The following is a 288,358-nucleotide window of genomic DNA, read 5'->3' on the forward strand; positions in this document are numbered from 1 at the left end:
AGCTGCAAAAAAAATCAGATGTAATCGTTTTCCTGCAGAATACCTGCAAGCATGTTCACATTCTCAATTTTTAGAAAACTGACAGCTATGGAAATATAATTCTGCATTGTTTCCAGAAAACAGCCCTTCCTCCCTAACACAGTCATCTCAAAATTATATTGAGGTAGAGAGGATACAAAATTCATGGACCGGAAATGAGACATGCTTTTTACAAGGCATCTCTGAGAACTCCAGAACATTTCCAAGCATTTTTGCCACTGTCATTTTAGGTTTTCTTCAGAAATTTGTGTTGTTTTTACATTATATCAAAAGCTGGTTTTGTCTCTAATAATGTACATCGCAGTGCCATCTAGCGTGGGAAGAGAAGAATATGCAGAGGAAAATGGATGGTTTGAGCTTCAGTTTGTGCGAAAGCAAAATCGATGCCATACACAGCCTTAACTGAAAAGGATTATGCCAGCCTTTAACAATGGCTCTAATTTCCGTAGCTCTTCAGTAGACTGTATGCAGCACCAAAGACAGAAATATGACCCGTTCTCTATTTTGCCATGTGATTGTGCTAATTGTGGCATTATGAAACAGAATTTTTATTTAGTGTTTAAATATGAAAAACTGCCCACTTTGAACTCTGGCTGCATAAAAAGGGTTAAAAAATGCAAAGTCAAATATGAGAGACATGGTGTTTAAATAACTGATTATTTTACAGTGAAAATTTCTCGTAAAAAATACTGTATGTATTATATTCACATCTAGTTCTTTTGAGGCAGCTAAAATGCTACTGTCTAGATCATAGAATCATAGCATACCAGGTTAGAAGGGACCTCAAGGATCACCTTGTCCAACCTGTCTTGGAAAAAGCAGCCTCTAGACGAGGTGGCCCAGCACCCTGTTCAGCTGAATCTTAAAAGTGTTCCATGTTGTTCCATGTTGAGGGATTCGCCACTTCCCTGGGGAGATTATTCCAGTGGCTGATTGTTCTTTGAAAAGTTTCCCTCTTGTGTCCAATTTGTATCTCCCCAGGATTAACTTGTAACCATCACCCCTCATCTTTTCCATGTGACTCCTTGTAAAAAGGGAGTCTCCATTTTCTTTGGAGCCACCCCTTTAAACGCTGGAACATGGTGATAAGGTCTCCCCTAAGCCTTCTTTTCTCAAGGCTGAACAAGCCCAGTTCTCTCAGCCTTTCCTCATTATGGCAGGTGTCCCAGTCCCTTGATCGTCTTTGTGGTTCTTCTCTGGCCCTCTCCAGCCTGTCCACATCTTTTTAGTACAGCAAAGACATAAACTGCCCACAGTATTCCAGGTGTGGCCTGAGAAGTGCTGAGTAAAGTGGGATAACAACTTCTTTCTCTTGACCTGATGCGTATTATAATATGCTTGAACTCTGTTTTGTGTCTGAGATAAACATCCCTGAAAATTTTTCCTTATGGGTGGGCTTGCATTCTCCCTAATGTTTGGACTGATCTGAGGAGGAAGGAACAGCTGTCCTGGTTTAATAGGCAATGTTGACTCAAAGTGGATGGCCTGTAATCTTCCAAAGATATAGTAGAAGGTCTTGCAAGCTCACCTGCTACTTTCCCAGCTACATGTTTTAGATTTAGCATTCAGCTGTAAAACCCTGTACACATTGCACATTTCTGGGAAACTTCACTTTTCACCATGTCCAGTGCTTAAAGAAGTCCCGTGGGGCTGGCATGCAAGGGGTTCTGCCACTGTCCACTGCAGTGAGGCCTCTCCTGGGCTGGCAACTGGCAAGGTGGGAACTGGAGCCTCTCTACTTGGCATCGCTCTGCTCCACACTCCAGCCAACTAAAACAAAAACAAAACAGGGACTCTCAGAACTGATGTAGCTAAGTGGTTCCTCTGCTCCGAGATGTACACTGATACTCCACCAGGTCTCTCAAGGCAGCTGGGTGATATGGTACAGCTTGACAGGGTTGGGCACATCCCACCAGTCCTCCCCCCAAGCTCCTGGCCGCTGCTGGCACAGTCTGATGGCTGCCTAACACAGAAAGATTTTACCTGGAGGGTGCAGGCCAGGCAGGTTGGGCTCTGGGAAGGTCCTTACCTATCACTGACTCTTGGGAAGTAGGAATTTCAGAGCAGCTTCAGGACTTTATTACATGTTGCCACAAAAATAGTAAGTGCTGAGGAGATTAGAAACTGGACATACCCCTTAAAAAAAAAAAAAATAAAATAAGGAGGACATGAACTCCATGGATTCTTATCCACAGCTGTGGGAATGCTGGTGTTGCCTTCTTTTAAAAGAACTTTTCAAAGAACTGATTACAAGATATAGCACAGTTTGATGTTATTTCTTTCATAGGTCTGGTTAATTACACATTAATGAGGATACTGCATCCCTTAAAAAGAACTTTGGTTATATGTGTAATTCCTATAGATAACTCAGCTTTGTGTAATGACTAGGTTGCAATAGGACGTTTGGTGTTTTCCCCCTGTGTATGGCAAACCAAAGCTCCTTTAGAATAGTCTATGTACTTTTCAGACAACTCATTTCTTAGCTATATGACACACCTGGATCCATGTCAGAAAATAAATTCCTTCTCCTTTATCTTCAGTGGAGATAGTATTGCACTCACACTTCCACGTTTCCAGGAACAATGAATAAATGCAACAACATGGAAGCCTGATAACAATTCTACATATTCTCATCTTGACTGTCTGCAAACTTCCATTCTGTGTTTACTCTCCTCCTCTCTATGGATATTCTCTCTAAATGAGAGGTTGATAGACAACTTATTCAGAATTAGCTTCTGTGCTTAAACAAATATATTACTTTGAATGTTTTGACTGTAAAGATTCTGACAGAGTAAGAACTTTTAAAACTAGGCATAAAAAAGAGATGCTCTGAAGGACAAGGTTTTAGCAAATCCAATGCTAGGCAACCACCTGCAAATTAAAGGAAACAATTTATGTCAGATATATTACTTGTGTAATGGCTCAATGTAAATCCAAACATTCTTATGCTTTCTGCTGTCAGCTTAAGTGCAACATTTGGGGATTTTTCTTTTGGTGCAGACAATGTAAAGAATTTTGGAGAAAGCATATAAAAATAAAAGCAGCACATATTTTTCCCTTTGTTTAAAGAGATAGGTATGTGACTGCTATATCAGACACTGTCAAGAATAAAACATGTTTAGAATTTAAATTACTTCTATATTTAATATTGATAAATCCAATTTACAGCATTTCTGCTCCTTCTTTAACCTAGAGACAGGATTAATATTCATGAGATTACCCTTGGTGATGTGCAAGCAATTCTGTAAGTCAAATTCACTCAACCTGTATTTGCATGGAATATTTACCTTTTCCATAATATCTTTAATTTCAGCAACACTGAAAGTAGATCATGACTTTGTTTTTAAGGTTTGTAAAAAAATCATCAAACTTTTCTGACATCCAGCAGAATGCTATCCTTGCCCTGTCCCCCCAAAGAAAGTAGCAAAAAAACCTTCAACCAAACACAACAATAAATAATATTCTGTCCTGGCAAGAAAATTCTTGGAGTCTAGTGACTTTTGAAACTGTAGCACTACTTGCTTTATTTCTATGGTGATAATGGTAAACAGAGAGGATACCAGCTACATTCCTTTGTGACAGTGCAAGTGCTCCTAGCCAAAATTAAGGGTTTTTATGAGTCAAATTTTTGAGCTCATACTGAGATATTTCAAAAGATAACTTTGTTAAAAAATGTCTAGACAATTTCTGTTGTTCAATTATTAGGTAAATGGTTTGTTATGTTCCATCTCTGCTAGCTGTCACTGGGGGTAGCTTAGCAAATGGTGAGTCAGACTTTGGTCAGAAGCTCATTGTACTGACTCTGCTCCAGACATCATAAATACATCTTGTTGGGATGGTTTATTTCTCTTACTCCCCTGAAGGAAGCCCAGGATGGAATGGATTTATGTATTTTTATTTTGGGTCTGTTTTTGCTGGAAGGCCTACAAAAAAAAAGCAGGCTTTGCATTCTGAGAGAGCTGAAGTTGTACACCATGTACATCTTAATTTAGCTATTGAGTTGATTTATAGCTCAGAAATATCTGAAGTGGTCTCCCTTCAATAACCTTCAGATCCTGAGATCTTTATCTGTCCAGTTCCAAATGACAACAGTTTAGATATCAGCCTTAGATTTTAGTATTAAATTTTTATTATCTTTATGTATGAACAGTTCTACTAAGGCTGCCTGGAGAGTACTCTGAGACCCTTTACAGTAGCTGTACAATATAATTATGTCTAAATGTCAGTGTATCGATGCAAAAAAACTGGTTTATTTACTGCAAGGATTCTTTGAATAGAATGCACTCATTAGAATATTCCTATCACATGTCCTAGGAGGTGTCTATAGCCTGCAGCTGAATAGAGCATACAGCGATCCCTCTGAATGGACTGATGTACAATCAAACAAAACAGCATCAAGTAGAGTCCTCACTGGGCTTCAGAAAGCAATGTAGTTGCATTACTGTAGTGCTGTGTCTACAGTAATTAGTCACAATGTAGAACTGGTTTTACAAACTTTTGCATAGTGTTGTGGGGTGCTGATGCTGTCATACGGGCTGGTGTTAGCTCTGCATCACCACTGTTTTGGCAGCATCCTTGCTGCTCCTCTTCACCTACAAGGGGCCTGCCCTGGCAGTGCAGGTTTACTCTTGGGCACTTGCTGGCTCATGAAACTGGCTGCAAAAGTCAGAGACCAACCCTGCTCTAGGACTTTGCTGCTCATTTTGCCACTTGGACGAGTGGGACAAAGATACCTGCTCTGCCATATAGCAGCTTTGCATTGCTGGTGTATTCAGTAGTATAAATTGAATCCAGTGTAAGCTGCACTTCAAAGTGAGGAAATTCAGGAATGGCTCCATTAATCCAATGTCTTCAGCTGCCCAAATATGATTTAGCCACAAGCTGAGTCAGACCACTTGGTTCGCATTTTCCAGTGAAATTGTTGTCTCTTTTTATATACCCATTAGACCTTATTTTGTCCCTTGCTGCCCACTGGTGGTACTAAAGGAGGGTACTGCCTTAGTACATGACCCTCTTTTCTGCCATGCTTCATAAGAAAGTCAACAGAGAATATCTAAATCATCCTCAAACATTGCGAAAGCAAGTTAAGTAAGGACATATGCATCTCCAAGACACTGCTTCAGATTTTCTTCAGATGAAAGTAATCATCTGTTTCAATTCTCATAAAAAACATTAGAAAGTGAAAGAAAGTATGCTTATGTAAGAGAAGATATTAAAACAAATTCTGATTCTTCAGAATAAGGTGATCATCTCAGAAATACCTGTGTGTGATGTTTTTAGAAGAGTGCAAGAGAGAAATGAGATACTTTTATTTCTTATTTCTAGTCACATGGTGAATATGACGATGACACTTCATATGCAAACGTACTGTCTATTACTTATTTTTTACACTGTGACAGCATGCAGACAGCACAGCCTAGTATGTAGAGAAAAGTCCATTTTCTTAAGAGAAATGTAATAATTTTCCTCTCTCTCACAGGAAAGTCACCTTGAACATCTGCAAATAGTTCTTTGAACCACAACAAGAGAAGGGAAGAGACCATCGCTGAAGAAGTAACGTTTGTTACAAACTTGAGATTTTGAACTCAACTTTGAGTTTTTGAACAAGTCAGATTCATGAGCTGATAACTTATTTTGTGGTGAGAGCTGTCAGGTGTTATAATATCATGCGCTACATCTTTAATAGTCCTGTGCAGCTTTCTGAACAAACACTACCAGCTCAGTTTTTGTTCCATCTGTGTTCAAGTATAATATTGTTAATGTCTTGTATGTGTAAATTAGAAGCCTTTTTTTAAACTATTACAAATTTAAATTAAATGCTAACCTTATGAAGTTGGATGTCTTGCTTTGAAACGATTTCTTTATATGCCCCCTTAACTTATCAAGGCAACTGAGACTGATGCTTGTGATAACTGACGCAAATGTCACTTTTATATGACCTAATTAGACTCTGGTGCTAACTTCTCTTACACTGATAACATTGTGCCAGCTCCTCTAAACAAACCGTTTCATAATAAAATATAAAGATATTACTTACAAATAAATTAAGTGGCTCAGCTCCTGAATGCATCAGAGCAATATCTGTTACCCGATGTGTCATAGTTTACAATGAGTTATATGTCAAAAGAGACAAAAAAGATATAAGGTATTAGGGAACCACTTCAAGGAGAGACAGGACTTCAGCTGGTCTTAAGATTGGACTTGATAAGCTCAGAGGGAGATGCTATGGATGTGGATCTGGTAGTGGATAGCCCAAAAGAACTGAGTTCTGTGTGACCCCAGGACACAACACGTGGACTGGCTGCATTCATCATCCTGTTCATCTACAATCTGCTTCAGCCTCAGTCTTGTTGATAGGAGAGTAAGATCGAGTTTATTAGAGCACAGGTGCTCATCAGAAAGGTATGTTTATATGGAGGTTTCTACTTTATTACGTAATATACATGTACCATGTGTTTGTGGCTAAATGGTCTAAGGGGCTGATGAAGCCTTAAGACTGGAACACTTAGAGTTTATTACCAAAGATATACAATTACAGGTAAGCCTAAAATGAAGAAATCACATTCAGTTAATCCATTTGAGTAGCTGCCAGCATACATGTCTTCTCTGAAATGACTGATTTGTAATTTGTGGTTTTAATCTTCCTTTTTCTAAATATTTAAATTCTAGAAGTGGCATGTGTTTATTACTTTTTTTTTTTTCTGCAGATTCTGTATAATTCTAAAGCATGAAATCATGTGAAAATTATCTGATTTTTTTATTCCAAGGTAACTAGTGTAAAGGAACTTTAAAGTTTTCTTCAAGTAAATTATTCTGGTTTTGTCTTCTGGAAAATAGGTAGAAGCACACTTTTCTAAGCATATATATATATCTTGTTATTGTCAGCATCCAAGAAACCCCACTAAAGTGCTTGAGAAGTTTATCCCTAATCATGTGTTTTTCCTCAAATATTATTTTTTTTACTTCACATTATCAGCTGAATTAAAACAGATTATCTTGGAACTGATGAAATTTTTATCAATTAAATAGATGATGACAGTGTACACTCTAAATTTACAGACAGCATAAAAATGGAAGGAACTATTGGCAACTCAGGAGACAGAATTAATGTTCAGAGTAACCTTGACAAATGTAAAAATGAAAAAAAAGTGCTATGTAATAAACACAAAATGACACATTCAGGCAGCAATAACCATCTGCACCGAGAGACTAAGAAATATCTGGTTAGGGAACAGTTGTGTACAGTGTGTCATAGCGGATCACAAGCTGATAAGGAGATGAATCAGCTGAATGATGGCTTTCTTCTGAAACATGTACAGCATGTAAATAAACATGTAGTCTGTAAAATATTTTTTTCATTCTGCTGAACATGGATAAACATATTTTTTTTATTCTAAGTTTTAATTTCTAGTTTTAATTTACGTCAGTGTACAGGTAGTTTCGGTAACCTATGTACTGTAATCCCTGAATGATTATTGAGCTTCATGCAGCTACTTAACTTTCTTTTACAGCCCTCTTCTTACCCCAAAACATGACAACCTCAAGAGCTTCATATAAGCTTTTATTTTCTTACACTTGGTTTATCAAAAACCTGTTTTGGCTAACTTTGTTAAGAAATAATAAAATGTCAGGGGTTAAACTCATGGCTGTTATCTATTTATGTTACTTGGGCCAGGATTTCACCCAGGGATATAAAGCAACTAATCACATTACACAGCAGCATAAAGCTGTTGTGAAACCCTGACTATCTGATCTGTGATCTGTCCAATTGCATGGCCATGCTCCCACATTTTGACACTCTGTATTGGAAGAGCCTCAAAACTGAAGCAGTAGTGCAGAACAGGAAGATTTTACAACAGCTCTATAAATAGATCTTTAACAAACATACCTGTCTGTCTTAGTAAAGACGGACCTTGAGCTTCTCTTCTCAGTCCATAAGGTAAAGTTTAGAGTACCCTGGATTAGACAACTATGTCCAAGAATGAGAGGGTGAAAGGAAATGGATTGCACATGCCAAAATGGAGTTTGTGGGGAGCACACCGGAACACCAGGATTTCAGAGAGAAATCTGAAAATGATGGGTGGTTCCCAGTGTTCAGCTCTTAGATCATTCCAGGTACAGAGAGGGCATGAAGAAAGCCACAGAATGTGATTAGAAAGAGCAGGAAAGAGAGTCCAGGCAGGATGAGTCAGGAGGGCTTGGGCATGCAGTACTTGGCAAAAACAGGTTCTGAAATGCAGTTAAGAGCACAGCGGCACAACACTTTGAAAGCAAGATTGGACAGTTGAAATGAGAATGGATGCCTGTAGCTGGGACAGGTTGAGGTCTCAGTGCTTTATTCTGTGTTGAAGTCAAGACAAACAAGAACCCTTTCATGGTGTTCAGGACTATGATATACATCCCTACTTTGTTGCTTCATTATGCAGCTGTGTAAAGATAATTGAGAGAACTATGCTAGATTTTTCATCAACAAGCAATAAAATGTGATAAATACGTTGCATGGAATGGCAAATGTTAGAATTAATAAGCTGAAATGTTGACGAATTACTGTTTATATACTTGACATGTAATAATTGCTTCATTTATCATCTGAATCTGGATAACTTAAATAGCAGGCATTTATAATTAATTTTCTCCCCTTGCAAACTGCAATTCACTCTACACTCAAAGGAGTCAGTGTTAATTTCTTTTCTATCAGCCACAGGCCATAAGTTAATGCATTAAAAAAATCAGAACATTTAAAATAACAGTCTAATTAAATTATATCCTCTACTGTTGGAGAAAAACACATGATTCTTCAGGAGATAATCAGTCACCACAGTAAACACCATTTAGTTCTTCTCACAACTCTGCATCTACCCACTGGCAATCTTAGACTGTCAAGATGAAGAATTCACTTTACTGAACAGATGAAGGATATTGACTTCAGCCTCATTAGCAACTTCAAATGAGAATGACAATGGGAGTTCATTAAATAATAATATTTTTCCATATACCGAGTTTCCTTCATCATGTAGAAGAATATGCTTTACGCAGTCTGACAAAGCCCATGTTTCGATTCATGCTTCCCCATTGATCAACGGGATAATGCCCTTTCCTTGGGGTCTTTGCTGTTTGAGCAGCAAAGGCTTGCTACCGCCTCACTGAAACCAGTAAGGCAGATGGTGCCTACCTCAGCTCAGAATGCTGGAAGTGCCTTGCTCCAGGCTGGATCCACCCGAGTCCCTGGGAAGATCTGGGGACTCCAAAGAGGACCACATCAGTTGAAGTGGCTATGCACAAAGCACTCTTCACAAACAGCAGTTGCTGTCCTATGGAGTGGAGTGGTAGAAAGACCTGTGGGCTTTTACTTATATGGTTTTGCTAGTCAAAGAACATCTGAATAGGTATAAGAGATCCACTGACAGTATACAGCTGGGACTAACTGTCAGAGAAAGGCTGCTACTAGACCAGCTACCTTTCCTCAGCATAATGAATTCGGGTCTCGCACAAATAGCTACTCATTTGACTATAGTCGCTTAGGCTGTGTGTGTGGTGCCTGTGAACATCACTCACGTAGCTACACCATAGGCTATTTTATTATACAATTGTTACAGTCTGGCAGGGGATTGATTATTTTATATTAAAAAAATTCACTTCAGTATAATCTATTCACTTTTAATTGTTTTTCCATAAAAGTACTAGCAAGAATCTTGAAATACTAAGGATAAGGATATTTCACAAGATTAAAATAATGAACACTTCCTTGTGTACGGTCACAGCCAATTAGTTCTCAGTTCTGTGTTAAGAATGGCTTTTCAATTATTTTTAATTTCAAGATCTTCAGGGCGAAAGAGCATGTGACTTCTCTTACTGCTCCCTACCCCAATTAGTAACTTAATTCCATGTACAGAGAAATAAGTAGAACTGACAGACTACAGCTTCTCCTGCATTCTTGCAATTCTCTTTTTCACAACATACCATTGAGCTCAGAGGCTTTAGAAAAGGATAGACACCCGTCAATTTCAAGATGAATTCCAGCACCTTTCTCACGGAAATTTAGGAAGGTCATTTGTTTATGCAGGTTATTCTGTAGTCCTCCCTTTGGTAGTTAACCTTTCAAGAGAGTGCTCCAGTAGTTGCTGTCTCCAAGAAAAGGCAGACCACTCTCTAACAAGAGGCACTGTAGGTGTGTGCAGTCCACAAAGTTCTGGTCCCCACTGCCACAATTGTTTAAGCATTTTGCACTAAAAGGTCACGGGAAACAATCTAGAGAAGTCTCTCAGAGGACTTCACCGCTTTCTTTTTCCCATCAGAGTGTCTTTGCCAAACGGACAGTTGGATCAGACTCCTTTGGTGTTCTCTTGCTCTGCCATTGTCAGCAGATACAACTTTGGCCCCTGGGACTGAGCACCTTAAGAGGAAAGTGATGCTCAGCACTGGTACATCCTTATCCCTTTGCTGATCATGTCAGGAATCACCTGAGGCTGTGTTAAGGAGTCAACATAACCTAGACTCACTAAGTCTGAAGACACGTGCAGTTGAAGGGAAAGTCAGCCTAAATACCTTTCTCATAACAAAAACACTGGTTTCATTTAAATAGATGTTCTCATCATGCAGTTGACTGGACATCCTTATTGTATCTGGAATACCATGGATTTTTGTCCAGTGGCTTCAGAGAAATAAAACCAAGTTTTGTGACAGCTGAAGCAATGAACAAGCTATTTCTCTAGCGTTATACAGAAAATTAAACTATCAAGTCAAACTTCTAAATACACTTCATAATTCAGATACATTAGCAATAATTATTTTCAACAAATTGTAACTGCATTATAACTACACTGCAATTATACTAATTGTATTGAAGTTAATGTGCCTGTACTATAATGTGCATTTGTTTTCTTTCCTTAAACTCAAGTAATGAGGTGAACTAATTATAAAGAACAGTTTGAGTTACAAGGTAGCTAGCTACTCTTTGCTGGCACAAGTCTAGCCATATTCATCATCTCAGCTAATTACAACTTGTCCTGTTCACTGCAGAAGAAGGTCTTTGGCCTTCTCCAACAAACAGCATAAAAAATGCTGCAGACAGTAGTTTGGGAAATAGGGTAACATTTTGAAACATTGGAACTCATAATGAAGGAGAAGATGCTATCTCAATGTGTGATACAATCACTTACCTTTGTTACTGAAGATCCAGTTTCAAGTTTTTTTTTTCTCCTCTAGATATAGCTGAATTTATACTTCCTTATTAATTCAAAGTTCGTTTAAATAGATAATGTTATTAATGGGCTCTTTTCAGGTTATTTGAGGTCACTCTGACAAGGTCTTCATTATTGGACCAATAAATAAAATTATTGTGCAAATGGAAACAATTCTTTAAGAAAACCTTTGTTAAATCTAAATGTTTTCATTTAATCAAAATGTAGTTTTTCCAGAATAAAAATACCCATGGGATTCGCAATATCATTGGTAAGGCAGTGTTCCTACACTGAAGATTAACTATGTTCTTCAGTTTCTGAAAGCACTCTGAGATCAAATCTATATAAGAATAGAGTTCTGCTGATCACCAAAATCTAGCTATTTATTTTAGCCCAGTGATCTGGTGGTAGAGAACAGAGTTCAGAACACAGTTATTCAAAGAATAAAAGTAAAAATGTCTTTTTTTTTTTTTTTTTTTTTTTTTTTTATGGGCACATTTTGAATCAGTTGTGTAAGGTAACTAAGCTAAAGCAAGTTGAGACAGGAGTCATTGCATCTTTCTGAGACAATCAATCATGGAACCATGCTGAATATAGCAGTGGGTCACAAAAGGCAGCAAAAAGTATTTTACTGATTGCTGCTTGACTGCTGCCACAGTTGCTCTCTGATTACCTGGGTATGTATAAGACAAGTATCTCCTGAATGTTTTTCCAGAACTTGAAGTTGGAAAGAACCCTCCTTACGGAAAGAGAGAAAATGTAATTTTATTTAAACAAAATAGTCTGTATGCCTCAAGAATGCTTGTTCTCCTAAAGAATATGTTCCTCTAGGTAACCTCATCATGCTGAATCTTCCTTGTTTTACGTATAGGCCTTTGCCAAAAGGAAGAAATCTGAATTAGTTCTTGACCCAGCATGACCATTCTTCGTGTTGTTTGGTATCTGGATCACATTGTTCATGTCCTTAGAGATGTTCTTCTGTGATGGTTGTTCTTCCCCTTCCCTGCCCTTCCCTTTCCTCTATATGGGAACTATTGCACAGTGCAGTCTTCTTTTTTAGAATAAAAGTCTCTTCTCATTATTACTGAGTACTCAGTCAGAGCCAAGTACTAGATCCAGTAAGACCTGCAGAAAATAAAAGCACACAGTTCTTTTTTTCAGTATTTCTCAGGTATGATGATAATACAAATGCTTTTAACCAGAAAAAAAAAAAATAAAAAATCTGGGTTATTGCTGAAGAGATAGACTATAAATTGATGAAAATATCTTTAAAGTAAATATTCACATTTCTCTCAAGATTTCATCTGTCAAAGGGTGTGAGTTTCACAATAGTAATGTTATTCTACACTTTCCTTTTTTTCTTTAGTAATACTATTTTATATTTCACAATTAGAGTTACTAGATAGTTAAAGCTAAAAGTCTCACTGCCCAAAGATTATAAGAATCAAAGTCATTAAAAATACTGAAGAACTAGTTTTCTTCTCTGATCTCAAAGAAGTTAATACCAACAAACTGTTTTGCCATTTTAAAAAATTATGTCCTTTGCTCAGATATAGCTTTTCCCTCATTTTGATATGAATTTTTATTTATTTTGAATCCAATAGTCAAGTGTGTACTAAAAGGAAATTTTTAAAGACATTTGAATATTCCATTATTTATAATGTTTTATAAATAACCACCTATGGTCTTACGTACAATTAAACATCATGAGATTTTGTAATAATTCTTTCTTTCCATTTGTGATGTTCAGCTATCATTTCTCTATGTATAGCTTCATAAGTAGGGAACTCCAAAGTGCAAAGCTGGAAGTATCAGTTCTGGATTAGAAAAGTAGTTAGAGTTTTTTCCATTTAATATTGCACTTTCCATATTTTATTTTTTTTTTTTTAGCAAAAGTATGTTTGTGTCCGTAAACTAAATGTGTGGTCAAAAAAATAAAGATATGGTTTAAATAAGTGCTTTTAAAAATCCAGACCTATTACAAATAAAACCAGAGGAAATTATATCATATTCAGATGCTTAACATAATTTTAGCTGTTAATGACTAGGTTACTTATTTTCGTGGCCTGTGTCAATTAACATGCATGTCTGGTGCAGTAGAGTGCCTCATTTACTTCACACTTGAAGATAATACTTAAAAATATAATAAGAACAAGTTGAAGATGAAATAAATACGAAGTGAGGAAAGTAAGTCAATGCTGTTAAATCAGAGAGCTTTATGTGGCTGTGTCAATTTTATAAATATCCTTTGATAGACTTTGACTCATGAACAATAAACCCACTACAGACTTTAAATTTTTAAGTGTAATGTTTTTTTATTATTAATTTCAATGGTGTTATTGAGACATCTTTGACTTACCAAAACTGATTTTGTCTGAGTGTATCAATTAGTACCTGCATTTTAATACATAATAAGGCCTGTAGTTCATGCAAAAACATTATAGTTTTTCTAAAGGCAGTGCTGTTGAGGAGTTACTGTTGTGCTACAAAGGAGCATAATTCTTAATGTCTTTTAGCAGAAAATCTACTCAACTGTGTAGAGAGTGCCAAAATAAAGATTCTACAACCAAAGATAAATTATGACATTGAAGTATGCCACTGGTTGCTCAGGAACTGTTATAGGACACATGGGAAGGGAAGAGATGAAACAATAGTAAGGTGAACTTGAAGAGACTTTTATCTGTTTTGGAGCATTAAACAGATGTTTGGCCAACAGTAATCTCATGATTTTATATTTACAGCTGAATGAAAAAGACCTCTGATCATTGCTGGAAGATATCTGTAGCAGTTGCAGGATGTATCACAATCATTTACATTAATATGTGAGGCTATAAACTGAAGAATCTGAGGAGAAGATAAGCATGCCATTCAACAGAAGATATTAAGTAGGGTAGTAATCCTCAACACACATATAAAGGAGACACCTGGAATAGTAACAAAATGTAACTAACATTAATGAATCAGATCACAGAACCACAAGAGTTTGAAAGAGACCTCTAGCCCCACCTCTGCTCACGGTAGGGTCAATTAGAGCAGGATGTCCTAATTCCTTAATATAAGAAATCAAGATCTCACCACAGCCTAGCTATCTGGATAGCATTTTGTAACTCACAAACTTAATCTTTGCCAATGAAGGAGTAGCTCTGTTGAGTGTGAGACAAAAATTTGTTTCATCTTTTACGTGAGAGAATTGCAAAGATTAAAGTCTGGGGTTTGGGACTATTTCAGAAACAGCTTCAATCAATATATTATATATGTCACATATCAATATATTATATTGATTGAAGATTTTACTATTTGAAAAGGTTTGCAGATAAATTTTGTTTGCTTCCTATTATTTTAATTTTTTTAATTTGATGGTATAAATGTACACTTGATGTCTAAAAATCTTGAGGGACTTTTCTTCTCATTTAATTACCTGAGGAAGGTAATATGGATTAAGATGATATCTAGGACAGAGGTTAGTTTAATACAAGAATGTCTTGTAGGACAGTCTTGTCCATTTTATGGTGAGGTGAATTAAGGTTCAAATTTGGTTCTCAGATTGGTGAATGGCAACAGATTTGAGAGAAAACCGTTCATGTCTTATTTGCACGATACCTGTTTTTATTTTAAACACAAATCAATCAAAACTTAAAATGATAATTGAAGTCAGCTGCTTCACTTGATCCCTAACAGTTTCAGTATAAAGTGTTGAAGGAGACCAAAAAAGACCTTTTTTTAGGGGTTTGAGTTCCCACTGGTCAGAAAGAGTGAATTTTGTCTAAAAAATATTAAGAAGCAGTGTTTTAGGAAATAGTTTATTACTATTTAATACAACCACTTTCGTCAGTGGTTTTACATCCCTTTATGCACTCATAAGTTTGTCTGCACACGATTTCTGATTTAAATAATTGATTAAGAGTCAGATTCAGATACTGGAAAAAAAAAAAAATCCCAAAAGTATATTCTCAAAGTCCAAACTTGGGGACTTCACAGACAACATGCCTTTCCTTCTTACTGTTAATCTGTGTGTATTTCCACTTATAACCATCAGCTGAATTGAGTAATTCTTCCCTATTTAAAGGGAACTTTATACAAATTTTGCTCATTGTTAACATGGCTAAAACCACTGCTTTCATTTGCTTGCCCAGCATTTTCCTATGTGTCAGATCAAAGGCTGGGAATGGGACAGTGTTCTTCTATATTTCAAACTTCATGTCTCTTAAAGGAAAACTAAAAATTAGAAATAATTTCAATTTAAGGGAAGCACAATATCTATAATTACAGTGGAAGTTTTGCCCAGTGGAGGAACAACAGATTTAAGCACATACTGTAATGGAAGAAAATCCACTGGTAATACTCTAAAACAAATAAACAAGCAGAGTATTGCTTCACATTTGCTGTGAGTGAACTGAAATTCCACTTCATTGAAAAGCTTGGCTATATTTTAAATAGAAACAGAACACGTATTCAGCATTTATCAGTGCAGTGGGTTATTCCTTTCCAGAGGAATGTTCTTTTTTAATTTCTTTGTCACAGGATACTCAGCCATAGTATTAAAATGTGAACAATTTGGGACTTTAGTGACTTCTTTTTTTTTTAACCCTTATGTAATTGTGTCATCCAGATGCACTCTAGTGCTTTATATAGGAGTTAAGACTGTAACAATAATGTTAAATTCATTAACTGAACAAAAATATCTCCAGAAATCAAAGGAAAAGTGGTTTAATATGAACTGATTTCCTTTTCTAAAAACATACAGATGAATCTGCTTGCCTCTTCTCTGTTTTGTACAGCTCTCCTCTGAAATTTCTACCTTCCAGCTGTATCATAAACACTTCTCCAACCATTACCTATTTTAATTCCAATGAAACAATTCTTCACCACTTGTTTGTCTCTTGAACCCTAGGATCAGTAATCTGAATTCCTGCTCTTGTTGACTGCCAGCCACCTCTCTGCCATTTGAGCACAATCCTTCTCTGAAAAACATCAGACTTTCCGGACACGCAGAACTCTTAGTTCCTATACTCCTCCATTTACCTTTCTTAGTTACTCTTTCAGTGCATTTTTTGGAGGATCCCCCAAATCAGGAAGTCATGATCTGGACAATGGGACAGAGTGCACCCTCAGAAGCTTTGAGAACAATGCCAAATTAGAGGTGGTGGTTCATACAGCAGGAGGCAGGACTGCCGTTAGGGGGGACCTTACCAGGCTGGAGGAATGAGTTAAGATGTGCCACATGAAGTTCAGCACAGGAAAAGGCAAGACCTGCCCCGGGATGGCATGGAATCAACTTTTTTCCGAAGAAGACCTGGTACACAAAGCTGTACTTGAGTCAGCCCTATGCCCTTGTAGCAAAGTAGGACATGATGGTGGCCAAATATTGGAATTAATTGCCATAGAAAGATGTAAAATTTCAATTCTTGCAGCTAATCAAAACCCAAATGTACAAGAATTTGAGCAACCTGATGTAAGCTGGCCCTGCTTTGAGAAGAGGGTTGTAGCAGATGATCCTCAGAGGTTCCTGCCAAACTATTTTATTCTGTTATTCTATACCTGTCCTGTTACTGTGGTAAAATTTACATGCACATTCACTTCAGTATTTTACATATTAAAATTTTAACTATATTCTCTACAACATACATCTATTTCAGATTGAAATATTATAGCATCACTAACTGTATAGAGAATAATGTTTCTAACACAAAAATGAAAAGAGGATGTTACTGTATCTTTTTTCTCTTTCCTCTTTATTATTATCCCCTTATATTCTTACCTAGGCTACTGCCCTGCAGCAATGGCCTGCCTGTTTGTTGGAAGTTAAGGAACCCAGAAGATTCTGTATTTGTGCTTGTGTTCTTCTATAATCATAAATAAATGAAATGATGTTTCTATGTATCAATGTAATGAGTCAAATAGAATCTTGAATCTTGTTTGTTGAGTAGAGAGCAAGCCGACAAGAGAAGGAGGGCAGGAACAAAGATGACTGCATTCTGCTTACTTCTTAGTGTCATTGCTTAGATGATGCACCACTCGTACAAGCCATCTGTTCTTTCATTCAGATACTGATCTCTGATGAACATTAGGGCTGCCTGAAGACGAAAATTGTTGCATACATGCCAGAGGGAACACACAGCTATGTCATCTATATATTTTGCCCTACCATATTTATAGCCTTTCAATTGCTTACAAACTTAGTGATAGAAATGGTAAAGAATGGATAAATTAATCTATTATTTGGATACAGAAGTGTTACAGAGAAATGTGGTAAGCAAGAGGTTCATTCACCACAGCGATGGTAAAGCCACAACCAAAAGTCAGAGAGAGAAGTTTGTTGCTATACAAGAGTTTATAGCCATAATATAAGGCTATATATATATAATGATATAAAATTTCAAATTATTTTTAAATCAACAGTACTAAAGAAAAAAAAAAGAGGGTTTTGTGATTAAAATGAATGATGTTAGATTACAAGATTAAGAAACATTGTAAAATTGTATATTTCTTTTACAGTTTTATAACTTGTAAACATATGGATAGAATTTAACAAAGAAACTGTAGTACTAATTTCTTGAATTTGCCAGGATAGATTTACTTTCATGCATCACGACAGTGGTCTCTGCTCTGCGGAGTCAGCACAAAGGAAAGAGTGCCACCTCCTGTCCCCGTCGCCCTGCGCCCCGCACAGCCTCCGCCTGACCGTTCTGCTTCCCTTGCCTCTGACTTGGACCGCTACAGAGATGCTCACAGGTTTAGAATACTCAGGAAATACTGTACATAAAGCAGCCATACTATGGGCTGTAAGAACATGAAGATTTAACATTCTCTTTTAGTTAACAAGATACCCAGTTTTGTACTTACATAGGACTGCTACTTCCAGGTAAGTTGACTGTAGCAACTGTAGCCTTAAACTTGTTTATAAAAAATTCTTCTTTTTTTATTCAAAAGAGAGCCTTATCTGTACATGGCTAACTTATTTCATCAGAAATGCCACTCTGTTAAAAGTTTGAGATAATGCTTAAAAATTTAGTTGGGCTGTGCAGACAGTCCTATGAATTTTAATGTATAGTTAATTTATTAATTTTTTAAAATGGTAAGTAATCTATTGTGGAGAATATACAAAATCAGCTTCACTGAAAAAAAGCATGATTAAATTATTGTATTTTGTAAACAGTCATAGCAAAAATCTATTTATTTTGTCATGTAAACTAAAGTGTTCCTTTATGGCAGTGGTTCCACAAGCAGTGTACTTTAGAGAAGGTAAACAGGAAAGATTAAATCATCTCTTTTTAGTGACTCAGCTTTATTCAGCCTAGCAGTTACAGTCACAGTAGCCTTCAAAGTGTTTTATTGCTCTAAGCATGCATTAAGCCAGATCCTACTTTTCCAGTTAACTACACTGGAACCATTAATGCATATCTAATTTGGACATGAATTATTCAGCTCCCACTACTTTGGGCATTATTAAAAACCTTTAGCAAGTCAGGTAAGTGGATAAGAGAAGATAAATGCATTTGCCACTCTGTAAATGCACCACATTTGCAACAGTATAATTACATTGCTAAGGGAGATGGAGTATCTGCCAATGACTTATATTATAAAAACATTATAAAAGTATGTGAGGACATATCATCACATAGAGTCACATTTAAGGTCAACCATGACAATCACCTGTGCTAGTGACTCTGTCAAAGCTTGACTGTACTATGAAGCTTTTTCCACAGGCAAGCCCTTCAAGAAACCCACTCCTTTCCTTCTTGAAATTCTATGGCTTCAAGCAAAGGTGGCAGAAATTGAATTTTTGAAGGGACAAAAAAGAGCACAACGAGGATTAATGCTAGGAACCCTGTGGGTTAGTGAAGTTTTTGTTTGAAGGACCTGCTGCATATAGAGAAGCCTTGAACCCACCTTAGGAGTGAGTAGGGTTAGGGCCTTGGGCACTGACCTTCTGAAGGATTCTGGCTGTCCTGCAGTGAAGGCAAACTTAGGGGTCAGAAGACGAGACATTAGGGCATCTATGGGATGGAGGTGAGCCCAGCTTTTGATATGGGTTCACAGTCTGCATAAGCAGATCCATAGGGCATGACATTCAGCCACGGTGTGGTGGAAGTGGCATACCATTAAAGAGCCAGAAGATCTTGCTGGCTCACAGGAGACTGCTTCCTGACAGAAACTGTTCACATAATGAGTTCAATTCTTGAGGGAACAGGGAGCTTGTGTTTTTTTGCATCATAGCTGCTGCAGTCCAATAAAGTATTTAGGCACTTAAGTAAGCTGTAACTTAAATGTTTAAGTTAAACACTTTTAGCTGTTTCTGTTGACATGTTCTTAAATGCTTTGCAAAGTTACTGTTCTCTGGAACTCTGCCACCAGCATCGCATGTGATTGCCTTTAGCAAAAATACATTTTAATAGGAAATCCTGAACTGCGCTGGAAACTGGTAAATCCTGTGTGGTATATAGGGGAGCCTATTAACAGCACAGATATGGCTATATGCAAGCTGCAAAAGCATAAAAGCATTATCCCATTTATTTCTCTCTAGTAATAAATAATTGGAAGGAGTCAGCTCAAGAGAACTGAAGTGCTTTACAGTATAATTCAAACAAGTACAGATTATTTTTACAATACTGTTTGGAAAAGTGTACTGTCATTTAACTTCCTTTATTCATATCACATGGCAGGAAATGGTAAAATACATCCAAACACTTCTTTATGCAAGTGTCTTTCTCAGTAGTAAGCACTAACATTTGCTTAGCTGTATGTTGCCTACTACAACAGCATAGCACTCCATCTATAGCATTAACAGGTAGCAGAAATATTACCCTTTATTGTAAATAGAGATATTTATTATCTACTATGTATAAATGAAATTAATTTGTTCATCATAGTTGTAGGAATTATATTTTAATGATGCAGTCTGGTACTGGTCACAGGAGAAAGGCTGGTAGAGAATACTTAGATTCTTGAATACTAAAGTGAGATTCATCTCACCTAATTGCAGCCTTTTTCTTCTGCTTACCTAGGTTTTGTTTACTGACTATAATGGAAGATAAATGCCTCCAGTGGGCAAGTCATTAGAGAGAATCAAGGCAGAAAAATCGATTCAACCCTAAATGTTTGATAACAGAGATGTTTTACCCAACACTTAATTTTTCTATTTTGGACCTGGTTTGCCTTGATGTTCCTGATAATTACTCAGCTTTCCTGTGTATTATACTTCTTTACTTTCCTGTTGATCAAAGCCCATCTACCCCACATTTTTTGCCAAAGCAAAATTAGGAAAGAAAGTTTGATCTTTCTTGTGGATATTGCCAGGCTTTCTATCTTTCATAACTGGCATGAAATATGCCAATCCAGAGCTGGTTCTATTATGACTTACACAAATCATGTCTAATTCATTTAGCCCTTACATTACTCTCTCTTGTAAAAAAAAGAAAAAGAGCGATGTATGTCTTAGTAATTAGTACTTGTCTGGCAGCTTTAAGGTAAGTTAAAATGAAGCTGCCATTTTCATTATGACTTTCTTTTGACAATGTAATAGGAACTAATTATTATGGACTAGATAGGCCAAGATGTATATGAAAAATGTGAAGGGTCATTAATAATTCTTTCCAGGTTCCATTTATTCTAGGAACCTCTGTCAATGGCAGATATCTGCTGTAATGTGCTGGCGCATCTGCTATGTCTACCAATAGCAAGAATGATATCAGGACTTTACTTATTTCCTTGCCTGACCCACACGTTAAGAGCAAACCTCAGCCCACAGGCCTTGCCAACAGTTTTCCAGAGTCACACGTCTTGTGCAGGTTCCCTTGTGAAAATAGGGCTTGAGACCCTCAGTCTTTTGGGAATTTTGGAACTGCTACGTTAGAATTTCTTCATTTTATCCCAGAAAAGAACAGGGATAAAACACAGAAGTTCACACACTGTCTTGAAGACACTGCATAGAAAATTTTGATAATGTGTAGAAGATTTATTATAGGTCTCCCCTGTCACACTCAAGTGGACAATTTCCATCTGCCTACTCCAAGAGTTTCTGAAATGGAAATAGCTGTAGTAAAGAGTCCCAAAAGGTCAGAAAGGTCAGTAAAATTTTATACTCTTTTAAGAGAACTGCAGATCATTTCTCAAGTGGTTGGGATGTGCCACAGAAAAAACACAGCCTCTGTGTGTGTGCAGTTAAACAGCTTCAAACTGTATTTCTTGACATTTAGTTGGCTAATAAGAAGATACACCTAAGAATAAAATGCACATATGGGACATTTATTTGTCATACCATCCCTGACAAGTGAAATTTCCCATTAGACTATAAATACAGAACAGCTGTGAAAACCTAGACAACATATTATAAGCAAGTATAGGCTGAATTAGAAAATGAAAGCAGTTATTTTGGAAATTGAGTCTTAAGTCTCTAAATAACCTCACAGAAAATTTAATGAAGTTCTTTATATTAATCATGTTTTTCTAAAAGAGAAATATGGGGGTTTTTTTGGTGGTGGTACTAGTGTCTTCAAAAGTTCATCTTTTTTAATTTATTCATTAGACAGAAAAGATAATCAGCCATAATATATGTTTTTATCTTACAGTGATGTAAGTTCAAATGTGAGATCAAATAATTCCTAAATATTTAAAGTATGCTTATAAGCAGCATGCAAGTTGTAACATGGTTTTCATGGGTTTTGGGTGCATCAAAAGACAGAGTTTTAAAAAGCATTTGGACAAAATCTGCTGTCTGTAAAACAGTATTAACCAAGATACTTATTTTAAAGATTACTAGATTGTGTGACTGTTTGTCCATGCAAACACATTGAAAGGCATATATCAAACATTTTATAACCAGGTTACAGTGCAGCACACTCAATTAAACAAATTGCTTGAAAGTAGGATTTTAGAAGCTTATTTTCAAAATATAGCTTCCTTATAGAAATGATAGGGAAAATTTATGTAGTCATGTCTACAGAGAGGGATATATTTCAGGCAGTGAAATCAACACAATTCCTCAGGCACATAGTACAGAATAATTTAACACAACTGGTGGCCTGTGCTTAAGAAAAGCCAAACACTGGAGCGGCAGGGATTCTGCAGGTCAGGAAACAGCGTGGGAAAACCTGCTGGTATTATGGATGGTATCCTCATTTCAGTGAACAGCAATTTTGAACAGTCTCTTAAAGCCATCAGTAAATACATAAAACCTTTCAGATGAATTTTCACTTTAGTCAATTAGCAGCAAAGATGAGAGATAAATGGTTTACTTTATGTCTCACCTTAATCCATTTACCAGTGCTAGTGTTCCAGGATATATAACAGCATCTGGATACTTAAGAAACAAAATGTGTGGAAAACTTTTTTATTAATAAGAACCTGTAGTGATAGGTCATATTCTTAGCAATGTTAGAACTAACTTTAAAATATCAACATAACAATTATTAAAAAAATGGACATCAAAGCTATATTATGAGATTCTTTGCAGTCAAAATGCATAAAATGTCAAGTTAACATTATATGTCCTTCAGTGTGAAAATTTATTTTAATTAAATAAATTTTAAATCAGTAATTATGGTAGCTTGGTCTGATTAACATGAGTTAAAGCAAGCCAGAGATTATGTTAATTACATTAAATACCTGAAATATAATTTTTGTTACAAGCAGAAATATTTCAGAAACTGTTAGAAAAGCACTGAATAGTATGCCTTAAGAATTTCTATGGAAATGTGCTATTTTTTTCATATACATTTTCACCTTTCCCTTCAATATCCAGACAGAATAAGCCTTCCTCTTTTCTCTTCTCTACCCCCACTCACTAAAACAGCATGTGATCACAACTGAGGCAAATGCTGATCATCAAATAAAACAGGAGAAATAAAGATGTTATACTCCTATTTCACTACAGGAGCTATCTCTTACCTTGCATCTTTGTTAATTGGAGATCTACAAATTCTCTTCAGATCTGGTGCTTGAACCCAGGAAATTAGAAAGCCTTTATGCTTCTCAGTACATCCAAGCCTGTGTCTAATATGTCAAACTAATATTGAAACATAGCACCATGTTATCTTTACCCAGTAATACGATTAATAAACAAACCCCTTCTTTTTGACTGTACTTTTTTCAATGGCAGGTTTAGTCTGAATCTCTAAAATAACATATATAGTTGACTCAAACTATCCCACAGGGCTGTTGCTATTCTTGCCAGAATTTGACATTTATAAGTTTATGTAAGGTCATCTTTCTCCACAGGTTAGAAATTACAGCAATGTCAATTTTCTTGCTTAACAAAGCCAGTTCCCAAAAGGGCAAGTGACTACAGGATCCAATTGCTGCAAATTGTTTCAAAAAACTTGAGAGAGAGCAAAGAGATGATGATATTTAATAATACCTTGCATTTATCCAGGAGTGTAAAATTCTGAAATTATGTTAACTGTTAAGAATAATGATTCGTATCAGTACTTTTAGTAAGCATAGACTGGTCAAAACACTGAGCTAACACCGAAGTCAATGGAATAAACCCACACATGAGCTAAGGGACCCAGGGTCTCAATCAAGTCGGCTGTAGTGACATCAGTCAAGTGTATGTTGATGGAGGGCAGTGCTGGATGCCTAGAAAAGAAAGGTAGTTTCCCCATTTCTGGGATCTGCAATTCATTACCCACAAGGGACTGTATGAAGTTCTAATGCAACTCCATTCTCATTCTGCTGACAACTGCAGGGACTAATTTTCTATGGCATTTGTTTTTACAGTACAGTCTACCCTGCTCTCTGCTTTGTAGGAGTATCTAAGATTTGAAAGTTTCCACCACAGTTAGTCTGAATCTTTAAGAGTGCAAATGCAATTAATCTTTATGTAAAAAAACCCAAGAGAATATATTTTGTTTCTCTCAGTTGGATTTATGCCTCAGGAACACCATTCTCCTTCCGATTTCAGATTAAATTAAAAAACCCCAGACTCAACCAAAGAACTGTACAACAAACTGTCACTTTCCTCTTTTTAATCGCAAAAGTATGTTGGTTTGTTTTTGGGTTTGTTTTAGTTTTTTTTGGGTTTTTTTTGGTTTTTTTACTTGGCACAACATGGTAACTTTTCAGTTTTAGATTATATAACATAGTGTAGTTCCTTATGTTGTAGGGAATCTTGACTTGTACATGATCTGCATTTCCAACTCCTAATTCTTCCTGATCTATTTCCCTTGAGTACTGGTGTTTCCTAGGGCAGAGCCACATAAAATACTGCTCTGTTCTCTGCCACAATCTTGTTTACAAACTATTTTTCCACTAAAACCAAGAAACCCACCCCACCATCACCAAAAAAACCTACCAGATTTGCATATGGCAAAAGCCCAGATGGGCATGGATGTAGAGGGTTTTCTACCTACATTTTATCTTGTTCTCAGAATACTGACTGCCTGACTTCCACATAGAAGAAAAACGATAATCTTCACTTATTATGAGACAGGAGAAAACTTCTCATGAAACTCTTCTATAAATTGAGTCTACCTGTCAACATGTATGATTACATGAGCAAACAATCCATCAGGACCACCTTACATTACCTTCCCTGTTTTCAGTTATGTCCTTGCTTTACTTTTTTTCCCATTCTGATCAGCTGCCTGTGTTTTCCAGGTGATCTTTCAGCTCTCAGTGTCTTTGAATCCCTAATACTCTAATAGCAGTGATGCTAATCTATACAACACAAGGTGTTTGCCATGGTGTGTGCTATGATCCCTGCCTCAGGTTATCCGGATTAGGGAAATGATCAGAGTACTCCATATCGTGCCATACATACATTTTTTCCTGTGGAAACCAAAAAATGGAAGTTCTCTTAGCTTTACCAGTTAATATATAATCCAACATAACTGCTATAAAGCTGAATTAGACATGACCAGTTTTGCCTTAACTCCTAAAGAAGAATAACTACCAGTACCACACTGAACCTGCAGTCCATCAGTTCTATCATAGCCACAGAGTTCATCATTTAAAACATTTAAAATCTTCTTAAACAGGGGCATTATAGAGAAATGAACCTATACCATTACACAAGGTTTTCACCTGGAAGACCTTAGGAAGTAGGACGGATAAGCCCCCAGGTCTCTACTTCACTCCCTTGAATTAACCTCAGATCAACTCCTTGTAGAACTGGATAATCCTTTCCAGGTTAGGACACTGAAATCACCCTCTTCCCCTGTGGTGAAGTATCTGATAGAAGTTCCCAGCACTGACTTACACCCAAACCAAGCCTTCCCCTTCCACTCAAATCAAGCAGTAACCTGGTTGCTTATTCATCGACACTAACTTCCTTTCTCATGTAAAATACAGTTTCTGCTCTTCTGGAGCACAGTCCTACACCTGGAGAGATGTCTAAGAAGGCACAGGGGAACTCTCTTGAACAGTTAACCTGCTTTCTGATGTTTCTGTGGTGTGCTAGTGAAATTTCTACGACTCATGCACACACTATTGATCTACTGCTCATTTCTAGTCTTTTACTATTTGGGATATGGGACACTTCAAACATTAAATATGTCATATGTTTGAAGTAAACCCAGGAAGGGATAACTTCTACTACATGCTGCACTTTCACATGCCACAACTGAGATACGCAGATATTAACAAGGATATATTTCAGTCATTCCACATATTAGATATGAAATTGACACAATCTATATTAGGAAAAGAATGATCTCAAACTGCTATACTTAACAGCACTGTATTCATTAAAAGTTTTAATGATGAAAAATTTTAAGTAGAATCTAACTGGAATCCAAATAGAATAAAATCTAAAAAACAAAATACCACCACAAAAAAGTGAATCTTCAATGACAACTATAGAGTTACTTAACACTTTCTTTCTTGATATTGTATACCACAAATTCTAATGTAGCACTTAGTCAGAGGCCTGTCAAAAGTCTCTATCAGATCCACATACCCTCACAAAAATAATAAAATCAGCCCATTTGACAAGATGTATTTTTCACAATATTTATAAATGTTGTAACTTATATCTGTTCTTAATCTAATCTACTTAATATAAATATGGAGTTGTGTCATCTGGACCATTGTTATGAAAAAATGCTAAAAACCCACCTCAGCTCAAAGAGTGAACCTCTGAGAGGCCTAGGTAAACAACAGTGTTCACAACTGTAAATTCATTAATGTTAATGGCAGTTGTAGAGATGTAAAGCAGTATTAGTCACCTGTTAATCTGCACGTATTCATATAGATACCAGAGAGTGTGTATGAAGTACGCATTCAGAAAAACAGCAACTCATACCTCAATCTCAGTACAGTTTTGCTATGTAGCTATACTACTATTTTTGTCTACAGCTGCAAGTTGAGTGCTTTCCTTGTGGCATAGTTTTGAGAACTAAAGGGAGGAATGAGGAGAAAACGAGAAAAGTTAGGTGGTCTTTCAGGGTCTGTTCCCTATGTTTTCTGATAATCTTTCACATAAATCATGCACCCATGCTAAAATGGAAAGCTGACATAATGTTGTATCAGACAGTTATGTTTGCACCTCAGGGTTTTAGAAGATGGTTTTGAGAGACATCTAAAATAACCTGTAAGGGAGATTTTCTTCGAATAAGAAAACTCAAGATATTTCACTTGCAGAAATAATGTTCTAACTTCTCTCACAGAATAGTGTCTTCTCTGGACTCCTAACCTTCAAACATATACTGGATCACCATCTCAAAGAAATGTTTTTTCTCTCAGGGTGTTATTTTTAGTCTTTCTCCTTTTGTGCTTTAAATTAGATCTTTTCAGCAGTAACCGTGGTTAATGGGGTTAAATTAATAAAGTGAAAAAGTACAGCTGATCCAAAATGGACACAGTCACTTGCTTACTTGGTAACTTGGATAAACTTATTTAGAGGGGGAAAATTAGGAAAATTAAAAAAAATTTATTAAAACTTTCTGAACCTTCTGAAGACAGTGACTGTTTCTCTGAGTGTGCTTTACTGGGTAGGTAAAACTAGCCAATGTTATTTGTTATAATACACGTGGTTCTGACTCATCCCTGCTGATTCTTATTTACATGCTTATCTGCATATTAAGAGGGCTAACCCAGTATTTTATTTGTCTGTGTGGTATTTGCTTTGTTTTGTTTGGATGTCAATAGACATACAGTGAGATGATAGAGGAAAACTAAGAATGAATGCTTCAACTTATGAAAGACCCTGAACGAGACACTGTGGATATTTGTTTCTGTCTGACAGAAGCAGAACCCTGTAGGGGACTTCTCAAGTATCTTTAACCTCCTTTCATTTTATCAACATTGCTACTATCTGCTTTCAAGTGACATGGTGACTTTTATAGCTTCACCTACAGCTGACTTTTAGCAATTCAAAATAATTGAGCTGAGGATCAACCCTATAAGCCCCCTACCACCTCTGTTTGAAATTTCTTACTTATTAACAATAGGGAAAAAGAAGAGGGTATTCAAGGGGTCAAAATTGAAATAGTTTCTGCTTTCAATACCTACAATAAGAATAATTTTCATAACTGGAAAGCAATGGATTAGAAAAACTGAAATGGAGTGTGGGTTTACTGTCCATGTGGTCGGTATGACACTAAAAGGCTGTGGAGTGGCAAAGGAATTCAGTTACTAACCTGCTTCTGTAAATGGAAGCAAACATGGATTTTTTATGAAGGAAAAGGGAAAAGTTTTATTTTTTATTAAGGTTCTCTGAAGTGTAAATATTTTTTGAACTGTGCAAAGAAATCTGTGGCAATAACAAACCATCTATATTCTTTTAATGCACATCATGAAAAAATATTTGATAAATTATAGAGAGTGTGAAAGTGGTATTTGTGTTGAATTTCTAAACTATTACATTTTAAACACATAAAATACTTTAAAATATAAAGTAAGCAATATGAAGGAATTAACATTGGGTGTACCCATATGATTTTTTTTTTTTCATTATTAAAATAGCTTATGTGATGGTGATCAATACACAAGAGAAGAGTGATTCACTAGGGAAACAACAGTTACAAAATGTGTAAGTCTTTTGGTTTTAGGATAGAAAGAGAAGGAAAGCAGTGAGGTTGAAAATAATCAGTTACAGACACAAAGGAGAAATTTCAACCTAAAAGGAATGTTTCTGGCACAAATCTTTTGAAAATATAGAAAATATTGAACTATACTTGACAACACTTTTCAATTTGCTGCAGAAGCTGACTCTGAGTGTTTCCATAGGACTCCAAAGCTTCTGGTCCTAATAAGAAAGACTGATTTAAAGTTGTTTCCCACAAAAATTCTCTTTATATTCTCCAACACAATCTGTGTAAATCGAGACCTGAGGGGTTTAGAGACAACATGTCTTGGAGTCTAAATGTTCAGTCGGAAAAAACTTCATAAACATAAAATTTCATAACATAAAACTTCATTTCACCTTTGGGATTATGCTTCTATTAAAGTCTATGTTTCCTATTCATTCATTCATTCATTCATTCATTCATTCATTCATTCATTCATCATGTTATATTGAGCTACTTCTGAGGAATAATATGAATGTCTCTTCTCTTAATCTGCCCTGCAACAGAAAAAAACAGAAGGAAAATAACTGTATAATGCAATCCATTTTCAGTATTTTCTTCTGCTACTATACTTCTCCCATTTTATTTGAATTTCATAAGAGAAAAGAAACACAACAGCTGCCTTCCTCTAATCTTGATGTCCTGGCAGTATCAGATTAGTGGTAAACTCTGCAAACTGCTTAGTTTTACATTAGCTCTACAGGACACAATGATTCCGAAGTTCTTTTGTCTTCTTGTAGGCAATACCTATCATAAACAGACAGAATAGACAGTGGTGACTAATTACAGTTTCTTAAAAAAGATTAAGTTGAGAAACTCTGTTGTGACAGTAAAGGGAATACTGAACTAATCATTCCTATTCTGCAGCTTGTCTGGGGTATCACACCCCACAGTTCAGAGCCATAGGACATTAAAGCAAAAAACTAAGAAAACAGAAATAAACCAGCAATGAGTGGGACTAAGGCTATACACCACATAGTTAGTAGATATCAGTCGTTATTATACATTGAGTATTATTGCTCTCCAATCAACCACAGACAAGAACTGCTAAAAAATGCATTAAGGCTTTAAAAGCTTAACATAGCATGGACCTGTTCCCACTTCAATTTAAATTCAAATACGCCCCATTAACTTGAGTGCCTGTCCCACTACAAAATGATTCAGGAAAAGCACTACCCAGTTTCTAATATCTACATCCTGCAGGAATTTTAATAGCTTTGCTTTTTTTTTTTTTTTTTTTTTTTGTTCTTACATTGAAGATCACAAAACCACAAAATATGTGCTTGGATATGTGTAATACTACATATAGAGCAAAACAGCTCAGAAAGCCAAAGACACATCAGAACGTCAGATACAAACTCTTCTGAAAATTAATTAACAAGTGCTTAAATTCTGCAAGCTCTAGGCAGATAACAACGGAATTTTAAAGTTTGAATCACTGATTTGAGTAGCTCGAAGACTGTATGAATCAAGTGCCATTGCTTACAACAGACTGAGGCAGACCTTGCTGCAAGCCAACTCTTCATAGAGAGTGAGACATAATTCCTGGTGCCATGAAGATCTAGAGAATTTTAAATTTTCTTTTCCTTTCCTCTTAGCAATACTAAGACAGGGTTTAACACCTTTGTGCATTATTCATCTGCTATCAAGGATTTTGCTCTGACAGGTTATTTCACCCAGTGCAACCTTTTCTCTTGTAACTGCTGCTTTAATTCCTGTTACCTTTGCAGAAGTATTTATGTGCTCTTAATGCAGATAACTGCTAATATTAGTTCTTCCTCATTTTCACTACAGAATATTAATGCAGTTCAAGGGAAAACTGATTTAATAGCATTAGGCATTTTGGGAATGTAGAAATAATTGAAGAATAAAATAACTTAAAAATGGATTTGGAGTGCATGGGTAATTAATACAAGATTTTTTTTCTCATCTGGGAGAAACACTGGTGCTGAGAATGTCATTGCAGTTTATGTAATAGTAAATTCCATTTTTCCTCTGACTGAGGGGAATCCTTTCTTTTCACAAAAATGATGAACAGTTGAATCAAGTAAGGAGATAATAGATATGAAGATACTTCAACACTCGGTTCATATCTCCCTATTATTCTTGGCAATAACTGCTTCTATAATTAGGGACACTTGTGAGATGTTATATAAAGGAGTATAGGATTATTTTCTTATTTTAGTTTCTATGGCCCTTGGATTCCATTGAAGACTTGTTAATTCCTGGAAGTTTAAGAAAGACTAAAATCCTCTGATACCAACACACGAACCCATTTTTTTTCCACTGTCAGTGAGAGATTTTGTTCAACATCTTGAAATCCCAGAACCCTTGGAAGGTCCATGCTTATCAACAAGCTGACAGCATTCATTATTCTAAATATATCTGTAAATATAAAACCTCTGATAATTGAACTCCTCAGTCTTGAAATCCATGTGGCAGGACCCATTCAATGGATACAACCTATGCTTGAGTTTAAGTTCAGTTAAGAGTAAATGTTTCCACATAGATGGTCATGAAGGAAGGGTGTGGCTTACTTCATTCTGTAATTACTTTGAACATCTATTTTTTCACAGGCATCTAGCTTGGTTATCATTTCCTTCACCTTGTTCATCAATATTCCTCATTTAAGCAGATTCAGTATTTCATAATTTTGTGTTACTGGTTGCATTTCATTCTCAGGTGTTCCTAATCTAGATTTTATAGAAGAAACAACCTTTTCCAAAACTTGTCTGACTTGTGATATGTGATGCCCATATATAAGAAGGGTTGGAATGATGATCTGGGAAATTACAGGCCTGTCAGCTTGACTTCAGTGCCCGGGAAGCTGATGGAGCAGCTCATCCTGAGTACCATCACGCAGCACATGTGGGACAACCAGATGCTCAGTCCCAGTCAGCAGAGGTTTAGGAAAGGCAGGTCCTGCCTGACAAACCTGATCTCCTTCTACAACAGGGTGACCTACTCATTGGATGAGGGAAAGGCTGTGGATGTAATTTACCTTGACTTTAGTAAGGCCTTTGATACCATTTCCCACAGCATTCTACTGGGAAAACTGGCTGCTTGAGGCTTGGATGGGCACACGCTTTGCTGGGTAAAAGAACTGTCTGGATGGCCGGGCCCAAAGAGTTGTGGTGAATGGAGTTAAATCTGGTTGGTGGCCGGTCACGAGTGGTGTCCCCCAGGGCTCGGTTTTGGGGCCACTCCTGTTTAACATCTTTATTGATGATCTAGACGAGGGGATCGAGTGCACCCCCAGTCAGTTTGCAGATGACACCCAGTTGGGTGGGAGTGTTGATCTGCTCGAGGGTAGGGAGGCTCTGCAGAGAGACCTGGACAGGCTGGAGCCATGGGCTGAGGCCAACTGGAGGAGTTTCCATAAGGCCAAATGCCGGGGGCTGCCCTTGGGCCACAACAACCCCCAGCAGCGCTACAGGCTTGGGGAGGAGTGGCTGGAGAGCTGCCAGTCAGAGAGGGACCTGGGGTGCTGATTGACAGCCGGCTGAACAGGAGCCAGCAGTGTGCCCAGGGGGCCAAGAAGGCCAATGGCATCCTGGCTTGTGTCAGCAATAGCGTGGCCAGCAGGGACAGGGAAGGGATCTGACCCCTGTACTCGGCACTGGTGAGGCCGCCCCTCGATTCCTGTGTTCAGTTTTGGGCCCCTCACCACAAAAAGGACATTGAATGACTCGAGCGTGTCCAGAGAAGGGCAATGGAGCTGGTGAAGGGTCTGGAGCACAGGTTGTACGAGGAGTGGCTGAGGGAACTGGGGGTGTTTAGTCTGGAGGAGGCTGAGGGGAGACCTCATCGCCCTCTACAGCTACCTGAAAGGAGGTTGCAGAGAGCTGGGGATGAGTCTCTTTAACCAAGTAACTAATGATAGGACAAGAGGGAATGGCCTCAAGTTGCACCAGAGATGGTTTAGACTGGATATTAGGAAGCATTTCTTTACAGTATGGGTTGTTAGGCATTGGAAAGGGGTGCCGGGGGAGGTGGTGGAGTCCCCATCCCTGGAGGTGTTTAAGAGTTGGGTTGACATAGTGCTGAGGGATATCATGTACTTGGAAACTAATAATGTTGGGTTGATGTTTGGACTACATGATCTTCAAGGTCTTTTCCAACCTAGACAATTCTGTGATTCTGTATCAGTCACAACCTTGAGGTAATACAACAACAACAATAATAACAATAACCGTAATAATTGAGTTTTCCCTCATGTTTAAAATCTTCCAGAGAAAATCATTAAGGGATAATTCCACCTTAAAAGTATAACATGATCTAAATAAAAGTTGCCCCAGCAAGTGAAACTGTGGGCTCAGGCATCACTTGTACAACAAATAGCTGAAGATGGCAAGGGCATCCAAGTTTGAACAGTGCAGATGATTAGGCTGAGGCTCACGATACAGCCTCTGATACAGTCTGTATGATATATTGTACATATGGTATAGCCTATTATAATTATATATATATACTCCTGCAGAAATATATGACTGCACAGTGTCACATCTTGTTATCTTAAAGGTAAAAAGCAGAGAATGTAACAGTTTACACGCATGTGTTTAAAATCCACTCTTGGTTTTAAATGGGAAATGAGGTTAAAAACACCATGTTCTACTGAGGCTTTAGGAATGACAGGCATATATGTATGAATCAGTGATAGAATGGTCATGACCTTTTAGACCAACCAAAGTTGAGGGGGGTAGATGAATTACTGATAGACTGTTAAATGCACCTAGTGCATCTAAACGTTTTGTATATTACCATTAAAATGTGAATTTGTGCTTTTGCTCTTTTTTGACATTTATTTCAAGCATATGTGATTCTAGCTTTCTAAATCATATCAATGGGTTACGTACTTCAGGTCTGGCTACTCTGTACATATGGATTAAATTACATATTGGGACACCAGTCAGATCTTAGCTGTGATGTGATGATCATCAGATGGGTTTTATCCTTCTTGAGCACAAAGACCTGAAGTATACATTAAACCATAAAAATCTTGGTTAGAATAGTGCTAAAGGTCTGATATATTCCCAGCAGTATTAACAAAGATGAAAGCTGAAGCTGTTGATGATCAGAAATTATGGTGAAAATGGAATCCTTACTTTCCAAAAGCCGTATCTTAGAAGAAAATCTGACAAACTGACTGCTAAGAATGGACCTCATAAACTTCATGAACTTCATACATAAGCAGTTCCATGGATACCAGGTACTTAGATGTAATTTGTTTGCCATGTTGTGAAATAATCTTGTGAACATTAATTTTAAATTCTTAATCACAACTATTTATATGCTATTTTATATTTTATTGAAAGAGATTTTTTCCCATCATAATTTTGATGAAGAATAATGTTTTACTTTTTAAAAGGAAATATGTTTTCCCTGAAAAATTATTTGGTTCTGTTTTTTCTCACAGAAAGATATCATTAACCTCACTGGAGTAAAAATTTTTACAGAGGGGAAATAGTTTTTATTCATTAGACCCATGACATAGCTAGGACAAAAAAAAAAAAAACACCACAAAGAAAAGCTCTTACACATGGAAACCTTTATTCAGAATTTTTTATTTTGTTTCATTATTATTTGTCAGTTCAGTCTTTTAAATGAGTCTTGGTTTTTGTTTGCTCTTAGCTAAAATTTATGTTTTATTCCTCAGTGACAAAAGGAAAATCTAAACTTGTAGCTTTTATGTCATCAATCTTGCTTTTTATTGCTGTAAGTTCATTGATATGTATGTTATTTTACTCGGGTCTTTTATCTTTATGTTTTTGTTCCTTCTTTTCTGCTCCATAATATTGCAAAATATCCTCAGTATTCGAACTTTTATAAAGAGTAAGGTTACCCCCATACATTTTTTCAACAAGAAAAATGACTGTTCCCACAGATTTTAAAAAGTTTAATCCAGTGGCAACAAAGAAAAAAAAAAAAGAAAAAAGAATACAGATCAAAAATATGCTTTAGTGATTTAAAAAAAAAAAAAAAGTTTAGGAACTGTTTTATTTCAAACCTTTGAGGGAAACTGTACTGAAGAGAACTGAAATACTTTTATAAAATTATTTTTCTATTAACTTGTTTCATTTTTTCCCGAAAAGCTCCATCCAAAAGGTTTCCAGGTTTTGTGTTTAGTTGAAAAGTTCTGGTCACAATTATCCTGGAACTGTCTTGGGTCTATGGAACTATTCAAATCAGATAAGAAATATTAATTAAGTTGAATTCAGTTTCATTGGAAATAGGCTGATGGTGGTCTTTTATACTAGGGAGAGTGAAAATTTGTCATTTTGTAAAACTTAAAATTTGGAAAAGGAAACAATAGGAAATTCATTTATTTCCCCCAAGGGATATTTCAATACTTTTGGGGCCTCAGTCTGTTCACTGCTAGCTCACTTAACTTTAGTATTGCCAGAAATTTATGACTTCACAAACTTAAAATCTTAAGCTACCCAAATAAGAAATAAGTGTATTAAAAATTAGTTTGGATTTTGGGATTTTTTTGGGTGGTGGTGGTGGTGTTTTTTACTTTTATTTTTGTGTGGTGAAATCAGAGAAGAAAATACTTGGTAAAACACCCAGAAAGCAAAACCACCCATTTCAACACACATCTAGAGAATATGTGACTAAAGATTGTTTACACATTAAATTACTTAGTCATTTCTTCTTACTGCTTATTTTTTACACAATCTGTTCTATTTAAGGCATTAACCAGATAAACATTTACAATATTTAATACAGTTTGTTTTCTCTTGGATTAGTTGTCACCAAACGTAATTTACGTCTTTTCCAAGATATTTATGACGATAAATTTTAGTTTATGCACTACTTTAAACTATTCATGCAAAACTGTCCAACATTTTATATCATCATTACTTATATGTAGACTAATGCACCAGCTGCAGATATGTTGGCTGCAAAGAATATAATTTTGGTGGGCCTTCAATGTTTTACAAATTATAGTTCTATGAAAGAAAATTCATTCTTCACTTGAGATATTTTTGAAGAAACTATTGATCTATTTTGAAACCTATGAGATACTTGTACTTATAGTAAAATGTATTTTATTATTCCTATTCACTTAGGGCTTTGTTGGCCATTGCAATAGTTGTCTCAGAAATGCCTGCATCACTGTTACATAAAGGCAGGACCAAACCCTTATCAGGTATAAGATGTATTTGTGGGCTGAAACTTCCTGAAAAAATTGAGAAAAGGACGACCTCTTTAGCAATGACATCTTCTAAGAGTGTAGTTTGTCTAAGCAGTGGATATCATAGCAGTAGCACATGTCTCTGTTAATCCAGGCCAAATACGATCTGATATGATCTATGTTAATATATAGAAATCATAAACCAACTTCATTCTAAGTGGCCTACAGCTGTATCATGATTTGTAAGCACATACATCTTAAAGTAACTGTATTTGGGTATGTATTTCTGGTTGCTCAGTTTGTCTAACTCATAAAGATCATGACTCAAGATGTTTTGGAAGAATGAATGACATTTGGAGGGAAAAGCAAGTGTTTGTTATGGAAAGCAAAATCAGATAAACAGGAATATAGAAGAAAGCACTAAATGTCAAGCACTTCAACACCATACGACTTTTCACGGGTTTTTATGTTATTTACACACAAATCCATAACATAGTTTGGAGAAGTGGCTCAACAATAGATAAAGAGATGAGGTGCAATCTAAAAATAAACATTGAAGAAGAGTCTACATTTACTTTCATTACATGAGAAGACCTAAACCACAGAATGGGTATTACCAGTGATAGAGGGACAAAAGGAGAGAAAAGAGAGTTTGCCCACTTTTTGGTTTCCCTGCCAGAACATTAGCACTTTGCTAATGCGGCAGGAAGTGAAGCACCAAGGCTTTTTTCTGTTTTCTCAACCCCGTGCATCACAGCCAAGGAACCAGAGATATGAGATGCTGCACAGTCACCAGAAGATGTGTTCTGTGTGTTTGCAGCCCAGTGTTGTAAATTCAACCCTCCCCACTGTGAACTGTTGAGGAGAGAAGGGTTCAAGATCTCCTTTTATATTAGGTCTGAGCCTATGCCGTACATAGCATATGCTTGCATGGGAGAGTGCAAAGTCCTCTGCACAAAAGCCCTGATATAATACATTGGAGATAGATGAGACTTTCAAATCAAAGCACCTAGTATGCTCTAAGTGGCATATTACAGAGCTATTGAACATTTATTATGTAATATTATGTTGGGATTCTAGAGGACTATCTGTGAGAGAATGGACATGTGAGCAATCCTGCATGAGAACAAGACTGATAAGAGCCTCAGCCAAGCAAGAAGGTGATAAGGATGTGACCCTGAATGAGGAGGGAGAAACTTGACGAGACAAACAACCCCTGGAAGGCAGGCACAAGGCAGGAAGCCTGGCCAGGCTGATGTGGCACTTTTTATCCAATCATAAGAAGGTTTAAAGCGCGTGCTGAGTTAACTGTCCAATCTTGAGGACTTGTACTGCATGTTACTCACGTGTGCGGGAGAACATTATAAAAGGGCTTTCTTAGTTGTAATAAATGGGCATTGCTTGATCACATTGGTCGTGTGCGTGCTCAGCTCTGCCGCAGTATTATAAGCTTGACTTCGTATTAGCTGAATCTGAAGTGTAAAATCCTGGTTTCACTGGCAGTCATATGAATTTCATCGCTGACTTTACTGAGGCTAGATTTCAGCTGTTGCACAGTGACTTGTTGAACCTATGACGAATTGTACGGGTTGAGGATTTGGCCCAAATTTGCTGAGCACTGCTAGGCTTTGCACTATTGACATCTGTCCACTGGGGATAAGGTTAACCATCAGCTTAAGTTACAGGCAAAACAATATCTATCAAAAGGTCAGAACTTCCTGTCAGGACCAGCCCTAGGTGGATTTCAGAGACTGCTGTAAAAGTACCTTAATGAAATGCAGAAGACAATAGAGTAACCCATAAGCCCCTTTACAGCAAAGGAAAATATATGGCTTTCATATTGAAGAACATCTGAAGGATTATTCTTTCTTCCATTATTGCTGTGTCTTGTCTTTTTTTTAATAGTTACAAACATAACTTTGAACATTACCTCATTTAGTTTTGAGGCCAGATTTTAATAGTAACCGCATGAGATACAGTGCCAGACCCTTCGTAGAGATGATTTGATACCAAATAAATTCATCATTTCTTTTAATAATTTACTGTGACCTTTGGATAAAACTCTATCAGCACTTAGGAGTACATTATATTTTCATCACTCAGAGCAACTGACTGGAGTAGGATGACAAAACTTTTCCTCGAATACCATGGGTTTATTCCATTTCCTTGTCCATAATATCTCTAATCAACTAAATGTGAGACTTCCAGCTCTTGATGCATCCCTTCTTCCTTCACTTGAATCATAAAGAATTGTGTGCAGCGGTGTAGGAATTACACTTCATTTCTGATAGTCTGCACTGCCTATGGCATTGTAGAATTTGACCCATTTATCCTATGAAGAGCAGGACAACTGTGTTTTACCTAACTTCTTATCTATTACAAAAAACTTTTAAAAAACGTGTCTCCCATTCTTTGTTGTTCATGGTCTTCTGGCTCTGACTGAATTATGAGTTGAAGACCAAATGTCATAGCTGGAAGCATTTAAGTGTGAGGTCATCAAAGAGAAAACAATCTTTTTAGGGGACATTATCTCAGTAATTTCCCATATCTCTTTTCTGATTTACCAGAAAAGGTTGTACTCCACCATAGTAGTCCCAAATACCCAGGAAGATTCACCATATAAGCTGCTTTCCAGGTCTTCCTGCAGGATCCTGGAACATCTAAGGCCCACTGCATCCATGGCTTCAAAGGAGAGACCAAGGGTTGTTACACGTTGCATGTACAAAGTGTCTGAAAACCTGTCTCTGGGCACCTCAGCTCCCATTCTGTCATCTTCCCAAAGCTCACTAAATGTGAGAGATGCAGGATTTGTTGCACAGCATGTGCATTGGAGGTGCTCCTTCTCTGTACACACAAGATGAACCCCATTAAATAACTCAGAGAATCTGAATATGATTTCTTATTAGAACAAAGGACTGAAGGTATCCAACAATGTGAACCATCTCATTTCATGAAACTACTGAGTGCACATCATAGCTTCTAAATATCAAAAGTAATGAAGAAAAAAACATACTGGGTAGTATCAATGCATATTTGCAAGTTAATTTTAGGCTCCGGTGTGCTAATGTAGGAAATGAAGTTGTCTGAACGGAAAAACGAAATGCCAACGATCACCATTCACAAGTCTTGTTTTACTCCAAAGCACTGTGCAAAAACAATATTGCTATTCTGTATTTGCAGTGTTGGGAAGCTTTGCAGAATCTTAAATGCCATTGCAAATGCTGACTTCTAATGGGCATTTCAACAACAGAACAGACAATTATGTATACAGCAGGAAAAACAGAAGGGATACTAATGCTAGAAGGATGTGAAAAATATTATAAATGTATGTAAAAGGAAGATCAGAAAGAGTGCTTGAGTATTTGACCATGATATGCAGCTTCCTTGCACAATGTATCTTTGAGGAAAAATTGACAAAAGGAAAAACATACGTTCAGAATATAGGCAATATGAGTAGGTTTAAAAGATTGTTATGAGTAGATCTATTAACCTGGCTGGAAATGAATATAAAATATGGCATTAAATAGCTAGAAACAGCATGTGGTGGAGTGCTCTGAAAGGAACACGAAGAGATCAATTATCGTTGTACCTGCGACAAAATTTACAGAACAAGAGCATAGCTATATTAGGTTATTCTAACATCATTATTTTAGTTGAAATATATAAAGCTAGAAAGCTAGATGTTAGCTATAATAAAGAATAAAGGACCATGCCACATCAAAAACTTTGATTTTCCATTGGACAGGAAATTTTAGTTGACATGCAGAAAGCACTGATGTATATGAATAATTAGATCAGAAAACCTGGAGTACAAAACTCAAAATTTTAGTTCCAATGCTTTACATTGGTTTTAATCTCATGATGTGTCTATGATAGCCATAACATATAATATTGTTTCCATTAGAAGATACTGAGCAAAATTCATAGGCATTCCTAATTATTGCAGAAGCCCATTTCAAAGTCATGGAGCTGTAATGTAATTGATGGCTGCATTAGCAATGCTATGTTTGACACTGCAGGTAATAAGCAAGGTAAGTAACAAACAGATTAATAGTTTTACACATATTTCCCAGAAGGGCTTTCCAGGGTAAAGAAATATTATTGTCCTTGTGCAAACAGCAATCAGAAGCATGGAGAAAACATCAGATCTGATTATGGTTGCACAGCAAATCTGAAGCATAGTTGGGAACAGAGCATGAGATTACTAACTCCCAGCCTGGGACTCTAACTGCATAAAAACATAACCGTTGGCTGAGATCATATTACTAAGTTACACTGTACTGAGAGCATTTGAATAGTAGCCATCAGACAACCATTATATTTGTGCAACACTTGAATTTATAGGACCTGGTCTAAATCTTTATGGACCTCAGAGTGAAGTTAGTGGTCTCAGAAGAGCCTGTGAAAGTGCTGTTAGATCAGAACATGGCAGAGAACCATGACATGTATGCTTGAGGTAAAACACAGCTTTCTGAAGTAGTATAGGATTAAGGCATAATTTGTTATAGAATGAATTCTCTGAGAGAACATTTTGATTGCTTGGAATTATTACAATAAAGTTTTTTTCTTCTCCAATAAAGCTTTTTTTTTGCCTTTTTTTTTTTTTTTTTCCTGCCATAAAGCTTTCATTAAGAATTTCACTATTATTTGTTATATAATTTAACATTTTGCATATTTTAGTATCATGCTCTTTGATGCTCTTCTGTTGTGATAGTCAGGCAAAAGTTACATAGTATTACAGCAAAACAAAAAAGGCCTTGAAACCAACTCCAAATCTTATATGCACTCATTTCAAGCCTAAACTTCCACTTCGGTATGCAGAACCTCTCAGACTGCACCTGCAGTCAAATGGAGAAAAAAAAAAAAAGAGGATATAGCAGATTCATTTCTGATAGTCTGCACTGCGTATGGTACAGGTGGATGATACCAAGCTGAGTGGGTATAGTTGATATGCATAAGGGAAGGGATGACATCCAGAGGGACCTTGACAGGCTTCAGGAATGGGCCTATGTGAAATTATGAAGTTCAACAAGGCCAAGTGGAAGCACTTACGCCTGGGTCAGGACAATCCCCAGTATCCATACTGGCTGGAGGGTGAAAGGCTTGAGAGCAGCCCTGCAGAGAAGGACTGGGCACACTGCTGGATGAAAAATTAGACATGAACCGGCAATGTGCTCTTGCAGCCCAGAAAGCCAACCGTGTCCTGGGCTGCCTAGATGAAAGCATGACCACAGATTCTCCCTCTCTATTCTACTCTTGTGACTCCACCTGGAGTACTGCATCCAGCTCTGTGGTCCCCAGCACAAGAAAGACATGGACCTGTTAGAGTGAGTCCAGAGGACAGTCACAAAAGTGATTAGTGGGCTGGAACACTACATCTGAAGAAAGGCTGTCAGAGTTGGGGTTGATCAGCCTGGAGAAGAGAAGGCTCCAGGGAGACCTTATTATGGCCTTTCAATATATGAAGGGGGCTTATAAGAAAGTGAAAGACTTTTTACCAGGGCCTGTAGTAACAGGAAAAGGGGCAATGATTTTAAACTGAAAGAGGGTAGGTTTAGATGGGACATAAGGAAAAAATTGTTTATGATGAGGGTGGTGAGACACTGGAACAAGTTCCTCAGAGAAGTTGTGGATGCTCCATCACTGGAAGTGTTCAAAGTCACGTTGGATGGTGCTTTGAGCAACCTGATCTTGTGAAAGATGTCCCCAGGGCAGGGGCGTCAAACTACATAATCTTTAAAGGTCCCTTACAACCCAAAGCATTCTATGGTTCTATGAAGTGGTGACTGTATCACCACCCAGAAAATAACAGACCAGCCTGGACCTTCTTTGAATTTTTGGAACACATTTCAATAGATTGATCCTGAGATTTAGACAGAAATCATGCACAGACCTTGTTCATCATCTGTTTCTCAAGAAAACGTCTTATTCTACTGCCCCCTCTACTATACTTTTTATTTTAATCAGTACCACTTGTAAATTGCAGTTCCTAGCTCTTCATTTTAATCAGCTTGCCATAAATAGCTTACGAGAATGAATCTTTGTTCCAATTTTTTTCACTGTAAATCTGTCACCTTTCTCAACACTGAAGTAAGTAGAGCCAGGAACCCATGAATACATATCTTAATTCATAAAACCAAACCATGCTAATAATGAGTATGAATTACGCAGCAAACAGTGTAGCCCAATTCCCTATTTTTTATATATAATCTCAATATACTAGTAAGATAAAATGCTTAGAATGAACTTCATATTTAAAGCATCATTTTAGACTCTGAAGTCATATTGAAAGATGTGAATGAAGGCTGACTGCTTTTAAAAAAATTATGATACTATTATCATTATAAGCAAATTTCTTTCTGGCTTTAAAATTTTGTAATATCTTGCTAAAATAAGTAAAGCAATAAAGTAAATGTATAAAACTCCTGCTGTTTTGAACATTTTCAGTTTCTTGCTACGATGGAATGACATCTTGGTTAATTGACACTTTTGAATAACATAAGTCATCAGAAATGGAACCATAAGGACCGTGGGCTGGATTTTTAATGTAGATTTCAGTAAGTACTGATTTTTCTCAAATAAAAATAAGTAGCAATTTTGTGTACCTGCTTGCAGGTGAAATCATTGAAGATCTGAAGTTTTTAGAGTTTTAGATGGTTGCTTCACATTTTTGTGCTCTGTATAGGAAAGCCAGAAAGTCTAGTCATTGAATAGTATTTTGTAATTTTTTGAAGTATGGAGTTTGAGACAGAATAGGAAAGGACTTGTAAACTGACTTCCTTATTTTCATTCTTTACATTAAATATGTAAAATGTATTTTAAAAGCAGGAAAAAATGTTTAATATAAACAAATTCCTGTAGTGAGAATTTTCCTGTAGCATTGACCTTGGCTAAATGTAGACACCCACCCAGCTGCTCTCACTCCCATTCCTTAATATGACAGGGGAGTAAATAAGATGAAAAGAGCTTGTGGGTGGAGATAAAGACAAGGAGATCACTTACCAATTAGCATCACAAGCAAAACAGACTTTACTTGCAGAAAATTAATTTAATTTATTGCCAATTACAAGTTGAAGTATAGTGAGAAACAAAGACAAAAACTAAACCACCTTCTTTCCAGCCACCTTTTTTCTCCAGACTCAACTTTGCTCCCTCATTCCCAACCCCTTGACCTCCTTCCTTATCAAGTGGTGCAGGGGGGATGGGGAATGGGGGAGTGTGGTCAGTCCATAATAGTTCCTCTGCTACTCCTTCTTCCTCACACTTTTTTCCTGTTCCATCACAGGTCCTCCCTGTGGGCTCCGCAGTCCTTCAGGATAAACCTGCTCCACCATTAGGTCTTCCCTGGACTGCAGCACAAGTATATGCTCCAGCATGGTCTCTTACACAGGCTACAGGGAAAACTGGTCCTGTGCCTGGAGCACCCATTTCCCCTCCTTCTATGACCTTGCTGTTTGCAGGATTATTTCTCATGCTTTTTTCCCCTCATTCCACTGCTGTGCAGTGTTTTGCTCTTCCTTAAATACGCTTTCCCAGAGGCACCACTAGCTTGGCTAATGGATTCAGCTCTGTCCTCTGCTAAATCCATTGCAGAGCCACCTGGAAACAGCTGCGTCCAGCTGCATCCAGTTGCACAAGGGAAGGTTTAGACTGGATATTAGGAAGTATTTCTTTACAGAACGGATTGTTAGGCGTTCTAATGGGCTGCCCAGGGCAGTGGTGGAGTCCCCATCCCTAGAGGTTTTTAAGAGTCAGTTTGACATAATGCTTAGGGATATGGTGTATTTGAGTACTGTCAATGTTAGATTAAGGGTTGGACTCGATGATCTTCAAGGTCTTTTCCAACCTAGATGATTCTGTGATTCTGCAATATATGCTAACTTTGGAAGTATGCCCTTACATCTCTTATTTAAAACATGTACAAATGCCAGATTTCTGCTGTAATTTAATGTGGCTCTTATATGACAGATTATTGAGGGCAAAGTGCTGCCTCACAAAAATATTTGTTGATTTATTGTGGGAGCAGGTGGAATTTAGGTTCCTGCAGATAAGCAAGTGGGTTTTTTGTTGTTGTTGTTGTTTTTGTTTGTTTGTTTGTTTGTTTTTCATGACCACAGCAGTTACTCAAGCATCAGCTCAACTGAAGTTTGAAACATGGACAGATAAGGAGCATAAACTGGTCTGAAACTGTTGTGGGACAGGGGTTCTCCATACCTCCTGTTGAAATGCAGTTGAAAATTTGCAACTCAGCCTCACAGTCATGCTTGAAGGTAAGAAACCTATTTTAAAACTACTCTTCCGCCATGTTTGAAGCAAAGACTTGAATCCAGGTTATTTAAAACCTGAAAGACCACCCCAGTCACTAATCTACTGCATGTTCTCTTTGTTTTCTCCTGGATCTGTGTTTTTTTGTATAAATGTTGAACTGTTAATTGCATCAGAAAGTTTAATCTGTCTCTCCTAAATCCTAAAGAAATGCCCTCATCACTTAACTGTAGCACTTAAACCTCAATGATTTATTCTTTGGCTGTATGATGATTTAATTCATTTATAGAGAAAATTCGATAGCAGATATTAAGTGATTGTTTTGAATATCCATTTAAGATATAGGTATGCTGTACTAAGCAGCTCTCAGATAAGACAAATTTAAAAATTACTGCTTTAAGAAACTTCCTAGAGTTAAGGCATCCAAACTTTGTAAACATTAGAGGAAAGGAAATTTTATGGAATTCTGCTGTCAAGATAGGCCTGTATAGGATTGGTGATATCTAACAATGATTAATGTGTCTTGAGAAAGCAAAATGTTCTAGTTTCCAAAGCTGGAAGTTAAGTAACTAAGACATTTTGTAACTCTAGTCTTTGTCAAAGCATATGCTAAGTGGTATAAAACTTCCTTAAAAGTGTGTAACATTTATCTACTGCTGCCATAAGAGATTATTAGTCTTTGTACATTTTAGAACTTTTTTATCAGAGTATATCCTTCTAATGCTTCTAAATAAATGGTTATATTACAACTTTTTTGGTACATTCTGCCTAACTACTCTTCCTCTTCAATGCTTACATCATGCAGATTCTAGGATAAAAGAAAGAATTATCAGACTTCTATGCTTCTCATCTAGTCTGCATGCCAGATAATGGACATCACTTGCAATGTCATTACACACTTCTTCCTCTTTAACAGTTGCTCAAAATTTTCACTTTCTTTTGTATGCCCCATATACCATCTTACCAAATTCATCTCCAAGGCTTAAGGAAGTCAGAAAAGAACTATTTTTCCCAGGTAGAATTATCATTTGGTCTAACTGAAAAGACCAATGAAAATAACTGGACTTCCCCCCCAAAAAAAGGAAAGACCTCAGGAATGAGGGACTGAAAAAGAGTACTACTAGGAATGCTTCAGGAAAAACAGAAGAAAGAGGATGGCATTGTTATGATCTGCAAGTACGTAAAATGCTTCTGGAATGAAGAAAGAAATAATTAGTTCTCCATGTCTAGAGAGGATGGAAAAAATAATTAACGGGCTTGAATTACAGCCAGGAAGATTTAAGATAGATATTAAGTAAAATTTTCTAATGACATGGATAATGATACACTAGAATAGATTGCCTGAAGAGCTTTTGGAGTTTCAGTCATTGGAAATCTCTAAGGACAGGCTAGGTAAACATCTATCAGAGTTGTCAGGTACAGTTGATTTTGCCTGCAGGCAAAAGCATAGAGTAGATGACCTCCTGAGATCTCTTTCAGCCTATTTGTTTCTGATTCTGTGATAGGCAATGGTTTAGTCTACAAGTACCCTCATGACTTCAGTAAGGGTATTTATAGAAAGTACTCTTCAAAAAGACATTTGCAGAGATCACAGTATTTTTCTGAAAGTAAGCAGGTATGCATAAAAGGAGCAGAGGTCCTGGCTGAAAATGTCATCCACAACTTTTTTTTGATCAAAAAATTCATGTATTAAGTAGATTTTTTCAAGACTACAGGTAACAGTTGGATTTGAATTTTCAAGAAGGTGTGCATGGAAAGTCACATTGTCTCCCTTAGCATTATATATAAGCAAGCTACTGAAACACATTTAATGTCTGTCTTCTATATGCTCTACAGGATATGATTTTTGTAGAGCTAATTGCTTTAGTATTGGGCACTTAACTGACACTGAGGAGATGGTATATCTTTGCCTCACTAACTGCTCCACACTTCATCTGTATGGTTATTATAATGAACTCAGCATTCTTTGAGTAATCTGACCAAATATCTGCAGCTACAGACATTTGCACATCCTACACCTGAGACTTCCTTTGGAGTCAGTGAAGAGGAACAGGCATTTAGCACATTGTTCAGATGATTTATTTTCAATGTCTCCTTTAGGATGACATGATTTGTGCCCTAGAAGTACTTATTTTTTTCCACTATGAAGTAAACAAGAAATGAGCAGTTGAAAAGTGAACATCTGTATTAAAGAGATAAATAAATGAACATCACTCTTCTTCGGATAGATTTTCACATTGTACATAAACACTTTATAGTCCTTCACATACTTTTCCTCACACAGCTTCTGTGGAATAGACAGAACAGTTGGCTTCTTTCTGAAGATGTGGAAATGAAGCACAGGACAGTTATGAAACTTGCCCAAGGTCACACCAAAAAATTCAACAGAAGAGAGGCCTGAATCTAAATTTGTGAAGTTTCTGACTGTACTGCACTAGACTTTCTTTTTCTTTTTTTTAAAAAAAAACCAAAAATTAATTTTTTAACAAAGCATGTGTTTCTAAGAGTCGACATCACAAGCTTGTCACTCTTACCACTCTCAACTTTACCTTTGCAAACAAACACTAATTTCCATAGCTAGATTACAAAATGAAAAAAAAAAGAAAATTGCTGTGTGTGAGCTGGGTTGAGAAGTCTTTCTAATTCGAATGCTGCAAAGCATTCAAGAATTACATAATAGGAAATAGTCTGGTGGTAAAATGATGGCAAATATGCAAAAATATGAATCTTCAGAATGAATATAATCTTGCAAGCATCCATATGTCAAAACACTGTGAGTTTGGTGGGGGTTTTTTTTGTTTGTTTTTTTTAATTTGGAAATGAATACATTATCTTTCAGGGCTAAAACACATATACACACACTTGAATTCAAGTACTATGTGTGTATTCATACTTATATGATATATATATAAGCATATCTTAGTTTTCATTAGTTTGATTTAAGGATGAATCAAACTGTTTTCTTCAGAATGCCTAGCAAAGGGGAAACAGAAGTATGGAATACTAGAGTTGATAAATGCCTCATGTTTTGAATATTTTTTGATCAAGTATTGCCAAGCAATTTCATATGGGGAAAACCATGGTTTATTTTCAGCTATATGGCAAGTGGTACCATTCCTACCAGAAGAGTTCCCAAAGAAGAATAAGCTCTATGAAAGTATTTCACATTCTAACTTTTCACTGAATTCAATAGGCCTTGATGTCCACGGTTTTGCCATAAATATTTGAGATATAATCCTGGTCATGTTTAAGTTGAATAGTAACAACCCCTTGATGTGAACAAGATAAACATTTCCTTCTTGGTTCATATGGGGATTGGAACTCTAGAATCTAATGACTGGCAATGACAAGAAGTGGCTACAATGCACAGGGTTTTTTTTCTTATTGATATGTGTGAAACAATACATCCATGAGCAGCAATATTTTGTTCAGGTTATAAAATCTTACCCAATAACATTAGTAAGAAAAGCGGCTATATGCAAATACTAATTAATCTTTTCAGCAAAACTAAAGACAAAGGATCAAAGAAAACTGAATTAAGATTCTTCATGTTAGTAGTTCTGGGGAAAATCTGGGCTCTAGGACATGCTGGAACAAACCCTTAGTGAAATGCAGGTGGTGCCTCTATCACATGGTCTTTAAATGTATTACACAATTATTACAGCTCCTAATTTTTCTTCTGATAAAACATATATGAATCTCTTATGTATTCTCAGTGAGCATGCAAAACCATATTGTCCTGCTAAACTTCATGCAGAAGTCCTCCATAGAGGAGGAAACTTGTGTTCTTCTGTACAGAACAACAAATTTACAGCAGAATATTATTCTCCATCAAAGTAATAATTTAAGAATAAATTTATAGAATACTGGTCTTTCTTGAACAGACCTGTTTTCAGTTATCTGGACTAAAATCCAACTAAGTTAATTTGTAAAATTTTTTCTAAATTAAGATAAGATGGAATTCTAAAATATCTATACTTAAAATCCACTTCTTGATAAATACTTTGGTCAGTGTAAAATGGTTAAATCAATATGGGTTCAAAGAAACATATCAATAAATGTAAAGATTGCAGCAAATACAACAGATTAATAATTTTGTTTTATATCTGCAGATTCTTCCTATGATACAGGAATTTCAAACAAATTTGCAGATAATAACTATTTCATTTTTCAATGTAAATTTTCTGCACAGGAATTGTTAGCTCTATTATGTTTTATACATGCCAGATTATGTGTCAGGAGGAGACCCTGCAGCAGGTAACTGCACAGGCCACATGGCACGTCCGCAGGAAGATCGAGACCCAGTGGTTGGTGTTCTGAATCATCAGCTGTACTGAAAATTGAAGCACAACATACATGTTCTTCTGGAGCTACACTAAAAAAATCTTGCATTTCACTACTGCCTCTGCCTTTCTGTTATCAGATTTACTTTGTCTTTTTATAATTCTGGATAAATATACTGCATATTTTATTTAGTTATCTTTTGCAAGGCTTTATCTTTACCTTATTATTCTAACCCTACTCTTTCTATCACCAAATAAAAGAATTCTTTCTTTTTTGTTTTCACCAATTTCTCTTTTTATATCCACTACAATTTTGAAGGTAGTTTTACTCTGAGTCTTGGGTTGGTTTTTACAACCTCTTCTTTGCTTAGCCTGCAAATTCCAGATAGAGTTTGCACTTTTGAATTTATGTACATGTCTCTTCTATATTAAAGTCCTTAAACACTCAATCCAGTCATTTTCTTTAATTGGTTCTCATAATTTCTCAAAGTTTGCCATTTCAAAATCAAAATCCTTACTTACAGACATACTTTTGCTTACACTACTCTTTCATTTAAACTGGATCAGCTAGGGATCATTAGATTCAACGTTTTCTGCAGAAGGCTCTTTTTTAATGTGACTCATGTCGTGTACTTTATATTACATCCACGTCTTATAATTTCTATTAAAAATTAGTTATTGAAGATACAGGACAACTACTGAGCAAAGGAATTTTAGATATTAATACCTTATTTACCATAAAGCCCCACTTAAAAACAATACTATTAAAATCACAAGTTCAAGCATTCCAAAACAGGAATTATAATGCAAAATCTAAATTATCCTGACAATTAATTGTGCCCATTTCACATGTATATCATGTTAAGGTCTTCAATTACGCAATCAAATCTCACATTTTCCACAGGATTTCTCCCTAAAGTGGTGCACAAAAAGCATGAAGATGAAGCTGTCTTCTTCAATTGGAAATACATATACCCCACTTTTGAAAGAGCTAAATCTTTCACCCAAGTCTTTACACAAATGTGTCACAAGAATAGCAGAACTACCATATTTCAAAAGACTGGTTCACTTCTCAGATTCAGTCATAGCAGTGTATATCTTTGTCACATCAGGACTGAATCCTCCTGGGTTCAGCAGGAAATAACATGCAAAGTACAATTAATTAAATATCTCCAGTTTGGTGCAGCAAATCAACATGACAACACCATTCCAATATTTGGCAAAGTAAACGTATAAATGTCTCGTTCAAAACTCTAGCCTCACAGACAGTTTTGAGTTACACTGGTAGATGTTTCTCATGGCAACTAAGGACCATACAGAGCATTACAGCTCATGTTTCTATGTACAGGAGAGTGTCCCCACAGTTTCTTTTATCTTAAAATGAAAGCATATTCCAAATACTCTGAATGTGACTCTTGAAGACTTTCTTCAACAGTGACAAAATGGTACCATTATTTAGCAGTTGCAGAGATTTTTCATCGTTCATTTTTCCAAGAAGTTTTTGGAGACGAGAAGACCTAGGCAGTGTAGAATAAAATGGTATGGCTGCATGAATAATATATGCACTATTCCAATTTGATTACTTTAAAATAAAAATCTTTCCTCAGATGGAAGAAGAGAAGCAACCTTTTTCTTTTATAGACTGATCCTACTACTCACTTTGACTGAGTTTATTTAGTTATGTTATTTGGGGTAATTTTCTCAATTCTAAGAAAAGAATCTTTAACAAAATCAGTGGTTAAAGAATGGTTAAAGTCTTCTAAGCTGTTATGGAACACTTTATCACAGTGTCATTTGTCACTAGGAAATGACCTTGCTTCCTCAAAGTAATGAAATTTTATTTTGGGAGGGTGAACAATCTCACCCTCGTGATGATGAGATGATAAGGAAGGTGGGCAAACTCTGTAATTAAAGAGCTCTCAAAAATTATAATGTTCACGAAGGGGTTTAATGCTGTTAAAACACATAGGCTGAATTCATTGTTATTTTGTCAGGAATGCCCTGGTTTAGGAGGACTGAAGTGAAAAAGATAATTTGACATTAGTTTTGTTTAGACAGAAGACTTTTTTTTTTTATTTGTAAAATTTAAATAGCATTCTTTTTATCCTGCCTTACAGAGTAACAGAGAAACTACAGTATTTTCTCATTATTTCTAATGGCCATGAAATACCATCTTTTAAGAAAACCACAATCTGCTTTTTCTTTTTACTTCACCCCTCCACCCCCCCCTTCCCCCATTCCCCCGTTACCATGACAACCATAGAATTTTGGTAGGGATAAAAGATTTGACAACATTATCTTTCTTCTATCTTTCTTTTAACATTTTCATGGCAATACACATAATCAGACAGGCATTATTAAACAAGGCTGAGTATTACACAAGTGTGAAAGCTACACAAATGACTTGAGAAGGTAAAGAAAAATGGTAATGTCTGTCAAGAACATGATATAAAACAACACAGGAATTCATCATTGCAGTAACAAAAATTAAAACTGTGATTTGTTTTTTTTTGCAGGGTTGCGGGGAAGGATAATTTTCGCTAGGGTGAAAGGATTTGATACAAGTGGGAAAAGGTGTATATCATCAAGATATACATACAGTCTAACCTCCCAAATAAATTAGAGAAGTTTACCAAGTAGTACAAAAAGCAAGCTTTCTCTGAGGTTCCATATCTTGCTCCAATTCACCAACACATCACAGATATGCACCCTTTTTTCTAGATATTAAAGCTATTAAACAGCTTTTGATAAGACTGAGGACAGACCTCATTGTAATTCAAATCAAATATGCAACACTTCAACAAAGGGTTCCTTTCTGATTTGGATCTAAAACTAAACTTTAAAAGTCTCCTGGAAACACAAATGTTAAAAACATACCATTTTGGGGTGATTTATGCTTAGCTAAAACAAAAAAAACCCACTGTAAGAATAAAATTTTTTTGGTAATTTGGTAGATTTGCAAATTTTATACTATGTGATATTTCTATAGTTATTAGTTAGTCCATGGCGTATCATCATCAGCATATTCACCTACAGCAATACTACTGGCATGTGACAGTAAGTAAAATACTAAAACATTTCATTATTCTTAAAATCAATACCAATAACTGATTTTGGCACCTTTGGAACACTGCAGGCTTTTTTTTTCCTGTATCGAAAGCCTTCATTACAAACACAAACAGGAGATACTTTAATGTAAGTATAAAATTATTTCACTTTTTCTATTCAAGGTATTCTTCACCTGAGAGAATTTTAATTAAGATTAAATATTTTAAAAACATTTCCATTCTGTATCAAAAACATGTTTTCAATGACAAACATTTAGATGACAGAATTCTGATCAGTTCAACTGACTGTAGATAACTATTTGGGGCCACTATTTAACTTGTGTATGGAGTGGCATCAACTGTGCACAAAATAAGTACATTGGAATGTTTGCTGTGGGAGAGTCACCACACTGTATCACTATTTTACTACTAAGCTCTGACTACTTCAAACTCTGAACTCAGAGGTTTTGTTAAAAAAATGAGGTTTTTTCTCTTAGCCAAGAGAAAATGGGCAGTTCCTCTAACTACTAGTTCTTACTAGTGAAGGCCTGATGAGTACCCAGTATCATAAATGCATAAATTGATACTGGGCAAGTTGCCAAACTTCCTCTTCTCAGCGACATTTGTAAAGACAAATCAGACAAATCAGCTATGTTGCTTTTAAGATACATAGTTCAACATTATCGTTGGAGTTAATTGGAATGAATTCTGCTTACTAATGTAGCAGATTAATCCACATTTTAACAGACTCATTTCACTTGTTTAGCTAAGCTGTAATGAATTGTTTCTTATTAGAACATCATGGTCTGGATGGCTTGAGAACAAGATGGTAAAAAGCTAGTTGGGTGGGCAGGGTCAGAGAGTGGTGACTAGTGGGCAGCACTCTAAGTGGATGCCTGTTCCAAGTGGATACCACAGGGGTCTGTGCTGAGACGTGTCAGGTTTAACATCTTTATCAGTGATCTGGAGGTAACAATGGAGTGCACTCTTGTCAAGTCCGCAGATGACAAGATACACTGGAGGGCAGGGCTGCCATCCAAAGGGACCCAGACAGGCTGGAGGAAGGAATCAAAGAAACTCATGAAAAACAAGAATTATGTCAGAAAAGGAAGAATTTGGGCATGAATACATGCTAAGGACTGATGGACTGGCACAGTTTACTGAAGTATTTTCTTATAATGACATCATATTTGCAGACACAGGAAGGCAGATATTATTACTGATATCCCCATTTGTGTTGTCTGGTTGGTCATATCCTCCTAAGCTTTGGTACTGCAGAGAGTGATATAACTGTGACCAGCTTCTCTGCTCTTCTGAGTGGCACAAGGAACAGCACCACTCTGAAATTTATTGCCAAGTCAACAGAGGCAAAGAAAGCAACTTACCTGGGGTCATCCACTGCGGAGGACGGAGGAAGCAAGCAGCCGATTCAATGTGAATGATAGAGCAAGCTTCAACTTTATTGAAAGAAATCACACCTTATATAAGCACTCTACAATAACCATGCATACTACTCACAAATCTATTGGATACATCTAAAAGGCTACATTATAATATCCCAGCCCCTTGTGGCATTTCAGGTATGTCACAACATCTTCCTTCTTCTGGCTTGCTTTCTTTCCCAAGGTTGTTTTCCATTATAATCAAGGCCACTCTGTACCTCAGTTTCTCTCTTTGTTAACATAACAGTCCTTTGTTAGCATAACTGTACCCTGGGTTTTTTCCTTTGTTTACCTCAGATGGCTGTAATCAGCTCCTGCACAGACCCATGGCCTTGTTCTGCAAGCCATTCTCCAACAATCCACTACTTTCAAGAGTTTCCACATATGTGTCTGTCTGCACATGCAAAAGCACAGGTACATAGTTAACCATTTTTAGTACAATTAATAAAACACTGGGGATAAAGGCAAATAGATTGCTAAGGATTTTCTTTCTGTTTGTTTCAAAATTAATTAACCTTAAAGAGAGAACTGTGAACAATAGAAGTCTGAATTATTCTGTATTTTAAATCTTAAATTTTGCAACACAGAGCAAGAAAATCCATAAAAACAAATTCGCAGGTTCAGCTTCTTCTTAATTGTTGTCATTTTTCTTTCTATCACTTTCAGTGTTATTTTAGGTTGAAGGACACAGTGCACAAACAACAACCTCTTGAGCATATCAAAAGGTTTCAGCTTAATTCAAGGGAACACAGAATGTTTTTATACACCACATCTTACCTTTAGCTATTTTTTGTACAGAAAATGTTACTGTAGACACTGAATGTAGACAGGAGTATTAAGACTTCATAGTTCTTAGCTAGATATGTTTATAAGAGATCAATTAATGATATAGTTCAGTCATCCTGAACGCTGCTTTCTTAAATATTTTGCAAATAAATCTTAAAGGATATATGATATTATGCAGTGAGTTGTGAGTTGAGAAGAACTAATATGTGCTGTGTACCATACTGGATAGCTCATTAGGATTATGGGAAAATTAAAAGGTTTATTACAGTTGTGTCAGATATTCCTTTTAGACACTGCACACATTGATTGACTCTGTAACAGCCTAGCCCAAGAGAGTCTTCACCTTGATAGGTCTGCCTCTCCTTGGCAAAAGCAACAATGGCAAGTATGGTAGCAAATTAAATTAATAAATGCATGAAAATACTTTTCATACACATATACAAAGCAAATCTGACATTGTCTTTTGAGGCAATTACAAATCTGGTTGGCAAAGACAATTGCAAAAACATGTCACTTGTCATTATTATGTGATTTCTAACTAAATTTTGACATTCAGCAATAATCCATGTAAAACATTTGTGTTATCCAGACTGGGAAAAAAATCTTGATAACTATACCATCTCCAAAATGAATCATAAATGGAAAATCGTAACAGAAATTAATGAGTTCACTGCTGTGTGTTTTTGACTCAGTGTTATTTAGTTTGTGTACTGGTAATCTAGAAACAAATAATAAAATCGCTTATGAAGTTTGCCTATGACATGATGATTGACTTAAGTGATAATATATAGAGAATTCTGAATCACTCAGTAACCTGAATTCATTTTTAAACATCATGCACTTTAATGCTGCCATATACAAGATTGCACATTTAGGAACACAGAATGTAGGTCACACTTACAGGACACAAAAATGTTTCTTGGAAAGCCTGTATCTATGAAAGCCTTTGGGGTGTGGTGAGTAACCAACTGATCATGAGCTCCCAGTGTAATACAGTAACTAAGACTAATGTAGCTCTTAAATATATAAGGTGAAGACAAATAAGACAGACTATAGATATCATCTATATATGGTATATAGAGATGCATAGTATTATTGACAACCATGTCCAATCATAAGGTACACACCTCAAGGTTGGAAAGTTTCGGAAAAAAACCAAGTCGTTTACAAAATCTGCAATACAGCAAAACTTCACACAGAAATCTCAGTCTGGTTAATTATAAGGTAAGTTAATCGTGGTCTGCAAGGGTCTCCCCTTATATTCCAGATTTACCTTCAGATGGATCTTGATCTATCTTCAGGTGGATTTCAACATGAAAGGCAGTCGTCATCTGTCCAAAAGGTGGAAAAATGTTCAATGTCTAAACAATAAAAACTGAAGTCAGGCTAGAAATAAGGTACACATTTTTAAAGACAACCACAAAGGAACTTCCTCAAAGATGTGTGGATTTCTACATTTTTTTCTCTCCTCACATAAAGAGTGGATGCCTGTTTAAAAACGTTCTAGTTCAATCAGAAGAAAAGTATGGGATATACAAAATACAGGAGAAAGAATTACCGTCTGTTTGAAACAAGAAATCAGACCAAATGACTGGAGTGCCAAAAGGCAGCTGGGAACACACCAGTAAGATATATTTTTATTGGAAAACTTATTTTTCAAACTAGTTGAAGACACATATTTGGAGCAAGTGAGACCTTGGCTTTGCCCTATTCTACATGACCCTGAAGAAGATGAGAGTCCCTGGGAGGAAATAAGTGTGTTCATTCAGCTAATAGCATTGTTTGCCTCTGACCTTTCTTTATGGGTGTCTCAACTTCAATATGTTCATAATTTGTCTTGGTTTGTATCCTTTCTTTAGTGTTGTGGATGAAACCTCATTCAGGGGTATTATCATTTGGGCGTCATCTTTGATTCTAAGGCTTTGATCTCCACATCTTGAAAATCAAAGTTTGTTTAAATCTGCATTCTTTGGCACAATGTTTATAATATTCAGATCTTTCTATCAACTGAATCAGCTATACTCTTACAATTTTCCATCCTAAAAACTGTGACTTCTTTTCTCTGCTCTTGATATAATAGCAAATTTTCATTTGTCAACAACAGAGCAAAAGGTGCTTTCCCAGGCTTCTCTTTTAGTCCTCTCTTCTCTCTTTGTATTTCTCAATTTGCTTCTCCTCTGCACTGCATTAAGATACAGAACATTGAGTTCTAGTTCAACTCTGAAAAATCCAATCCTTCTTATGGTCAACCAATGATGTCAGCATTTATTTTTAATTCCTTACATTTTAAAATAAGCACCTGCATGCCTTCTGTTGTTTTTTCTTATATTTGGGAAGAGTGTACAGTGAATCTCTCTAAAGCTATCCCATCATTTTGCTTCAAACATCTCCTCAGACCTCACTGCTCTTGTGTTTGTTACAGATGCAATGAGGCTTACTACAGAGTTCAAAATTACCTAATTGGTTTCCTGCATTTCCCCAGCAATCTTTGGACAGGCATCTGTTGGCTCCTGCTTTACACATAGATGATGAGATTTTTGGTAACGTGAACCATTATTTCATCCTGCCTTTCGCTGTGACTGCTAACAGCACTAATAATATTGCTGCTACCTACTGCTGATATTCCTTGTACAAGAAAAAAGAGTGGCTCAGAAAATTCCTATCTATTTGTTCCTGGGAGAAAGTATTATTATAAGGACTGCAATTTTACACCTATGAATGAAGAATATCAGCTATATTAGACAAAGTGATAGATTTCTGTATTATATACTCATAGGCTTGAGTTAGGACTATGCAAAATCCAATTCCTTAAAAGGAGCTTGACAATGTCATTAACTTCAGGGATCCCATGTGGAAGGAACCTATAGGTCACCTATAAGAGCTCAGGAAAAAAGAAAAGTTACTATGTGAAGTGCTAAGGCTTGGACAACAGGCTCAAGCCAGAGTTGACCTATAGATGAATCCTGTATATTTTATAACTGATAACCATTGTGCTAGTAGGAATTGTATTAAGTTATAACAAATCATCTATGCTGATGTAAAAAGTGCTAAAGTGTTGAAGTATTGAAGCCTGAAGAATAGGCCCCAAGCTGAAGCTGCTAACTCAGTATGTAATAATTAATGAAAAACGTATGCTCACTAGTGAACAATGCAGCTTAGACAGAATATAATCAGTAGTGAGGATGAAATGCTGAGACAATGTATCCAGCTTTCCTTTCTCAGCCTTATTCAAGGCTGAGAACCCAAGTACTTGGCCTTGTTAGAAACTCTCTTGGTTCTCGCCCCCAAGCCCTGGCCAGGCTTTGGGTGGAATCCAACAGGAGAATGAAACCAGAAATTTTCCGCTAAAAAAAATGGTGCCAGTTATTCTGGCTTGCTGATTTTGGGGTATATAAGGCTGGGCCTGCTCAGAGCGACTTTGGATGCCTTGTTCAAGGCTGCGAAAAGAAAGTTGGATACATTCTCTCCTCACTACTGATTATATTTTGTCTAAGCTGTGTCTTTCACTAGCGAGTTTACATATTTTATTAATGACTACATGCTAAGTTAGCAGCTTCAGATCGGGGCCTGTTGTTCAGGCTTCAGTATTTCAATGATTTAGCAATTTTTACATCAGCATAAGTGCGTTGTTATAACTTAGTACAATACCTACTAGCACAATGGTTTTCAGTTACAAAATATACAGGATTCATCTATAGATCAACTCTGGCTTGGGCCAGTTGTCCAAGCCTTAGCACTTCAGCTCCCCAGCATCTGCAGGTCTGGATGATCGTAACATATACAAGTGGTGACGTATCTTTCTTAATCACTATTCTCTCTCATGTAGTAATGATTCGATGCATTACCCTGTATTTTCCTATCTGTCTGTTTTAAGTGCATTATTCTGTAATTTCTTAACTGCATGTTTCTGTACTACTCTGCTACATTATTTAGTTATCCCTAGTACCTACACCTACCCTTTTCACTCTGGTGACCAAGTTTAATTGGTATCCTTAATCAGCAAAACACTACGCGGCTCTTACCACAAGAATGGAGTTGTATTTTTTCCTTGAAGGAACATTCAAAGCCATAAGAAAGTCTATTTCATCCTTGAATTCCTAGGCATGAGAGTTTGTCCACATATACAATAATTTCTGGCACAAATTCATTCTTCTTTCAATGTCAGTTCTGGCTTCCATTATTTTACTTGCAGAAAGGAATTACTTTGTGGAAGTATCTGTCAAAATCACTTCATTTTCCATGGTAAATGCTTTCAGCTTGCCTTGAGCAACAGCAAGCTACAGCAGACACAGGCTGGATTCAAAGCTCAGACAGAAAATTAAAGACCAGTACCTAGCAGAGTTCTAGTTATTGCAGTTTCTTTGGTGAATGGCTGCTAGCAAGAAATCTCAATCAAGAAATCACAGGTAAACCAGGCATCTCCCAGACTTCATAAGTCTTTAAGTACAGTTAAAATAGATTAAAAATATATCTAATATTACAGCTAAATTATTGTATAATTCATATATGTATTACCTTTCTCATGTATGTCTGAATAGTAGTGAAGTAAACATGCAGTGTAGGTGGGACATGTAATAATCTTTTTAATCTCTGGCCATGATTTCACTAACAAAACAAATAGACTACCACTCTTTCAAAAGCCCATATAGTTCAAATATTAGTTTCACTGCTGCATAAAATAACTGCTTCTGAAAAAATACCTGAAGACTTCAGTGAAGACTATGGCAAGCAATTAGTTTTCAAGGTAAACATTTAAGGTAATAATTTTCTATTTGGGAAATGCACTTGAAAATACATTTGACTGTTCAAATTACTGTGTTCCAACGACAGAATGATTCAGGTTGGAAGGTACCTCTGGATGTCATCTGGTCCACACCCCTGCTCAAGCAGGGACACCTACAGCCAGTTTCCCAGGACCAGGTCCAGGCAGCTTTTGAGTATCTCCAAGGTGGAAGACTCTACAACCTTTCTGGGCAACTTGTGCCAGTGTTCAGTCACCCTCAAAGGAAAAAAAGTGTTTCCTGATGTTCAGAAGGAACCTCCTGAGTTTCAGTTGGTGCCCCTTGCCTCTGTCACTAGGCACCACTGAGAAGAGCCTAGCTCCATCTTCTTTGCACCCTCCATTCAGGAATTTATATATGTTAATGAGAACTCCCCCTCAGCTTTCTCTTCTGTAGGTGAAACATTCTCAGCTCTCTCATAATTTCTTCACAGGAGAGATGCTCCAGTCCCTTCAGCATCTTCATGGCTCTTCACTGGACTCTCTTCAGTATATTGTGTCTTTTGTACTGAGGAGCCCCAAAACTGGACACAGTTACTTGAGCTGTGACATCACCAGTGCTGAGGATAGGGAAAGGATGACCTCCTTCGATCTGCTGACAATATTTTGCCCAATGCAGACCAGGACACCATTATCCTTCTTTGTTGCAAGAGCATATTGCTGGCTTCTATTCAACTCCATGTTCATTCACCAGGACCTCCAGGACCCTTTCTGCAAAGCTGCTTCCCAGATGGGTGGCCCCAGTATATATTCATGTATGGGGTTGTTCCTCCCCAGGCGCAGGACTTTGTGCTTCCCCTTGCTGAACTTTGTGAAGTTCCTGTCAGCCCATTTCTTCAGACACTTGAGGTCCCTCTGGATGGTAGCATGACCCTTTGGCATATCAGCCACTCCTCTCATTCTGTGTCATCAGCAAACTTGCTGAGGGCACATTCTGTCCCATCAACCAAGTCATTAATGAAGATGTTAAACAGGACTGGACCCAGTATTTACCTCTGGGGCACACCACTAGTCACTGGCCTCCAACAAGACTTTGCACTGCTGATCATCACTGTGTGGGCCTGGTCATTCAGTTAGTTTTCAGTTCACCTCACTGTCTGCTCATCCAGCCTGTACATCAATAGCTTCTCTATGAAGATCATATGGGAGAAACTGTCAAAGGCCCAACTAAAGTCCAGGCAGACAACATCCACAGCTCTCCCCTTGTCTACCAGTCCAGTCACTTCATCATAGAAGGTTATCAAGTTGGTCAAGCAAGATTTCCCCTTGGTGTAGCCATGCTGACTAACTCCTGATGATTTTCTTGTCCTTAATGTGCCTGGAAATGTATTTCTGGATTTGCTGCTTCATCACCTTCCCAGGGATGGAGGTGAGGCTGACCAGTTTGTAGTCCCTTGGGTCCTCATTTTCCCTCCTGTAGAGGTGACATTTGCATTCCTCCAGTCTTTCAGCACTTCTTCCAATGGCCACAATCAATTAAAGATTAAAGAGTAGCCTTGCAATGACATCTGTTAGCTCCCTCAGCACTCGTGGGGTATCCCATCAGGGCCTGTGGAATTATTCATGTCCAGTTTACTTATGTATTCACTGACCTGATCCTCTTTCAACAAGTTTACATCTTCCTGGTTCACCCCTTCACCCTGGTCTCTTGGACCTGGCATTCCTGAAGGCTGGGTCATGCTAATAAAGTCTGAGAAAAAGGCAGCTGTCAGGACCTCAGCCTTTTTCATGTTCTCTTTAACCAGGTCCCCTGTCTCACTGAGCAAAGGGCCCACATTTTCTCCAGTCATCCTTTTGTCTCCCATATACTTATAGAAGCCCTTCTTGTTGTCCTTGATGTTCCTGGCCAGATTCAATTCCAGTTGGACTTTAGCTTTCCTAGCTTCATCCCTGGATGCTCAGTGTTTCTGTATCCTTCCCAGTTTAGTGGCCCTTGTTTCCACCCTCTGTAGGCTTTAGGCTTTTTTTTTTTTTGTGTATGTGTTTGAGTATTGCTAGGAGCAACGTTTTCATCCACACAGGCCTCCCAGCATTTTTGCCTGACTTCCTATTCATTGGAATGGACTGCTCTGAAGCTTGAAGGAGGTGATCCTTGAATATTAACCAGTTTGCTTGGGCCCCCCTCTCTCCAACGCCTTATCCCATGGGACTCTTCCAAGCAGATCTTTGAAGAGGCCAAAATCTGCTCTACTGAAGTCCACGGTTGAGAGCTTGTTTTTCACCCTCCTCCCTGCCCTCACGATTCTGAACTCCACCACCTCATCACCTCTGCTGCCAAGGCTGCCTTTGACCTTCACATCCCCAACGAGCCCCTCTGTGTTGGCATGAAGTCCAGCAGATCACCTCTCCTTGTTGGCTCCTCTATCACTCAGAGGAGGAAGTTATCAACAACGCACTCCAGGAACCTCCTGAATTGCTTATGCCCTGCTGTGTTGTCATTCCAGCCAATACCAGGGTGGTTGAAGTCCTTCAAGAGGATCAGGGCCTGTGAACACGAGGCTGCTCCCATCTGTCTGTAGAGGGCCTCATCCACCTGGTCAGGTAGCAGACACACACTGTAATGTCAGCTTTACCTGTTCTCTCTTTAATCCTAGCCCTTAAGTGCTCAGTCGGCTCCTCATCCATACACAGGCAGAACTCCAGGCACTTCAGCTGATCTCTGACATAAAGGAAAACTCTCCACATTTTCTCATCCTGTCCTTCCTAAAGGGCCTGTATTCTTCCACTGCAATACTCCAGTCATAGGAGACTGGACATCCCACCATGTCTCCGTGATCGCAACAGGACTGTAGCCCTGCAGCTGCACACAGATCTCTGACTCATCACGTTTATTCCCTGTACTGTCTCCATTAGTATGCAGGCACTTCAGAGAGACATCCCAGCATGCTGAGTTCCTGGAGAGGGTTTGGGGGATTATGTTGTACTCAGACCTATAATAATTTTTGACATAATTAAAGCTGAAGAGAATTGAGTATAGAATAGCACATTAGGATGATTTAATTCAATAAATCAGTGATCTAGAATACAGTCGTTTATATGAAAACAGTATTTTTAACGGTAAAAGTATCTCCTTTATGTGTTTACCTGAAATTCGAACCTAACGTTGGTAATTCCCTTTAGAATAAGAAGTAATTACTTAAGATGCAGTCAGCTTAATTTAAAACCGATTAAAGCCAACTCATTGAACAGAAAGCAATACAACTCCCAGTAGCTCTCACCTCACAAAACCAGCATGTGGCGCTGCCTCCTGTAGAAAAACAGCCCCGAGTTTCGCAAAGCTGGTCTTCAAAAAAGCTCGTTTTCACATTGTCAGACTGCTCTGAATCACAGGCAGCAAAATCACCCCTGTATTTTTAACATAAGACCGATATTCTGCATTTGCAAGAATTTATTGGTACAAATTCAACTACTTCTAAAACTAAAAGATTATGTAATGTCATTTATTGACAAAAAAAAGTCAGTAAGCAAAACGTACAAACATGTCTATATGTCTATTTGTGTAGTTATGGACCATGATTATCTTTAAAAATTGGTTGGACTGTATAGATAATTTATTTCAAAATTTCTGTTTTCTGTAACCAGTTTATTAACCATTTTAAAACAAGTTTATTTACAAACTTGTGCACCTTGTCTTTTGGTCTATTGGATATTTAGCCCATAGTGGGTTTTAATTACCTACTAAATTCTTGAGCTACTGAGCCTGTTTCTTAATCTCCATGTAAGGGAACGGGACCTGTGTGAATACAGTTTTACTGGAACTGAACAGCCAGTCTTTTGTCTGCTAACCAAGTCGGCCCTCACTAAAAAGGAATTCACAGACTACGCTGATGATCTCTGTAACCATGACCTTTCAAACAAAAGCGACTGAGTAAACTGTGTATCGTGAACTTTTTAATTATTAAGGGCTCTATGCCCTTTGCTACCAGACTATCAAACAAAAGCCAGGATTTGTACCCTTTTACTTAAAGCTCATGTTTATAATATACAACATAAATTGCATTAGTACTAACACAAACGGGATATATCTACAGAACCATCTGCACTCTCTGGATCTGCATTTGATTTACAGATAGTTACATATTTTTTCAGACAGTTCTTATTATCTGCTAAAATATGGCCAAAGTTGAAAGCATTTGGTGTACCTGTAAACACTATGAATCAGTGAAGCACTTTCTTCTCCTGACTCAAGGCAAAAAGTTGTGAAATTTTTAGTCAATGCTTGAGAAAACCTATTTGAAAGTTAGACAGCTAGAAAGTGGGAAGTCTGGAACTTAATACTGAGGCCTAAGTGGTCTCACCACTATTTGTCACCATATTGCTAGGACCGTGCATTTATGTCTGTGTTGTTCTATAATGTGGTTGGTTTTTCTTTTTAAATATAGCAATGTTGAATTAGGTGAAGTAACTGGTTCTCTAGCAGTGAGAAACGTCAGAATTGTGAACAGTATTTCTGAGCCTCTTATGACCTCTGCTCACTGTTAAGAGGCAGGTAGTCACTCCAGCTCCTAAAATGAGGACGCCTTCTGGATGTGTAGCTGAGACGGTCTTCCTTGCCTAACCAGGGCACTTCCAAGAACAGCCAGTGGAGTACAGGTCACACAGTGCAAGCAGCAAGGCAACTTCTGTGCCAGGACGTCGCAGGTGACCTGATCCTGTGGCAGCTGGTCTCCCTCAAGCATCTAAGGGTGCAAACTGTCGCCTCAGTTTGTTAGCACTTGCAGGAGTGAATCTAGCCTACTGGCTTCCTGCAAGTGAAGATTTCTGGTCAGCTGACAAGAAACACCTTAAGCTGCAAAGTAATATCTGTATTAAAACTTGTCTTGCTTTGTGTTCTATTCGTACATTACCAATACTTGTGAAAAGATTCTTCTCTTTTTAATCTGTGTGTTTTGCGGTAAAATAGTGAAATTATAGCTAGAATCTAAAGCTAGAATTTCACTACTGATTTGTTAGTTTGGAAGTAGCAAACCTTTTTATACTTTGATTTTCTGATATAGACAGGTGTACGGAAGGTATATGCACATAGTCTGGTAGGAATAATGACATCGGGGAATATGCTTTATTTCACATTTGTATACATCAGAACATCTGTAAAGAGAAGAATTATAGCCATGTAAAATTAGTACCAGCCAGACTGGTCAAAGACCTTGCTGTCTTTCTATGAGATTGTAGGTGACTTTCCTAATGAGCACTTAATTTATGCTAAACCTTGTTCCGATAAAGATGACTCCTGCAGTCTGTTTAAGAGAGGGTTTGATAACCACATTAAACTACTACTTATAGTAGTAACTAATCTCGTATTAACTCCTGAAACAGTCTAAAGACTGCTTATTTCAGCTCAGACCACCTTGGGACTTTCAAGTCGGGGAGGGTCAATCCACAGGCTCTGGTGAGAAGAGATCCACTTGTTCTTTCCAGTAGCACTTACTTGCAACGGGAAGAGCCCATACGCAGGGGAATGTAATGTGGTAACGCAGTGTGTAATGTGCTACACACTGCGGCACACGCTACCCAACAGCCCCAACCGAAGGCGCAGAAAGGCGGTGAGGCCGATGTGTGCTGTGCGGAGGCCATTTTAAAGCTCAAGGCGCCGTTTTAATTTTGCAGCTATTACCCTGAGGTTTGGACTAATGACTTGTAGATTTTAATTTTTAAGTAACTCTTCAGAGAAGCCTTTATGGGTTTCACCTTGGGACAAACGCTCACCGCCACGTTTCTCCGTCAGAATCACCGAGGTTCAAAAAGTAACTTCCGAACGTTCTCGCCTCCCAGTCCACCAGTCCATTTCTTTTTTTTTTTTAACAACAAAAGAAGTAAAAGAGACAAACCCAGACATGGCTTGGAGGACCGGCCCCTCAGCAGGGCTGCCCACAGACAAAGCGCCGGGCGGCGCGGTGCGCCAGGGCAGAGCCGGGCCGCCGCGCGCGGGCACACGGCCGGTTACCAAGGGCCGGGCAGGGCGGGCGCGGGCCGCGCGCTCCCTCGCCCTCGCCCTCGCCCTGGCCCTGGCCCGCCCGCCCGCGTGTGAGGCGACAGCAGGCGGCTCCGCGGGCCGCTGCCCGCCCCGGTGCCCCACAGGTGGCGGCGTGCGGCGAGGGCCCCAGCGGGCAGCGGCGGCCCCGGCGGGCCGACCTGCCCGCGGCCACACGTCCCGCCCGCCCCGCCACTGGCGCTCGGCGCAGCCAATGGCGCGGCCGCTGTCAGCCGCGGCCCGCCCGCTTGCCGGGCGGGGGAGGGCTGTGGGCCGGGGCGGGCGGGAGCGAGGAGAGTTGAATGATTGAACTTTCTTGTGTAGTTTCTGCGGCGCGGAGGTGCCTGCCCCCGGCGCAGCCCGGCACCAGCTCGCCGAGCCAGAGCTCACCCCGGCGCCTGCCGTCCCCCCCTGCAGCGCCCGGCCGCCCCTCTGCCCTCCTCTCCCGCAGAGCGATGGTGCGGAGGGCGCCCGGCGCGTCCCTCGCCCTGCTCCTCTGGGTAACGGCCGCCTGCGGCAGCCCCGCCGGGCCGGGGGCTGGCGCCGCCGCCCGCAGGCAGGATGAGGCTTTCTCCACCGCCAGATGCACCTCCAGGTGCCTGAGCCTTCAGATTACCCGCATCTCCGCCTTCTTCAAGCATTTCCAGGTAGGGGCATGGCGCCGCGCAGGGGCGGCCCGCCGCCGACCCGCTGCCGCCGCCCGGCCCGCCCGGCGGGTGGGAGTCCCTCGGCACCGGCGCGGCGAGCGGGTGGAAGGGACCGCCGGGGCCGCAGAGCGCCTCTTGGCGAACTTGGGGGGCCGCTCCCCCGAGGGACGGCGGCCGCCTTGCGGGTGCCGCCGCCGGCACCGGGAGAGCGGCGGACAGGTGGGCACGGCCCCGCGGCAGCGCCGAGACCCGCCGGTACGTGTGGGCGCCGGCCGGGCTCCCCGCGGCGCTGGCCGCCGGGAGGAGGCAGCGGATCGTGGGGGCTGCCGGCACGCCGCGCTCCGCCACACGCCTGTCAGCCGCTCGGCGGAGCGAGGTGGGGGCACCGCTCTGCCCCGGCTCCTCGCAGGTGCTGGGCGCGCTCGCCGCTGCCTCTGGCCCGGTGGGACGGGCCCCGGCCGCCGCCTCCGGCGATGCCCGAGGCCGCGGGGCGGGCGGGGCGGCCGCAGCACGGTGCTCCCGGGCCGGGGGTGCGGTTGTGCTCCCGAGCGGCGGGCGGTGCTGGAGCCGTCCCGCCGGGCTCCGCCTGCCTGCGGGCAGGGCGAGTCGTTGCGCCGTGCCGCCCGCGGGCGGTTCGCTTCTCCAGCCGGCTGGGAAAGTTTGCGTTTATTTTTGGAGAGCGATGGTCGGGAACGTATAATACTTGCTTCCGACCTCCTGGAAGGTGAGGGTGGGGGCAAGACTTTTTCTGAAACGGAGGGGCAGACCTCTGGCTGACGGGAGTGGGGAAATGGGGGTGAAGTTGGGGGAGACCTGCGGGGCATAAAGCGAAAAGAGAGAGAGTGAACCCCGAAGGCGACTGCTCTGGGAGCGGCGCGGAGGTGGCGTCACAGCAGCGGGTACCTGCCCGTCCCTTCCCGTCTTCCAGTTGCACACGCACCGTTCCCCTCTCCCTTCCCCACCTGTTCAAGTGTATGTTGTGCAAGTGTAAGGCCGAGCCGACTCCGTCCAGATGATGGAAACCCTGCCGAAGGGCCGGCGCCTCTCCCCCCGCAGCGCCCGAGCCCCGTTGGGAAGGGGCCACCGCCGCCTTTCGAGGCGGCACGTCCCCGCAGCGTGGGGGACCGAGCGGGGAGCGCGTCGCGCTTGCCCGGTGCTGTCCTGCCGCTTGGAAACGGGAACCGCTCGGGCAAATCCTTTGGGTAAAGCAGCGCTTGGGGCTGCGGTGTTGGCACCAAAAGCGGGCGCGGGAGAGATTGAAGGATGAACACGATTTAAAAAATAAAAAATGTCAGTGTGAATGGAAGGCTTAATGCGTTCGTTTAACCGCAGCTGGAGGTGTTCGGTGCCTAGAACCGGATTTGGGCTAAAGAGAACGGGGACGCACCCCGGGGCGGGTGCGGAAGGGGCCTGCCCGCGGCCCTGCGAGCTGCCCGCGGGCGGGGCCGCCCGGTGCGAGGCTGCGCCCGCAGCTGGGCCGGGGCCGGGGGCGCGCCCGCTGTCAGCGGGGTCTCCGCTTCACGGGACGGCTTGAAAGGAGGGTACCCATGAAAATAGTTCATTTTCTCGGGAGAGGGATTAGTATTTTTTTATTGCGTTGTCAGGCGGTTGTAACTTAGTTGTTTTACAGTTTCATTGGCTAAAGAGGCAGTTTAGATCAAGCCAATTCCCGGTGAAAGGCTTTTTTTTTGTCTTTTCTTGGCAAGATTTCTTTTCCGACGTAAAACTGCTGATAGAATGCACATTGCCAAACAATAGTGATTACATTTTAATTAGCCAGGGTGAAACAAGCTGCAAATTACTCAGTTAGGACTTGATAACTGGCTGCTTTTTTGTAATCAGTTGAAAATCTCAGTTTTATTTAACCCCAACCTGCTAAAGCACACGGTAATTTATCTAAATTACCAGGGATTAAACTCCTTCTAGACATGAAACGACTGTAATGTTTGGAAGATAAAGTGCTCTCGTTTATAAAAGTTAAGCTTTCCATTTTCTTTTAATGAGGGAAAAGAGGAGAGCTTTAGAGTACGGCAAGCATCCAGTGTTCTCACAGGGTCTGGTAATACACAGTGGACATGTAGGTCTGGGCCATAGTATTCCGTGAGGGCTAAAGGATACCATGTTCCTTTCATCCCACTCTCTTCTCTCTCCAACACCCCCATCCTCTCCTCCCAGTTTTCATCTCAACTGGTAGCAATTTCTGGAGTTCTTTTCATTTCAGAGATGCCCTCTTATCTTGTAATCTGATTCAACCTTTGAAGCAAATTAAACACTAGCTCGTCCCAACTGGAGCAGGGACTCTGGTGTCTCCCAGTTAGGACAAGAATTGAAAGAAGACTGACCCACTCAGTTCGCAGCCCAGCTTTAGATACATCCTTGGTAGTGGGGGTCAGGGAGACAGCAAGACAGCACCTGGATGCTTCATGGGAGGCGGCCTCCCCAGCAATTCAGAGAATTCATTTCACATAGTTTGTGGTATGAACAGAAAATCGGGATTAATTCTATACCTGCTGGCTACCTTGGTTGAATGCCAACTGATATTTTTCAAATTTCCAAAATGCTCATGAGAGGTTTTCATTCATTCCCCCCCCCCCCCCCCCCCCGAGAATTTTACTCATTTTTCTTTACTGTTCCTATTTGTGAAAGGGTCAAGATAGGTGTTCTTTTTTATTAAAAAATACCCCTATTTGTTAATTTACATTTGAGAAGAGAATCTAAGGCTATTTTAAGGGTACATTCTCAGAAGGAAATGATTTTAACCAATGCACTGGTCAAATAATTTACTTTTTTTTTTTTTCCAGTGTAGACTATTGAAGTGGGCTAGAAGAATTAGTCACTTAAATCAGAAAGTCTGTGATCTTCAGAATGCCTGTTGAAGAGGCGCAGATTCCTGCTTTTTACTATAAAATTCCCATGTCCGGGAAAATTTTCCAGTTTTGGAAGTGTTGGGGAATTGTAGGTAGAGGTTACACTAAAGGACATATGAGATCAATATGAGAGTTAGTGCATCACATGGGTCTTACAGCCCAATGAAATATGTATGTTCTATATCTCTCCGTGGCCTCTCTACAGGCTGGGAAGTTTCACACAGAACATGCTGGCAAAAGTCCTTTCATAAAAAAGCAGGCAAACAAAAAATGTAAGCAGAATTGGTCATAGTGGTTTCTTTTATATAACAGCATATTAATTACATACTCATCCACAATAGAAAATTATGTTTAATCTATGAATGAAGGGAGGCCAACATCTCTTCTGTCTTCCTGGAGCATGTGTAGCATTGAGCTTTAACTTGCTTTGCAGTTTTGCAGATGAGAGAAAGCATTTTTATCCCAACTGTGTAACTTGGGCCACTGGACAGCACTGAATGAAGCATTCATTGACTTGTGATCAGAAAGAGTAGGGCAAAGAAAACATTCCTCTAGCCTAATGTTTAGGATACTAATTTTTAGTTATTTTGGGTGTTGAGACTGGGGTTTTACAGTGACCATTGCTTAACATGTGTGAGGGAGTAGTTGGAGCATTCACTGGAACCCGTCCATGCTCCTGGGTGACTGCAGTGATGAGTAGAGTTCCTACTGTGCTTTGTTTCTGGTAAAGTTCTCTGTAAAACACCTGAACAGGGAAGGATGGTGAGAGTGTTCTGCCAGCAACCAAGAGCATGGCAGTCAAATGGCCTGCCTACAGTGCAGATTTGAACCTGATAGTCCTGTATCATAGTTAGTGTTGTGCCCATGGGGCTGTTGTCTCAAAGAGCATGCGTGTGTGTTAGTAAGCTGCCCTTATAAGATGTAAGGGGTGATTCCTCCTCTAGTTTGGAATGAAGGGAAGGGCTAAGGTGCCTGGCTCCACAAAAAACATCAAGACTGTGAATCCTGTGTGGAAGAAAGCATGTTTTAGGGACTGAGGTTGTAAAGAAGAGTGATGACACTGGATACATTCTCTCAACATTTTCTGAAGGCAATTCCCTTCTTGGTGTTTTGGCTGATATACAGGACAAAGCTGGGAATTCTAATTTGATGTATCCAAAGTTTATTTGTGAATCTATTTTTATTGTAGCCTAGTTCAGTAGGTAAAACCCTCATGAAGATGAGGTCACTGTTACTACACCAGTTTTTGTATTCCTCATAAGGGTATGGATATAAATAGGGACCTCATATAGATAGCTGGAAAAGAGGCTTGAATGCTCACATTAGTTTAGCTAGGGCTTTTCTGTATAACCTGCCTGTTTTAGTGGAGTGACACTAAATTCCTTGCATTGCTGTCTATGGGTATAGCCTTTCCCATCTGTGATATTAGTTGTGGATTAACTTCTTCCATTTTGGGGGAGCAGGCACAGCAGTGACCTTTAGCGTTCTGGCTTCAAGTTGAGTGAAAACACAGTTTGGATTTTAACTTCTACTGCCAGTCATCTGAGCCATGTTCAGAAAACAGCGTGATTAAAAGTTTCCTTAGTGAATAAGAGCTTGAACATCACTGTAAGCACATAGGCTAAAGGTACAGCATAAAAATGTTATGGAGAGCAAATTGTTTACTTGGACCAGTGAACTAATGGATCTTTTGTATTAGCTGCCATCTGTAACAGACCTCTCAAGTGTTTTCCTGCTTAATATGTGAAACTTGACGAGTTAGCTAAGGTAGAGGAGCTGTCAATCTTCTTTACTGGCTCAGAAGCTGGGACGGTGGCAGAACATACCACAGGATGGAAGAATGGGGCAGCAAGAATTTGAGGGTAGTTGCCAATCAAACTGACTGGCTGTGTTTGTGGTACAGAGTCACAGGAACGGGGAGAGGCCACAGCCATGTGCTCACAGAGTGACAGAGTAGTTGAGGCTGGACACTACCTCTTGGGAACCTGTCCTAGTGTTCACAGTATATAAAAAAAAATATGTTTCCTTATGTTCAGATGGAATTTCCTGTGTTTCAGTTTTTGCCCACTGCCTCTTGTCCTGTTACTGGACACCACTGAGAAGAGTCTGGCTCCATCATCTTTACTCCCTCCCATCAGGTAATTACAAACGTTGATGAGAACCCCTTGAGCCTTTTCTATTTCAGGCTGAACAGGCCTCTTCTTATGTGAGAGGTGCTACAATTTCTTTGATGGACTTGCTCCACTAAGTCCACATGTCTCCGTGTAATGGGGAGCCCAACACTGGACGTAGCACTCCAGATGTGGAGGAGTGACTTGAACAGAGAGTAAGAGTAGTTACATTTTAAAGATATAATGACTGCTAAATGTTTGTACTTACTAAATTCATTTTCACTATTTACATTTTCTTACCTTAGTTTATAGATAGCCATTTATGATTGTCAGTGCATTAAAACCAAAATGCTAATGCTAAATCAAATCAGATTTTTTTTTCATATTTTTAGGTATCAGTACATCTCACTGTAGTTTTAGTAATTTTTTTGTGAGTAGCCTTCAGTAGTAAATTGATTCTTAGCTGTCCTGGTTCAGCTAGAATAGGGTTAAGTTTCCCCAGCAGGGAGGGGAAGGGATCTCCAGGCCGGTTATTCATCCCGTGCTGAGGTCAGGTCCGGCACAGCAGCACGGGAACTTTTTCCTTTGTGGCTTTGATGGCGGGGAGCATGTGAGCGAGCTGTCTGTAACCATTGCGGTATTTCTCTGTATATCTTTTGTTTACTGTTATTGCTGTTTATTGTTGTTATCATTGCTACTGTTGTTGTTCAGATTGCTTATTACACTGTTGTATTAAATTTCTTCTTATTTTAACCCGGGGTTTGTGCCCTACTTGTGTCCGAGGGTGGGGGAGGGACAACAGCAATGTGGTCTCGGGTCCCAGCAGGGCTTAAAACCATCACATTAGCAAATCCATTTATTTATTCTTAAGAGGAAAGTCCAGGTACATTGGGATGTGTACATGTGTGATCCAGAATTGTGATTGCTGCTGAACAGGTTTATGAGAGATTGTTTAAACTTGTTAAGGTGGGTACTGTTTAAAAGCATACCAGCAACAGTGTGGATGAGCTTGGTCACATAAGGCTGCTGTATTAATTCCTCAGCTAATTTACTGGAATAGTGGATGAGTTACAGTTGAAACTTTTGATACAATCTCTGAAGTGGTAAGAGAATTTCGTGGTATATGAAGGGAAATTACAGAGAGATTTCCCCTCATAAGTATGATTTAGTATAAATCTAACAGTAACATACTAAGAATTAGTACTTGAGAATTAGTACTAAACTAGATCACCTAAGGCTAACTCAGTATTGTTTCTGAAAGGATGGAAAAATACTGCTTTGAGGTAAAAGATCTCTATGTTGCATAATGTTTAATGACTGTAAGAGGGAACAGTAAGGCCTTAGAAGTTTGTTATATTGAATGGCTGATAACTATATGGTGGTTGGAGGTTGTTTTTATTGTTATAGATGGATTGTTGCCTGTCAGGACAACTGAAGTCTTTGTGGAAAAGCAGGCAATTATTTTAAATAATTAATAAAAGGTTCTCAGATTTTCTATCTGCAAGAAAATGGTGTGCAAGTGATTACCTCTAGATACTTGATACCAGATTTTACCTACAAGTCAGGCAGCTAGTTATTTAAATGCCAGCACATCTGCCTTCAAATTGCTTGTAACTCCAAAGTGACTCACCTGCAAAAATCTGCAATTGATTACAGATGGGAAGCTTTAGGCCAGGCTTAAAGTCTAGGGTGCATGTGCCTCTTTACTCTGCTGTAGAGAAGATGGAGATCATGAAGAAACCATTTATTGTAGCTGTCTTGAATAATTCTGAAACTGTAAATTACTTTTCATAAAATCTTTTGAAAAGATACGTAGTACTTCTGTAATGAGATGTAGGGGATATGTAGTGTGTTGTTCCTGGAATGTTTCAGTTCCAGTGGATAGGCTGCCCAGGCACTGAGTTTGCTTAGATCTCTCAGGACATGTTCACCATCTTTTTTACATGTTACTACTTGGGAAATGTGTGCCATCTGTTTGTGTTGCCATTTCAGTTCTCATCTCCTTTCCAGAAATAGTTCTTGTGTTAAATAATTCTGACTTTCATATGTCTCATAAATCACACTGCTGTTATTTTCTTTCCACAGACAAATTTAAACATTTGTCATCACTTTATGATTTTCTCAAATCTCGTTAAAACTCCCAATCATTCTTCTGTCTTTGTTGTATGGCATATTATCTGGATAATTATTTTAGCATTTGGTGTGCTCTTATTGTTGAGATCTGCTGTCGTGAACAAGAGGTGCACAGATCTTCTAACATGATCTTATGTAAAAACTTTGAAGACGAAAACTTTGTTTTGAATAGTGATGGTTGCATCTGGTGAAAACACCTGCATAATTCACCATATTGTGGAACTGAGCCACAGCTGGTCTTTGCAGTTGTATCCTGGTCTGGTATGAACCTGGTCTGATTTCAGTGGCAGTTAAAGTTCAGTTTCTTATAACCGAACTGACGTCTCTTTGGCATCAGTGAAGGCTTGCACAGTTGATATGAGTGCAGGGGTTACAGAGCCTGGTCATTGTTTTCTAGTGGTTTTGATTACTTAGATATGTGACCTTGGTTTTGACCATTGCTTTCCCAAATTAGAATGTTTGGCTGTGCCTCAAGTGTAAGTTTTAAATACAAATCAAACGAACTGTATGAAAACGTAAGCGAATTGTGAGCAATTGTATTGAACAATAAGAGTCGCCAAGATACTCTTGTATTTTACTTGGGGTTGCTTATATATTAGAAAAAGCTCTTTACACTGTCTTGCTCTTGTTCATAAAATTAAAATTGTTGTTAATTTGGTAAATGTGCCTGATGTTAAATGCAATAAAAGCAATAGGAGTGTCACTAATATGTTTTGAGGCAGACGCTTTAGGTATAGAAAATATTGGCAAAACATAATTGCAATGGCACAAGTGTGTGTCGGGGAGGGGGAGAAGTTGCTTTTGAAAAGTATTAGAAAACTTTTGAAAGAAAACCGCTGGGAGTTCTAAAATGTAAATTATTTTCCTGTTCGAACATATATCCACTTACTACAGAGTGAAGGGTTATAGGCTAGGTAGTGTTCATATTAAAGCTATTATTAAAACATTATTCACTGTCTGCATATCGGTTGTCTCTGTGATTTACTAGTGCTCTGAACTGTATTTAAATGTGTTTGGTTTAGTAAATGTCCTGTAAGGAAAAAAAACCCCAATACATTTTTGAGATAGCTTGAAAAACAGACTGATTTCCCAGATGCTGAACATTTGTCGTTTTACAGAGGGCAGACTTTTTAAGACTGAGTGCTGAATTTATGTGTGTCTACAAATGGGGATTATTATCTACAAACTGGTGTACCAGTCTCCATCGGCTCTTCTGTGTGAATTTTTGCTTTCTGTGATTATCTGGATTTGAGTACCTATCCAGCTTCTGTAAACAGAAGAAGAGAGTGCTGTTATTTGGCATACATATTTTTAAAGACCAAAAATATGGTTAATGACCAAGTATCAGGAATATAGTACAGAAGAAAGACACATTCATATTGCTATTAAGCAGTCAGTGCCTAGCAAATGTAAACCTTGCACCAAAAAAGCACTTGTCTAAGAGTTTACACCAAGAATCTTCATTTTTTGACCTTTCCCACAGCTGAGCCTTATAAGGCCGTATATTTCAAAAACGTTTGAAGTCTATGAAAAGCCTTCTGTTGATTTCATCTGGATCAGGTCTGTGTATGAACACTAGGTCCATGCAGCCTTTGTCAACAAAGAAGAAGAGTGCTGTGAACTTGGTATCCCAACTCTTATCCCTTTTTTAGCCTTTTAATGTCCAAGAGATCACAGGACACAAAGATGGAGAATTGAGGCTGTTGAAAGGTAAGTGGACCCTTTAAACTTGAAAGTAGAGTACTGTTCCTTTCATCTCTGATAAAAAAGAATCCCACATGCATTTCCATCCACCAAAAAGAGTATCAGATATTTCCAGATTTGGGAAACAACCCCAGCCCAAATTTTTTATTGGATTCCCATTGACTTCTGTGAACCATATTTTCACTAATGTGTCTCTAGACTGTCAAAAAGGTATGACATCAAAGTTATGTAAAAATATAATACAGGAAAATATATCCATCTTTCACCAGAAAAAAATCCCTGTGGCTTATTATACCTTTATAGACACTGCATGTTTTGCCTTTCCCCGCCCCCCCCCCCCCCCATTGGTCTGTATGTTGCATTATGTTCCTTTAAAACAGAAATGACTTGACTCAAGCTTGCAAAGGGACTGACTCCCCTGGTAAGCAGCTGAGATTCCTGAGGAAGGCATGGCTCCAGAACTTGCAGGAGAAACAAAAGAGAGAGAGAGTCTCAGAGGGGATAAAGCTGGAGATAGGTGACCTCCAGCAGGCATACAATGGTAGGGAGAGAAATTGTCTAGGAGTAGAGGGGACTGTAGACTCTACTGGAAACAGAGAACAGATACAATGGGCGTAGGAAGACTTGTTTGTAAATATTTTTTATTTCTGTTCTTTCTCAGCTGCATGGAATTTTACTTGGTTTAAAAAGGTTAGTTTTTCTTGGTTGTAGTTTAGTAAAAATGTGATCTGAAAATCCTTTTGTCTGCATTGGAAAGTCCAGTTACAGATAAAGCCTTGAAAATTCACCACAAAGTTCTATCTAATTTGTGGTCCTGTCATGTATACCAATGCAGGCAAATAAACATTAAGTTTGTTCTAGGCCAGGGGTGCTCAAGTGTGCAGCCTGTCCACCTAATGCTGCTGACCTGTGGCTGAATTCTTTTCAACTTGTTTTCGTTAATTTCTTTCCTAAAACTAACTTGAGAGTCTGGAGTCAGTTTACGGGCTGTGTGTGTCCTGGTGGTGGCAAATTGCTCCTCATTTCTGTCTTTCCTAAAGACTTTGACCACATTGATGGATTGCGAGAAAAGAGGGGCAAAGGAACAAGCTACTTTGGCTTTCTGAACAATTTCTGCTCTCCAAACATTATGAATTTACTCCCTGGAGAGTTTTCAACCAGAAATATGTTCTGGTGGTGGCAGCCTGCTCTTCTTGAGTCAATACTATGATATACTTACACGTATTCTGAATTAAATAGTAATCCCAGTTTGTCAGGAAAAGCTTTGAATTTTCTTATGTATGTGTTCTATGCATTTTCAGAAGTGCTGGATTTACTGTATTGCACATCTATGCAATAAAGTTTGATTATGTGATGAGAGAAGAGCCGTACATTTGTTTTATTCCTATACAGCAGAGAAAGTGAAATGGCCTCCACAGGCAGTATGTTGGGCATCATATACTACAAGGATGTTGTCTTTCAAGTCAGAAGTTTGACAGACTGCTGCCACTGTAATTTCTCAAGTGGTAACAACTCAGACTGCAGACCTAGCCAAGCTAGTGAAGAATTTGTTTTTGCTGCCTGTGAGGGTTGCAATCCAGCTGCCATGGATCCTATAACAAGATATTATGAGGGAAATAATAAGATTGCTTCAGAACAAATGTCTTCTTTCTGGAGACTCAGAGATTGAGGTTGATGGTGAATATTGCATGACAATGATGTACTCATTTAATCCAGTGCAAACATAGTTCATCTTTCCTTGACATTCTTATAAGAATTTATAAGCATAGTTCTGTTTTTCATGGATTACTCTTTAGTGGACTCATCTTCACTTTACCTTGTATTAAAAATAAGAACATAAGTAATCACAGTTCACATACACGAACATGGTTTCTCATCTCATTATTTAGGCCATAGATCTAGGGCTATACATAATTTGTAGTTAATTGATAATGCTTTTTAAATGTTAATACTTTCTTTGTACTACTGGAACATTGCTGTCAGGCCTCAGGGCATATTTGGACCTAGATGCTATAAATTCATTTCTTAAACTCACTTGCTGGAACACTTTGGGTTTTGTGGGAGTTTAATACATGGATGAACAGATACGTGAGGTGGCAAATAGTTGAACATTGAGGAAGGGGTGATAATAATACTAAGTCCTAATACAGTGATTGTCAGGTTTTTTTTTTTAGAATTTATGTTGCTACATAGAAACTAATTCATCAGGGTGTTGTTTTTTTAGTGGTTTTTGTTTTCTTTTTTTTTTTTTTCCCAATTAGGTGGTGGTTATAGGTCCTTTGAAAACATGAGTTCACATTACTGTGTAACTACAGCTAGAAGATAATGAGTCACATCATTACTTGTCCCCATTTTTCCTTGTCACAAAGAGTGTATAATATGTTGACATTTGATTTGTATTTAGCAATTTTGGGAAGGGAACTGAAACTAGGGAAGCTTGAGGCTTTCTTCTGTTTTGAGATTTCTTTCTATGCAAATATGAACTGAGAGATCATGAATTAGCAAGTGTTGGTCAGTCTGGATCTGCAGTAGGTGGAAGGAACATTTGGGATTAGACAAGCTGACAAAGAGGTAAAAATCATCCAATTAATGAGGTCTGTGCCACTCTTCATATAGTACTTAGTAGAAGCAATGGGACATGTTTGCCAAAATAAATAAGGGAAGAAAATGTAGACTTTTGCAGCTAGCAGCTTACTCTTGGATTTTTTTTCTTTGAATTAAAAAATTGAATAAACAGTGTGAAAGACAGTAGGCCTTTAGTAAATTTCATGCCTTTTCTATCCAATGGATCCTTAGTGACCAAGTGGAGAAGGAATGCATTTGATGCTGCACATGCAGCATATTATCTCATCTTGTAAAAGATTTAATCATAGAACCACATACATATACACTTGAGCACTGGCCATCAGCAAATAGTAATTATTTCAAGCTTCCTTCCAGTGTTCAAAGCCTTCCTTTTCTTAAGTAGAAAAAAAAGAGCAGCAATGGGGACTAACCTTGAAAGTTAAACCTAACCTGAGCTGTTTTCCAAAATGTAGAAAGGAATGAACATTTAAAGTTTCCTAAAGAATATACTGACTGCATTTGTTTGGGGGTAGAAAGCATGGCTCACAGGTAGTTTTAAAGACCAAAAAGTTTTACACATTAATGTAGTGTAGGTCCTGTTGTTTTCTTTAGCTGGAGATCTCTCAGCCTTCTGACTGATACTGGTTCTTCCATTTATATGATTAATAGTTTAATATAGGATTTTTCTGGAGCTTTCATTGCTGGCCTGAGTCTTATATCCCTGCAGCTGATAGCAATGTATCCAGTGGTTTCAGTCGAAATAAGCTTAGGCCAATGCAAATGTACTGGAAATGTCTGTTTAGAATTCATAGATAAAACCAATAAAATTTCCACTATGCTGCTTAAAGACAATTAACTTGAATTTGTTAAATACCATCTTACTGCATCTTGACATTATCCTTTACTATTCAGAGTGGTAGTAAATGATACGATGCAATTAGGACAAAGTAAAAATGAATTGCCAGTTATTTGCCAGATGCAAAGCACCTTGACTTCGAATTAAGATATTTTTTAAAAGAGATTCCCTCAGATAGTAAGGGAAGGTAGAAGCATATTTTGATGTAACTAGAACTCAGTATCACTAAATACAGTACATAAATAGTTTTTTAAAAAATGGGATATTGCCCAGTTACTGATCGGTACTCTATGTATTCAGGTACCTTCAGGGATTCCAAGGCATCCCTGTAAGTTTCATCAACAGGCATAGTTTATCCTCTTAATAATAGGAGCAGATGTCAAATTTTCATGCCCCTAAGATGCCTATTCATACTTAGTAGATCCATCTGGTATAGATCGAGCCTCAGTCAAGTTGTTCTCATCCATGACCTTCCCACTGAGAAAGCAAATCAAGCGGAGCTCCTCAATCCAATGAAAAAGAAACTTGAATATTATCAACATATTTGTAGTACCACAACCCACTTCACTTCACTGTCTTTCTTAATTGCTTTACACAGGTGAGAAGGCTGGTAAAATGGAAGGAAACATTATAATTGGGATAGAATTCCTGGAGCATGCCATGAGTATCTGAGACTTTCCAAAGATGGAAGAACTAAAATATTTGTCAGTTCTGCAAAAAAGGGTGATTTAAGAAAGAGAAACAGAATTTTAATATAAAAAACCCTGCTGATAATAGAAAATGTTGACAACTGGTATTAACCTCAGCTGTCCACATTTTATGAGCTAAAGGATACATATTGTAATGGTTTTCATTTGTGGCTGTTAATTTAGATCAAAAATATGAAAGAAAATGCTAGGCTTCAGAACTGGTGTTATCCTTTGTCCTGGTTCAGCTAGAATAGGGTTAAGTTTCCCCAGCAGAGAGGGGGAAGGGATTTCTAGGTGGGTTATTCATACAATGCTGACATCAGGTCTGGGCGGGAGCACGGGAACTTTTTCCTTTGTGGCTTTGGTGACGGGAAGCACGCGAGCGAGCTGTCTGTAACCATTGCGGTATTCCTATGTATATCTTTTGTCTTGTTTACTGTTATTGCTGTTTATTGTTGTTATCATTGCTACTGTTGTTGTTCAGATTGCTTATTACACTGTTGTATTAAATTTCTTCTTATTTTAACCCAGGGTTTGTGCCCTACTTGTGTACGAGGGTGGGGGAGGGACAACGGCAACGTGGTCTCTGGTCCCGGCAGGGCTTAAACCACCACAGCCTTGCAGGGGAATTCTATGAAAATTCCATATCCAATTGTTGATATTAACTGGAGGCTTTAAAATACTGTGGCTTGGGTAGGGACTTAGTCTGAGCTTTGACATCTCTCATGTTACAAGCCTTTCAATAATTTCAATGCAAATTAATCTGTCTTAATTTTTAATGCTTTCACCTGATGCCAGAAAGGTCTGAAACATGATGGACCTGTCAGGAAATGATTGCTCTGCATAACAGCTATATCTCTGGTAACCACACATGTTAATGACAAATGTTTCAGAACTGCCTTGAAGAGAGATTTATTTTCTTTTTATGGTATGTCTTCATTAGCTAGTTATCAGACTGTATACTAGAAAGCTGGCCCATGAGAAGCTTTTATGTTTGTGGAAAGTTTTATGACAATATGATGAATCAACGTAAATCTTCCACTGAAGATAGTTATTGTAGAAAGATCCAGTTAATATCCCTGTAGCTCTAACTGTATAAGTAGTTTTAGTATGTTATATCTTTCTCAAAGAATATAATTTCATGTTGATTTTCTATCACTGTCATCTGTCCTTTCAGAATCTTAGGTTGGTTTGCAGGGTGGTCTAGAAGACTGGACTGCAGCAGTTGTTCCATGTAATATGTGTTTCTTGGGGCATACAGTTCTTAACAAACTGGAAGAAGCTTCTAAGAAGACTGGAAGAAATGGACCGTATCTATTGCAACCTGCATTAAAAGGGGGGCTCTTCTCTTGGGAATATACTATTGGTGTTGCAGGGCTGAAAGGATCCCAGCTAGGATCATGTTAGCAGGCATGTTAAATTTCAAGTGAAAATCAGGGAAAGACTCACCCACTTGTCTATGTGCTCCTTTACTTGATGCCTGTTTTTCATCCATTGTCAACACAATGTCATTGCAACCCTTTCTGATCTGGGAGCTGTTGCTGTTCCTTAAAATAGGATAGGAATAAAAATGTGGTCTGCAGACACATATGAACAGGGTTTACAGGTCTGGGAGCTGGGGAAAGAGAGCAGCACTGACCTGGTCAGAAGGGTGTCATGACTACTTCTTTGTTATGAGATACAATTGGAAGGTGGACATTCATTACGTGATGTGATATGTGGTACCTGACCAGTATGCAAATGGTGTCCACTAGTCTTTATTATTGGTTTAATGTGACAGTGCTGTGTGTTGGCTTTTTGCAGAAGTAAGAGCTGAGTTGGGAAGGGACAGGCTGAGGGCCAAACCAATAGGAGCAACAGAGAGAAGCGTGTTAACTTGCATGGTGTAATTTGTTGCTGAGTTGTGCTTTAGAGATGAGACAATAAAGTTGTGGGCTAATTAAACTGTACCCATTTCATCTTGTCTGTCTTTCTGTAATGTCTGTAATGAAGGCAGATGTATGGAAAGGCTGTAGCAATTAAAATGTGTCTCGGAAATAAGACTCCTTCCTGAAATGCTGCTTTAACTGTTGTGAAAGCTTTTTTGTGTGGCTGACATCTTTCTTCGAATTAATTCTTTCTGAGTGTACGTTAACAATATTATGTTGGCTTTTGTTCAGATTGAAGATAGGCTGTTCTGTTTATGAGTCATTTTAATTTGGACAGTTCAGTTAATTCCTGAATGACCATAGAACCCTTTTGCAAATGTTTCTATGAAATCCCAGGTCTGGTGAGGGGCACTTCACCCACTGAGCCAGGTCTTCTATGGAAAAAGGAAAAAATCTCCAAACACTGTTTTAAACAAGTTAGAGTTCCAAGGACTGTGTTAATAGATGATCTTCAAGGTCTTTTCCAACCTAGTTGATTCTGTAATTTTGACACATTACTTTTAAGAGCTTTGCTATGCACTTCAAAATTCTTTCTTCTAAAATATTATTATTCTTTTTTTTTTTTTTTTTTTATAAATATGAATGGATCTGTGGAACTACCAGTGTGTAATTATAGTTAAATTTTAGACTGCATATTTCATCTGTAGGATCAGTATTTGTGCTGTTTTTTACTGCTGAGATTATACTTTTCTACTTGCTTTTTACAATATTAAAAGAACTTGGGGTAGTTAAAGTATTTATACTGGCAATGATGTTTATTGAGCTTGTTGCCTTTCACAGATCAAAGGGGAGAAATTTTATAGTAATATATCAAAGCAATTGAAATAAGGTAGGGGATATTTGTCACAAAGATTTTCTGTTGAGAAAAGTACTGTTTGGAATTTATTCATTTATTTGCTCATTTTTCTTTTAAAAGGAAATGAAAATATATGTATCCATCAGCTTATGGAAGATAGGGCTGCAACTGCTGCTTGAAATATTTAGTATCCTGTAAACTAGGAACACATGCTAAAGAGAAAGGAAATACATTCCTGAAATGTCATGTGAATTTCATGCAATTATATTGGAAATAATTAGCATGTTAAGTATGAGAATGTAAGCGTAAAATTTGATGGTGCCTGATGTTGAGTTACAAAAACATGGGTACTGAAGAGCTGTTAAGTTTTTAAGGGCAGGTGTGTATATATACTCTTGACAAAGATACAAGTGTAGTATATAATAATGTCCCTCCCATACATACTGGAACAGAGTAAGAGAAAATACAGTAAAACATCACATGGCCAGTATGTAGTACAATGCATTTAGCAGTTTTGTGATCAGAAATGACTCCATGACAATGCAACGTGCGTGGAATATACCACGTGCATATAGGTTATAGTTAGACTATTTATAATGGACATTTTAGATGACCTGAAAATGTGTGATTGACCCTAAGCATTTTGCAAGTCCAGAGAGGGACACTGCCCTGAGTGGCCCTGTGAAACAGTGTGGCTTCTGAGGAAAATCCAGTCCAGTAGGAAGCACTGAAATATTACTCTTAAATGTTTGTGGGAGATGTTAGAAATGTCTGAGGTGCATCCACACATCAGTGTTTTAACGCTGATCAGGGTTTGCTTTTGGAGTGAGTGTCCTGAGCATCATGGTCATCTTTTTGTTTCACATCATGGACCAGTCTGAGAGTTCATGCAGTGGATTTCTTCTGGATGAACATAACTGAGAGATAATTCAGGGGGACCTAATGTGCTTTAGCAACTAATGGGCACTTGTGTCCATGTGGCCAGACTAGAACTAGTTGAAGGACAAGGTAAAAGGGAAGTTGGCATATGTGTAGTGCAGACATTAAGCCATCAACACCGGTTGTTTTGCTCAACAGATGTGTTCCTGTGGTTCACATGACTTCCTAGTGTGGAGCCACCCTGGGGTGTTTGTAGCTGATTCTGGAATGATCAGCTGGTAGGCAGTGCAGGCGAGCACAGCAAATGCAGCCTGTAGTAAATGAACCACATCACATGCTGTTGGGAACTACCCAACTACCCAATAATCTTGTAATTATACAGGATAGTAATATAGTCTATAATTTTCAGTTAGAATTGAAAAATCAGCATTAAAAGCAGTATGCATGCATTTCTGAAACCTGGAATATTACTGGTTTTTGGTAAATCAGTTGTGTTTTTTCAAGTACACTAAGGTAGGTCATGTATGTATACATTTATGTTGTATTTTGCATAAGTAAACATTACATTTTTAGAATGTATTTTGTTCTTTCCAGTGTTAATTTCCCAGTGGACTACATCTCTGTCGCATCCTTGAGCCAGCATATACTTTTATTGTCTCATTATTTAATTTGTACAGCAAATCTACTGTATGACATTAGCATTTTGGAAGGGTGGTTTTTTTTTAAACAGAGCCTATAAACAAATAGTCAACAACCTATCTTTCGCTTCCCATACTAATGCTATTAGATGAGTTTGTTCACTTCAACTGGATTACTTAATCCCAAGAAATGTGTGCAGGATCTGGCCCAAAGTATATGCCTTAGTGTGAGATTCCATATTTAATTTTAACATTTTCAAGTTAGTGTATTTAATTCCTCCTGTTGCTTAGTGAAGTGAAGGTTATTTCATCTGGATTCTTTTACAGATTGATAGAAACTTCTGCTCAGTAGAATAAGATCTCAGTTGAGATCAGTCTTAGAAGTGGTAAGAGTGAAGTCTGTGAAACCACAAGAAGGCAGTCATAACTCACAAGTGCAGTGGAGACACAAGGATTCCTGTGGCTCACTTGTTTTTGCAGCTTGTGTTCATCTACTATTTTTCCTATGAGTTTGAGATGACACTGATGTAAAAAGAGAAAAGGGGTTTGATACTTGAGATTCAAATTTAATCCAAGCAATACATAGTTTGTATTTTCAAAACTACTGATGTCTTGCTGTTTCATTGGTCATGATATTTGGGTTTTGATGACTGTCTTTCTAGGAACCTAGTAATGATGATAGCCCAGAAACAAATATTGTTGTGTCTCGTGATTTAGGTGATGGTTGCTGATTTTACTTAATTTCTTTTGTAACTACTCTGGTCTTACTTTTTTTTTTTTTTTTTAATGCTTTCATTTCGGTGCATGTAAAGTTGTGATTTCAAATATTTTGGTTTAAACTCTAATGAAAATAGTCTGTAATAGAAACCAAGGTTGAAGATGACTTTGCATGAACTGTTTAACAAATATCAATACAACGTTTAGATCAATACAGTTCTATTTATAACCATTCATCTACAAAAGGTCCCACCATATCATTGTGGTAGGAGTTAGCACGTTATAGGTGGTGGCAGCATTAGTGTAAATCCAAAAGAAGACCTAAGACTTTTTAAAAATTATATGTGATACCATTTTCTAGTGTTAAATCCAGATGTTTAAAATTAGACTGCAGTGTTGATCAAGCAGTTACATATGATAAGTTAATTTTGGTTTATATTTACCAAATGCAGTTATGTCACTAGAATGAATTGTTAGGCTGATCAGTTTTATAACTATTTCTTAGATTCAGTCACCTCTTTAACTTAATTACTTTGGATTAACCAGTAACCAACAATTTTTTTTCTGCAGTTTAAACGTCTGTGGTATAGAAATGGCTTCTGCTAAGGGGGATGTACATTTGATTTTGCTGTGAGGGGTCACAGTGGCTAGTTACAGTAACAGAAGAACTCCTGGTGTATGTTCCAAAATGCATTCTTGCCTTTGGCTTCATTTTCAGAATACTGTTGCTAAGTTGTTTGTGTTTTTTTGTTTTTTTTTTTTTTTTTTTTTGTTTTGTTTTTTTTTTAATAAAAAGAGTTGTATATACTTGTAAGATGACAGGAAATATATGTACATAGTTAAGCTTAATGATGTATTTCTACAGCATTATATGTTTTTATATAACATACTCATCATAAAGTTATCCAAGTGTCTGATGTTAATATATTAAACGATGTGGCTAATACCTGTTAAGTACTATTCTCTTTTTTCTGATGTTAGACTCCTATGCAGTGATTTTTTGTTTGTTTTGGAGGGTTTTATATGTTTTGTTGTTTTTCCTGGTTTGGGTGATCTTCATTTGGTTTTGTTGAAATTTTGCTTTGTGCTTTTTTTAACCAGAACAAAGTCTAACCACTTTTCTCATACCTCGGGAAAAAATGAAGATGTTATTAAAGACACCAAAGCACAGTCTCCTGCTGTCAGGCTCAGCAAGGGCTAGCTGGTTCCAGGGGATGGGGTCACTCTGGGCCCCTGACTCCCCATCTCAGTCTGTGGCCTCAGAGGGTAGCAGCCCCATGGGGCCTGCACAGGGTGTGCAGAGCTGGGTGCTGATAACAGGGTCATCAACAGCCCCAGGCACAGCAAGTGATGAGCCAGGGTCAGGGACTGTTAAGGAGGCTCTCAAATAAACCACCAACCACCAAAAATTAAAAATTTATTATTAACGGATTTAGCTAGCTCTCTGTAAATTAGATGTTCGAATGTCTGTGAGAGGAGAACAGAATAACTTCCTAGGATTTAATGACAACCCGAAACACAGAACAAAGAACTCCATAGGGTTTAATGACAACCCAAAACGCAGAACAAAGCCCCACTCCCTAGGGTTTATCAACAACCCAAAACGCTTTAGCACTCACTTCACAAGTGAGGGCTCTCAACCTCAAGGACCTGCTCAGGGCAGCGTCCGGACCCAAGGTCCCTCGAGAATTTTCCTTGGGCAGTGTCCTGACCCAAGGGGAGAGTCCTTGACCGCAGCTGCTGCTCCAGGGGATGAACTCCCAATGGCTCCCCCAGGGGACTCCATTTACACCCAGGCCAAACCTGACCTGTAGCCAGTAGCGGCTCCCATTGGCCAAAGGCCCCAACTACTGTGCAGCCCTGAGAATAAAGGCAGTCAGGAACTGCTACACTTCAGCAGCCAAGAAGTTCTGTTTCCATTGGGTGGGTGCACCTGCCACAGGGACAGCCAGGGGCAACTGTGGGATGAGTGAGTTCATGGTGTGCTGGGTGAAGAACTGACTGAAGGGCAGAACTCAAAGGGTTATGATGAATGGGGTTACATCTGGCTGGTGTCTGGTCACCAGTGGTGTTCCTCAGGGTTCAATTCTAGGGCCGGTTCTCTTCATCAATGGTCTGGATGCAGAAGTTGAATGCACCATTAATTAGTTGAATGCACCCTTTCAGAGGGTCTAGGTAGATTGGAGCATTGGGCAGTGATTAATGGGATGAAATTTAACAAGCCCAAATGATAGATTCTGCATCTGGGACACAGTAACACCAGGCACAAGTATAAATGGGGAGAGGAGTGGCTGGGGAGCAGCCCTGCAGAAAGAGATCTGGGGATGCTGGTCACCAGCAGGGTCAGTGTGAGCCAGCAGTGAGCCCTGGCAGCCAAGAGGGCAAATGGCATCCTGAGGCGCATCAGACACAGCATAAGCAGCCAGTAGAAAGAGGTGATTGTCCTGCTGCGTTCAGTGTTGGTGCGGCCTCACCTGGAGTCCTGTGTGCAGTTCTGGGCCCCACAATTTAAGAAGGATGTGAAGGTCCTTGCATGTGCCCAGAGGAGAGAAACAAAGCTGGTGAAAGGCTGGAAGGAAAGTCTTATGAGGAACAGCTGAGGACTTTGGGTTTGTCTAGTCTGGAGAAAAAGAGCCTGAGGGGCAACCTCACTGCTCTCTGCAGCTTCCCGAGGAGGGGAAGTGGAGAGGGAGGTGCTGAGCTCTTCTCCCTGGTATCCAGTGATATAGGATGTGGGGGAATGGTTCAAAGCTGCACCGGGGGAGGTTCAGACTGGACATTAGGAAACCTTTTGTTACCAAGAGGGTGGTCAAACACTCAAACAGGCTTCTTAGATGGGTGGTCAATGTCCCAAGCCTGTCAGAGCTTAAGAGGCATTTGGACAATGCCCTTAATAACATGCTGTAACTTTTGGTCAGCCCTGAACTGGACAGGCAGTTGGGCTAGATGATCACTGTAGGTCCCTTCCAACTGAAATATGATTCTATTCTACTCTAGTCTAGTCTAATCTAGTCTATTTGGAGACAGAACCTGAGACAGGGCTGGAGATGAGGCCTCAACTTTGGGTCCCAGGTCCACTTATGAGACAGGGCCAGAGACATGCTACAGTGTACACCCAGGAGATGAGCTGCCTATGACACAGGTGAGACGTCCATCCAGGAGGTAAGGCCAGAGACAGGCACAGCTACATCATAGCTTAAGGAAGGACTGACAGCCCCAGCTGTCCTCAAATGGGACTTCTGGGCCTATGGGCAGGAGGTGAGTGTGGAGACCCCAGATGAAGCTGGTCAGGGATGTCAAGACATATTCATGTCTTCAGGGCCCTGACAACTGCACACACAACATTGAAATATGTGCCAAAGGTGAAAATATCAGCTAATTTCTCTGAAAGAATCAAAACTATAAACTGAGAGTTAAGGAATTTTCAAAAACAGCAGTGAAAAAATTTGAAGATATTGTGATGCTGTGTAAATTATGCCATGGTTCATTTTGAATATTGCATGCTGTTGCTGGCCTTTCATCTCAAAATGGTTTAGTAGAAATAGGAAAAATACAGAGAATAACAAGAAAGACCAAAAAGGTGAAATGAGCCCTTAGTGGCCCATCCAGTTCTTACACTTTTGCTTCAGTAACCGTTTTTTGCCACCCTTGGATACATGATATTGGGCTATATGGAATTTGGTTTAGTTCTCTGACTGCTATAAAATACGTAGGTATGAACTGTTAAGCTGTGTGATAAAAGCTCATCTGCAGACCTACAAAAGAGCCCAGAGAGGCGGTGGCAGGTGGGGGATCCTAAATCACACCCTGCCTGGCTGCTCCCAGGCTCACCGCAGGAGCCATCAGCCCATCAGAGGCCCATCTCTACAAGGCCGGGGGAGCACAGAGGCCTGAATGCAGGTGGGAGCCCGGCTTAAGGACTTGGAGAGAAGGACAGCCTGTCCCGGGAGAGCCTCAGGCCTATATTGCAGCTATGAGACCCATAAAGGTGGTTCAAAGCCAGATCCCCTTTTGGACTGAGGGAAGACACTGCCCGGGGTATGGAACACATTATGGCGTGCAGAGGAAGAGCAATTTGGGATTGCATAGGAATTAGTAGTATGGGAAATAAAGGGATAAGGGTGTAAAAAAGCACTGGATATGTGTGAATAGGTGATATGATTGTCTGGCCATGCCCTGCTCCTGGCCAGCGCAGTCTGTCCTATCTTATTAAATTCCGCTTCTAACTCTTTTCCTGGCTTAAGGGCATCTGTTCTGTGTGTTTGTCCGTGCATGTGTGTGTATGGGGATTTGAGTGCCAGCAACCAGAATCAGACCCTGGGGCAGTGGTCAGTGCATCTGTGGTACCAGCAGCTGGAGTGAATGAGGGTCTGGGTGCCAGCGGCTGGGCTGAGACTGTGGGGCTTGTGTGCTGAGAGCTAGTAGCCAGAGGGACCAGAGTGAGTGAAACCAAGTGCAAGCCCCTGCTGTGGAACTGTGGGTCACAGTGGCCTGTGCCTCTGTGGTGTCAGCAGGTGGACCAAGTGTGAGCGAGTGTGTGAGCAGTAGTGAAGAGCCAGCTGGACAATCCTATGGGTGGGTGAAGTGGCTTGTGAGCCAGGTATGTGTGTTCCTGCAGGGGTGAGAGGACAGCAGGTTGGCTACTGCAGGATCAGGGGTGTCCTGGCCAGTTCTGGGTGTGTTGGTGTATCTCTTAAGGATGAGATCACAGGGATGTTGGCTACTGGAAGTTGGAGTAAACCCCCCAGCCACAGGGGGGGTGGCCACTGGAGTCCCAGTCTGCTCTGTCAGTGTGTGTGAGACAGTCTATACCAGAAGCTGGAGTGGGGCTGTGTTTTTGGGTACTTGTGTCCAGGTGCCAGCAACTGGAAAGACTGGAATCCAGGGGCAGCTACTGGGCAGGCTTGCGTTTTCTGCCATATATGACATTGTTTTATATTAGCTGGAACTTCCTAGTGGTAACTAGCATTGTCACATGGTTTAATATAGCTTCGAGGTGAAGCATGAAAGCATAACTAATCAAGGTCTGATCATTTTCTATTCAGGTGGGATGAAGTATCCCAATCAAATGTTTGTAGTGGGAACTGCTGCTATATGTGCAAACACCATTCCTGTATCTAAGTATCAGGAATGATCCTGCTCAGTAACACTGAAATTATGATTTGTTGATGCTTGTGTCATTCAATTTCATTCTTCATGAGAACCATTATAAGGTAATAGAAATCCCTTAGTAAGGAATTAATTATTTCCTTAAGACATAATTTACAATGAAATAAGAAACTTTATAAAAGGCACAAAATGTACACATTTTAGTTGTTCGTCTGTCCTTCCTGTCTTCCCTGGATGGAAGCCAAAGAACCAGAATATTTTAGGGATTTTGTTGTTTGTATGGTTGGTTTCATCTCATACTGATCCTATTCTATTCATGGCTTCTCCAGTGGATGTCTTCAAACTTGCTGTACATGGGACAAGCATGTAGAATTGAAGATGTTAAAGATGTGTTTGCATAAATTGTTCTTGAAGGAGCAGTCCTGTTTCTCAGAGGTGGACCTCATCATTGGGCTTTATGACCTTGTTCGTTCACTCTCTCTTCTAACTTCATGTATCTCCTATGAACAGGAGCCTGTTGCTAAAAGTAATTTCAAAGTGTGTAAGGGCTTAAATTTACTCTAGCTTGGTCAAAGACTTCTGGGGTCAGTGTTCAAGCTGTTGTATAAAAGGGTATCCTCTTTTCATTTTTCTGCCATATTTTCAAAGAAAAATATTCAATATCAAAAGGATAAAGAACAGAGCCCAGGAGAAGTGGGACTGTGGTTCCCCTGTCCATACATCTACTAGAAGTTCATCTCAAGTAAAAGTCTTTGAGAAATAAATTTTTCTTTGGCATTTCCTATCTGCTGGGTTTGGTATCTCTCCCCACTAAGTGTACAGGCTTTTCTGAAATTCATTCCTAGGCGCATACTTCGGTATTTTGAGAACTGGAAAGCCTTGTTTGAATTTGTTGATTCCAATCTGCACCTTAATTCCACAGTTGGGCCCGGGGACACAGAGCACTGCCATAGATAAGTCCCTATATTAATTTGTGTCTTAGTGAGCATGCAGTCAGGAAATATATGTCAGGCACGGTATAAATTATGGTTTACTATTACATATAATTTCATGCTGTTGAGATTTTTGAAAGGTTAAGGAAAATGTTGGAAACGTGTCTCTAAATTCATCATTACAACAGCTATTGATTTGTCTACTCAAGTGCTCTGTTTCACGTCAGTGAAGGGCTTATTTCTATGCTTTTTTGCCATTTTGAAATAATCAGTGAGGTCATCAGGAGAGGCCACTTCTGAGAGACTGCAGTTTCCCTCAAATGTGAATTTAAGTATGGACAGGGGAGAAAAGACTTCCAAAACTGGTAATAGATATACAGGTACCGTCATAGCAGATTGTCTAGTTCATTTTCCACAGGTGATCTCTGGCATTTCAAAAAAAAGGGTTGTATCTCTTAACATAATTATGGAGAGAGATGCAAATGAAGTAGTTGTTTGGTTTGTTGGTTTTTTTTTTTTTTTTTTTTTCTGTTTTGGCCATTGTTCTAATGAAAGGCCAGTTTTTACTTGCTTGTAAAGTTTGGGTGGGTGGTTTTTTTTTTTTTTTTTTTTCCCCTGGGGCACACTGTAGATAGGTGAAGATTGATTCTTCATTGCCTCTCCACATGCATTATTTTCCTACAAGAGATGCTGCACAATTTTTCTTTTTTCAAGGCATAAGAGGGCACCGAACACAGATGTTTATATCTTACCTGTTTAGGCTCAAGGGTATTTGTGATTTACCAGTGTACTCATATACTTGCTGAAATGAAGCCTAGTAAGACTGATTAGAGATGCTGAGTTAACATTTCATTGAAAATACTTGTGGCTTGTATATTCATGAAAAAAATAAATGATGAATCTTGTAATGCCTGGTTTTCTTTTTAAATTTTTCGTGTTTTTTCCCTCCTGTCTTTGCTTTTGTAAACTCTTGCCTTATACATGTCAAACAGTCCTGCTATTTGAAGGTCTGATTCTGTTTGTCTACAGTTTCCTTTGTCACAGACTGAAAGTGTGTGGGGCTCAGGCGGTGGCCTGAGCTCCAGTTGTCTCCATCTACCATGTGACGTTGGAGACTGTTTTTAGTCTTGTCTGTCTGACATCTTTCATATGACGTGTCAGTGCGGGGAATATAGAATATTTGGAATTTACTCTGCTGAGCACAGTTTCTTCTTCTTTCACCAGGTACACTGGTGGAAGATTTATAGATGGGCAGAAACAGTGGTATTTAACTCTTCCTTAAGGCCATTTCTGCACAGCAGAATTAAGCAACCAGTGAAGACCAAGTCAAAACTCTCATTGCAATAAGTCAGGTCAGGACTGGATTTTAAGAAAAACAAACATGAGGGAACTGAGGATGTAATCTGGGAGCATGTAAAATGATACAGATAACACAAATTTCTGATAGTTTGAAATTACAGTTTCAGTCAGGTATGCTAGATTAAAAGCAGAAAAAAATCACAGCTGAATGTGCAACTTAGATTAATCATTTGCTAAGATGTAGAGTGGAGGAGAGCATTCATTTAGCATACGCATTCCTGCTTCCTCTGATACCCTGTTGTTCAAAGGCAGTGTGTAGAATTTGCTCTTTCACCTTGTATGATGAAAGATCATTCACAGCATGTTAGTTTATATGAAGCTGCTAAACAATACTTTTATGTTTTGCTAAACTTACTTTTTAATTCAAGTGGTAATAACTTTCAGTAGGAAAATGAAAACAGTTGTAGACATTGAAATTATGAAGTAGGGGAGCCACACATCTGGACATTTATGGTGTTAGTGTCTCAAATAACAGATACAATTCAAAGGCAGGAGTGATTTTTCTAGTTCAGTGGAAAGCAGCAGCGTAACTGAAACAAAGTGGCGAGCTGCTACTAATCTGTTATTGCAATCAGCTACCTCTGTCACATTTTATATGAAGAAGAAAGGGGGAATAAATTGAAAGTAGCACATAAAATATTGTTTTAACATTACTGCTGGCTAGATCTGTAAATGGAAATAATAAATCCTCATACAGTATTGAGAGTAATACTGAAGTATTCCCACTAGCATATGTTATTTACAGCTGTTCTAAAATTTTATTTCTTCTATTTATGTCTCTCTTTTTGAAGGGGTTGGACCTGACATGGTGCCCATAGTTTGCTATTCTTATGCTAGCAAATCTCATTTTTAGCTAAATTCTACAGTAATGGCAGATAAAAGTGATATTATAAAATCAAATAATGCTTGCATTGTAATCTGCTGGGAAGATAAGACAAAATAAATTTTCATAAAATATTGAAATCAAATTGTATGAAATAAAATTTTTAAATTGTTCCTAAATAAGCTTACAAGTGAAATGAATAGATGTCTTTACATTTATCATCTCCAGAGCTCCTTAGGTAATACAGGAATAGAAATTTTTTAGCATTACAGCTCATATGAAAAAAACTGGCATATATGAAAGTTTCTGAAGTTCAGATTAAAAGTTGAGGTGAAATCATAAGTATAATTTGCATTAGTTTGGTTCTTAAACTACAAGAGTAAGTAACATCCAAATTCAGTGCTTTAGTTGCAGTTCCTGAACTTCCCAGAGTATCTGATCCAAATCTGTGTTACTGATTTATTATGGAAGAAATATATATGTGTAAGTTTCTAAGTTTATGAACGTGCACTCTCTGTTGCAGAGTTTGTACCCCATTTCTTGTGTTCAGTCCACAGAGTCACTCAGGTCTTCCTGATTATGTTTTGATCTTCCAATATACAGAAAGTGAATCAGTATTTTCTTTCATCTTTTAACCCCACAGACATACACTTCTCTTTCCTGAGGTATGGGGTTTTTTTATCAGGAAATATTGTTTCCAAATTTGGCTCTTCAGAAGCTCCTCTAGTAGAACTGCAGGTTGCTGTTTGTACCTGTGCCAGTTTCATATTTATCTTTCTGTTTTCATCATGTTCTCTTTTCCTATAGTTTACATTATTATTTTGTATGTGGTACTGTATTGGTTGCTCTGCTACAGTCAAGATAAATGAGAGCTATAGTGTTTCCTGATCTGGGAAATGCACTTTTTTAATCAAAAAATGTAAAATAAAACTGGCATGGTTGACTTCTGGTAAACTCATGTCTCATTTAATTAAATTTTCCATTTACTTCTAGGCTGTGTATTATCTTTTGTTGACAATTTATTTTAAGTACTGTGCAATATTGAAATTTGACTAATGGGCTTTCTGTTCATGAATTACCAGTCCATATCAGTTTCTTAAATACAACTCTTACCTTTTGTTTACTTCCTAGCAAGTCTAGATAATGTTTACAAAGATGGACTAAAAAGTGAATTCAGTCAGTTTTCCACCAGCCTTGCCTGATGAAAAGCTTTCCTAACTTCCCTCTTGTCACTTTACATTTGCCTGAGCCTTTTACCAAAAGGGAGTTGGAGTCGGAATTGGTACTAGTGTTGTGACACAACATCATTCTCTAAGCAGAACTGGATGGTGTATTCTGTTTAAACCTGTTAGGATGATCATGTCTATTCTTAAATAAATATTAATATTCATGTACTTTGTCTTTCAGAACAATGGGTCACTTGCTTGGTGCCAGAATCATAAACAGTGTTCAAAGGTATGTCCTTTTTTCCCCTCTCATTTAAGTTACCTAGTTGCTTTCAATTGCTTGTCTGTAGATTAAGTGCTTTTCATCTTAATGTCTGTAGATTAAGTGCTTTTCATTTAATTTTTAGCCTGACACTGAATTCCTTTGAAAATATTATTGATACAAATCCCAGTGGCTCTACTGATGCCCTGTCCTATCCTAGCACTTTAATCCTGAAAGCCTAGAGGGTAGGTGAGCTAATTGTCAAACTGATTGTCCTGTGCAAGAGTCTTTCTATGGTGCCTAGATAGAAACAACAGTGGTTTAGGAGCTTTGGTGGGTCAAAGTGTAATTACACACTCTGGTGCTGACTGTTCATAAATGTCATGGAAGATGCATCCGTTGGAAGTTTACCTGAAAATGTTGAAGGTAGTATTTTTGTCTAATCTTCCTGAAAATGTAGTTCTACAACAATTTAGGCTTTTTAACTTCAATATTTATTCCTTATTCTGTGAAGGTTGTACTGCAAATGGGATTAAATCCAAGTAGCATTGTTCTGTAGTGTTTTAATAATGCAAACTACACATATGCTGGTGCTAACACTTGATTTTTACATGACAATTTCTTCTCTACATTTAAAGAGTGAGATTACTGGTTCACTGATCTAGCTTCCATTGAAATGAATGGGATTGGAAGTGGACGAATTTATTGACTGCTCTATGGCAGGAAAATAAAGTTGATTGCGTTTGTCAGTATTAAAAATGGGGTATAATAATGTTGGTATAAGAAGAGAACAGAACATTTCCATTAGCTGTGCCATGCTGCTAAGGGTTGAACCTTTGCGATGAAATCTCATCATTCTTGAAAAAAAAACAGAGGTGCAGAATGTGTTTCATCATAACTGAATTGCCTTTTAAGGAAAGTGTGGGGGTCTTGTACCACAGTGATCCTGATGTAATTTTCTTTTTTATTCAGTTATGAAGGCTACCATGGTATGTAATCAGAAAGTTTTTCCAGTGGTTTGTCTACCTGACAAAGTAAGAATCATACAAGAAAAATTATCCAGATTTTAAAGTAGAGCAGAGGTTATAGGAACATCTCTCTCATTCCCAAATTCATAGAATCCATATAAGCTGTATATAAGGTGCTGTGAATCGGTTTACCTTAAGTTTCTATTAGTCTCTTGAAATCAGTGTAAGAATGCTACAAATTGTATAATAATGCAAAATGAAAGAAGAGTTGTAAGCTTGAAATTACTTTGCGTATACTTTACAGTCATGTTACCTTATATTTTCATTCTTTTTTAGGAAGCTAATAAATTTTCCTTAAGAAAGCAGATTTGCCATATTTAGAAAAAGAAGTAAATATAAAACTTGTTCAAATTGTTAGCAGAGCTGCACATGAGCAGGATGTTCTTGTTTCAGACAAGCTTTGTTTTTCTGTGTTTTGCAATGCAAAGTCAAACAGCATTATCTAACTGAAACTTTCAAAGCGATGCAGGGGATTGAGTTAAGCTTTTAAAAATGCAAATTCCTGTCACTGCTTCTCAGCACCTCAGTGGAGGTTTATATGACTGTGAATCTGATATCTCAGATGACATTTTTTCTAAAGGATTCTTCCAGTGTTTACCTTTATTTTGTGGTTGTGTTGTTTAGTGACACAGCTTTTTGAGGTGATTTGTGGTAAAATGCAGATGACAGCAAACATCTAGCTACTTTGTTAGTGGGGGACTTTGAAGCACAGGAGCAGCTTTTGCTTGCACAAGTATTTGTATCTGATACACAGTGGAGAAATGCTATTTGGAAGTTGCATCAGTATATCAGACAGTAGCTGATACGGCAATAAAAGATTGATGTAGTAGTTAATTTAGTAACTTTTCTATTAATCTTTCATAGTACACTTTATATGAAGGAAAAGGTACAGTGTAGTCCATCTTCTTACTTGTAACATAAGGAACCCCAATTTTATTTTAGAAGCATTTTTTTTCATTCCAAGGGCAGACAGTAGCCTGCAAAAGTAGATGTTCTGGATGGGAGATGGAGCTATGGAGAAGAAAAATCTTCATAAGGCATCCAGTACAGAGTTTTTTCATATGTTTTCTCGTCATTGCACCTCTGATGTCTGTTTTGGCTTCCTTTTGTCTAGACCTGAACTAGGAAAAAGCTGTTCTAAAATCTCTGTCTGTTATTCTCTGAGAGTAAGATCAGTCTGGCATAAAATTCTGTGGAAATTTTGTAGCCACAATTTTGTTAATAGAATAACTGGCAAAAATATCTTAATACTAGCATACAATGACAATTTTTTTTTTCTTGGAAATCTGTGGTCTTTATATTTAAGAATGCTTCTCTAGTTGAAGATAGCTTTTGATAAGATATTGTTCAAGTTCATTTGGTCAGTGAAATACCTCTAAAATTAATTCCAGCTATTATACCATTGCCCTCTAATAAAAGTGTAGACAACAACTGTTAGTTTGAAGATGAATACCTTTGAGAACTACTAAGTTTTCAAAGAGGTGCAAATCTAATGAACTAAACTGCTTTTAGCTCTCACGGGAACAGTTGTAGATTGCTACCTACATCCCAAACAGCTATTTGTTTTTGTTATTTTAATGGAGCAAATCACAAAAGCATGAGTGTAAGCAGCAAAATATGCACTAATAATTTTATATGTAATTTAATAAGATCTCTCCAGAGGTCTATTTTATAAGATAAAACACAAGAGAGCTCTTGAATACTTGCCTTGTTTTGACATGAGGTGGGTAATTCCAGCATGCTAAAAATACTCTATTATAATTAGGACAACTATAAGATCATTAAATAAATTGTCATTTTTGACTGCAGTAGTAACTCACTGCCCTGATGCACTCCTACTCGTCTGCTTGTACAGACTGAAGGCTTTCTTGGGATCTTGTCAACTGCATGGTTGGCTTCCCCTGCGAATAGGAGTATTGAGGTAAAACCGGCACTGTAGTCAGTGAAGTTTGTGGTGAACTTCTTTGGAAATAGATTTGAAACCAGATTTTTTTTGTCTAACTTTGTCCATAGTTCTGTTGTTTTGTTTGATCTTATGCCCTTCATATTATTTTATAGCTTTGTCTTTCTTTTTTCTACTGTGTTTATTTTTCTCACTGTTAATTTATGGTGGGTATTGGATTTTCTTTTTTAAGTCTCATGGTCTCAGAAGAATAAGAATTTCTATTAGAAGTTGAACGGAACTTTTTTTTTTTTTTTTTTTAAGCCATCAAATTACAGTAGATATCTGGTGTGTTTTAATTTCTTATGGTCCCTAAAAATATATACTTTGACAATGAAGTATAAGGTTTAGGCATTTTTCTAAAAGTTATCAGGAAAAAAACATTTGGTACTATTGGTTAGAATTAATTCTTGGGAATTATTATATATACAAACTAATGTATTTTTATGTGACAACATCTGTATGTTGTTTATATATTGACAGAACTAGTGAATATTAATCTAGCTATTTGATCCTGAAAATGGTTCTTTTAATCTTTTACTCTTTAATATATCAAACATGAAGCTGAGTCTTGAAAATTTTTAGAGTTTTTCTTTGGAAATCGAAGGAATAGAATCACAGAATAATTTAGGTTGGAAAAGACCCTTGATATCACCGAGTCCAGCACTGCCAAGTCCACCACTAAAACATGTTCCTAAGCACCACATCTACAGCTCTTAAATACCTCCAGGGATGGTGACTCAACCACTTCCCTGGGCAGCCAGTTCCAATGCTTGACAACCCTGTCAGTGAAGAAATTTTTCCTAATATCCAATCTAAACCACCCCTGGTGCAACTTGAGGCTATTTCCTCTTGTCCCGTGACTTGTTGCTTGGCGAAAGAGACCAACACCTACCTCGCTACAACCACCTTTCAGATCTCCCCTCAGCATCCTTTTCTCCAGACTGTACAACCCTTGTTCCCTTAACCATTCCTCATAGAACAGACCAGGGTAGAATAGAATATTTCAGCTAGAAGGGACCTACAGTGATCATCTAGCCCAACTGGCTGTCCAGTTCAGGGCTGACCAAAAGTTACAGCATGTTATTAAGGGCATTGTCCAAATGCCTCTTAAGCTCTGACAGGCTTGGGACATTGACCACCCATCTAAGAAGCCTGTTTGAGTGTTTGACCACCCTCTTGGTAACGAAATGTTTCCTAATGTCCAGTCTGAACCTCCCCCAGTGCAGCTTTGAACCATTCCCCCACATCCTATATCACTGGATACCAGGGGGAAGAGCTCAGCACCTCCCTCTCCACTTCCCCTCCTCAGAAAGCTGCAGAGAGCAGTGAGGTTGCCCCTCAGGCTCTTTTTCTCCAGACTAGACAAACCCAAAGTCCTCAGCTGTTCCTCATAAGACTTTCCTTCCAGCCTTTCACCAGCTTTGTTGCCCTCCTCTGGGCACATTCAAGACCTTCACATCCTTCTTAAATTGTGGGGCCCAGAACTGCACGCAGGACTCCAGGTGAGGCCGCACCAACACTGAACGCAGCAGGACAATCATCTCTTTCTACTGGCTGCTTATGCTGTGTCTGATGCGCCTCAGGATGCCATTTGCCCTCTTGGCTGCCAGGGCTCACTGCTGGCTCACACTGACCCTGCTGGTGACCAGCATCCCCAGATCTCTTTCTGCAGGGCTGCTCCCCAGCCGCTTCTCTCCCCATTTGTACTTGTGCCTGGTGTTACTGTGTCCCAGGTGCAGAATCTATCATTTGGGCTTGTTAAATTTCATCCCATTAATCACTGCCCAATGCTCCAATCTACCTAGACCCTCTGCAAGGCCTCTTGTCCCTCCAGAGAGTCAACAGCACCTCCCAGTTTGGTACCATCAGCAAACTTGCTAATGGTGCATTCAACTCCTGCATCCAGATAATTGATAAATATATTGAACAGAGCTGATTCTAGAATTGAACCCTGAGGAACACCACTGGTGACCAGTCACCAGCCCCATGTAACCCCATTCACTACAACCCTTTGAGCCAGTTTTTCACCCAGCACACATTAACCTGCTCATCCCACAATTGGACAACTTCTCCAGAAGGGTGCTGTGAGGGACAGTATCAAAAGCCTTATTAAAAGGCAAAAAAATATATCCAGCGCCTTCCCTTCATCCACCAGGTGGGGACCTTATCATAGAAGGATATCAAATTAAACAGGACTTTCCCTTTGTGAACCCATGTTGACTGTGCCTGATGATTTCATTGTCCTTTAGATGCCTTTCACTAGTCCCCAGTATAATCTTCTCCATAATTGTCCAGGAATTGAGGTTAGACTAACAGGTCTGTAGTTCCCTGGGTCTTCCCTCTTGCCCTTTTTGTAGATTGGAATCAGGCTGTCTAGCTTCCAGTCATCAGGGACCTGACCAGACACTCCAGACCTTTGGTAGATCATTGGGAGAGATTGTCCTGCCATGCCAACTGCTAACTCCTTCAGTGCTCTGGGATGAATCCCATCAGGCCCCATGGACTTGTGAACATTCAGCTGATACAGCTGGTCTCTTGCAATTTCAGTGTCCACAAAGGGAAAGTCCCTGTTCCCGCACTTGTGGTCCTCTGACTCAGGGGACTGGGCAGCCCAAGGTCTATCCGTATTACTGAAGACTGAGGCAAAACCCACATTGAATACCTCCTCTTTTTCTTCATCTCTGTTAGTCAGATAACCATCTTCAACAAATATCAGCCCAATGTTTTCTTTAGACCTCTTCTTGCTCTTAACATACTTAAAAAAGACTTTCCTATTATCTGACGCAACAGAGGTCAGTTTCAACTCTAATCGAGCTTTGGCCTTTCATGTCTTCTCCCTGGCATATACAAAGCACAGCTCTGTAATCTTCCTGCAAAGCCTGACCTCACTTCCAGAGATCATACAATTTCTTTTTCTTCCTGAGCTCCACAAGGAGTGCTCTGTTCAGCCAAGCTGATCTTCTACCCTGCTTGCTTGACTTACGATAAAGTGGAATTGCCTGCTCCTGTGCTTCTAAAAGGTGGCTCTTAAAGACTGACCAGCACTTGTGGACTCCTAAGCCCTCAAAAGCAGATTCCCAGGGTACTCTGCTGAATAGCTCCTCAAATAGCTTAAAGTTTGCTCTCCTGAAGTCCATGGCGGCAACTCTGCTGTCCTTTTGTTCTCATTACACTGAGAACTTTGAACTCAACCATTTCACAACCACTGTGGCCATGACAGTCACCCACCATCACATCCCCCACGAGTCCTTCTCTATTGGCAAACAGCAAGTCTAGGAGGACATCTTTCCTGGGTGGCTCCCTGAGTACTTGTGATAAGAAGTTGTTTCCTACAAACTTCAAGAATTTCCAAGACCTGCTCATCACAGCAGTATGATATTCCCAGTTCATGTCTGTAAAGTTGAAATCTCCCATTAAAGGCTACGGATACAGATATTTCTCCTAATTGCCTATAAAATAACTCATCAGTGCTATCATCATGTCTGGGTGATTGGTAGTAGACATGTGCTACAACATCTGCTTTGTTGTCCATCCCCCTAACTTTCCCCCAGAGGATCTCAGCCACACCATCCCTAACTGTAAGGGCTGTGCAATCACACCTCTCCCTTACGTATAGTACCACACCTCCACCTCGCCTGCCCTCCCTATCCCTGTCGCCCTCTATGCCACCACTTCAGTCATCGGACTCATTCCACCAAATCTCACTAATATCAAATATATCATAGTTTCAGTAACTAACCAAAATTTCCAGTTCATCCTGTTTGTTTCTCATACTGTGTGTGTTGGTGTACAAGCATTACAAATATGCTCTTGAACCCTCCATGTTCCCAGGAACAGTGTAAATGTTTCCACGAGCATTGCCACCCTCATTAGGATTGATACTACATGGTGTAGAAGTAACTTTCTGTCCTAAGGTTCCATTCAGATTTGGTCTAGATAATGAAAGTTAAAATTTAGCATTTCTTTCCTTTTACTTTACCGGTAGATTACTGGCAGCCTGTCAGACTTGCTGGGGAATGGAAAGCTGGGCTCATAAATAACAGTATAAGAAAGTTGAGCTGCAAAGTGGAGAGACTGAGAAAAAGCAAAATGGGCTGGGTTGGGCTGCGCTCAGTATTTCTTGACACACAGTCATCTCTACTACTTTCTGGAGAGAACGTGGATCAAATGCATGTTTGGGGAGAGAACCATACGTGTAGGCAGTCCCTTCTTTTCTTCCACATACCTGACTACATAAAACCCCAGCTCCTGTTGCCAACAGCAGACCCAGCAGAGTAATTAAAAACAGAAGCTCTGCAGAGTGTATTATCTGTTTTGGGGAAGACCTTTTAAAACTGGAATCTGATAGATCCAGTATACTTATGCAAGTTGGACTTAAGTCTTGCATCATGGCAAAGTGTTTGCTTTCCATATTGGAATTAAAGATATTTTCTTGCCTATAGTCTGCAGGCTGTCTTTAAAAACAAAAAAAAATTAATATTTTGACATGGGTTACATGTATAGGTATGCAAATAAAATAAACTTTGGACTTATTCCTCCTTTTCCCCTCTGATTAGTCATATTTTCTATGATATCTCGTACTCTGAGTTATCTAAGTAATCTGTTCCATGATCCTCTTATGTACAGAGGTGAGGCTGACAGGTCAGTAGTTCCCAGGATCCGCCATTCTACCCTTTTAAAAAATGGGTGCAAGATTTCCCCTTTTCCAGTCACCAGGGACTTCACCTGACTGCCATGTCAAGTATCATGGAGAGTGGCTTGGCAACTACATCAGCCATTTCCCTCAGGACTCTGGGATGCGCCTGGTCAGGTCCCTTATGTATGATCACATTCTTCAGGTGGTCACTAACCTGGTCTTCTCTTACCATGGGAGGGATTTTGCTCCCCCAGTCCCTGCCTCACGGTCCATCCACTTGAGAGGTGTGGGAAGAGAGGTTGCCAGTGAAGACTGAGACAAAAAAGTTGTTGAGCACGTCAGCCTTGTCCTTGTCCTTTGTTACCAGTTTGCCAGTTGTGATTGTTGGGGGGGATACACTTTTTTTGACCTTCCTTTTCTGGCTGACATACCTACAGAAGCCCTTACTATTCTTTGTGTCTCTTGCCAAGTTCAGTTCCAGCTGCGCCTTGGCCTTCCTGGCCCCATCCCTACACAAGAAGGCAGTGTCCCTAAATTCTTCCCAGGTTACCTGTCCTTGCACCACTGCCTGTGCATTTTCTTCTTGCCCTTTAGTTTGACCACAGGTCTCCACTCATCTATGCCAAGTCTCTTGCCTTCCTTTCCTGATTTCTTATACCTGGGTATCGATAGCTCTTGTGCTCTATGGAAAGCATCCTTAAAGATCTGCCAGCTCTGTTCTGCTTTCTTGTCCCTGAGGGCGGTTTCCCAGGGGATCCTCTTGACTAATTCCTTGAATAGCTGGAATTTTGCTTTCCTAAAATTCAGGGTCCTGACTTTACTCTTTGCTTGACCCATATCCCTCAGGACTGCGAACACTACCAGTGCAAGCTGCCTCCAATCCTGATATCACGGATAAGCTCATTTGAACTAAAGCATTACAATAACCATTAACTTTGTTGATCGATGTCCCAGTAACAGCTATATTAAAGTACTACTTGATGTGTAAACCACTATCAGAATCTGGCCCAATAAAATAGTCTTCAAGGATAACTCAAGTACTTCAAGGATAACAGTGTTGCACTGGAGGCTTTGTACAGTGCAGTAAACTGTTTTATGTTATGTTTTGAATTTCTCCACTGACTTCACCTTTGCTACTTTCAAATCTTTACATAATTATTATTTAAAGCTTTGCCTCTCCTTAACTTACCCTCTGAAAATCTTTATGTGGTATTTTACTTCTTTCTTTCCACTAGTGTCACTATTCTGTATGCCCATCTACCTGTTTCTTACAAATGTACCAAAGAATCAGTGAATTGTTTAGGTTGGAAGGAACCGCTTGAGATCTTCTAGTGCAACCCCTCTACTCAACAGGGTCAGCTAGAACAGCTTGTCCAGAACCACATCCAATTGGGGTTTGAGTATCTCCACAGATGGAGACCACAACCACTCTGGGCAACCTGCCAGTTTTTGACTCCCCACACAGTAAAAAAGTTTTTGTATTTTTTTAAATTTGCGTCCATTGCCTCTTTCCTCAGTCTGTGGGCATGACTGAGAACAGCCTGGCTCCCTTCATTGCTTCCAGTGAGCTATTTATAAACGTGTAAGATCCCCCTGAACCTTCTTCCCTCCAGGCTGAACATTCCCAGCTCTCTGAGCTTCTCTGTGTATAGCAGCTGCTCCAGTCCGTTATGGTATTCGTGGAGTCATGTTTTCTTATTTTCTACTTATGCTTTCCTAGCCCAAAATGACTCCTGCCTGCTGTCATTCACAAAGCTCCCATCCTATCCTTAAAATCCCACTGCCTTCTGTCATCTTATTAACAGGGAGTCTTGCTAAAGTGTATGTAAGTGCATAGCATTTGCTCTTCCTGCTCCATTTTGCCCATTTGCTTTTACAGTATGAGCTTCATAATACCGAGGCTGCTCTTCTCAAGTACTTGGAAGTGCTGAGCACATAACAGGTGCTTCTCTATAAAAACAACAGTACGAGTCAAATGCTAGTGAGAGTAACGTGAAATGACAAAGTGCCCTACATTGATGCTGGTTTAGTGAAAAATGTATTTTAACCCTAAGGGGGGGCAAAATGACTAGGAAAGGCATTTCAAGGGAGTTTGTGAAGTAGAGATAATTTTTTTTACAGCTCCTTACACAAGTTTTTCTTTTTGTAAGCAACTGAAAGTCAAAAGACCAGCAGGCATAATTTAGAGCTGCATGTGCAGTGGCATTTACAAGGATTGGAGATAAATGGGGATCATCATAATGCGCTGTGAATTGCAATACAACTTTCATGTTCCCAGCAGCCAAGGAAGTGGTCCCTGATTGATTGATTCTGCAGAAAGGCTGAAAGGCTGTTTTTTGAGTTTTCAGAACAGAGAGAAAAATGTGAAAATAAAGATAAATAAGTTTACAAATGCTGCAGCCAAATAAACAGACTGTTTCGAAAAGACAACTCTAATTTCTTTTCAGAATAATACTCCTGAATTCAGTCTGTGAGCAATTGTTTCAGGCTTCCAGCTGAGCTCTTTCCAAAGATAATGCAGGTGGAAAGATGAGTTAATGGTTTAAACAATTAGAGATTTGATGCACTCTTCCATCTGTCAAAGCCCACTGAAATGAAAGCTCACAGTTTTAATTTGTGCCTCCAGCATCTAACTCAGTCTGAAATGGTGTCAGCGATTTGCCCTGCCCACAGTACTGTCATTCTTATGGTAAGCATTCTGTGCACACATGCTGGGAGACTTTTATCAAACATATTAGTGTGCATTTGAGAGATCATTAGCCTGAAGTAGCTGGAACATTCCAGGTTTCTTAGCCTGGAAACTCACATCTCTGCTGGAAAGTGTGTTGAGCCACTGTTATTTACACAAGAAAACTACAGCAGGATAGGGATAGCTTTGTAAAAATTTAAGAGGAATAGTGGTTCTTGGTATTGTCAATCTGTGGTGATTTAAGTACCACCCATGAGAGGGTGAGTTAATGGCTGTTTTGATTTTTGGCTAAAAAGAAAGAATGAATAAAAATTTCTTTTTTTTCATCTGCTAGACAGTGTTTTTCTTTCATCTAGTAAAAGATAAGGTAAAACCATTCAATAGAATCAGAGTTCATAAGAATTGGCCAGATTATTGGTGTGCTAAATAGGTAAAATAATCCTGAGCATATAAGAAATAAGAAGGCAGATGTAATACTTACTGCTTGCATTCTTATGGATGATTTGATTTTTTTGTTATATTCATCTATAAAAAGGTAGAGAGGGCTGAGACAACCATAGTGGTTAGGTGATTAAAGCTGAACTAGCTAAGGAATAAGTTGACTGAAGTTTCTGGATATTTGTGTTTGGGGAAATAGAAGAAAGAGCTTTATGATTCAGTATTTATGTTTATACAAAAGCATTTGTATAAGTGTGCTGTGATGACAGGATTTTCTTTGTTCTGTAACGGCCTTGAGAACAGACAAATAGAGTTAAAATCCAAACTGTTTATAATACTTTGTAATCTTCTGATGTATTGCTCTATATTTGTAAATATCAAGTTTTGTTTTTGGGTATCAAAAAACCATTTGTGTTAGAACACAGGATACTGAAATAAGTAGAAATGAAGAAAGTTCATATTCTTCACAGTTGCCATGTTGGATCATGTTGATCATCCTTCCAGTCTAATACTGTGTTACCAGCTAGATTCTCTATAGGTAAATAAAATGTTTTTGTCTTGAAAAACAGACCTCCGGGCTTGGTGAAAGGTGTTTTGCTTGGCCTTCACTCTGAATGGTCCTGCTGATAACCTTCTGTCTCTAGGATGAATGGTTAGAATCAAGTTATTTTCATTTTCTTTTGGTAAGATTATCACCACTGCTGGAGACCTTATGATGTGTGGGGAGGAAAGGATCATATTGGTTTTCTGTCCTGTACCCCAAGTTTTCCCGGATGAAGAATTCTGCTGAGATTCTTATTGATCTTCATTGTGGGTTTATAGAAGTAGTTGGCTCTTGCAGAGCTTGCTTTTGTGGCCAGTTGTATCTGGTTCACGTGTTAACAGTGGTAAGCAAGTGTGATCACTGTGCTGTTTGAAATTTGAACTACTAACTACTGAGCAAACTGAGCCAATGCTGAGCATAACCAGCCAAAGATTAAGTAGCCCTCTTTCATGGAGAAAGGATAGAAAATTGTCATTAATGACTGAATTGTGCCAACACTGTCTTTGAGGATGATAGCACAGCAGTCTCAACTCCAGTCTCAAAAAATGCAAATACTAACTTTAGACCTTAAGTCTGCATACTCTACACTATATACACTACAGCTAAAGGGAGAAATGTGTGGATGGGCGCACACTGCCTCCCCCCCCCCCCCCCCCCCCCCCCGACATATTTATTAAAGCTGGAATGATGAAGCTCTAAATGCTTCTTTAACTTAGCTTTACCAGCTTCAGTGAACACTGTTCAGAATCCAGGGATATTCAGACTGCAGAACCTTTTATTTAGAGGTATTTGAGCACAAAAATAATCTATTCCTAGAAACTTTTGAAATAGCGACGGAGCTATGCAGCCTAATCAGCTGTAAATTTTTGTCATCTAGAAATCAGTTGATTAAGCAGAAGGCAGATCACTAACAGAATAACACTGGTCAGACAGTAAAGACAGTACTACTGAGACTAAGGAAAATTAGCAGTATATTTGCTTGAAAACAAGCAACACATCCTAAATCTTGAGCTTTCCCAGGTCTCTCACCACTTAGTTTGCTCAAATCTTGTACATATTTTTCTCTCATCTTTCAATAACCTTGCAGTCTATATGCAGAAGGAAATATGTAACATGGAAGTGTATTTGAGGTTTGATTTCCCAAATACAATCTTAGTTCCCTAAGCTCAGCTGCATGAATTACCATTTGGAAATTTTAATAGCTTGCATAAGTCAGAGAATCTGTACAAAATTCATAACTTTGCAGTGGAGATCAGAATCTTAATTTTATCTTATTAAATTACATTTCATTAGCCTAATTAGTTCTTAGTGCAAAACAGGCTGTAATGGTCTGTTTAAATGTGTGGTCCTTTCTTCCTCTTGTGGGAGACAACTGTAGAATTCTCTAGTTAAGTGACAAAGACAAAATGTACTTTCATTGACCTTTAATGTAGTAATAAAACATATTCAAGCCACTGTAAAAGGACAAAGCTTGAAAACCATGCATGTCTGTAACTTAACCTTCTCTTTAAAAGGAGTTTTACTCGACTAGACCCAAAACCCACTGAAGTGAGGAGTACTGTCTTTAAACAAGCTTTGTATCCATCCATAAGGCAGGATTGTGCTTTTTCAAGTGACCTACCTTGGAGTTGCTCCATTACCATAATATTGAAGGAGATACAAAAATATGCTTAGATGAGGATACTGTGCTGAGAGGAAGACACCTGTATTTGAGGTACATAGACAAGGATGTAAGTGCCCTTTTCTTCACACACTCATTGAGCTGTAAGGAAAGCATTGAGCTGGAAATGGGAGCTATGACTTTTCCACTTTTGAGTGCCTACAAAGAACTGGGAAGCTATCCAAGCACAGAAGCGTTTTGTCTTAAAACAGAAATTGCAGGTTTTATTTCGCGATATTAAGTGTGATATTTACTCTGACATTAAAGAGTTAATTGCTTTTAGCACTGTCTGTATATTAGACCAACTCTTTATGCACAAAAGACAAAAATGTTTCTGAGTGTGCAGTTTTAAAGAGCTTGTTTTGTGCCATGGATTTTAAGCAGATCTCCAGTGAGTTTCCTTAGAAGGTTCTGCTTAAAGTCAGTTCAGGGCATAGTCTCAGGTTAACAGGACAAAAAGGTAATTGGTTTTGACAGTTCTTCCATAATAATCGCATCTACTATACAGATTACAAACATGCATTCTGATTGTAGTAGAATCAAATGTTTTTAGATATTTAAATGACCTGAAGAATTTAAACATGCAGAGGCAGCGTAGAACTATACAGTTACAAATCCCCAGAACTGAGACAGTGAGAGGAAAATAGGCCTCTTTTCCATTAACTTTCTGAAGTCACTTATGTATCTGCAATTGAGTCTAAAGGTTAATTCCTGCAGTCTAATTTAAAATTGGTTTGCATCCTCATTTTATACAAGTCAACAGTTATTTGGTGTGTAATGTGAAGGGGAAATCCATAGTCATAATTCTTGAATGTTGACATACGTATTTAATGTGTATGGGAAACATGAAGAGGTATTTTTGGGTTCATGTTCAACCTAAGGAGTTCCTTATACAGGACTACTAGCAGAATTCACTACAATGAAATGAAAGAAAACAAAAGATAAATATTCAGCATTGTACTATTTTGATGCTGGTGCATGTATACATAAAAGGAATTTCCTTTTTCGGGAAGGTGTTTTCAGCTTATGCATTTAGGAATGAAAGGATTGCCAGAATTCGTTCTGGAAATAGATCTTTGGAGTGTGAACCAGGAGACTGTGTTATGAATGAGGATCTTTGTCCCAGAATATCTAATGTTATGCTTGCTTTAAGATGCAAGATGTGGATTCCAATAAATGTAAGAGTTAGCAACTTCTGGCTTTGGATAAAGAAGACATGTGCCTATGTTTTTTTTTTTTCCCACAGAGGTGATTTTGTTGTATTCAAAATACATTAAATCTAAATATCGATGATAAATCAGGTCATGAGCAGGAAAAGAAATTCAGTTATGGCACTTGAGATTTGAACTGTATTCTCTGAAAACAGTAGGAATTTTCCAGTTAGGATTGCAGAATCAATTTTTAAAGAAGTTTCATATTAGCAATGAAATATCTCAATTATATGGTTTATGTAAAATGTTTAGATATATTGTTACTAACTGAATTTTGAACTCCTTCAGGAGGGAAGTAGACTTATTTTTGTTTTACATAAACATGAACAGCCTGTTAGTCCTAGTAAACAACAGAAATATTGGTTAAACAGTAGTTGCCAGTATCATTGTTTTCAATTTATCATAGAATCATAGAATGGTTTGGGTTGGAAGGGATCTTCAAGATCATCTAGTTCCAACCCCCCTGCCATGGGCAGGGACACCTTCCACCAGACCAGGTTGCTCAAAGCTCCGTCCAACCTGGCCTTGAACACTGCCAGGGAGGGGGCAGCCTCTGGGCAACCTGTTCCAGTGTCTCACCACCCTCACAGTAAAGAGTTTCTTCCTTATATCTAAACTAAATCTACCCTCTTTCAGTTTAAAACCAATAACTGTCATCCTACCACTACATTCTCTGAGGAGTCTCTCCCCATCTTTCCTTTAGATACTGGAAGACTGCTATAAGTTCTCCCTGAAGCCTTCTTTGCTTTGGGCTGAACAACCCCAACTCTCTCAGGTGTGCTCATAAGGGAAGTGCTCCAGCCCCCTGATCATTCTCGTGGCCCTCCTCTGGACCTGCTGGAGCAGGTCCATGTCCTTCTTATGTTGGGGGCCTCAGAACTTAATGCAGTAACTCCAGGTGGGGTATCACAGAGCGGAGTGGAGAATCACCTCCCTTGACCTGCTGGCCACACTTCTCTTGATGCGGCTGGGCTGTAGATGATTCTGGGCTGTGAGTGCACATTGCTGCCTTATAGTCAGTTTTCCATTCTCAAATACCCCCAGTACTCCCTGTCCTTCTTCACAGGGCCTCTCTCAATTCATTTTTTGCCTAGCCTGTATTTGTGCTTGGGATTGCCTTGACCCATATGCAGGACTTGGCCTTGTTGAACTTCATGAGGTTTACATGGTCCCACTTCCCAAGCCTGTCCAGGTCCCTCCAGATGGCATTTCTTCCCTTCAGTGTGTTGACTGCACCACACAGCTTGGTGCCATCAGCAAACTTGCTGAAGGTGCACTCAGTCCCACTGTCCATGTCACCAGCAAAGACATTAAAGAGCACTGATCCCAGTACTGACCCCTGAGGAACACCACTCGTCACTGCTCTCCACTTGGACATTGAGCCTTGATGGCATCTCTTTGAGTGTGACCATCCAGCCAATTCCTTGTCCACCGAGTGGTCCATCCATCAAATTAATGTCTCTCCAATTTAGAGACAAGGATGTTGTGCAGGACAGTGTCAAATGCTTTGCACAAGTCCAGGTAGGTGACATCAGTTGCTCTTCCCTTATCCACCAGTGCTGTAACCCCATTGTAGAAGGCCACCAAATTGGTGAGGTGAGATTTTGCCACTGGCTGTCACCAATCACCTCCTTAATTTCCATGTGCCCTAGCATAGTTTCCAGGATGACCCACTCCATGATCTTGCTGGGCACAGAGCTGAGACTGACTGACCTGTAGTTCTCTGGGTCTTCTTTCTTTCCCTTTTTGAAAGGAGGGGTTATGTTTCCCCTTTTCCAGTCAGCGGGATCTTGACCAGACTGCCACAACTTCTTAAATATGATGGATAGTGTTTTAGCCACTTCATCTGCCAGTTCCCTCAGGACCCATGGATGCATCTCATCAGATTCCATGGACTTGTGCACCTTCAGCTTCCTTAGATGGTCTTGAACCCGATTTTCTCCTACAGTGGGCAGTTCTTCATTCTCCCAGTCCCTGCCTTTGCCTTCTGTGTCTTAGACAGTGTGGCTGGAGCCCTAGCTTGTGAAGACTGGTGAAGGCAAAAAGGTCATTGAGTACCTCAGCCTTCTTCATATCCCAGGTAACCAGGTCTCCTGTTTCCTTCTGGAGAGGGCTCGCATTTTCTTTAGTCTTCCCTTTATCACTGATGTATCTGTAGAAGCTTTTCTTGTTGCCCTTGTTGTCTCTGGCCAGATTTAATTCTGTCAAGGCTTTGGGTTTCCTATCCTGACCCCTGGCTGTTCAGACAGTTTCTCTGTATTCTTCCCAGGCTGTCTGTCCTTGCTTCCACCCCTTTTAGGTTTCCTTTTTGTGTTTGAGTTTGTCCAGGAGCTCCTTGTTCATCCACGCAGGCCTCCTGGTGTTTCTGCCTGACTTCCTCCTTCTCGGGATGCATCGTTTCTGAGCTTGGAGGAGGTGATCGTTGAATATTAACCAGCTTTCTTGGGCCCCTCTTCCCTTGAGGCTTTATCCCATGGTATTCTGACAAGCAGAGATCCCTGAAGAGCCCAAAGTCTACTCTCCTGAAGTCTAGGGTCATGAGCTTGCTGTGCACCCTCCTCATTGCCCCAAGGATCTTGAACTCCACTGTTTCATGGTTCCTGCAGCCAAGGCTTCCCATGAGCTTCACACTCCCTACTAGCACCCCCTTGTTAGTGAGAACAAGGTCCAGTACAGCATCTCTCCTCATTGGCTCCTGTTACTTGGAAGTAACCTGGAAGTATATTCCAGGAACCTTCTGGATTGCTTATGTGCTGCAGTGTTGTCCCTCCAAGAGATATCAGGGTGGTTGAAGTCACTCATGTGGACCAGGACTTGTCAACTTGAATCAGTCTGTAGTATCGCATGGACTCTGATGTGTTGCTCTTCCTAATGTCTGGAATTCTTTCAGTTTGGCCTGAGAATACAATACAGAGTCCTGAACGCATCCACAGCCTGTTCCATGCAGCTGTCATTAGGAGGAAAACTAACCATGTTTTCTTCTGGGTGGCAGGAGTGCTGGACCGTATTGTTGAGTGATATCTGAAGGTATCAGTATTCGCTCACTGTATATATAGCAGATATATAGCTCCTAAAGGTCTGTGAGCAAGGGAGGGAATTGGAGTTTTTTGTGTGAGATTTTTGGAAGGAGTTGTAGCTTAAAGAAGCACTGAGATAATGAGAGCTGACAAGTAACTATTTAAATCAATGAAAACATTACCCAAACTGTCACTTGGAAGATCATTGGCTCAACAAATATTTCTTAAAGAACTGCTGGTGTCTCACAGAAAAGCTCTTACAACTTTCTACTGGAGTTCTGTTCTGTCCATGTATTATTTAGGATTCTATTTTCCTACCATTATTTATCGGGACAGGTATATGCATGATAGAAGTATTGTGTTTCTTTAGAATTCAGCTGTTTCTGCTGCACAATTTCCTCATCCAAAGTCTTTCACTTTACATCATTGTACACCACTGCAATAAGTGTGACCTGCTTGTTTTGGTGGGGTCATGATACAGAAAATAATCACCTTTTAATCCATTATTTTCTTCAAAAGATGAATTAAATATTTTGGTTTCATAACTGAATATTTTAAAATTGATCTATAGTTACATAATATATTTGAATAACAAATTAGTGTTTTAAAAAAAGTAAAGATTCGTTGGTAGTTTTCTTGCCTTGTTTTTTCCTTTTAATTTCTACCCCTACCATTAAATAAACTGAAACCAAGAGAACTAAAATAATGTAGCTTTATTGTGTGGAAATATATTTTTTGTTAAAGGATAGTAGCAGTGCATTAAATCACAATATGTACTTCATTCAAAGTAATATCTGGCTGTAGGGAAAATCATCTGATTTTCATGTTTCCTAGGTTTAATCAGGGTTTGAAAGTATTGTTGAAAGAAGAATTCAATTCCTAAAATGGCAAGCAAGTAGGTCATCATCATCTTCAGGGAAAGGCTTATTTGTCCTCATTATTCCTCATTATTCCCTGGTCCAACATTATGCAAATTCATTTTATAATACACTTGAAAGTAGTTATTGTAAGGAAGTGGGTGTATCTATATGCGATTCTTTAAAGATGTCCTTTTAATGTTTTTTTTCCAGACAACATCACCAGCATAATAGATTTGCAAACACTATTCCTATACGTGAATGTTTTTAATCACTAATATGGAAGATTGAATTAACTAGGGATTCAGCCCTTCCCCCCTTTTACTGCTTCAGTGGCAAAAAGATTGTCAGATGTAATACTGATTCAAAAGTGTTTGTGAAGTGTATGATGCTCTTAATGGCTATTTGAACTTCTACTTTTGCCAGATCATATCACAATGTTACAGACACTGGTGGTATTCTGTACAATAAATAGGAAGAGGACAACATGGTGGTGAAAGAGCAACGAACAAGCAACGTAGTAGTATAGGCAGATCACATGCCCACATCTTTGCTGAAAAAAGATGGGGATCATTTCTGCCCTGCCAGCAGGGTCCTTCCAGTGGAGGCTTGTTGCACCTCTTCCATCTGCATACAAAATCTTCCCCTTGTTAGAAAATAAGCTGTGGCTTTACTTCTGTAACTTACCTTTTATTGAAAAAATGAAGTTATTCACCACGGATTAAAAAAAAAAAAAAAAGAAGAGCTATTGTAATAATTTAAAGAGCTTTTGCCCCCTTGAGTTGTCACAATTTCCTGGGTATATCAGTACAATTCAAACAGATGCATGTGTGGCAAATGTGTTCTGTGTTTGCAGAGAAACTCAACTGATCTGTTAGTTCAGAGTGACATTTTAAGTGCATTACAGTCTGTTTTTTGCCTTTTTTCTGGGGAAAGACTGAAATACCTCAATACAGTTTTACTTTTTATTGTAGTTATATCAAATAGTGAATTTAGAGAAGAGCTCTTGAGTATGTTTTATAGTGCTGTCATGGAAAGCTAGTGCTTCCTTTCTTTATTACCAACATTTGTTGGGTGATGACAGGTTATCAAACAGTACAGAGCTGTTTAACACCTTGGAAGAAGACAATAAAGAAACTTGTGACACTTGCTTAACAAGGAGCGCAGTGTGTTTTGGGAAATCTGTCAGTGAGAAGACAGGCCTGTAAAGATGTCAGGCCTATTTTGACCTTTCCTCCCCTTGTTTGTATTCTACTGTTTCAGCTTTGCAAATGACTTCACATTTGGTTCTTGATTTGAAAGTAGACAACATATAACCTGGGGAGGATATGAATAGGTTTCAGAAATGTTTTATCGTGCAATGGAAAAAACCTGATTTTGTAACATTTGCAATTGCACTTAAAAAAATTATTACGTTTTCTGTTCATGGCTCCAGAATATTATTAAAGGAAGTAAAAATATTTTCTTATTTAAATAAACTATATATGTAATTTTTGGGGGTGGTCTGTCAAAGTAGTAAATACTGCATCAGATCCAAGTACTGCTAGTGTATGGGACTGTGTGCCTACAGGAATCTGAGCTCCTCTGTAATGGTGTATGACATTCACTTTGCATGCTCTGTGCTATATTTTATCCAGCATTTGGATAGTATGATACTCTGACCTTGTCTGATTGGTGATCTCATTTACTGTGAATGTTTCAAGAACAGTAAACAAAGTCTGAAAGAATTGTCAAGCTGCCAAGTTGTATTGTTCTGTATCTTTTCAAGACAATGCCACAGAAACGTATCTGTCTTGACACCTTTGTCTCTTATGTTAAGAAAGTCTTAACTAATTTCTATTTAGTTCTGTGGTCTATCGTCTAAAAATGCCACATTGTATAAAAAGAACAGGTGGAAAGGCTTTTAAGAAGATGCCTCAGGGAGATGAAATAAGTTAGGAAAAAAAATAACAGCAGCTAAATGGTCTAAGGGTTTCCAAGGTTGACAAGAATGCATCATAAGAAAAGTGCATGAAACATATAAATAACATTTCTTTATTACAATTTATAAATAACTATGATTTAGGCTAGTGTGTAAATACTTTGTACAAATACAGTGAGATAATGCTTTTTTTGCATGAATCCCATAGCCAATTATAAATGTCAGTGATTTCAGGAATTTTGAAGCAGTTTAGTTTTATTGTGTTTTCCTTTCACCTTTCTCTCTTACTCCCTCAAGAAACCTATAAAAGAGAAATGTTCCACACTGTTCAAAACATATGGGGGTTTTACATTTAACTCCTTTAGGGTCTCTGGAAAATCTGAACCTAAATCTGTATGTATTTTACTTGCAGTTGAATATTGAGCTTGTTTTATTTGGATTATTTGAATTTTATGTGTGAAAGATAAACACTGTGATATAGAACCACATCTTGATAATGTAGTTGCACTTTAATTGCTTAAACTACTTCTGCTTTTAATGGAAAGTTGCTACCAACAGTACACATCTTTAGTACGTATTTATAAACAATGAGAACTTCAGAAGTGACGGAAGCATATAACAAAGTGGCAGTCTGAATAGAAAGTGTGGTTATAGCATACTTTTGCTGGGATTTGGGTGTAAGGTCTCTAATTTATTTATAACAAAGTTAATCATCTTCTAGTTGAGTAGTTAAATACTGAGGACATCTCTTTTTTGAGTCATCCTATGCTTCAGCCAATTGACAGACGATAAGCTTCTGTACCCATCCCTCCCAGCACTTTCAAAGCGCAGTGGAGCTTATTATAAATGAATGAGTCATACACAGGGTGGAACAAATGCACCATTGGTAGCCTACAGAGATAATAACACCGACCTCCGGTCATTTTACAAGAGAACTCTCTCGTGTAGGTCGACTTCCCACTGCTTTAAACCCAACTTAAATAGACTATTCACGGGGAACTGGATTGACAGATTAGAGATTTATATGCACAAATATAGGCATTAGCAGCATGGTCTCTGCACTTCAGGACACGAGAGATAGTTTAAATATCTGACCACTAAAAGCAGACTGACATTTTTTGGTAAAGAAGTGGGTTCGTAAACTTCCTTCGGACTTACTGAAATATGTAGGGAAGTCATAAAAGTCCAACCTTGCAATCTGCGTTTATGCAGGACTTCTAATAATATGAAATTGTTCAGAAAGACAAGATTTTAGGTTCTAAGTCAGCATATGTTTAAAAATATTTTTTTCTTTCTCCCTTTTAATATATGTGTACACACAAAATGAATAAGAAACAATAATTTAGTAAAAGTACAAAGTTTAACATTTGTCAAATGGTATTTGTTTTAGGAGAATCTTGAGATACTAAATCTAAGCTTCAGCATATGAAAGTTATGATGTGCACTAGTTCAAAGTTTTATACCCCAAAGTATGATCTAAGTGTGTCAAATATCTTCCTCTTCCAACTATAAATATTAACACTCATGTAATGCAGTTTATCAGTAGTGTGATACACAGCAAATGTGTAGTAGGAAGAAATTTAATTTGTGCCCTTCTGCAGCAAGATATGTGTTCTTCTGCCTGATTTTAACAAAAGGTTATATTGAAAGGAATGATTTCAAAGCAGATGACAAATTACCAAAAAGACATTTTTATTGAATAACAGCATTCTCCCACAGAGGAAAGAAAAACAAAGAAAGAGATGGGGTGCATTGGGGGACACACAGACCTCTCCCCCCAACATTTCCTAACATTAATTTAATCAAAAAAACCACTTGAAGAGACAACCTTCTAATGTTTTCTTCTTTGCTGTTATTTTCTTTTTTTTTTTTTTTTTAAAGGATGAGAATCTTAAGAGGGTCTTCCCTTTTCCTGGGCCTTTTAATACAGAACACTATGACATGCAGTCGGATCTCTCAAAAAAGCTTGTTTTTTAACATCATTATTCCAGTTATATTCTACCTGCAAAATATATGGCAAGTGCATCAGTGATACCTGATTTATAGGGAGAAATATCAAAAATGTGTTGGAAATTTGTATGAAAGAAAATTGTAAAACTATGAATGGGAGTTTCAATCTAAATGTATATATGCCAACATGACCCCCTTAGTTAGCCTTTATGTGGGATATAAGAATTTTTTACTAGATCTTATAATGTAAGCTACTGTGATAGATTTTCAAGATGTTAATTATCTGAATCTAATTTGATCCCATAGTTTCTGACTTTTAGTGAAAATACTGAAACTATTTGTTGTTTTTTACCTGTTTCTATGCTCTGAACCTGTGCATTTAACCCCTGAGAAAATAATTTTTGTTGATTGGCAATACAGTATGTATCTATATGAAAATAAATAGTTTTTATTTTCACTGAAGTAGATGAATTGATATTGGCAATGAAATTTAATTATCTGGCTGAGGAGGCTTTTTTTAAGACCTGAATCCAGAGATTTTTACTTTGTTACATCTCCCACAGGACAGCAATTTCCTGGGGCTTTCCTTACTTTGTACCCAGACAAAATTTCAGTGAAAGTTGACACTGCAGTGGTACAAAGTGTTCTTCCAGCAGTAACTCCCTTCAAGATGAAGATTTTGCAACTGGGCTCCAAACTTGCAGTGATTTTTCTATTTGGAAATTGCAGGAGACAGCTATGAAAACACACACATATTCATTCTTTGTGACTGGCTAATGAGGGAGGTTTTTAACTAAACCACCTTGGGTAGGGAAGTGTCAGTTTTTATCCAGAATTCATATTTCAAGTCTAGTTGTCTTTTCCCGTATCTGGGCTTTTAAAAAATAACCAAGTAGAAACTGATGCCTGGGAGAGATAGAACATTTTTACTTGTTATTTCTGCTGCATTATCTCTGTAGACCAGCATCTACCTATGCAGAAATGCACAATTCTCAAATATGCTCATTTCTCTTGCTTTTTAAATTCCACTTGCTTAAAGTCTGTTTTTAAAGTGCTAAGTGCTTGGAGAGCTTTTTGATTCTTCAAATTTGTGGATTAGGCTTAACCTTTGTCGTGACTTTTTCTAGCATTTAGAAGGATGTGCCGAAAAGGCAGAAAAGAAGCACACGTTTGGCATCTTCTGCTTCCAGCTGTCCTACATGTCACCTCACCTCATCTTTCAGCTTCCATCCCGAAACATCATTCCCCTGGGAAAATTCATCTGCCTTCCCTTGGGTCCAGTAGTTCAGTCAGATAAGTAGAGTCATCCTTCCCTTCATAAGGGAAAAATTTGCGAAGAGTTTTGTTTGAAAACTGTGTTGGAGTTAAGTGTAGATTTAAAATTCGATATCTATATCTGTTCATGGTTTTGCTGCTTCAGAAAATGTTACTTTTACATTAGCAGGGAACATAGGCTATGCCACACTGAGAAAATTGTGGCTTGAGACAGATGCTGAAATACATTTGAGACTGCTGCCTCTCTTTGAGCTAGTGGAATTGGTGAAAATGAGCTGTTTGTCTTGGTGAATACTTTAGTTTCTGTGAGCTTTTTGTCTCTTTGTTTCTTTAACATTACATAGTATTTTAAAACTCTTTTCTGCTTGAAATCCAGTTGGAGAGAGTCATCCTGATTTTCATTTTTGGTTTACAGTATATATTTTTATAAAGTATGGCCAATCAAGCTTATGTTTAAAATGGCCATGTTTGCTTTTGAACATAACCAGACTTCCAAAATAATGGCAACCATCAGAATACTTAGAAAGACAATTTCTTTTGGGTATTTAAAAAGAGATGGTGCAGTGAGAGGTTCCAGTGAAAAACTAGAAATGTGTTAAAGGAGATTTGTGATCACCCATCATAAATTTCTTCATTCAGGCCCTAATTTAGACACACTTGTACATGCTTTCTGTTTTATGTTTTTCAGGTAGAATACAGTCCCCAAGGAAGTGTAATTTTCTTTGAAAGTGTCAGTGTGTTAAGGAACAGCACTGAAGTTCATTAAACCTGGAGTACTGTCATCGCAGATAGTGTATAATTCTGAAACTAAACAGTGGCGCTCTACTTATGACAGTTCATACAGCTTCAGGATTTGCTTTTCCTTGTTGGTGCAGAAATCTTTACAGATTATTACAGCCTGAGCTCCTAAAACCTATAGAGTGCTATTTACAAGAATGCCTAGATAAAATTTCTACGTGCATCTACTGTAAACTGTGTCTTGCTGAAGGATTATGTCTGTCAAAAATACTAGGATGATACTAAACTTCATTCACTATTTATAAAATAGATTACATTTCTGTTAGTGACTCATATGTTAGGCTGAAATAGCAAGAAAAAATTACTAAACCCCTAATATTTCTTCAGTTATCTTTTTGTCTAGTAGTTAGTTCGTGTCCTAAAGTGCATCCTCAGGTAGTGCCTGTGACCAAGCATAACCACACTGAAGCATACCCAGTTTGTGCACTTGGCCAGCCCTTAAAATGCAGCAGTTGTGTAGCTTGTTATGACAGTATCATTTAATTTATCTCTAGCATTGTTTCTATTAGAAAGTTATGGTGAAATAGATATCTTGTGATGGCTGAGCATACTGGTAATTGCAGTTACCTTTATTCTTTATGTGGTGGTGCAGTCATTTGTTTTATCATTTTTATTTGTGTGGGAAAGCCACATGTATTTGTCAAGCCACAAAATTATTTCTTACAGACCTTTTGTGCATATAGTTATATAGGATCCTAGTGTAACCAGAGCATGAGCCTGCTGCTATAGTATAAAAGCATATATAATAATGTCATTCTTTTCTCTCTCTATAGATATTGAGCAACCTGCTTTAGTAGACTCTACTTTGAGCAGAGGGGGTTGGACTAGATGATCTCCAGAGGTCACTTCCAACTTCAACCATTCTGTGATATAGATACAGGTATCATCATGAATTAATATACCAAGAAAAAATTGGACCCTCTGATTTTAACACATGCTTCTTTGTACAATGTGTTTCTTAACAGCCAAGCCAGGTGTTTTAAGATGCAAAATTGAAAAGGGGAGATACGAAACATGAAACACAAAAGGAAGAGTTGGCAGATACTGCCTTCATTATCCAACATAAAATTGTCTGTTTCCTTTGAAATGCAGATTTTGTTTAAAAGAGGAAAAAAAAAAAAGCAGCATTTAATTTATATTCAGGTCGATGTGAATTTTTTTAAAGGAATAGATAAAATGCCTTGGAGGAGGGGTATGTGCTAATTTAAGGCTTTCATAGGCTGTCTCTTGAGCTGCAAGATAGTATCACTGCTTAATTTTTAGCAGTCTTCATCACTGAGGAGTATTGCAGATAGGAGTGATGGTTATTCAGTCACTTTATAATTGCAGCTGACTTTATTCACAAGGGGGACACTGCTTGTACTTCTTGTGTAATTTGCAATTAGAAGAGGAATACCGAAAAAAAATACGTTATTCTAAATTGAGTTGTGATATGACCATATTGCCATTAAATAGACTTATGCCACTGTTTAATTTGTGACACTAGCTAACTGGCTAAATATTTTCATTGGTTTTTTGATTTATATTCACTCTTGTGGTTGGTGAGAGTGGGAAATCAGGCTGCTGTAAGTCGGTGGATGAGAATTAAATCAACCCCTACTTCTCTTCTCTTTTGGAGCTTGTAATTTGCCTTCAACCTCTCTGCTCTTACAATTCCTCAAGTTCAGTTGTGTGGGCTTTCTCACTGTGAGCATTCATTTAATGATCATTCAGAGTTCAGGTTAGTGCAGTGCTAGCTAGGTAAATTCTCTGGCTAGCACAATACATATATTTCCTTCAAGCTGGGCTGCAGATTCTGCTTTGTGTTCTATGCTTTTTTTTATTCTTACAGTACCACTGAAGAGGTTACTGTCCTATCTGTTTATCACTTCTTCCCTCTCCGCAGTATCCCTGTGATTACTGCTTCTCCACTCTGATAGTCCAGTGAGCACATCCTAACCTGCTTCTATCAAAACAAGTTAAGCTGAATGAATTTACAGGTTTTGCTAACCACCTTCATTTTGACTGGAAAAAGTCACAGGACCCACCTGTCTGAGGAAATCTCAGGATGCAGTATTCTCTGCTATGAAGGAAGCACAAAGCAGACAAAGGTGGGCTATGGGGATCGTCACAGGAAAATCTGAACACAGTACTTAAGGCTTGGGGATATATATGCTGTCATCCAGGGATAGAAAGTGATTTCAAATAGTAAATTACTTATAGATGACTGTAACTCAGGTAGAAGCAAGATTCTTTTGAATTAGCTGGAGTTGAGAGACATATGTTCTTGTCACTGATATGCTTTAAGCAGTTTTGGCAAATTCTGTGCCCTCTCTCTTCTCTAACTTCCTCATCTGTAAAGTGGAAGGGTATTTGCCTCCCACTGACTTTGTTGGAAATGTTTTTTCAGGGTTAATAAAGTACATAGACACCATTAGGTCTGCTGTTGTACTGAAAAATAATTCCGTTCCATAAGTTTGGCATTACATACATGGCTTTATCTAAGAATTGAAATTTTTCTTGAGAAAAAAGCTGTAATAGTGTTTGAGATTAAAATATTACTTGTCTCCTACAGCTGTATTTTTATAATGAAGTATTTCAGTGAATATCAGAAATGTTTGCTGTCCCATGTTTTTGTTATGTGGCTGCACCAACTCAAATATAAGTGTTATGATTTTCTGTAAATCAACGATGAAAGATGGGGAAGGAAGAATTAGGAGTACATGACACATTAACAGAATAGCAACCAAGGGCAACTGTGGTGGAGGGGGTACTTGCTTTCTTGTGAAATTTTAGTTCTAGTTTTATATTGGTTGGTTTTTTTTTTTCAACTAAGAGCAAGATAGAGAAGTTATTTTTAGGATACACATGCAGGCATGTAGAGTGACTGGTCACTAGTGCCTGCTTGGATAATATCACTGAATTCTATAATAATTTTTCATGACATCTGATCTCAATACAACAAAGAAAGAGTAAATAACACAATGATGAAAAAGACTCATTATCTTCTCTATCAAGGAAATCATGAACCCTTTTCACAGGTTCTTCTAGTTATAACTATGTGTTGATTACATTTCTTTGTGCTAAGTAGAAGAAGGATTATACTGTATTAGTATAAATGACTTTGCCAAAGTGGAAGCTTTACTGGGATATTTATGTAATAATCTATATGTCATAACATAATATATGTTCCCTTTGGCTAGACTTACATTTTGGATTAATTATGATCTTTTCATTTCTTTTGGATCATAACTGACACCTTGAGAAACTGACAGGTGTGAAATAATTCTGCCATACTTTGGCTCCCTATTTCCAGCACCACAGATAAATAGATAAAAAGCTTGATTCTTCTTACATATCAGAAACTACTTGAATAGGTTGTTTTCAGTTAGTGTCTTCTAAAGATAATGATGGTTGATGAAATATTTTAACTTTATTAATAAATATTGGTCTGTTGTGAACCTTTACTGTACTGATTATAGTAAACTACATGGCTAGCAATAGAGACTAAAGTCTTAGCAGTGTTCTGCTGTAATGTCTTGTGATAAGAGTTGGCATAATGGAGTAAGAAAATGATGTGTAAATAGGTGGCCTATGTAGTATTTTCCCTAATTCCTGCACCTCCATTTAACTCCTTGCTAGCCTACTGGGCTCAGTTTGGTCTTTCCAGAAATGTTCAGAAGTTATTACACAGAACTAAGTACAAGATCTATTATATATATGTATTAACTTTTGAAGTCAGACTAGCTTAGAGTTTCTTGTTAAAGCAAGTATTCTATGCAGAGCTAACATAAAATGTAATAAAATGTATCTGCAATGCTATGGGGGGAGTTCAGAGCTGAAATTAAATATGTCGTCAATCCATAATCAGAAATCCCTGTTTTGTTGTATACCTTTCTTTTTATATACATTTGCAAATTTAAATTTGCATGTAACCGCTACACTTTGGTACTTTAATATAATCAGGTTCACGCTAGTGTTAACATAGCCCAGGTGGGTTAGAGTGGAGCATCTCAACGTTTATCCCAAAGACAGGAAGATAAAAGAAAGAAGGGGAGAGGTGAATTCTAGTTTCCTCTTCTATAACAACAGAATTCATAAACTAATACTGGTAAATACTAAGATGGGGGTTTCTCAAGGATGGTGAGCACTGAACACGTCCTTTTCTAGAGTTTCTTCTGAAGAATGGGTAGCCAATATGAGGGAGGTAGAGCAACCAAAACGCTCACTAGCTCTCAGTTTGCTGCTGCAAAACCAACACCATTTGTGATATGACCATCAAAGCAGCACAGCCACAAAAAACCCCACTCAAAAAGCTTCAGAAACACCAAGCTAATGCATTTTTCCATCAAACCAGTATTTCTCCATGTTTATATGCAGAATCAAACCTAAAAAGTCATGTTTCATTGCCTCCTCTACCCACTTATCTTCTCCCTTTCTTCGGCTAAAGCTGTCACATGCTGCTGTGTAAATCATTTGAGTCTTTTTAGTGATGGTGGTTGAGGTTTGATGACAGAGATGTGAAATGTTATGAAAGTGTAATGTTTATTTCCTATATTGTGACCCAGAATGTAAAAGATAATAATATGATTCATAGGAAATCAAACACTTTACCTTCTCATATTCTGTGCAACTAAAGCTTTTATACTGTTTTATGTTACTCAAGTTTTTTTTTCCGAGCTTCAGTAAAAAACTGGCTTTCATTTTCTTATTTAAATCATATGTAAGGGACAAAAGAGTGACAGGGTGAGTCTGAGACAGATTTAATTTTGTGTTCTGATTGAATAATTTCATACCAAAGCATCTAGTATGTCAGCTGAGTGTGGGAAACAATCACAGCAAACTTTTTTGTATGTGTGGGGTGTGAGGATGTAGAAAGCATTTGGATAAACCCATAATGATCATACTTCTAATTTTATTCAAAAGAAATAGTCCAGGTCTGGGTGGACATTCTTTAAGCTGTCAATCATTCTAATGTGTCTTAGAACTGCAGCACAGGAAAAATTACCATCAGAAGCTGTCTGTAGCACTCTTTTGCTTTTGGGGTTAGCATAGAAGGATGATTACATAATGAAACAATCTACAAAGTTGTCTGACAAGTCTTTGATCTGTGGATCTTGCTTTTTCCTAGATGGCATGTCTCCTAAAATCATGACAATATGCAAAATGTATTGTATGGGTCAGAAAATGATGTGAAATTGGTATCAATATTGTTTCGTTCTCAGAGAAATTTTACTAAAATTGACTTCAAAATTCTTTAATCAGCAAGCTGAATTATCACAACACCAGTGGCCTACGTAACAAAAATATGCAAGATGACAAACAAACATGAAATAAAAATACAAATGAAACCTGTGTGCCCCCTGATGCAGAAAAAAAGGCTATAACTGTGGTGAAGTATAGTTACAGCTTTAAGGTTTCAGGGAGAAGTTCTTGCTGTGTCCTAAATCCCCAGTGGACTAAGATGTTACATTAATTTGTTCTTATGGCTGAGATAATACTTGAATCTGTTTCAGTGTGATCAGGAGCTTACTTGGAACACTTCTACTCTTCAGGGCAAATAATTTATCTGGGAACCATACAGGAGGCAATCTTCCTGCAGTCTTCTGGAATCTTGTTCCCCATATGGAATCAGTGCTCTTTTCTAAGAATTCAGAATCTCTTTGTAGACAGACACAAGCACATCTGTGTCTAGACATACATTTTCCTTGTTGCAGCATGGTTCTGTTGCCTTAAACTGCTCAATACCCTGCAACACGTAAGTCTTGTTAGCAAGCCTTCCAACTGGCCAGATACAGTTGCAGAAGTTTTAAGTAGCAGCACTGCACTGCAGATGTGTCAGATCAAGCTAGAGGGGTAGACTTGAGGGGAAAAAGGGGAGACAGAGAGGATTTGAGGTGAGGGCCAAAATGGTGAGCGCCTCTTTTGTCACAGGAGGCTTGATGTGTCTATTATTCTGTTATTCTTGGTTCCTCTTCTCCCGTGCAAATAATGTAAGGCATATATTGCCCAAATCATGAACAGACCTCAGAGGGGAAATCACATTTTAAATTCTGTTGAGAACCATTTCAGAAATTCTTAAGCACTCATAAAAGTGTGGTACAGTGTAGAAATACTAATACCATGTATTACTTCCATCATATCATGTCTATATATTTCAGACTTCCAAAGACAACCAAATATGGGAAAAAATAAACGGTTGTTTATGTGCTTTTCTTTTTTCTAATAGGAAAGTACTGTTTGGGTTTTTTAAAATCTCATGACTTCTTATGTACCATAAGTTCTCTTAAAAATGTAACTGCACATTCAGTACTAGATCTTGTACACAACTATATAATTAATCAATGAATCATCCTGATTTTTATCTGCATCTGTTATTAGAGTAAACATATTGCAGCAGCTATACTTACAATCTGTACATATGTACAGACAAACATTTTGAAGAGGAGGCTGGTGTGTTTCAAATTTACATAAGAGGTTATTTTTCTCAATATCTTTTCTTGTTTATTAAACCATAAGGACATTACATCATCTGGAGTGAAAGTAAAGAACTGTTGCAAATATAGATTAAGATTTCATCATATATTAACAATAAACCTAGTCTAAATTGAATGTCTGGGAATAATTCCAATTTTTATCAAATGATACACCCATTTTATAATGTTTCACTGAAAAATAACAGGAAACAAGAAAATGTAAACTCATAAGTTAAGTTTTCAACAGGTCTTGGAATTTTTAAGCGCCAAACATGTTTTGCATGCTTAGAATCTATTGACCAAAATCCTTTTTGAATTACAAATTATTTTCAGCTTGAAAGCCTGTTGTTAGGGAAATGCAGGCTGTGAATGCTAATTTGGATCTGCTTTAGCAATTAAGAACTGTAGTTTGAGCTGGACACATTTTCTTTGAGCAGTTCTTTATTTTAAATGTGTGAATGCAACACCTATGAGCTCTGCTAATGAAGTTACTATCAAGTTTAACAGACAAGGTTAGTAATTGCACACAATGTGTTTGTAGAAAAACTTCAGGAGGCAAGTTTTGCTGTAAAATCCTATGCAATAGTTTGGCTACTTCTTCAAAGTGATAGACAAGAACCGTTTGAGCAGATTAATAAAGTCACCACTTTCTAGACATTAAATGTAAACATTTGCATACATTGTTTATTGCTATAAAATTTCTGAAGTTCAGTAAACAAAATTTTAAATGTTTCATGTTTAGACATTGCACTGAAAATGTGCTCAGCTGTGGAAACAACAATTTCCTAATTTTTCACCAATAATATAAAAATGAATTACACTGGAAGGAAATGGTAGGACAGAATTGCAACTTTTCTTCAAAAGGCAAGATGCTTCACACCTTGAGTAAACAGAAATGCATAAAGATGTTTGAACAGTGTAAAACTTAGTTTTGAAGTTAATGATGAAAAAACCCCCAAACTTGGATAAATATTTACAAAAAATGTATTTGTTCAAACTACAGTGATGGTAAACAAGTGGGGAAAAAAAGGCCTTTTGTAAGTTTCTCAGTTTTCATCTATCTATTATTATAATGTACATGATATGATCATGGGTTATCTTTCAAGGCTCAATTAAAGCAATTACAGTCCTATTGAAAGCCTGCTGAAATAAATGCACAGGTATCTTTGATTTCAGTTGACTTTGATTTGAAGCTTTATTGACTAGTTGTGATTAAAGTCTTCAGTTTTAAAAATCTTATTTCTTACGATAGAATTTTCAGAATGCAATATCTTGCCCTTCCTCTGATTATTTTTCATTATTATTAATTTAGTCAGTATTATATCTTAATTTCTTCCATTTTAAGTTTTTTAGTGTTTGATAAAGATCTGTCCATTTACATTTTTTCTATCTACCACAATATCGGTTTCAGGAAAAGTAAGGAATATTTATCTCTCTCCTCCAGCCTGGATTCTTCATGTTGCTGAGAAGCACTTGAGAAGCCCCTGAGTTTTTTTAAAGACAATATCTCCAGAATAGGCACTGCAAAAAGTTGCACACATCCAAGATTCTTGTGAAGATCCAGAGCAAAGAATGTGTAGTTGGGATAGAAGATGAGACATTCTAGAGTGAAAAAAGGCAAGGGCAGTTCACAGCTCTGCTGAGATCTGGAAATGCTTGCTGCAGGCAGCTGGGAGCCCAAAATTGAAACCTGATAAACTGCTTATCACCCATAACCTGTTGCTTTAAGAGGGGGCCTGTGAGATTGGAAAAAAAAATTGTACTCCTTGACACCTGTGGCAGTTTGACAATTGAAGTTAGAAGGTCAGAATATATGATTGCAAATAGAGTCATCCAGCCTAGAAGTGTATAAGATTTCTGCCTGAATTAGTAGCATTTTATCTCTATCAAAGGTGATTTAATGACCAAATTTTAGTTTCCGTGTGAGAATTTGGTCACTGGACCAGTCATAGAGCAGCATGGCGATGTAACTGTCTTTTTTATGAGTATGTTTTCTAATGCTCAGGCTGCTCAGATTTATGTCTCTGTATTATGAGACTATGAGCAGAAACAGGGTGAATAAGGCTTTATTATTTTAGAATGCAATACTCTGTTCTTTGAACATCATGGGAACAGTTCACATCTTCTAAATGCAGAAGTAGAAGAAAAAACATTAACACTTCATCTTTTTTTTTTTTTTTTTTATTTGGTGGTCACTTTACAGTTCTAAAGTTTTTCAGTTTACTACAGATAAGGATAAAGGTAATTTTCCAAACAGAACACATTTTGGGGTGGAGTGGCCATAAGGCTGTTATATATATCAGTTGACGTGGCAAGGGGCAGTGTTCCCTTCCCCCAGCTACTTGTTCCATCCCATTACCTTATGTTGACTTTGCAGTGGGCAAGGACATCTGGCCAAAAACTTCTTGGAGTGGAGGAGATGAGCAAAGGAAGAGTGTTCAGCATTGCTAGCCTAAAACTGTGTTCACTTTTTCAGTTGAAGTGCAAAAGAGTGAACACAGTGGGCGGCCCAGACAGAGAGGGAGGGCAGAACCAGGCATCTGCCCATAGTTGATTTGGCTTATGCTGTTCTTGGAGCTTCACCTGCTCATCTCTGCAAAGTGCTCGCTCACTCTTCTTATAAAGGGCAATGGGACTTGAGTCTCCTCTCACTTGTGCTACTTTAATAGCTGTGGGGGAGGATGCCATTTCTTGGCTACATCTTGACTAATACTTTTGCATGCCTCTCACTTAACCTTCACTGATTGCTTTGTAAAGGCACGATCTCTAATTTCCAAACTGGATCCAATGTGTTGGAAAATACTATTGTTCTGTTTTTGTATCACTTGATTTGTGCTTAGTTTGAATGGCTCTACAAGAAGCAATGCACTGGAAGGTAAAGCTCACTACAGGTCTTGTATTGTGTGTAATCTGCATAAAGTTGAATAAAACTTTTGTAAGGCACTAGCATAAGTCACAGTGGGGGTGGTGGAACAAAACAAAAACCACTGAAAAACTCTAGGATATACAGACCTCAAGCATATTTATGTGTAGGGAGAGATGGTGAGTATTTTGGACTGATGAAGTGTGCCTTATGTAAACTTAGGAAGTAAATGCCACTGTTTAGTCTGCTTCTGCTTTCTTATGTTTTGAAGTCCCTGTTTCAAACATCAGATGTCCCTATCTTCTATACTGTATATTATGTTATAGTAGTCAAAGCGATCCTTTTAAAGCTACATTTCTAGTTATTTTTTAAAAGCAAATCTGACTGTAAAATGGTGTGTCATATAGAAAAATCAGTAAAATGCTTTGATGGAGGGAGTAGCTTCTGGAGACTCATATAGCAAATGTTGTGATTGATTGTCCTTCTTGGGGGTAATAAGAGCAGTTTGGATTATTAATGTGGTAAATAACAAACGAGAGTATTCTCTCCTTCTTCCGAGATATTACATGGAGATTTGAAGGGTACATGAAATTTAGTCCTACTTTTGCAGTGGGAAATGGCAAAATGTGCCAAAATGATCCATGAAGCAAATAAAATCAAGCTCTTAAATGAATACTTTAGCTTATACTATTTGCAGGGCAAGTCAGTTACTTGAGAACAGTTAGTGGCAATAAATTAGTTTAAAATGCATTACAGATGGGACCGGCATGTTTTTACTCTTTAACTTCTTGGACTGGATTTGTGCCTGAAGAGATATGGTGACATTTTTCAAGAACTGAGTTATAATGATTTTTGGCTAGAAGTATTCTTCTATTTTAAAAAATACTTTAACTGCCTTAATACCATACCTTTGTTATGCTGTTGTCAGATCCAGGAGAGGAGAAAAATATAAAACTGTATCAGCAGCTGGTTTGGCGATATAGATTGGAGTAGTAGAGCTTTTAGATATTTCTTTATCAAAATACTTAAAAGGATGCAATTGTAATGGCATAAAAGGGCTTTCACAGGCACAGAATACTTTGACTTAACTGTGATAGGTTGTGTCTTTAAGAGCACATTTTATGATACTGTAAATATCACCTAAATTAGAATTATTTTTTATGTATTATGGGTCTTACTAACCAAAGTAATGCCTGAGATACACTCAAGAAGTGTAGATTTTCTAAGATGTATGAAGTCCATCTTTGCCTACAGGGATGCCCCTTTTCTGGAAAGACTCTTATGTCTAAGGTATCTTTGTTGGTCATTTTCAGGCCTGGAAAGTATTTCAGTAGTTACACTGAGCAAGTGCAACTGTTTGAAAGGACTGAGGAAGAAGTAAGTAAATCAACTGTAATGGCCACAATATAGAAGAATGTAATTTACAAGCTACTTTTTAATATCTTAAGAAAAATTGTATTCTTAGAAGAAAAGACTGAAAAAGGCATAGTTTGAAATTAGTTTCTTAAAAATGCAGGTACAGATTAGTCTAAGAGGTTAAAATTAAAAAGGGAGAGATGTATTTGGATAACGAGCTGTTGATGCTGTTTCCTTTTTTAAGAATATGAATGGAAAGATTGTTTATGTAAGTGGCTTGGCCTAAACGTTGTTCCAGAATTTGTGCCAAATACATAAATTATTCTTAAGATACTCTGGGCCAAATTTAGTTTCCTTGATTGCCTGGGTGGCTCCTATTGATTTTAATGAACATTGCATATGTTAATTCAAGCACAAAATTGGCCCTACGATACTGAATCACTGAGGTTAAACCATAAAAAAGGTTGTTTCTGTATGAATGTGTAAACAAATCTTGAATATATTTGTCAGATACATGCAAACTTTAATGGCCATTCCATTAGGTAATTGTAAAATGCAGGAGAGAAGTATATTTCTTTACAGTCAGACATTATTAAGATGTTTTTAATAGTTATATCCTGAAATATTCTTCATTCTGTCGTGTATGATAAACGCTATTAAAACATTTTTGCACTGTTCCCAAAAAAGGGTAATTTGTGTGATTTTATTTGTAACAATTGGCATTTGCAATAAAGAATATATGTCTATTTTATGTTACAAGTATTCTGTAAACAGTTTCTGTATACTAACAATTTTGCTTCTGGGAAGTGGCAATTTTACATGGTGGTAGAAACATTTTATCTAACTGTCTTGTGGAGATTAGGGAAAAGAGAGAATTGTTTTTTTTATTGTATGACATCAATTGATGCATTTGTTCAGACAAATATAGGATGGTTACCCTAAGGTAATATTAATAATAAATATATAATAATATTATTAATAATAACATATTAATCTCTAGTCACTTGCCCCAAGAATTACTGTGGAAAATATAAAATGGCTAAGACTATTTGAATAAGCAAAAACTAGTGCCATGATGGTTTCATACATAGACCTAAACATATTTGAAATTTTACAGCAATTGAAATTTATATAAATTGAAATTGGGTTGAGGGAGTAAAAATGAATAAAATCATGTAACAAATGTGACTGGCAGTGAAACAAACCAGATTATATTTTATGTCTCGTTCTGAAGTCTTTTCATGAATATTTTTCTATCTACTTTTATGACTGAGTGTTTTTACATTTAAGAAATATAATACAGCCACAAGATTATAAATGTCTGTCTGAAATACTTGTTACAGAAGTATTCTGTTTCCAGGAATATTCTGAAATATTACAGTTGTTGTATAAGAATTGCTTACCCAATCCAATAATCCCACCATGCTAAACAAATTAACAATACTTTGACCAGTGATGAGACTTGAGATTCAGACATCTGAATTTTGGATTCTATACAATTTATACATGATAGATGTACCCAGGCTCCCTCTGTTGTCAGTAGGGATCAAATTAGTACAGTTAGTAACCTCCCGAGAGCTACTTATCTCACCCTGTAAAGGACACCTGTGTTTGGTCCACTGAGTGTCTCTCCACATGCCATTGACTGTATGGAGATCTCCATCAGCTAATGGGAAGTTGAGTCCCTGTCTCACATGTAGACACGCAGTTTAGATGTCCGAGGCTGAATCCCACAGAAGGGCTGTATAGTTCATTTATACCTGTGCACCTAGTTTCATTTGAGTTTCTGTAGAGTCCTGGAGGCATCCATGTGGGGCTGGCAGGTGTGACAGAAGAAAAAGGTGTTTGCCTTTCAGGAGTGGCAACTGAAGCCTAGTTGCCACTCAGTTTAGTGCATTAGAACGGGCAACTGCCATATTTACTTTCTTTCCTGATTTTTGGTTTCAAAAGGAGAGTTTAACTCTTAAAAGAAAATACCTAAAATGTTTAATCGAAAGAAGTAGCTATATAGAAAACAAGCAATAGCTTAACTGAATTAAAAGCTGCAATATTTGATTACACATTAATTTACCCTCAAGGATGTACTGCGGTCCTTAGAGATGACTTCACACGGAAAGCTCTGCAGGACTATTTTATCCTCATACCCCCCTTTTCTATTTCCCTCATCCAGTGCCATTGTTTTCCTTCTTCCTTTTGCAGAAAGTTCTCCAACCTGCCACCTTACTACTACTGCCCAACCTAACTCCATTTGTATTGAGATAAGTGGTAACAAATGACATCCAGTTAGAGCTGCTGCAGCTCCAGAGCCATCAGTGAAGATTTTTCAGGATTGTCAAATTTTGCAGTTTACAATGACAGTAACTACAGAGCAGCTCACAGGTACATGCTCTCTATACAAAATTGAGCGCTCTGGTACCTAGGCATGCATTACCATGAGATTTAGGATGCCTCTGAGCAATCACAGGGAATCAGTTCCTGAGACTGGTGGACACCTGCAATCTGTGCTGATTTAATCTAGAATTATGACTTCTGGTTGTGACCCTTTGGCTATACTTCATTAACTAGTGTGCATTTCCTTGCATATATTTGCATAAAAAGGCAAGCTATCCATTTCATCTGTCAGCATACAGAGTGCTATGCAAAGAGCTGCTTTTCAGACAGTTGTTCTTTGGGGACTTAATACCAACATGCCTCCTTAATCTTACTCTCTGATTCCTCTGAGAGCTTGCTCAAGAGTCCCATTAAGATGAATGGCAGAAAACTAGATGAAGCATTGCATATCCCAGATTTCCACTTTATATTTTTTTCTGCAGTACATCACCTTTATCACAATTATATTCCATTTCATAGAATCATGGAATCATTTATATTGGAAAGGACCCTTAAGATCATTGGGTCCAACTGTTAAAAGATCATTTCATCATCTTAGCATCTGCACATTATGATAGGTCACTTTAAGATGACTAGAAGTATATGACTATCAGTCTTTATGTATTGTAGTCCATGACTGGAAGAATCAGTATGTTGTAATAATCTGCAGTATGTTGTAAGAAATCAGCAGATAATTAACCAAAATGCTCAGCTTCCAAGCTAAAGTTTAAAAAAAACAAACAAACAAAAACCAAACTACATATTCATCTACAATCCTAGAAATCTGTTAGGAATAATATCTGCTAGCTAAATATAATATCTAAGAAGAGTTTTGCTTGCCCAGTTAACAGTGTAAGTTTATACATTGAAGTAATGCATTGATGCCTGTTTGTGCTGCAGAGGTGAACTACCACATGAATGGATTCTGAAAACACAATGTGTGCCCGGGGTGCAGTCTGTGACAGTCTGAACTTGCTTTTCTTTTTAAGTAGAAATGGCCAGTGGTCTGGCCCAGACTATTGCCAGGGAAAATGTATCCAGCTCCATTCTTCCAGCACAAGGCTGAGGTTTGGTTTAACAGTTTATTATGTTCTGTGATAGTTTAATCATAACTATTTATTTATTAACTGAGCTGCCAGTTTGTCCTACTTACCTCTCAACACCATAATGTTAACCTTTATTACTCAGCCTTGGAGGGAAAATAAGATATTAGTTGTTTTTTAGACTGGTTTTATGACTGGCTTAAGCTGCTGTAAGTGCAGGCTGTCAATTAAAGAGGTGTTTACAGACTCCTTTCTCCTTCCTTTTTGCTCACGTCCCTGACCCAGACAGCTAGTTTTTATGAGGCTACTAAGCGAGCTGAATGGGGAAGTTAATTTGCCTAAAAACTGGTCAATTTTTCATCTAGGGTGCCTGTTTCAGCACATTTAACATGCAAACGGGTGCTAGTCCCTTCAGGACTTCCCCTCTTTTGCCCATCACATAATGATAATCTAAAAGAATTAACACTTAGGGATACTTATGCAGAAATTTATCATGTAAGTGTAGTCCTTCTTGCTCATGTGCAGCATGCATTGGAAAATAATAGGAGGGAAGGCTTTTATTTAAGAACCTTCGAAAGAATTTTTGAAACAAGATAGCTATTTTAGGTTATCTTGTTTGAATTTTCTAAGGTATTTAGACACTTTATTATTTAAATAACAATATTTTCTTTTAAATAATGTGTAAAACTATCTAACTTTTAAAGTATTACCTAGCAGTGTTCATTCTGTGCATTGTCACCTAAACTGATAGAATTTTACTCATTTTGGGGTTTCAGTAGACTATGTTAATTATACATTGTTATTGTGAAACTGATCATTTTATCTGTTTTTACAAAAGATTCAATGGATACAATAAAATTTCTAAACATAGGACAGGAAAACATTCTTTGTGTAGTGGGAATATGTTTGGAAAAAGGTAAGATAAGTGTAGAACACAGAGTTTCCTATTACATTTTGCCTTTTTGTTCCTGTTTTACTTGGGGTTAATGGAATTTTAACTTCTGTTTTTATAGAATGAAGTGATATTTCTATTACATATGATCCTGGTACTTTTTAGAAACACCATATTTCTTGATTGTTATTGCTGATCATCTTCACTTTTTTTTTTTTTTTGTGAATTTGAATCACTGTTTTTACTCTGAAATTAATAAAACTGCAAATTTATTTGCTCTTACCTACACAAATTTGTATCATCAGTCTACTTTAGTCAATAGATTTTCCATTAAAACAACAAGTGTAACTGTGAATACAGTGAAAAATTTTGAGACGTACTATTATTAGTTTGATTGATCTATCAGTGAGGTGGACAACATATATATTTAAAAATATTTAGGCCAAGCAATAGAATGTGAATTGCTGCCTTAGAGTAGGGAATGAATATTTTTTCAAGAAAACCTCCTTTTTATTTTTGTGTTCTTTTGCCTCCCCCTTTGCCATAACTGCTTGAAGAGGCATGCACAGATGCCTGCTGCCAGAGTGTGATGCTTAACCTGACCGTCAAACAAGCCTCACAAAGGAAGGCTTTTCAGGTCCCCCAGTGAAACAACCACTGCATTTTATTATGGCGTGAAATTAGAAGTGAAAAGCCCTATGGCTCTTGCTGTTTAGTAATGCGGAATATGTCCTTTCTGACGGTGATGGTAGTGCTGGGAGGGAAATAGAAGCCAGGGAAGAGAAACAAAGTAACGATTTAGACAAAGAGGGCCTCCCTTTTTTTCATCATCTCTGATTGTTAGGTGGTCTATAAAACCATAGTACTGTGGTGGATACAAGCAAAAAGAACATTTAGTTGCGGCATTTTCATTCAGAAATGTATGTGTGAATTTGCAGGGTGATGTATAAGGAGAGTCATCTGTTATCAGGAGAGTTCACTAGTTTAACTCATTTATAAAACAGCAACAAAAAACTTGACTTTGCTTGGAGAGAGCAGCACTGCTCTGACAGACACTTTAAGTTGCATAGCAAGATGGTGTTTATAACAAGACTGTGTGTGGTTATCTGAAGCTGCCTTGTAACAGATTGGAAGGGGAAGGTGCCAGCTTGAAGAGGCTTTCCCTTGTCTGTTTGAGATTAAAAGAATCATGTTTTCTCAATGAAAATTCTGTGCATATATAAAATGTCAAAATATTTATGCTTACTTTTACTTTAAAAGTATTATGTAATCACTAAAGCAAAGAGTTAACTATTAAGAAATTAAAAGTTTATGAGAGAGACATTGTAGAATTTAAGATGGGCTTCATTTCATAGAATCATAGAATCATTCAGGTTGGAAAAGACCTTTAAGATCGAGTCCAACTATACAGTTATCTGTCAGCTGATCACTATCACTGCTGCTGGAAAGAAATTGTGAAACCTCATCCACAGTTCTATACCTGGAAGGGAAAGGCTGTTATGTTTTGTGGACCTATATTGTTAGCTGTAAATATATTGCTGTTATTTTTACTGGATTACCTTCTTTGGATCCTATCTGCATGAAAAGGGTGGCAGGAAACAGTGATCTAGAAACAGTAAGGATGTAGAAGTGGGAAGTTTCTGCCGTGTTGCTTACTCTCTGTGTTATAGATGCAATCTTGGAGAAGCTTTAAAAGCAGAAAGGAAGAGTTGGCATGACTGATCCTTGATAGACTGGTGGAACAGATGCAAACGTGACAAATCAGTTAATTGGTAAACTGCACTGTGGGACTGCAGCCTGAAGGAAGGAATGAAGTTCAGACAGAGAAACAAAACTGCTACTGTTTTGTAATTCAGGTGGTTCATTTCATTATTCATTAATATGGTAGCTACTGTACCAAAGAATTCCATACATAAGCAATGGCACAGAAAGAAGCAGGAAGGCACTAAGCAATTAAAGCTATAAACACAGAATCACAGAATCATCTAGGTTGAAAAAGACCTTGAAGATCATCCAGTCCAACCATTGACCTAACACTGACAGTTCCCAACTACACCATATCCCTCAGTGCTATGTCAACTCTACTCTTAAACACCTCCAGGGATGGGGACTCCACCACCTCCCTGGGCAGCCCATTCCAACACCTAACAACCCGTTCTGGAAAGAAATGCTTCCTAATATCCAGTCTAAACCTTCCCTGGTGCAACTTGAGGCCATTACCTCTTGTCCTGTCGCTTATTACTTGGTTACAGAGACTCATCCCCAGCTCTCTGCAACCTCCTCTCAGGTAGCTGTAGAGGGCGATGAGGTCTCCCCTCAGCCTCCTCTTCTCCAGACTAAACACCCCCAGTTCCCTCAGCCGCTCCTTGTACGACCTGTGCTCCAGACCCTGCACCAGCTTCGTTGCCCTTCTCTGGACACGCTCAAGTCATTCAATGTCCTTTTTGTAGTGAGGGGCAATCACTATCAGCAAAGAGCTTCTTCACCTTTTCAGACTGTATCACTCTACATTTGATTTAAAATAATTTATGCACATGCCACAGTATATCTTGTGTGCACACTAGTGCTCCAGGCTTGACTTGCTGTTTCTTAGCATGTTGCCAATGCTACACCTTATATCTTGACAGGTGAAACCTCAGAAAGTGGAGATTTAAAATAAGTGCTAGGAAGAGTTTTGAAAAAAGGGAACTAATTTGCACTTGATGCAGCACATAAAAGCAAGCCAATAGAAGAACAGGAAAATTATCTTAGAGGCAACAGTTTGAATAGGGATAATTGGAATGACAGTTTTAAGACCAGAGTAGGTTGGTAGAGCAAACAAAGGTGTGAAAAAAGGAGAGCATGAAAAATAATATTATTTCTGTAACAAAGAAGAGGTGGTGGAATAGGTACTGCACTGAGATATAGCCCAAATATTTGTACTTCTTGTAAGCATTTCAGAAGAACTTCAGGAGGATCAGAAAGTGCTGCTAGGATATGCCCCTTCAAGGTGAGAGGTTCACATTTAAGGCACTCCTCTAGAGAACTCCTCACTGCTTATACAGGAGAGAGAAAGCTCCATCAAATACTTTAGGGCATTCATTTGAATGTAGGAGGTTTAAGTTCAATTCTGTGTTTCAGATTAAGCAAAATAAGAACTCAAAGGTTTTTTTTGGTGGCTGTGTTAATCTCTAGGCTATGAGGCAGGGAAAGGGAAGAAACTACATTTCTGTTTCATCTGGTACAAAGCCTTGTAAACAAACTTTGAAAAGAACTGGTCAGAAACGAACTAATGTTTGGGAGCCAATTTTCTGTTGACATGGATGGCCATGATTTTGATTTGGTAACAAAGAATAGAAACATGAAAAGCGTCTTAGGATTGTTCTTCTGTCCTTTCAGACAAGCACTTCTGCTGACAAAGTTTGACATGCCAGACAACTAAGCCATACAGATAGATATCCAGCTGTCAGTGTTGAAAGTTATTTTCACTCTAAAAAGATTAGAGTTGAAACTGCTGTATTTCTGCAACAGTGTGATGATGATATGACTACTTTTTTTTTTTTTTTAGTAGTAATCTAAATTTAAATTTACAATTATTTTATGTTAAAACAGTTCATTTTTAACACCTTCAGTGATTCTCACTTTCAATACATGTACAGCTTTTCCGGTAGCTTTCACTTTCTGTTTAATACTGGGAATTTACAGCAAGTGCTACCTAGACTTCCAGAAAATTTTACCTGAAGTCCTTGACAGGGGTCTTGGTCTTTCTGGAGCTCTAATGCAGATGTTGGAGCATGTGGAGATTTCAGATGGTGGATTTTCAGAGATCAATGCAGTCAGAACAGCTTTTTTATCAAAATGTTTGAAACCGAGCCTCCTACAGCCTTTAGGAACAAAGCCTGTAATGCTATTCTGTATGTGCAGAGGTCTGGACAGACTTAACTGATACACTGTTACTAGCCCTTTGCCTGTCTCTATTCAGGTGATGTGGATACTGACTCTTAAGTCATAATGCTTTCTTTATTTGCTTAGGATATTGAAGGCATCCAGTTGCTAACACTTAATACTGTGGTATTGGCATCCCTGTTGTTGTCTGCTGAGATGAACTGGACAGTTAAGAAAGAGAAATTATTTTTGTAAGCTCATGTTTTTGTTAAGATATCCAACCATTGCACTTCTGGAAAATTTTCTTTACTGTAAGTCCTGATTTGATAGTAGCAAGTTTGCATAACTGTGGAGAGCAGTAATACGTGCTCATGTGTGTGCTTTTAGTCCCTCCACACCCAAGTAAAATAAATACACATCCAAAGCAGCTATTTGCTATAGCAGTTTAAACTATGCTACCAGTAAAGTTTCCCAGAAATGTTCCATTCTGCTCTGAAATAACCATTTCAATGGCCAGACCACTCTCCAAAGTGCTGGTAACAGAAAGAATACAGTTACACCTGAAACTGCAGTAGTTTGCTTCAATAACTCTATGTCTAAGCCTTGTAAGAGATTGAGTAAACAGAGCTGAAATTGAGGGTTTGTCCACCTCTCTGCTTAAGTAGCAAAACAGAGCTTCAAAGAAACATGTCAGTATGCTATCCTTCTCTTACTTATTTGGATATTATTTTGAATAACCTTTATCTATGTCCTTCAAATTTGTAATTGGAAGATACTGTAGCTATGTTCTGCATGATTTGGTGAAGATTTTAGAGGTCTGCTCTGCGACACTGACAGTCCCATCTGCAGAAACAATTTACATTTATTGAGAATACACTGCTTGGATGCAAAACCAAAAGTAAAATTGTTTAGTGCTGGTTTTGAAATGTAATTTTAGAAAGTATTTCAGTATTAACACCATTTTTAGGTGAATAAGGGTTGTTCCTATCTTTCAAGACTTCAGTTCAATGTGCCAGATAGGGAAGGTCTCACTTTGTAGGTTTATATTTAGCATATACTTGGAAGACATGATCTACCATCTTTTTCCTAAAATATAAAAACAGTGAGAAAAATAGAAATAATCCAATTCCTGGAAAATTATCTAAAGCAAGTGATGTGTTGTAAGTTCCATATTGCAGGTTGTATACATCATCCTACTTAGATAAGAATTATCAAAAATAAATCTTAATTGCTTATGTGGTGCTATGTTTTGGATCTCCATTATACAGCTTTTGCTAGTCTTTTTTATAAAGGATATACCAAATTCCACCAGGAAATACAGCTCTCATTCCTGTTGACTAAGACCATCACTGGATTGTTTATATTCTCTCTTACTTTCTGATGTTAGAACTCAACACAAAATGCTATATTCTCATAATTTAACCCTTAGTACTTTAATGCTAAATTGCTCTGCATGAGGTCACATGTGAATTAATCAGAAAAGTCTTTTAGGGTGTTAGCCTCAGATTAATCCCGACCACTGCAGGTACACCCTTGCGTGATGTGATATACTGTGATGGTGGCCATGTGGTTGCTGTTCCCTATCCCTGTCTGTCCCTGCTTGCTCTTGTCAGACCCTGGAAGTTTGTGCTGCACTGTTTTACATTACAGTTGAAGAGGATTCAGAACAGTTAAGGTAGCGTGCTGGTTTTGGCTGGGGGGGAGTTAATTTTCTTGATAGTAGCTAGTATGGGGTTATTTTTCATATTTGTCCTGAAAACAGTGCGGATAACACAGGTTTGTTTTAGTTACCGCCGAGCAGTGCTTAAAGAGTGTCAGGGCCTTTTCTGCTTCTCACCCCACCCCACCAGCGAGGAGGCTGGGCGTGCACAAGGATATGGGAAGGGACTCAGGTGGGACAGCTGACCCCCACTGACCAAAGGGATACCCCATACCATATGGCATCATGCTCACCATATAAAGCTGGGGGAAGAAGAAGGTATGGGTGGACATTTGGAGTGATGGTATTTGTCTTCCCAAGTCACTGTTACATTTCATGGAGCCCGGCTTTCCTGTAGATGGCTGAACACCTGCCTGCCAAATGGAAGAGGTGAATGAATTCCCTGTTTTGCTTTGCTTGTGTGTGTGACTTTTGCTTTGCCTATGAAACTGTCTTTATCTCAAGCCATGAGTTTTCTCACTTTTGTGATTCTCTCCTCCATCCTACTGAGGGGGAAGTGAGTGAACGGCTGGGTGGGGCTTAGATGCTGGCTGGGTTTAAACCATGACAGGTAGCTGTAACTACATCTCTAATAGAGGCACCATTCCCTTAGTTTCAGTGCCAGCCCCAGGTATTTTGCTGTTAGATTTTCTGAGTTACTTTTTCTTGGCTTCTGAAAAATATGAAGCAGTTATCTGTCCTAAAACATAAGGATGCACTGTCTGAATGTTGATTACAAATGAAAGATTTTCTTTGTGCGTGTATCTATATATACACATGCACATACTTTTATTATTTAGAATAAATTAGTATTTGCAGATGATAACAAATTCCACATTAGTAACTTGTTCCTTGTCATCTACCCTATCACAGTACATGCCAGGATGTCATCAGTATAGAACAAGAAAAAATACATTTCAAGAAGGACTAAGAAGTGTTCCTTAAAGGGATTCTAAAGACCCAGGTCACTCTAACCAAGAAGCACATTCTTTAGTGACCATTTAAAATCTAAGACCTGGCTTTCATTCAAAACCAGCTCTACAATTAGCAATACTTTCAGACAGTATCAGCTGGGTTCCCAGTGTACATGATAATGTCACAGAATAACCCCAACTGTAACTAATTTAATTAAGACTTGATCCTCGAATACAAAATCACTCCTTTTCACCAAATCTTGATGCTCACTGACCTACAGGAGAAAAAACAGGCAATACAGACAGGGAACCTTTCTCTGTCATTTAACCCATTTGTTTATTTAGTTACAAGGGAACTTTATTTCTAGTGTAATTCTCATGAGAATCTCTTTAACATGAACAAAGGAATAATTCCAGGTAGCCACATGAAACTCCTACTTTACATAAAAGAATATGTTTCACAGTTGTTCCTCTTAGACTTTCAAAGTTTTCAAGATACTTAAACCTCTCCCAGTCCACATTAAATGTAACTGAATTGTAGGAACTAAACTGTTACACTATGTTTCTAGAAAGTTTATGACTAGTTCTCTGATAGTTCAGTCCACTAATGGAGGAAGAGAGGCAGAAGAGGCAGAGAAACAGAGACTGACACGGCTTAAAATGGATGTTGCAAAATGCTCGGAGTCTCATTGGGTGGTACATATCAACCTACAAGCTAGTAAGACAGTTACTGATTCTGCAGTTGAACATTCCTCTGGGCTCGTGGATTTTTTTGGCCTGAGGAACTTACTGGTTCATTAGTGTATCTCTACCTCTAATGGTTTGTTTTAAACAGTAGATGTGTACAGGGGGTGCCTGACCTAATAGGGTGTATGAGCGCCTGAAATTTTGATCGTACCTGATGTGCTGCAGTGCCTTATCTTAGGCACTTGATCACCGGGAAGGGTGCTCACAAACTTGAGTGCGATACCCTGATACCATGAACCACTCACATGGAGAATTACTCACGTGAAGCCTCCCAATCAATCAAACTATCAAGCATAGGTTTTGGAGAGCATCAGGAATGATCTAGCACGGAAATGAGAAAAGCATTTTTTTACATCATGATTCTGGATTCACTTTCCTGCCTCTGTAGGATTTGTCACTCAAAGTGCCTGAAATTTTCCTTGCATATAGTTCTGTTTACCTTAGCTTTTAATTTTGTAACATACATTATGAAAGTCACACCTGTGTGTTCTGGGTGGGTAGACAGCACATACCTTCGTGCTGGTCAAAGATTTAAACTGGAGATTTAAAAACAAATAGACCAGGGACCTTTAAAAGAGCATGCCTTCAATTTCATAACCAAACACTTCTTTCATTTTAACATGCAGAATTCAGGTAGGCTGCCTTGAACCTATAAAAGGAAAATACTCAAAGTTTATGAGGATGTTCATTACCATAGGTATTTGAGACACAAATGTATAATTACACTTTTATAAAATTATTTGACAAAAATTATGTACATTCTTGAAGTGGTCAGCCAAAGTCCTTCAGATGGATTAATTGGTCTCATCCCAGGATGCTTTTCTTATGTTTCATTGCAAATTATTAAAAGAGGTTTGATTCTTACCTACTTTTATGCACAATTAATATTCTATTCTCCTAAATTATTTTTTATAGGTATAGCTTTTAGAACTACATCATGTCCTCCTAAGTGCGGAAGTATGAATCAGACCCATGTGACAAGTTGGGAGAATCTAATTTGGTCTTTGGTTCAAACAGTAATGTAAATATTGATACTTCTTTTTGACATTAGTAAATGAGATGTACCTTCTAGGAAGAGAATGTTTAAGGATTGTTTTTTGTGTGTATGGATCTTTTGGGAAAATATAATCCAGAACTAATGGGAGATTTTTTTTTTTTATTGATATACCGAATTTTTTAAAATTATAAATCTTCCTGATGGATCTCTTCAGTTTTATCATGAGAAGTAGTTTCAGTAAACACATCCTGCATCTAATGACTCGTATAGTAAAGAAGAAAAGTCGTTGTTCAAACTATTCAAAATTTAGTATGTTCTATGGTGTGATATTGCTAACACCTAATACTGTTCTACCAAACTAGCATGCTATTAATTAATTTGGACTGGGTAAATATTCAACTGTACATTTACTGTTCTAAAACAAAAAAAATTGTGTTCTTCATACAGCTCACAGTTCAGTTTTTGAGACAGAGAAAGTAACAATTTCTATTCCTGTTGATAAACATCAGTTGTAGTTAAAGAAAAATCTCAAAATCACTTATTTTTCTCTTGCTTCCTGTTTATGTTTTGCACTATGTTTACTGCCACTGTGCTAAAATTTACAGATTGAAAATAATTTTTTTTCATGGTTCCTTTGGGCACAGTTGCATATTTAACTGTACCTATCACAAAACTGTTCTCTGTAAGAGTGATGAACAGTCTGTTCTCCTTTGACTTTGGTTAAATTCCTGACCCCAAGAATGTTCTCTGCTCAGTGCCTGACAGTGAGTACCTGCATTTTTCAGGTACTTGTCTTCATGACATGGCAGGTTCTTAGGAGACTGTACACTGTAAAGTGGTTTTTCCTTTATTTTTTTAACCAATTTCCTTTTAATTAAATACCTTAGGACAGGAAAACACTTAAATATATATTCTAAGCATAAATAATTAATTTCTGACCTTGCTTTTGTGAGCAAATTGAATGGTCAATGATAATGAAAAGAATAATTACATTCCATCTGTAATGTTTTGATTCCGTTCTTTTTTGCAACAGTTTGCATATGGCTTGGTTCCACTTCAGTGAGGGAAGAAGCCTTATTAAACAGAAATACTATGGGTAGACTCTTCTACTCCAAAATAAATGTTTGATATGTTAAATTCAGCTATTTAACTTAAATATAATATTTGAGTAAATATACTGTATTTGAATAAATATTTAATACTTAAATGATGTTTTGAAATTCATTACACTTTAAAAATTGCTGTGTTGGTGTAACTCTGTCCCATTCAGTTCAAAGGCAACATTTCCTAAGCAAAAGTGTTGATGGACTGTTTTGTAAATCCCTTTACTAACCAAAGTAAATGGCATGCATCTTGTGCTAATCTCATAGTTACTTTATTTACAGTTTAAAAATTAGAACAAAAAAACCTTAACTGCGTATTTTAAAAAAATGAAATTAAAGATATAACCACCAAATATTTTAAAGCAATAGTAATCCTTCTTTCTCGAATGAAACAGTACTTTGCCCTTGTCCCTTATTTTACACAGTCTGAAAATTAACAGATCTATAGTGGCATCTGCTACATGCTTATGTACCTGTGTGTGTATGTACACACACACACACACACAGAGTCTTTAAAGGATGACAAATGCTGGGGTACTTTTTATTAGCACTCCTTTTGGCTTTTGATGCAATTGTTTAGTACTTAGTAACAACTCTGCAGCAGTCTGGATGAAGAAGGCAGGTCTACAATTTGCAGACTTAAGGAGAGGAGATGACAAAACAGGTGCTTTAGGAGGATTCAATTTAGCAAGGGCAGTGTGATTTACACTCATCATTTTAGGATTGCCACCAGTCCATAATGACTGGTTCAATGCTGTGTTTCATATCTGTTCCCGCCCCAGCAGTGGAGCAGCCTTTACGGTGGTGCAGGAGCAGCAGTCAGCGGTAGCTCCAGGGGACCGGTGACATCTGGTGAACGGACTGCCGGCACGCTTCCCATGCCGCTGCTCGCCTGCCTGCTGGTGGTCTGCCATCTACATACCTAAGCTTAGCTTCTGAGGGTGGGTGGTAATGTCTGCAAGATATTTTTTATTCCATAAAGTAGAGACAAAACCGGCTGTCAGCTACTGCTTGTTCTAGATTCCTTCTTATCCTGGATAGAGGTTTTCAGCATCCTTTTAACAGGCACACACATTTACACTAATCCAGAAAACCTGGACATGTTTACCTGTTGCGTGGGAATTGTTTTCTCAGGGGTGTTTTAGGTATTTCCTTGAAACTCTTCTTATTGATGAGAAATGCAGTATGCATTCCTCTCAGACATCAAAGCTAAACACACCACCAGTGAAATAGCTCCTGTTGGTCTGGGGAGCTTTGGGTCAGGCATTGACTGTGTTCCATTAAAATTATTAGAAATGTTATTACCCAAATTTTAAGATGTATGCACTTTTTTTGTATTCTCTGAAGCCGTGTATTTAAGAAAACATGTTATTGCCACTAGTGTTGACTGACTTTTTCTTGATTTTAATTGTTATTATGCATGGAATGATACCTGTCAGAAAACCTTCAGCTGCTGTTGATGTAAGGCCTGATTCTGCTTTTTCTTGAGAGAATTTTCAACTTGATGCTTGTCTTGGCTAGGTGGTCTAAAAATGGAGGTGATCCATAGTGGAGGGAGAAATGTTTTACTGCAGTACTGTGCAGAGCACTGCAAAATGTATGCTTGTTTGTTGGTAGACTCATCTTGATGCACATTCATAGCAAAGCATGCCAAAGATGAGAAAAACCCCACAGCCTGTTGCAGATAAAAGATACAGCTCAGAGTGACCCATGTAAATGGGGTGAGAAAGTTCTAACAGAACCAGGCAGGCTCAAGTTTATGAGGACAGAGAGTTTACTGGAAAGCTGAGATGTCTGGAAAAAGACAAATTTATGTACGCAATAGCCCTTTTTCAGAGCTAACATATATGTAACACATTGGATCTGGAACACATTTCCCTCTCCACATAAAAAACATCAGGAGAGACTTCATAGGGAAAAATAAGTATCTCTCTAACAGATTATTGCCATTCAGAGGATAAAGCTCACCACACAGGGGGATCTCAAGATCACAGCTGATTACAGTTAAGTCAACAACTCAGAGGTGAGAGCTGGATCCAAGCTTCCAGCTTTTCCAGCTTCCCACTTTAAGGGAACTTCATAACAGAGTAGCTAGGAGGATAAATGCACAAACCTCTGTTCGTGAGTTGCTCTCATCTTTGTTATTTCAAACTTAACTGCTTTTTAAGGACAGTCCCAAACTCTTCTAGTGCAAATTTATTAGCAACACTTCGGTCTGTTAGCAGATTTTCTCCAGTTTAGGGAGTCGTACAGCTCCACTAAAGCTAGGCAGTCGGCTCCTGCAGTAGCCCATGGTGCTAGGCTCAGCCCAATGCTCTGAGGACTCCTCATACAGCAGGAGCAGGAAGATTTTTTTATTTATGTGTAGGTAACAGCGAATACTCTAGTTAGAGCCTATAAGGCTTATGATGGAGGCCTTATGGCTTGCTACATCATCTGTTTTCCTTGGAGTATTCTGAGAGCAGATTGTAGGATACTGATCAGTCCTGGTTTAGTTTTGTCCATCTTTCCTTTGAAATGTTTGAGTTGAGATGTCCATCGTCTCTGCTTGTGCTGATGGTGGGAAATGCTGGGGCTCAACTGAAGGAAGCTTGTGCTGTCCTGAGTGATTACTGCAACAGAGTGGCAGCCAGACAAGGCATCAAGTTCTGGAGCCTGTTTATGCCTTGGACAAACCCTCTGCAGCATATAGCATCTTGGTATTTTCTTCCAGGAGTACCAACTGTTTTGCTCTAGAGCCTGCAAGGAAGGTGGTCCAAGTCAGCATGAACTTGGTCCTAGTTGTTATCTCAAGACTGTAGATGTGCTGGTTTAGATATTGTCTGTGTGGCTGTGCAGCAGTGTAATAAGAATTCAGAGAAGGCAAGAATATAAAAATCCTGACAGCCTTGGGAATCATTGTCAGAGTCACAGATCAAACTGTTGCCCATTTTGTCTTTACATCATTTATACTGCTGTAATTTGGGGCTAAACCCATCAGACAGTTAGGAGAGTTGTAAAATTGGTGTGACAGTGGAATTGAGCTCAAAGGTGCAGTAACTATACCACAGGAGGAACAACACTCTGGAATTAATTAAAATTACTGACTTCAGTGACATTTTATAATGTCTCCTTCTAATTACTCTGTATACAACACATTGTGAATTTTGAAGAGCTAGAAATTGAGTCTAAAATACTAAAATATATATAGAGAAAAAGTTTGAGTGGTATTTTTCATTCCTGAAATATGTAACCTTTGTGACTAATGGTTTTATTATAGTTTTCAGGTTTTGTTGGTAAGTGCTTAACTTTTAAAACACTATTTTGTTTAGTACATTAATGATACAGGTAGACAGCTGAGATACAGCCTATATGTATTCATGCTTGGTTTTGAATAGCATAAATGTATATGGATCCAATCTAATGCTATGTATAAGATAAACAAGTTATATAAATACTAAATTGCATGTCAAAAGCCTTTCTTTTTGGTGCAATAAGTATCTTTCCACTATTACCAGAAGGAGTAGGTGTTATTAACTCCCAACAATGCCAGTATTTTCCAAGATCATATTTTTAACAAAGGAAGGGAAGAGGTTTCTGGATGTGAGTCTAAATTTATGTTTCAGCTGCAATAAATGCTCTTAATAGTGTGATTTTTCTTTATGCTATGTTGTGAAGCTTGACTCTGGTTTGCAGAGTCTGAATCTCAACTCTCTGTATAGCCATTGCAGTAGAGGTTGAAGGTGAAGAAATGATAATATGGTACATGAAATAAAGTGGGTTTGCTTACAGACCAGTGAATATTGTCTATTTATGCAGGAATAGTGGTTAAACCTCTTCTAGAGTTTACTCCGTAGCTTGCTGAAATAGTTTCTCGCTTGGGAAGGCAATATAGCTGTCTAATCTTAAGGCTGGTCAGAGAGGAGAAGATTTAACTTTCTGTATTTTAGAACAGTGCTTTTGACATTGTCTCTGTGATCCAGTGACACTGTGTTAAGTGGTATTAGGACCTAGATTCAATCAGGCAGAAAATAGGTTGGCATATAAACAAGTGAGGCAATTGCCTTGTACAGTAAGAAATACTGAAAATATTTCTTGTAATCTAACCATGGTTTGTCATGACCCTGCTCTGACACCATGACTCAATGGCAGTCTTATCCTCAGGAGAAGTGGATTTTTAAAGCCTATTATTAACTTCCTATGGGCCAAACAAACAACTGGAGAAGAAATGGGGTCATTTGTGGTTGCTTATTTATTTCTCCTCCTGACACTTATATGCCTCCTGATTCTTCCTAGTGCCTGGAGCCCTGCAAAGAGTCCTGGGACTTGAGGAAAAACCATTGCCAAAGCTTCTGTGAGGTACGTCAGCCCAAGGGCACTCTTTATCAATTTGTTCTAGCTGTCTCTTTCATTTAAATTATTAGCTTCAATGAGACAGCTCACAAACATAGGATTTTTACAGCATTTGCCTTCATTTGAATGGATACATATATAACAATTTAGCCATATTAAGTATGAATTTTTTTTTTTTTTCTAAATGATTTATCTCAACTTGAAGTTTTAAGACTTAATCCAGTCACACTTACATAGCTTCTCTCAGAAGGTGCTGTTAAATCCCTCCTGTAAGATGCTATTTCTACCACATGTCCTTCTGTCTTTTCTAGTTATATGTAAGAAAGAATATCTTTGTTTAAAAGATAAAATGTTAGTGTTTGAAAATCCTTGTGCTGGGTAGCTAGAAAAGATGGTTTTCCTGTATATGAAAGTCAATCTGATTTCTAAAAGAATATCTCTCCTAGACTAACTAGACTGTGGACTTCTAGTTCAGAAGACTACTATCAAAATATGTAATTATTCAGGAACAAGTCTTTGCAAAACTGTTTCAGAATGACCTTGTGAATAAGCAAACCTAGATCAGTTAAACTAGTACAAAACTCGAGATAGTTTTATTAGATTTAAAACAAGAGTGCTGAGTTGATGCAAGTCAGCTGTTACAGTTTTTGTGTTTTTTAGTACAGATGGGAATAACATCTCAGTAAAAAGTTGCTTTATTATAATGAAATCAATATAAAGATACAACTTTATTCAAGTCTATGAAAGTGTATGATTCTGATGATGTTCAGCTTTTCCTATAAAAAATAGAAGTGACCTCAATTGATATATTGATCTCACTGATACACTGATTTAACTCCCTCATCACTATGGGCATGCTTTTTCTGGTACAAGACCATGTTTTATGTTTAAATGATTTTAAGCATCATGAAGATGATAATAAAGCTGCGATTTCAACAAAAAAAAAAAAATTAGATCTGACTATGTGTACATAGGGATTACTGGATTACTGATCTATGCAGTCACATTAGAAGACAAAGTAAATTTTTCTCATGAAGACCAATCCTTGTAAGAGTTCTTTAACGCAGATTAATTGTTGCTTCCTCATATACAAAACTTTTGGGTAGTGGAATAAAGCAGTTTTACTTGATCTAATTTATGCCATTCTCATATATCGATTCTCACAAAGGCAGTATGTTTCCAGATATGGGTGAAAATATGTATAAAATTGGTTTAAAAGGAAAACATTTGTAGAACACTGTTCTATTGTAGTTAAAAGCAGTGAGCATCCCTCTTTGATTAGTGTTTTGTGGTTGAAGCTAAATTTAGAACTTCAAAGGCCCGTAATGAAGAGCAGCACATTTAGCAGCTAACTGAAAAATGAGCTGTGAAATAGGGTGAGGAGGAGAAGCCTTGAGGACATATTATGCCTGAGGGAGCTATAAAGTTTTTAATTAAGTAGCTGCAAATTTGTGATGTTTTAGGATTTGAAATTAGCTTCACACACAGACAAAAGACCACTTTCCTTTCTCTCAGACTCATGTATGCTTCATAGACATTGATTGAATTAAAGGAGGCTGTTTTCCTTTGAGGATGTTTTCAATCTTTTTGTATTTTGTAAAAAATTTGGAAGCAACAATTTAGCTTTGTGTTTCTCAAGGTCCCTCCTTGGTATATTACGTCTTATTTACTGAATGAGTATAGTAATGTTAAAGGAACCCTGTGTGTGAAGAAGAAAAGGAGACCATTTACCTGACTCCTTTCTTTTTATAAATTCAGTTTCCTGCTGGTTTGACTTCTTACTGGGCTAACCATGGGATGAGGTGTATTCCAATGAGGGGAACAGTAGGAGTGCATGTCCAAGGATCACGGGGGTCAGTGGGAGAGATAGGGACAGCTCATTTTGGCAGCTTTCATGATACTTAAGCCTTAACACCGAAATTCTTCCTTAAAACCCTGATTCAAAAATTCTGGACTGTTCTGTAGGACAAGATGGAAGAGGTAGTGTAGTGGCACATTCTTGGACCACAGTGATTTTGGAGAATAAACTGACACATAGTCTGTGAAACACCTGGACCTCCATAATAGTGAAGTCTTTCTCATTTTGCCAGAAATAAGAGAACAGTAAAAATAAGAAAGTAAAACATTTGAATATGAAAGGAAGTTGCAGAAGTTTCATGAACAGTTTCATGGAGAGTGAGTTATAATTCCTGTGTGGGTTTAGGAATCTGTAAATCAGATCTGTCAGAATGGAAGCTTTTTGGTTGCTTTGAGATAGAAAGGCAGGCTATAGATAACCTCAGTTACATGGGTTGCCCCTCTACAGTTACACCAATCGCTTTGAGGGAATCGCTTTAGCTGTTTTTGCACCAAACTAAATAAAGCATCAGTTAAAAGAGGAGATGAAATCCTTATGTCACACACAATATTTTCCCCGGGGTGCTAGATGCTATTTTTAATACAGTTTTAAGTGAACCTTGCAAACCTCTGACTACTACACATTCTATAAAATGTCTATGTGTTGAAGCAATGTCTTGTATATCTAGGACTTGATTTCTCAAAGAAATAGCATTTAATTTGATCTTTAATCATTATATTTAAGGCTTATTTTAATCTGTATTTTCTGCTGATCACTTTATCAGAAATTTAGTTCCGTTCCCGTGAAGAGCTATACAGTTACTAATATGCTGGAAGGAACATAAAGATACTACAAAATCTTCTCTTAGCCAACTCATTTCAAACAGTATAATGAAAAAGATTTTGCTTCTTTATTTAGAGTGGCATTACATCAGATACTGTGGGTAAAATGTTAGGAAGTACAAAGGGAGGAATGTGGAGTAGTCAAAAAAAAAAAAAGACTGTCTGACCATTGCTTCCCCTTTGTTTTGGGAATGTTTTTAATCTGTCATTGAGCAACTCTGTAGCCAGCCAATGTGAGGAAAACAAGGGATAGCTGGCAAATATAATCAACTTTATTCCATTAAAGATGGTGGTCTTACTTGAGGGAATTCATCATTCTGTACTTGGAATGCTTTTTTAGAAGTGGCTTGAATATACAAATCTTCAGGGATAGTCTTGCAAGAGCTGAAAATCCAAATTTTCCTTTAGAAGGTCTTGGAAAACATACATCTTTTCATTTTGGTTGTTTTTTTGGTTTGTTTTTTTTTTTTTTTTTTCTTTTCTGTGTTCCTGTTAAAAACTTTATACAATTCTTTTGTTTTCCCTTTAGCCTCTTTTCCCCAAGAAGAATTATGAATGCCTAACTAGCTGTGAATTCCTTAAGTACATCCTGTCTGTGAAGCAAGGGGACTGCCCAGCACCTGAGAGGGCCAGTGGTTTTGCAGCTGCCTGTGTTGAAAGCTGTGAAGCTGATAGTGAATGTTCTGGAGTGAAGAAGTGTTGCTCCAATGGATGCGGTCATACGTGCCAAGTTCCAAAAAATCTGTACAAAGGTAGAGATTATTAATATGTACTCATACTGGGCTAATAACTTCAGGCCATAATAAAGTCTTGTAAAAAACCCAGGACTTTCATTTCACAGGAGTTTGTATGGATGGAAAGAAAAAGGAAAGGTGCCTGTAGAGATGTGGGTGGACACTGAAAGATTGGAAAGCCAGAGAAGAATGTTTCTCAAATTCTGATTTTTTTTACCCCTTGTGAAGCCCATGCCTGGAAATCTGTGGAATGTAAACAGGTGGCTATAATGAATCATCTTAAGCAGAACAAATTTGCCAGTTTAGGTGAATCTCCCTTAATTTGAGGCAGAAGAGAGAGAATGGAGCAGGACAATATTTAACGATAAATAGTTCATGTCCTATTAATCACAAATAACATTTATGTTTATAAGTCAAGCAGGTGGGACTACCAAATAAGAAGTGTAAAATAATCTGGTAAAAGAACAAATCAATGCAGTATATTTGGTATTGTTGTTCTTAATGACTTAAGAACAAAATAGTGAAAGATTACAATATCCACACGTATGTATATTAATTCATTATTTAAATCTAAGGCAATCTTATTCAAAAATCTTTAATTGATTGGAGTCCTGAGGTTCTGTGAAAAAAAGATTTTCCTTGACATCCATTGACAAGAACATACAGACTAAGAAATTATTTGCTTAGACAAATTCCAGATTTTAATTTATTGGAATTTAAAAAAGCTTTATACATGGAAGTATTGTGAAAATGTGCTCCTAACTTAGAACAATGAGAATTTATGAAAGTCATGTTCTTCTTCCACAGAGTTGGAATGTTTTGTTAGAAATCCATTCTCCTTGCTTCAGTGATAAAAAATAAATACCAAACAGTTATCCTTCTGATAGCATGGGTTCTCTGTGGAGAGCCTCATCAGCAAACTCTGAACTAAACTTCAGGTTTAGGTCTGAATCCAGACTTATTTCCATCTGTGGATGAAAAATGGTAAAATATGTGAAGGAGATGGTGATTTTAAGTTCATTGCTTTGACTGAAATGTTGATGCTTCATTTTGAATTGGGACTAAATGATCTTCAAGGTCTTTTCCAACCTAGATGATTCTGTGATTCTGTGAATGTCCCTAGTGATGAGAATGTATGTCAGAAATAATGTGCTTTGACTTTGAATCCTGTCTTTGAGTGTACAGGATGGGTCATCTGGAAGTCTTATTTACTTAATTAAGTCTTATTTACTTCCATAAATGGAGAAAATTTGATCTAAAAGTTGTAGAAGTTGAGCAAGCACAAAACTGATGGAGCTAGTACTCAAAGTATTTTGAACAATGGAGCAATACTGTGATCCAGATTTCCAGTGCAGAAGGGAAATTCTTGTTTCCAAGATACTTCAGAGCAGCCTCTTTAAAGCTGTGAGGAATTAATACACTCTTATACACGGCACATTTCAAAATGAAAATTAAAACGGATCACTTAGTTATTTCTTCCACCTTCTTTAGACAAATGACAAGGGTGATAAACTTGCATTTGTATTGTGTATGTAATGATTTACATGATCAGGCTCCTTACCACAACTACAAAGCATTCCAGTAAATTTAACAGCTGGAAAAGGCAAAAACAGAACAAGCAAACAAACAAACAAATGAAACAAGATGACATGCTTTTGGAGAGGACACAGGATATGATATATTGTATAACTGCACACTGTAAAGTCTGCTACTGTTCAGCCTAATTATATAGGAGCAGAACTAACCTTCTCTAACATCTTATCACCGATCTGCAGGAGGTGCTTGCTTGTAAAAGCATATATGGCATATATGTCTTGCAGAATAAGGGCAAGCCCAATACCATATTGCCTTCTCAGCAGATAAATTCAGCTAATTAGCTTCTTCAAGCTGTCTTTCTGCAACAAAGGAGGACAAATACAAGTGGGGTAGGCTTACTATTCATTTCCTCCAGTGGTAAATGATCTTCCTGTCAGTAAGGAAGAGCAAACTCTGCAAGCATGAGTAAGATCTAGTGAATATGTTTAGCTCTTATTCGTATCATTTTGACAGCACTCACAGCTAGAAAATGAACTCTGAATCTAAGAGTCTACAGAAGTTCCTATAGTTTCACTGTTGATCAAGCTCCAGAGATTAGTTACAACAGCAGATATAAAAGACCCATCTGATTTGCTAGACTTATGAACTGTGTTTGCCCTCTGGTACTGAGTGCTAAAGCCCAGTCCTAAAAGAATATTAATGTAAGTACACCGCCACCAAAGTCATATATTGTAAATGTTGGATTAATATAACAAGTCCAGTTACTTGTTATCCTAATTGTCTGTTAGCTTGCATTCACTATAATCTTCAAACTGGCCATTATAATTGTATTCTTTAATCTCTGTTAGGAGTATTACTAATCAGTTACACAGTCTTAACATTTTTATTTCTCTTTACTGGACATATCAAATGTTCTCTCCTACTCTTCTGTCATCTGCCTCATCCACCTCCTTTATGTTGTCTCAACTAGTGAAGGACTTCAGAAAGTGTCCCTTCTCCATGGCCTACCTGTTTTTTTTTCTATATGGACATAACAGTGTTATGAATAACAGTGCCTAAAGTAGATTTGGTACTTTAGAGTTATAAATGGGGGCAATATCTCTGCTTAGAAATAAAACAGTTTAAAAATGCAGAAGGAAAAGGAAAGAAGACGAGTATGGAAAATGCATTATGAGGTTCACTTTGTGTAATGTGCACATATGCATTTGCAAGTAAGGACAAGGACATGTATCTTTTCCCATGTTCTGCTGGTGACAGCTGAAAAAATTACCCATCACCTTTTACCTGTTCAGAAGTTAGTGGTCTCTCAGATGTGATGATACACCTACTTGTGTGAACTTTCCACAACCTCTTTTTGACAGAGATTTAGGGTTCATGCTGTCTAAACCAGCTTAACTAGTTTTGTCTGAAATGTGTAAGGGAGAAATCCATACAGCAGACCAAACTACAGATCTGGCAAGGTAAATTGTGAAGAGATTGTGACATTTAAAGTGTATGATGATATGACAGTATCATAACAGGATAGCTGGAGCCAGCTGGTCACCCAAAGTTTAAAGGCTCTTTTCATGGATACTTTTGAATTAAAAAAATACTGTACAATTTTAACAGTGCACATCTCTGAGGCTTTGAACAACTGTGTTTATAACTGTAATGATGCCATGAATAAACCATTTACTGTCCAAAACCCTTCCATGGAAACTTTTTGAATTCCGGGGGAACCGACATTTAAGATACAGATTCTTATGATGGACCAGTAGCATTTCTTTTTAATGGCACAGAGATGCATGTGCTGTTTGAAAGACACCTTTAGAAACATTTTTCGTGGGCCCTGGTGTTGCACACAGACAGCAATCAGTGATTTTAATTCTTCAGTGAAGCACTGCAGACTTCAGAGGCCTAATTTGTTCCAGCGCAATGAAAGGGCTGACCATTTACATAATAAAAAGCACATTGAAGAGTAATTGGATCTACACATCTGGATATTAAATTGATGGTGCTGGTTCTACAAAAGTATTTTTAAATGCACTTGTGCTGGGCTCTCGTTTGTGCTGCTGTGCTCCATCTGCACGCAATTACATAACACCAGAGAGGCTGAGATACTTGCAATCAAGTGAATCCAACTGCCCCTAATGCAAAGCATATGGAAGTTTTCTTAACACGCAAATTGTAGGATTATTGTACATCATAATTAAAGAAGGGTTTTCAAATGTGGAAATCCAAACTGACATGTTCTGTGATGTTCGTTATATTAGACTAAGGCTGCAGGCTGTTGAAGGATATCCAGGGTTTAAACTGCTGTCATAACCAGATTTAAATACTGTATTTTCCTCGGGTTGATTTTACATTTCTTCAGGGGCTACAAGATCAACTTTCATTTACTTGTAGCTAATTGTATAATCAGATTTAGGGGAAGATCTCTTAAAATATAAAAGTGGTTTGCTCACCTAAGGAAATTCTGGTACTTGGTCATCTGTGGCAGACTAGGAAAGTCCTACCAGAGTAGGAAACAATTTATCGAGCCAACACATACAGCTGGACTTACATGGATGCCCACTGAAATGATAAAATAGCTAAAGTGCATATGATAACTTGCTAAGAAGGTTTATATATCAGCATAGAAAATCTTGTGACATATCCTGAAGTGACAAAATGCTGTGCACTCAAATATATCAGTTCCTAAAGTCTGTCTAGAGAAATGTATCTAACACTTGATTTATTGATTTAATCAAAAGATGCCAAATTTAAAGAGTTGTTTCTTCCTTCAAGCTACTGCAGATGTTTTTAAAAAGGTGATGTTACCAGCAGTGGAAACAATAGAAATAACTGTCCTTCAGCATCACTGTATAATGAGAAATTGCTGTAAAATTTTAGAAAGACATCTTTGTCTCTGAAATGTAACAATTTCCTATACATCTCTATTCCAAGATGCCTTGGATTTACCTTTCCTAGACCTTCAGGGAAGAATGGAGAGTGACACATCATACCATACAGCTGCATGCTGCCATGGAGAAAGCAGATGACTTTCTCAAGTATATCATACTAGTGTAAGATGTGTGAAATAATCCTGCTTCTCTAGTCTACATTGGTAAGGGCTTAGACACAGTCTGTCCAGTTTTAGGCTTGACTCTGGAGAAGGGCGTTGTGGACCAATGGGAAAGTTTCCAGAGACAACTGCAAGAATGATCAGAGTTCTAGAAACACTGGTTTAAAAGGAAAATGGAGTGCACTGTGGTTATTAGACTGAAGGAGAAAACATTCAGAGGCATGATAACAGTCTTGTAGTGCATAAAAGGCTCCTTCATAGATGAAAGAAAGAATATGTTTGCCACGATCCATTAATATCATCGACAAGTACCAAGTTTAAGATGCAGTGGAGGAGACTCAACAAGGTAGTGAGGAAGCTTTCTAATGGTAAGGGTAGAGAAGTAGTGGAATGAATTATTATGTGATGCTGTGGAAATTCTGTCATTAGATGTGTTTAAGGACAAATAAGGTGAAAAAACAAACAACAGGTATAGCCGATTCTTCTTGGGATCAAAGGGGTCTTTCTCCAGGTTATCAAAGCATATTTGGGGAGTTTTTTATGGTGAGATCAGTTTTAGCTTACAAATTTCAGGTCCTTTAGTTTTTAAATGAAATAAAGAAATAATTTTAAAGATTTTTTAAAAACAAGTTGTATTGTTAGCAGAGATAGGTCAGCTATGAGCAGTTCTGAAACTCCCATGCTCATCACCCTATCCATTCCCCCTTTTTACCTTCTGTCTGACCAACAGTCTCCTTTTTTTTAAAATTATTTTTTTATACAGTTTCATCTACATATGGTTTAATCACATCTTGTAAATTACTCATATACTTTTGTCTGCATGTTCCTATTACAGGTGTTCCACTGAAACCCCGGAAAGAATTAAAATTCACAGAACTTCAGTCTGGAGACCTGGAGGTGAAGTGGTCTTCAAAATTTAATATTTCCATTGAGCCTGTGATCTATGTTGTTCAGAGGAGGTGGAATCAAGGAATCCATCCAAGTGAGGATGATGCTACTGACTGGCAAACTGTGGCACAGGTCAGTTTTTTGTAAAGTGATATAGATCCCTAGTTTCCAGACAATGATCTAAAGGTCCTCTTCAGATGGGAGAAGAGTTGGATCACTTACAGGTGGGGAGGCTTATGCAGAGGGATCCCTTTATAGTGCCTCTCTCCAGGTCATGGCAGAACTGCAAACAGAATCCAGATCTCCAAGGCCTTCCTTCACTGCTCAATGAACTGGTTTCTAGATTTACTCAGGCGAAATGAACTTAAGTATTTTTTCTCTTCAAGTTTTGCAGTTATAGAAACATCAAATGCTTTTGGTATGTATTGAAAATACACACTCAATAAAAAATGTGGGAATATATATCAGTAAGGAAGTAAATAATGGTTTCCTTGCCCCCCAAACAAAAAAATACTCAGGAGTTTGTGTTTTCAAAATGAGTTTATTTTGTGGATTTGCTACCTATAGACAAAAATACATAGAACCAGCTGAAGGCTTGATTTTTATAAGGCCAGTGAGTGGTGCTTTCTTGTAAGCACATACTTATGATATATTCAAATGGGAATTCCAAAGTCCCTGAAAGTCACAAATATCTTGAGAAATGTAGAATTAGATACCAAAATCCATTGAAGGAAGTACATAAGATACATAGTCCTTTTGAGGTCAGTGGGACTCTGTGCACAGTCTCCAAGGCATGGCTTGGGTCTTATCAAAAAGGTAAGAAATACAATTGTGAAAAGGCTATTTAATTTTTAAAATGAAGAGTGGAAAAATACACTAAACCCTTTTTTTCTTTGTGAAGTTGGGGTTTTTTGTATCTTACCCTCACAATTCGAAAAGCCTGTGATGTCATGCTCTTATCACTCAGTGCAATCCGTACCGAAAATGTAAGATTCATGAGCAAATGTTTCTTAATGAGAAGCAGCCAACAGAGCATAAATTTTCACTTAGTTCCTTCCCAGTTTCAATCTGTTTTTTAACATGCTGACAGTCCACCTGGATGGCAGAGTTCCAATCATTTATCTTAACTGCTTCAACCTCATCCCTGCTGACAAGAAAAGTAAAACGCTGATTTTGAAAAGATCTGCAAAATGTCATTATAGCTAGTGAAAAAAGGGAAGAGAGAATAAATAGAACCATCCACAAAATAAAGTAAGGAGTTTAAATTCTGTGGCAATCTGTCTTCATTCTCAATTCAGATTGTTTAGGAAAAAGCTATCTTAAATTAAAGTCAAGCTTGTGAAACTGAACACTCAGAAGTGAAGTTCTTAGCTTCAGTGTGGTGCTGCAGGGGGCTGTCACTATGTTAAGTCTTGCTCTGAAAAAGTCACCTGCAGCAGAGCTTGGCACAAACTGCTTGTGCAAGTCCAAGGGTACATGCACACCTCCAAACCTGATAAAGTTGCAGTGACTTATTTATTATCTCTCAGCTGAGGGGCAGGTCTTCAATCTGCATTCTCCATATTCAGCAAACAGCCTTTGCCACCAGGAAAACACTGTGTAGCAAAACTGAGCCAGATCTGAATTACTCCTCACTGTTACCAATCCATGTCTAACTGCTAGACTGCAGAAGCCCACCTTTTCTGGCTGGTGGATCCAGTCTGCAAAGGTAGCACTCTGCTATGCTTTTTCTCATCCCAGAAACAGACCTCATGCACGTTTCTGGAAGCATGCACTATATATGCTCCACAGTAGGTGGAATGTATATGAACCTTTGCTTTCTTACAGTGGATGTGCAAGAGGGAGTGTTTCAGAAATGTGTTCCTGTGCAAGAGTGATAAGAACCCTGACAGCTGCCTTTCCTGGGGCTCTGTTGTGGGCAGGCAGAAGGGGCTGAGTTAATCATTGTGGCAGGAGAAGCCTCCTCCAACTGACATCTTTCTCAGTATTTCGCTGTCCCTTCTGCATCACGATTCGTGTGTTTGATTGTGTGGGGGACCCCACTGGGGATGTCAGTTCAGAACAAGCTTCAGGATGCCTAACTGACTTTCTGAACTGGGTATAGCTTATGGGATATACAGGATGGGCATCCTTGAGGGGTGCCGGTAATCAGAATTTCTGTTTCTATAAAGTAATATAGCTCCATGGTGTTCGTAGTTTTAGACATCCCACCAGGTTGTCAAATTTTTTAAGTGTGTCTGCATGCAAGAGAATCTATTTTGCAGTATCAGCCACAAGGATGGATATCCAGTTTGATTAAAGTGATTGTGTGCACAGCCTCCAGGCTTTTCTTCTCCACATAAGAGTTTTGTTCTTGTATGATTTTTGTATGATGGGGTATGAGACCTTCAGCAAAGGCTGTGAAGAGCTCAGCCATTCAGCTTGAGAATTCCTGGAACATCTCAGTCTAGGGGAGATGGTGCTGGCTCTTTCATTACTCTGCAACTTAAGCTAGAGAGCATGTAAAAAGCAGTCGAAGATCAAAAAGGCAGCGGGTTAAGATCTGAATTTCTCTGTGCCTATGCCCATATGTAGTGTAATAATGCAAAGTTATTGTTTTCATCTTCTTATAAGAAATTTCATAATATTTTATCATATTTCCTCATCCAATATTCTATTTTTAATATCTGTCTAAGAAGAAATGGGGTTATAATTTTCAATAACTTTATTCTAAGGTGCTTACTTTTCAAAAAAATGTGCTGTTTTCTATTGCCTTTACATGAGTTAATTGCAAGCAATTTCTTGTGTCTCACATAAATTTTTACTTGGTATTGAAAAAATAACTTTGAAAACGTTTGTTTCCTTTCTATCGTATTGTGTCATGAGATCTTTTTTGATGTTTTCTTTTTAAGGAGGAAGGCTCAATCTCTTAGTATGTTATTTATTTAACTCTCCAAGTATATATAAAGAAAGCAAACACTTTTTTAGTTATTTTTCATTTCAGGAAGAAGGGATTTTGTTATCTTTAGCTTTTTACTGCATGTATTTGGGAAAACTGGACATAACCAACTATTTGACTAATTTTCATTGGTTAATATAAAAGCTATGGGAACTAAGGTACTAATTGGCCCAGTTATCTATGATGTAATGTCCTAAGTGGTTATGCCAAGTTTCTTACACTACTGTTTTTTAAGGTTTAACCAGATGAGCAGGACCTGCTGCACTATCCCATGAGAATACCATACATCTTGTGAACAAACTTATCATTCTGTTTGGTGCTGATGCTTTCTAAAAATAATAGTATTACTGTATACATTGGAAACTTAGATATATAAATGTATTAAGCTAATTAATGAAGTTAATTCAAATATGCCAGATCAATTATTTTCAGACAGAACATGCCTGTGTTGTGTGAATGGATGTCAAGTATGTGTGTGTGTGTGTGCATACATATACACACATATATTTATATATATATTATTATATATATTAGCAGACAAAAATGAAGTTTATTTATTAATTTATCCCTTTTTAAAAACAAATAAGGGGCAATACTTACTGCTAGCTTGATTGTGACAGACCTTAGTGCTTCACCTTGGAATTGTCTAAACTCTGTGGACAACTATTTTTAAAACTTACAAGTTTCTGAGATACCTGAAGTTCTGGTTTTGAGGTTCGATCACAAGAAGTTTCTCAGCCCTTGACAGTGAGAAATCCTTGCTGGAGCTAACCACCAGTGCTGTACACTAAAGGTTTCATTCTCCATCTCCCAGGAGTGGCTTGCTTTGATAAGCATTCTTGGAGACTGCCCACCATGTGTGAGGGATTGCATTCACATGAAATAGGGGAGGTCTGCTGTCCTTTGATGGAGTGGTGGATGCAGTAGTGTCAGGTTTCTTCTGTATCAGAGGAAAGAAATGTAAACTCAGCTCTTCTGATAACCTGGTAGTATCCCTTCACTCTCTGAACTGCAAATTCTTTTATCACTGTGCATTGTTTCAAAAGAAGGTGTAGAGCTATGAACTCAGCAGGGTAAGGCTGTCCTCTCCTGTTTCCATTAAACATTTGCAGTGCAGAAAGGAATCCAGGATTGATAGGGTGAAGGAAAGAGAATGAACACAGTGAAACAGTCCATTGATTACTGTAATCCTTGGACAGGGGAGAGTCCCCTGTACCAGTCTTTGCTACAAAGACCTTCTTCCACCAATTTTTAGATACATATATAAGACAAAAGTCCCTTTGGAGTGGTAATACAAGAATCCCATTTGAATGGCCTAATTTCTGTTCTGATGGGCCATATATTCTTCTTTCTTCTCCCCTCCCATCCTAACTAATCTCACCTTTATCTTACAAGAAATCGTAACTTTCAGCCTTCCTTTCTCTGAGGAAAGTTCTGCATGTTAATGTAGAACATGTTCTAATTTAAAATAGCATGCAACATCCAAGATGCTAGGAAATATTTTCTCCCAACCTCTCAGACAAAGGATGGGACTGAATGTTCATCCATGTTCATCATGTTCATCATGTTCATGAACATGTCCATGTTCATCATGTTCATCCATGCTCTGAGTAAGTACTTCAATCATTCGTCAGTTGTATGAGCACCAAAGGGAGTTTTCTGTAGGCATTTTGAAGAGAATAGCAGATAATCCCCTTTTGACAGACAGGATGAGGGGACTACTTTCAGGAGAGGGTTTAGGGCTTTAACAGTTAAGGACTGCTGGGAGTACAACTGTCGGTGCTTCCTAAATGGGGGAGCTCTGGCCAAATCTCAGCCAAATTCTAACCTGAAAGCCCAGCCACTTTCTTCTTTCTGGCCATTGGAGGTGGCCTGTCGTCCCTTGGACCCGAAATGCACTCTTGAGAAGGAGTGTCAAGCTGTCTTCTGTACTCTCCAGGTTTTGTCATTGCGCTTATGTGCTACTCTTCATATAAAGTTGTATCCTAATATAATTAATGGGGACTTCCCCTTGTCTTCATTGAACTTTGAATGGTGATGAAGGTGGACATGTTGGCCAATGATTTTGTCTGAGAGCTCATTTGTTATTTTATTCCAAATGAAACACCTATTAGGATTGGAGGTTAGCTTCAAAACATTCCTCTTTTAAGTAAATGGGTAATGCATAGCCAAAATAAATAGTCACTATGGTCCCTTAATGATTTGAGGGGTGATCTTTTTGTTTTGTCTTTTATTTATGATTCTTAAAAAAAAATTAATAGCATTCTAAGAAATCAATAAAATTGTTGTTTGATTTCTCTCATATTTAGGCAGAATTTTAGGTATGTGATGAAATTCAACCATTAGTTATTTAATACCACTCAGCATACCATTTAGTGGTCTTACATTAATATAAGATAGATATTGAAAGGACTCTGAATATTATGATCTCAGCTCCAAACATACTTAAGTAGTGAGAACTAACTAAACCGAAGCAACTAAACAAACAATTCAATTTACCATTAAGGTAGTGTAAGATATCTCAGTAGTACTTAGCTCTTTCTTGAAATGTGTTAAATGTATGTAAATGTTGCTCAGAGGTGCCAAAGTAGTTTATAGTCTATAATCCAGGTGTTAGAGAATACACCTCATGCATGCCATTGAGTTACCAGGAGCTTTGCCAGCAAAATGAATGATGAAACTAATAGTCCTAAGGCAGGTTCATAAATTAATTTTGGTGATATGGATTGACAGATTATTTGATTTTACAGTAGTTCACGGTTGCCATGGAAGGCTAACACAACTGAAATCCTTTCTTTTAATCAGTCCTAGCACAACAGATGTGCTGATACATATGATAAACAAGATTCCTTAGCTGAAGAATCTGAGGTCAAGTCTATTCAGATTATGCTTGCCTTGTAAATAAATTCAGAAAATCAAAAACCCACAGTGTTATTATTAGTTAATTACAATTAGATATTAGTCCTGACCCTGATTTCAGTTGCAGCAGTAGCCTGAATATATCCTTGGGGTTTTTTTCTGTTATTATAGTGATAGTTTCTATTGCTCTAGTTCACTGTTGTGTCTTATCTGTTAGTTCTTGAGTATGTGGGCCTGCATGCTGGAAAAAAATAGCAAATTTGAGTGCTCCATAAAATGAAAAAAATAGTAAAAGTTGGTTGAGAAAGGCTTTTTCTTCTGTAGGGGACCCCTTAATTGCATGAAATAATTCACTCTACAGGTAACATAAAAGCTAAAAAAGAGAAAGAAGATGACGCAGACAATGAAAGCATTGGGACTATTACCTCTGCTTAAGCTAGAAAGACAAATACAGTGGTCTGAATGGAGAAGGACTCTGAGTAGCAGCAATATGCGAGGGGCTCAAAGTCTCTAACACTTTGTCAGTCTGAGAGCAATTAATAGTGTAGTTTAGAAAGTATCTCTTTCCTTTACCTTTACATGCACACACAAATGCGATGTCTGTTTCCCTAAATTTTGCTTGTCACTGAATGAAGAGATTAAGGATTACACATACAAATTTTACTTGCCAGGGCTCTAAAAATACCATTACTGGAGAGCTGAAGCAACTTCCTCAAGTTCTGGCTATCTGAGTTAGCTTGGCAGCTGCTACTTTCTTACACAGATTGGAAAGGAAGCAAAAAGCAGAAATTATCATAGAATACCTGGTTGGAAGGGATGTCAAGGATCATCTGGTCCAACCTTTCTTGGCAAAACCACAGTCTAGACAAGGTGGCCCAGCACCCTGTCCAGCTGAATCTTAAAATTGCCCAATGTTGGGGAATCCATCACTTTCCTGGGGAAATTTTTCCATTGGCTGACTGTGAAGAGCTTTCCTCTTGTGCCCAATTGGAATCTCCCCAGGAGTAACTTGTACGTATTACCCTTCATCTTTTCCATGTGACTCCTTATAAAAAAGGAGTCTCCATCTTCTTTGTAGCCACCTTTTAAATATTGGAACATGGTGATAAGGTCTCCCCTAAGCCTTCTTTTCTCAAGGCTGAACAAGCCCAGTTCTCTCAGCCTCTCCTCACATGGCAGGTGTCCCAGTCCCTTGATCATCTTTGTGGTTCTTCTCTGGACCATCTCCAGCCTGTACATCTTTTTTGCATAGCAGGGACCAAAACTGCACACAGTATTTTAGGTGTGGCCTAATGGGTGCTGAGTAGAGTAGGATAACAACTTTTTTTCTCTGCTGGTGATGCCCTTGTTGATGCAACCCATCATCCTGTTGGCTTTCTTTGCCGCAGCAGCTCACTGTTCACTCACACTGATATTGTTGTCCACCAGGATCCCCAGGTCCCTTTCCACAGAGCCTCTCCCCAGCCAGGCAGATCCCAGCCTGTGCTGCACTCTGTATTGTGTTTTGGCTCTCCCTTCCCAAGTATCCACTTCCTCACTCAGTTTGGTGTCATCATCAAACTTCATCAGGGTACACTTGACCCCATCATCCAGATCACTTATGAAGATATTAAACAAGTGTTTGGCCCAGTGGAGGACCCCACTTGTGACAGTTTGCCAGTTTGAAAAGGAGCTCTTTACCACCACCCTTTGGGTGTGGCCTGTCAGCCAGTTCCCCACCCACCTCATGGACCACTTGTCTAGACTGTAATGCATCAGTTTCTCTAGGAGGAGGCTGTGGGGAACTATATCAAAGTACTTGAAGAAATCCAAGGAGGCAATGTCCACTGCTTGCCCCAAACCAACCAAGGAGGTTACTTTGTTATAGAAGGTGATCAGGTTTGTCAAGCATGATTTGCCCTTGGTGAATACATGCTGGCTTTTCGCGTTGATACGCTTCATTTGGCTTTTCCCATTGATGTGCTCCATTTGGCTTGTAATAGCCCCCAGGAGGATTTGTTCCATAACTTTCCAAGGGATTGAAGTAAGACTGATGGGCCTATAATTTTCTGGATCCTCCTTTAAGCCCTTTGTGTAAAAGGTATGACATTAGCTTTCTTTCAGTCTTCTGGGACATCCCTTGATCTCCACGACTTCTCAAAGATTATGGGGACTGGCCTCACAACATCAGCCAGCTCTCTTAACACCCTCAGGTGGATAACATTATGCTGTACCTTTTTTGGGAACTACTTGCGTTCATGTCAGGGAATGTTGAATTCTGTACAGGGAAGGTGGGCTTTTGAAGTTATAGAAAACAAAGATTGAAAAAATAAATTGAAGTCACTACATTTCTAATGAGCTTGCATGTTTGGTCACTAATGATAAACAGTAATGATTGTATAGTATATTTTGGAATACGCAGGTTCATGTGTTATGATTAAAGAATTAAATTTAAATGGAATAAAGATGACATCCTAAAATAAATTGAAAGCTGGATAATTAAGAGGTAATTGCAAAAGTAAAATCCTCAATGAGTGAATGAGTTTCTGATGAGTTCTACAAAAATACTATGTCTTCTCTACTTGGAAGTGACTCAGCAGTTACCAGGAGTCTGTGTTCAGTTCTGGTGTTTGTACCTCAGAAAAAATAAGAAACAGTGCAGAAGATAGCTCATTAAAAGTTTAAAGGGGGAAAAAAGGATAGAGGAAAGCAGGGCTCAGAATAAGAGCAGATAAAACACCTCCTACTGAAAGGGTTCAGAGTGCATCGATGCTTATGCCATATTTCAGTGGTTAAGGCACTCCACACATAAGTTGGAAACTGAACTCATGACACTAGCAGTCTCAGTGGGTGTTGTTGGAGAAAAGGTCATCTCCTATGACCTGAGAAAAGTCTGCAGGGAAGAGTTAAGGCTGTGAGTGTCTTTTTGACATAAGTGCCAAAGATCTGAAGAAGGCTTACATTCATAACCTGAGGGTTTCGTGTTTCCTATGAACCAGAAAGACAGCTTTTCACTGCACTGGATTTCATGAAGCCATTTTGGACCACTAGTTCTCTGACAAATGAGAACTGGAGAAATTAGTCCTGTGACCAGGGGCAATGAGTTCCCTGAAATGTCAACACCTGAACAGTTAGGGACTATACGCTTGTGAGGGTTGTCATAACTGGAAAACTAATTTAATGAATTTTACACTTCGCCAGCTTTCTTAAGGTTACTTTTTCCAGAAGAGACCTGTGATGCACTGTAAAATTGTGTGGCTATATGATTTTGTTGACAGCTATAAATGCTTTGCAGTGCAGAATGATGCTTGGGATCAGGTGAGGTGGTTGCATACAGCCTGCTGACACCGGTGTGTATTCAGTCTGACTAACTGGTGCTGCATGGGAGATGATAGCACAGCTAGCCATGTCAGAACAATGAGTGTTAAGTGTGACATTTTTCCCACCAGACTACGGATGAGCGGGTTCGGCTGCCAGACATCCGAGCAAGCAGGTGGTACCAGTTCCGTGTGGCAGCTGTGAACGTGCATGGGACGAGAGGCTTCACGGCACCCAGCAAGCACTTCCGATCCTCGAAAGGTTAGTTTGCATTTGCTATCTCTGGTGCTCACCTTCCACTCATTCACATGTGGAGCACAACCTGATCTGCCTACTTTTGTGGCAGAAGGTTTTTAACAGATGGGTTTTTGGGTAGTTTTGCTACCAGATTTAGAAATGGTGTGAGATTTTTTTGAAGTTGACAAAGGAATTAAAGGTTAAAGATGTCATTATTCTTTTATCAGTAAGGGGTCTCAATGAATAAACCTCCCTTTAAACATTTTCCACATGGTTAGTATCAAACAACATGACCCTGACCATGAAACATGAACGAACTGGGGTTTCAGTGTGTTATTCTGAGAGGTTTCTCTCATTTTTCTTTTTAGTTATAAGAAATATTTTGCAGACATATGTTTAGTAGAGTATTGAAATATTTTGTTGACTGTAAATAATTGTAGCAGCATTGTTTTGATGAAACCGTGGACTCTTTTAATATAACTTTTACCATTGCCAGCACTAATTGTAAGGGCTTAAGAAAAAAAGGGTATAAATTCTAAGTAGCATGTTTCTGTTCATTAGAAAGGCATGATGGATAATCCACAAGCATTGTAGGAATTTTTGTTGCCTTTCTGGTTTTGCAAGGGTTTGGGTAATAAAAAAAATTTGAAAATTATTTCTGTACCAGTGAATGATACTTGGGGGATGGGGCAGATAGAAATGTATCTCCCACCCTGTGAAGTTGCTGGCATTTTCCCTGCCATGCCTTTGACCTATGCGAAGCAAAATTTTCCCAGATGACACTCAGGCGTAGTATAGGAGTTAGCACAGGCCAGAAACTATTCCCAACAAACAGATGGTCTGCGTGTAGTCACTCTCTTAAACACAGTTGATAATGTGGGCATAGCCAGACCATGCTACTTGACTAGTGCCAAAGAATGAGATATAGCATTCTTCACTCTACTAATAGAAGTAGTTTCTAATAGAAAGATTTATCTCTGTTTTAGTAGTGACAGAATAGCGCATTTCCTCCACTTTCTGCAGACAGAATTATCTGTCTGTATACAGGCAGCTGCCATCTGGGTGTTCCTGTACTACCTTTTAGCTTGCTGTTTGGCTAGTCAGTCCTAGGAAAAATCTTATTGTAGATGCAGTTATAGAGGCATGCAAGCGCTTTTGCTGGTATGGATGGTTTAATTGCTTACTGAATAAGTATACATTAACGTAATCATTTTTTTGTGCTATAACCACATTCGTGGTAGGAAGGTTGACTGGCATAGCAACGCCATTACTGCTGTGACCACAAACCTTTTCAAGTATAAAATAAGTATTATTTTAAGAATTTATTATACTTAAGTAGCATACCATTTCAGTCACATCAAAACTACAGTTCCTTCAATCTGTATTGAGCTTACTGCAAGGACTCAGCAGCAGCAGTGGCTTTCTTTTTACTTTTCTTCATGAGCAGCACTTCAGCAGATACAGCACTTTGTTGCTGAATCTGGCACTAACTTTCTTTTAAACTGAGATCATTGTCAGTTGTTTTACTGAGTTTGTAAAGATTTTCCAACTGTTCTATAATTGCAATTAGATAATAATATGTCATGATAACACTGAGGTTTTGCTTTGAGCGTGACATTTTCACGCAGGATTGTATTACTTTCAAAAAAATTAGTTCCCTACTGAGTGTGCTCGCCACAGGAGTATATTGTTCAAAATACCTACATTGGTAACAAATATAAGAATATCCATGGTAAGTCATACTAAAGGTCTCTATAGCCTAGTATCTGACCCTAGCCAAAAGTGGGTTTATGGAGAACAGTGTAAGAGCAGGATAAGCACATAGGGATATTTCTTCAGAATAGTCTCCCAGCTGGCAGTGATTTGTGTTTCAGGAGCTTGTGGTTTTGAAATGATTACATGTTAGATACCAGAATCCTCTTTTTCTGTGGTCTCTGCAGCTACCCCTGAAGCACTTGCTCTCCTTGAGTACTGCTCACAGCTATCTGGTGGAAGTGGAGAACACTTTTAGGACTTTGTGACAAGGACAGTGGGAACCAGTAGTACCTCTGCATACTCTTACCTAATAAACCAAAATAACAGGATCTTGATAATAACAGAAAGTATGTAGCCAGTGTTGTTCAAAAGGCTTCTATAACTCTCAAAATAACAATTTTCAAATCTAAAATCCAGCCCTTGGCAGAGAATTGTGAATTGCCAGACAAATAGCAAGGAGTTCAGTTAGCTATCAGCTTCTTAGCCAAAATCATCCTACTTTGGCAGCTCATTTGCCTACTTTAGAGGCTTGGTATTGTCAGTGGTTGTAAAGATACTGTGTTCGCCAGATGAAGCGTGTGGATGAACTAGGTGACTCACATGAAGACACTGCTAGGTGTCTTTGGGAATGATACTGGGGTGCTTCAATCAGTATCTCTTAGCCTCCATGTCCCCAAGTAGGCGCTTATAGCGGTAACGGTTATAGTGTCATATAGACACTTAATTACTACTTTGAATCTCAGTGGGAAGTGGCATCCCCTGCCTGGGCAAGAAACTGCTGCTCAAACATGCCTAGCTTTTTGAGTGCCAGCAACTACTGGTCCCTGCTGAGCTCTTGCAGGCACATTTAACCTCCAGTTTGGAAAAGGAAAGTGGACTTTGGCATATTACCTTTGGAAGGTTGCTGACTGTCTGTGCCACATTTGTGTGAAGTGTGGACAGAAATTAATATCAGTTCTTGTATTGTTTCACTTCACCCTGTTGTGCCAAGACCAAGAGAAGATTACTATCTTTGTCAGATTTAACAGAAGTTTTCTTCAAAAAGAAACTCTTTGATCAGGAAACATGACAGCACTTCCTAAGAGTTTCTCATGAAAGATGCTGAACTTTTACCAATTGCTCATAAGTTATAGTGAATAGCAAATTATTTGGGTTTGGTTTTTCTTTAAAGGAGGAAAAACATGATACATAATCTGAATCTAAGGAGGAGTATGGCACCACAAAGTCTCTGTCATGAAATATTTTAAGCTGTTAAAAAGAACATTCAAAAACATTAGTGCTGTAATTACTGAGAGACTTTTTGTCTGGCTACTACAAGTACAGTTTTATGCTATTTTGTGGTTTTTGCAAAGGCAAAAAAATCTGATCTCTAAGTAGACACAGTAAAGTAAGGTTTTGTTTTATTCAAAATAATGTTAAGTCTTCTGAGGTATGTAATTTCCATTAATTTTTCTATCACTAAATAAAGCTCCTTATTATCCAAATTAATTTAAATTCCCAACCATGAAAAAGACAACCAGGAAAACAAGAATATTTCATCAATCATTTCAGCTTACCATTCTTCATCTAGTTGTGTTTTGAGGTTTTATCTATTGCATCTTTTGATGCTCTTATACTATAAACATTTGAGGTGAAGGTTTATTAGCTGTTTCACACTGCTTTGTGTTAATTTATGGCATTAATCTGTAAATAATAATCAAAGTGACACATCTGAGATAATTTATGAAATATTCAGAGCTTAAACAGATTTTTTTTTTTTCTATTTCTTTTTTATAAAGGAAATGAAGGATTTTCATGTGCTTGTCTGCCATGACCTTTCATAGGGAATGAAGTGATTCTTCATTTTGCCAAAATGTGATTCCAAAATTACAAGAAACACGGTTAGACTATGCCTATCTGTTTGGAGCAGAGTGGCTATAAAATGAAGTGAATACTGCACCTAGGAGAGTGGGTTCTTTCATAGAAGTAGACCTCTGCACATACGTTTTCAGATTGATATGGTCAGCTAAAATTGATCAAAACTTTCTTCTATTTTGACAGTGGTTTCCACTTCACTTTGCAGGGCTTTTAAATTGTGTATGCTTTTTATCTTCAACTGAGTGCAGCAATTTGCAATAACACCAATAAATACAACTAACAGAATGCCTGGCAGAACATTTTTGATCCCTAAAGGTACAAATATATTTCTCTTCATATTTTCACTGGCTGTCTCCAAGATGCTTAATTTTCTCTGGAAGAGGAGAGAACTGTTTCTACGATCCATAAATGAGTCTTCTTGATGAAAAGCTACCTGCACTTTTCTCCCAGTAAGTGGGCACTGGATAGCCTAACCAACTGGTCAGAAGCTGCTCAGCACTAGTAATACAATTTTTAAGTTGTTGCATTTGGGTAAGAGTTTTTAGGCTTTTTTTTCTAGCTTTTTATGACATATGATGAGAATGAACTCTTAGTAACAGAGACCGCAGTTAACTAGAGGGATAAGTGTTAAGCATTTCCATATAATGTATTATCTTGCTGGTCTGTAGTTAGGTACTGTGCCATTTTCTGAGACAAAAAGAGTCTACAAGACCAATGCAATGAGCCCAAACCATCCGATCCTTCTACCTCTGCTAAAGGTTTTTATCTTCAACATGAAGGCAGTTGCTTGCATACACAGGGTAAATTGTCAAGCAAAAGGAAGCAGACAACATTGTTTTCACAGCACATAAGTACCATGCTGGATGTGATTTCATGCATACATTACTGAGTGTTAGTAAAACCAGAACAGACACCCACTCCTGGCAATAAAATTCTTTCTGTTGCTCCTTTGGGACCAATGATTTTTTTATACTGTTGCACAGCTGGTTTATGTGTGCCATTTCCATTGGGCAAAGCCATTCCTCCTGCTTATGCCTTGGAACTGTTTAATGGTTGGAAACTTGTCTGTAGAGCAGCTTCAGCAGATTTTTAGAGTTGGAAGGTCCAACGTTTAAAAGATATCCATGGGAGATCCATTTTAAGTCAGAAAAGAAAGCTCTATAAAAAAGGGTTTAAATTAGAGTCGAATTTGCTGTCGCTTTTACAGCTTAGAATGAGAATTCTGATTTCAGTGTCATTATTTTGCTCTCTGACTTATATTCCAAATAATTTACTGTGTTCACTACAGTTGCCTCTTCTAAAGCCAAAGTGGATGCGTTACAGCAGTGTATGATGTGATTCTTGAGTATACTGTTTTGTTAAAGGTTGTGAAAATGCTTCCAGATCCTATTGATTTGAAGAATTTTGTAAAATATAAGTTGTTATTCACTGTGTTTACAAATATGAGTGTGGGAAGATGTGAATTTTGAAATTGAGATAATGCGAGGGCTTTCTTTTTTTATTTTATTTGTAACAAGGAATCCTCCCTTTTGGGAACTGGAGACAGAGTTTTGCTTGTGATGGCTGAGTAGCCAGCAAGACAGGAATTTAAGTCCTTTGGGTATACTCAAACCAGATACAATCTAGACAAATGCAGTACTTACTCCATGTGCTGGAACAGCAGCTTCAGCCTTGACCTAATGAAGCTATCATTTTTAGCGGCGAGAAGTGATTTACTTGTCAGGCTGCTGAGACCAGAATTTTTTCAGATTTGAGGACAGCTGTCTGTGCCAAATTCTAGTATATATATATATATAATGACTTTTATTTTATTTGAGTTGTAGTATAAACTGCAAAGGAAAAGCTGCAACTAGCATCACTATTTCTGCAAACCAAAGAATTTGATTTAACACTCAGATAAATTCATGTATATAAAATTTCAGAACTTTACGTTTGAAAAACTGGCAGTAGTTTCCATTCCAGTAATTTAATGTTCATGTATCTGAATTATACATGTGGGCAGTCAGTCAAAGGGATCACAGATCTATGAAGACTAACAGTAGAATGGCTGTTACTTTTATAGTCAGCAGAATGCCAGTTTAGCTTCATAGTCAGGTTAACAAACACCTTATGGATATAAGCTTTATAATCCAGTACAAGTTATTAGACTTTGAAGTATTTCATCACGAGTTGTATACTGCTTTTAATGTCTGCATAGACATAAGCTTAGCAGTGCACCTTGTAGAAGCATGACTTCTCCATTCAGTAACGCAGAAGATGACAGCCCATCTGTTATCTGGTGACTGGCAGACATGCGTTATGGAGGAAAATACTCTGATACTTAACATTTTTTTCGGTTTTGAGCTTTTTGGTGGTTTGAATTTTGTTGGGGGGAGGGGGCTTTGGAGAGGTCTGTGTTGGAGGATGTTGGGGGTTTTTTGATTGTTTTTTGAGGGTGGGGTTTAAATCCTTTAGGTTTTTTTCCTGTTAATAACAGAGATCACAATGCCTTGTTGCTATTATTTCTCACCTGTTTGTTTTGCTGGTGAAACTCAATTCTTTCAAATGAAAGAAAAGTTTAATATTCTTGGGGTTCTGCTTAAAAAATGATAGTTCTGTCAGTTGTAATAGTGATGAGTGTCACAAAATTATATAGTAATAGATAAATAAATTATATAGTGTTATTGAAATGCTAAATATGGAATGGATCCTCAGTTGATATAAAATGCTCAATAAGTGGCCTCATATTTCAGGTAATACACCCCAAATCAAATAAATATTTTACCATTGTGTCTCTACAATCAGACAAGTTTTCTTCGGAAGATTCAATACAAAGTTGTAGTAAATTAAGTCTTCTTCATCTTTGATGTCTTACTTTTTTTTAGTTTATTATTTTATCCTGTTTAGTCAACTAGTTTTAAAAAAGCTCTTCTAGAAAATGTAGCACTTTCAAATGTCTCGCCTTTACATGTCTGTCAACTGCAGATCTCCTTCCTTCCTGTCTTCTACTACTACCACCATCACTCTTCTTCCTGTTCAAAGACATTTTTGTGGATGACATTTTCAAGGCTTGCTAAAGAGAGACTTTGAAGAAAGGGGGCACTCAAGAAAATGTTTCTGCTGTTGCTGTATTGTTTCATATATATTTTCCTTTTAAGAGGACATTCTTTCCTTAACTTCCATTACCCAATGATTTTTAGTACAGTGTTTACATTCTCCCATAGCAAAGGACAAACAGTACTAGGTTTTCTTTTAAGTATGGATCAGCATTTTGTCTGCTGACTGCGCTGCTTCTAGTGAACACAGAAGAAATGCTACTGTTTAATGTTTTCAATAAATTGTGCAATTATAGAAAGTATAGGGTGAAATGCTGGTTCTATAGAAGTCAATAGAAATAATCTGTTGGTTTCAGTATGCACATAGATCTTCCTTACTGTTTTCTTTTTCTGCTTATGTCACTGGGAAAAACAGGGATGTTTGAAGTTACCCTAAAAAAACCCCACAAATTCCTGTGATTCTGAGACATATAAAAGCTCTGTTTTGGTCAGTCACTAACTTTACACAAGGAAAATTGCACGCTATATTGCATTCTTATGGGGACAGAAACATTTGAAAAAGAAGAATGTAAATTTGGTTTTAGAACTATGAAAAATTGTTGAATAGAACTTCAAAACATTTTAAATCATGTAATACACTTTATCCAGAAGAACTATTTCATTTAACTTTTAGATTTTTTTAATTACTCTCGGATTCTTTTATAGTTGCAGAATGAAGTCAAACATGTTTTATGGTTACAATTGTTTTTGCTTGTATCTGACCATTTGTGAAGACATATTCTCTGAAACACTTAAATTCTATCCCATATGTTATGTATACATAATACATGATGCATAGTACTTCTGGGAGATAACCTGAATAATTCACCTACAGTAATATGATCATGTTGCACTACAGGTTATAAATGTTTTATTGCCATAATACATTGTCATCTAGCATAAAAATCCTCTTAACATTTTAAATCAGTGAAGATGAATACTTAATAAAGATTTTGGATTTTGGAATCGTGATTCTGTTTATATTTATTGCACCTAAATGTAATTTTATATTTACTTATTTTATTAAACGATAGAAGTAAATGAATAAAAAGTTGTGTTAGAGAACAGTACAGACCATTTAACTAAATTAATCTCTTAAATTTATCCCTTCCAATATAAATAGCTTTGTATACTTTAAGATGGAGTTGTTGGCTTCTTCACAGATAAGGAAATAAGTGTAAGAACAGTGCTTCTTCAAAGCCAGAAAAAAATATAGGGAATTGGCTTGCAAGCTGATTAAAAAAACAAAACAAAACGAGTGAGAAGAAATAAGGAATTCTCATTATTTTGAAAATGAAGTTAAACTTCTAGAATTCTTAAACTCAAGTATGCTTTGTAACTTTATGGCCAAAAGTTAGACTGAGTTATATGTGTGAGGAAACAGGGGCTTCCATTACTATTTAACTAAAATGGCATGTGTGAGCAAACAGGAGCATCCATTGTTATTTAACCAAGAGTCCTGTTGAATAACAGAAATAAGCCATTATTTCACATCTGCTGATCTTTAAAAGGGAAATGCTGTCTTTATTAATTCTGAATGTGTCTGTTTGCATGAACTAAATGATGGAATTTTTCAGTGAGGCCGTTTGTCATAGGGATTATCTGATGAATTTAGTATGCCTGGAAAGTTTGTTTAACAGCTCATTTACCATTATGAAAAGATGCAGGTGAACCATGCAGTAAATTAATGCCTGGCATCCCCTCTGCACACCTTCAGTTTTGTTTCTGGCAAATAAGTGGTAGCTCATTTGGCTAAAAAGTGATATGAAAATATTTTTTTCAATCAGATTTTTTTTTTCTTGTCTACAGGCTTAAAACGTACCCTAATTACTATGAATTTCCTTTATTCTGCCTGATATACTTCTTTTTTTTTTGTCACACTGTTTGCTTTTACTTAAATTCTGTTTTTGCAGTTTTCTTATATTTTGTCACCAATGTTTGGCTACCACAGGCATTAAAAAAAAAAAAAAAAAAGTAGGACTTACAAAGTAGTATTAAAAAGTAGGAGTTAGTAAATAGCAAATTGGACTTTCAGAAGCTCAGTTGCAAAATTTCCATTGATTCACATTACTTGGGGCCAAGATATTATATAGCAGGTCCACAAGGAGGACCTAACATTCAGTATTGGAAAAGGTTCAGTATCGGAACCTCTGACTGTCAGATGTCCTTCCGGACCCTAGGATCAGCACAAATACAACTGAAGGAACAATATCTCAGTTGATATTGACCAGAAATTAAACCAAAGTAACAAAATAAATCACAGGGGTAGCTAATTGTTCTTTGTTGTTCTAAAAAAGCCCTACAGACTTCTGTGACAGTGTAATATATCATTACGTCTTAATGATATTTATTCTAAGGAAGTGTTTATGTTCCATGGTGATAGATATCAGTACTAGAATTTTGAAGAAAGATTCAACATGTAGAAACATAATTTTGTCATCTGAGAATTGTCTGGCAACAATGAAAAAATATTCAGTGTTTCCACCATACAATTCTCTGATGACTACACAAAGCCATTTGTAGCACGTGATAAAGCTTCATGATGTTTGTGAACTACTGACAACACAGAATAATGACAAAAGTAGATGTTAATTCCTAATTTTTATTTCAGTAGAATTTGAATGTCTAGAATGTACAAGAAGCCCTATCACCTGTGGGAAATTTTTGCCTGAATTTTCCTCGGTATATTGAGAGTGTTTAATCCAGCTTGTGTATACCTGGTAAATACATAAGATGAAGATGGTCTTTACCTTACTGGAGATGGTCTTTACTTTAGAATCTTTTTGTTTATTTTAAATTTTAGATCCATCCGCTCCACCAGCTCCATCTAATATCCGAATTGCCAATATCAGTGCAAACAATGATGGGAGTGTGAATGTAATGATTATTTGGGATCTTCCAGAAGAGCCTGATATCCCAGTGCACCACTACAAAGTCTTTTGGAGCTGGACGTATAGCAAATATGTAATTCCAGCTAAAAAAAGGAGAAGGAAGATTACCGATGGGGTAAGAGAGAAAATAGTAAATGAGGCAAAAATTTGGCTTTTTTTCTGGCACAAAATAGAGTGTAAGTATAAAATACGTGATAAATTGCAATGATTTCAGAAGCTGGTAAAGTAGTGGTCTTAATTTTTAATATCACCAACCCCATAGGCAATTTTGATCTCTCAATCCCTATGTTTCAGAGAACTCAGAAGTAGACTTCTGCCTTAAAATTCAGGTAAAATCTATAATATTTTGCAGGAGAGATGAATAGAAAGCTAAATGCTGTTTGTCCTCTAAATTTAGGACTATTTTATTAATGCTTCTTAAAGATATAGTGCTTGTTCTATTTAAGAAGCCTATCATCATCTGTCATGTTGTTCTTTCGCTATGCAAATAAAAGTTGTGACACTGTCATAGAGAGCAACCATTAAATAGTCAGTATAGGTCCAAGGAAAAAACAATCCGAAAACTCTTTAAATAAGCTGCTGTAAGAAAGATCTGGCATATTTTCATAGCAGCAAGTTCCTATAAGTTTCTTGAATCATATATCAAATACCACTTTGAAACACTATCTGTTGTGATATACTTAAGCAATATTGCGTATTATTTTAAAGTAGTTAATAGAAATAGAAATCAGTTACAGATTTACAGATAACAGGCTGAACTTAATTCTCAGTGCTTTTAATAAATGCATTGTGAAAATTTGGTCCCATGTCGATGTTAACACTGTGTTTTGGCTCTGGATGCCTACTTGCACTGTGATGAATGACAGCCGGAGGGATTATAGTTTCCTCTCTCCGTCACCAAACTGAGAGAAATAAATGCAGTGAAGGCTGTGTGCTGAATTCATGCAAGTAAATATGCACAGAAAAGAAAGTTAGTTCTTTGTTGTACTTTTAAAAAATCACTTTGGCAACATGGGAATAGGGTTGGACTGTGCTATGTAGAAAAATTTGTGTTTCTCAGGAAAGCTGCCTTTGGCTAGAGACCTTCATGACAGGCTACAGCCTAAAGATACAGTGGAGCTTTCTCTCCACAAGCTGGTCCTTAAACCACAAAACCCAGAAAAATTTAAATTCAGCTGGGTCCTTAATGTTGTGTTGGCACTTTGCGTAGGGTGCATCCTACATATAAATATGTTAAAGCAGATCCAATATATAGCATTACAGTAATTTTGACAAAGTTCTGACCTTGAATATAAGGAAATCCAGAAGAGCCAAGGCAGGCTTTTAGAATATCTTTCATATTACTCCTGGCTCAGTGTACTTCTGTGGCATATCATGAAACTGTGTAGCAATGCCAGTGACACTCAGACTTCCCTACAGGACACTCTGGATGCTATTGCTAATCAGTGGTCATTTGAATATTATAGCAACAATTCAGTCTAAAAATGGAAAATAAAGGAAAGTTTTAAAAAAGTAAGAAAGGCAGAAAAATCTTTTGTTGAAGATTTTTTTTGCCAAGTTTTTACTTTTAGATGTAGTCTAGTCCAAATAACTTTATGATTTCCATATGAAATAATTCCACATAGACACTGAAATAATTTGGCTATAGTATTAACACTGTTAATTGAGAATGTTACAAATCAATGTTACAAATATCTCAGCACAAACCAATTAAAGGTAATTAATAATAAATGCCTTTGACAATTCCTGAAGTGTTAAATATGGCAGTACGTGGTTATCTTTTTCACTCTGGATTGACTGTCAAACTTCAGAGGCTTAAAGAATTCTATTGAAAACATGGAGTAATGTCTTGTCTCTGAGATATGGCCTGGAAGAAAATTTTCATAAATACATTTTTAAAATTTCAGAAATGTAAGACTACTGAGAAGCCTTGACTTTTCTTTGCAATATTTGCCTTAATTTATAGGTTACTGACCAGAGAATGGTAATCCTACTGTTATTTCCCCATTTAAGACACTTCCAAAAACCTCTATTTTTTCTTTTCTGTTTTCACTTCTATAGAGGAAAAATGTTCTTACCAATGAGGGGGTATTTTTGGTTGTGGGTTGGTGGTTTTTTTTTTCTTTTTTTTTTTTCAGCAGTTGAAACAAATAGAAAATATTGACAAATGAATGTTGGATTTTAGCCGTCTTCAGACTGGCTGTCTCTAGAAAAAGTTTTAAATTGCTTTGCTAACATGGGAATCAGGGAGAAAAAAGTTTAAAATTCTTTGGCTAAAAAATTTTGGCATAAGAAAAAAACCTTGTTATATAGGAAAAGACCCTTTAGTTTTGGCCTAAACAATATGTGTCTGTATTTGCCAGGGAATTGCCAAAATTACATAGACATCAGGAGAGTTAGTATTTTAAAAATGACACAGAAAAATAGAGTTCAATAAAATACATTTTTTAAAGAAAGGAAATTTTGCTTTATTGAAAAGTATACGAGTTTTCTGTTTGAATTTCAAAAAAGTAGTGTACCTAAGATAACAGGCCTACTTTTAATAAGGACCTGTGTTTCAGTAATACTATAACTGCTGTGTATATTTATTCTGTTATAGGCCCAAAATCATGTGGTCCTGGAGGGACTCCAACCCAACAGCAACTACAATGTAGAACTGCAAGCAGTAACACGTTGGGGTCAGATACGCCTAAAAAGTGCTAAGGTTTCTCTCCATTTTAGCACGACTCAGGACACCAGGAATAATAGTGAGTAACTGTATTCAAAGACTACGCTGAATGCTTTATCTCTCCTTTATCTGCAATATGAATGTTTTATATAATTATTTCTCAAATTTAAAAAAATAGCGTAGTGATCCTGTCTTGGTCAACTTGAGTAACCTCTTAATGTTAAAATTCTTATCTAAAAATTTGTGACAGTTTTTGCCTAATTCTTTGTCTTAGATCCTAACCACCTAAAATGAACAACTGCAATGAAAGTGGAAGCATTTGCATGACTGTAGTGTTAATATTTTTTAAATGCAATACAGGTATAAATACTGACTATATTTGTCAGTGGCTGGAATAAAACCATTTCTGTGTCTTTGTCTTAACTGGACAGTTTTAGCTTGCAATGTTTTTCAAAATCCTGACTGTTTTGAGCAGGCCACTAATTCATATTTTTGGACCACACAAATATTTATCTACTACGAATGGATATAAAACATCCACTCTTCTATTAGAGAATCTAAGATGTTCCATGCCTGGCAAGCAATGCATTCTCAAAATATTGCACACGTAGGACCCACATTCAAATTAAAATCTTGAGATTTATAGATGTCAGCTAATGTCTCATTAAGGTCTTTACAACCTCACATGCTAATTAATATAATTGAAACGCATATCTGAATCTGAGAGTAAACCATGATTCTTAAGCCTTAGTTAAATGCTATTTGTACAATTACAATACTGTTACTGCCTCAACTGCTGATGTGTCTGATTAACTAATACAGCAAAATTCTGATAATAAGATGTTAAAGAATATAATTTTAAATATCCTGCCCTGACTCCATTTCAGTTTTCATTCATTTACATTCTTTTTTTAAAATGCACTCAAAGTTTAAATTTTACTTGTTGCCATTTGCATAACATAACTAATTACTTTCATCCTAATCCAGCTATTTTTGCTGGAACCTTCTGCAAACATATTCAGTTTGGATGTACATAAATATTTTAAAGTAGTTGTTAGTTATGATGGACCTTCAGATCTACATTTGCTTCCCATATTAATATACCAAGAAGAAAAAATAGACCTAAATATGGTTTTTCCCATATTAAGTTCATTTTTTCTACTTTTTTGGGCAATCTTAAGAGACAGCTGAAGGACAAGTCTGTTGCCCATTGTGTTTTCCAGAATCTGATGCAGATCACATCTGATTTATTACTTACAAATTGTCTACCAAATGGAGTTCATTTAACCTGTACCTCATGCTTGAGTTTCGTGGTTTCATCGTTATCTGTCCACTCCAGTGGCACCTCTTTGCTATCATCACCACAGCTAGATTTAAATTCCTTCTGCGATTTTGCTTGGATAATCTGCCCTCTCCTTGATTGCTTTACATCAGAAAACAGTCCATCAGTAGTTTCTGTGAAAGTCTGCTATCTACTAATGTCTAATTAGTATAGACTTTCTAATGCCTTGTGCTTTATTTCACTTCACTGTGGTGACCTTTTTACACTAAAAGGTTTGTTAATTGTATCGCTTTTTAAACCAGAGTAATACTGTACCAAGAGCAATATTTTTATTTTCTCATATACTTCAAATATTTAAATGTTATGTTCAGATGAAGAGGATCCATTTAGTTAATGAGAATTATTTTCTTTTTAACTGCAAATCAGTGCCTGTGAGAATGAAAACACATATTTGTTTTACAGTAGAGTACTTCAATAATAAGTTTGCAGACAAATTTGAGCATCCTTTCTGTTAAAAACATGAAGTCAAGGATTCAAGATTCTTTGAGCCTAAAGCACTGATATCACACATTTTAGTGGACAGAGCACTGATGAGAAATGTATTAAGACCTTCTTGGACATTTTTTAAAAATGGCTAAATTAGAGCTTACATAGAACAGCAAATAAAAACTACTCCTGGAGGAGATGCAAATTCATATTTTGAATCTCACTGTAGTTAGTTAGGTACAGAGCCCGTCCTGCTTGAGGTACTTTTGAGAATACTCAGAAGCAGATGGAGAAATACAAAAAAGAAAAAAAATATTGTCTGAAATGTTATCTAGGACATGACATTTATGCCCCCACTTTATTTGGGGACTTCCATGGCCTTTGGGAAGTAGTTGCAGATGCAACATGCCAATTTTGCTGAAGTCTCACTGTCAGTTGCTCTGCTCTCTGTGGACTTAAGCTCTGGCTTTTTAGGTGTCTGTTCCTATTGTCAGAATAGAGAGTAGTTCGTAACCCACTGAAGTAATTTAGTCCTACAGACCTCTGTGAGCTTTGACCCTGGCCCTCTGGCGTTATATTTCTCTCCACTCAGAAATACATTGCCTCACTGTATTTGTGTGCTTCACTTCTGGGAGATGCAGCAAGAGACTCTCTCTTGATCTTTATATAGAAATATTCTAAATTGGTGTCCTGGTTTTTCTGGAAGTGGAGCACACGGAGAACAGCAAAGCGGAGATTTAGGAAAATTGCAATACTTTGAGGTATACCTAACAGATTTAAGTCAGTACTCTCTATCACTTTCCGATTTCCTTTTAGGTAGTATAAACATTATGGTTACCCTGAGAAAGAATTTGCTTAAGTTTTGTAGTTTTACTTTAATTTAAAACAAGCAAAGAAAATGTAAATTTGTATTGGATTAAGCAAAGGATTGATGAAGTAAAATTTGGCCAAAATGCAAGGGAGTTTCAGCTGAAGCTACATATAGGGCAGCACAATGTTCAAGTTTACATATTACTCATGGTAATTATTGAAACCTGAGACTTCCCCTCTTTCTCTCAAGTATGTCGTTAATAATTTGCCACTTGCTAATTATTAGAATCTTTACTTTTCATTTAGGTATGTTATTGAATTAAATACACCTTTTTTTGTTAATCTGTTGCAAATACTGTCCCCTTTATCACAACTGATATATTTGCAAGTGTGCAATGAAAATGCAGTTTGAATCAGCACTGCTGCCTTTTCAGCTGAAAATATCTATAAATACTTCCAACCCTGCTAAATAGTGATGAACTGTTGCAAAACGACATGCTTGATGAAGGACCTCCATTTACCGTTGCTTGTTGGAAGCTGGACACATAACATGAAGGGAGTTTCTCAAAGTTAACTCTGCTCTTACAGTGTTTTTCTAAGCATTCACTGTTCACTGTTGGAAACAGGAAAGTGGGCAAGAAATATCTCTAATCTGACCATAGTGTTCTTATATAACGTACCAAAGGACCATATTTCCTTTGATGTAATAACCATGTGTGGCACTCTGTGGGTTACACTCGGTGCCATCCTTGGGCTTTGTATATATTCAACCAGTGCACAAATACAAAGACCATGAATGATTATACAGAACTACTGCTAGATACTATGCCTGTTAATGTGTTAACATTTCTTGTTCTTGGGGATATAAATACACTCCCTTTCCTTATCACTCTTTTGAAACTTTACAGAGCATTTTCGTGTTAAAATGTATTTATCTTTTTTTCTCTCTGTCCAAAATATTTTTTTGACTGAATTTAAAACAAATTATATGCTTTTCAACCTTTATGGACAGTTTGTTCTTTATATTAATTTTATTTAGCTAAGACACTAGACTAAGATAATTTGGATTAAAGTTAGTATTATTTTCTGAATTTCAGCACCGTTAACATAGTCATTATACGGCACTTATGGTACTTAAACAAATAATTCCTGATTGTTCTGTGTATTGCAGAGGAACAGACATCTTCTGCTGGGAAACTCCAGAAAGGACTGGTAGATCCTTACCCAACATTTCAACGAAGAAAACCCACTCGTTTTCTTAAAATTGGAACTCCTTTTTATCAGGACAATCAACTTCACGTCAAAGTCTACTGGAAGAAGACAGGTTTGTCAAACTTTTATTTTACCCTTTTTTTAAGGAGGAACTCATCAACTGCCTTGAGTTGTAGAACATTGATACAATATAATGAACCTTGTGCAATCATTCAAAATTAAATCCTACATTCATCCTTTCTTCCCTTCACCTTCATGTTAGAGTGAAACATTGCCTCTCCTCTTTGTGTTATGGATGTGTAAATGTCTGGCAGAGGGAAAAGACATGAATCAACTATTCAAAAATTTGACAGTCATGTTGGGACACAGAATCTTCCCAGAGCTGAGGTAATTTTTAGTTTGGCGGAAATTGCTTCTGAAAAGTTTTAAATAGGGAAGCAGAATTTGGCCTTCAAATAAGCCAACAGAGCTTGTGTGGCCATGAATGTTGCCTCCCTGCAGTGTGGTCAGAGGGTCTCAAACACAGACAGTTCTCAGGCAGATTTTCTGCTGATGCCACTTCAGTATCACTTGGACTTTGTCAGTTGAGAAATGAGTCAGGGAATGAATGTGTATGGAAATCATGCAGTGGTGTCACAAAAACTAAACTGTAGTTTAAAGCACAAAATTTAGAGTTATACTGGCTCATGTTAAGGCCATGATAGACTTTATATCAAACTTTATTGGTCACCTTGAATTAGAACAGAATGGGTAGTTGGCCACAACCACTGAAAAAATCTTTAGGTGCGTTTTCTGCTAGGCTGCATTCTGCCTGTTTTTCAGAAAAATCTAACAACAGTGTTATGTTTAAGTCTTCTAGTCTAAAGGAAAATGACATGAATTTTAAGTGTCTAATCAGATACACTAATCAAAAAAAGGGATTTTCCTTTTTTGCCCTCTAGGAGCATATACATTTTTCCAGCTTAGCCATAACAGGTTCATTCGCTGGTATTTGAAAATTTGCTAACACTGTTAGTGTTTTAACTTGGAGCAATCTACATGTGTTGCAGAAGCACATACATAAAATCTATTCAATTTTTATGTTTGAAATAAAGGTTTACAAAAGAGATAATCACCTTTTCTTCTGTATTTTTTCCAAGAATTTTGGAAATATTTTGAGTTCTTTTGGGTTTAGGTGTATGTGGCACCACCCTTAGTGAGGAAGGGCTTTATTCAGTTATGCTATGTAACGTAGGAATATGTCACACTGGATGGTGTGGATTGTGAGAGTTATCTTTTGCTTCTTAAAAAGTGTCTCCTTGTTTGAATGGTTACCTTTCTAGCCCTGCTATATCAAATACTTTCAAATCAAATGCTTATTCCTCCATAAAATGCTCAAGCTTTGGCTCAGCCTGACTAAACGCTCATTTTAAACGTTTATCTTTATATTGACTATGCTAGTTTTCTTTTTTCTATGTTTCCTCATCATACTTTATTTTTGTCTAACTTCATGGAAAGCTGGAATAATTTAAAGTTTAAATAAAAGTTGAGGCATTTTTAATTGGAAGTACTAAGTTTACCTAACAATATGCTTTTGGTTATCCAAAGTGAGATTTTTGTATTCTGAGCTTGGGACTGATCATCTTAAGCTTTAGCCTTCTGGAAGTGAGATGTCAACTCATTGTCCAAGCTCCTTTTATAGTCAAAAAAGAAAGGCAGGTGACTTCTGAAGTAATTCATCCCACATAGCAGCAGAATGATTCTCTGGAGATACCTCTTCGTTACTGAGTATAGAAGGGAGCATAGACAACTTGTGTAGAAGACTAAGAGATGCCTAACATCACTCTGTGAGCTGAGGTTCAATTCTGAGCAGTTTAAACTAAAAAAATTGGAGGACAAGATTCAAAGATGAGGAGACTATGATGTCTCCCACAGGTATAAGGCCAGGTTGTGCAACTCAGTCTACAGGCAAGATTCAACCCAGTTGAAAATTGACCCAGCTGCAGCCCTTTTCCCGCCAGCCTGTTTCCAGAAGAAAGATTATATATCCTGTGACCAAAATGCCAGTGCCCCTAGTGAAATTCACCTTAGAAGTAGTTTTCCAAATTCACTGTTATAATTAATGGAGGAAAAATCATGATCAGTACAGCAATATTCATCTTGTTCCAAAGTAGATATCTTCAACTAGGTGTCCACTATTTATAATGGTAACTTGGATATTGAGCTTATAAGTAGTTGTTACACTGTAGTTACTTAAATGTTGACTTCTAAATCTGGAGCTGAATCCCACGTTGTGTTACATAACTGGAAGTAGTATTTATAGAAAAAGTTATAAATTCCTATAAAAAGAAATAAGATAGCATTCTCATAGCAGCTGAGGAAAGAGGTAATTAAGATTAAAAGAAGTCAGGGAATACTTTATAGCTTGGAAATAACAGTGTTTGGAAGTGGTGTAATCCCCACAATTGGAGATCTTCAAAGACAGACATGGCACAGATCAGTTAGAAATTACATGGATTTACATACTGTCACCTTGTGCCAGGGATGGACCAGTTGAGTTCCTGAGTTGCTGACTGTACAGCTGACTCATCTTGTATGAACCTGTGTACATCCAGTTATAGAAGGGGGACACCAGAGGTCCATTTTGGTCACATGCTGGGAGCAAGCTCTGTCACATACACTAGGGTGTTTAGGTAAATGCCCTGCCAATGCAGTGGAAGTTGCCTTCATTTTTCTCACATAATGAACAGTGATAGCAAAGGTGTGTGAAGAGGGGAAGAATATGGCAGTTTGTCACACTTGCTTTTTTCTTTTCTTTCTTAAAAAGAAAATGTCTGTGTTCTGAGTGACAGCATATGCAGTAACTTAGCAGGAGCTATTGCCTCATGTGGAACTGAAATATAGCCAGTTACTTGCTCCTGAGAGGCTAGCAGCTTCTATAAGCTCTTACAGGAGTTCGGAGGTTTTGTAGTACATGGATGAGGTACTGACTGTAAATTTACTAGTGACAATTTACTGCAGAGCAAGTCTTTTTCACCATGCAAGGAACACAGCAGGAGAAGCATATTGGCTGTGTCTTGTCTTTATGAAAGACAGCAGTTACTGGAGCCAGCTGCACTGGGAACGGTATCCACACATCTTTCTCCTTTATGGACTGCACTGTCTCCAGTCGTGTTTAGGGAATTGTGGGAGGTTTAAGAGTGCAGCAACTATAATAGGAAATACTGAGGGAGAATTTACCTCAGCATACTCTATGGCCTAACATCTAGGCTATTTTCATTCAAATCCTCCTGACAGGGAATTGACCTCTTTTTCTCCTATGTAGTGGGTGAAAACATGAGTCCCTGTTGATTGCTGTAATGTTCTCATTATTTTGTAGTTTGCTCTTAAAACCAGCTCTTTTTGGTACAGGAACACAGCCATTCTATGGTCCTAAATTAGGATGGTGACACTTGGAAAAAAAAAAAAAATTAAGAAAATATCGTGAAGCCATGTGAAATAAGTATATTGATAATGGTAAGAGTTCCCATGACATGAAAAGTAATACAAGAAATAAAAATCTCAAGCTTGAATATGTTGGACATCTGTAAATTAAGCAAAATTTCAATTGGTTGTAGCAATCTTTGCTTTGTCTGGTTTAATTCTGAAGTTTTTCTGTACTTTCTGTGATGGACTTCATGGTCCTAAAAGAGATGGTTGTAGTGGTGATGAAATAAATATGTTATTTAGATTTTGGATTTTTTAAGATTAAGATATTTAAACCAGTACAATATGTTGATATAGAGTGTCTTTTAGCTGTAATGAAAATTTTAACAACTACTAAAAGGCAGTCTTTCACTTTGTAAGAATGTTACTCATTTGTTATAGCAATAGCTGCTCAGACATTTTTATTTTATTCCTGAATTCAGTGGCCCTACCATTCTACTTAGACCTGAGATTATTTATTTTTTAATTCTGTGCAACACCCAAGATGGCTCTGTAGTTTTGTACTGCCTCCCATTGCTGTATCACAGCACACCACAGATTACAGAAACCAACAGGAGGAAAGACTTGTGTGGATTTCTTGCAGTCTCAGACCACTTAAGAAACACAAATGTGTTACTAAGGTTGTTTTAGTTTATTACTTTACTTTCATTGGTCCCTTTGTTAGCTGAGAAATTGTTTTCTTTTGAATTTGAACCATTTTACTCTCTCTAAAAAGGACAAAATCTAATAGAATCATAGAATAATTTAAATGAGTTGGAAGGGACCTCTGGAAGTCATCTGGTCCAACCATCTGCTCAAAGCAGAACTCTGAAGTTAAATCAAGTTGTTCGGTCCTATCTGTAAGGTCCTATAACAGATGTTGTTATTGTTTTCGGAATGACAGGGAATTTGTCCTTTATGAATATCAGGCTGCAGAGGCCACCTAGCAGTTTATTGCAATGTAGCTTAGGATTTCCAGAATGTATGGTGATGTATCTTGACATTCAAAGATAGTTCTTCCACTACTATGAAGATATATTCCTCAGTGTCATGCACAGATGTGCCTCTAGGAAGCCAGCGAAAGACCACAGTAATGACATCAGGGCTGAAGCTCTATGTCATTCATCCCTCTGGATAGAATTCATCAGACCTCTATCCTGTGCAGCAACTGCAGTAGAGGGGATGTTGCGACCTATTTCTGAACTGGCTTTATTATACAGTAAGGAAGTGATTGCTTATCAATACTCAGAAAATGAACACAGTACTTGAGTTAAAGTCTGAGTGAGTGGATGGAAGATCCTATTTTCATATAAATGCATCACAATGTGCCACAGTTTGGTAGCAGGGAAGACTTATTTAGGCCTGTTCTTCAAATGTCATTTAAGTCCCATTAGCTTCAGTAAGCACGAGGCATGAATGGAATGTAGGATCTGGACTTTACATTAAAATAAATCTCTTTCTGAAATAATCTTTCAGTTTGAATGATTCAGTATGATGGCAATAATAACTTCAGGATGTATGCTAGCAATAATAAATCCACACTTCAAGCCGTACAAGGTGCTTAGCAAATGCACATAATTTTGCTAGACAGAGTCATCACAGAAGCATATTGTAATTATATGAATACAATAGCTTCTTTCTGAAAGAAGAAAATGTCTTTCACTTGCTGCCTCTGACTTAGGCCTGGGATTAGAGAAACACAGTACATTCCTTAAACAGCATGAATCCCACTTTTGTAAATGAAAAGAAGAATTTAAGCTTCTGGCCAGATATTTTGGCCATCTTAACTGTGTGAAATTAGAAATGATGTGCTATTTATGTCAAATAGTGGAATCAGCTTGAATCACTTTTAACTCCTTGGTGCTGAAGTCACAGAGTACCTTCCATTACTAAGAATGGATCCTACTTAAAAGGATCAGCTACTTAGAATAATTAAGATCCTCAGTATCTTGTGCAGTAATCAAAGTGTGAAAATAAAAAGATCCTTATATTTCCTCTGTTCTTCAGTGGTTTGGCAACTAGAGAGCTGAGGTTTTGGACTTCAGCTGAAAAGCCTACAAGTTGCTGCAAATTTGTGTATCTTCAGGGCTTGAAAATAAGATATTTCCTATAGACAGAAGGAAATAAAAGACTATTTTTTTTTTGAGCTCACTGCATCAGTTGTCATAATTTGCTGCAATAATTGTAATACATGAAAATATTAGAATGCAATTTAGTGTGATGATTCCTTTCCAAAGCAGCATGTCACAATAATATTTTCTAACCCATTACTCTGCCTTCACTACTGTTTTCTTAGTGTCTGTTATTTGCATATAATGTAACTGTCCTTGCTCAGGTAAAGCTTTAGTTACCTTCACTTTTCTTTGAATGAAGTCTGGGAACATTTACATCCCCTGTTTAAATTAAACATTTAAAGTACTTCTAGATATTTATATCTGTCCCTTGGTTTTGCTTAAAAAGACAAATATTTAGAATGCATTGACTTGTCTTCAGGCTTCTTTCTTTGTGTTTCTGGTAATGCTAGAGCAGAAAAAAAAAAAAAAAAACCAACAAAAAAACCCAACCCTTAAGACAGGGGGAGGCAAAGAATCCTCCATTGTCTGATAAACTGACCAAACAAGAATAATGAATTAGATTACAGGGAAGAATAAAATGCAAGGCAAGGCAAAGCAAACAGAAAGCTGCCACAAATGCTTTTAAAACCAGATCTTAGGAAAACAAAATTAACTTTCACTTAGTTCAGGGAGATAAATGAAGTCACTCTATGTGCTGACTCTTTGTTTGCAATAAGGTATTTCATATGGCAGGTTTTGTAATAATTGAAAGCTTTCCCCGTGTTATCCTATGGTCCTTTCTCACGGAACTAGTGCCATTGAAGCTAATGAAACCCTTCAATGCCAGTTGGAGTTTCTAGTTGTTATTGTAAAGAATTCAGCAGTAGTTGCTTAACACTAAGGAATTATTTAGTTTGGTACTAACTATTGCACTAGGAAGATCAGTATTTGAGCAGCTGACCATTTTCTGCTTACAGATATTTAAGTAGTAAAATATTTTTACTTGAAGGTATCACTGTAGTCCAGGTGGTTCTTTCAAAAATAAGATCTCACTGTTAATTATAGTGAAGTACACACAAATATATTTCCCTCATATTTCTGTGCAAATACAGAGACATTGGCTCTGCAGAGGCTGATTGTGTGGGTACACATAATGTGCATTTGTACTTAGGGATTTAATTAGTAAAGCTTGCCCCAAGCGCTTCAACTTGATCAATTCTTTAGAAATTCACCAGTAGACATTGCATAATTTTGCTTTTCCACATGTGCTACAGCTGACTCAGATGCCTGTATCCTATGGGCTTTCGCAGCATCCTGCCTGGGGATGTAGGTAATACTGTCAGCTTTAGCTGTTATGGGAAATTATTTCAGAGGTAAAAGAATATCCTGTCAGAAGTGTCCTTTGCATGATCCCTAATCTTCCCTTTCTCTTATATCCTTTTAGGAATAAAATTTTTGTTAATCCCTGCTTTTAAAAAGTGCTGGGTTTAAAATCTCTTTGCCTTTTTGCTGCCTGGAGAGACTGAAAAGGGGAGCATCTAACCATCTCCAGTTGTACTTTATAAACTGACAACAGGACTTGGACTGTTTGGTTTATGTCCAAATGTGACGTGGTCACAATACTTAAAATGTTACTGGTGGGAGTCATGAAAAGCATCAACAAATTTGATAGATAGCATGCAACTTATCAAATAGTATGCAATTGATTAGTGGGACAAATAATAAAGTTTTAAAATCACACTTACAACAGGGGCAACCTCAGTGGCATCTCCCTTGCAAATGGGACAGTACTGGGGAGCCTTTTCAAATGCACAGTTTACTACATTTCTCCATGTTTCCACAGGAAGAACAGAAAGCCATTACTGAACCCTTTACTCGCTTCCAAACCTCTGTACCTTTCAGGGTAGGCGTTTAAAGCTCTTGGTATGAAAGACTTTGGGGCAGGTCTGTCCAATGATTAGACCCAGGAATGTAGTTGGAATTGATTCAAAGTCTGCCAAGAAATCAAGTATCAGAAGCCAAATCAGAACTACCTGCTGTGGTCCCAGAGCTCAGACAGCACAGAAGACTGATTTTGCCTAGCATGTACCCACTGATGTCTGCTGAAGGCAGACTGTGGCTGTACTGGACTGGTTTGGTTCAGAACATTCATCAAACTAGTTCTAACACTTTGTATGCTTGATCCACTTATTGTTTCATTTCAAAATTAGCATAGTGTGTGCTGTTCACAAGCCCTCAGTATGACCTGAATCATACTCCAGAACTTGTGAAAGTCTATTTAATTTGACTTAATTTATGTATTTAAAATAAATTTTCTTTTTATTCTTAAACTTAATAACTGAATACAAATTTACACTTGATTTCTTTTGAACTTAAGTTAACGGATCACACAGAAGTGTAATTGCAAATTACCTGGTCCATGAGTGCAGTCCAAAGATAGACCATTATTATGTGGGATGAGTACCTGCACTCAAACTACAGATACACGTTCAATATTGCATTGTGAAATCATTTATCAAGACTTAACTCACTTCAAGGTATTGAAAAAATTAACTGGCCAACTAATAAACTCTTACTTCATATGTAATTCTTTTGGAAAAAATATGTTTTCAAAACCATCATCTTTACATTCCTTCAGTAATATCTGTCTACCCAGTACACAGCTTTCTACATTTCTTATTACTTCTTGAGTATTACCACAACCTATAAAGTTAATTATTTTAACAACAAATGCAAAACTTAATATATATATATAGTGTCACTAAGATTGTCAATGGCAATGTCTGTGGTTAGGCAGTCTGAATAACTAAGGGATAGAATGGCAGGCTTTTTACCATTCAGTTCTTCCGCTCCTTTCCGCAAGCTGTATAACTAGGTCACGTTCAGTCAAACCATTGTTCTATATGCTTGCACTATCATACCTGGAACAATCCTACCATTCCTACTGTGAGTAAAAAGATACTGAGGTACTGCAGTTTAGCAAGATACCTTTCATCATCTATGGGGTAATAACTGCTCATGAGTGCTCTCTTAGCCTGCCTAAGTTCTGAAGTAAACTATTCAGCTTGTGATTCAAATAAGGTTAAGCTATCAGCAGCAAGGCATCATGCTCATGATGAAGGTGTTTTAAACTAAAAAGCATCCTCTTATGAATTGAGTCAATTTTCCTCCACGTACCTCTTTTTAAGCTGTATTGTTTAATTGGCCCAGTTTATAAGGTGGTCATAAAACCAGTTGTATAAACACTACAGACAGGGAAGGAAACTTGACTATTTGAATGAGTAGCTACAGTTGAAAGGAAAGACACCAAAAAGAGGTATCCGACACTGAAATTATAGTTAAATTTAAAGATGTCACATATATGCAGCTGATGACTAATGAGTTCTTAAACACCAGTTGTTTTTATTCCTGTGATCATAAACGGAATATAAAAAGATTTGTAGCAGTCTAGACCAAAGGTCCATCTCAACAAGTATTCTATTCTTGTCAGTGGCCAATAACAAATCCAAAGGAACATAAAAAGAGGGCAAGCATGTAATGATACTTATGCAGATTATTGTCCCAGCTTCAGACAGCTTCTAGTTCATGGGATTTCCTGAGCCCAATGTGATTTCATTGTATTTATTCACTTTTGATGCATTTCTCTTCTATGACCCCCCCATCGGGGTCACCTAAATTTTGGGCATTGAAACATCCTTGTTTATGAAGTTCCAGAGTTTTAAGTGCTTGTTCTAAGAAGAACCACATTTTTTAATTTGTTTTGAAGCTACTTCTTCTAGCTTTATTTGAATATTAATGGAATCTATAATAATTACTATATTACTAATGGGGACACAGTAAAGGTCTGTTCACTCTGTCTGTACACACCTGACTTTAAAGATATTTAACCAGTTTTTGGTCTGTTCTTTTTCTCAGACTCAGAAGTCTTAAACTGCAGATTTAGAAACTGCATATTAATGCCATTAACTTTATGAATAACAGTTCTGCAAAGCCACATCCTGATATGACATGCCATGATGCATACCACGAAAGTCCAGTTTTGGAACTTGATGGATCATCGTACATTTGTGCAAACCCACCGGTACAGCTTTTGCCTAGGGTATGAGAGAGAAGAGAGTAGCAGGTGCATCTTTGCATCTCCTCCAATTGTGGAGTTAGTTAGGGGTAAACTGTGTCTGCAATTGGGAAGGACTCCCGGATTACCTACCCTCAATATAGTCTCCCCACCTAAATGTCCAGATTTGTCGAAGTTACACAGAAGACTAAAGTTAATGGCAGAGTAGCTAGTGACATTTTCAATAGACATATAACCGTCGTGGGCCTTGGGGTTTGTTTGTTTGGGTTTTGTTCTTTTTCATTACATTCAGTTTTTAGATGCTTAGATACCTTTGAAAATCTGGCTGTGAGGAAGTAATGTAGGAACCTTCTGTTCAGGCTACAAGCAACTATTGTGAGACTTGGAGTTTACAAGAGGCAAATTTCCTTTTAACAGAAAACCAGAATGAGATACTGTTGAACTCAGTTTGTATAGGATGTTGTGTGTGGGAAAAGAAGTGAGGGTAGAGGTAATCCATTTTAGAGATAATCCCAAATTTAAATACCTAAAATATAAATATCTTTAAAACTTGAGTCTTCCGACATCTAGATATAGACACAAATACTGTGGCTCAGGCCTGTCTTTAAATTACACGCTGATTGTTAATATCATTTTTGGAAAGACTTATTGTTGTATTATACAGAGAATGTGCTATACGGAAAGAAAGTTTGTTTTAAATGGCATAATGTGAGAAACAAAATCTTTGTGATTTAAACAATACTGCTTATAATCCATCTAAGAGCAGGAAACAGTATAGTTTGCCTAGTTAGGAAATGTTTATTAAATGAAGATTAAATGTCAACTAAGACTTTTGGTGTTTATTTTAATCATACTACTTGAATAGGTGATTATTAAAAAGTTCTTTTTCTCAGAGGTGTCATGAATACCATGAATTTCAAAACTAAATATTTGACACTTTGGATTTTTTTTTCTTTTTTTGTACCACTGGGTGAATCAATGCACAGGCAGTGAAAGAGCCAGAGCTGTTTTCATTAAATTTTTTTAAGATAACTTACCAGAAATCCTGAGACAGAACACATTGACGATATAGTTTTTACAGAGAAAACAGACAACTGCAGAGAGGTTCTCAATGCATTAGTGCATCAGTGCAGTATTTTATTGTTTTTACAACTCATCTTGCATTTGCTAAACTACCACGAGTAAAATAACACTTGTTATTCTGTCATTGTTTCTTGTCCTATCATTAGCTTCAGATTTCAAACCTTGTCAAGAAACGCCATGATTCAGAGTGGCATAGAATGGCTTGTGAATGAGTATGTGAAGAAATAAATAAGTTTTATGATCAAGAACTGACCAAAATCATGTTTTGCTTCCCTGTAGTACACTGAAGTATTCGTTCCCAAGCTGTTCTTTGGTCTGCTTTATTACAGTGCGATAAATACCATGTGGATCACTTTGTACTAAGCATGTCTTCAAAACTAAAGCAACTAGTAGTAAATAGCACTGCTTCATTTATTCACTTGGATTTTGCCCATTTTTAAGCCTTCCCTGCATATTTTTCAGGACCTCTTCAGCAACTGAGTTTTAGTACAAAAAGTGTTTATGGAAACTTGCATATTGTAGAACACTGTGTTGACATGGAGAAGAATGGTGGCCTGATAAAGAGATGAAATGAACACAAGCTTGAGAGAACAGAAGAACACTTCATTATATTCTGTCATCTCAACTATTTGCATAATAGTTCTTGGTGTAGAATAGAGGCAGGGTATGCTGCAGAGCAAACACTGCTGCTCATCCTTCTGCCAGAATGGCGAGTTGGAGGAAGTGCTGTGTTGTATTAGATCCACAGTTGCAATGGTGTATTAGGGGTTGCATACTGGGAGAAGCTAGGGCAGGAACGTTTCTTCAGGAAGCCTTTGACTTGTACACATATTTGGGCACTTCAGAGATGATAAAATGTTTTTCATAAAAGGCATCATAAATTTCACCATTCACCATTTTTGCTGTTATATTCACTGTTGCACAGTTTCTTCATTCAATACAATGTGATAAATAATTTTTGTCCTGGATGGTGTGTTGTTTGACACAGGATTTATACAGAGCTCCCCAAAGTTATACTATAATTTTGCCATGGAAACAATTAATCAAGCCTGTTGATACTGAGGACATGCATTTCATGTGCTCTGAGCAGATTCTGCTCTGTGCAGTGATATTAAATATGATATCTTTACCCCTGGCTATAGCATATTTTTAGAGCGGCAGTGCTGCAAGACACGTGATCCAGAAAGGAAAAGACTTAATTTTGCTATATTTCCTTCTTCCTATTAGTCTGAGACAATCAAAGACATGTTCAAGACTATCTTTTAACTATAGTTTGTATGGTCATTAGTGTCTTGAGCTTGGTGGGTACTAAACTTTCTGGCTTGATCCATTAGCTACTCTTAACTATTGAAGTCAACACGACTGTTCACATGCTTAAGTGCTTTATTGAATCAGGGCCAGAGTGCTCAGAAGCTTGTAAGATCAACCCCACAGTATGAGAAGAAAAACAAAAAGCATGTGGCCAGTCACAAATAATCATTGCAGTTTGCTGTATGAAATATCAGATTTAACAATATATCATAAATCCACAGGTTTAGCTACACGCAGAACAAATTCTTTCAGTAATTTTCCTACTGAATTGGTTTCATAGAAATTTCAGTCTCTTTCTGGCATTCTATTTGAAGAAAGGTTAGGTTTGAATGAAGACAGCAAGTTTACATATGGCTAATTATCTTCCAAACTTTGATAACCGCTCCTTTTGACATACAGTTAGCTTATTAATTACATGTGCATATTTTGGAGGGAGTCAGTTTGCTGAGGTAACTTGACAGAAAATACAAAACACCATTTCCTTTTTTACTGACATATGCTTGTTATTTATATTAAATTAATACTTCTGTGCTGCCAGGTTAAGGTTTTCATATAAGCATGTCTTCTGATTTTATAATTTTTACTTTTTTACCATATTTTGTTCTAATGGGAAAATCTAACAGACACTGCTTGTTAATTAGTTCAAGTCCTTTCACAATACAGAAATCAGCTTGATGTTAATGTTTTTATTGATGCCAAACATTTTTATTGTAATTAAAACTTAATTTGAGCTGCTGTTGTTGAACATGTCTGCTCTGAAATCTTGTTTTCCAGCAAATCCCATTTGATTTTTCTTTCTAATAAGTTTTTGTAATTTGGTTGTGTGTATAATAGTGCTGTCACAGCTGGCATTAATCAGCATTTTTATAACAAATTGTAGAGACCCATCATCCAACAACCACGCATCAAACAGAATAATACACAACTCTAGCGCTGAAATAGTTTTACAACAGAGACTGTTATCATTATCACCACTTGACAGGGGTGGAAGAGAGGTAAGGAGCCATGAAGTGGTTTGCCTAAAGACCTCTAGCAAACAAGCAGCAGAACTAGCCCCAGTTCCCAAAACAGTCTCCTGCAATTTTCTTGCTATGGATCACAGAAGTACAAATAAATACATACCTCTTCTGGAGTGACAGTAGGTTGTTGTCATATTGGTGGCATTGGGTTGTGTGAACAAACTTCACTGCTGTTCTTGGCCATGCTATGCCAGCTACAAAGAACACTTCAGTTCTGCATGACTGTCAAGTTGGCACCCTTCTGCAACAATAAATGTACTACAGAGCAGAAAAGAGTATTCTAGGCAAAGAAAGGAGCTGTCTGCAGTGACATGGTAGAAAAAAAGAAACCACATTAGATGAAATCATTCACGTTGCTGGCAGTAATGGAAATGTATAGCAGAACAGAAATGTGGAAAATGTTGTCAAAGATGAGGAAAAGAGATCACTTTTTTGTTTAGTTTATTTTCAGTAAACTGTAGAACCATTTAAATCAGAAATTCCAGCTAGGAGAAGTTGCAGAATTACATGGCGTTGTGTTGGGTGATTTTTCTGAATGAGTCTCAGAGCTTCAAATTCTGTGGGGAGATTATGAGATTTAGAATGTAGGTCTAGGGTATTCTATTAACCATTGTGCAGCCATGGCTTAGGATATGTTGCAGTACTCCAAGCAAAAAACTTTCCAATCTAGGATGCTTAAATTGTGGATGTGAACCAGAACTTTTCAGAGGGGCAAATAGATATATTTGGCATTAATAGGATTTTGGACTGCTTTTGCAGCTTGAGGCTACAGAATAAATGTTCATTTTCCTCCCAGAATAACCTGAATTGTATCTATCTATGAAGAACATCTTCCTAAACACAATCAAGAGATAGCTTTGTGGAGATACTCATGTGAAATTAAGGGCAGTTTTGGGTGAAACATAAGAGGGAGGAAATCAAAGCAACTATGACACATGCTTTAAAACATCCCCTGATCAATACATTTCTAGTTAGATACAAGATTTCTGTCCAACAAAGTTAGCTGCATACCCCTGTTCAGCAATAAAGCCTATGTGGAATTTTAAGAACACGCTCATGTGGTTTGGGTATGGGAATGTTTTCTTAAGTCCAGGAACTAATTTTATATTTAAGAAAATTTACTTTAAAAATCATAGCAAAACAAAATTAACATTAGCTATTAGTTTAATTGAAAAAATCAGTTATGTGCAACTGTCTGAAAGATCTAAAAATCTTCAGCTTGGGCAGCTGGAGTTCATTTCCATAGTGAGTGACTTTAAGAAATTTTTGAAGTCATTTTCCTGGTTTGCTTTTTTTATTTTTTAATTTAAAGAAACATGAAAATAAAAGTAATTGTTTGAATAAGCTGTCTGCTGTAACAATCCTTTAAGGAGTTCTTATTTAAGTGATTTCTGTTGACTAATTTCACAAGCTTAGTGCTGCTCAAGTGAGTGCTAGCACTTACTATGTCCTTCAACTTCAGTGTTTCTTTGCAAATATTTTGAGTTCTGGGAAATATGAATGCTTGCTGTTTGTGCAAGCATCAGTCTTTTTAGTGCCAAGTGGTATACTTTAAAACTGTGAGAACAATGAAATTATAAAGCTTTATAAAGGCTCCTAAGTGAAAGTAGAGAATTAAGAAAACTCCAAACTATTAACCAGGAGATTGCTTATATACAAAAAAGGCTTCATACTGTGACATCTGAAATATCAGGGAACCAGACTGAAGGAGTGTGGCAGTTTATTTTCAGGGTTATGTACCTATTCTAGAAGGGATAGCAGAACTTTCTAATAAAACTGGCCCAAATCAGTCCCATTAGATACTGGATATTCTGTAATACTGACTACTCAAATGAATTTTCAGAAAAATATGTGCCTGTGGGTTACAATGTATTAACCTTACCTGAGCTTAATTCAGAAACAGTTTTGGTGGTAGTAGCTGACATTCAGCTAGACTGCAGCTTGGACAGCTTGTCTAGTATCTACCACTGAGTTTGTAATGGACAGCTGAAAACAACAATCTAAATAAAATTATAGTAGCGATCTTGCTAGGAGAGTATACGTTGCTGAAAGAAAGGCTGGGAGAAGGTTTTCTTTTGCATGTGCTGTAAACACAAAATCAGATGTATAATGTTGCATAAAAGCGAAACTCTAGAGCCATGATCTTTATTAGCAAGTTTATTAGACAAATGCATATTTTCATCATTTTTTTTTTAAGTCTCATGTGGCTTTTTAGACCATTACATACATCTTGTCTCCTTTTGTTTTAAAAATATTTAATATAAATTCTAAATAGATCTTGTTATTTAATACGAATACTTTGTTCATGCACATCCGCTTTGAGTTTTTTATGCTTCTAACTTTATTTAATCACAAAATTTCCCACCTTTCCCTGTTTTTAAAAAAGTTTCTGTCTCAAGTAGGAGGTACTTCCCTATTATATCTCAGTTTTGCACCCAAAATTATTCAGGCTTTGGACCCTGACAGGATAGACTTTTTTAAAAGGAGAAAATTGTTTTGATTGTTGTCAATTGTTTCTACATTCTTATTTTTAACAAAAAGCAATTAACATGCTTATGTTTAAATCTTTTAGATAGTGCCAATCACAAAGGTGGAGATGAGAACTGAAGAAGTTTTAGTCTTGAAAATAAAAGTGCAGGGAATTCAAAAAGGCCTGTTCTAATAAAAAGTTTGGGATAAACGTAGCTGGTGCCGTCATGGTGCATTCCGGTTTATAGCAGTTGATGTACTTGTATATATATATGCAAAAACCTTTTTGAAATAACTTTTAATTACATACTTATTGAAAAGAAATAAAATGTTGTCTTTTTGAGTATACATTGTTATCAGCATACTAGATCTGAGCACTATCAAGTATGATCCCTTTGTTACTTTTGTTTAAATAATAAAAAAAAAAGAAATTATGTTTATTAAAAACCTTCATTCTACATTTACAATCCAAGTTGATAGGAAGTGAAATAACAAATTTTTCAACTTCTTTCTGAATTTCTAGCTCCAATAGAGAAGTTATCAGAAACCACAGCTGTTTACGAATGGGTTACTGAGGGTTTGCTAATGCAGGAAAGGAGAGGTAGGACAGAAGAAAAGAACTGCCTGAGAGTAGAAGCTCACCTAAGAAATGGAGGTCGAGCTGCAATAAGATCCAAACCGAATTTTGCTGTGTCAGGAGCTGGAAATACCAAATATCTTGGGTTACAACCTGTTAAATTACATTTCTGAACAGAGGCTTAGTAAACTTCTACACTGATATATCCAGATGTTGAGCTGTTGTAAGCTCTTGATGCATGAGATCCATGTTTCCCCAGCTGCCCATGTAGTGATATTCAGTGACCTACCTGAGGTGTGTATCTTATCCAGTTCTTGATGGCTGGATAATAGCAAGGTTTAATTGGCTTGGAGAATATCTACCAAAGAGAGAGTGATCTATTTATGGACTGCAAATGAAAGTTCCTGTTAGTGAAAATAGCCATTTTGTAGCTTCACAAAGAGCTGTCCACCTTACATGCAGATAGTTTAAAATAATGTGCTTATCTGCTAATATAAAATCAATAACAGATTCACTGTGGTTATTTGGCACAGAGTGTACATCATTGATATAGCATCATTAATACAGCAACACAAAGTTTTCAGGTCCCAAGAACCTAGGTGTTTTGTTTGTTTGTCCCAGGAGAGGGGTGCAAGCAGGTGACAGGCAATAATCGAGTGAACTGGAAGAGGTAAAACCAGATGAAACCTGCTTAAAAATGCACTGTGAGTTTGTGTCTTCATCCAAAAGGCATATCAAGTAAGAAAGTCCAGCAACTAAGAGGAAGGTGAAAACACATCCATTTCTTTATTTATTTTTAAATGAGAGGGATCAATCACAAGGCAGGAAGTTATTTTTTTATAGATTTATTTTTGAAAAAAATATTGGGTTTCCAAAGAAATCACACAAATAATTAGCATACATGTTGTTATTAAAATAGCTGCTGCAAAAATCTATTTCAAGGAGATTATAATCAGTCTTTTTCCCAGAATACCATTTGAGCTAGTTTCATACACTACTTATTTTCTCTTTAGTTTACAATCCTTCTCTTCTGTGTCCAAATTGCTCATAGCAGTGAATGCCAGATCAGCCCTTAAGGCATCAAAGATATTTTTTTTCCTTCCTGAAATGCATAATCAGGCACTTGGCATTAGTGACTATGACATACCAAGCTGAGTAATAATAACAGACATAATTTTGTATCTCCTGCATAAAGATAGAGGAGAACTAAATCCAGAAAAAAAGTGGCAGGATGTATTTGCACTACCTGATGAGTTTTTCTTCTTTTATCTAATTTTTTATTGACCTGTGTTTTGCTTCCTTATGCAATCAGTGTTAGACAAGCTGTAAGAGCTAGAAATTTGTTGAAAGTTTATATTATTGATACTCTAGAAATTTTTATCATTTATTTAAATGGGAGCAAACTCAAGCCTTTGGTATTACTCCTAAGAGTCAGGAGTGGAATTTTATTTGGACAGATACTGTGAACATGTCTTAGGATATATTCTGAAAGGAGAAAGCTCAAGGATTTACAGACATTTTCATATATCTTCAAGCACAGATTTCTCAAGCAGTTCCAGGCAGCAGTATTGCAATGCTCTGACAATATAAACTGTCACAGGCAGTTGACACAAAGTCATTCCCATCATTTGCAGGATGTTAAGAAGTAGCAGAATTGAGATTTTTTTTTTTAATGCTCAATTTAAATGCTTGAGTTTTTTAAAAATGTAAGCAGTATATGCTTACATATCTGAAAATGCCAATAAACTATTTTTAAATTCATCTCCATCAGCTGATATAAGTGTATAATATTTTCTCCATTCTCTTAAAGGATGCTTAGGAACAAGTGAGGAACTACCAGCTCTACAGTAATTAAAACTCCTTCTATTTTTATCCAGAGAAGCCAGAAAAGTTGCAATGGTCAAAGCATAATTATAATATATGTCTTTTCCTCTCTTTTTATATCATTTAGATGTCAGCATGAATCAATTCCAAGTCCACTGGTTACTGGAGTCCTGTGCACACAATGACACCAAAGGACTTGGGAAAGTAACTGAGCTGACTTACGTAAGTCTCCATTCAGCCTTCTGCTTGACACTGAATGGCTTCTAAGCAGCCAGAGGAAGGATGGTTCTGTACATAGCACAGTATGCTTTATACCATGTTTCATAGATGAGTAAGAATGTTTCTTTTTTTGTCCCTCTTCTGCAAAAGATAAAAATTATGCATCTGGACTGTTTGGGGTTTAGGGGTTTTTTTTATCTTTTAAATTCACACTAGGCTAAAATCTTATTTTTTTGGTCAGTGTTATTCAGAAAACAAGAGCAGGCAAACAAACTTTGTACTAAGTACTTACATATTTCTACAGCATTAGAACATGGAGCTTTACCTATAATTAGTACTGTAGGACTAGCACAGTGCAAATACTGAACAGTAATAATAGTAATTAATAAACTAGGTTTTCTTTTAGACATGCAGGTGGGTTTCACAGTCTTGAGGACAATAACAGAATAAGAAAAAAGGACTGTAGGTGAAAAATATTAGACATTAAATCTGGAAGCCAGACAGATATCAGATAAGAAAAAAAGCTCTATGTAAGTACATGTCAGCCCAAATATATATTGCAGTGGCAGTTCTTTGTACTCAATTTGTTGGCAATCTGGTGTCATCCATCTCTGTAACACATTATTTGAACAACACAGTAATGTAATTGGTGCATCTCAATTGATTTAGTGGGTTATGGAGAATGGAAGAAATCACAATTCACCTTTCCTTCTTACCCTGACCTATACTACCGGATCAATTCAGTGGAGTTAATGGCATGTAAAAGTAGAGTAAATCAAAAGACATCATTTCTCATACAGGAGTCTGCTGCTTGTAAAATTTACTGCTTCATGGGGTCAGCAAAGCAAACATGAGAGGTGGATTTAAAAAAATTATTGTGACATAATGTTATGATCGGTCCCAATATTTCAAGTTATGCACATTGAAGATAGGAGAAAGTTACCAATGGAGGTGAGGAAAAACATCTGCCCAAATGCATTGTGGGATTAGTTCACTTATTTCCTCTCAATCACCTTGTAGTAATTGATCCAGTCTACTTTGGGAAACTGTTTCTTTTGAGGAAGAAACTGAATTACAAGCAAACAGAAAAAAGGTTTGGTACTGGATATGATAGATCAAGGTGAATAAAGACCTTATGTTTCCAGTATTGAGCATTTAGGCCTTGTCACAATAAATAAAAATAGTCCTGTCACAATTTTAAGGAGGTATCAATCCTGTTAGAGCACTCTCTCAGCAAGTGGAAGATGGGAAGTCAAGTCCATTCTTAGCCCAATGTCGATGTCCCAGTAAAAATGACCTTCCAAGTGATGGTTAGACTAATCCAATTTGGGATTAGAAAAAAGAGGGAGTTATGCAGAAAAATACTGGAAATTAGTGGTTCTGAAGGGAAGTAAAGATCTAAAAGGCAGTGGAAGACTTTTGACCTCAGCCAGTAAGGTGTTATTGGTCATCTTCCCAGAAAAAAAAACCAAGCATTTTTTCTCATATATGATTTGTGCTAAAGCTTTCAGACTATGATTTTCAAAAGTACTTTAGAGAAAAGTAAGAATTTAGCAGGATACAAACTCTGTGTAAAGTTGTCTTCTCCAGTCGTCTTTAAACAGAGACTTGTGATTTGTAGTTCAGCTGTGGAACTTTCTTCCTGATAAGAAGGTAGAAGTAGTTAATGTAGTAAAGCAGAAAAAAATGGGTCTATAATGCCATGCTAGATTTGAATGTGCTTTTAAAAAGTTAAATGTAGATGAAACCTGTCATTTACAGCAGCCTAACTCAGCTTTCTTACATTTATTTAATTCAATTAGCATTTACATCCTCACATTGCTACCCCCACTGCTGTCATGTCAGAGAGACTTCTAAATGTTAGAAGCCAGTTGCTTTGATGCAGCGTGGTGAAGGAACTGTGCAGAACTGAGACATATCCAAATACTCTGCTGATATATTTTACTACTGAAAATAATAATAACATAGGAAATGATTGCTTTGTTGGCCATGTTGGCACGTGTTAAGCATATCAGGAAAATATTCAAGAAAATTTTCATCTTCTGCCAACCTTATTTTTCAATTATTTTTTTTTTCTAGAGGTCGATTTGCAGCATGTGATCTTTTTGTTTTTCTTGTTGTAGGAAAACTACATGATTCTAAAGGACCTGTCATTTTCATGCAAATATAAAGTAACTGTTTTGCCTGCAAAATCTAAAGGTCGTTTTAAGGCTGAGAGTATTTTCTTTGTTACCCCACCTTGCTCTGCATTTAAAGAAAAAAGCCACAAGCACATTAACTGTCCTGCTGAAGGAGGTAAGGCATGATCTGGAGCACTAGCCAAATAGTTTCAAATGCATATATAATTACCAAGAAAAAGTCTTAAAAGCAATTCTAAAATGGTAAATGAAAGATTCAGAACAAATAAAAATATGACTAATGCTTATGTGAAAAATCAAATTAAATACAGAGCAGTATAGATTTTCGCTAGTATATTACTGTTTTATCAATTAAGTGATAATTTTAGTGGACTGTTTATAAACATATGACATTTTTTATTATACATTTTTATTTTTGTAAGGAGGAACAGTTTCCCAATTATATTTATTATAGTGATGGATGATAACTAAACATAATTATGTTGGCATGACCCATCTTTTGAATGTTTTGATACTGATGCAAGCTGCTTTTTCAGTTTGCTTTTGTTTAGGTTAATTCCACTCTCAAATAACAAATAAAGTCACTCATACCTTTTACAGCATTGCCACAATGATAAGTATAGCTAGAGGGTTATGGCAATCACGGAATTATTGAGTTATTGGTTGGAAAGGACCTCTGGGGTTACCTATTCTTGAAGCAGGACTGTTGCCAGCACTAGGTCAGGTCAGCCATGGCTGTGCACAGCCAAGTCTGGAAACCTTTCTCTTCAGTTAGAGGGTGGCCCTCTCACTTTCAGTTTCTGCTGACCCCAAGGGTGCTCCCATGCTCTGTGGGTTACATCAGAGTCCTGCTGGCCACCATTGCCGTTTTCTCACTGTTGCTCCTGATGGTTTCCATCATTACAGCCTTCCTGGGCAACTGCAACTCAGGGATGTTTCCCCTAATCAGAGTGCTCCTGTTAACTTATACTACAGTTTTAGAGCACAAATTTTACTTTTTGCCTGCATCATGGAGTTCTGTGCTATCCTGTGGGTTTTCCTGTGGTCCCAAAACTGAAAATTGGAGTTCAGGTATTCTAAAGTAGAGAGGAGCAGGAGGATGGCTGCCTGTGAATGAGGCACTTTACATGCCATAGGCTTTTCTTTCTGTCACCTGCAGCTGACAGCAGTTGATCTGAAGTTTGAATTTTACCCAAAATGCCAATGGAATATATCAAAGAGACACTTTGGGTAACAGTGAAAATGAAATGCCAGAAAGTCTGGATCCTGAGTAACACCAGAAAGAAAGCTCTGTCTGACCTTGATTTGTGGATATAGATTAACATTATTGAACATTATCTCTCAATGTTCAGCTTATCTTTTTACTTTCCAAATTTATAGTGCCAGTTCTACCCAAAGTGTTGGCCAAACCCGAGAATCTATCTGCGTCTTTCATTGTTCAGGAAGGTAACATCACTGGTCATTTTTCCTGGAAGATATCTAAGGCAGACCTTCACCAGCCCATGACAGGGTTTCAAGTCACTTGGGCAGAAGTAACCACAGAAAGCCGGCAGAACAGCTTACCCAACAGCATCATTTCACAGTCACAGATACTGCCGGCGGTAAGTTCTTTGTTACTTTTCTTTGCTAGCGGCTTCATAAGTGTGTGTGTACATGGCCTATTTTTAATGTTTAATGGTGACGCAGCTGTCACATATAGTGTTCTCTGGCTCTGCAGGCAAGTTGGAGCAGGAAGTGCTTAATTTTTCCTCCTTGCTGGAGATACAAAGCACAGCTACTCTTCTTGATGACACATCAAGCATTTTAATGTGCACAACTGTCAAATTAGCAACCATTGTCTGAGAACTGCCTGAAGGGAGGCAAAGATCATCTGTGTGGCAATAGATAGTTTTTATTTTCTTTTGATGATCAGGCTGTTCAACTTGGCGGTTACTATAGTATTACTAATTATTTGGTGTCCAATTTGATGGATTTAAGAGTTTTTTCTCCTCCTTTGAGTCACTCATTGCTCTAAGAAAAATAAAAATCACTTCCCCCTCTGCCAATATACACCATTGTCCAATGGACAAATAATTTAAATGAGAAATAGATTTCACTGTTTATTGAAAGTGTAAGAGTTAACAATTTGAATTCTTCCTCCTATTTCCTTTAAGATGGCCTTTACTATTTCAGTTCCTCCTTTGGCAGAGTCAGGTGAAGAGCATTTCTTTCAGACTCTGCTGCCAGATCCACCAGAGTCAACAAAAGGGCTTAAGGAGCTGGCTTTGATCCAAAATCTGCTAACAACTTTGGGAGTCCTTCCATTTACTTCAGAGAAGTGGATCAGGTGATTGTGTCTAGAGCAGAATTGGCTGAAAATCTTTCCACGACATTTATTTCGTCAAAGAATGTGTAAAATGGTTTTGCTGGCCACATCTTACATTCAATGTGATTTCCACAAATCCAAGACAAGGTTCTCACTATTCTGTCTTAATTCCTAGCAAACTGCCCTAGGGCTAGGGCACACATGTTTCAAAGCCTGTTGTCCTGGGGGAGAGCAACAAAGCTGATGATGGATGCTCTAAAAGTATGGGCCAAGCTACCACGCAGTGTGCTTAGCTGTTACACCTTAGTACAGACTTGGTATGATCCACACAAATTCACTAGAAGCTCTAACTACAGTCCAGAGCAGAAGCACGGGGCAGATACAGCCTTGGTCTTTTCAGCAAGGATTACCTTCAAGTGGTTACTCGGTCACAAACCTTTGGCTGTAAACAGCCACCTTAGCACAATAATAAGCAAAGTTACAGATCATGAGATGTTGATTTTCACTTTGGTTTTCATCTTTTTTTTTAGGAGCAGGAACATGTTTTATTCCTAGTTTCTATTGCTTTGTTTAAGCTTTTGGTCCAGTTAGGTCTGAAATATATATATAAAGTTTTATATATATAATGCACTCCTTTGCATTGTGTTATGCTGTAACTTTTTATCTTTATTTTTATCTGGTTTCATTACTGTAGAGCCTGAAGATCTAAATTAATTTTCTTAGTTTATTTATTTAATAATCAATTTATTCCTTTTATTTAATTAGCTATCACTCTATGTATCTGTCTATTTATGGCAACTGGTTAACTTTCAGAAAACTCTGGTTTGAGTTGAAACAGTATCTCCTGCCTCTCAGAAACCACCAGAATGTAAGGTATTTTACAGTGAGGATCATTCACTCTTTCTTGTTGGTAGCCTCTGACTGATAAAAATTTAATATTTACACAACCAAAGCTAAAACACACAGGTCCCAGCCGCTGGAGGAGCACCTGAATGAGCAGAGTGAGTGCATTGAGTGCAATGTATGCACTTCTCTCTTTCTCCTACCCATTCAGTATTTCATATGAGGTGGAACAGCTTCAGCAAGGTCTGTTAAGAGCAGCCCCATCTCAGAATATGTGCCAATTTGGCAGTAAAACTACATTTCCCTCCACTTTTTCTCTCCTTTCCCCTTTACTGCTTGCTTTAGTAGTAACAGAAATTTACCAGTTATTCCCACAGCTCACTTAGGTCCCCCAGAAGAACTTGCCCTTCAAATTCCTGGCCTGCCCATCCTGGCTAGTTGCAGGAGCCCACTGCACCATCTGGCATCACTGCCACACTGTCCCCTTCCTGAGACTGGGCCTTTTCAGCTTGGAATAAGGTGAATCAGGACCTTTGATTCCTTAATACCCTTTAGTCTTTAGCCAGATGTATTCCCATTTGGGAGCATTTATAAACTGACTCTGAAATTATTTTGCACAGGTGTAAGTGACCATGAAAGGTACGGAGCAGTGAAAAGTGAGTCCATCATGCCAGAAATGGGATTAAGAACAGAGGGCAAATTCTTATGGTGTAACTGGGACAAATCTGCTGAAATCAGTGTAGCCACACTTATTTTCACTAGCTGCAGCAGGGGCCCCAGGTTTGCCATTAATTAATTTACCAATTAGTAGAATTCACAGGCACATCCAAAATAAAAACAAGTTTATATAATGGACATGTTTGTTAAAAAGAATGATTAGGAAGTTCCTTTTTTTTTTTTTTTTTTTTTTTTTTTTGTGAAGGGCACATCATCCATTTTCCAGAACATTAAGGGACAGCTTGGACATCTTACACATGAAACCATAACATTATGGTAAAAAGTCTGCTCAAAGGGAATGGCAAGCAAAATATTCAAAACCAACCCTCTCAACAAAATGATGCATACATTAAAACCTTTTAACAGAATTCTAAGAAAATAATTTGTAGGTGCTGAGAGTGACATAACCTGTTTAAACCACTGATTTGGGTGAATAGAGTTTTATTTTTAGATGCTCTGAGAATTAATGCTAATTATTTATTTTTAGGATCATTATGTACTTACTGTGCCCAACCTGAGGCCGTCAATGCTGTACCGCTTAGAAGTACAAGTGCTGACAACTGGTGGGGAAGGTCCAGCTACGATAAAGTCATTCCGAACACCTGAAATTCCTCCATTTTCACCCCACAGTAAGTACTACACCATTTTGACATGAGATTACGTGTTACAAAACTTCAGTCCTCCACATGTAAGCAGTTTGCTGGAGCCTTACAGTCTTTATTGATTCCAGTAGCATTCCATAAGCTTAAGATGTGTGAAAATATTGGGTTTCTCCCCCCATAACTGTCCACCAGCAATGATGGAAGAAAATTCAGTCTTTCTCTTGCTCAGTTTCTGCAATCTGACATTTACCATTCATTCCCCTACAGCTCTTTGGCTTATGCCTGTAGCACTTAGGATTCTAAGTTGGTCTGTCCTGCAAGTACTCGCTAGGCCTGGGATTCCTTAGCTTTCAAGTTTAGATTCTTCTGGGTGCATTCAGTCCAGCATGGCTAGAGCCTGATCATATTTCTAAATATGCAAACCTCTTAAAGGCTATTTCCAGCATTTCGTACGTTTCTGAAAACTACAGCTCAGTGTTGTGAAGCCCAGTAAAAAATGTAATGAATTAGTCCAGGATTCATCTACTTGAATCTTTTTGTCCTTTCGAAGTCCCACTAAGGTTGTCTGGACTGAATATGCACAAATTTGTCAGCACAGGTAGGTCATTTATAAGCTGAAGGATGGCAAGCTGAAGGCCTCACAAAGATTTTTAGTATAGATAAGTGTTGGTATTGCATATTCAGGGATTGATATGTGCATATTTTCCTATTCTTTTATTTAGGATCTCATCTGAAGCAACATCATCCACACCACTACAAGCCACCCCCAGAGAAATATTAAACTGTTTCAGATGATTATACAAATAACTGCGAGAAAAACTGAGCTCCCAAATGAGGCCTAGGAAAAGGCACATCTGTAGGAACAGTGACCCCAGTTTTCCAGTGGAAGTTACTGTTCTGTATGATCTGTATCTACTTCTCTGTAGTTTAGGCATGAAGGATTGTATCTGTACCAAGATCAGGATGAAATATGCAGCAAATATAATTTCAGTACCACCACTATTCACCAAATTGAAGATCACGTCCAACTCAACACCTGTTAGAAAATCTGGTGTGTTCATTATAATGTTTTTGTATTTCTATGTTTAAAGTAGATTGAAATGGTGCAGTGTATACAGCTTTTTCTCTTAGTGACTTCAATGTTAATATTTGCAAGGTTGTCCTGTGATGTATACATATTTTTGAACACTGGAGGCCATGTTCTCATCAGCATGTTTAAGTGATCTATTTTACTTAAAGCTCTGCCTGTCACCAGTTTAAGCCCTAATGTATTTTGCCATTAAAGAATATCTCCATATGTCTGAAATAAGGACATAAGTAAAATAAATACCAGTAGCAGAAACCCTAAAATAGTATTTAATAATTGCAGTATCACCACGGAGGAAAATGATGATACATTTGTATCACCCATATGTTCTGGAGTGGCGTGTAGATCTTCTCTTAATGTAGTTAATAGCTAGAAAATATCCAGGGTAGATGTACCATTGTAAAAAAACAAATGACAATTAATAGAATTGTTGAAAATTAATAGAAATTAATGCAATTAAATGATAGGTCCTGGAAGAATGACTTTTAAAACCCCACACAATTTTTTGGCATATAATATTTCAAGGTATAATAATATCTTGGAAAGAAACAGCAATTTTCTAGTTAAAAGTATAAATAGTTAACATTAACATTTTAGAAACAGAAATTCTGAGGCACATTTATTATTCAAGTAGCCATAGGACTACTTTTTGGCTTTGGATTTTGATGCGCATATTTCTTTTCCCCATGGATCTTTTGAACATAAGGGTGGATGCATTGGCTCTATTCTTCTGTTTCGCTTACGGAAAGAATGATGTGACAAGATTCTGGCATCTGGAAAACATTGGCTTATAGTTTATTTGAATGCATTTTTCAAATTTATACAGAAGGGTGCCCTTTTTAACCATAAGGGAATTCATATTGCCTTATTGTGCAATATAAACTGTCTAGAGTAATTTGCCACATAGAGAGACATACCTCAATAGTAAACAGAAACTTTTTGGATTTATTGTGGAGAGGGTGGAAGGTATCTGCCAATAAATGTCCATGCAAATGCTCATAATCATCTTCTAACATTCAAGATGTTCAAAGTGCTCCTTAATTCTTTGGCATCATTTCCATTACTCCCTGAAACATCACATGAGGCTAACGTACCTCAAACACTCAGGAGTCAAACTTGACAAGGTGGTCAATTTTTCTACCAGCAGATGCTACAGACTCACCTGTATTTCATATTTGCCTGACATATTCAGTGAGAGAAGCTCAGACATTAGTGGTAAATATATACTCCTTCTCCTGATGACAAATTGTTTTGTGGAAAAGCAAATATGAAGAAAAGAAATAGATACCAGAAACTGAGGATCGGAGTTATGTTTATTGTAGAAGAACATTCATAAAAAATTCAAATACATTTTGTCTATACTGAAGTTCACAGCTTTTTGTTTCATGTGGCTTGATACCACAGGGGGTGAAAGAAACTCTACTTTGCTTGTTGTCTTTTTTGATATGCACTCAGTGACCAAGAACTTTTCCAGACATTTTCTATTGCTGTAATACATGGCTTGGGCCTTTAACAGTGACTTTCAAAATATTAAAGGCTATGGTGCTTTTAATTCCTTCCTCTATCATTCTGTCATCTCTCCTTTTCCAAGATAGATTAGCAAATAAACAGATGAACTCTTCTTCATAAAATCTGTACTATAAAGGTTTATTTTCAGTTTTGGCAGAAGGCCAGAGTCTCAGAGATTTTTGTCAGGATGGAAATGTTTTGTGGGTACAAGTTAGCAAAGAAAACACAATTTGAATCAAACTGGTGGTGCAGCACTGCTCTGACATTGAGATTGCACAGGGCGTAGGTAAGGCTAGAAGTGATCTCCGTGGTGTTTGCTGGGAGCCGGAGTCAGTGGGATCAGGGAAAGTAAATACCTCAAGCTTCTCTGACAAATTCTGTCCAAACCTTTCAATCGCAGTCTATTCTAGTTATGCTGAGGCAAAGCTGTAGTGACTTGATTAAAGTTAATGAAATTATGTTTCGTTCATAGTGACATGGTAAAACATAGAACACGTGTGTCAATCTTTATTACAATGATGCCAAATATGGCTTGGAGATAAACTGGAAGTTTGCAGCCCTGAGTGATCATACCCTTAGTCTTCATTGCTGAGGGGAAGCCTCATTTTTCTGAAAGGAATCAAAATGGTTACTGTTTGCTGTTGCCACTCTCTTTGAAGCATTCAACTTTTAAAAGTAAGAGTGTACTTCTAAAAAACATGGAAGGCTTTTCCCTTTTGAAGTAGATTCTGGAAATCAAAAAAAAACCCCAAAGTTTATAAAGTAGAATTGTATTGAACAAAGGCATTATATAGAGTCCACTAAGATGCAAATTATTTTTTTCCTTCTACAAATCATCTTATCAACTAACCTTTCAAGTCACCCTCCAAATCAAAAATGAAAAAAAGAAAGACAAGAGAGCTCATGCATGGATGTTAAATTCCCAGCTATGAGTAATTTCCCAATTATTCTTTGAATTTAGCAGTACAGATTTGAAGTTGTTAGTGCCTAATTCTTAAAGCCTTGTTTGCGGAATTTTACAGGGTATTGTCCTAATTTACTAGCCTATTTCACATTAAACATTTAATTCAGCAATAGAGTTGATTCACTAGTTAAAGTTTTATTTTCTCTCATGTTGTTGCGCAATACAGGGTTAATATAGATATTGGGATGTTTTTAGATACGCTGCACCTTTAATGTATTATTTGCTATGTACGATTCTGATGAATTTGTCAGTTGACTTCAGGATGCATTTTATCTTAAAGGAGAATTATAAGATTATGCCATTTTTACTAACCGCTTTGTGAAGTGGATTTTTTTTTTTCTTCATTGTGATTTTTGTTTAAGAAGAGAATGGTTTGTTCTTGTTATATCTTTTTTGACCATTTTTGAGTTGTTTATAGAGCAGGAGAAATTCAAATAAGACAGAGCTTGTCCTGTATTATCTATGTGTATGATCTTGAATATTCATTAAGAATATAGCAGATAGACAATAAGACAGACGTCTGACTTCTGAAATGGTGAACTCCCTCAACTTGGTGGCTTCAGAAAAAGCTGAGGACATGATGTGGCAATGCTAAGATTGACAATTAATGTTTGGCATGGTCACACACAAAGTCAAAGAAATACTCATTGCTAATGTGAATGAGAATTTTACCATTGGTATTGGCAGAACTGTATAGAAACCTTAATACTGAGTCAAATTATTCCACAATACTTTAATCTCCATGCTCCAAACTAGAGTCAGGGAGAGTTGCAGATAAGCAGGCCCTGATTCAGGAAGGTATGCAGAAGAGGAAAATTCTATATGCACGAAAGAAGTCAGTAGGATGGAAGTAAACCTGTGCAGTTAAAAGTTACCTTAGTGATGCCTCAAATAAAGCATGGATGTCAAAATTTGCTTGAATACTGCCTTAAATCAGGGCATTATAGAACAAAGTGTGGAACCCAGACAGTTCTAAATTCTGTGTACAACACCATACAAATTTTTATTTTTGTTTTGTGTATATGTAAATGTAGTTGTGATATTGACTTATTTATTAATTCATTTTCTTATACTATGTGCCAAGTATATTCCTACCCTTTTGATCAGTACCTGTGAACATCAATTACTAAGAATAATGTTATGCAAACTTGTGCATTGTAACCAGGAATATGATGCTAATAAGCTGTTGCATGTAGTTTTAAAGAATTAAGAAAACCCTTTATTTAAAAAATGTAAATTAATACCTGCAGATGTTAATGATTATATATGGTTTTGCATGCCAAAACTCATTGTTCAGTTGTGGGCATGAAATGTAACGACTGTATTACCTCTACTGAATATATTAGTAAGGTACAATTTACAAAATAATTAACAGAGCTCTATATGTAAAATTTTTCCTTTTTACTTAATTATATTGTAGTAGAGGTAACAGAAATGCTTCTCTGTTACCCAAATTGGCTGTAGAAATTATGTTCCTATAACACTCATTTAAAGTCAGTATTTATTTATGTATGTAATACAAAAAGATTGGTCTTATGTGTTTGTCCCGTTACTTAGAGAAAAAAAATACACTTCTTGTAAAAACAATTTGTAAAAAAATGTAAATGTAAATAGAGTCTGATTTCTTTTACTCACTATTTTCATGTTTAGAATTTGTACATACTGTTTAGGTAATAAACTATCCTACATCAAAATCTTGCTACATCATCTCCTCCATACAGAATTGATAGTTTTGTTTTAAGTTGAAGACAGTCATCTAAGAAAAATCAGTGTCACACCAAGTACCTTTGCTACATCTAAATTTCATTGTAAAAAAGTCATACCATTTTATCCTCTGTTTACTACAGCATTTTGTTTTCTTTAGAAAGTGATCAAAATAATCTGAAAATAAATTTAGATATAATTTGATTTTTTTACATTGAAAAGCATTCCTTGAAGTAAAAAATCAGACTCAAGAACTTCCCATACCTTTCTCTGTTTCAGTGGGATACTTGACAGTGAAGATTTGTTCACCCTTTGTTATGCTGACTTAAAATAATTAAAATGTTACTGGATCTATGTCAGTGGCCTGATCTTACAAGTCAAGATTTTCATAATTGATATGATGGTGAAATCTATGTGTACACCAAATTTTGAGTATTTTCTATTTTAAAGTGCAGTATCCCGTGGTTTAAATTCTATATTTTTAATAAGTATAAATATCTGTCTTAGTACAAACATTTAACTGTTTCAGATTGTCATAGATGTGCTATCATTCTCACATGCAATATCTTTAGTTTGGGGATGCTCCTTTGACTTACCTAATAAACATTTAGATTTTGTTAACTTGAACATAAACTCCAAAATTTCCTGTTTTTGCTTTCTCATTAGAATAACTGCTTAAAATTTTGGGTTTGGTTTTCCTTTTACATAAATGGATAATATTTAGAAAACCCCATATAGCTAAATTTCTCTGCAGGTTGGACTATTTCAACTATATTTGTTACTATGATTCAGTAAACTCAGACAAGAATAATACATCGCCATGGATAGGTAAGTTGTTATAATAAGTAGTTGAGTTGTTCATACACTGTCATTCAAAATAGTAATTCATTTTTTCTTTCCATAACTTTTAATAAATATTTTATTCAACATTGAATTAAAAGACACAGTGACTGGATGATCTGAATCATATGAAATAAAGCAAATTTGCTATCTATTGAACAGTATTGATCATTTTCATTTGGGTTTTGTGTCTTGTACTTCTGTACAACTTGGCTTTTGCGCATCTAAAACCAGAATGCACTCAAAAAGTTTCCGTTTCGTTAAAAAACTAATACAATGAAAGCTTTTTACAGTACAACCTCTCCCCCGTACTTCTGTTTTCTTGTTACAGGTGTTGTATTGTCATCACCTGGATATATGCCACTTTCCTTGAGGAAGGCCTTGGGCCATAACACTGGCTGCTGGCCCATCAGTAGCAATGGGCACTTGTAAGGGTAAAGAAATCACTGGGGAGAACATTGAGAACATAAGCTTTGAAATAGAGCCAATGTGCAAAACTCTTGCAGATTTGAAGGGAATGTGGTTCAACAGAAGTGAATTGCTGCATCCCCTTTGGATTGTGCTTAATAGCCTTCCTGCTTCTACTCAAGGTGCTGGCAGGAACATAGATTAATACTTAATACATGCATTGCTGTAAGCATTTACTGAGAGTGCCATGTGGCACAGAAACTAGAGAATTTATGAATGCTTTTGGTACCCCGTTCCTCACCTGTGATAGTGATTTATTTACGTGACTTAATATAATAATAAGCTACATCCAGGGGCTGTGTTTCTTCTCAACAGAAGATCAACTTTGAAAAGAGTGGGTCATTTTTCAGGAGAGTTAGGCAAATACGCTATGCACAAATATACCTTTATATTTGTGAGCAAATCTAGAGCTTGCGTGTCTTTTCACAAGCTGTCCAATAATATATATGTTCAATAGGTTCAAAACTGTCAGTGTTTAAAAGTAACTGGATTTGTTGATTAGTACTTATTCGCCAACATATTTTTCATATTTTTATAATATTTAGAAAATATTGCCTGATTTAAATGGTTCAGACTGCACAGTTATTAGTAGATGCAGAGTGATAGGCTGTAACTTCCACGCTGTCATTTCTGTGTAAGTGAAAGGTAGAGGAGGCAGACTGGGGACAGAAGAGCATAGGTGGCACAAAAAGCAGCTAATCATCTGATGTATTTGTTTCTTTGCAGACATCCAATTTCCAGTATTACTAATTATCTGCAAACATTCAAAATGTCTTTTAAATTTATTTTTCGAGATGTGCTGCAATACTTGCTTGAAATGTAAATATTTCAGACTTTCAGTGAACGTACCTACAAGCCAAAATCAATTAGATTGTAGCTCATAAAACAGGAATATACAAGAAAAAATAAGCTGGTGAATGCTAATGGTTGTCTTAGAGCACTTCGGGACAACTGTTCTTTTTGCTTGGTGTTTATTGAATCACACTGAATACAAAGAAGATCCATATGCATTTTTCTTGTTTTGAGTGATATAACTCTTATCACAAGGGATCCCATTTAATTGGCTAAAGGTGCTTTTTGAATGGCTGCATTACCAGAGGTACACAGTAGCTTAACACTGTAATGAAGCACTGGAGAATGAATCCTGCATTTTTTCGTTTACCTGAGATTTTATTGATTTGTCTAATCTTTTTGCCTGAACTTTTTTTTTTTTTATAATGTATCACTGTTCATTGCTTTTGTTGTATGCTAGGTGTGAGAACTTTTCTCATTTATTTATCTTATTCATACATTACACACTCATAGCATGTTTCCCTTCACTGCTCATTAGTAGAAAGATCTAGGTATATGATAACTTTCCAAAAAAACCCCAAACCAAACCAACCCATTAAGGTAGTATATACATTAATGTATTTAGAGCTGATTTCAATGAAGGTCTCCTTGTCAACAAAATAATATTAGTTTTTAGATATAAAGTATATCTCCAGCTATATAATTTAAATTATTCTGTACATAATATAGTTTTGGAGAATAGGAAACCTTACTAACAGCCATCCTAGCCACAGGAAATTGTAGCAAGCACACAGAAGCATATTAAACAGGTAGATATTGCTCATATTTGCAGCTTGATAAATGCTGTTAAGACAATAAATTATGTTCAGGTTTACTAAATACATCACTTTGAGCAGAAGTGATCCCAATTCATCTGCAAAAAATACCAGAAGCCTGGAGAGAGATATAGCAGGAACAATATAAACTTCTGTGCCTGAATAATATCAAAAAGCATAAAGCTGACACAGCTTAAATTATCTTTATATGAGTTTTTCCCAACCACTAATAGAGAATACTCAAAGCTTTAATAAAATCCTAAGATGATCCCACATTTATTTTGTAGATGATTTTGTAACTTTTGTAAGCAACTTCATAAAACATGTGGAACCAATAACAATAAATTAATCCTTTTATTTCATTAAATTTAATTTAAAAATTAATATTTACCTAACATCATTGTCAGAATCACTCATCAGAAAACTTGCAGAGAACAGTATAATTCAGTTGAGTGAACAGTTCAGTTTGGGATTTTGTCCCTGAAATTCAACCTCTGACTAAGAAAAATCTTCCTACTTTTAAAAATTATATATACAGTTATTGGGAAACTATGAATCAAATAATGTCAGTTTTTGCAGTAGCTTGTCAGACTTTGTCTAATAAACTTGTTCTCATATCTCAGCTAACCTCAAAATCTCTAGAATAGTTTATTGAATGCCATCATTCATAGATGATAGGTTGCTCAGGGCCTTGGCCTTTTATGTTTTGGAGATAATCAAGGAAGGGGATTCCATATCCTCTCCTACTAATTACTTGTGAAACAGCAGTAAGGCAAATAGTGACATCTTAACTTTCAAGGAAATTGCATGGGAAAAACCACAAGACAAACAATTTCAACTGCATGATGGGCCTGTCAAATTACAAAGAAATTGAAAAATTTTCTTCTGAAGCACAAGTTTATAGGTTCTTTTATTCTCAGTAGGTTTGTGATGAAACCTTTCTTGCACGGGCCCTGGGAATTCAAAGCTAGCAGAAAATGAAACCTTCAGCTTCTCAATATATTTTTATTTTGTCAGACATTAGCTACCACACAAGCCCTGAGAAATGGGAAGCTGATTAGCCATATTTCTAGACAATTCTTCCTGGTTGCTTAGCTTGCAAAACTGAATGAATTAGGGCTCAGGTGGTAGTTTATCATATTATCATATTACCATACTAACATTCAACAAACCATTAAGTTGACAATGGCAATGGCCCATTTGTGTTGCCTCTTTTGTATGCCATAGTGTTGGTTTAAGGAGCTACAGCTACCAAAATTAGTCCTCCTTGGTCAGGTAACACACTAAGCAGGGTATGAGCTTCTGAGGAGGCCACCAAAGGCTCAGGAGAGCCGAGATGAGCTGAGCATGTCAGGTTTCTGTGGCAGTGGCAGAGTGTGCCTGGTACCCAGCTGGGTCTGCTGGTGCTGCAAATGTCAAAACCCCTATGCTTGGGGGTGGCAGAAGGAGAGGAGGCAGCTGCCTGGGAATGAAAAGAAAGGAGTGCCTTCAGTGAAAATGCTGTGGAAAGGCCTCTTGTCTAACTGCAAAACGGGTGAGCAAGGGAGAAAGATTCAGCACAGAGGTGCCCACTAATCTGAGCTTGGAGAGGAGTGTAAGTGATTGCATGAGCATGGCCTTGACAAAAGAAGGAGCAAACGGGGCATAGAGACCTGTGCCAGCCAAGGGGAGACGCCCCTGCAGTTGAAGCAGAATGGTCCTGAGCTCCTGTATCCATAGCAAAGGGGGAGAGGAGCACCTCACACCTTTAGTACGCTGCCTTTCTGAGGGGACTAGGTGAGGGTGGGGAGGATGAACAAGATTTGAAGAAGACCGGCACAAAGACTGTCGTTCCGGAATCCACACAGACCTACTTCCACTGAACTTCCATTTGCAGGAGACTCATAGAAATACCTTGACTTGCTGTTAGCACAGACATCTGTAGATGCAGAGCTGAAACTCTCTCTGGGACCTCTGTGCAAAGTATCACCATAGCTGGGGTACTAGCTGGGACTGACACTGCCTGCTGCTCTGACAGGGTTTTGTACCTACTGCTGGCACTGTGAAGGGAGCTCAGCTCTTCCAAGATGGACAGTATTTGATCAAAACATTGAGATGTGGGATTTGGACCTGTGTGGGAGCACACCTCTGGGCTCTGCTAGCCTTCACTGTTTCGCCACTGTGGTGAACACATGTATTGCTGCTTTCCCTTCTCTTCCTTTTTTCCCTTGGCATGCCATGTGCTCAGGGAAATTCACACTGTCCTGTCCTAAGTAAGTCTTCCCCCACATGCGATCATCACATCCATGTGTCTATCCCATTTCAGATGGTCACCCAGTATCACCTAGTGTCGGAGGGATAGTTCTGTGAGTTTCATCACTGTCAAACACTGTTGCTAAAAGGAGAGGAACTGTATTGAATCATAAGAAAAGCTGAATATATTAAGGCCCCACAAGCTAGAAAGGATAAACTCTGGCACTGTATGCAAACAGGCTGCAGCTCTTGAGTTGGGTCGAAGTAGGGAGCCTCCAAGGAGGAAATCACAAGCAGGGTTCTCCTTGTGCTTTTTCAGCAGTGACTGCAAATGAGTGAGCTCCATGACAGCACCTACAGTAATGAGATCCTGAGCTGACTAAAGCAGGAGCTGCACTGGGTGTCAGTCAAAAGAAAAGAAAAGAACATTCCTCCTAAAGGCAGGTTTTGAGCTCACCAGGAGGCTCGTCACACATCAACATTGAAATCCAGATCCTCACGTGCTCAGTTCTTCTGGCAAGGCATTAGGCCTCAAGCAAAAGTTTCTCTGTTTCTCTCTTTCTGTAGAAGTCCTGCTATATAGACAGAATAGTGAGAGTCAAACATTAAAAATAAGAGGCAATTACCGCACAAGAGAAGACAGGTGATGAAGAGACCTAGAGACCTTACGCTAATTCCTCAACTGTCCTAACTATGGGGAAACTGTGAGGCAGACAAAGCATTTCTGTATAATCATCAGTTTCCAGTTTTGCCTATTGAACCACTTAGCTTTGGATGAAAGACAGGGGTACTGCTCTGTTTTTTAGCAACTTATAGTGAGACTTTAGCAACAGTTACTGTGAAACGTTCTGAAGCTTAGACTTCTGAAATCAGTGTTTCCTTTATATTTGAAAAACAAGTCCAAATGCATGTACAGTTGAAAGAAAGCCATTTCCAGGCATTGTGAAGCATATGTTACAATCATCTTGAATGTAGAAATATTGAAATACTTTCAGATCAAGTAAATGTTTCTCTCCCCCCTTAGCTAGTTCACGATGACTCAGAGACAAGAAAAAGGGTCACCCTTTAAATGAACCCACAGCTACAGATAAGAAATTAAAACTTACGGAATTTCTTACGGGCTTGTGAATGAGACACTGAAGATCAGCCAGTGTTGCCCACCAGAGATTTAGTGCCAGAAATAAAAGGAGGCCAGATGTGAATACTAGTATCCCTGCACATCTCTTTGCTGTGCATCTTGCCTGCTCAGCAGCTCCAGGTATAATAGTCTGCCAGCAAATTCAATAGATGTACCACCACCATGGAGCCAGCAAGCTGTAAAGAACAAGAAAGCCTCTTCTGGTCTCTGGAAGGCTGCTATCATTATCCTAGCAAACTTTCCCATTGTAGGAGAATACTTAGCTTTCTCTTAAATAAACAGATCCATAGATCAGAAAAAGATAATTTAATAAGCCACTGTGGGAAGAAAACAGCCAAAAAAAAAGAGAGAACTTAGAGGGCATCAAGAAAGATTTTATAGAGGTCAAGACTGAAAAAAAGATGAATAAATACGATTCAAAAATTCCATATTTTTGTCTTAAATATCACCTAGACATTCTTAGAAATGGTAGAAAAATATAAAAAAAATAAGTGACTAAATAAGTCAAAAGCTGTTGGAGATAACATTTCTGCAAATTCTATAGCACCAATCTGTGAAATATATTTCTAATGATTCTAATGGAAATCAAGAAAAGCCTGTGTAATGTTAATAAACCTTTATTTGCAGCATTTCAGTGACGCTGGACATCTTGAAATACTGAATTTAGTTATTAACGTCATATTACTCAACACATGTTAATGTTAAAATATGTATGGCTTAGCTAAGCAATGACTAGGACACAAGGACACAACCCACTGTCAGTTTACTAATGACTGCTACTTTGTCTTTTGCCTTGTTCTTTAGTCTTCCTGCCATATGAGCAGTAAGAATGGCAAAAATGCATAAGCAAAAGGCGTGAAATAACGTCTGCTGTTTCAGTAAATTCTACACCGATTTTAGGCCATTATTGCCAAATTTAGGCCAAGCTTCTTCCAATTGCTTTTAATCTTCTCAATGACTGTAATTTAGTTAGGCGTTTTAGTGTTTGGAAGCCCCCTAATGCTGAGTCTGTCGAATGCACACGCCTTCCCTGTGTCACTAAGGTAGACTTTGCACTAAAAAAGGCAACTTATGTCCCCAGGGCTATTGACCTCTACCCACAACTGCTCCATCTGGTCAGGGATCATCTCCTGTAAAGTCTCTTTCCCTCTGCCCTTAAATTCATTTTAAATTTAATAGTACTACTGCCAGATTTGAGATTAACAAACCAAACGTGCTCATCATTGTTGACTTTGAAAGCAGATATTTGAAGCACTTATCCTTGATTAAGTGATTTCTCTAATTCTTTCTTTTTGACAGATAATCCTTCTGACTTTTCCTTTACACATCCTGGATATAATTCTGTTGTCTGAGCCTCTCTCCTCTCTGCTGTGTACTGCCCTGTCCCTAAGAGCCATGATTCTGCCATGGGAAATCCACTCTTCTAAAAATGTATTTTTATAGGTTTCCTTGTTTCTCTAGGGATGTTGCCTTTGCCTGCTCTTGACCACTGTCCCCCTACATTTTCATTGCATATCTTCAAATTTTGCAAGTTGGGCAGTGATTCTTCTCCATCACTCACATAAGAGGAAATTCAATTAATAGCTGCAAGATACTTTTTAAAATTCCAGTTACTAAGCTCCCTGTTATGTGTTCCTCAGTCTCAAAATTGCACTTCTTGTTTATATGTCAACTTTACAAAGTTTTTATCTTCTCCCAATCACTGATTATTCTGTGGCAAAAGACTTGCCTGTTTGGTCATAATATACATTTCAGGTTGCTTTTGTTTTTTAAATAACACCACCATTACTTTTTGTAAATATGATCTAGCAATATTATCACAGTCCTTCCTGTATTCATTATGAGATGCTTTGTGCTTCACAGATTCGTGTTGTTTCCTTTCTCCAATATTTAGTGTCTTGTCCTTTCCTCCCAGGTGATTCAGTAAGTGTGCTATGAGACATATTTTAAAAAGCTAGATTGCAGTTGATTGTCTTTCTTATTTAGTGTTCTTCAAAATGAGTCTATTTCTCCCATAAAGGATCTAAAAATGACCAAAAAAATTGTTTATAATGTGAGTAATTCTTTTTCCCATAATGGGTCATTATTTGCACTATAGAATGTTTATACTTTTGGCTTTGATTCAGAGATTTTTCCTAAAAATTTTTAACACCATCTGCTTTCTTGTTATAAATTTAAAAGAAGGGAAGGATGCATCCTAGCAGCAGCTAATCATTATGTCACAAAAAGATTGATTTGACATTATATTAGGTGTTCCTTAAAATGTTTCAGAGGTATGACTGTCTATGGCACTGCAATCTGTGTGTATAGATTCATTCCCCTATAAACCTGCACTGTTTACAAAAGTATATTTCAGAAAGTATTTCAAGAATGCAGTCAGAGGTTTAGTTAGGATGCAATCTTATTACTAAAGACATTTATCTTCTCTTCAATTACTTACCCCTAAGGATGGATGAGTTTGTATTCTTTTTTTCTACTGTACTTTTAATTGTGGTTGGCAAAATAATCCCTGGAATTACCAAACTCATATATGTTTGAAAAATCATAGGCTTCTCTAAAGAGAAAAAATATGTGGGTTTGTTTTGGTTTATTTCATTTTAATTTGCATTTTGGTTTCTTGCCAGTCAGGACTTATGTTTTTGAGCTTTTCTCTGTAAATAGAGAAGTTATAATTTTACAAGACTGACAGTAACAGTGGGGGAAGAGAAGAATGTGAAATTCTCATGAAGTTAAGAAATTAAAGGATTATGTTTCATGAAAAACACCAAGTAACACCACTCTTGTGACAAGATTATAAGATTTGTCAATGACAGTGATGTTGAGAATGACAGTGTGATCCATCTGTTGACAAGATTTGACATTCTGGGAGGCATGCTGCCTTTGAGGAACCCAAATCCTTGGTGTTACTGAAATGTTGCTAAGGCTCCTCCAACCCTCTGAACACTATCCCATGCTTATGTTCCATGTGGGTGTTAATAACACTACTGGGAATGAGTTTACACATATTAAAAGCTACTGTAAGGCTCTGGGAATGGGGAGGTGAAGGGGTCAGAAGCTCAGGTGGCTTTTTTGTCAATTCTGCTGATCAAAGGTCAAGGCTTAGGGACAGATGTGACATGGAGATAAATATGTGAGTGAGCAGATGGTGCTGCCAGCAGAACGTCAGCTGCCTTGACCATGGAATAATATTCCATATACCCTATGCTATAAAAAAGAACCTCTTTCACACCAGTCTACTGATTTATTGAGACAGGTTCACAAACCCCACCAAATAAGTATGAACTATTTTGCCCTTAAAAAGAGTCTAAAGATTGTCAAGAAAAGAAGTCTTTACCATAAGGTTAGAATAGAGACAAAAAGGAGAATGGTGGGTTGGTCCACCAAATTTATTAGATAGTGTAGGGATTAAGTAGGAAGAACTGGAGGCTTTATTCCATGGCCAACATTTTGCTGTAAATGACATTTGGCTGATTAAAAAATTTGTCGAATGACTCATGTGTGTCATGGCATTAATATTGAAGGGTATATGTTGCTCAGAAAAGGCAGGCAGGAGACTAATGAGGAAGGCAAAAAAATATTCTTAAATGTGAAAGGTGCTGCTCTGGGATCCAGATTACAGAGAAACATACATTTCTTGTAGGTATTCAGACCCCTCTTTATGCTGTTTGGTATTAAAGAAGAGAGAGGACAGACAGTAACATGGTCATGGTCCTGGAGATGAAAATCAGAATAATCCAAGCATAGGACTTGGTAGTAATATTGTAATTACTTGGAAGTCACTGGTCACTACTCAAGCATAATCTATGGAAAGAGTACAGAAAGACATGGAGGTAGGAATTCACCTGACTAAGGGTAGACTGCTATAGATAGGTCACCTGTATCTGTGCTGGCTGCTCTCTAGTCAATAGAGGCACTTAAAAAGTGCTGAGATCTGAGTAACTGTGCATTAAAAATGCCTTCTTTTTTTTTTATTTTTTTTATTTTTTTTTTTTACACTGTCAAAAATAACTGAATAGAAACCTAAGATACAGATGTCTATGCAGTAGATACTTAAAGTAGGATGATATGAATCCTACCCAGGCAGCCCAACAAGTTTTTGGAACATGGTGGTATTACCACTTAATAGACTCAAGAGGCAAAATCCTGCAGAGAAGGATGTTATAAAGAAGGTGGAGTCTGTTAAAGAAACAATACCAAGCTGTGTTTGCAATTGAACTAAATTGCAAGGTATTACATCATATACCAGAAAACATACTGCCCGTGGGCAGGTCAGTAAAGATGGTTGTGGGAACAAAAACAAATAAGCAAAAGTACAGAAGAAGATCATCTAGCAAAGGATGGAAAAAAATAACAACGCCCAACCTGTGAAAACATTGAAGATAATATAGACAACAACATAATGGCCAACATGAATTTATAAATACTAAACTGTAACAGTAGCATAATTTCTTCATATAACATAGCCACAAGCCTTCAATATAGGATATCTTGATTTTAGCAGAGATTTTGTCTTTGTCTTCTACTCTTAAGATCAAATTTGAAAAATGTTATTCAGATGAAAGTATCATAGTATACACAAACTTTTTTTAAAAAAAATGTTTAAGGATTAATCACTAATGGTACATGTAAATGTTGAAGAATGTATCTACTAATATAATACAGGGACTCTTGCTCTGGACAGGATTATGTACTGTTTTCATCAGCATTTTGGAGGATGAAATGGGAAGTTCTTATTAAATTTGCAGACTTGATAAAGGAAGCACATCTTAAAGAAAGATTGGAATTTAATCTCAAATTAATGGTATGGTCTATTTTAAATTGCTAGATTTAATAGGGATAAGCAGCAAGTACCTTGCTAGAGTTAGAATTAAACTGCTGGACATACAGGTTGGGGAACAATTAGCTAAGTAGTCATCTAATAGACAAGAATCCATGGGTTGAAGAAAAATTGTCCATAAGCCAACAATATTGTGTTGTTGAGAAAATAAGGAAAACTATACTGAATTATTTGGACAGGAATATGACATTCAACATTAAAATAATTTTACCTTCTATTTGCCACTACTATGGCTTCTGTGGTAGTATTACTCTAAGAATTAACCACACTTTAAGAAAGACTGTGGAAAAATTACAGAGCAAAGATAATGATCAGAATTCAGAAAACATGGTCTATGATAAAAGAAAAAGGTCTTCTGGAGTATGGTCATTTAGAAAAAGCAAAGAAGTGTTCTTTACTTCCAACTAGGTAGAAACGTGCTGAAGTGAGAAACAGGATGATGAACATCTAATGGACTCAAATTTAAGTATTTGGAAAATATTTTGTATTAGTGATGACAATAAAGTACTAGAGAACCCTGCCTGATTAGGTTTTATATGGTTTCCACGGCTTAAGAGCCATTGAAATAAACTTCTGCCCTAAGCACAATTGCCAACTTTGAATATGTGAGGACCAGACTTCTACTTCATTCATAAAGGAGAAAGCCTTGTTTTCATGAGATTTAGATATCTGGGGAGGTGCAGCACAAGGAGAGTGGGCAGTGAGAAAATCTCCAGCAACTGCCACCAGGTACTCTGGGCTCAAGTGTGCATATTGCTGCTGCTTATACTGGTAGAAGAATTACATTCTGGAGAAAGCTTTCTTTCCTCCCAGCTAGTTGCTGAAGTGGTGATGGGGGAATTCATGTCAAGGAACAGGGATGTGGACAGTCTCCCATCTTGCATATAATGCCCTCAAATGCCATCATGCACAAAACTTTAAAAAATAAAGCGTTCCTAGATTTTTTAGAGGTTTATTAGATTTTTAGAGGTTTTTACTTCTCTGTGATAGCCTTTGAAAGTTGTAAAGTTACTTTGTTTAATTTCTTGTTAATTGTTTCAAGTTCATGGAGAGTTGTGATCATGGGTATCTTGTATATGAAAAAATCTGTGTGTTAAGGACTGTTATGATTGCTTCGAGCACAGGTGTAGTGAAGTCAGGGTGAAGGGTCTTTGCATTAGAATCAGAGGGAAGGCCAACAGGGCAGATGTCGTAGTAGGAGTCTACTATAGGCCACCCAACCGGGACAGAGAGATGGACGAGATATTTTATAGGCATTTAGGTGAAATCTCATGATCGCTTGCCCTTGTTCTTGTGGGTGACTTTAACTTCCCAGACATCCGCTGGAAATACAACACGGCAGAATGAGACCAGTCGCAGAGATTCCTAGAATGTGAGGGAGACAACTTCCTGATGCAACTGGCGAGTAAACCGACCAGAGAAGGTGCCCTGCTGGATCTCCTCTTTGTAAACAGAGACGGGCTCGTGGGCGACGTGGAGGTTGGAGGTCGACTAGGGCACAGAGATCATGAAATTATAGCAGAGTTCTCTATTCTTAGAAAGGTCAGGAGAGAGCTAAGCAGGACTGACATCCTGGACTTCAGAAGGGCTGACTTTGTCCTGTTTAGGCACCTGTTTGAAAGGATCCCTTGGGAGACTGTCCTGAAGGGTATAGGGGCCCAGGAAGGCTGGGCACTCTTTAAGAAGGAAGTGTTAATGTCTCAGGAGCAGGTGGTCCCCAGGTGCTCTATGAGAAGTCGACGCCAGAGAAGACCACCCTGGCTGAACAGGGAGCTTTGGCTGCAACTCAGGGAGAAAAGGAGAGTTTAGAGCCTTTGGAAGAAGGGGCTAGCCACTCACAGTGATTACAGAGAGGCTGTGAGGCTATGCAGAGTGGAAATCAGAAGGGCTAAAGCCCAACTGGAAAGTAATTTGGCCTCTGCAATAAAGGATAACAAGAAAAGTTTCTATGTCAGTAGCAAAAGAAAGTCTGGGGAGAGTCTCCATCCCCTGCTAGATGGTAGGAGGAAATTTGGTAACAAGTGATTGAGGAGAAGGCTGAGGTGCTTAATGCCTTCTTTGACTCAGTCTTTAATAGCAAGGTTAGTTGTATTGATGAAATCCAGCCTCCACAGCCAGAATACAGAGACTGGGAGAATGACCCCCCCCAGCAATCCAGGAGACAGTCAGTGACCTGCTGCATCACACAGACACACACAAGTCTATGGGACCAGACGGGATACACCCGAGAGCGCTGAAGAAGCTGGCTGGGGTGCTCGCCAAGCTGCTTTGCATCATTTACCAGCAGTCCTGGCTGACTGGGGAGGTCCCAACTGATTGGAAGTTGGCCAAAGTGATGCCCATCTATAAGAAGGGTCGGAAGGATGATCAGGGAAATTACAGGCCTGTTAGCTTGACTTCGGTGCCCAGAAGGCTGATGGAGCAGCTCATCCTAAATACCATCATGCAACACGTGAGGGACAACCAGATGCTCGGGCCCAGTCAGCATGGGTTTATGAAAGGCAGGTCCTGCCTGACAAACCTGATCTCCTTCTATGACAGGGCAACCTGCTTATTGGATGAGGGAAAGGCTGTGAATGGTGTTTACCTTGACTTCAGTAAGGCCTTTGACACCATTTCCCATGAATTCTACTGGGAAAACTGGCTGCTCAAGCCTTGGATGGGCACACGCTTTGCTGGGTAAAAGAACTGTCTGGATGGCCGGGCCCAAAGAGTTGTGGTGAATGGAGTTAAATCTGGTTGGTGGCCTGTCACGAGTGGTGTCCCCCAGGGCTCGGTGTTGGGGCCACTCCTGTTTAACATCTTTATTGATGATCTAGACGAGGGGATCGAGGGCACCCTCAGTCAGTTTGCAGATGACACCCAGTTGGGTGGGAGTGTTGATGTGCTCGAGGGTAGGGAGGCTCTGCAGAGAGACCTGGACAGGCTGGAGCCATGGGCTGAGGCCAACTGGAGGAGTTTCAGTAAGGCCAAATGCCGGGGGCTGCCCTTGGGCCACAACAACCCCCAGCAGCGCTACAGGCTTGGGGAGGAGTGGCTGGAGAGCTGCCAGTCAGAGAGGGACCTGGGGGGGGTGATTGACAGCCTGATGAACAGGAGCCAGCAGTGTGCCCAGGAGGCCAAGAAGGCCAATGGCATCCTGGCTTGTGTCAGCAATAGCGTGGCCAGCAGGGACAGGGAAGGGATCTGACCCCTGTACTCGGCACTGGTGAGGCCGCACCTCGATTCCTGTGTTCAGTTTTGGGCCCCTCACTACAAAACGGACATTGAATGACTCGAGCGTGTCCAGAGAAGGGCAACGAAGCTGGTGAAGGCTCTGGAGCACAGGTCGTAGGAGGAGCGGCTGAGGGAACTGGGGGAGTTTAGTCTGGAGAAGAGGAGGCTGAGGGGAGACCTTATCACCCCCTACAACTACCTGAAAGGAGGCTGCAGAGAGCTGGGGATGAGCCTCTTTAGCCTAGTTGAAAGCAACAGGACAAGAGGGAATGACCTCAAGTTGAGCCAGGGAAAGTTCAGACTAGATATTAGGAAGCATTTCTAGGAAGTTACAGAACGGGTTGTTAGGTGTTGGAATGGGCTGCCGAGGGAGGTGGTGGAGTTCCCATCTCTGGAGGTGTTCAAGAGTAGGGTCGATTTGGAACTTAAGGATATGCTGTAGGTGGGAACTGTGCTAGGAGAACGGTTGGACTAGATGATCTCCAGGGTCCTTTCAAACCTAGATGATTCTGTGATTCTGAATTTGCCCTACTAATACTTCATAAAATGCTTTAAAACATTAAACATCTTTAAAACATTAAATGAAAGAGGAAAATTTACATAAGAAGAACACAATTATCACAAGTTTAAACACAAGGAAATTCAAATTTTGCATCTTTCAATGGTGCTATAGCCTACAAAATGATGGATTTTTTTCTAATATAGAAGTAATTCTTTCTCAGTAGAAGTTTTTAAGACATTCCATGGCATGTACAGTTATAGAATTATTAGCTGATGCAATATTTCATGAGACTAAATCAATTTCTAGGAAAAAATATTCCTGTAGAGTTACCTTTGATTTTAACTTAATAGGCCGACATGCAGTGCATGTTGTAACACAGGACGAGGATAGGAAGATCATAGATGAAGAGTGTGAGTGGTATCTCAGCAAGTGTGAATAGCCATACTGGCAGTTTATGTCAGCTTCATTACTAAGGGTAATAGATGTCCATAAATCACTGGAGGATGAATACTGAAATTAGACAAGGCTTGGTTTGGACAAAAATGCTTTAGGGACATTAGCAGCTGCTGCTCCAGGGCAGTGAAGCACCATTTCTCAGTTTGGCAGTAGTCAAGCAAATCATTGTGTCTACTTCACTTGGAACAGAAAGTGAACATGGCTTAACATCCTGCCTGAAGAACTGTCCCAGTTCTTCTCATTAATGCTTATATACCTTTTCCGCAATGTTTCAATGAATCCTTCAAGAAACTGAGAAGGTATTCTTATTGGCTCCCAGATGACCTGATAGGGAAATGGCAAGCTGGAAAGTACAGTTTGTCAAAGTTTGAGCAATAACAATCATTTAAATAATGGAAAACAGTGATAACTTTGTATTGAATTTAACATGGGCAGAACTGGACCATAATGTAAGAAAATTTCTGAAAATTGCCATTTTTAGGATGAATACCATATGCTTTGGAACTGGCACTGGAAAAAAATATAAATCAAATATATTTTTAACACAGAGCAAGATAACTTCAGAACTGGCTGTTCTTTAAGGAATTAAATCAATTAGTCTCTTCAATTTTCCAACACGATTTATTACTTTTTACTGGGATAATAATTAAAACAAAGAAGCTGTTACTGATTAAAGTGAAAACTACTGACTTCCAACATGAATTGCTTGTATTTTTGTTCTACATAGAACTGGAACTCCCAGCTCTGGATACACTATTACACTTTTCTGGAAAATATGTGAAGCAGTATACAATTCAAACAATACTTTATTGCTAATACAGGAGTGCTTCTAAATGCTTTTATAGAGAGTCTTTTTTCTAAAAGAGGGTTGCTGTTAAAATTGAAAAGGATTAATAGCATTGCATTGATTGTAAGAGCAGTTCCTTTGACTTCAGTGAATATAGAGTACTTATGTAAAAAGTGTTCATAGTATGAAATGGAGATCTCAGGAAGAATCTATCATAAATATGGTAGCTGTTTTAAATTGAGTTTTGTCTGCATTATTAATGCATTGGTGTTATACAAGTGCTGTAGTACAAGATTAAAGGCTTGTCTGGCATTTCTCATAAGTTCCAAAGATCATTTTTACATAAGCAAACCTAATGTCTATGAATTTTTATGTCTATGAATAAACCTATTAATTAATAAATCCTATTAAAAAAATTACTAATAAAATTAGTATAGATTAATGTTCACTGTACCAAAGACTCAAAATAATATAACAGTGACAGATATCTTTATCATTATAAGAATCTTGTTGAGACGATATTCATTAGTTGTCACCTGAAAGTGAAGAAAAAGAAATACATTTTTCTTATATTTCAGCTATGTAGGATTTCTTGTTCCAATATATATATATATATATAAAGAAACCAATAACATAGATCAGTTCACTACTATTTCAATCACATTATCAATTACATGTCATTTATGTCTAAACTGATGAATTTTTTTGACTGCTCCTTATGTCTGGACTTTAGAGATATTTTGTTCTTTCTCCTTCCTCTACGGCCTTGGATTACAGCCTGGGCCTGCAGAGCAGAGGGGAACTGCAGAGAGCTATGAAGATGTTCCCAGTCTCACCTCTGGAGGGCAGAACCATGAAAACACTACAGGATGTCTCCTTCCTACAGCCTCAGCACAAGTGATGAGTTTTCTAGTCATGCACAACCTACTGGTACACTAATATATTAAGACAATAAATAGTGCTTTTCTATATAATTTCCAATTTTAGAATGCAAGAAATATAAGTACTTATTTCTGTAGGAAATATTTTATTCAAATAAAAACATGGATTGTAAACATGGTATGTTCCCTGTTAATTTAACAGAATTAGACATCTTACTGAAGCAGAGTTCTCCACTAGTTCAAGAGTAATTCTGGGAATGTTTTCACTTCATGAGATAAAAATTGCAGCATTAAATACATGCAGCTGGTGCAATTATGTAATATGATTTACTTGGACTTGTGGCCAAAATTGTCAGTAAACTTTTGTGTAATTAGAAAATGGTTCAATGACAGTTCTGTTCTGCTGCCCTTAGTCAACTCTGAGTTATACCATCCACTTCCAGGAATGTCACCAAAGCTGATCATAGTATATTCTCACTGTTTTGAAACACACTTATGACTGAAAGATGAAAGGTACCAGGTGTCTTTTAAAATCTGTTTGTCACCTCAGGATGTAAAACTGCCATTGCAGAAGGTCATACATTAACATTTGCTTTAGATAAAAAAATGTCTTGAAGTTGCTAATAAAATAAGTAAAGCTTTGAGAAAAAAAAAAAAAAAAGACTGCTTTAATTTTGATCTTTCAGTAGACAAATACTGTAGAGGAAGAATAAATATTGGCTAAATAGACAAAAACTACATAGAAAGTAAAAGATTCAGAAAGGTATATATACACTCTGTGTATGTCTGCAATTATTCATCACCTAGAAATATTGTCACTTGAGTAAAGGTCAGTATTGACTAGAAGTTTCTGATATTACTAAATAAACGCTTCATCAGTTTTGTGCAATTTATTTCTGTCAGCTCTGCCTATGACATTTGTCTTAATGCTGTTTAGTGTGCATGGAGAAAAGAATGACCAAGTGGCTGTGCACTGCATCGTCTTTTAGGATATACCCACGGAAGTGGATGAAGTCAAAGGAACTTGACTCCTGACATAGTCCACTACAGGCTTATGGCAGGGGTCCAAATAGAAATGCTGCTAGATACCTGTCCTGACAGCAGGGAAGGCTAATATGTTTCTCAGGGCTAGAAGACAGAATAATCTGGGCTGAAATTGAAGCCCCACAATTTGCTGTATAAGCTTTGGTAAATCACTGAATTTTGCTGTTTCCTGATTTTTGTCCTAGTAAAATATAGACAACAGCAATTTCTTGGTGATCTACTTTGGTAATAAATTTTTCTGGCTAGAGATTTATTTTTACCTAACGTGCTATAATGCATGGATAAATATATCCTCAGCTTCTTGCTGTTTCTTTGGTACAAAGTAAGTAAAGACAAGGAATTTCAACTCTGTCCTCTAGAATTTCTGACTTCATTGGATATTTAAAAAAAAATCCCCAAATTTAATTATTTTAATAAGGTAATTAAAGCCTGCTGTTGGGATAAACTATGTATACTGCAAGATAAATTATTCCCTTCTGGTCTTCCCTTCTCTCTTGTTTGCTGAGTCCCCTTCCAACTTCCCTTGGCCAATACTACTATTATGGATACAGTACGGTTGGTGTCCTCCCACAAATGCTACTATCCAGTTGCATACCTTCAGAAGGAAAAAGAAGAAGTAGATGTACTGACAAAATTTTAAGTGTATGAAATAAATGCACAATTCCTGAGCTGCTTTCTCTGAACAAGCAACAGCTAGGAAATCAATACAGAGAGAACATGGCGTCATTGAGGATATTGGATTGACTAGCTTTCCAGTTAGCATAACTGTGTTTGAAACAAGAAAAAATGTTGGCAACACTGTTTATTCAGAACTTTAATAGACATGTGGCTAGTCTGCAAAACTTTGATCTGAGTCCTGATGTAACTTTCACATGTCACAGATACTTGCAAGCCTGTTAGTTCTACTGTTCCATGTGCAAGTCCAACATCTGGGATGCTGATGGTTTTAGTTATCTCCTCACATTTACTACAGCATCTCAGAATCTGTGTAGACTAAGTCCTTCTTTTAATAATGCTCGATATTCACTTTCACCTACCGTAATGTTAGTAAGATAGAATTGTATTTTATACCAGAGGTTTGCACAAACCTGGTTGTTTCTGTATAACCAAAGAGGAATGCAAGTATATCTGGGCTAAGCATCTAAAACTATAGCTAGACTGACTGCTAAAGGTAGAAAAGAGCATATCCTTCCTGCCAAGACCTGATGAGAAAAGAGTTTGCACTCTTGTTAGAAATAAAAAAAAGCAAGAGAAATATTGAGCTACTTAAAGGGGACAATGTCTTTCATGACAGTTATCCCTCGAGGTCAAGAGCAAATTAACAAGTTTCGCTTTCATTCCACAAGGCAGAAGCACTGAAGTTGAAATACTTAATGTTGAACTTGCAATCTGAGAAAATACATTGCAGTTTCCTTTTGGTCAGTAGCATCAAAGATTCAATCAATAAATTCACCCTGTAGCAACGTCCCCATACTGAGAAATTGTCTTGAGGGAAATAATATTACTTCAGTCCTATATGATTCAAAGCTCCTTGAGTCAGAGTTCTTTGAAGATAAAAGGCTTACATTTTCAGGTACTATAAATCAACATAGCTGTTTTGACTTTAAGGTGCTACCAATTAAAGTGTATTTTTGCGAGACTCTGTTATCTTCTTGCTCAATAGTGGCTTTAATAATGGTTTATTTAGTCTCCACTGGTTTGTGCTACCCGGTCACACCATAAACAGCAAGGCAGTTCTTTTCCTACCAGCTGTTACTTTCCTTGGTGAAGGTCTTCAGCCACAAATTAATTTTATTGTGAGGTTTTCATATAGGAACTGATTCTCACAAGTCTTTGCTATGATTGCACTGCTATGCTGCAGTTGTATAATTTCAGTCTTAGCAGGGCTGTTTTGCAGTTGGCTCTGGCTTGCTGAACTACATTGCCTTAATTGGTAAGCATTCTTAGTTTTTCTTTTTCCATGTTGAAAGAACTGGCACACCACCACATTCCTCACAACCCAAACTTTTCCACAGCAGGCAGCTTCTCTGAATATATTTTAAAATTTTTTTCTAAGACTGAAATCAACATAACAAGAAGGAATGTGTAGGAGGTTAATAAAGGTTCATTAAAAAAGAACCTTTGACTACCTCATGCTCTTCTTTCATTTCAGTTCTCAGTGTCCCAGGGTAGATCAGTTTCATTAGAGCATACAGTCAATTTAGTAGGTCAAAGAAAAAAAAAAAAAAGAGTGAAGGTTGCTGACAGATGGTTAGAACAAAAATAATAATTCTGAATTTTCCCATTTTTCTTCATAATCAATGTACACATGGTGCAAAAGAATTAACTTCTTGTGTATATTTTTGCAGAAGTCTGAATTACTTTCACATTAAAGATTCTTGGCATAAACTGACTATTCACTGGGTAGGACCCAAGTAGGTAACACCTGAATTTTCATTTAAAAAAAATGAAAATTAAAGTTCTCAGGAAAGGTCAAATTAAGGAAAAACTCACAATATTGGACTTGAAGATGTATGTTCAGTTACAATATACTTATTAAAAAAGTGTGATCATATAGAGTTCAGATTTCTCATATAAAAGTTGCGCACATGTAGCATTATAGGATGTCAATAATAACAGAAAATACTCTCATCACTGAAGACTTCACATATTCTAAGATATCTAATAGTTCTAATATGTGGTATTGAAGATAGCACATATTCTAAGACATCTAATATTCTAATAAATATACCAAATACACAGTAGAAATAATTTCCATTCATAAAATTATTATAAACAACATCCTTATTTGCCAAGATATTATAGAAGTCTCTTTTCAAAGAGAATTAATGAATCTCTAGCTTGAGTTTTACTAATGTAAATTCAAAGGCATTTGGATGAAATCAGTGTCTAAGCAGTGCTATTTTGGAGTTCTATGTACATAATCATGACTAAAATCTGCTGTGATGATAATGCTTTATTTGGCTTGTAGTTTTGTTGGCTTCATTTATTTAATTGATTTGAGGGGTATGCAAATACTAATAGCATTCCATGTAGTCTTAGTATTTATCCCAAAGCTGCCACAGATTAATTTCTAACTCAGATACTGCAGCTGATAACATGAAAGCCTAATTCAAAGCAAAGTAAGGAACTGTCAAAACCTTTTATAACTGTTGTTCCTAAAATATATTTCTCTGTGTCAGTTAATAAATACATATGCAAAAGTTGTTTAGCATCAACAGCCTACTTGATTCTACATTTCTGCACAAGACTAATTTGCATTTACCAGCCTGCAAAATGGAGACTGAGAGGCAGTAATCACTTCAGGTAATTTTTCCTTTTTCTTTGATAGTAAATTAGTTTATGAAGAAACCAACAAAATGAGCTCTCCATCTGCAACCCATGTGAACATAGACAGGTTTTTAAGTGAGATGTAAATGTGCAGCAAGCAGATGGCAACAGCAAACACATGGCAACAGTTGGAAAAAGGGACTGAAAAAAGGCAATAAATAGAGAGCTGGCACTGTTAACAGTGCAAACAGTTTGAAGGGGATGGTGATGGGCTATGTTCAAGGCACAAGACAGGGTAATGCTGAGCAAAGAAAACTAAAAGAAAAGAAGTATTAACTTCCAATGTTTAGGAACTAACTAGAGGAAGCAACTCTGAAATAATTTGAAAGTTCAAGGTAACATGGTGGAGGGACATGCATTTTAGATAATCTGAAAAGACGGGAGATGGTTATGATGTATATGCTTTATCTATGTATGCAATTTTAAAATAAATGTCAAGGTTAGTTGAGAGACAAATTAAGCAACTTTATTGCCCTGGCCTTGAGGTAGATGATCTAATTGCATGAGGAGAAGAGTCAGTATTGTCATTATACAGCAAAACAGCAAAGATGTTTCCAAAGAATAGATTATTTGTTCTTTTATCTTCAAAGAAATTGAAACCTTGCTTGTTCAAAACAGCAGTAATGTGAAAGGAAAAGACTGCTTTTCACTTAATGCCAAATATTCAAAAAGATATGCAAAAAAAAAAGAAAAATCCAACAAAAAGCTCTGACTGCTGTCGGTCTCACATTGCTGGGAAAGCAGTATTCTGATGCTATCATGAAATGAGAAGAGCAGGTGTGTAACTACAATCACATCTTATTTGTAACAAACAAAGAGTGGTGAAAGATGGGAGCAGAACACACCAAAAGCAGGGCTGAGGAGGTTGGGGGACTCAAACAGCAGTGGGTAAATAGGGTATTGAGAAGGGAGGACACAAAAAGAAACACAAACCATAAAGGCAGATAATTTAATCCCTACTATATCAGACTCTGCTTTTCAAATCCTTGATTACTAAACCAACCAAGCAACAAGCATGCCTTCTAGAAAAATAATCAAATTACTCCATTAGTATGCATACATACATGGGTGAAACAAATACACACCTTCAACAGTCATAATCCCTCTGTTGCTACTGCTGCCTTTAGGCAGAACCTCCCCAAAAGTTTTTTCCATCCAGATACCTACTAAAAAAGCAGATGCCAGGATCTTAGTGGCGTTCCAACACTGGTTTCACTGGAATGCGGAGAAAATGGTGAGCTGTTCCTACAGAGAATTTCACTTCTTAGCACAACCATATAGGGCATAGCACTGGCTTTTCTGGGCATGTGAGGGAGAATTCAGACCCTTTGCAATCCTGCGAAATCAAAGATCTTCTAGAGGACAGTTAGACCTCCCAAGAATTTCCAGAAAAATTATTATTAACTCAAAACCCTAACTTCTTTCATTTCTTAAATACATCCCTTACTTCCCCAGCATGAGTTTACATTACCCTGCTGTGTTGCTGCTTCTTTCTTGCTGTAACCTTCCACAGTTGACAATGATACTGAGAACTTGGTCTTATGTGCTTAAAAACTCTGGCCCAAGCTTTTACTCATCACAGAAGAAAAAGCTTTCCCTTTTTTGCCCCAAGCACAGGCAGAGCTTTAATCCTTTGAGTGTTCTTTACTTGTACATATGAAATAGAGCAATCTTTAGTAAGGGCAAACAGGGCCTTGGAATTTGAGAAACTCCAGTGATAATTTAATGCTTACGGAAAGAGCAAGGAATTTGGCTCCCCTCTGATCTTTCCATTCAAGTCGAAGGGAAAGTATCTATCTGAGTGTCTATGCTTTGTAGGGATATAATTAATTAAGACAGTTAAATTGACTGATTTGTTGCACACACACATATATACAGCCCCCAATTTTTGTGAAAACACAGCAAGCAAAACTTCTGTAACCACAGATGACTCCAGATACCTCAGACTTCACTTGCAAATTGTAGCATTAGTATTAGTATTAATTACCACATTAGTATTCCAAGCACTTCAAGGTGACTGTATATTGATCCCATTCCAGCTAGAGGGGCTGCTACCCCCATGGGTATTGCACATCAACTCTTTTGACATGTTGGATAAGGAGCTTCCCTATCTCTGCTAAGGCTTTTGAAGAGTTTCTTCTGAAAAGCTGGTTTCATGCTGCATGAGTCTCCATAGCTGAAACCAAAACCATCTAGGATTCCAAACACAAAGGTCTTTTTGCTCAAAATGGCCTTGGTGAGTGTTCCCTTTTTTCTTACCTTCTCGGTCTTTAACTGTCACCTACTTACCAGAACCACAGTTTGGTATGGTTTGGATGTTTTCTAGCTGTGACTGGGAATGGTGTATAAGAAGCATATTAAATTAAGGCTGTTTAAATGCATGATTTTCCTTTCCTTCTGAAGGAATGAAGATTATCTTCATCCTGAAGGTTCTGCTAGAAGTTTATATATAGTTAATTTTTCCTCGCTCCTTTGTCTTACTTCTTTACTTCCTTTATATTTGTCACTGCCACTTCCACAGGTAACAAACTCCATCAACAAAAATGCCCTTCTTTCTGTTGTTCCTTCTTACACATAGCTGAGGAGTCAACAGACACTGGCAGTCTGCTACTGTTAATGGGGTAACATGGGTCACTGCAGGTATGTCATGGCCAGCAGGTCGGGGGAGGTGATTCTCCCCCTCTGCTCTCATGAGACCCCACCTGGAGTACTGTGTTCAGTGGGGACCCCAACATAAGAAAAACATGGACCTGCTCAAGTAGGTCCAGGGGAGGGCCATGAAGGTGATCAGGGGGCTGGAGCACATCCCTTATGAGCACACCGGAGAGAGTTGGGGTTGTTCAGCCCAGAGAAGAGAAGGCTCCAGAGAGACCTGATAGCGGCCTTCCAGTACTTAAAGGGGGCTTAGAGGAGAGATGGGGAGGGACTCTTTGTCAGGGAGTGTAGAGATAGGATGAGGAGTAATGGTTTTAAACTGAACAAAGGTAGATTTAGACTAGATATAAGGAAGAAATTCTTTACTGTGAGGGTGGTGAGGCACTGGAACATATTGCCCAGAGAGGTTGTGGCTGCCCCCTCCCTGGCAGTGTTCAAGACCAGGTTGGACGGGGCTTTGAGCAACCTGGCCTAGTGGAAGGTGTCCCTGCCCATGGCAGGGGGGGTGCAACTAGATGTTCTTTAAGGTCCCTTCCAACCCAAGCTATTCTATGATTCTAAGATCTCACAACAATTTGGAAAATTAATACTGTTAGCATCGCTCAGCATATAAGTAAACTATCTGCTACTGGTGAAGGCATGGCTCTTCTAAAGTAAAAGAGAAATACAAAGTATTTTTTCATAGAAAACTAGGGACCACAAAATTCTTCAATGTCTGTAAAATAATCCTGTGGGTGATTTAAAGAATTCTTATTTCTGCTGAAGTGATTCTGTTATCTATAGTATAAAGTAAGCCGAAAGCAATACATTCTTTGCAATTAATGAAAACATGAACAGAACAAGCCTAGAGATATATACATTTGCCCCTGGCTTTGAATGTAAAACTTTGCATCTGCTAAACTCACCTCCACAATCTTTAATGGCAAAAAAATTAGGGCTTTGATGTAAATGCTTTGAACTACTCCTATCTAAAGTAAGCTTCCAGGCACATGAGACTACCTCCCCTTAAAGCTTTCTAAGCATGCATACTGAATGATTTTGGTGGACTAAAGACTGACTGAATTTGCTTAAAAATACATGTCACAATATAAATGCTGTGTTCCTCACAACTGATAAGAAACTTGCCTTCAGTACGAAAATTAACTGTAGAAGTGAGAAACAGCCTCTTCTAGTTAAAATTGTATTGTTAAGTGTATATTCTGTGGAAGCTAAGCAAAAGGTAAGTGCTAAATGCTAAAGGTGTTCTCGTTGATGAGGTCAAACTAATGAGGCTGGAAGTCAGTCTTGCTATTACAAAAATGGTATTCAGAGGGTTGCAAAAATTGACACAGATGTTTGAAGAACTGCAGATACTGGTTTTGAGCTCACAAAGCAGTATTTTAACAGTAAAAAATCATTCTAGAATGACAAACATAGTATGTAGTGTAGTAGCATTTCAGTATGTTCCTATAACATAATTAGTTAAGCATGTCTAAATGTTATTGCTATACTTTATAACCTCTTTTACAGAATACTATCAAAGGATAAGCAGTGACATTCATTCCATAACGGATTAATATATAAATCAGATAACGAAACATTTATGAAAATTGCTGCTAGTAGTTCAGAAGAAATATATAACATAACTATTTCTTGGTGTTAACAATATGATGGTACTTCAGAAATATTATGCTTGTGATCTGGATAATTTCCAGAGCACTTTAATACAGTTTCTGTTATAATTCCTTTGTCTGCAGAACCCAGGAGAAGGACAAAAGGAAAACAAAACAAGAAAGTACTAATCAATCATTGTTCTCCCCTGAATCCTTGAAGCAGCCTCTAAACTGTATCAGGCTGATGTGTGGAATCCAGGGATTTTATGTACAAGGGAAGACTTTTGGAGAGATTTGGGAGCAAGGCGCATTTTCTTCCTGAATATTTCCCAGGTTATTCGTAAAGAGTTCTCTGCACTGGGAGGACTGGCTAACACTTGGATTTTGTATACTCAGCTGAGAGGCTAATGAAGTTTTCTAGTTCCACTTCACAAACTGTTAAAATAGGGCTATATAGGGGATAGGATTTAATGATCTGAATGGCACTGAAGGAGCTTAAGAGTTCTAATAAAATATTGGTATTTCTGCACTAGCTAATATATTCAGAAAAAGAGAAGTGATAAGATAAATTATTTGATTCTACAGATAAAGTTTTACCTTTATTCTCCTAGTTTTTTGGCTTAAATATCTAAGGAAAATATATTACGTTTCTGACTGAGAACAATGAAAATTTTATCACACTAAGTGGATGGTCAAATACGAAGAGCATGAAGACTCAGCTAATAGATGAGGGGTTTAGTAGAAGATTTTTTATGGAGATTTGAGTTCATACTTGCAGTGAAAGTTAAACCTTTCTGGTGTTCATGAAGTACTTCTTGCACTACAGGGACCACAATGTCAAATATGGTTCCATCAGACATAAAATATGAAAGAGCTTTGCAAAGGCCACCGAGGGTCTTTTACCTCCAGGGTCACTTAATCTAGAAACAAATAAACAAGGATATTGCTGATGTTTCAGTGTTCTTTTGAGGCGTGTGTCTATTGTGTTTTATAGTAGGAAACAGAAGTATCTAACTTAAGAGTAATAAAATAATGCAATGAGAACGTGCACCAAAACAGAAAAAAATCAATTAATAATGATAAACCCAGAAAAGCTACGCATATCTTATTATGAGGTCTATGTGATACACTCAGCATCAGAGTTTGTGTGATATGAGTACAACTTTAAAATTTTTCCTGTAAATTCCTACTTCTATGTATTTCTATCAAAAGAAAGGCATTGGTAGTGAAGACATCCACGAGAACTTCACTGCAAGTCATGACCTCTGGATTCAAACAGCAGCATACTAATATATCAGCATTAATCAGCACAGAACAATTGCTGCACACTGTACTTTGTAATTACTAAACCTGCATCCCTTGACTGTTGGTGTTTCAGTAAAAAAGTTAAACAGCTTTAAATGTACACACCTGGAGGGTGGGTGTTGAGGTTTTTTGCCAGAGGTTTTTTGGCCTAGCACAGAAGAATCAAGTTAACTTTAAAATAAACCGCTTGGATTAGTTTAATTTCTGAAATGTCTACCTTTCTCCCCTTTTTTCCTACATATTTATTTATTAATGTAAGGACTGAACATATAGGGTATTGGAATACTTTGGAAGAAATAAATTGATCACATTGTAGAACAATTCATTAACATTAGCCAAATCATATTACAGTTTTTGGAAAGGCAACCAAGATTAAGGAGATTACTGAGTGATTTAATTAATATTAACTCAAGATACAATGAACAGCTTGGTCTAGAGAAGAGCTGAATACTTTTCCAAAGTTGGCTCCTTCCAGTTCTTACAGTGCTACAGTATACAATATCTTCTACCTTGCTTTACAAATGAAAGACATTTTTTCAATTTTGTTGGCCTGGAAAAGCTGCAGAGGTGGGAGTATTATTCTTTCTTCACCTCTTTCCCTCAGTTAAATAACTGTTTAGCTCACAAGTGCCATTTGGGAGTAATTAGCATTTACTTTTCATCCAGAAGTGCTAAATTGACATAAAATCTCAGAAACATCTAAGACTTTGTCTGTTTCACACTAAAATATGTGATGGATTTTTATTACACATTTGTAAAACAGTAAACTTTATTAGTGCCATGCACATCATTTGCTACAGATGAGAAATCTTTAACTACTAACTATATTACTCTTCACAGACCCTGGTAGCTCTGATGCTATCAGTACTATAATGAAACCAGAAAATATGGGGTTTCTGACATCTTTGAAATTTACAAGTGCAGCTGAAGCTCATGTTGGTACTACTCTTAGAACTAAACATTGCTGAGACTATGTCCGTTATATCTGTTGTAATTAAATTGGTAGCTGGAAGACTTACTACCCTTATAATTCACGGAGCCAGGGCTCAGTGAATCAATGGGGTTGGAATGGAGATATTCCTGTTAACACAGCCCATATCCTATCACTTCTGTGTTCCATAAAATTCTAGCTCTGAGACTGTAAAGGCAACATATTTACATACAAAAATTAACATTGAGATGAATAATATACTGTGTTATTGCAAAAAAGAAATTTTTTGAGGACCAGCACAAGTGAAGCAGTACAGTGCTGTTTCTCTGGCTTTGAAAAAGGGACAAAAATAACTGTAATTGAATGTTGATAAAGTCAGTGTTTGTGTAAAGAACTGAACAGGGAGAAACATTTTGTTGTGACGCTCTCCTAGGAGGAAAAGAAAAAGGAAAAGCTTTGGAACAGAAATTGCTGTATCTTCCCCAAATAATTCTGATGTTTCAAAGTACATGGAAGTGTGATTCTGTCTCAGTTAAAATGTAAGTACACACACTATGTGCAAAGAGAAATATGAATCTTCTTAATGATAATCAATTGTGTGCTTTCAGCCTTTCATTCTGTCATCAAGTTTGTGCTTTCTGTCACTAATGCCAAGACCTGAAACAAGAAGCTGGGACATCGAATGAAAGAAGATATTGTTTTCTAAAGATCTACAACATACAATGACATATGTACTATTTTCATTGTAAATGAGACACAAAAAATACAGGCAGACTGCTCATACACTTTAGAGATACCTCTTGTTGCAATTTGTGTGTAACTCGTGAAGATTTAAAGAGAGAAATGATCTTTTATTATTTTCTCAAGCTGATAGGAAGAATAACAATTTTTTTCATAGTGCAAAGTTAAAAAAAAAAAAAAGACTATCTATAAACATCTTTTACAATGATAAATCTCAGAATTCATAATGCCACCATCTATGTTTAGAACATTTATTTTCTCCCTACTCCCAACAGAACTATGACTAACAAATACCACAAGGTTAAAAAATTACTCCCATTCATGGGGAAAAATGCATGGAGCAAATGGTACCTTTTAAAGATGTAGTTAACCAAGGTCAGAAGGTCAAAAGAGGTCAATAATCCTGCTGCATTAGTCTTTGCAATAAAACATTGGCAAGGACTGTTATAAGCCACTTTGTCTCTCTCCCTGTGTTTTGGAAAGGAGATTAATTTTTGCTTCAGTGTAACTAGTAAAGTGTAGCCCAAACTGAAGATCCCACAGGGAACTCAATGTGTGCCTCTTTCTCTCTTTATTAAATCCCCTGCCTAAAATGAGTAAGGATTGTTCAGAGAACCTCCATGCTTTGCATGGAAATAAATATGGTAAAGCAGACATCCAGCCTGTAAAAAGTAAAATTTTATTGTTCAAATATCTCCTTGCAATGGTGGAGACCCAGCTGCAAGACTGCTCTATGAGACAGTCCTTTGTGTTGCTCCTCCTCTTACTGACAATTGTATTGTGGTTTTGATAAACTTTTTCATCCTAGATACATAGAAATTCAAAGCTTTTAAACCAAGATTTTAGTTTAGATTAACTGGCATTTTCACATGCAGAAATGTTGGGAAAAGTGCCCTGTTTAGATAAAATATATTCCCTAAATTTCCATTGAGAGTGGCTTGCTGAGGTACAGGAGAAAGAAAAAAAAAACCACCTCAGAATGGGGTGGATATGGAGGTGTTTAGTGAGGCGTCTTCATGGTTCTGCTTTAGTTTTGTTTGTGCATTAGATGTTTGCATATAGATGAGAAACTGAATGACAGTAAAGCCAAGCACAAGTTTTTTGTTGTGCTCTGAAAAAGTGAGTCTTTCAATCTAATTCAGTGTATTATAAAAATCTAAAACCTAAAGCCTAAAGCCTGATCTAATTGAAGTATAGTGCCTCCCTCTTATGAACATCGCTATACTCTTTCTTGCGGACACAGCTGTGTCATGGATGTAACATCAGTCACTTTACTAAACTGATGAAGAACTGGATTTTGTTTTTGAAAGAAGCAGTAGCTTATCTTGTGAGCCCTGTCTGTGACCAGTGCCTTATGCTACTCAGAGGGACAGAACTGCTCCAAAGCTTTACAAGCATTGGACTTCAGATTTCTTCCAGGTACCTACACACAACCACTATTCTCCTCTTGCACAAGAGGCACCAGCTATTCACCTGCTCTGAACTTTTTCTTCTCACTTTTCATTTTTCATGATTTAGGCTGTAAGTCACTCACTGTTATTGAAGCACACAACCATCATTAGAGTACTTCTGCTTGTAACCAGAGCTCTTCTTCATGTATCTTCCCCTGTGAAAGAAGGAAGCATATTTCTGAGTAGTGTCTCACACCACAGCTGGTCTTGCTTCCAGCAGAGCGCTCCTGGACCAGGAACCCACTCACTGGGAAAGATGATCTCCAGATTTCCTTGACCTTGAGCAGAGGCAGGGACAGCTGCAGAGATGGGAGACTACTGTTCAAGGGTCATAATGTCTTGACACAGGGAGAAAGCCAGCATACAAAGGTGATCTGATTGTAGCAGTCTGTGCATCTAAACATAGAGACTGACGAATTTTGTAGCAGTGATTATATAGCTTCGAGATTTCATAACTTACTACTGAAGTCAGCATAACACAAATATCCTTGTGGCCTAAACTGTAGCTGCTAATGGAGGTGCAATTTTCTGATCAAGCAAGGTCGAACTTAAAAGTCGTGCCCTGAACACTTGGTAGCTGCTTTTTCCAGCTACAATGAGCCTTAAGTCCAAAAGCGCTGTACAGTATTAAGAGCCAATTTAACAGTGTAAGGCCATTTGTTAGACTAAGGGGAACATGATAATCAAGAAGAGGCAAATCTTTCAAAATATTACCACTTTTCCAGTTCTCATGTCTCTTGTTTTTTTTCTCCTTTTTACATAGGAAGAATAAGAAATTTTCTTAATCAGTGGGTATGAGTAGCAAAAGGAGTAAAACAAATCTGACCACCAATTCAGTGAAAAACCCTTTGTGATCTGCTTGCTCAGAAATATTTATAAATGTTAGAATTATGAACATACATATACTCTCTTAAGTAAAATTGAGATGCTGATGAATGTTGGAAAGGTAAGCAGAATAACCATAAAAAACTAGTTATGGTGCCAGATTGAATAAATTTATCATTCATAAATCAATAATACACATTTCTTTAAAGTTTATTGTCAATTATTTTAAATACTACCCATAACCCATAATTTTCTCATCATTTAGCATTCTTGTCATTCACTGACTTCACTATTTCTTGAATAAGAGCCTATAGCTACTCCTTTAATGAAATGGTAGCATGCTTACCCCTCATTCTGAAGCCTTGAAGGGAGGATTGTCTGACTAATGAAAGTATTTTGGCCATCATGTTAATTTATTGCTTAGAAACAGAAATTTATGTAGTTAGAAGTATTTTTAAGTACCAGTATTTGCCATCTTACAGGTAATAGACTATAGTAGTACACTGTAAGTTTCATTCATAACTACTTCAGATGTCTAAATGCTAATAGAGACAGAATTAATCCACCCTGGCACATGTAAACCAGTAATTACTTAATGCCATTCACATGGTGTGGGGTTAATTGAAAGAGGTTTTGACCTTCATGACCTCTCAGTTTTGCCTCATCAGCTTGACCCAGGTCAAAGATTCTCTCTGATAACTTTTGCTTATCAATAAAACTTCACTGTATCTAGAAACAGCACGTGTATGCATACATATTATAAGGGTGTGTATGTATATGCACAATAATAAATAAATAATAGGAATAATAAATATTTGTGCCATTGATTTTTATTTTTTATTTTTCTTTTCAATTAAAATAGGAATTATGTAAATTGTGAAGTGAAGATGGTATTACTTTTCAGTATGTAGCTTAAACTTGATGCCAAAGCAGATTTTCCAGGTGATATTAAAACAAATTTATTGCTGTTTATGTTGTTTATGTTATCACAAATTATTGTGAGAGAAGAATTTGGCTGACACAAAGTTTTCAAATGGTAATATATTAAAACAGGTCCTTTTTAATGTAAAGATACAATTAGTCAAACATTCTTAGTGACTGATACACCTAACTCTGTTAGGTGAGCGTAAAACCTGAGATATTGGTTGAATTTTATGCTGTGCTATAACTGGACAGAAAATTGTATTCCATTACATCTCCCAAATTTATTAAACTATATTTAAGTTCAAAAGTTGAGTACCTGAAAATTAGGAAATATCAGAGTTTAAGTTAACTTCTGGAGTTACAACAAGAAGGCAGTTTTTAGTCCTGAACCTCAAGCTTGTGTCTTTAATTCTTTCTTGATCACAGAAGAGATCACTGCCTCTGCCTCTCCCTTCCTAAGCCCAAAGCCACAGTATGTACAAATGCATTCAAAGGCCTGAAGGGTGGGTGTAAAGATGACAGAGCCAGGCTCATTTCAGTGGTGCCCAGCAATAGGACCAGAGGTGATTGACACAAACACAGGATGCTCTGTGGAAACACTTTTTTACTGTCAGGGTGACCAAGCACTGGCAGAGGTTGCCCAGAGAGGTGATGGAGTTCTCCTCCCTGGAGATACTTAAAAGATGTCTGGATGTGATCCTGAGCAGCAGATTGGTGGCCTTGCTTGGGCAGGAGCTTGGACCAGATGATCTCCAGAGGTCACTTCCAAACTCATGAACCACATGATAGTGATGATGATGCAGGAAGCAGGGAGAATAAGTGCCATGATTGTCTCTTGGAAGTGTGGTTGTAAGCCACCTGGGAGGCTGACATGGGGTCCTGGTCCCTGGGCAGGATGGGGGGACACCCATCAAGCTGGTGGTGCCCTCCAGTCCCACAAGCAGCCGGTGGGTTGACTCGAACTGATCAGTCACTCCCCGGCCTTGTGGGGCTGTTTGTCCCATCACAGATAGTGAGTCCTCCATTAGCTTACCTACATCTAATTCTGTATTAATCACATTTCAAAGATGCAACTCTCAATATGAAATGTATAGTGCTTCCAAGAAGAACCATAATGCAAGCAGAGTTAATAATGCATTTTCAGTGAATATTTGTTAGTAGGTTACTCTGCCTTCAGAGAAAAGGAGCAGATCCAGCAAAGTGACCTGGCAGAGACCCTGTGCATACTTAACCCACAGTTCTTTATGCATCACATGCACTGTAATCTTGTTTTCTTTGACATTTCTCAGATGCACTAATCCTTTCATCCTGTGAGATCAAATCTGAACTCTCATTGATTTTATGCTAAGGCAACCCATGGGCCCCTAGACAATAATTTCTGTACCCTGCCCATAGGATGTCAGTTGTGTTTTCTGTCTATTGTAAAAGTACATTTTACTGGTTAGTTCACCTACTAAATCTGACTCAGACAAACCGATTTACATCTGTTCCAACCTATTGGCCTGTGTGTAGTTATTCTGAATGTACATTAAACTAAATCACGTAGCTAAAGGGACATACTTTCTCCCATCAAAGTGTTAAAGGGAAGACTGTGCTGCCAATCTTGTCACTGGAGGATATATCCCCATAAATACTTTGTGAACTAGACAAGAGAACAAGAGACCATTGTTGGAAATGTTAGTGTGTTGTGGCTGTCCATCACCCGTGAAGGCAAAGTATCTTCCGGTTCCAACAAGGGCTGAGATTCTTCATAGGCTGAATGAATTAAGGAGCAAAAGACACTTTGTAGTCCACAGGAGCATATAAACTGTTGGCAAGGTATTAACAAAATCTTTCTAATGAGACATAACTGATATAGACTTCAGTATTCTTTTTTTCTTTGTATACAACAATGTTCCCCAGTTGATTCTGGTAACTGGGATGGAAAAGCTTGAGAAGAAGGTAGAATTTCTGGCTAGTTTTCTAAAATTATTATTAGGGAGTTTTAGAGAAGCAAGTTCCTACAGATTCTGTTAAGTGAATTCTGTGAGTGATCCTAGGAAAGTAGATTGTGCTTCTGAGACATTCTGAGTTTAATTTCTAACAGATATTATTGGGCTGTGTGAATTTTATTTTATAACAACTGCATATTACATTGAATTTGTAGAAATGAGATATTTTGTTACTGATGTTGGTATGTCTAGCTGCTCTGAAAATTTGTTACAGAAAACTATTCATTTGTCTTCTGTTTGTCTTTTCTTCTGCAGCTTTCACTTCTTAGTTCACCACAGCCCTCTCTTTTTCTCATTCACATGCTTTATCTCCATGGTTTTTTTGAACTATGATGTATTAGATATAAAAATGATCTGAAACTGTCAGCAGCTGAAATAAAATATCTTATGAATATCAGAATATGATGCCTGTTGGTGTAGATCTATACTCCCCACTTAGTCAATGAGATACATGTGTCTCTGGTGTTTGGGTACTTTCTGAACATGTAGTAACTATTATTCCTGGCACGTGTGTGACTGATTGTTTCCAGAATGAACAAAACATAAGGCAGCATCATTATGCCTGGTAGATGCAGGCCACACTCTCAACAGTGGTCTTGTTTTTATAAATTAGTTAAATGGTTTCCAGAGAATGATGTGCTGAACTGTTTGAGACACATTTCTTTTAAGCAAATGATGAAAGGATTTCCAAGTAGTTCCAAATGGTCCATATTTGCGTGGTTTAACAGTCAGGCACACTAGTCACCTGGAAAGTATCTATAAAAGATTGAGGTTGTGACAGAGTCGTTTACTTTTATTTAATCTTTACTTTGATTCTAAGCACTACTTTTATACTTAATAGGAAATTACCATATCAATGAGAAGTTAATATAAAATAATGAATAGAAAAATTTTGTTTATGGCTTAAATCTATATGGAGCCTTTCTTTACTATATTTTCCTTTTAAAAAACTGCATCACCTAATGATCACAGGTAAAATTGTTGACTCATAGCACAGAATACAGGATTTCTTGGTGAAATGGTAAATCTCAGAATTAACTTAATCCTAGTGAAAGATAAAGTTCTCTAAGGAATGTTAATGTTTTAGTGTAATTAAGAGCTGATGGCATAAAGCAGCTAACAGAAGACGTCTGATTACTCAAAATTACTTTCCACCAGCTTATAAGAGGAATAAGAACAAAGTGATTTAGAAATATTACAAGATTATCAGGGTTCCCAAGATTGCCTAGGGCAACATATCAAATAGAGAAATAACATAGCCCCTGTTTTCACCTTTCATTTCGTATCCTGAAAATAATTTATTTCTAAGATACCTTCAGAATATGTTTGTTGTCCCAAAGGAAACTACATTTCATTGCATTGTAATATCTGATCAGATGACACTGAGATCTATCATTATTTCTGATTATTATAATGGTCCCTATTGGAATCTGAAGAATAAACTGAAGAGAGATCTCTTTGAGCAGCATGACTTACTTTGTGTTTGAGCAGTACAGTTTTTAGAAAAGCCATAAACAATACAATTATCAATGGTTTAAATTTCTCTTTAAATGGACCTGAAAGAAAAAAACATATTTCTGTCCTGTTGGACTACCCTATCTTCTTTGCATCCTAACCCCTTGTAGTAGCATAGCTGTTAACAATATCTAAGTAGAAGTAAGTATTTTCAAACTAAAGTATTGCTAAAGATACTTTCCAAAGCGTTCTGTCCTGCATAAAAAGAAAAAGAAAAAAAGCTATTACAAATATTTTGAATGGCTCTCAGACTTTGCAAACTTTCATTTGTGGATTCTGCAACAAGACAACCACCTTGTCTTAAATTGAGTTTACAAGCTTCTCTGCTGGTGAGGTTCATCTGACAATATTATGTTAGCTGAAGCTTTGGAGACTTTTTTATCCAGTACAGTGTGTTTGGATCTGCTTAAATCCTGCATAAGTCTGTGAAACTGAAGATGTGCTAGTTTTGGCTGGGATAGAGTTAATTTTCTTCATAGCAGCTAGTATGGGGCTAAGTTTTAGATCTGTGATGGAAATTACATTTATAACACAGGGATCTTTTAGCTATTGCTGAGCAGTGCTTACACAGAGTCAAGGCCTTTTCTGCTCCTCAGCCCACCAGCAAGAATGCTGGGGGTGCACAAAGATATGGGAATGGACACAGCTGGGACAGCTGACCCCCACTGACCAAAGGGATACCCCATACCATATGGCATCATGCTCAGCGCATAAAGCTGGGAGAAAAAGAAGGAAGGGGGGGTGGGGGGAGGGGATGGGCATTCGGATTGATGGCGTTTGTCTTCCCAAGTCACTGTTACATGTGATGGAGCCCGGCTTTCCTGGAGATGACTGAACACCTTCCTGCCAGTGGGAAGTAGTGAATGAATTCCTTGTTTTACTCTGCTTGCGTATGTGGCTTTTTCTTTACCTATTAAATTGTCTATCTCAATGCCAAAGTTTTCTCACTTTTACTCGTCTGATTTCCTCCCCCATCCCACTGCAGCATAAGTGAGTAAGTGGCTGGGTGGTGTTTAGTTGCTGGCTAGGGTTGAACCAGTATTTCATATTATCCTTAAGGCAGGGATTCCCTAGTATTCCCTAGATCTGCAGTGAATATACAGCAATATATCTCTCTCCTCTGAATTAGTGCATCCCATCTAAATTCAGAAATTCCTTTATGAAGCTTAATTCAATTTCGAGATCTATTTTTTTTTTCAGTACATATTTGTGCTTAGCTGCATAAAATGTTAACAGAAAAACCAGAAAACAGAAGTAAAAAGTTGCTGATTCTGAGTGTGATTCACTTACATTGACATCACAAACTTCTTCACAAATATTAATGGTTATTGCTCTGATAAACCCATACCTGGTAACTCAGACCTTGTGCTTTGAGATGCTTACAGATTGTTAAATATTTTACATATATATATATATATATATATATATATATATGCCCTAACAAGTGATAAAATTAAAAATTCCATTTTTGATGGAGAGGAGAAAGTCAACAGTTCATTCAAACTCCAAAGAGAAAACAGAATATCAGAGAATCAGGAAATGGATTGAGACACTTCTCCAGGAATCAACACACTTTTTTGAAACTTCCTTTCAAGAGAAAATTACCAAATTTCTCAGAACTATATTTTCAACCCATTTTGGGTTTGTTTTGTTCTATTTCTTTTGCAAAGGAAAAGATTCAGTTGTTTCCCAAGATCATATATGAACTAGCTGTTATTCAAAGTCATACTTTCAGGTAAAAGCTCAGCATAAAGCACATCTAGCAATTTGCATTACCAGAGGTATATTCCTTTTGTTGCCCTTGCCACCAACATGGACTTTCACTATAAATCTGCCTCATAATGTAAAGCTTTTTTTTCCAAACTACTAATCTAATATTTCATTAAAATCCCCCTTTAAAAATACAAGACTGAAATAATAATGATCAGCAATGCCAAAGGCTGACTTAATATATAAACAGTGCCAGCAGCTTTCAAACCAACTCAATGTGCTAAGTACTTCATACACTTTTCACAATATAGTCTTTCATTTCTGAACTTTTTTACAGTAAAATCCTATCATTTTGGTTTGCAATGACTATTTCTTCTTTATGTGGTGTAATTTTTAAAGAACTGAAGAACTTGTGAGCTGGGAAAGATAAAATTGTTGAAATTAAGCCTATGAAAGGGTTTTGTGTTATCATGTGAGTAATTGTTAATAAAAAATAGTCTTTTCCATCAATAAATGTCTGTTTTAACATGTAGATTTTTTAAAGGAGAAAAAAGTAATTGAAACATTTGTTCAATTTTTAAATACAAGTATTGTTTTAAAATGAAGTCAGAAGGAAGCATCATTTCAGTTGTCATGCTGGAAAGGTTACTTTGCTGATGACTGAGGATCAAGTAGCTGATACAAAACTTGCATGTACTGCCAGAACCAAGTTGGGCATCCAACATAGTTATTCCACCTTGTTTTATGCTCAAGGAGACAATTAGCATCCCGACTGCTTAGAGAGGAAGAAGAGATTTATTACCTCATCATGTCAATGTTTACTCATAAAGTTCTTTTGTCTCTGGTCATATGTTCGAGTTCTAGAAGCTAGCCTACTTTTGCCCAACTTTTAAAATTATTACATTAAATCCCCTTTAAGAACTTTTTCTGGGTCCAATCTTGGGATTGTCTAGTCCAGTTTCCCTTCTCAAGCAGGCTCAACTACAGCAGGTAGTTTAGGGTGGTATCCAGTCAGGTTTTGAATATCTCCAAGGATGGAGACTCCACAAACTCCCCGGGCAAACTGTTCCTGTGCTGAGTCACCCTCACAATAAGAAAGCATTTCCTGATGTTCAGACAGTTTCATTTGTGCCCTTATCCTGCCAGTGGACACTACTAAATAGGGTCTGGCTCACTCTATTTTCCCTGTCATATACTTACACTCGTGGATAAGATTCCCCCTGAACCTTCTCTTCTCCAGGCTGCACAGTCCCAGCTCTCTCAGCCTCTCCTTGAGCTGAAGATGGTCCAGTTTCTTAATCACCTTAGTGGTCCTTTGCTGCACTTGTTCCACTACATCCATGTCTCTTTTGTACTGGGGAACCCAGAACTGGCCCCAGCACTCCAGGTATGTCTCACCAGCGCTGAGAAAAGAGGAAGGATCACTTTCCTGGACCTGCTGGCAATGCTTTGTCTAACGCAGCCTAGGCTGCTATTGGCCTTCATTGCTACAAGAACACATTACAGGCTCAGGTTCAACATGGTGTCCACCTGGACCCAGAGGTCCTTCTCTGTCAAACTGCCTTCCAGAGAGTTAGCCCTCAGACTGTACAGGTACGGGGCTTATTCCTCCTCAAGTGGAGGACTTTGTTTTTCCCTTTGCTGAACTTTGTGCATTCTTCTCTGTCCATTTCTCCAGACTTTTGTGGTTCCCCTGAATGGTGGCACAGCCATCTAATGTATGAAGCACTCCCGATTTTTTATCATCTGCAAATCTGCACTCTGTCCTGTCATCAAGGTCATTAATGAAGATGTTGACAAGTATAGGAGCCGGTAGTGATCCCTGAGGTTTTTTCAGTTCTAGACAATGGATGATTCTTCCTTTAAAAAGAAAAAAAAATCTTTTTTTTTTTTTTTTTTCTGATCCAACATGGATATGGAAAAAGTCAGTTGTACACTTTTGAGGTACTTAGTTTTTATTTATGTAATTTGTAGTGAATACACTTCCTGCAGACCATCTTAATTCTTTACTCTTGTACATGCCCATGAGACTAGAGATTCATTTGAGAGAGACAGTCTTTCTGTTATTTTTCTTAGGGATTTTCATCAGATAAAATTTACACTGCACCCAAATCAGAGGTGGGAAAGAGAGGCATTAGCAGAGAACTGTCCTGGAATCTAAATAGCTGGGAACCTGTAAATCTGTCCTTTCTCAGCTGTTTCTGTCCATATATGCTCACAATTTTTCCATCAGAGTAAACGAGTTTCCTAATAAGGTTAGAATCATTCTCACAACAGAATAATAGGAAGAAAATTTAGGGACATTTCAAAGAAACAATGACTGTTTGGTACATTAAAAACTGAGCTGGAAAGCAACTTTCACAGAAAATTATATAGCTAAAGAAAATTTTCTTTAATGGATTTTCCTCCTTCCATGACATTAAAGAGTTGCTCAATACTCAAACTTACTTAATTTTCAGATTATATTGAGTGGAGTATCTTGAGCACCTGCAGGCAGTTCTTAGACCTAGTGATCTTTTGTCATACTGTGAGAGTGCAACATGTTATCTTGAGTCTCCTACCTGTGCTATCCCGTTCCTGTGCCTTAGATTACTTAGAATGAGATTTAGGAGCTAAACAGAGAAGGAATTTCAGTATATTCAGCAGATCTCCTTGTCTGGAAAAGTCAGGATACCAGCATTACAGATGTTACTATAGAAGACAACTGGGTAAATCTCAGTTTTTAAGAGATTTAGAAAAATAATTTATCTGAGGAAATAAGGCTGGGAACTCAAGTTATTCTCTGCAACACTACAATTCATAGTTTGTGAATACATCTGGAAACCCAACTTCCACTCAGGCTAACAAAGGGCAAGCTCTCCTCTTTTAAAATCCTAGGGACCTTTGAAGTTTATCAGTCTTATTACAGTGAAAGGGATGGACTATGTTGTGCACTTTTTGCCATAGAAAGAAGGAAAGAAAAAGTTGTGGCCAGATAGGAAAGATAAGCTTAGCAATGATCAGATAAGTGGAAAGAGCTAATGACTCAATTAGGATGCTCTTGATAACTAAGATTTATATTTGGCAAAGGCTCAGCAGAAAATTGTTTTACAAGTTTTGCAGTGGAAAAAGCGTTATACTGTGTTTATAGCAAGGGCATGTTGGACCTTATCTTGGGTATTCTTTTTTGCTTACCAGTATTGTTCCTTGATTTCAGTGTGATTTCAGGTCCTTAGTAAGTGAGAACTATTAACTTCAGTAGGAGATGTCTTGCTCAGAATACAGCATGATTACCATAATAACTAAGCTTACTTAATATACTATTAAAAACCACTCATATCTGACTAGATTGCCACAAAGTATGGCCAGGTGGTGTAGAAGAAGTGAGAAGAAGTGAGAAGAAGTGTCATTTACTTCAGCATACTCACACATATAGACCCCAGTAGGTAGGGAGAAGTGATTCACAAGGATGTCAAAAGAGCTTTGTTTGCTCCCCCAGCAGAACATTTTCCTAAGCAGACTATGCTTCTGAAACAACCAAAATGGGTGGAATTACATACTGTTTTCCTTTCAGGAACCACTCCCCTCCCCAACCAACCAACACTCCTCCCCGCCCTAAAAATCCTAAGGGTGGAAATACCATATTATTCACAGTGGAGTTCCAAGCAAGCTTGAGAGACAAGACAGATCTGTGGGACCGTAGATTCTATGGGGATTTGTACATGACATCATTACAGTGGCCTGGATTGTGGAAAAGCTAAGAAAAAAATGGTTTTATTCAGGGACCTCAAATCACTGTATAGGCAGATATAAATATTACTGTCACAAATGGAGAAATAAGAAAAGAGAGGCTTTCTTTCCAAGATTTTTTCCATCCACTGGGTATTCCAAATGGGTGCAAGTCCATAAGTAAAAGGGAGGCTAAGATCACTAAGTACATAAAGCATTACCATGCAACATGCAAGTAGGCTGGTGTTTTTAACAGGCTACATCAAACTGAAGTATGAGGCTTGATCATACTAAGTCTGTAAAAGGTCAACATTTTACTATTATAAATCATACTATCCTGAGCACTTTTAGACTTGACCTCCTTAAGAATCTTTGCAGAGCTATTGTAATCACAGGGCTGTGAGCAGGCCAGTTCATTAAATTGCCGACTCTGCTGTTTGCAGATGTTTGAGGCAGGTGTTCTGTACAGACCGGGGAGTTTGCTTTCTTCTGTTGCATGTTTCACTGGAGGTCAGAGGTTACACCTCAATGGCAAGGTCTCAACTGCATGGCAAGTCTCAGAGGTCTTTGTTAGGGGAGAAAAAGAATTCAGTCTCCTTAAAATTTATGTACTGCAAAAGATAACTGCACCTGCAGACTGCTGCTCTTATTGAAAACACATGGTGGCTGTTGGAAAAAATATAAAATGCTACTCTGTAGTTCCTGTTGAGAATATGCAGGCACTCTAAATGATCAGCATTAGACCAGAGATACCCAAATGATTCATGATCCAATAGTAGACAGTTCTGGTACAAAGTATATGTTTTTGTCATACACTTAGGGATTCGTGCAAATCCACCTGTATTTTAAAAACTGACTTTGGGCAGTGTTGTATTGCCATTGAAAAGTTGCCCTGCATAATATAATGTATGCTAGCAGGCATTCCCAATGACCCAGCTAGTTCATAATTGGAAAAGGTTAGTCCAGTTTTTCCTGGCCACCTGTATGTTGGCTTTGTAAGTTCCCAAATGGAAAGAGCAAAGATAGATTCTTCTAGATGCAGGGAATAGTATAAAATGGACCACCCTTACCAGAAAAACTTCTGTCTCAAAAAGACCACTGTAGGTTTACAGAATTAAAATCTGCTTTGTTTTTGCTAGAAATAACCTCCAGCAAACACCAAGGTTTTGTCAGTTCATGTTATGTTAGGTATAAATGATGCAGTTATGGAAGGGGATGGAACTATCTGTGTTTCTTAACTTCTACTGACATATATGACCATGGTACTGCTGAAACAGATTTCAGCAATGACTGTTGGGGCTGTAACATTAATGATTGCTGAAAGTTCATAGAAAATGAAGACAAATGATAGAACAGCATCACTTCCTGGAATCTCTAAGGCTAAGGTTTTCATTACCACTTCTTCATCAGCAGGAGCTGTTATAGATTAATTTCTCAATATTACCATGTAGGAAACGCAAACATTCAGTCCTGTGTTCATATGATGTTCAGAGTGTTCTTCATGAAAATTCTGTGTGAAATAATGATGTGGATTATCATGCAACAAGAAGTTTATTATGTCACCATATTACATATGACCTATACACTATACAAAGTTGTGTAACCTATGTTCAGTAAAAAGGTAAATAATAGGTACGGGGGAATCTAAATATATTTTTAAATTCTGAAAAATCTGCATCACAAATATCTATATGTAGTTCCCTAGCATCCATGTTTTTCATGGCTTAAGAGAGCAGAAATATGATATAGGACATCTAATTTCATCATCTGAAATATCTCTAAACATGAGAATTTTCCTGTTGATTTCAGAGGTGCAGCATTTTAATCTATTTTCTGTTTTCCTTTCTTTTTCTCCTGAATAATGAACCTACATAGTCACATTCAGGAATCCATTTTATGTACTAGTGATGAGAGACCTCTTTTCAACTGGAGATGAATAGGGTCAGTGTCGCAGGCTGGAAAATTTTTCAAGAACAACAACAAAGAGTATATATAATTTGAATGGTGTTTTTCAGAACACTTAATATTCGCTTCAGCTGCATTCTGCTCACACAAGTTATGACTTACTGCCAACCTCTAAGCCCTGATGGGGAAACAACACCAAATAGTGTTTCATCCAGTTTTTGATAAAACATTTATACACATATCATACAGTGTTATCAAGACTTCTATAGTCATATTGAGGCAACAAAGATCCCTACACTACTCTACATTATCTACAGTGTCTCTGACAGAGGATAATATCATGGACAAATATTGTCTCTAATTAAAGTATGAGGGAGATGTAGTGCAGAACTGGATTCAAAACTGACAGTCAGCATGCTGAGTGAGGGGCCACCTAAACTAAGCCGACAGCAAACCTTAATAATAGGGGGTGTTTCTTAACCCTAGTTCTTTCCGTAACTTCTGCTTTGAATTTATAGCCATGAGCCTCCTCCAGACTGAGATGGCTTTTAAAAACTAACCAATATTGGAGGTTTTGCAAATTGCAGTTTTTAAAACTTTCTGACAAGACTAGAGAAGAGGAGTTTTGGTGTTTTTACTGCATCTATATTTGTAACGCTCATTTACAACTGGGGAAACCCTATTCTATTACCTTTTCTGCCTGAAAAGATTCATACCCATATTTCTCACCATCATTCTCATTTGTGTTAGGCTTTAAAACAAGATGCTTTATAGATCTGAGTAATTTCAAAGACCATGAACGATATCGGTTTTGGCCACTCTTCTACTTTCCTTCTGGTGAATGTCTCTCTCCACGCTGTTAACAGTGGTGAATGTACCAAGTTCCAGTTTTGACAAAGCAGCATCCTCTGTTGAAATTCTATTTTATCAAAGCAATTACAGCCACCTGTTTTCCCAAATCCTCAGTTACATATAAGCCTGATATGGAATCTGAGCAGAGTGGAAAATCACTTTTTTATGTTTATAATCTGAAAACAGTCAGAATGGATAAACAGGACAGGACAGAGAAAAAACTGAGTGTTCTGCCACTAAGATAAGACAGCTAATGCACACTCAGAGCACATTAACATAGCTTGCATTAAAAACTAGGGTATTAACTCATCCTCTTAAAAGGTAAAGCAGTAAAATTGTGTTCACAATTTCAAAATTAGACATGTGCGACACATTTGCCAGCATCAATTATTTGGTTAGCTTTCTAGGATCTGCTTATTACTGTTATTATGAGGCTTATGCTCATTTTATGTTTTACTGTGGATCATATGCAGTCTGTCCTAGGGAACATCTTTTCATGTTGCCCATCTTGTGTGTTTTGCTCAGATTGCTCAGTCATTTGAGTTTCATTTTAAGACACACATATAGAAACCCTAGTATAAATCTGTCACCACTTGCAGTATGAATCTGAATGTTTTAAAGTTGTTTTTTTCTACATCTCAGCTGTTTTAATTTGAATTGCGCTACACAGCATTTCAAGCGTCAAGAAAGTTTCTGTTTTCCCGATTTCCTAATGTATAGAAGTATCATTCAGGGGTTTTAGTATATTACATTTATACCATGCTGTTTCTTCCTATTTTAAAAGAAAATGCAGTTGTATAATGCAACAATAAAAAATATTCCCAATGTTATTGTATTGTTTTAATCACACCTTCTGCAGGTGGCTTTGAGTAATCTGCACTTCTAAACTGGATAAGAGATTTCCCTATGGATAAGATTTGGTGTTGAAGCAGGGATTTTTTCCTGCTAAATAAATGGAAAGGATTTTTTTTTTTTTTTTAAAGCTGAAAAAGAAATGTTCTAAGAGTAGAAAAGTTCAAACAATAATCTCTTTTAGATAAAACAGTGTAGGTGACTTTGATCACATAGTTTGGTGAATCAGGTCCTTGACTGTTCTGAAAATGACAGTGTGATTGGTACTTTTCAGTTTTCTTTCTCGGGGCACAACTGATTGTTTATAAGTTGTTTGAGATCAATGAAAAAGAAAGAGTGTTCTTCCACAATATTACAGATAACAGCAAGGTGTATAAAGAGTGTCCTATCCCTGCAGATTAATTCTGACATGTGCAGAGCCCTGTTTGCATGAACTTCTCTTTCTAAGATATTATGGAAGGTGCCCATGCCAGTCAGTCATCAACCTCCCTGTAATTCTGGCAATACTCTTGAATAATTAGTTCCTTTTTTAACTTATCTGGATATGTGAGCAGCCTCAGGCCTGCAGGATGAATCTGTGTTATGCCCATACAGTTCTCCCTCACCCTGTGTCTCATTTGTTCATCATACTTGTCATCAGTTCTTTATGCAAAAAAGACCTTGGATGTATGTTTGCTGTTTTCACTTCTTTCCCTGACATCATGAAGTAATGGCATCTCTGAGCAAAGGTAACAAAAAGTAATACCTGTCAGGTGCTGCTGAAAATCTAGCCACATTTAAGATTTTCTGATCTATGCCACAGCATGTAACAAGCTACAGACACCTTCCCAGACATTGCGTTTGAAGAGACAGATTGCTCATTCTGGCACAGTCTACTGAAAGTTAGCAGGAACCTAGATATGCTAAACTGTGAGCATCACACTCCACTAACAGAAAGAGAGGTGTATCTGGCCAGTGAATGGAGCTACCCATGATGGAATAGAGTCAGGAGGGAAGGGACCCTCACCAGGCATTTCCCTCAGTTTTAAAACTGCATATAAAATTCCCACACTCTCTTCTCTCTATTATATCTCCTGTAGCACAGTCCACAGGAAAGGCTTATGTCTCAGGTGTCTGGTCATCTAGATTTCCACTAATTTCTTTGCTACATTGGAAGTTAAGGTCAGGAAAAACATGGATGCACACAGGAAGCGTCCATATGTACACATTTCCACACTGAGAAAAAATTTTATCTGGCAGAACATGGCATGTGCTCCTAACTTCTGTGTGCAGTTCTTTCGACCTGCAGCTCTACGTCTCTCTGCAGTCTTTATTGGTGTCCATGTCCTGACTAGCCTAGAAGGTCAGTGTCACAGCCAGCTACTTATGCCAAAGCAGCCACAGAGCAGTGTCATTTCTGTCTCCCTCTGCTGGACAATACAGTTCCCATGCATGTGTCATTCATTATAATTCACCAGATTCAGGATTTCAGCAACACAACATGTTTTACCAACAGTAGGAGAGAAGGAGGTAGTCTCTCTTGAGTCTGGGCTGTGGAACACAAAAGATCGATCGGCTGTCTCCCGTCTCTGGAAGTTCTCCAGGTAAGCAGGTCCAAGACTACCACTAGAACTAATGCTATGATCTAGATGTAATTTCTAATAACTGTCACAGTTTGGACTTCTTTATCCCAGGAAATACTCATATGCTGTGGTAGGCTCTGTTCTTTCCAGATCCAAAATATCACAAGTCTGGTTCACTGAGGTGGCTAACTGCACATGCAAAGCTAATCAAAGCCATGCTCATATATATTGATTCTCACAAAGCTGTACAATGTAACCTGCAACAAAATGGCAATCTCCATCCTGCTATCATAGACAACAGATTTCCAGCCTGCATGAAGTTGTTTATACATTCGTGCAGAATTCACACTCAGCCAAAAGATTGAATAGATTAGATGGAAACATATTCCCATATAGCTAGCCTGAAAATATACTCTTCAGGCTGAAAAGGGTGGGAAGAATCATGAGAAGGTCCCAGATGGGAAGTGGTTCATAGTTACAGTGTAATAGCAGTATGTATTTGCTTTCTGGATGGCCTTAAGGAAAGACTGGAGATACTTTTGCATGACGATAGGTCGGAACTGATAGCGGCTGTCACAGTTTGTAGATGCTGGGAGTAAAGATGTGCTTCAGAAAAAAAACCTTTGAAGATACCTTAGAAAAAAGATGCCACAGAGATGTGAGGGGCTCAGGGATCAGCTATGTGGCACAACATGGTAATTAAGTGCTGTTTCCATATCTGAGATCAGATATTTCCATATCTGCTCACTTTCACAAGCAGAAGGTGATGACTGGGCTACCAGAGCAAATCACCTGATTCTTTAAGGCAAAAAACCAAAGAAAATATGAAGCCTCAGGCCCACTATTTTTTTCACATTTTATATCTATTGTTCTTATAGTAACAGGAGCAGGAGCAGCACAAAAGTGTTTTCCCAGCACAGTAAAAAATTGTTCAAAACCAGTTTGGGCCCCAAAAGATTAATATCTTTTTGCCACCACCTTTGTACTACCATGTACATACTGAAGGAATGTCTGTCTAGAAGTCACATATTAAAAATGTTTGCAGGAAACAGGGTCTAGTGTCATCCTGCAAAAGAAACATCACAACAGCTCATCCAGAGAGCATTTGTCCAGGAAATGACACTGCGGTGACTGTTTCTTGCTTGCTTTTTACCTCTAGGGTAAAAAAAAACCCCACAAAGTAAAACAGGACAGCTGTTCACAGCTATCTCATGTCTGATCTATGTCCTCTCCCAAAACGGCCTTTCCACTTTCCTGGGGCAAATGATATTCCATCACAAGTATGCGTGCAGATTAGGTATTCTGAGGGACATTTCTGGACTTCCTCCAGTTTCTCTAACTGGAGATATGCCATTGAATTACTCAATAAATGTGCTGCCTGATCGATTAATCATATCTCTGGCTTTAGCGGCTCATTTTGCATCTCCTTGACTGTGTACTAACTCTTACTCTTCTCTCCTTGGCTTGGTCCCTGCCAGATTTTGAATATTCATCAGTTATTATATAGTTTGTCTGACCATTACTTCTAGCCTAGCTTCCAGGCAACAAATTATTCTCTAATTCACTTGGAGCATGATCTATTTTCCATTTAAATCAATGGTAGCTTAGGGAGACTATTGATGAGAACAATATCCTGAAGACAAAACTTTTTTTTTTTTTCCAAACACCTCTTAAAATTCTTTTCAAATTGGACAGATTTCAGCACCAACTGAGCAAGTCATCTGGACCAAAGTAAATGAACACAAACACCATCAGGTGACTTCTGCTTAAACCTCTAAGTTGTTGGGTTTCTGCAGCTGAAGGACAGAATTCAGGTTTAATGCATTAGAAACTGTTAGTTTAGTTTGCACAGTAGTCCAGTGATCTATGATGAAGTGCTTGATCTGAATACAGTTCATAACAGTCTGGGTTTGATTTACTGGAATAAGGGTCTATAAAGGTAGTAAGGATGGACACTGGCATTTTAAGAAACTTTGAGCGACAGGTAGTTGCTTGTTGCAAAAATGCAGTCCTTGACTTAAGACCTGCATTTGAAAGATAACTAAAAAGATAATTAAGGCTTATCCACATCACGTATCACAATATGACAAATATTATGGTAATTTGCCAGGATAGCCTTCTAATATAACTAATTGCCTTCCTATTTAACTCTACATGGCATTATAACACAACGCAGCTTCTACTGACATTAATTTTATTCCAAAACACAACAAGATTTCCAACACACCCAACCTCCCAGCAGAAGCCATTAGGGAAAGTAACCTATGATTAATTTCAATAATATGTCAGTCTGTGATAAAAGAAAGTGAGCCCCCAAACCCCAAAAGCTTGTATGTTATATGAATGAGCATGTGTGTGAAACCTGCTGAGACACATGATTTAAAAGAATTGACACATGGGTGTGCCAGCCAACTAGGAATTGCAGTGTAGGAGGTCTTTCTCAGACGTTTCAGCAAATGTTATTGTAACACTGCTGTGCTGCCTTGGGGGCTTGGAAAAAGCTTAACATATCTTTGCAGAGTGAAAACAATGATAAGATGAATGAGGTAAACCACAATCTTAAGAAGGAAATCTTTCTCATGTTTGTTTCATAACTCAAAAAGGGTGTGATGGGGTCTTTCTACAGCAAGCTTTGGATTAGAGGTCAAATGTGCAAAATGTTAACAAAAGAGAAAAAGACCTTCTAGAAATGGGGTAAAGAAGTTTTGCTTGCATGCTTAGGGCCACAGAAAAACCCAGTCTGTATGAGCTGCTTATAGCCATTTTGGTATTTCTGTTCACAAGTAAAATACATAACTTCAGTAACTCCAAAATATGAAACTGATAACTCTGAAAAGCCATACATGAGGCAAATGCATTAATGCTTAGATGCATTTCTACATTTATATGATGTGTCTGCTTTGCTAAAGTGATCTCAGGAAATCATAACCTGTTTTCCCACATAAAGTAAAACATTTTGCTCTGCTCTGTTCTCATTCTGCCCTCACCTCCTGTTAATTCTTGTTTGGTGATGGCCTGACCACTTGATCAGCAAGGCAAAAGACAAGTAGAGGGAGATGGGTAGGGCAGCTTTGATCTCCTGCCCTCCTCCCTGCAACAGGAATCATGATTATATGTAAAGGGAATTGAGAAACTTCTTCAGCTCACTTTCATTAAAGTTGTTGTGTGCCATAAAAATACTTCTTAGAAAATCATAAGTAAAAAGAACAATTTGCAAACCTGAAAATGTTCCAGTAATCTGAACTCTGGATGTCTGGATGTGACATATTTTCTTACATGTAGAAGCTGCATGTCACTGGCTTCATGTCGTGTGCATATACGTTGTCTGTCTGCTACAGCGTATTACAGAAGGACTGAAACTAGCCACAGCTACAGCCTCACTTCCTGCTATCACCAGAATCTTTCTTTGTCATCTTAATTGCTTTGAAAAACCAATGATACTGGATTTGGCTAAACAGAGACATTCCCGAACAAACTTCAGTGTTCTTTCTATAAGATGACATTTGTCTTGCAGAGCTGAAATAGAGTCATTGTTCTGTCTTGATTGGGAGAAGAAACCCTCAACTGCGGAACATTTTGAACTTGCTTATCTCTTACCTTTGCTGCTGTGGTAGAGTACCAAGACTAGTAATAATTGTGGTTTGATCTTGACTGAATACCAGATGTTTCAATATCTGTTACTCTGAGGTACTGTATGTATGATTACTTTTTGTGTGCTGAATTTAAGCAGCTTGATTCATCAGTATCTCTTTAAATTTCTTGAGAACTTTTGTTTTCTTTGGAAAGTTTGGCTTTCTCACTATATCTGGTTTTAAACTTTTCTGATGATCTTCCTTCCAGAAGGAACTGTAGTTTCTATCTGATCATCTGAACTGAAGCAAATTGCCATGCCTTTGCAGTTTGAGACGGTAGGGTAGATAAGCCTTGGTTACGTCTTTTTGACTTAGTGCCTTGGCAAATAAAACATTTCTGTTAAGATTACTGTCCGTAACATTGCATAGCATATTCTAGGATCCTTAGCAGCCTCCCAGCTTGTACCTAATGTCAGATATTTTCAGAAACTGAAATCAGTGCTGCTGCTTGTCCATTCAGTTAGTCAAGAAAAACACACACCCAGTAAGTAATGTGACTGATGCTTTGTATTTTATGTCCTGACATATAAACTTTCGTTTGGATACTTTATAAAGAATTTCTGAAGTATGGATACACAGCACTATTTTTACTAGGTTACTGACATGTGAAATCCATAGCAATGAGAATATTTAGCCTTTGATTCCTTTAGCTGCAATTTTTGGTAACACTTGACTACCAAGCCCATTACCATTAGCTGCATTATATAATGGTATCTTTGACAACTGTTGATAGACATATTTAAAGTCAATATTATATCTATTATGACTGGTATATTTCTGACAATGTACAAATTATCTTATACAAGTCAATAACTTGTTTTGGGATTATTTTCCATCTCATTGTTTAGCCATGTTTTAAGTGCTTCAAATCACTACAAGTATATGAACACTTATTCTGTTCTTCAGTTTCCCATTATCCCTTTGATAGGACAAAACTGGGAATATATAATGCAATACACACAACATTCAACAAACTGAAACACCTTGTGCCATGATCTGATTTAGGCCCTTGGGAGACAGTCAAGAAAAGGAGAGGAAGAATAAAAACAACTTCTGAACTTGATGGTTCTATAAAACTTCTGATTTTAGGTTTTGGTTATGTAACCCCCTATAATGGAGAAAGGACTACTTTAAACCTAAACCGGTCCTTTTTGAAGTCTTTTTTTTTTTTTCTGCAAGGTTTCAAGAGCTCTATCAAACCAGAGGCAGAAGAATCATAGCCTATTTTAGCTGTAGAAAGACAGAGAGGCTTAGAAATCCATGTATAGAGTTAAAAAGATTTCACAACCTTTGCAACAGAAGAGAGATCACGAAGCGAAAAAGTAGGGGAAGGAGAGATATGTGATCTGTAGCAAGACACCTCGCAAAGGGAGCTTAATTTTCTGAGCTATTTCCCAACCATGGAAACTGAAGTTCTATATTGCTAAATAAAAGTCCAGGGATTGATCTTTTGCTGAAAGGCTGAGTGTTGCCAGCTGGCTGTGGTCCACAGTATTTAGGGCTAACCACCTCTGTAAGAAATTTGTGTTGGAGAGAACAAGCTTGAGTATTCCAAAAAAAGAGCCAGGAAGTGCTGTTAACAATTAGGCAGTGAGGGTGCTATGGTCCAGTGCTGACCTCAGTCTCTGGCCCTTTTTTAATACAGTACAGAGGTACCCAGAGAGATCTTTAGACTGGCCTTATCCAGTGTGAGCCATCTGACTCTCCAGATGACAGAGAGACATTTTAAGCAAAGATCAGTATTGGCAGTATATAACTAGCTCTAGTTTAAGAGTCTGTGTCCCAGCTACATTAATCAGCATAAAAATGAAATCTGTGTACTTTTGGTTTTAACCTAATCTCAGATATGTTTCTTATGCCCTTCCTGATTACAGTGTTCTGTTTTTCTGAGTTATTGTTTTCACTGTTATACATAATGTTGAAGGCCTTGATCTGACTCCATTCTTAGGTGTATCTTTGATTTTCAATTCTTCTGCTGAATATAATGAAAATATTAAGAAATATTAAGAACTTTGCTGGATTGGTGCCAAGATTAACGTTGTTAGATAGACTAGGCATGTTCATAGTCTTTCTTTGTAATGTTGAAAATGGACTAGATTAAGAGAAATACAGAATGACAGGTATCCAGAAATCAGCCCTGGATAAGTAGACTACAGACATTACACAGTGTACTGCAGCAGGAAGGATAAGTTGAAGGTTGTCAGTTTGTCTAATACTGAACAAAAACAAAAGACTGTTCCTAAATGCTTGAAATAATAGGACAATCATGGATCTCAAATCCAGTTTAATCCTCTTTGGCAGCATGGTACTTTTCTAAAGCCATATATTAAAAGGGTGGGGACAAAAATGATCAGGTTTAATGCAGAATTTGGACCTCTGCATGAAATCTGTGTTTCATACATAATTTAGCAGATGCATTTTTCTTATACATATTCTTATATATAAGAAAATACACGTTCATTTAGAGACTTTTCTTTGGTGATTCAGTCATTTTCCTGTCTTCTGCAATTCAGCTCACTTTCATTAAAGTCATTGTGTGCTTATATAGCACCTTCTTTTACCACCATTTTCCTCGTGACAAAATCTTTCCAGTGTTTCTCCTGAAGGGCTGTGTTTTATAGTACTAGCTATGTCAAGATGATTGTAGGGATATATTGCAAAGCTAGAACTTTCAAAAGGAAGATTTTATTTCCCAGTCTTGGAAATAATACATTTGGTAAATTTTTGTTAAGGGTCACAATTTTTATTATTAATTCCTGGTGACTTGTGATCAGTCAGGAATGGGACTACATTGCATTAGGTTCTAGAATGCCTTCCCTAACCTTATTGCAGTCTAAATAATCAAGAAAAGAAAGGTCAAAAGAACAGAAGCAAAACACACTGAAGCATTAGTATTGTGGCAGACAGCACCAAGCTGGGGGTATAATTTCAGAAAGGGAAATGATAGAAAGTGATTAGCTAAGTGCTTAAATAAAGTAAAAGGAGAAAAAGGGTATGCAAATTAATGAAGAAAGTGGTAGAGGAAAGAAACAGGTCAGAAAGAGACTTCTGGAGTGAAGCCAAGTGAAAGGTTCTCTGAGAAGATTGGTCAGGGGAAACTGGACTGAAGTGCCTCAGCACAAAGCAGCGTACTCCCTACCAGACCCACAGTCTTTAAGTCTCTGTTTTAGCTAATCACATACTCCTTCTCCTAGCTCAAATTGGGAAAGAAATACTTCTTTAACTATTCAGCTTTTGAATCTACTATGTCTGAAATCTTATTTTCAAATATCTTTATATAAGAAGGGAAATCTTTGAGGTTAATACGCCATAATATTAATTAACTTTTTTTTGTTTAGCCATCAACAGTGGCAGTATTGAAAAACACAATACTTGCCACCAGTATGTGGACTTGGTTCATTTGCAGAGTTTCATATTAAGGACTTCATAAACTCATTGTCACGGTCCCTGTTGTAGTTTATTTTGCCAGTGATCCATGTGAGTGAGGTCTCTGTTAAGCATTAAGTGATATGATCATTAATAATTTTTGTACACTTTGTAAATGATCCATGGGTAAGGACAATTTATCATGTAATAGCAATTTTGATTTCCAGTAGGAAATACTTCTTAGGTGAGTTAGTTACTTTTGAAAATGTATCATATTTACTGAGGAATTTCAGAACTTTAGAAAACTCTACTCAGTAAAATGTGGACTGCAACATAACAATCAAATTTAAGTCACAATTTTAAAAGACAAAAAGTGTGTATATCAAATTTCACTCATGACCCGGATTTTGTCTGTGCAGGCCTGTTTTCTAGTAATAGAGATGTGAATTGGTCATTACGGAGGGCTGTTCAGATCCTCTTCAGCTGCATTCAGAAGTGTTGCTTACTGAATTTAATAACTTTGGTATTTTTTCTTATGTCTCTCCTCACACTTTTGCCAGATGTAATTCATGTATTGATTAGATGTGTCTCTGAAGTGACTGCACAAAGTTTTTTTGTTTACCCTATGGAACATGATGCTCATGTCACCTTTCTATAATGGTCTGTAATGGACATCTATAATGTCGTCTTTCCAGAATGGGTTCAAATTATGTGAGTTACTCTCAGAAAACAAATGGAAAATTCATCCATCTGATCCATGATGCCAAGTTAAAAAATAATAGCTTTTGTTGGATGAAATTATCCTTACCTGTGTGCACAGCCTAGTGTGGATTTTGAATCGGAACACAAATCACAAAATCACAGAATAATTTATGTTGGAAGAGACCTCTGGATGTCATTTAATCCTTTTCCCCTCTCAAAGCAGATCAGTTCTTTCAGGGCTGTGTCAAATCTTGAAGACCTCCAAGGAGGTAGACACCACAGCCTCTATGAGTAACCTATGCCAATGTTTGATCATCGTCATGGTAAAAAGTTTTCCTCTTGCAAAGTCTGTTCCTATCTTGCACGTTAAATATGTTGGGGACTGTTCTCTAGTGCTGAGGACAGCTGATGTGGAACAGAAGACATTCGTAATGTTAAACAATCCTGTCCTGCAAAAAAGGGGGGCTGCATCCAAACTTTGTTGTGAATGGCTCCTATCCCATGTCATCTCTTGTCTAGTCCTAGGAGTGGTTTGGAAACAAAATGTTACGGCCAAAAATGTACAAAGGACATACCAGGGATTCTGCTTGTTTAACAGTACAGATCAAGTTTCAGTGCTTGGAAGTAGCACTGCTTAACTTAAGTAGCTGTTCCCTAGATCCATTTAATTTAATAATGTAAACATGACCTATAATTCTATAAGGAATATGAGACTGTAGTGTGTAACCGATATGGAGTGTCCCATCTACTAATAAGTGTATTTGTTTCCTTCTACAAAAGCACAGATCTGGCTATTGGCACTCCTCAGAATGAGAGGACAGTCTTCCAGTGGTATAGTCAACAGATATGGCCACACATCGTATCTGAGAGTATGTGAAACATGGCGAGAACAAAGGAACACCATGTTGCTGCTTTGTCCTTATCTTCATTTGCAACATCACATCATTAGTACCATTCAGTAGAACATAGTGAAGTTTCTCTAGCTTGGAGACTGGGTCTTCACAGGGCAAACTCAAGATCTGTAAAATCATGCATTTCCAGCATAGAATCATAGAATAGTTTGGGACACTTTCCACCAGACCAGGCTGCTCAAACCCCCTTCCAACCTGGCCTGGAACACTGTCAGGGAGGGGGCAGCCACAACCTCTCTGGGCAACCTGTGCCAGTGTCTCACCACCCTCACAGTAAAGAGTTTCTTCCTTGTATCTAATCTAAATCTACCATCTTTCAGTTTAAAAACATCACCTCTTGTCCTATCACCACACTCCCTGATAAAGAGTCCTTCCCCATCTCTCCTGCAGGCCCCCTTTAAGTGCTGGAAGGCTGCTATAAGGTCTCTCTGGAGCCTTCTCTTCTCTGGGCTGAACAACCCCAACTCTCTCAGCCTGTCCTCACAGGGAAGGTGGTTCAGCCCCCTTATCATCTTCATGCCCTCCTCTGGACCCTCTCAGACAGACCCATATCCTTGTTATGTTGGGGGCCCCAGAGATGGACACAGCAGAGTAGAGGGGGAGAATCACCTCCCTCGTCCTGCTGGTCACACTTCTCTTGATGCAGCCCAGGGTACGGTTGGCTTTCCGGGTGTGCATCTCTGCTCTCTTTCAGTCTCCCTCTTCTCAGATGTTGCTGACTTGCTCTGTATTTTGATCAGGTTTTCTCAGGTTTCAGAGACAGTTGCTGCAGTTGGTCTGTGTTTTTAGTTTTTGCACTGCTTTACAAGTATCCTCGGTCAGTATACTGTTACATATAGATGTATAATGTTTACAAAGCTATCCCAATACAATGCTCTCTTCAGAAGCAGATGCGTGCACCAGATAAGGGTCTGGGTAGAAATTTTATAGACTGCCTGTTAGCACTTATCAAAATGTTATCTGTAAATATAGCTCTTTGAGTATTGCCAAACACTAGTAGCTGAGAGTTGACCAATCAACCAGATATGAATTTTTCTTTTTCAGAAATCAGCCAAATTGATACTACATATTTTTGCTCAGTGGAAATACACTGAATTTTCCTGAAGCCTGATTTTAAATTGAGAGGTGTCATCATGACAAATGAATGATTAGGATATATACTGCAATTTTCATTTTTTAGGGGACTAGTCAGTTGTTCAGATCTCAGCTAAATGAATAGGTGGCTAAAAGTCATTACAATCTGTAGCTTTTCAATGACTGTTACTGAAATGAACTGATGGAAATGATCTGTTTCCTAGTAAGTTTATGGTAATGAGACCAATACCAACTAGTGCTTTCATTAGCAGTTTTATGGAAGACAGATTTGAAGTGGAACTCCTATCTCAGAATCGAACTCATCTCACTTCCATCTACCCAAAAGACAGATTTTTAGGTTTCCTCTTTCAGTAATTTGCCCTTCATGCCCCATTAGTAGGTGATTCCAATGATCTACAGTAAACACTTATATGAGCAGTCTAAAATAGGTTATACTGCACAATTACGTCTTAAATAGTTTAAGTTAGTCAGAAGAAATTCCGTGCTCAGTTCCTGTAGGTAAGTCACCCAAACCAGATTTTATGGAGGAAAAAAAACCCTAAAAATTTTTCCTGGCTTTCCAGCATGTTAAGCCAGTTTCTACAGTGCAAATCAATAAAATTGCCTTAATAGAACTCTGAAATTAATCAGGGCTTGATTTTCATCATGGGAAAACTAGAATTAATTTAACCGTAGCTTGTCGTTCTCTATAATGATTTTTTTTTTTTTTTCAAGTGAAAATACACACACAAGACCTCTGAGTTGTAGACTCAAATCTACAAGTCAGAGCTCAGCATATAGATGAATGATTGTCATGAACAGTTTATTATTTATGTTTTAATACCAGCAAATGTCTTTTGGTGATGTACCTCATGTTACTTTCTATTTGATGAAATGTAACATCAGTCTAGAACTCTTTTGAGCATAAGTGCTCCAAATTACTCTGCTGTTGCACACAATCAAAATGGATACTATTCAAGATTTTTTTCACATATTTTTATTTAGGTCAAGTTCATGCAGAGTTTGTAACATGATGAATTTGGAAAAGCACCCAAACTCCCAAACTATTCAGAAACTCTATGTTTAAACTATCCCTAGTTATTACTGGAAACTTTTTTTTTTCTTTTCCAGCAGAGCATACCTTCTGAAAATAATATTATTATTAATATGTGTCTTGAGTTCACGTGGCATTTTCAGCTTTTTAAATTTCTCAAAAGTTTAGTATGTGTCTCTTCCATTTTCATAACAAATTTGTATCTGTTATAATGATTCAGAAAGCTTTATACAATATAAATATTACAGCAGGGTTAATATGTTAATATTTTACTTTCTAGAAAGTATAACATAGCTAAACTTGAAGCTATTAATGTAATGAAGAAACTACCAGCTAGGTTCTGTGGTCTATCCTATGTAAGAGTCATAGTCAATTATTATGTTACCTCTTCATAGTTTAAAATCTGTATACTTGTGGATTATTGCAAAGAATACTGCTCAAGGGCTGTTTATTTTAGCTTTTCCATGGAATTACATTCAGTTCCAAGTTCCAGTTTTGTCCATAGCATATATATATGTTTTGGATCTAGAATTGATCCAGAGCATATATTAAAGGAACATCTATAAAAGCAGGAACTTATATAAAAGGAAGATTTAAATAGCTTGAACTCATCTCATTTTTTCTGTTACCACCCTATTTCATGAAGTTAAGTCCACGTACATGTGTATGTGTATGTCCTTCTCTCTGTGTGACTTCATTACCTATAGCACTGCTTTAATTTCTGATTACATTGTTCCATGTGTTATCTATGCATCTCACCAAGCGAAACTCTATGCTGTTTGATCATCCAGCAAACTTTCTTCAGATATATCTGTTGCAGAGACTCTATGTTGCCTTTCTGACTTATCATCAGCCCCTCAAATGCTCTCAAGTCTGAGGGCTGTACATTCAGAATGTGTGTAAAGTCTTGAAACTTAATGGCCATTTTGTTAAAATGGGATTTCTTTCTTCCAGCATGATGGAATGTGTTTTAATCTTGTAACTAATGCATTAATAATAACAAGTGCTGCAATTTGTTCAGTAAGTATGCTTAAAATGTTAGTTTCTCTTCTGGAGTACTCTGTCTCTTTTGAAGTGTGGCAAATATGATTTAGTGTGCCAATCGGTAATAATTTTAACCCATAATGAACTTTGTATCTGTCTATGCTGTCTGTACATAATATATAGGTAGATAAAACAGTATCTAGATATATAAATATAACTCCCAGTATCCACTCTCTGCAGTGTTCGGTAAGCTTTTGGATTTTAACATACAGAAGACATATGACAAAAACCAAGCAGTTCTTCATCCATGCTCTTTTCCTTAACATTCTTTGTACTCCAGGTGTGCCTATTTGACCAGTAGGTTTTATTTAATTTTCTCAAAAGCACGTTTGATCCTCAGCTGTTGATCCTCAGCTGTATATATGTATATACATATATATATGTATATATGTATGTATATCTAGCTATCTCCAAATATATATATACACATACACACACATATGCACACATACACTGATGAATGGAATATATATACACCGTCATGCGTGAGGGATATAGACCCTAGATAAAAGAAAGGTGGTTTATTAATTTTTTTCATGTAAAATACCACCTGACTCTAAAGGATAATGCACAAGTTGTTCTAGCTAGTGTCAGCTAATTACTAGTTCGACAAATAAAGTTCCTTAGTATGTGTGATTTCAAAAGTTCAGTAATCTCTATCTTACTCTCTTCACTGAAACCAAATTTTTTTTGTAAATATATGTCAGAAAGAAGAGATATTCTATACTTTTAAGATTTACTATGTATAGCAAAGTTATCATTATGGATACAATGCTGTGTAATTCCTTGTATAGGTGGGTGATAAGGAGTCATCCACAGTGCAGAGATACTGCAGGTAAAACTGAACTGGAATAGATGTGCTGCAAAAATATGTAAAGGAGTTGTTACAGTTTTTTAGGCATTGTATTTTGAGTTTACTATGGTTAAAAGATTACTTTGAACACCGGACTTCTCTGTCCAACCTGCTTGTTTTGTTATTGTGTGAAGACCACTAATTTGATATTTAAAGTTATTTTCGAAGTGCTGAGCTGTTGGAAACTTTGGAAATTTTGGGAAACGCTTAACATTTTGGCACAGACTCAGATCATTAATAGGAGGATTAAAGTGAGAGTTAGGTGGTAAACTTTTACTAGGAGTATTATCATTCCTAGCGTATAGCCTGAAATTCCATGATCAGCTGCTGCCTAACCTTGTTTTTTCAGGTGTGCATGCTTCACCTAAAAAAATTGCGAGGTATTCAGTCATGTCTCACAGCACCCAACAAAGGGTATCTGAACCCATGTGAGCATGTTGTAAACAATAAGGCATGCTCACGCTTTCACATGTGTTCGTCTCTCTTGCCAAATGAAAATTTAATTTTTTCCATCAGAATGGAACACTTTAACTTGAATAGTTTGGTGAGCCCATCTATTTCAGACACCTTCAGACCGGCTTGCTTAGTCACTAGTGATTTCCCAAGCTGCTAGCTAGTCAGACGTCTGTACCTCTTTCTTATATGTACATTGTATATGCACTTGAGATAAAAGTAAATTCACAATGGGTGTGTATATAATCATACTTCCCATATTTATTTGTATTTATATTATACGTATTTCTGAATTTTGCGAAAAAGGACTAACTGAAGGACATTGATCAGGACTGTGCATTGCAGCTAGAGGTATGTCACTGTGTCACGGAACAGCTTTAAAGAGAAGAGTAAAAACTAAAGGCATCCTGGTTTCTGTCGACATGTTCTCTTAAGTATTCTAGCTGTTCTGTGCTCAGCACTTACTGTGGATCCTCTTTCTCTCTCTCTCTCTGCATGCACTTAAGAAAAGCTTTTGTTACCCAAGTTAGACCTTCAGTTTTCATTTTTGCGTGTCTTCTCATACCTATCTTGAATCAGCAAAACTAATTTCATTTTATCAGGTTACTTTTGATTTATACTGTAATAAAGCGAAGAAGACTGTAGCTTCTTAAATCTATTCTTTTTCCTGAGACCGAGACTGAGACTTTAACTGAGAGATGAGGAAAACAAACGCCTCAGTTATTACATGATGTATTGACTAGACTCCAGTTAGCCCATTATCAGCCATATTAACTTCTATCTCATATTGATTTGACTAATCTGGAACATACATTTGTATATATTATAATGAAAAAGTAGGCAAATAGCTATTTTCCTCTAGGATGTAAATTCTGTAAAGTGGGTGGAATATGGTTATAAATATTAACCTAGGCTTTGCGCTAGAACTTTGTGGATGGCTTCAAGGAAGAGATAGGTCTGACTTGGCAAAAGAAGAAAGTAAGTGCAGAACTGAAGCCAGAAAAGACAGAAGATACGAAGTTGAAGATGTTTTTCTGCTGCTTGATCGTATATACTGATGTGCTGGGGGAAAAAAAAAAGGACACCTATTTACTCTTTACTTTTCTATGTGTAACTTGTTTAGATCCGTTACTGCTCTACAAAGATGTCATGGGTAATAGCTGTGCCTACTGTTGTTTTACAAGAAGTTCAGTTTTGGACAGTCAGGTCAGTTTCTCCTAGAGCTACAATAGTCCTTGTTCTGAGTCCTCTCAAAACCTTTGGAGTACATGTACAACCAAGGTTAGAATATATGTCTATGTTTCACGAAAGTGATGAATGATTAATTGGGAATAATTTTCAGTATTAATTAGAGATAAATATGGTTCATATATGTGTCTATTTAACATAATACATGGTTAGGTTGCAGTCCTGATAGAAAGGAAATAAATACCCCATAAGCACACTGTGGATTTTGAGTGAATGATTTTTTGAATGTTTATAATTTTTTTAATATCATGTGGTAATTCATTTAATAAACTTTAAGACAAAGTCTAAAATAGTGCATCATATGAAGACTCTCATTATCTTTGAATATACTTATATCTGGATTTAAGGGAACTACATTTGTAATCTTGCAGGATGGGCATCATCACATGGGAAGCCACTGAAACACCAAGCTGCAGGTATGATTATATATCCTAATTCTCTCTCCCTTGGTCTATTGGAAATTCATATTAGCATAATTTTATTTACCATTTTGGCTGCTTTCATTACAGTTCTGTCACATACTCTTTCATTATGTTCGGCTTAATGTATGCGTAATGGTAAACTTGCTCTTTTACTTTTTTTTGTGATTATTCTGTCAAGAAAACATTATCAGTTCTGCAATTTGCATTTTTTTATTCCAAGAGAAATCCTTAAACAGTTATTTTTTCTGAAGTTTATAATTTAATGGGAATTTGTAACAAATGCTACCTGAGGTTTTTTAAACACATGATTTTCAATTTATGGATGCATTACTTAGTATATTATGTCCATGAGTATACAAAGCAACATTTAAAAACAGTTTGTCAGGTAAAAACTCAAATCTTTCCTGGTGTACTGACTGCAACACACCCCAAAACAACCCTCCTCTACTTTTCTGCAAAATCAAATAAAAGCAACAACAAAGACATTGAGAGTTAATCACTTATATTAAAGACGTTTACTAAAAAACTTTAAAATTCATGAAGTATGGTAAATTTCTTTGCATATTAATTCGTCAGGGCACCTCAAGGCTGGTGGTGGCTCCACAGGGTGGGTCCGGGCAGGGCCTGGCACCAGGGCCCGTCCCAGCCGCGGGCCGGCGCAGGGCCGCGGGGGCCCCGGGGCAGCCCCAGCCCCGGCATCGGGCCCGTCCCTGGGGCCGGGGCCGGGCGGCGGCCGGGCTGGGCCGTGGGGCCGCGGGTGGGCCCGGCTCGGCGGGGGCCATGGCCGGGCAGGGCAGGGCTGTGGGGAGCTGGAGACCGGCCCTGCTGCGGCGGCGCTGGGGCAGGCGCTGACGGCCCGGGGGGCTCACGGGGGTCCGGGGCCTGCGCACCCTGGGGGGACCCCGGGGCGCTGGGCAATGGTGGTGGGGGCTGGTGGTGCCCTTGGGGCCCAGGCCAAAAGCGTGGCTTGATATGTTATGAAATAATAGTATATTCATGTCATTTTTCAACAATTTAAAAATCATATCATCTGTTTAATTATTTATATCACTACAGCCACCTCTAATTTTGCTTCTGTCATATTAGTTTAGATAAGGTTGGAGTAATACGCTATTTTTAGAAAAGATTGGAATATTCCACATTATTTTACCGTCTCACCCCTTTTTAGCTGAAGCTTGCCTTCCCTTTCTCCTAAATGAATGAAGCAAATATGGACATGCTTTGTATCTGTGACTGTGAATGTATATAAAGTTATACTGGGTGTAAGTGGTGTAAAATGACAATCTGATTTTGAAACAGAATCATAGTTGAAGTGCTGTTCAGTCAGCTTTATTTGCAGCTTTGACAACAAAAATATACAGGGAAGTCTAGACACTGTCTTTGTTCTTTTAGGTTTTCCTTACCCCATAACAGAAAAACTTCCATTTTTGTTATTGCATGAAAACATACAGAGTTGGCATGTTCATCAAAGCTGTTAACCAAGAATTGCCTTTGACAGATTATATTAAGGAAAGATTTGACATGAGAACAAAATCTTGAACTGAGAGAACAGTTATAAATTAAATGAGCTGTAGACTCCTGGTCTGAGAGGGAATGTGAGGCCACTCAGAGTCTGAGAGCCATGGAGAGCTCTGTGTAAATGTTTTGCAGGACCTCAGAAAACAGATGTCTCCACATTCCTGTGAGGAGGAGCGATCACTCTGCTCAAATGCTGCAACAGAATGGTAGGTGGAATAAATGGATCTTGTTGTAAAATTGTAAAAAGTATGGCATTTAATGGCAAGGCTACAGAAGGTGTGCTAACTGCAAGGTTTAAGACAAAAGGACATTTTTTTTTCCCTCTTAATTTTGCCTTTCCATGTATAACGCTAAGAATCTGACTTTTTGCTCTGAACATACAGGGTTGAAACCAAAGCCACCAGTTCTATTTTAAAGGAATTAGTAAGTACCTAGGAAAAACTAATGGTCTCAGGCTTTTACAATACTACTATCAGGAGGCTTAATTCAAAGATTTATCTTTGTCTGTATCATGATGACTGTGATATGTAAGTCACATCATATTTGTCTGTAGCTGTAATTTCTAGAGAATTAAAGTCCAATAATTCTAGCATTTGCACATTAATTATAAGATTTCTATTTAGTCTATAATATATTTTGTACTAGTTTCCCCATGGATACCTGCAGGAAAAAAGCTAGAAAATTGTTTAGAATATATAAAGATGGATATGCTGAACAACTAAAGAATATTGATTAACTATCTTTCCTGCCGCTATATTAGATCTTAGGCCTTTCTTTAACAGCAAGCTAAGAAATCAGCATAATACAGATTTATTTTCTGCTATAGTGTAGTGTAATTTGAATGTTCTTAAAACCTCAGTTCTTTATACAAAGGATTTTTTTGATTTAATAGCATAGTATTTTAAGGATATATAATATACATACATATCTAATCTGTCTATCTTCCTATAAAACCCCATAGTTCTTTAAAGACATATATGTTCATGATCTAACAGTTGGCCTAATGGGGTGTATTTTGAACTCCTTAGGAGATGAGAATGCAGAATCCAGTCAAATGGAAAGTGAAAATAGATTTGTTGTTTTCCTTCTATTTGATCCTATCAAATAAATTGTACATGTTTAATAGTCATGTAGCTGCTCAAAACTTGTTTAAAAGTAGTGGGACATACTAAGAAAGCAAGGAATGTACAAAGACATAGGAGCTACATGTATTACAGTAGGTTTCACCTGACCAAGTAAAAGTGTGGTTTACCTCAACATTTGAGCTTGTTGTCAATAATCTCTCCACAGTCAGTAAAGACAAGTAAAAAGGCATATTTAGACACACACAAGTCAATGGGGCCAGATGGGATCCACCCAAGGGTACTGAGGGAGCTGGCAGAAGTGTTTACTAAGTTGCTTTCAATCATTTATCAGCAGTCCTGGCTAACCGGGGGAGGTCTCAGATGACCGGAGGTTAGCAAATGTGACACCCATCTACAAGGACTGGAAGGAGGTTCTGGGGAGCTACAGGCCTGTCAGCCTGACCTCAGTTCCAGGGAAGGCTATGGAGCTGGTCATGCTGAGTGCAATTATGCAGTATGTACAGGACAACCAGGGGATCAGGCCCAGTCAGCATGGGTTTATGAAAGGCAGGTCTTGATTGACAAACCTGATCTCCTTCTATGACAAGGTGACCTGCTTAGTGGATGAGGGAAAGGCTGTGGATGTTTAGCTGGAGTTTAGTAAAGCCTTTGACACTCTTTCCTACAGTATTCTTCTGGAGAAACTGGCTTGTTATGGCTTGGACAAGAGTTCTGTTCACTGGGTATAAAAGTTGGCTGGATGGCCAAGCCCAGGAGTTTTGGTGAATGAAGTTTAATCCAACTGGCAACTGGTCACAAATGTTGTTTCCCACACCTCAGTACTGGGGACAGTTCTGTTTAATATCTTTATCAATGATGTGGATGAGAGGATCAAGTGCACCCTCAGGAAGTTTGCAGATGACACCATGTTGGGCAGGAGGTTGATCTACTTGAGGGAAGGAAGGCTCTACCCATGGATCTGGACAGGCTGGAGCGATGGGACGATTGTATGAGGTTCAACAAGGCTCAGTACTGGGTCCTGCACTTGGGTCATAATATCCCCATGCAACACTACAGGCTTGGGGAAGAGCGACTGGAAGCTGGCTGGCAGAAAAGGACCTGGGGATGTTGGTTGACAGATGGTTGAATATGAGCCAGCAGTGTGACCACGTGGCCAAGAAGTGGGATCCAATAACATGGATGGAAGGAGGATCTGGGGAACTACAAGCCTCACAGTCTGACAGACTCTTCATTTTTAGAACTCATTCAATTTGAGTTTTTCAAAGAACAAGATCCAAGGAGGAAACTTAGATGTTTGAACAGGAAATGTCTAAAAATTACACACCTGACCCTAGCAAAGTGACTCAAGGAAATTTAGTTGAACACCTAACAGCACAGATAAAGAAGAGATAATTCAGTCCTCGGTTAGATAACATCTAAAAAACCAGATCATGAGTAGGGAGCCATTACTGTTGATAGGGAACATTAAATCCAAAGGTGTGTTTGCTGTTCTGGCCACCTCTGAGGCACCAGAAGAAAAGATCTCTAAAGGAACAAATAAATGCAAACCCAGCTGTTTCATGATTATACACTGAGTTAAACAAGGAGACTTTTGTTTTCAGTTCTCTGTTGCCAAGTTTGGCTTTGTTTATGTGACTTCTGTTTTTTGTGACTGGAATGAAAAAGTGGAAAATTCTGTGTGACTTTAGGACACAGAGTCCTTCCAGAAAACTGACCTACCACTGCCAGCCATCCTCTCCCAGTCCTGTTGGCCCTGTCTTCTTGGCTGATGGCTTACAGGGTTGACATCTGGCTCCTTCCAGATATTTTGCATGCAGGCAATTAAAGCATGCTCCAGGGAAATAAGCCCCGTGTATTTCAATATTCTTAGACTGCTTGCAGTCCAGGATCTAGACATGCTTTTTTTCTGAATACTTTTCTGCCCTCCATCTCAGTCTTCTGTATTCTCACTTGTTCTGTGCTATAAGCAGGAATGCAGAAATGCTTTTCAGTGTTTCTTTTTGAGATCAAAATAATATAAGTGACCTGGTTTACATTGTGCCCTCATAAGCAATTTTATTAAGGATGATGTATAAAGCATTAACATGAGAATGCATGCTAAAATAGGAAGGAATGGACTTCTTTAGGTGTGGCAGGTGCACCCACCCAATGGCAACAGGGCTTCTTGGCTGCTGAAGTGTAGCAGCTTCTGATTGCCTTTGTTCTTGGGGCTTCGTGGTAGTTGGGACCTTTGGCCAGTGGGAGTCGCTATTGACTACAGGTCAGGTTTGGCCTGGGTGTAAATGGAGTCCCCTGGGGGAGCCATTGGGAGCTCGTCCCCTGGAGCAGCAGCTGCAGTCAAGGACTCTCCCCTTGGGTTGGGACGCCGCCCAAGGAAACTCCTTGAGGGGCCTTGGGTTGGGATGCTGCCCTGAGCAGGTCCTCGAGGTTGAGAGCCCTCACTTGTCAGGTGAGTGATAAAGCGTTTTGGGTTGTCATTAAACCCTAGGAAGTTCTTCTGTTCTCTCACAGACGTTCGAACCTGTAATTTGCGAAGGGCTAGTTAATTGTGCTGATAATAAATTTTTAATTTTTGGTGGTTGCTTGTTTATTTGAGAGCATCTGTGACATTAGGTAACTTCACCAGAGATAATATTGTGTGACTGCACCCTTTTTTTACAGTACATGAAGATTTACCAAGCCAAGGATTTGAAATATTTGGCTAATAATTGAACTGATTAGCTGTCTAAAATAATTAGCTGTTGATAGATATAGAAGGATTATTTTACAAGAGATATAGTGCCTAGAATATTAGAATTCCCTACCAGATGTGTCTTTGACACTATGGAATCTGATTTGACTGAACTAACACATCGTTTATGGCCAATGAAATTAATATAACATGTAAATAGGAAAGATCTTGTGGGGTTTGATTACCCATTTCAGTTGTGTAATAATGGCTATTAGCAGTACTTTATTTGTGTATTTATTACTTTACAATGCATAGCTTTAAAACAGGAGTAGACCATGAAAACTCCTTGAAGTGAATGATTTATTCAGTATGTTTAACCTTGTTAAAATTTATGAAGAATCCACATGCAAGCCCTATAAATTTGTTCATGATAGACTGGATCTTTTTGCCATAAATATAGTTTAAAACACACATCAACAATTTCCAACAGAAACAATAAACAGAAAATAAAAGAATACTGTAATAATTATTAATTCTCCACTGAACAGCTAAAACATTTGGAATGAAGAGAGAAATCAAAGTTCAAGATGGCTGATGCCAGTGAAGCTGCAACACTTGATGCAGTTACTGTGCTATTGATACAATTATTCCATTAGAGTTCTCACAAATAATGTTGACAAAAACCACACACAAACTCTTATACCTATACATAAATGTCTATATGCACATTGCTAGTCACAGAAAATGAAAAAAAAAGTGTAAAAGGTACCATGAAAGTAAATTCACTCTGGCTGTTTTCACCAATGTTGACATACATTCTTATATGTACTCATATGATAAGAGCTACCTAAGAAAGAACTAAGAAAATGAAACCCAGACTATTCCTTAAGAGCTGATTGCAAATGAACAGCAAAATGCAGGGATTCACTGAATGCCAGAAAATCCCGTTTTATAAGACTGATCATGAGGTCAGAGATTTTTCCAAGCAACTTACCAACTTGCCAATTTGAAGTGGTAAACATGGCAGGATCCCGCTGAGCTTTACAGGTAGAGCAGCTGCTACATATATGTATACAGAGTACTTTTTCAGAGTGGCCTGTGCATTGAGTATGATATGTGGTCCTGTGTTCTTTACCTCCATTAACTTATTTTTCTTTTGTGAGCATTTCTATTACAGTTGAAAACTGCTGATTTTGGTGGATACCTTTGCTGATTAGGCTGGTCCACAGAGCTGTGAAATGTCTCTTGTTTAATGTGGTGGTTTACATATATGCTTTGCCCAGGCATAAATGGCAGTCCTGGGATTTAATCTGCTGCCTCCTGTGTCCCTGTTATTGGTGCACTGAGGAAGAAATGTCCTTAAATTTATTCCAAATTCACATCTGTTTCTCCAGTTGGATAGACTTTTAAGATTGAAATGTGATGGTGCAGCTGTTGACCTTTTTCACATGTTGTCTCCTCCTTTGAGAACTAAGAATTAATTTTCTTCTTTTACAGAACAAAGATACAAATAGTTTTCTTCAGTGGCTAGTTTGCATCAGGCTCTTCAGCACACTCAGCTTGATGGAAAGGCAATTTGCAGAACACTTTTCCATCCCTGTGTAAGGTACAGTCACTGCTCCAAAACTTCCAAAAGAGGGAAGGCGCCACAGAAGGTCAAAGCCACAACTGTCCTGTCCCATAACTGTGGGGCAGGCCAGGTGCATTGGAGGGTGGAAGAGCAGAAAATAGTTTACGTAGTCGCCTGCACATAGAGGACTGTGTATTTATGATGTGAACCCGAAGTTAATTTTACACATCATACTGCATTAAAATACTATGGCAAGCATTCATGGTTGCACAGAAAAATGTATTTTATATGCCATTCTTTGTGTCAAATCCCTCTTGTATACGTGCCTGATCCTTCAGTTTTCTTCTCTGTGACTTGTGTGCATGTGGGAGGCTTGAGGAGGCAATTTTTGCAGTGAGTCACTAGAAAACTGAAAACAGGAGGGAAAGTTAGTTTCACTAACTCCTCCACTGAAATATTTTAAAGCAACAAAATAATATAAATTATGATTTCACTTTATTTCAATTTATTGATAATACGTAGTAATACTTTCCTATGAAAATTTATTCTAACTGCCATTTGAGAGTGAATTTTTTTACTGCCCTTAATACTGTTTTATAACATTCCTTTGTGTTTTAGTGTGTATGCCAGGACATTGTTGGAATTAGGAATGGATGATTTCAGCACCCTGAGAGAAGTAATGAAGATTAGTATAAGTAGTTCCATGAGGCATGAAAAATAGTGAGATTTTAGTGAGAAGATGACAAATCAAGGTTAAATTTTGCCTCCACAAAAGAATGAGGAGCGTAGTCACATTATCTAGCAAGGGCTGTGGAATCCTTTTTTGGGAAAAATAAATAAAAAGCTTCTTCATTACATTCCTGTGATTTGTTCTAGTCCTGCTGACACAGGCTATTAAAAACCTTGTTTATGTTTTAGAGACTTTTTTAAAGAGCACTTTGGGGCTTTATAGTGTTTGTAGAATGTTCTTTATAGTTAAAATTACATGCTGAGATGGCAGGCTGCTGAGCTAATATATTGTTACACTGATTAAATTGATTAAAAGCTTCATTTTTGACAGGCAAATTGTAGAGGCTGAGATCTCTTTATTGCACATTTCAGTAATTCATCTCATGTCTCATCCTATCTAATAATCACTTCTCTGCCTCCCTGTTTAGGAATCATCTCAGCAGCGGGTACATTTTCAAACAGCATATTAGCTTCAGATCTGAATTACATGAGTCACAGTGCATTGGCATTACAAAAGTCTTATTCAAGGTAATGGTTTATTCAATGTAACACTTGAAATATATTCCTTTCCTTTCCTTTTTTTTTTCTTGCTATACTGTGAACCCTTGATTTTTAGATTAGAAAATAAGAGATTGCTCTTTCTATAGCTGTAGATAGACAGAAGAGGTCATACTGCAGAAGCATTTTACGTCCTGCTCAGAACAACAGATGCTTACTTACGAAAATGTGATAGCAGAGCATAAAACCTTACAAGAAATCAGTGTAGATATAACAGGCAGATTTAAGAGGATTCAGCAACTTAAATTAGCTGCAGAAGAGATATTTTGCATTAAATGTTGAATAAGGTGAGTTTTTTAGAAAAACTGAAGAAATCTAAATTGTTTAAATAAATGTAGATGCCTACAGACAAATCTGTATGCTTCTGATAGCTGTGCAAAGTACAAGTGTTCACAGTTTGCCAACAGGAGAGACTGAAGGCAGTCCAGAAATGCGAGTTGGCTGATAGTACCTCAGAGATATGGGTAGGCAGTGCCAGCCATAATCTGCACTTCTGTATGACACATTCCTGATTTGATATAAGCGTTTTCTGAAGTAAAACCAGATTTGTTTAGCCAGGGATCCGTGCCCATCCCAGTGACTCTAGTAAATGAAGAAGACACTACTTGCTTACCTTACAGCATGAAAGGTAAGAAGATGAACTGTGTCTGTCTGATTCAGACTGAAGATCCATTAGCTCAGTATCCTGAATTGCTGATTCTGTTCAATGAACTGTACAACACAGCTTCTGGCTACCAGAAACTTCTGGAGTGGTGTTGACGTTCTGCACACTCTATTTGGATGCCACTGATTAGGCTTATCTTTGGATTGAACTTTTTGATTTTGGATTTAACTTTTATCTGGTCTGTATTTATAATATAGGCCACATAGCATCCTGTGACAATGAATTCAGTAACTGAATTATGTTCTACTTTAAACCTGTCATTTCATGTGAAGAACCATTTTTTCTTAATTGTGAGGAATTAAGGTGGGAATCCTATGTCATAAGTGTGAATTAGATGTGATGTGCAGGTCTAAGAGGTAGCATAATGAAAGCAATCAAATTAGATTTCATACAGAGCAGAAATGGGGACATGTAGAGATGATGATCATCCTAGCAGCATTTTGACTAGTACCAACAAGATGTTACCAATCCCCAGCGATGTAGCATCTAGAATTAGTCCTACACAGTGCTGGGATTTATAAGATGCTACACCGTGGAAGTTACATTATTTTTCAACCCCCTCCCTAATCTGTATGTGTGTGTGAACAAGCACAGAAGATATTTTTGATCACATCTGCAAAAGATAGTCTCTACAATCTACAAATTTGGAACTCCTTAAATTAGGCCATCCCTCACTCCAACAGTGAATTACATGCCTTTCTTTCCTGTATCCCTGTGAGAGAACTTGCTTTATACCCTGCAAAACAAATAAGGGGTTATTTTGAAATTACTTCATCCAACAGGTCTTCAGCAGGCCATTTTCTGGTAAATCTGAGCCAGGATACTCGTGCATAATCTCCTACTATATTTCCTTGAGTGAAGGACATTTGGGTGTTTCTAAGGGATAATTTGACCTGCTATATAGCCCTTGTCAGCAGCTAGGAAACCCTTTACAGCATTTATCAATAGTTAGAAATACAGCAGCATATGAGTCTAAGACAAAAATACAAAATGCAAAGAAAATATGTGTCCAATAAGGCGAATTCTTCCTTCATCAGCCACTATAAAAGACTACACATCAAAGCTTTTTCATTTAAAGAGGTAGAGATTTCACTCATTACCCATACTGGACCATCCCATACACTAGGGATTTGTATTCCCTACTGGCTGTCCACCCTTCCCCTCCCATAGTACACAGATTTTCTCCATCAAGGGTTTCCTTTTTAATAAGATGTAGCATTTTAGCCAGCATTTTAATTTCAACATTTTGTGCTGTTGCACACCTGTAAAAATACGTTTATTATTTCATTAAGGAGACTGAAAGGAGAGCCAGGGGAACCTTTAAGCAATAGTTATTAGAAATTCTGTTCTTCTGTAGCCAATTAACCCTCCTCTGCCTTTTTCCATGTTCTGTATTATCACATGTCAGTCTACTTTCAAATGGCAAAGTTTACAAAAAACGCATGCACTACAAAATCCGGGCCAGAAGGTTTGCTGTTATATTCTCCAGCAGAAGTTTGGTACAGCAACCAATTTTAAGTAGAGTGGAACCTCATATTGAATCATAAAATTATTCCAGATTGTGGGTTTTTTTCAGTTACACTCAATCTCATTTTTCTAAATTCAGGAATTTCACCATGTTTTTTTCACATATTCAGATTAAATTCCTTTTGATTGCTGTTAAGAATCCCCACAGTCTAATTTTAGATGCCTAACTTTGGCTTTCCATTGCTTTCCTCTAGATATGGTGGTTCAGGACAGGAAAATATTTGGAATAGTCTACCTCTTTTCAGTGTCTGCATATGGATACTGGTAAGACTGATGTCCTGATTTAGACGTATTAATAAGTTTCCCAAAGGTAGGTGATGTGAATATCCCTTTCTACAAAAGACTAGCTTTCTAAACAAGTGCACAGTTACTCTGGGACTCAAGGATATACTGAAGATCTCATAGGTGTACAGTAATTTGTTTTGGATTTAGGCATGGGATAAGTATATGTGTGTTTGTTTGATTGTGCCTTGCTTTCTGTTGTGCTGATGTGCACCTATTGGTACTCTCTAAAATTTAGAAATCTGGACTCAGATTAAAAGAATTCTCTAACTCCTACCCACTCGTCTCATTCTTTACAGTTTGGGCCCTTGCCATTTTTAACTGATGTTAGCCAATGCAGAAGGCATACTGCTTTGTCTTGGGATCTTGATGGTTGTTAATACTTAGAGAATGATGAATATATTTTAACAAGTGTATATCCATCTGGCTCTGGACACCTTGGGAAACAGATGCGTGGAAAAATGAGTGCAAAGATGAAACAGAGCATTAAATTGTGCATGACATTCTTCTGAAATGCTCTCATTTTCTGAGGTCAACAAATTGGAAGTAATTTTTGGGACTACATATGATGGAGCTGGGGAAGGATATGGGGAAATTCAAGTGAAGAAGATAACATTCCTAGAGCTCTCTGGAGCTGAAGTGACATATTATCTCAGTGATACTCCAAGATGTCATTATTAATAAGCCCAATGAACTGGACACCCACAAATCAGTTTGATGTTGCTGGATGTGCTATTGGAACTACCCTTAAAAAGATATGTTTTTTATCAAGAAGGGGCTGACACCCCTGGATCATAAAGCTTGCAAAGATACTAAAAAAATCAGCGTTCCAGATTATTTGTGGTCACTGCTGGGATCCACATACATTCACTTTACCTACCCATTTCTCAGTAGAGCTCAAAGTTTTAAGAAAATGACCATCGCTATATATTTATCAGTGGTGAGGCAGAGGACTATGGAAGGTTCCAAGATTCCAATCAGACTAGATATAAAGAAATTTTTTGCAATGAGGGTGGTGAAACACTGGAACAGGTTGCCCAGAGAGGTGGTAGATACACTATCCCTGGAAACATTCAAGATCAGCCTGGACAGGACTCTGAGCAACCTGATCTAGTTGAAGATGTCCCTGCTCATTGCAGGGTTGTTGGACTAGATGTCCTTTAAAGGTCCCTCCCAACACAAACTAGTCTATGATTCTGTGATTTTTTTCAGTGAGAAACTGAATTATGCTTGTAGAAGCATATGAACATTAATTTATATTGTGATTTGTCTTCCTATTCTGAAAGATGCAGTCAATTTTCTGATTCTTGGCTAAAGAGCTTTGAAACATGGTAACAAGCTCATTATATGTACCACATAGATACCTCTGAGAGCTTTTGATGGTGTTTTGGTGGAGGATCATCAGCCTATGTTTAGGGCAGAAGTTCAGCCCTGAGGGGGCCCTTTGCTCTGGCATTGCTTTAGAATCCCAAGCCACTGAGAAAGATCTAGAAAGATGGTTTCAGAGACAGTGCTGAATAATTAGAAAAATATATGGACTCCTACTGAAGTTCACTAGTGCTTTCTCATCTAAAGCTATGTGGCATTCTCTTTTGGATGAATAGATTTCCTTGGATTTTGTACTACTGCTTCCAACCTAAAAACCTGGCCAGAATTAAGCGAAGATCTGGAATGAATACTGAGGCACTAAACTGTCTTTTCATTCATTTCAGCAAAGTTGTCTTTTCTGAGTTCTTCACAAAAACACAGTTTGCATTTATACAGTACTTGGAAAGTAGAGACAATGTTTCTGAACAAAGTCTATGAAGAAAAGACTTCAACCATAAAAAAATTTAAAAGAAATTGGAATGTGTTTTCAGATTAATGTAGTCTATCTGAAAGAAATGCTGGAAATATTACCTACATACTGTTTGTTCCAGGTCTAATAGTGATTTTATCCCATATACTTACCGAAGTCTTAATACTGTCTCTACAAGGATGTTATTTGGTTTTCATTAGCTTAACATATAACAAATACAGAGTTGACAGAGTAGTCATGACACAAAGTAAAATTATATTTTTATGTGAGCAAAGTGCATGGACCAGGAACTTCATGATAGTGAATGCAGTGGTGACACCTCAGCAGCAAGTCATGATAAGTGACCAAAACATCTTAAAAATTTTTCCAGAATGCATATGGTCATGATTTGCACTGTTCAGCTAGATAGCAAGAATTAGTATAAGGACAGACATACACAGAAGACTGCGAGATGCAAAATAACATGTAAATGAAGAAAATCGTAACTGCAAGTGTAGTTTACTTTTCAAGAAAAGCAAAATAAAAAGCTTTACTCCTTTATCTATTTATATAGATAACTATTCACAAAAGAGAATAGCAAGTATTTTATAAGATAAACTTAAGGATAAAACTGATATATGATGCTAAACCATGATCTTCATGATTGGGAAGCTTCAGTGAGTGAGTGCTGCTTGCATTTCTCTTAGAACAATGTTAGAACAGAGTTGGGTTTTTTTCATGATACAGGCTAAAAATCAGAATTATTTGATCTCATACATGTCAAAGTTTATAACAGAATGTATAAACTATAACAACAAAAATAAATGAACAGTTAGTGAAAGAAAATCTTATCTAAAACTATCCTGGGAAAGGTTGCAATATGGAAAGATATGCCATGTTTTAGTTCTCAAATTCCTGACTTGATATGTTGATTTCAGCAGGCATAATTTTTCTCACCAGATTTAGCTGTATCTTTGAATAAAATGTTAACTTTACAAGAGATCATGAGCACTACTGAAGGGCTGAGTCTTGACAAAAGGCCAGATGTGAATGATTTATATGAGGAATATTATATACTGAGATTTTGCACGTGTGTGTGCGCACATGTGTGTACATGCACTCATGTTTGTGTGATTCAGAAATCTTGCACAGGAAGTGAACTACAGGTGTATCTCCTAATCCAACTTTTCTGAATATCACTGAATTTACAGAATTTGTTATGTACAGAATTTATTACTATTACTTCAAATGCAGCATTGGAAAGAATATTGTATAAAGAGACTTGGGCAGACTGCAGAAACCTGCTAAATATCAATTCTATTAAGGCTCAGCTTCAAATGCAAATCAATTTAATTATGATTTTTTTCTTTCTATTGCCACCTTTTCGCTTATTTACTTGCAGTTAACGAAATGTGCTGCAGTGAAAAAAAGTAATTGCCTTTTCTTTATGGCACTCATAATTCAGAAAAGTTGAAACAACTGTACATGTAGTGGGCTATATGAATTAATGATGAAGTGTATTGAAATATATTAACTTCAGTATTATTTTCAATAAGAAGCTGAAGGTTATGATAATTGAAGGATACAATTGTTGGAAGTAAAAATCGACTCTTATGGTGTACAAGTTTGAAACATACTAGGGGAAGGCTTTTTTTTTTTTTTTCCTGTAAGGTGCCATTTTATTTAAAGTTTTGCCATTTCTTTTATTAGTTTTTAATTTACATTCAAGAAAATGTGGTCACAACAACTTCTGGTGACTTTTGAGGTGGGAATTGACTACCTCTGTTTTGAGGAGAATGGTGCTCTCTGCTGTATCATCATGGCATGATCTGGATGGGTAAAACACTCTGCAAACAGTTGCCCTTGAGCTGTATGTGACAGGGAGATGGCATCTGACACCTGAATATGCAAGGAAGCAGGAACCAGACAGCACTTCTCTGATTTACCTATAAACAGTGATTACAGAGGAAGGTGTTTTGAAGTCAGGTGGTATAACAGACCAATAAAGGGATTTAAGACCATCGAAGTGTGTCAGATATCTGGAATAAACTTTCTAGATTATGTTGCCTTGGGGGAAAAAACCCTGGGGTAAGAATTTCCCAAAATATGAAAGGCAAATGACTGAAAATAAGAAAAAAATAAATTGCATTTTTCTCAGGTCTTGAAGAAGGAAAGAGCACGTCTTTTCGGCAAAATGAGAGAGGTCATCAACCATTCTCTGGCTAAGTGGCAAACCATGATTCACATCCACACACCTAAGATCTCTCCTAAAACCTGGTAGAAACATTTGAATTGTCTATCCAGAACAAACCCTGAATTCACAGTCATTGTAGGGTTATTTGCCAGAGAGTCCAGAAGTGTAGCAGAAAGCTAATCCAAATGCAGGGTAAGAAGTAGTGACTTAGAATTCTTCTAGAGTAAGTTGATTTTATGAAGTTTGTTGCTGTCTGTCTTCAAAGAAATAAAACCTCTGCAGAGATTACTCTTAAGAAGAATCTTACTTGACATAATTTATTACTTCTCTAAATGAGGAACAAATATTTTAAGTCTGAAAAATGTTCTACTTTGTTCTTATCTTAGTCTGATCCTGCAAACAGAGCACAGTGACAGAAGTAGTGAATCCAGACTCGCAGTGGGTTCAGATTTCCTGCATTCTTCTCTTTGGTAAGTTTGTGCCATTTTTCATTTTTGTAGTTTACCCTTATGCATTATGTCATAATTCATTCATAAAAATCCCTTCCAGTTAAACATCAAAGGGTACTTTAGGCTAAAAAAATCTCTGTTTAATGGATCATATATTTAGATCCAACTGCAGTTTTTGTGAAGGTCATGATTCAAAATAACAGCATAATCTTCTGCTTTGGTCTCTTGTCTGTTTTGACAATGAGATGTTGATTCACAGCCTCAAGACAGACTGTGATGTTGTACCCTACTAAGAAAGAGTACTGGTTGGTTAGTTCTTCGAGCAGCAGAATGATATTGAATGGGTGGGATCTGAGACTATGATACCACATAAGGTAGATAATTTTGTGTGGGACTGGAAAAGATTGAACTCAGGAGACATTCGTGTTTCTAGACCAAGTCAATAATTAGTAATTGTCTACAAAAAAACCCTCAAAACTGCAATTGCAGTTGTGATGATGGAAATACCAAGTATGTTTTTAGAAAGCTCATTCTCATCCAGGCCATTTAGCAATTCAGAACAGTTTGGAGCAGGGCTATTTTAATACCTGGGATCAGTATAAACAGCAGATGCTGGAAGGAAATGTTGTCTCAGTTGACCATGCTTTTATTTTATTTAGCTTTAGTTTGGTTTCTTGCAGTATCTCATTCAAAGTGCAAGTCAGATGTAATCTCCTTGGGTACATTCCTAGTCCTGCCAGCCAGGAAGAAACAAGCAAGATCTCCATAGCAGCCAGAGTGGTTATTAATAGAGTGCCACTCATTTGCTATGCTCCCACTTCTGAAAGGTGGGAGGGGAGGCTTCCATGAATGTGAGACACCACACTGGAAGACAGAAAAAAAAGGCAGAATAAATGAAACTACAGGGGAAAAGGAAAAGAATTTGCAAAACTTCAGAAAGTCTCTGGCTCAGAATTATTTGGAAATGGGAGCTCAAGAGACAGGGAATCATCCTCTCTAAGCTGCTGGGAAGCACAGAGAGCTCTCAGAGGAAAATAAGTTATCTACAAAGCTGGGGAATGTCACTAACAATATATTGGTCTGTTTTCCCTCTCTCACTCTTACTTTCTCCCTATTTTCAATGATTTAAAGTGAACTGTGATTAGCCTGGTGACCCTGGTGGGTGATTTCCCTGAAGGTAAAGTAAACTACAATATTTAAATGTAGCATTTGATGTAAGGGTGAGCCAAGCTTCACCTTTTTATGGCTGCAAAAGAAGGAAACACAAGAGACTTGTGATTTCACTTTAATGGTTGTGCTAATACACAGATTGGCTGTGGTCGGAGTGTGCCTGAGATAGGCCTTTGCATTTTTCTGTTGTAAAGAAAGAAACCACAAGAGACGTTCTTTTTCCCTGTCATAACCAGGTGTTTGTTACTTGATCTTGGGAGTGGATAAAATTGTGTATCCTCTTTTCTCCCTCTCTTGCATGTACTGAGTGTTTGATCTCTCTCCTCTGAACTGTGTTCTTTAAGTTTTATTCTGGTGTCCATTGAATGCTAGAAGAGAGCAAAAAGACTTTTAGCTAAATACTGGCTATACAGGAAAAATTGTAGTTTTGTGCTCCACAAAAATTAATTGCCAACAGTCCTCAATATACTTGTGAATTATGAAAAAGGGAAATAAGTGATTAGAAATATAGGGCTTGCCATACTGGGTCTGGCTTGAGATTGACATTGTCTAGTATTTTGTCTCTGGGAGTGGCCAGAAGTTAATTAAAGTAGTGTTTTTACAGAAAATTTAAACATGTGATTCCCTGCTCTATTGCCAATATAACATCAATTTTGGCAGAGGACATACATGGCATCTGTTAATAGGCAAGCAAAAGGAGCTTTATGGAGGAAACTAAAATAATATGTCTTTGGCTTTGTTTGTGTAAAGTAATTCATGGCTAATTGTAAGCAGATACTACACTTAAATACTGGGTTACATCCTAAGCTGATGTAAATCTTATAGTTCCATTGCTATCAGCAGGGCTATTCTAAGCGACATATGCTAACGACGTGATTCATAGTGAGAAAGACCGATTGCAGTAACAGAAATTCCAATTCTGTTAACTTTTCTTCACTTTGTCCCTCTTTTGAAGTCTATTTTAATGTCCCTTTCTCTCTCAATTCAAAAAGTTATACTTCATTTGAATTTATAAAGCAAGCTAAACAGAAGCTTAATCTTGGTCTGATTCTGTGCTGTCCTGTACCCTTTGTAGCCACTTCAGAATAAATGTGAAAGGTTTCCACTCTTATTTAGTGGCATTTGGTATTCATTTCACCAAGTATAAATGACAAAAAGGATAGAGGGCAACATATGATAGAAGTACAAAGCCCTAGTAGAACCAAAGGAAAGCAGTGGTTGTTTCTGTTCATGATTCTTTGATGGCAGTAGATTCATTGCAAAAAATAGATGTTTTGTGAAAAAGAGGTTCATAGTATGTTCCATGCTATGTCAGAATACTCTTTATATAGGATTGTTTACAACAAATAACCAGAAGAGGCACAAAACTGTATCAGCCTTAAAATGTCAATGCTAATTACATGTAAATTAGTATATACTTCCATTCAAATTATGCATACAAAAGTTAGACTGTTTTCAAAATCCAGAAAAACAGACGTGTTTCACAGCATAATGTCAAGCGGTTTAATAGATTTAACAAGACTTTTTGCTATTATATATTTATGTTACATCTGACTTTAAAGATATTACGTAGCAATGCCATACAGATGCCCACCAAAAATATGAAATACAAATATTAATGTAGATGAGATACTAAGTTAGCTTTCGATTTCTTGGTGTCTTAAGCAGATTATGTTTTTTATCAAGGCTGAAGATTTCTAGAAAAACAAGCTATTTATCTGCTGTCAGCTTTCAAGCTATAATTTTTAATTGCTTTTTGCATTGTGTACCAAGGATATCAGATTTTTCTCTTCATGCTAACACTACAAATTTGTTATTTCAAACCTGTTAAGATATGTATACTTTGGCAAAGGAAGAGAGGATACTGCTGGTAAAAGACTCAGCAAATATGGAGAACATTTTTCATAAGTTCCGAAGAAAAGTTAATTAAGAAACCATATGGGAGTAAATAGGAAAGAAAAAAAGATGCTGTGCTAGCATGAAGACAGCAGGCTGAATAAAGGCAATCATGTGTGCATTCCAGAGGAGAAATAAAGGCACTATCTTTTCACTCAGAAAGCACCTCTGAGTCTGATACAATAACTCTGGTAATAATATCTTAGTGACTTATAATCAAATCCAAAACAGTGATAGGCTTTTGCCTTGAAAAGTATAGTCTAGAATCTTTCAGCAGCAGCTCCATGTCAACTGAGTTCCCCCTGTGTCGGCAGCTCAAGTCTATACACATTACAAAGGATGCCTTGACTCAAAAGCTGGTTTCCCAGCATTCACTTAAATCTTGCTAGATCTAAAACCAAAACCTCTAAATCAAACTCAGTCTGGTTTCTTGAAAACACATGGTCGGTATCCATGACATTATGCCCTGCATTTGAAAGCTCACAGAAAAAGGATTCTTTTCAGCAAATTATAGAAGAGAGAGGAATATATAATCATTTCATAGCTAATACAAGTGAGCTGCTGCTAGAGGATCAGCCTGCAGGAAGGGATATGATGTCCCTTCCAGTTAGAACACTCTCACCAGATCTGGGGCATCTAGCATCAAAGGCTTGTAGTAGTGTTCAGCGCAAGAGAGCTTCAGTCTGTTTCTTTCTGCCAAGGTTGTGGGGGTTTTGTTGCTGCTGTTGTGGGGGTTTTAG

The 288,358-nt window shown here is 37.7% G+C and overlaps 1 protein-coding gene across 3 annotated transcripts; it reads left to right on the forward strand.

The window, feature by feature from the left end:
• The first annotated feature begins 64,251 nt into the window (after positions 1 to 64,251).
• ANOS1 (anosmin 1) lies at positions 64,252 to 225,827 on the forward strand. 3 transcript variants are annotated; one of them, XR_012633719.1, is made up of 15 exons: positions 64,252 to 64,584; positions 92,098 to 92,145; positions 144,666 to 144,728; positions 147,931 to 148,153; positions 153,550 to 153,734; positions 162,828 to 162,957; positions 172,423 to 172,625; positions 175,110 to 175,257; positions 178,928 to 179,080; positions 196,952 to 197,046; positions 199,167 to 199,338; positions 200,562 to 200,782; positions 203,534 to 203,675; positions 204,371 to 209,740; positions 225,773 to 225,827. XR_012633719.1 is itself a non-coding variant. In XM_074907431.1 (15 exons), the coding sequence occupies exons 1-15, from the start codon at positions 64,393 to 64,395 to the stop codon at positions 204,427 to 204,429; spliced, it is 2,037 nt and encodes a 678-aa protein (XP_074763532.1). In that variant the 5' UTR covers positions 64,252 to 64,392; the 3' UTR covers positions 204,430 to 209,872. The 3 variants fall into 3 exon arrangements, 2 of the variants coding, with proteins under 2 accessions (XP_074763532.1, XP_074763520.1); XM_074907431.1 differs by lacking the exon at positions 225,773 to 225,827 and adding an exon at positions 179,479 to 179,481 and having other exon boundaries at positions 204,371 to 209,872; XM_074907419.1 differs by lacking the exon at positions 225,773 to 225,827 and having other exon boundaries at positions 204,371 to 209,872.
• The last annotated feature ends 62,531 nt before the right edge of the window (positions 225,828 to 288,358 follow it).

This window comes from Athene noctua, chromosome 1 (genome assembly GCF_965140245.1).
Source record: "Athene noctua chromosome 1, bAthNoc1.hap1.1, whole genome shotgun sequence".
Classification (NCBI taxonomy): Eukaryota; Metazoa; Chordata; class Aves; order Strigiformes; family Strigidae; genus Athene; species Athene noctua.

Bases quoted from the DNA above. Each gene is read 5' to 3' on its own strand.
- ANOS1 (XM_074907431.1), top strand. From the start codon at position 64,393: ATGGTGCGGAGGGCGCCCGGCGCGTCCCTCGCCCTGCTCCTCTGGGTA. The intron at 148,154-153,549 runs GTAGAGATTATT...TTCCTATTACAG, and splicing joins TCCAAAAAATCTGTACAAAG to GTGTTCCACTGAAACCCCGG. The intron at 175,258-178,927 runs GTGAGTAACTGT...TGTGTATTGCAG, and splicing joins TCAGGACACCAGGAATAATA to AGGAACAGACATCTTCTGCT.